Below are 288,358 nucleotides of genomic sequence, written 5' to 3' on the forward strand. Positions count from 1 at the left end.
AAGCAGTCATAACAGGGTATTATTCCAGAAGTGCTATCGAGTTTTAAATTCTCTGTGTCACTGCATAATAATTTTCCTCTACTGAGGAGGCCATAGGCAGTTTTAAACTTATGTACAGACTGGGAATTGGTAAAAGTCATGGGAATAGCAGCATGTTACTTGTACCTCTGGGAAAAGGACAAATGACACTCCAAAAAGACACATATTAATGAGCTCTCTGTGTACACAGCACCGAGACAGACCCTGAAAAGTGCTGAATCACTCAGTAGGAACTTAGAGCACTCTTTTCCCTTGGTGCTGCCTGTTTAGGAAGCACAGAAAGGCGTGGACAGAGATTTTTTTCAGAACTGTCACTGGAATTAATACTTTCCAATTAATACTGCAGTGTTGCACTGCATTACTGCAGCAGTACTCAACAGTTATGGCCATTGTGTTATGGTCTCTGTGCTTCAACAGCAAGGCTTCACCAACACTTCACGCAAGCGTTTGCTTCACCCCAAGGTGGTGGTAGGCTCTTACCTATCCACTCAACCTGGGCAGGAACTGAGTCACAGAAGGAGAAGCTTCAGGAGCTACCAAGTCTGCAGCCTCGCTGCACTCAGCAACTGGCAAAGAGAGAATCACAGTTTTCCTCAGCCTCAAACTGCATATTGCTATTGGGTAGAAATCTCTTCAGAAAAACTTCAGGAAGTTTTCTAACCCCTGGCCTGGATTAGTTTGGCTAAAAAACAAACGAGCGGGTTTATGGCATTATAATTGCAAATGTACAACCTTTAAAATTTGAATTTTTTTTTTTACTTCCTTTGAGACAAAACATATTCACAGCGGAAAACCAGCATAGTTGTAATTACTCTCAAAAACTTCACAGTCAAACAACTAGCAAAAAACTGAAAAATTAACACAAAAGAAGTGCTGTCTATGTGCAATATATCTTATAATTAGGATACAAAGAGGATACAACTTCTAACATATTTTTGAAAATGATGAAAAAATAAATCTTCCCACACTACAAATAACAGCTGTGTTATATGTGAGAAAGATAGAAATTGCACTATTTTCCCCCAATTTTCTAAATAGACCATGAAAAACAAAAGTTAATTCTCCTTTTGTTTTTAGAGACTGTTTAATAGCACTATAATGTTTTTATGCATTTCTCCAAAGCTCCACATTTTGTCAGCAGTAAAGGTGAATATTTTATGTTAATGAACCCTAAAAGTATTCATATTAATATATCAAAAAAGCTCTTGATTAATAGTCTTAACCAAGATACTTTTGTTTTTAAAAGTAAATAAAATTTCAATCACACTCTTACTAAAAGAGTAAGCAGCACTATGAAGGTGTCTTAAAAACTAACTGCATGCTCAGCTAGAATAAATAGGACTTATTTGTTGCCATAGAGGCAAAAGACTAATCCCCTGGATAGTATCTCAGGTCTCACTAAGATACTTGAGAGTGGATGGGATGTTAAAATTCCTTGGAGGAAAAAGAAAACACAGGTGATAGAATAAACACTGTCTTATATTATGTGAGAAGAGCACGGGATGTATCTGCGAATGCAAACACAGCTTAGGGATTTCAGTGCCTGCCCCATGAAGAATACCCACTGTCTGCTGAAGCCCTTTGTAACTTACATCAGCTCTAAGCTCAAACTAACTCATGGTACTAGTTTTGAGAATTGCAACCAGAAATCACATAAAGGAGAATTTCACCCCTGGACAGAGTTTTGGGGTACAACCTGAGCACTGCCAATGGCCTCCTATATAGTGGGCTAGTAAATAAGGCCCTAGAGAAGCTGGGGTTGCAAAACCCTCTCTGCTCTCAGCCTGTAAAAGATACAAGACTATTTCCATTTCCAAGGTATGAAAATTGGCTTTTCAGTTTACAATCCCATTTAATAGGCCCTAGTAAAATCCCAAAAAGACACTGCCATTATACAAAACAGAAATAAATCTGGTAAAGAGGTGATTTAATGTTTAATTGACAGCAGTGTCAGAACATTCTTCGGATACAACAAAATGTAAGACATTCTTTCACTCTGAAAGCCAAAAGTGATCATACAAATACCTTCCTCTTCCAGACTGTCCCCATTGTCAGGCCATGACACTCATCTTCAACCCAGATAAAACCTTCTGCATTCTGACAAGTCTTTTTCTGACCATTGACTGAAAGCAGCCTAGATCACCAACATCATGCAAAAGGAATCCAAGCCTCTTCCTCCTTCTAATCCCAATCTAGTCCTAAGGTAGTTTCTTAAGAGAACCACAGAATTCATTCTTAAGCAGAAACATGAATGTGTTAGCATAACATCTTTAGCAAACACAGAAATCTTTGGGATACTCTGCTGTGGAGGAAGTTGTGTGCACCAGAACTTGGGCATCTGCATCAGGGTTCTGAGTCTCAGACAGGAGACAGCCTGGACACTTCTAGCACAAAGGCCACTGTCTAAATTTGGACTGAAGCAAACTGGAAATCTCTATTAAACCTTCACTTGTCCCATCATGAGTTTCTTTTCTTGCAAAAGCCTTCCTAAGAGACACAACTGAAAAGAGAAAGAGCATATCTAACACAAGTGTTCAGTATGCGATAATTTATTCATCTCATTATTTTATTTTGTCTCTCCTAATGTTATAGCATAAGGGTAATTTCTTGACAGATGAATTACATAAACATTGATTTAAAAAAAATTCATTTCTCTCATTAAATTGCATTTATCCAATTACCCATTAAAGTGACTTGCAATGCGAATGCACATTTCTCACATGACATTCCAAAGCAATGAACTGGAAAATGACACCTTGCCAAAATGGCACATTCATACATCTGATAATGGAATTGAAAGACAAAAAAACCCAAACAAACACAACTCCCCCCCCCGCCAACCCCCCCAAAAAAGCCACCAAAAAAAACCCCCAAACAAAACAAAAATAACCCCAAAAAACCAAATCAAACCAAAGCAGAACAAACCAACAACAACAAAAAAACCACCCCAACCAAACACCAAACCCCAAAACTAGACAACCCCCCCCCCCCCCCCAAATAAACACAAAAAACCCACGGACCAAAAACCCCCCAAAACCAAATACCAAACAAATCCCCAAACTATTGCCAGCTGTTTTGCTACTGTCTCAGAATCCATGATGGTGTTTCAAACTCATTTATCTAGAATAAAGTAATTTTGTTTTTCAGCAAACGGTGGTAAATCAGAAGACTGAAAAACACTGTACTCAGGGCCAAAAAAGTAGTTTGGAACTAGAAGAGTTCTAAAGAGCAGAAACATCAGACTCATCTGAGACTCATTCAAAGGCCTCTGGAAACAATCTCCCAAATCAGTCTGTTTTGAAGGGTGCAGACAGGCCTCAACGGGCTCTGACTGTGCTGAGCATGGTGTGGGCCCAGCATTCTCACAGGAATCAAAGAACAATGAGCCAGCTCCAGGCCACAGAGCAACAAAGCTGCTGCATTAGTGCAGCTCTGTGCCCCAGTTACCGTGCAGCAGCAAGAGTCAGAACTCATTAGCCCAGGAACTGCGCTAAGCTCATTTATACACACAGTGTCTTCAAAACTAAGCTGCTAAGTCTGTGAAATGCTGAACTGTATTTGTGAATTTACTAGGTCAGACTGCATCTCTGCACTTTGTGCCACTTCTCAGCAAGAAGATTCTCCGTTGACCTCAGCCATGGTCAGAGGCAGTGCAAATTGACTCTAGAATCTAAATATTACATTGACAGCTATACCTCAGAAAAAACCCTGACCTTTTATCCCTGTGCATACAACAGGCCCACTTAAAACCTTTCTACTAATACAAAACATGTGACTACAATTACTCTTTTTTTTTTTTCTTTTTTTTTTCTTTTTTTTGGTCAGTATGGGTACTCAAAATAGTCTCTCAAAAAGACTCAGACGAAAGTGCAGTCTCTCAAAAGAGATGAGACATTTTAAATACAAAGGCTGAGTCAGCAGAGATATGGGCAGGTATTATTGTGCAGATCTCATGTGCTGTCTTTTATAGATCTTTTCACATTCCCTTGAGTGACCTAACTGTATCTGCTTTATTTTGGCACAAAAGCAGAAATTGCTCTTTGGTGCTCAGCTATATCAACAGTGAGCTAGGAATTGTTGTCATTTATGACAGTCTTCCGAGTATTGCTTAGAGTTCTGAGCGCCCCAAATCTTCATGCTACTGCACCTGTCTCCCTAGAGTTACTCTTTGTTAATACAGGGGCTATGGTTAAATAACACTTAAGAAGGTCTATCCTGTTCCAATCCTATTACAGTTGAATCTTCTCCATAACACTATTGTGTCAAATCTGCTTTGTACCTCTAGGCACATACAGGCCAGCCAGGTGATCAGGCCTATGCTCTGGATTTGAGAAGCTAAACCATCTCCCTGTTCACCTTCTCTTTATTCTCAAATCCAGAGAGGTTTTGTGAGCAGGGTGACACATATTTGCTTGATAGCCAACTGTTCAGAACATCTCTGGTGACTTTATTCACATTATCTAGGAGGTGGCTCAACCACATTACTGGAAGCAGTGCTTCATGCAGGCCATGTTGTGAGAGCAGTACAGCCACACCTTCACTATCCACACCTACCAGTTTGGCTCAGCTTGAGGTTCTCTGGTTTCCATGGCCAATGAAGCTTTCTCCTTTTACCAGTCATATCTTTCATTTGCTGGATTTGCTTGTTCATTAATTACATTTACTATGTTTCTGCCTATTCAACCCCTGAAAAACTGAGATCTGATAGTACATATGGAAAAGAGGAGTGAGGAAAGAAGACACACAATTGTATTTCTATTAAATGTGCACATTTATGAGCAATACACTCAATAAAAGGAGCAAAATCTACCATGTAACAGAAGTTCATACCATTATTCCCAACGCTATCAGGCTTACTGAGATACAATTTAGCCACAAAAGAATTGTGCCCATGGGTCCACTGAGTCATTATTTCAAGTTGGCTCTTTTTTCACATCAGTTTCAGTCAAGCAACACATGTATCACACAGTTCTGCTTCAGAGTGCTTTGGCATGATTAATTTCTGTGACACAAACTCTGCCATTGCTGCCAGGTTTGTGGTGTTCAAGTTTGTGTTGCCTGTTTGGGTAAGAGAAAGCATGAACTCCCTGTACTGCAGCACAGCTGCTCCTGAGAGGGCTCTTCCTGCAAATCAGCTTAGTATTACCATCGGACAACTACAACTCTTCTTCCTGAGCCAGCCAAGGGAAGTCCCTTCTCTGCTGCAGTAACTGCCTCTATTTCAGCCTGGCCCCATGCCAGTCCAAGTCTATAGGATCCCACGGACTACATCTTTTCCCATGTCCTCAAAACGAAGGGTTTGGAACAAGAATGCTAGACTTGCTCTTGTTTATTCAGAGAGCCTTTTCTGGTTTCTTGGACAGAACTATGGATGCTTCCCTCAAAATAACAGAAAAACTTTGGCTGGAAGGGAACTTTGGAGGTTATACTGTCAAACTTAAATACCATTCGCAATTCACAAGTCCCTGCCTATTCTGTCAGGATGACTCTTAACACTGAAATGAATTACAAAATTTGAATCTGTACTATCATGATTACAAAATATTAACTTAGCAAGAAGATCTAAAGCAGGAAGAAAACAGAACTCCGTGGAACTCGGAATAAATAACAGAATGATTTATGCAAATTATGTTAGACACAGTAGGTTGTTCCCCTTTGCCTTTGCTGCCAAACAATTAATCTTCCCTCCCAGCTCTGATGCTTCTAATGCCCAGAAGAACTGAACATTTGATTTACAAACCTTGAAAACATTGACACCTTGAAAACATTTAGCATTCTTTTGGTTATGTTAGTTTAAAATAAGTAAGTGTTTGACAGAAGCAAAGATCAAAAATAAAGACAGTGGAATATCAAGATTTTCCTAGAGTAAAAAATAATGAATAGAAGAATATCTCTCTCTAGGGAAAGAAAAGTTGTATTTCCAGAGAACGATGAAGTTCTTAAGAAAAACAGATTTCTGCTTTGTGAAATTAGAAGTAATTAATCACCTTTCTAACTAAAGGACATGCTATTTAACATAAAAGGGATTTATATTAGTACCATTACATACCCTATGACATGAATACAGCCCGTACAGATTGCAAGATTTTTTAAGGGGCTGGATGATTTGTCAGCAACTCAAGAATAGTCACTTGCTGAGCCAGCTGAAGGTAATATGAGCACTTCAGGGTCCCATGCCAGGGCATAACCTGATCACCTACAAAGATTAGAAAGGAATGTTCCTCACATGTGCAGTCCTGAGTAGCTGGCTCTCTGTAGCATAGACCTTGATACTTGTTTTTTTAACCTTTTCCTTGAGCAGAAGCTTATTACTGTTTCTAGACTAAGTGTATAGCAGAACTGATTCTGTATACTAAATCTTGTCTTCTTATCTTTTTACTGTTATAGGATTCTTTGGTGAAAAAGAATAAAGTCATCTGCATATTATATTTTAATATGGAGATGACTTCCAAGGTAATTTCATTTACATTAAATATTTTATTTCCAATTTATTTTCATGATCCACCAGGCACTGCAAATGAGAATGTAATACAAAATAAAAATGCATAGCTTTACACTGAGGCAAATAAGCTCAGCATCATAAGATTATTCAAATTTATGAAAAATATGGAAAACTTCCTTGATTATAACTTGCAAGTATGTATTTTTGCACTATTTAATTGATTGTATTTACTAGATAACATGATTTAAAAGCCACACTTCAATGCTGTAGGCGTCACTGATAATATTTTAAAGGTTTCAATAATACATAAACAAGATTATAAACACTCCTCAGACCAAATCACATAATTCAGTAACAACGTAAAGTAAACAGCCCTCCTACTCCCCAGAGCCTCCATATTGCCACTGGCAACCCCCAATGAAAATCCAGCTACTCAAAGTCACGGGGGTGAGCTGAAGGGCCAGCTTTGCAATCAGTCCAGGAAGCTCAGATTTTTACAGATACAAGGAAAAAAAAAGAAAAAAAAGAAAAAAAAAAAGTACTTCACCTGCCACTTTCTCTTTTTACTCTGACTTAAGACAAGTTCCTCCTTTGGCAGTGTAGGCTAGCATGGGATGGAAAACATTCCAAGACACACCTTGGCATATGTAGGTCAAAATAAACTCCTTAGCATTATTTTAACACTTGTGAAGCTCTATGAGAAAATTTTTATCAATAGCCTGTCTATAGAAAGGCTTTAATAAACAGATAAGTATACACATATTTAAGCTCACACACAAAACCACTACATACAAACTCATACATTAGGACTGCATACAAACTGTGTTTGAACCTGAGCTCTTATACACCATACAAATAAAAAGGTGGTATTTATATCCTGCCTTTGGAATGATGTGAACAAAAGAGAGAGCCTAGAGTGGGCTTCATTGAAAGAAGATGTGAAAGTGACAGCAAAGACATTTGCTTTGTTCATTACGTCTTGAGGTACATCTCTTTCACTACAGGATCCTGGGATAAAGCAAAGATAAAAGTGAGCAGAACCACCTAAAGAATGACACTTCAAGTATGCAAAGGAGGGTTTTTTTTTGTTTGTTTTTTGTTTTTTTTCACTTGATCTCTGTGTAGGTTTTCCCCATGGGGCAAGAATGGTCTTCCAGTAGAGATGCAAACATCATATCCCCTCCCACAGAAATAAAACTTCAGAACCTTACCTGTTTTCACAGAGAGCAAGATCCTATACCTCCCCTCATGGGACCCCTCATTTCTGTCACCGCATTGCAGTAGTGGAGCTATATTCTCTTCTTTTTCATTAATCCAAATGGAAGTGGCAGCCTACTTTGAAGAAGAGAAACAGATTTAGCTGGTCTATACTTGGATACTTTAAGTGGAGGAGCTACACTTGAATTAGGGATACAAAACCCTCACCCAGTTCTGTTGTGGGGCTAATCCATCACCTGTAGGCTGTTCTCACTTATGATAAGAAATTATGTTGAGAAACACCATGGACTTCTGGAGTAGGCAGGTGACTACCTGTCTTGCCTTTTTGTTATAGCAATATCCTCCAGCCGGACCACTGACGGCCACTGATGGGTCTATTTGTCTAATGGAATATTAATTCATAGAATCATAGAATATCCTGAGTTGGGAGGGACCCACAAGGATCAGCAAAGTCCAAATCCTTAGAGTAATTAGCTGCTTATTAATACTTTTGATTGGATTAACTAAGCACATTACCATCAATCTACCTTTCTTCTCAGCTCCACTGCACGTGAACTTCTCAGATGCCATTTCTTTGGCTTCCACACACCCCTTAATGTCCCAGTATTTTCCCTTTTGAAACAGAAACCACCTCTTCCCCAAGATCATGTTGGACACACCATGTTTACCAGCATTACATTAATGTCAGGTGTGGCTATGTTCTACTCCTTTTCTTAGTTCTTAGGACACGCCCTCCCCATGTAGAGCAAGCTCTCAGTGTCAAGAACACTCTGCTACCTTATATTCTTCTGGTAATGTCCACTCAACACCTACATTATGGCTTACAGTTAGATTTTATAAAAATGTAATTAAAGACAGTTGAATCAATTTAGTAAAGTAAATGTGGGTTTAAGCAATTAAAGTTTTGTTTGGGTCATGTTTACCCACCTGAGCACAAAAAATTCCCTAACTGTACTTGCTACTTCTTCTCACTTGTCTCTTCCCTGCATCCCCACCCTACTCAGCTCCATCCCACAGTCCAAATACCTTTCCATTAATAAAACATTTTGTTCTAAATGTACCAGCATGCAAAAGGTTCACAGGCTGTTTTTCTAAATTAACATTAATGCCATTTTAGTAACCAGTCATGAGTAAAGCAAACAGGTTCTTGAAATAAGATATCTTCTTTACAACATTAGGCTCAACACCTCACTACTTCAGTTAATGTGTTGTGATAGGTGTTGTAGGTTCATATTACTATCTTCCTGTACATCTGCAGTGAAGTCTCACACTGCTGTGTAATTGGACCTTCACAACATCACCTTTCACCTACTGGCAATGGATAATGGCACTGCATGTAAAAAACCTTACTACAAAGAACATAGTAGCCTGATAAATTCAGAAAGATAAAGAATGACTTTGTAAATGGAAGTCAGTGGAAATTTCACCACTAAAAAATGAATTTGAAATTGCAGTAGCGACATACATAGCAAGAAGTTTGAGAAAAAAGCATCAGAATTTAAAGTCTTTTGCCAAGATGAAGATTTGATGGTAGTTGGATCTTAGACTCCACAGGCAAGTACGTTCCAACCAGGTAACATAATTTGAGGGCTACAAGCCTATGGCCAGAGAATTTACAGAGGTAAATCAGTAAAGTTTACTGAAACCAAAAGAATTACAGTTTGCATGATCCAGGTCTACGTGCCATTCAACATGTAGACCATCCAGCTATCTTGGAGCCAGTATAGGAGCTGTGTTTATGAATTTCACACAGGAAACAAAAAAGCAACAAAGGGCAGATTCTGTTGCTGGCATTGCTCCATTCAGCTATTTCTCACTCATACTGCTGTAGCAGCTAAGATCAGAAGAACTCTACCATCACAATAAAAGACAGGCTCCCCCTCCCAGCAAAGGAACACATCCTGTAAGTCAGCATAGAGGACCACACATGAATGGCCAAGGAGTACTAGGAAACGGTACCATCCTACTGATTACGGTGCACCAGTCCTCACCATGGGCTAATTATTTTTTTGTGGCCAAGAGTTAATGGTGGTGTGTGAACAAGAAAGAAGAACATAGAAGAAAGTACACAAGGGCTTATTATAAAATGCAACATATGGGCAAATGAAGTCAGCATCTTAACTGATGAGAAACAATAACTTTAATCCTGATATGGAAAGTCAGATGTCAGACAGACAGGCATCTGTCAGCTTGTGGAGCTGGGACCCACTCATGCTCTAAATTCCAGTCTGTCATTTGTGACTGTATAATATTCAGAACTTGGCACCCTGCCTCCATTCCACACAAAGCAAGGGAATGAAAGCTGAAGGCCCTCAAAAATGCAGGAACTTCTGCATGTGTAGTGTTAAAAGATTCTGCCTAAAGATCTTTTTAGCTTTTTTTAAACTTGCTATTTTGAATGTTAGCCTTCCTGGACTTAGCCTTAAATTTGACTAGCTTGACTAATGAGATGAAAATAGGAGCAGTTTCGAAGTTCCGAGTCATCTGAATTATCACAAACGGATGATAACCTTTCAACGTAACTGATCTTCCATAGCCACAAACCAGAAAACTTTCCATTGGAATGACAGTGCACTTCCCTGGCAAAGTGGTCTCTCCCCATAATCTACAGGATACACTATCATGACCACCACACCTACAAGATACTTAAATTGTAAGGTGAATTACTACTACCTGCTCCCCAGAGGAAGACAATAGCTTATACCTGCCAGATGGAACTGGCAGCTGGCAACTCAATGCACTACAGAGACTTTATGTAAATAGGCTCTTAACAAATGGGTATTCCGACTTCCTGTTCCCACTCCATTGAAGTCTAACACCACTGACTCCCACTCTCCAGCTTGGGTGGCTCTTGGACTTAGCCTTTGTTCCTGCCTAATTCAGACTACTTCATACACACACACACACACACACACACACACACACTTTTTATTATTTACGTATTTTATCACAGTAAATATTAATTATATGTATTTAATCAAAGACATTGCTTCCAGTTTGCTTGCAAACAGACTTGCTTTGGCTGCCTCACGTCAAACAAAAGAAGTCACATGTTTCTGTGTCACAGACCTTATTCTTTTGATTACCAAATACATTTCCCAGCCTCTCATGAAGGGGGACAAGATTAATAGTACAGCAAGTACATATACTGCTGCTCTGAATGTTCAGTACTGCCAAGTGTTTTCTCAAGTTAGGCTGCACCTAAACAAGAGTTAGCATGCCTAACTACTTCAAATTAATGAAGTAATTACACTCACAGTTTGAAAAGTTTAGCAAAAAATTGGCTTTTACTTGTCATTAAGCACAACCATGAATGAACCTTACCAGTCCAATAATTCTTTTCTATAGAAATTTCTGAAAATATTATAGTGAAATACACAGGAAAAAAAATAATAAAAAACAACCAACCAAAACAAACAAAACCCCTAGGGGCTATGTAAACAAATAGCAAAATGAACTATCTCTTGAAAGTGTTCTGCTCCAGTAGGAGGGAAAGTCATACCTGTGGAAAACAGGAGCAAATCTAATGGAAGCATTACAGCTGGCAGAAAATGCTCATTGCACAATGCCTTAAAAATACACAACTTAAAAAAAGAAGTATTCAAATACATTATTTACAGTCATGCAGTAAAAGCTAATCAGACAAGATAAGAAGAAACTTCATTATCTATCTCAAGAGAGTAATGAAATAGTGTTTTAGACCAACTCCTCTCAGATCTGTCCACATCCTACTCACATCATTAAGCACCAAAGATTAATGAATAAAACATAGAACATTTTATTACTAGAAGTCACTTACCTAATATAGGCTATTGAGTATGCCAAGAGTCTATAATTGATAGTTTTTCACTGAAAAGTGAAATAGGCTTAGAGAGAAATTGAAATAATTTGCTTCATGAAAACAGCAACCTTAAGCTGTATTCTTTCACCTTGTAAAACAAAGGGTGAGGGTTTAGAAATGCTAGCACTAACTGATAAATCTAAGACTTTGTCTCTATACTAGGAAGTCCCATTTCTTATGGGTTTTTGGGTATGTGGGTGTGCTTACCCTAGGCAGAAGTATCTTCCAGAGGCTGGGAAAAACTCTCAGGTGTGAGATCTCATGCTACAAGTTATTCCCCCGGAATTACTTGCAGAGAAAGAACATGACAGAGTTCTAGCCTTCGATCAGTTCTAGTTTACTGAAATATGTAATTTTGAAGTGAGTACTATCATCTTATTTGCTGCCTTGCCTCTTTACTACAGCCAGACTGACACTAGCTGTAAGGGATCCCTAAGCAAGTGGCCTGGGACTGAAAAAGCTTCCTACAGGGCAAGCTCTATCAATTACAGCTCTTTAAACAAACAATACTAGCTATTGTTTACCTATTTTTTGCAGGTGCTTTCAGTTTTTAAATTCTTTTAAATGCAGCTAAGTGAAGTCTCTCCATTTTTTTTCCTGGAATGACAGAGTATGTAAAAGCTTCTCAAGGCCACAGAACCTTTCATATGTTAAATACACTCGAGCGTTATTTATTTATAACTGACGATACAAAGTTCACTAGAGAGGACTCAGTTCTTCAATTTGCCAACAGGATGACTAATTAGCAAGGAAGTGCTGGCCAGAGCATGGCAGCCATTTAGCTATGCACTAACCAGACAGAACACACTAGCTGAATCCACAGGGATGATCACAATTCTCAGTGGAAGATGGGAGGCTACTGAAGCAGAGGTGGGAGAGAGTTCAGGGAGACAAAGGAAACAAATCTTCAGGAATTTAGGCACAGTGTATCCTGCTGCTCCTTGGGCAATTTGTTTTCTTTCCTAATGCGGAAAATTCACAAAATTGTTTTATTAGAGAGTGTGAACTAAGAAGACTAGTTCAGACATGGAAGCTGGGATAAGCAGCTATTGGTGACGGCTGATTTCATAAGAATATTCTAGGTTGATTTTGGGAAGCTGCCAAGTCATTCAGAGAAATGTACCATCCATCAGGACAACTTATTAAATCCATTGCTATTTTTGTTCATCTATTCTTCAAGCCTAAGGATCCTAATTCATGGCCAATAGAGGTTTTTGCTTCTTAAAGAAACAAAACTGTAGAGCTTCTGACTAGAAATTTCTGCTATTCAGATAGCTCTTTTAATATCATTAATTTTGCTCCAGCTGTTTTACTAAATGCAATTGTAGGCTACAGACCGTTTTTGCTAAACAATTCAGGTATCGTGAAAAGGGCAGGCAGTACATTGGCAGGAAAGTACCTTCTCTTTCTTATTTTTTCCTGCTAATTTCAGTGGCATGTATGATGGCATGGGCTGGGAATGGCTGCCTAAGCCTCATTCTCTTGTTGCCACACTAGTAAGAATGTATATGAATCAAAGATAATTGAAATAATACTGATCCTGGTTTGTTGTAGTCTCTATCTGTAGTGTGGTACTATTTGAGCTCCATCTGTTGCTCTCCTTCTGGAAAGTATGACTTACTTTATTGAGGAATATTTATTTAACCTAAAGGTATTTAACCTTTCAAGGCTTATTTCTCATGGTCTTCCAAGAATACACATTATAACTCTTACAGGAGCACAAATAAATGTTGACTCTTTTCTTCTGGGCATCTCATGCCATAGGAACCAAATCCACTCTTTACTGTGTTGGTGCTCAGGGACGTGACAGAAGACATCACTTAAATTCTAAATATCTCTACAGTTTATGCAATATCTAATAACCAGATGAAAAATCTTGCTCTGAGAAGTTTGCTTCACTCTCAGCTTTGATTACACTCTAAGGGATCAATTTACCTGAATCAGACCTGCCAAAATCTTCTGTAAGACCTCCAGAATCCAAGCAATGCTGTAACAAATCCCAGACTACTAGGCCACACCACTGATCCAAAGGCCGAATGCTATTTGAGTTACTCCTCAGTGAGGCAGATCAAATCAGCTGAGAACAATGAGAACAAGCTTTTGACCTACATTTTACCATAGCAATTTAAAACCAAACTTTACTTCAGCTTTAGCTGTGTCTGAACCAGACATGCTTCACCTGGCTCAATTTCTTTGTGTCTTATATTCTGGATAATTACACTCTTCTGAATGCCTCTCAAACAAATGGCTGCCTTCTATTTGTCAGTATCACCAACTATTTAGAAAACGTTCTAAGATTATGTAAGAATGCACAGTTATAATAACAGGTGTCTACTGCCATAGAAGCACTGTTAAAATAAATAAAGAAAGAAAGAATAAAAGAAACACTTCCTCATTGAGAATAACCAACTCAACTACACCTTACTTTACTGCAGATTCAACTAGTTATAAGTGGAACACCAACGCAGACAATGCAGTAGTTCATGTTTGGATAGCTGAGACATTCTTCACCTTCTCTTCTCTCCCCCTCTTCCCAAAACATCTGATCTGTTTCTCCACTAGTGGTTAGTGAAATTTGGCTGATAAATGCAAATGTCTGGATGTTGATTCTTTGAACTTCCTGTAATCAGAAAAATGATCAGCTGTTCATGTGTCGACTTTATATTCCAGAAAACAAACAGTAAAACCTGCTCATCACCCTCTTTGCCCTATATTTACTCAAGGTACATTTTTAAACACAGCCTGCTGGTGGGAACACCTTTTCCAACTGGCTAGCAAGGTGCACAGTTCACTCATCATGCACTGAAAAAATATTATCTAAGCAATAAAAACTTTAAATTCTAAATGCATAAGTTTTCAATCAAAAATTTTACACTTTCTTGGACTTTTAAACACGGTATTTTTAATGCCATCCTGAGAATTCTCTACCTCTTTTCAATGCAGTAAATTAAAACAAAATAACTTTTCCTCTCTTGTTGGAGAATGGGCTTTTGCTTATTAATCAATTGAAACTCATTTATTAATGAGAAATATACAATTGAATGGACAGCTGTATGCCAGAATGATCAACATGAATAACAGGGACACCAACAGAATGAGGTTAAACCCTTTTAAGCCTTCAATTATTATACTTTTTCATACCAAAAAGTCACAGCCTATTAGCAGTAAAACAGATGCCTTCACAACAAATTCAGATAAAAAACTGTGAATGGAAATAAACCCGGAAAACCATAGCACTGATTTTGGCACAGGTGAAGGAGGATTTAAAATGTCGTACTCAGCTGTGATACAGGAAGTGAAAAATACAGGCCTAATCTAATGGTTCCTTTAAGGAGATGTCACTTATTCTTTCATATTAATACTTTACACTCAGCTTCCCATTTCACTGTTAATGACAGGTCATATATTTGCAGTTCTTTTAGAAATTAGGAGATAAGACACTGAATTCTCTTCTTCTGTAATTGTTTCATTGCTGCTCCTGCTTATCACCTTTGGACGGGTTTCTTTCTGTCAAACAGCAGAGTCACTGTGTTTGAATGAATCAGGACAGCAAAACAGCTGTGACTGCACTAATGCAAAGGTATTTATGGAAACAAAATGCACAGTAAAAACCTGCATTTATTTTCCAAGCAGGACTCATTAATTGGTGACATTCTTTTAATACAATGATTTATGATATGCAGTAGAATTTAAATTTAGTTTAGCTGCAGTCTCAACAAGAAGTCAATTAGGACAGTCTGGAGTGAGGGTAAATGTGATTCTTGCCAAGAGAAAGGATTTTTTATTTTCTCTTTTTAAAAGGCTGATACAAGCAGAAAGACTCCAACTGACTTCTGTGTGGTCTGTCTCATAGCCCTTGCCTTTATTTAGAACTCCTGTTTTTATTACTTCTGGTTTGTATGGCTTTAATTTCTTTTGCCTTTGCCTTACCAACTTTCCTTACCAACCAATTGCTACATTCTTTTTTGCCCTGTTTCTTTTTCTCCTAGAAACAAAGCTGATACTTGTCTTTTTGTTGTTTCCTGTACACCCTTACAATATACCAAACATGCAGCTTTAAAACAACAAAGCAGATTAAAACCTGGTGAGCCATTCATATGCCCTTTCACCTACCCACACTGTTGGCTTTTCTGTCATCTTTCCCAAAAATGACATTTAAAATATTCATTTCAATTTTCATTACGTTTCAGATCAGAAAGCATTGTCATATCATTTGTAGCAACAGTCACACTGGCAAATTTAAATCAAATTAGGTGTTACTTTCTCTAAAAGATCTGATATCAAGCTGTCCTAAGTTTCATCAATGACACAACATGGATCCCATAGCCTCTACATGAATTGTGCTCAGGTGATCCCAGCAGGAAAATCTGCTGCTTTCTGCAGATTAGTCTAAACATCTGCTTCGTGTAAAACCATATATCATGATCAGATTTAAATGCATGATCAGAGATATCAGGAAGAAATATAAGAAAAATGTTCTCTGATCAGTAGAAGACAATAGTCCCTCTTATCTAACATTCCTCTTCAGCTTACAGTTACCTGTGGACTGGGAGGAAAAAGTCCTGATGCTATAGGAGATCAACAGAAACATCCAAACGACAAGATCATGAAGAAGGATGGTGGTCAGTATAAACATACAATACTGTATGAGCACTTGTACCTCTGGGAATATATTTTAATCTTGCAAGGGAAACTCCTTGGGCAGAAGAGTGCACAAGCAGGTACTGAATTACAAAGTGCTGGAAGCTGTGTGCCAAGGTAAACGGAAGTAAGGAATTTGACAGTCCATTTAAAGCCAAAAAAGTTTATTCACAGTGAAACAGTAGCAATATCCTTCTATTGCTAGAAGGATAATATGCTTCTATCCTTCTATCCATCCCTGCCTGTCCAGTGGCTTCAATGTTCTCAGTATCTCTTTTCTTACCCAACTGCCATTTTCAGTATTATAGCTTCAGGAAACTTTGTCCCACATTAACCACAAACAGCTGTTGTCTCACACAATTGACAGTAATTGCTACTTGCAAGAATATAGTCACACATCAATTTTTTACTAATTATTGTATTTTCAGTACCAGATTATAATTTTTTGTGCTTTTCTTTGGACAATTTATTCCTTGCATTGTACTTTCCAGTTTGCTGAAATGTTAATAATCCATCCTGTTAGCTTTTCTGTGATAAATTCTACATAGTCATGAGTATACCTACACCTCCCTAGCAGCTTTTAAACTTGTCCAGCAGCTTTAGTCTCACTTAAAAAAAAGGGAAGCATCTCAAAAAATACTAAGTACTAACACATCATGTGAAAATAAGACTCTGGTAGAGTGCGATAACCACGTGAAAAGTTCAGATACTCAACTGTGCTAGATAAACTCACAAGAGAGATACCAGGAAGCAGGCTTCACTATTTTTGATGTTCCCGAAACTAGTTGCTTTTACTTCTACTGTCTGAAGCGATATGAGTGTGTCCACACTGATATCCTGTTACTTGACTAAGCATCTAAGTGTGAATCCCATTTAAAAATATTGATTAATGCTCTCCAGTAAATTATTGTTGCTGGTTAGCTTCATGGCATTACTATCCAAAACACAGTGCTGACTTTTGATTTGAGAAAAGGCTTCCTTCTCCACACATCCACTTGCAAAGCTCTCGAATTTCTAAAATTGTTTGTTTTGACTTGAAACACTATTTATGGTCAGGACTCAAAGCTGGGTTTTGCTTTTTTCTTTCAGGCTTTTAGTGTCGTGCCAAACTAATATTTAACTCAGTCTTAAACTGTATCATCGGTACCAAGAAGCATACAGAACTGCAAAAAGAAGAGGTTTATTTTATCACAGTAAGTTAAAGGTATTTTTAAAGCCTCAAAAAGCCTTGTTGGGGAACTCATCTTCTGATGCGACGAACTTCAAACCCTTTCACTCTGTTGATTGCAAAGGTGCTCTCTGGAAGGTTTGACAAGATGTTCCATAGAATCTGTCACAGAATAGGTCAGGTTGGAAGGGACCAGAGCGGGTCATCTGGTCCAACCTCCTGCTCAAGCAAGGACAGCCCAGAGAACACGGCACAGGATTGTGTCCGGGCGGTTCTGGAATATCTCCAGTGACGGAGGCTCCACAATCTCTCCGAGCAATCTGTTCCAGTGCTTGGTCACCCACACAGTAAAGAAGTTCTTCCTCATGTTCAGGTGGAACTTTCCGTGCAACAGTTTCTGCCCATTGCCTCTTGTCCTATTACCTGGCACCGTCGAAAACAGCCTAGCACCATCCTCTTAGACCGGTAGACATTTATACGCACCAACGATGTTTCCCACAACCTAGGCGTTTAACTGGACGCGGAGCGCAGTTTAAGGCACAGGACGGGATGCTTTAGGCGCAGTCGCCATGTAAACGCCACCCTCCCGCCCACGAAGCTCACCCCCCACGACCACCCCGACCTCTCCTCCCTCAGCGCCGCGGGCGGCCCCGCTGCCTGGCGGCGCGCGCGCGCGTGCACGAACCCTCGCGAGAGGCCGCCGCTCGCGCCCGCGTTTGCCACGTTCAAAAGGGGCCGGCGGCGGCGGGGGACGCGGCGGGCGCGCGCAGCCGGTGGGTCGTCGCCCCGCCCCCTCGCGGCGTCTCCGCCAATCGGAGGCGAGCGGCGCCAGGCCTCGCTGGCGCGATTGGCTGGCGGTGGGCGCGGGGGCGGGGCCGCGGGGCGCTCGGGGTCGCGCCGCCGGCGCCTCGGCGCGCTCCCGCCGCACGCAGGGCTCGGGTGGGTGGTGGAGGCTTCCGACGCGCTCCCGCTCCGCCCCCCTGCGCTGCCCGACGGGAGGTGCGATGGCTTCCCGCAAGAGCTCCAGAGCCACCGGCGGCAGCCCCAGCCCCGGCTCCAAGAGAGGTGAGCGGCGCCGCTCCTGCGAGGGCGAGGCAGGATCTCTGCGGGGAAGGGGCGGGGGCTCCAGCGGCGGCCGGAGCCGGGGGAAGGGAAGGGGCCGATGCTGCCCCTCCCTGCGATGCGGGGCAGCCGCCAGGCAACGCGCTGGGATGCTGCGCCTTCACCCCGCCTCTGCTCCCTTCGCTCTCCGGCCCCTCTGGTTCCTCCCGCGCCGCGGGAGCTGGGGAGGGGGACGCAGAGATAGATGGCCGTGATGTGTCCCTCGCGTTTCCGCCGTTCCCTATCCAGGGAGTTCACGTGGAGGAGAAAGTTGTCGGGCCTGGGCGGCGGGGAAGCCCCTCGAAAACTCCCTAGAAGGGATGAGTGCCGGGCAGGCCTCAGCATCTGTGGGTATCCCCGAGATCTCTTCCTCCGGGAGATGAGGAAGAACTGGGATGCCCCAATCTCAAATCTTTCATATTCTCGTATTCAAGCTTGGATGTTGAATATCTCCTCAGACTGACCTGGTTAGGTCAATATTATTAGATCTGTTACAGATGGAACACCTAAGCTGATGGTTTCTGTGACTATCGAGGCGAGGAGGAGGAGTCGCAGAAAAATGCAGGCAGGAGGTTTCTTTGAGGCAGTGATCCCCCACCCCGCCAAAGAACCCCTTGACAGACCTGACTGTTCACAGACCGCTGCGTGTGGAGAGTTTATGCAGGGAAAGTTTTGTGTGCGTTGGCATTTCTCAGCACAGCAGTACGTGCCTGAAAGAGGGGAAAAAAGTGTCTGCACTTCTGGAGTCACTGTGCAGCCGTGCACAGTGTGCTGGAGAAAGGAGGTTTTTTGCCACACACTGAGCGTTTACGTGTTGCAGCTTCTTTGGATTTGAGCTTGGTGTGCGCAGAGCTCCAGTGATAAAATGTAGTGATGATACAGAAATAATATCTGTTGTCCCTCTTTTGAATATAACAACAGTAGCAAAAACGGTGTTCTTTAAAGGCTGAACCTTATAGGATTAGTTTACCTATCACATGATGAATTAAAAGATTCAAATATACTTAAGCTTAAAAGAGTTTAGAGCTAATATTGCAATGTTTGTAGAAGTGTTTTTTTAATTTTTTTTTTTTAATCCTTTTTTCAATTGCTGACCTATGCTGTGCAGTCTGTGTTAATTATAGTTTTTGCTTGGACTGGACGTGCTGTGATGATCACCCAGTATTAAGCTTGCTGAATACAGATTTACAATTTTAATGCCTTAAAAACATGCATCCCTGTTGTAATTTTGAATACTGAATATGGTAGTTAATATTTTAAATATCACTTTACATGCTTGTCAACATCTGAAAAAAAATTTATCATTAAACTGAGTCTCTGACTGAGTTAAAAAAAAAAAACATTCCATGGGTTTTTATTTGTAGTCTGAGTAAAATTTTCTCTCTTTGTATTAAAATATGTCTTTGAGGGGATGAAGCAGTATGGGTAATGTGTTAGGCACTCTACTGACGTGTAACCTCTTAAATTTGTTAGTATACGACACTCCTAGTTGGGATCTCTTAGACAACCAGAGCAATTACAGCGTGAAGCTGATGCTGTTTTCATAGCTGCAGCTGCAGCAAGAGGTAAGGGATGGTAACTCCTGTGAGCATAAAGGAACAGCTGGAGGAGCAGAGCACTCACAGCAGCCAGTAAGCTTTCCACGGTCTAGGGATGTGAAAATGAGATGAGGAAATGATTTGGAGATGGCAAGTAATTGAGACCTGTGACGTATGAAAATCTCAAGTCTGAGGCAGTTTTTTGCTTGATAGAAGTGTTCACTTTCACAGCAGTTCTTGAGAAAGGATGTGGCTTCTTGCCAAGGCCTTGCTCACAGCTCAAACCACTGAGGCTAACAGCTTATTTCAAAATCTGTGCACTCAAGACAATGCCAGCATCAGTAATGTGCTTTCAGGTTTCTCTATCAGAAAATATTTACAGTAATCTACAACTAGATTGAGTCCAAAGTAGTTCTAACTGTAGTTTATATAGGTGTTTTCAGGTACACTGTATTGTCAGAAGTGGAACTAAAAATCTTCTAGAAATAGAACTCTAGCTTTTACTTTCAGAAGTCATATACTAGAAGCTGTCGAATCAGTCCTAATTAAAAAAAAAAAAAAAAACAAAACTTTATTTTAGCTTTGTAGGGCAACTTATTCTTTGAAAATAACATTTACAGGGTTGTATGACTATACCAATTATTTTATTTAGAATACAGAAGTGAAAACCAAGGAAAAATTTGACAGTTTGGGGATACTGGGAGAGGGAAACGTGTTCGTTATTATCTTTACTGGAAAGTTTGGCTCCTTGTTACTAGCCTGCAGAATCCATTGTAAAGATATGGCCTCTCAAAAGGAAGAATATCAGTTTTAAAAATTAAAAGAAGTAATAGATACTTGCTGCGTTGTTACTTGAAGCATCATTAGACGAGGGACAGTTTTGTTACAGAAACAAATGCATAACATAACACCTGGTCATGAATCAACTCCCTCAAATTTCATGAGATATGAAATGTGGAAAAGTCTTGGTCATTGGCAGGTTCCTGTGGAGAAGCCTTCCAGCAAGACTGAGGATCAGCAGCCCATCTAACTTTTCAAATATGGATGGCTGAAAAAATATGGATTACTTTGTAAGCTCTGCTTACCTATAGAAGTCCAGATCATCAGACAACTATCATATGCTGCTGTGTGGGTGTGTTGGGTCTTACAGTATGTAAGTGAGGACTTACTTAAACATAAGTTTTATTGAAGATAAGTTGTGCAATAATTGTTTTCTTTGCATCTCTAATGTTGAGTGGGAGAGTTCTCCATTAAGCTGAGCACCATACAAACCACACATTTCCAACACAAGGCATCATCTGTATTTACAGACAGCTGTGCTTTATTTAAAAAAAAACTCATAGTCCTGTCTCAGTTCTGAGGCTGTGTTCCTTTCAGTCCCTATGATGTCAAAGAACTCTAAAATTGCTTTGGTAAATTTTCTTTAATCTCTACAATAATGACTGAGAATCTTCTGACATCCCCTACTTTTCTCTGCAAGATCCCAGGAGATGGCAGTTTTCTCATTTTGCTGTTTTAACCATGTAGTTTCCTTACATGTGTGAATGTGTTGCCATGTTTTTAATTTCTTTCACTCATCCTTTGGACCCTATAGTGCCCCTTGCTGTAATTCTTTGATTAATTTGTGGTGTTTCAACTTTCTTCAGATTTGTTTGGGGCCTTTTTTGGTATGTCTTCAAGGTGACCCAATGTACTTATCGAAATGTAACTTTGTATTATCATTACAACTTTTTGTCGTTCACTGTGTCACTTCTAGAAAGTAGTTGTGCCTGTTAATTTGCAAGGATTTCCACTTTTTATCTCATCTCTGTTGTAAAGACACCTTCAGAGTGTGCTTTTATCTGGGTGAGGATCTCCATTACCTTTCTAGTTTACCCAAAGCAGAGAAAATTCACCAACTAAACAGGTCATGTTTTGCAACTGAAGTTCTTTTGTTGGAAACACTGAACTTCACATTACTTCACTTCCAGTGCTTCAAGTGGGATTGCCCATCCATTTTATGGTGTTTCTCAGCGACCCAGCTATGCTATGGTATAAAATCTCATTTTCTTACATTGTGGATTCTGTTTAAATATGATGCTTTTATCTACCTAAAAATGTGGTCTCTCTAATTTCTGCCTCAACTGCTGTCCGGTGTGCTTGTTTATGCTCTTTACAGTTGTGTAGTGTGTCATCTGATTTCTTGTATTACAGTCTATCCATTATTTCCTTCTTCAGGTTAATTGAAACCCTTAGGAACAAGGGTGTTAAGGTGTTGGAAGTCTTAAGTGAGATGTAAATTTGGGGTGCTCTCTGGGGCTTCACAAATGTTTTGACTTGTCAAACTGTTTGCTGACTGAAAGTGACCAAAGTCCAAGTGTTTGCTGAAGTGAAAAGAATTCTCATGATTTAGTGTGCTGCTTTGTGCTTTGATTTGGCTTTCTGAACTCAATGTCAAAATGTTTTCTTGTAACATTACTGGTCTTCAGAAAAATACTGCGAATTGGTAGTACTATGTTAGAGTTTCTGTAGGTCTATTGTGGACAAATGAGAAATACTTTGTTTCTCACTTGTGGAAACTTTGTATACTGTTCAAGAAATTCTGCAGTGATTTCTTTTGCATGTTTATCCTATTGCTTAGTTTAGTTGCTTACAACTGTTTGAAGATCTTGGATTTTTTACCATTAATGCCAGATGCTTATACAAATAGCAAAATCATGGAAATATAGACAGCTCTTTATAATTCATCTGTCTGCCTTGGGTCTTGTTCAGGGTGGTCTTTCTGGAAGACATTTTAAAATATTGTAAAATAATCTGCCAAATTAAAAAAATTGTTCCAACAGCAATGGTCCAGACATCTGTAATTTGCATGGTACATTGCAGCAGTGCCACTGGTGAAATTACTACATTTGCTCATTCTCCTGCATTCTACTCTTTTTTCTTTTTTTTTTTTTTTTTTCCTTTTATTTTTTAAGTGTCCTGTACAAAACTGGAGGCAGTAACTCTTCAAACAAGTCAGTTTTCTTATCTCTGATACAATGAAAGTGATATAAAACACAATCTTAAAATGGTTACAGGTATTTCTCAGCTTACTTGAGCAGGTTTGCATTGAAATAGTGAATCCTCAATAGACTCTTGATTCATTTGTCTAATACTAGAGTCAAGTGGGCTCTAGAAAGACAACCCTTAAGGTTTATATGACTGAAACTTTCTCTGCCCCATTAACTGTTGACAGGTGCAGTAGCTGATTGCCAAAGTTGCTCTGGAAGTAGAAACAATCAATTTGAACACAGTGTATGCTTTTATTTTTTTTATTTTTTTTATTTTTTTTTTCCCATGTTGCTGTGTATTTGTATTTATTTCCTTTGCTTTTTCTCAAGAATGTATTATTTTGGGTTTTAAGATTGTATTTATGTCCATCCTGCTACACTTAAGTATCAAAGAGCCTGATACATTCCACTCTCTCTCAGTTCTTTTTCTCTTGAAGAATTCTGAAGCAGTGGGAGAGTCCTCTCCAAACTTTGAGAGATGAAGATTTGATGAAGACATCAAAGTTCTCATACCCCTTTTGATCCAGTGTGGGCTGAAATCTTGGGCCTGCTCTGTGTTTACTAATGGGTCTTACCTGTATGCAGGAAGTTATTGTGGGCTGAAAGAAATAATTCACAGAGCTTCAAATATGGAGAAAGCTTGCACTTCATGTCTGCAAAGATTTTTGCTTCAATATACTTTTTGAGCATTTTTAAGTGTTTAAATGATAACCTTTTCAATAGCCTTTTGAAGACAGGGCTTGATTAAAATGCTAGATGGAAAACCTAAAGTATCTCTGGTATCAGGGAGAAGGAAGCTGGAGTATGTGTTCTCACATTTTGGCAATTACTCTGAGAATGCACGTGAAGATTCCCCATCAGAGGTCATAGCTGCTCAGTGTTCAGACACCAAGGATGTACATCATATTGGGGCATAAAGAAGTTATATTTTTTTAACAGTTTAACCTGCAGGTCTGCAGTCAGCTTAATCTAGTTTGAGGTTGCTCTGCAGTCTTCCTCTTTTCAATACCCCTTCCCTGTAGCTGAATTATTTGCTGTGCAGGTGCAAGGTGAACCACACGGGGAACTGATAAGCAGTAAGCTGATTTTTTTTTTATTTCCCCCCCTAGACTGGCTCAGTGCATGGCTTTGTGGAAGGTCGTTTGGGGAGGAGGGAAGAGATGACAATGATTGGGTGGGCATTAGGGAAGGGTGAGGTTAAATCCATAGTTTTATGTTTGATCATGTAATCATGGAGCTGTAGTGCGAACACTGAAAGGTGACTGGTTTGATTGTCTATGCTAGTGTAATAGCTGGATATAGAAGGGCTTCAGTAAAGATAACAAAATTTACTAGTAGTGGAAGGCCTATGTGTCAAGATTATTTCTAATTACAGAGTGCATAAAGAGGTTACATTTCAATAATGCTGTCTCTTTAAACTGAAAACCCTATAGGTTTTTTTTTATGTATATATATAGGCTGATCACCTATATGAAAAGAAAGGATTCATTTTCAGCTGGAATCACTTTGAAACATGTAAGGAGAATTCCTGTGCTAATTCATATGTTGAATTCTTCATTGTAGAGAACTTGAGCAAAGAAGTTCTGATTTGCCCCAAGCGGCTCTTTCCTGATGAAGATCACAATCTGGTAATCTGTGTGACAGCCTGCAGCAATCTTTTTCCTAACTGCATCTGTGGGATAGCTCTTTGCATGGAAAAGTTTTGAGCTATGCTTTGAAGTGGTACTCATAATATTATGTGTCTTGAAACATGTTGGAAATTAAGTATGCAGATAACTATGTACTGAGTGTGAACATACTGCAGTATGCGTGGTTCAACTTTGTTAGAACTTTAAACCAATTGTAGTTTTCTTCATGTGGGCTGCACTCTTACTATGCATGTACTTAACCTGATGTAACAAATACTACCAAGTTGTTTGTTTGAAGACTTTCTTTACAAAACATCTAATAGCTAGGGGGAGTTGTAACTATTCATAACTATTCAGTAGCGGTTTTCTGGTTTTGCAGTTTTATTTCCTGAGGTTCTGTTTGTTAATTGACAGTTAATTACTAATGCAACATATCTCACTTTCTCATTCCTCATGCTGGTGTTTTTTAAATTTAAAAATTGCTAAAGAAAGTTCACATAGCAGTTTGTAACTGTAGTCCTATTTCTTTCTAGCTAGAGAACACATAGTGACTAGAAGACACAGATTTGAAGTTAGAAGATTCTGTAAACAGCAATTTCTCTCCAAATGAGATCTCCTAAAAACATAGTTTAGTAATGTATGAGACACCTAAAACCTCTTTTGTACTCCATAAGTACGAAAGGACATAGCACCCCCATGGACAAACACCTAATTGAATTGGATTAATATCAGACTTGAAACTCTGATAAGTTTTTGGCATTTTAAGCATTTTAAAGTGTTCTTTCTTTCCATGAGCAGAAACCTGCGAAAAGCAGGGTTGTAGGTGCTTGCACGGCAACTGGAGTTTTCTGTTTGAACTCCCTCAAAGCATGAGAAAAATTTAAAGAACTAAACCAACATAGTGTGTTTTCTTTATTTTGTGGTTTAATTAGGACTTGTTGCTAAAACAAATTGATGTGACCCACATGACAGGATAGGAAAATGGAACAAGGAAAAAATACCCTTAAATTAATGCCAGCATGTTATGTATGGAGATGAGGATTTTCAAGCTTATGTAATAGAATCTTTTTTAAAGGTCACCACCAGCAAAATTTGCATGTTCTAGGCCCAAATATTTCTTGTATTTCCTCTCCACATTTACCTTCCCTGAACTCTGCTCCGTCCTAAATTCTACCAACTATTTAATTAACCTAGTACTTATGTAGGACTGTTGGCTACTTTAAGTCATCCAAATGCAAGATAGCTAGATTGTATAATTTTAGATTTTATTTTGAAATGTTCTGTGGGAGAGAGCTGGTTAATCCAAATAGCAGCTATTAAAAATGTTTAAGTAATTTGTGCTGTTAAAATCAGTGTTTTGTCTACTCATTGGTGTTACAGAGATACTGTTCCTACAGCAGGAAGCAAACTAAAATTTCTTTTTAACTGTGTGGTCTTAACCTTGAACCTCTTTGCTTGATGTTTGAGTAAAGTAAGTTTACAAGAGTCAGGTTCTACATTGTTTTGGACTTTAATTCTATTTTGTGCTTGTATACACATAAAAACAAAACTAGAGAAAATTGACAGAAGTGTTTGGGAAAAATATATACTTTTCTGTACAAATCTATTTTAATTAGGTAAGTGTATAACAAAATCTTTCTGTTCTGTCTTTACAGGACTCCTGTTTTTTTGTTGTTGTTGTTTTTTGTGGTTTTTTTGGTTTTTTTTTGTTTTTGTTGTTGTTGTTGTTGTTGTTGTTGTTGTTGTTGTTGCTGTTGTTGGTTTTTTTTATCCTACAATGCTAATTGTCTAAACCTGTTATTGTATTGTCTTTAAGTTGGTGGAGAAAAGGATTTTTTTAAAAAAAGTAATCCAAAGTATTCAGATAGTGATAGATGCATTAAATATTAATTAAATATATTCCTGTTGATAGTATTCATTATAAAACTGAAGTTGTAAGCAATGTAGTTTTTAGTCATTTAACCTGAGTGCACATCTGTGTGTATTTCTTCCTTGTAATAAATCCTACTTCAGGAACTACCCAAAAATTAGTCATCCAAATAAACAAAAACAAAATAAAAAGCCAAAACATGACTTGGACAAAATTTGACTAGGTTTTGGAAGTGATCATGTTTCTATCACATTTAGAAATGAAGTAAGTGCAGCTTCAGAATTTTCTGTTACGAATATACATCTCTGTCTTCTTTTCTCCTTCTCTGACATGAGTAGTTATGCTTAGATAAACAAGACTCAGAAGAAAGTTGTTAACAGCAGCAGCTCTTGTGGTGCAAACAGCTGGTCTCTCCAAACGTCACTGAGATGTGTGGAGCCAGCACTGCACGTAGAGTACATTGCTGTGCTTTTTTAGATCAAGTACTTTTGACGAGTGTCTTGAAACTTTGCAACCTCCTAGGACAGAATTTCTCACTAAATTTCTTCTCTTCTTTCATTTGTGACTGTTTTTGTCGTAGAGACAAATCCCTAGGGTTTTTAAAAAACCTCAAACCAACAACCCTGAAGCTGGTCATTATTGCAATGGGTTTTCTGAGTAGATTTCTTGGGAATAAATTTTATTGTTTTTGTTGTGTATGTCTTAATAGAATCATGTAAATGGAAAACAATACAATTTATTTAGAGTCAGAAAAAATGTAACTACTGAAAAATAGTAAATAAGTGTAAAAAACCCACCCTGAGGATGACGCTTAACTTCAGTCAGCCAGATGATAATCTTATTCTTTTTTGGATATTTTTTTTTTCTGAAGAATAAATAATTCTTACTTAGTAACACGTCATCTTAGCTTGCAACTAAAAACATCTTCTAAATATTGAAGAGTAAAATATCTGACTCCATGTGAGTCAGAAAGCTATCTAGAGGCTTAAAAGTATTTTGAAATATAACAGCTTATATTCAGAAATGGAGTTATTGACCATCTCTTTAGAAACTGAATATAAACCAGCTAAAAACCTCTATGTGTCTCTTATACTTAAAGCATATTTTCAGATAGTAGGATCTCAGGTCTGATTCTTGAGGGACTAAAATGATTTTGTTCTTATACCTTCGGGTATACTTAAAAATGTCTTTTAGACCTATGAGGAAGAAGTTCAAACAGTGTTCCCTAGAGGAGAGAACTGAGTCTGATCTTTCACATCCTGACTAAATGAGGAATTCGAGGAGATGTTTTGATGGAATCAATCTCTCAGAGGGAGTAACTTCCTTTCCGTAGGAAAATTCAGCAGGATGCTTATGATCCTAGAGGCTTTTTACATATTTTGTGATGCATCCCTTTTTTTTTTGCCATTTGTTTTTCCCCTCCAGTTGGCCATTCCCAGCATGTCCACAATCAGCCTCCTTTGTTGTCTAATCCTGAATTTATGACTTTCTCTTGCTTTCAGTATTTTTTTTTTTGATTGTTTGTATAGTAGGAAATTTACTGTGAGAAATCTTGTAGGGAAAATTAATGACATAAAGGTTTATGTTTGGATTGATGATACGTGAAGTAAGGAAAAGTTCCTCAAATACTAAGGTAAAAATCTGTTAAGTGTCAGCTGGAGAGCCAAAATTGCATTTCAGTTAGTTAAATTTTATTTCAAATTTACCTTCTGGTCTTTGTATTTCCTTTGAAGTTAGTGCTTTTTCTGTTCCATCAGTTTCTCCATTCCTAATCAGTAAGTTTCTGATATAGATTATTAAAGACTTTTGACAGCATGAAGAGGTATCTTTATGACCATATAGTTTAGATTATACAAAGCTCAGATCAGAGATCTAGTTTTTAATGAGAAAATAATAATTTAAAAAGCTATTTCCCCCCCCTTCTAATTTCCCTTAAGGTTGTAGTGCTGAAGAAAATTTCTTAGAAACTAAAAGGAAGAATCAGTTTTCTATTGCAAAGATTTTTTAAATTGAATCTATTGAAAGTAAACCTTTACCACAAACTTTAGGTCTTACTTCTAAAGACCCTGCTGCCATGATTGTAAAACAAACAAAAATTTCTGAGTATGGATATTAGTGAAAAATTAAGGTTGGAATATTTCATAAACGAAATCATAAGTATTTTAGTAAAAATGTCTGTTCCACCTGTAAAGTAAACACAGAGAAAATAGTAACCCTGTCTCCCTTTAAAAAATAAAATAGGGTTCATAAAAGCACAGATTTGTCCATTGAAAGTGTATAATTCCACCCTTGATGTAGAATAACACTGAGTAAAAATAGAAGATGAAAATAATTTTGATTTCAGGCTAGCACTTGGAATCATTATGATGTAGGGACTTCTTAGAGTGCTGCAGTTCAGTATGTGCTTATTGAGTCAGTTATAAAATATACATTACAAAAAGAGTGTGCGTTTGTGTGTATACTTACATGACCTGTCTCTCAGTAGTGAGAGAGTGGAAAAAAATACTTGTATTTTAATAGAAAGGGGAAAACAGGGGAAAATCAACAGAGATGGCTCTGAATTTCCTGAGACACTTCAGTCAATATACTTGTTACTGACCCAACCCAGAGTAACCCTCTGTGCAAAATCAGTTTAAAATAATTACCTGCAGGTCTATTACTGGAAGGAGCTTGCAACAGTTGCTTTATCATCAATCATATTGGACAAGATAATTTGGCAAAAATTTCAAGCAGTAGTAGGCCATGCTCATAAAATAGAGGTTGTTTTTTGTCTTTGCACTGCTCCTAGTTCTGCTGTATTGGTGATAAGATAGTTTTTTCGTACCTTAATACAGCTTTTTAATACTCTCCTGTATCTGCTTTTTATCACACTGGATTTTGTTCTTAAAAGAACTTGTTCTAAAGTCTCCCTTTAATCTAGCTGATTGATACTTTTTACTTCTGAAATGTGATTTTTAGCTGCTTCTTTGAGGTTAGTGTTTTATTGCTTTTTCTTTTAGTGTGTATTTCTAATTTCTAGTAACTGCTTGCTTTTGTACATCTTTATCTTCAAGTGATAAATCATAATTTCTTTCATATAACTTCCTAATCACCTTTCTGGGAAATAATTATAAACATTACAAAAGCTTGGCTTGACGATTTAAAGCCTGACATTTTGTGTTCCTAATTGACTATTTTTGTCCTTTAAATTTCTTTGCTTGCACTTTGGTAGTGATGTAGAGGTGTAACTAATGTTGTTAGTCTTAATTGTCAGTTATGCTTCTGTAAAATTAATTGAAATACATGGGCTGCATGGTTGTAGCACAACTAACTTGAAAATAGTTTTAAAATTTTATAACAGTTATATAAATCAGGTGAAGAATAATAACTTTGAGTGTTTGTGAAGCAATTTGAATTGCTTCAAGAGGAAGCAACAGTCACAGCATTTGAACGGAGTAGAAATGAGACATTGTAAGAAGTTTACACTGTTGACTTTGCTATCCCAATGTCAAATTGCATTGTGAGTAGATATGTATTCAACTTAACCTTTGTCTTTCATAAAACTAACTAAAGTGATATCATGTGGTATTTTGACCTACCCTTAATCCATCTTTCTCTTGGTCCTTTTGATGAGCTTGAAGATTTTCGTCGTTTTAGCTGTAGCCTCCCCTTTCAGGAAGGAAGATTTTTGTCTTTTTTGCAATCAATTAATTTTTAAAGGGCACAAGATTAAAGCTCTGGGTACTCAGCTAGAGGTTGACGTGCATGTGTTAGTTCAGATTTGGAGGGCACATTTGAAATTAATTTCTTGATTCTCTCAACTCACTTTCCTTATAACCTTTGTGCTTGTTGTCTCTGAATGGAATACGCTCACTTAGGCCTGAGTGAAAGGTGTGCTGAAATCATTATCAGCATTCAACCAGGTAAGGTCTAGTTCAGACCAATTCCCCCCCAAATTATATATTAATGGATGGGGAGGTTCTCAGCATCAGTTAAATGCTTTATAAATGCACTTGTGGTCAAATCTGGTGTCTGCAAATGCAGGTGCAGCTGAAGTGAATTTGCTATAAATTGCCTAATCTGATGCCTGTGAAAATACTGTGTGGTTTATAGACAATAGAATACATATATTGCATGCAAAATTATTTTGAATATTATTTTGAGTTCTCTGTGTTTGGTTACTTTTACTCTGTGTAAATTTCCCGGTTTTACTCTTAATTGCTGGTGCATCAGTTATGTTACTGAAATTTACTAGTCAGGAGGTCTTTCTTAAAGCATCTGATCCAGTTAATGTATTCAAGTGGCTTTAAAGATAGTTAAAAGATATACTAGTTATAGAATCAACTGCCTGTAGTTCCTTTTCATCCATATGAGAAGTCTTAAGCTCTAGTGTTCTTTCTCAATTTTTCTCCCTTGAACTCTTGGGAATTGCATTTGGTAATTAGTTGCTGGGTGTTGAAACCACAGGAGATATGTGTTGTTTTTCAAAGCAGCTGTAAAGTTCTCCTGTTCAGTCCATCTGCCTGGTAGCTGTGTTATTTAAAGAAGCATGAGGATAGCAGGCAGAGTGGTAGGTAGATCCTAAAGCTTTTTTTATGGTTGTAGTGAATGAGAAATTAGTTTGTTTCTGGCTTCCAGAAGGAAGGAAGAAAAGGACCTGGCTATTGTTTGATAAGCAGTGGGAAAAGAATAGTTTGCTAAAATTAAAGATGTAAAAAAAGTTGGAAAGTGTATTAGTGGGTTTTTGCTCTTTTTCTGGTCCTTAATAAGAGGGTGTATTGGTGTTTTAGTTTATATTAGTTTTAAATTGTACAGGCAATATGCATTTTGTCAGAATTTAAGGGAGGAGTGAGTGAGGTGAGTTAATGTTTACCCTTTCTGGAAAGGGTCTGCCAGAAGTAAATACAATGTGTCCAGTTCTGAGATGAAAATCCTTTGGCAAGAATGAGTGAGGTTGGTTTCAAGCAATTCTTTTAGAAGACTCAAAACTACATTATAGAAAGTAGTTGTCTCTTTTTTCTTAAAGTAGTTAGCACGTTTCAATTGAGCAGTCTCTGCAGGATGCTCAGAGCCTGTTAGGGGAGTGCCAGCATGGAGAAAGTTCCTTGGATGAGGGCCAACTTAACAAATGCAAGCACGCAAGCTTTGTGTCCAGACTTGTGTTTCAGCTCATGCGAATGGATTTAATGTCTTTAGAGATCAGGCACTGTGGCATAAATTGCAGCAGAAGTACTACAGTACAATGTGCTTGGTTTCATTCGCTGTTGTTTTTGATGTTGGAGGATTAAGGGGAGGGGAAAGGATCAACTACCCAGGATGCTCTGTTTGGAGGAGTAAGTGAATTTCATTGTCGTCAGAACTAGATTGCCATATGAGTTCTGAAAAGCGTTTGGCTCCTGAGGATAACTGCTCTAAAAATAGATTTGGAGGAGAGGTTTCTCTTGGGTCCAGTTTCAGGTTCCAGCTGAGCTGGCTGTAGGAAACTTGTTTGCTCCTGTTGCAAGCAGGAGGATAACAGTGAGGATATTTCTTATTCTGCCTTCAGCATTAATTTTTGGAAATACTGACACACTCGCTCTGTTGGTGGAAATCGAGCACTAATGTTATGGCTGATGATACAGGTATAATCCTAACCTTTCTTTTTGTGAGCAAATGCAAAATGTGTACTCGCAAATACCAGTTATGTCTGATTTTATAATCAGCAAAATAAATGGCTTACTGTTGTATGTTTTCTAGCCAGTTTGCTGTCTACTCTGTGCTACAGGCTGCCTCTGTTCTCTTTGATTATGTGTTCTCTGGAGTAGAGGTATTCCATGAGTTTATGGCTGGTGGTTAATTGTAAATAATTTTTTGTCTGATAGAGCATACATTAGCATAAGAGATATTGTTTTGTCTTCAAATATATGACTTCAAAGTTATTTTTAGAGTATGTAAAATTGCTTCATGTCTTGAAGGTAAGCTAAAGTAAAAAGGTTTTTATACATTTTTAGCTAAATGTGGTTTAATGGGGGGTGGGTGAGGTATAGGATTTTATAGATTTGCTGTTGAGCAGTAGACCATGCTTTAAGACTTTCTGATGTCTGCATAAAGACATCTGGTGGTGTAAGCACAGGCTTACCAGATATGGCAAGTGACCTACTTCTGACATGGCTGGCAGCATGTGCAGGGAAAGGGCTTGAGTTGAGAATTAACTGTTTGGAATGAGCTCTGTGCCAGCTTCAGTCCTTGCAGTGTTTTGTTCTGACCCTGCATGTGGCATTATTTGTGCAGATCATAGGTAAATTTTTTTTTGTTACATAACCTTCATTTACATAAAAGTGGTGCGTGATCAAGCTGCCGTTGTTATTCAATAATTTTGTAAATAATTTTGCTATAAGGTAGAAAGCCACAGCATAAAAATGTGTCTTTGTGACTATTGTGAAATACATTCTTACAGCAGAAGCTGGTTTTGAGGAAATTGCATGAAACAGTCATTTACACTGGAAAAAATATTAATAGTTCTGCTTGAATACTTAAATATTCAAGTATATAAGTATTTTCTTTCATTTTCCCGTTCTTCTGATATGTAAAGCTGCTTTCTTCAGAGGCAAATAGCAGCAAATGGTAGAAAACAGTAAGGCGAATGAGTGTAAATGCAGTAAGATCCTCTTTCCTGTTTGCTCTAGTACCAAGTTGCAATCTGGAATCATTTAAACTGTTTTTAACCTGAGGGTTTTATTTTAAGTATATACAAAGATTTCATTGACTGCCTTGCTACACAGGTGTAGTGAAGCCCTGCTGTTACATACAGTAATTGTTTATTTCTCAGTATTAACATTACTAGTTCAAGGGTACTATAAGTAATTTTCATACAGTTGAGCATATTTCTGAATGCAGACACTGCTTGTCTGTCCTTCAATTTTCAGGCTACCCATACATTTCTCACAAGAGAGATGTTACAATAAGCTGTGTATATGGACCCTGCACATATGTAATTAGAGCACTGTGCAGTAGCAGATGATATATGCCTGATGTGAGGCTAAGTTGCCTCAGTTTCTCTCTGAATATTACTGGGCATTTGTGTTTAACATAGAGAAGAAACAAAATAGTTGGTCTTTGATCTTTGAAGGTAATGTTAATAAAAGAATTTTTTTCAGTAAAATGCCGAGCTGAGTAAGAGTTGGCATGGGCCAGGGGTTTTTATATTGGTTGGAACTTGGTATAAAGCACAATGAATGTAATAAAAGAGTATATTATTACAGCTGTAAACCTGTGGCAAGCAGGGTCAGAGAGTACTTTTATATAGTTCCTGTTACAAAAATAAGTCAGTCACCCATCTCTCATTATTTATCTTTCAGATACACCATTTTATTTTAAAAAACAATTGTATTGATATTTAGCTTCTGAGAGCATTTTTTGTCTTTTTCTACGATCAGTGTTGATAAATACATCAAACATTACTTGTAATTGGTATAAAGATAACACCTTATACCATCACAATATTCATGACAAAGTTTCTTGCAGCATCCTGTAAGAAATAGTTTTGCTTGAATAACTAGGTCTGCGTGTGCCTGAGTAGGCAAAAGTTGTTTTTTAAAATGGAGTGAAGTGGAATAGACTAATGGACTTGAAAATGCAGCCAAGTGCCACTCTTGTGGCAGTAATGTCAGGGGGCAGAAGAGCAGACCTTGAGCTTTGGAGGAAGGCCACAGGCAGGCAGACATCTTTTGGAGTACATATTTATTTACTTTTTTATATATATGTATGTACATATCCCTCTTTTACGAAAACAATCTTAAAACAACAGACCAAGGAATTTATGTCTTGTCTAGTGACGATGCCCATTTGAAACTTGCTGCACATATGATGGGTCAAGGTCTTTCACAGTCATTTGTTTACCACTACATGTAATTTTTTACATATGTTTACTTTTCATATGTGAAGTTACAAATGAAACCATGATTTGTGTTATGTCTCTGTGTGGTCCCTTTACTTTTATGTTCCATAGGACTGAAATTCTAGAGTTGTTTAGCATGGAGTGAATCTCTGCTTAATTCTAAGCACCAGGGAAGATGGTTTTAATTGGTAAAGTGTTCTGAATTTGAAGTCTTACCCTTGACATAATTCAGGTTTTAGTTTTCTTAGGCTATTTGAATGGTCACGTTGGTTCTGTGAGCTATTTCGACTAGTTTTGAAAGTCGTTTTAGGGGAAATGCTTGTCTTGCAAAGCTTTTCTGCTGGCCATACTGGCCTCTGGTGGCAGTCTGGGAACTGCGGGGGAACAAATGCGAGGCATCTCAAAAATGTGAAGCTCTTTGTAAATACACATCAAAGCCGGGAGTAAGGCAGAATTTTCAGCTAACTTGTAAGACAAATTAGATGGGAGCTTTTGGGTGTTTGGTTGGTTAAGAGGCTTTTGCTTAGACAATCATCAAGCTTCTCACAGTAATTCACAGTGAAATGGAAAGCAAGTAAAGGTGGTGAAGTTTAAAAAAATGCAACCAACCAAAAGACTCCACAACAACAAAACCCACCAAAAATAGTTGCTCAAATGTCTTGTATTCTGTGTGATCATAAGCACCAGGTTTTATAATTGTATCCTCAATGATAATTTTCTAACTCTTGCATCCATTTTTTCTTGTTTTCTTTTAACAGAGACCAAGCATGGAGGAAAGAATGGAAAGAAAGAAGGCCTCTCTGGAAGTTCATTTTTCACCTGGTTTATGGTAATTGCTTTGCTGGGAGTTTGGACATCAGTAGCAGTTGTCTGGTTTGAACTTGTAGATTATGAAGAAGTTCTAGGTAAGAATTCTAAATCTTAAGATTTTTCTAATAATGCTATGGTATGCATTAAATGAATGCCATTTTATGTTTTTAGATAAATGATTTGGCTAGTGTAGTGTTTGCACATTATCTGCATGATAAGAATAGGCAGTTTAGTTCAAAATATATGTTTTAATGCTGAACATTATTATGATGTTAAAATGGAGTTCTCATTAAAGGGTATTAACATCCTGTGGGGTGTCTTTGTAACATGTATACTGTAGTTCATTTGAGAGGTCAGCTAAATATGCAGTTTGAATTCAGCTCTCAGAAACTCGCAGCAGTGGTTGGAAGTGGGCAGCTAATGTTAGCTCTGCTCTGATGGACGGTGATGCCTGTAGGGTAAGGACAACTGATCAGTCATCTTCTCACAAGGGAGATGTTGAATGACCTCAGTTTTAAGCTTATAGCAGTGATAATTGTATCTCAATATGACAATTTTATGACAGTACTGTTAATACAATATTTAAGGTTACAAAGTAGTGTCTCAAATTTCAAGATGTATGTCCATAGGTACGGCTGATGTTGTAGGATTCAACATGCACTTTTGCACCTGGTGACTTGACAAAATTTACAGATCTGTTGGTACATGCTTTTTTTTTGATCTGGACTGATTTTTTTCAGAAAAAATCTGGTTTGAAACTTAACTGGGTCTAGTGATGCAAATAATGTTTTTTGTATTTTTACCATGCATGCAGCCAAAGCAAAGGATTTCCGTTATAACTTGTCAGAGGTCCTACAAGGTAGGATATTAGAGAAATAAACTTACTTTAAAGTCCCTTGGCTGAAAGTTTTGGTTTACTATATTATGGTTTTAATTTTTTTTTTTAAGAATTACTCTTCTTCTGCAATGACATGAAGCTCAGCCATTTCTCATCTGTCTCATTCTTCATGGTTTTGAAGATGATATAATTCTTATTTCTAGAGAGTTATATTTTTGCACCAGTCTGCTGTGTTTATCCATCAACAGATATGGCTCCTTTCTGATGGATTGCTTCCATACAATGGTGATGAACATACTTTTCCATTCTAGACCCAAATCTGAATTTTTTGTTCCACAAAACTGTTTTCTAATTTTCTAAGTATCATATTAAGAACTGTATTTCATTAATTTTGATAGCAAGAAAGTTCTACCTCCATTTTGAGAATGACAAGTGTAGTAAACTGTCAGGCTGAAAGACACAAAGTTCTGCAAGCTCTGCAGAGTTTGATCCTGTTGAAAGTTGTGTCTGAATTTTATCAAGCCTATAATTAGATAACTCTCTACTTGTTTGGTGGTCCCAGGACACTTCAAATCCTGGATACCATGGTTCTGTGCTGAAAATTCTCTTCTAGTAGAAACTGAGTTCTCCTTTTGCATATACTTAGGGCTGGTAGAGCTGCAGTTTCAAAAACAAAAAGTGAGAAAACTGATTTGTTAGTCATATATGAAAGGATGGACAGCTTTTTTTTTGTCTGCATGGAAGGTTATACAATTGTTGGTAAAATTTGTGAATGATTTTCCATTGTCTGGAAAGTAGGCTGCTTACTTTCTATTAACTTGGCACTAAAAACTATATGCCTGTATACCTATCTCTTTTCTGAGAATTTAGAATTACAGGAAGCATATAGTCAGAAAAAAATGCTGATTATTTTACAAATTTTTGTTTTATTGTTTTCCCTCAAACATGTTGAATGTTTCTCATGAACTTAAATTTTATTCTGAGCAAAGCATGTCCATGTCAAGTACATAATTACAGACTTCTTTAAATCTACAGGCTGCAAAATCAGTGCGCAGGAAAAAGACAAACTTGTGTTTGGTCTCAGGTGCAGGAAATACAGAAAGAAGCTTGAAATATTTGTATTATTTCCCAGGAAATTTTAAATGCAGTTAAGAATATTACAGCTAGATTTTTAAAAACCTTATGATAACAACCTAGCATTGACAGTCAACCATCACACATTGAAAACAGTGCTGGACACAAATGGCCAAATCCCTAATTGTCTTTACTTCCTCTCTTTGCCCTTCTAGGCAAGCTTGGGATATATGATGCAGACGGAGATGGAGATTTTGATGTGGAAGATGCTAAAGTGTTGCTAGGCAAGTACAAATACAGGTGGAACAATCTATATAATTAAGTTGGCATGTTCATGTTTGTTTTTTTATTTTTCAGTCAAAACAATATTTCCAATTTGTTTATTTGTTTTTTTTTCCTAGTTCGAAAACTTAAATTGGTTTCATTGTTATGGGTTTTTTCTTTAATGCAAGTTATAGGATTGAGTGTGTACCTCACAGCAGTTTTTGTTCTTTTTCTTCTAATATAGCAATGTTAGTGAAAAGCATTTAATTACTTAGAGGATGATTTTGAAATTAAGTGGTTGATGCTACTGTATTGGATGTTGAAAGATGGTTGTGGTTATCAATAAATTTATCAGATGCAGGACCTAAGGTGCTTCAAGAGTGAAAACATTGTTTATGTTAAGGTGTTAAGCCAGGTCCATTTTAAAATGACTTTAAACATGCCTTTGTACTTCTTAGATGACTATTTGTGTAGTGTATTTTTGTATTGTCTTTCCTCTATTCTGAATTCTCCACAAGTCTGTTCATTTTCTTTGCCCTTCAGAAAGATTACGTAACATGAAATTTTCTTCTCCGGCGTTGAAACACTGGGTTTAGGCTTCTGTTCCTTGTAATTTGTGAGAATGTCTTTCTGCTCACTGTGTATCTTCAAATGGAAATTCAATCTCTAGCCATGTTTTATGATATTGTTGTTTACTTACCACTTTTAAAGCACTGCCTTCTTCAGCTTCAGTCAAGTGTTGGATAGATACTTCTTGCATACCTGATGGTAGAAATTTTACTTAAGTTTACTTTTCTTTAGTTTTTCTTTAGTTGGTTTGTTCAAATTTAAGCCTCTGCTGAGCACACAAACCTGTAAAATTAAACAAATGAACAAAGCAACGAACCCCCCAGCACAGTAACTAACGGCTTGGGCAGAGGACAAAATGCAATGTATCAAACTAGTCGAAGTTGTCAGTAGTACATTAGGATGTTATGCTTTGCTATTTCAAATTCATACTCCATAAAAATCAGCTTATCATAATTTTATTTTTCCTACTTTTATCTGGAGAAATAAGCAAGTCTTTGGGAGGATGTGTGTTCATTTGTTTAATCCCTTCATGGTTTATAGAAAACCCATGTAATCAATGGAATCAGTTTGCAGGGGTGTGAATTTGAGAGTCACTCCAAAGAATCTCCAACACTCTGAAGGGCTACAGAGCTACAGATTGGTTGTTAATTATAATTGGTGACTAAGATAATACTTGGTATAGTTATAATCCTAATTTTTATCTGTCTATTATTTAGCGTCTATAAACTGGATATCCTTTTCTTGACAGTCATATGCAGGCAGAAACATTCTGCTGCTTTGTTCCATCTGTGTTTTATGCAGCCTGATATAGCTGGGAGTTCTGCCAGTACATGAAAGTGTTTCTATTATAAGCTTGCCTTATCATGCATTTAAACCTTGTAGTTCAAATGTGACCTTAAAAGGTCACAGATCAAAATTTATTTTTAATATTTTTGAAAAGTTGCTTAGAAGTAGGATTTAATCTCATTTAAATTTGAGAATAATTTTTGCAGTATGAAAGAAATTATAAACTTTTAAGTTTTGTGACACTGAGAAAATTATGAATATAAAAATATATTTTTTTCTAATGACTAGCATGGTATATTATTAACTGAACTTTCCTGTAAGTTACTGTGCTTGTTTGCATTTAAAATTCAATACAAAATAAAAAATGAGCACCACAATGTAGACTGAAATTATTTAATTGATGCAGAAACTAGAAGACTGGATTCTCTCTTGAGGAATTTGTCTTCCAGAATTAAGTCATTGTAGTAAAGGAAACTGAGTAGTAAGCCTACTTTCTGAATATTGAGTGCAAACCTCCTTTTGTTTGTGAGGATTTTGTTAGTACATATGCTGTATTTGAAGGCTTATTTCTGGGATTTTTTTCTGGGTCAGACTGCCATAGCAGCAAGTGGTTTCTCCGGTACAAAAGGAGTTACTGCAGTTTGGTGTTTAATGGTAGGAATTCATATGCTTTTTTCTCTTCTCTTCTTTAGCTATTACAGCACTAGTATTGGGTATTGAAGTTGTGATGTATACAGTGGTTTAATGTTGTCCACTTCCATAACCTTTAGTTTTCACTACAAATTTCAAGATTGAATTTCATATTAATGATAAATATCTTTTAAGTTTAAATTAATTTGATTAGCATTTTCAGAAATGCTTCTACCAGCATGAGTTTATTTTGTATTTCAAATAATGGTTTAGGAGCTGATAATTTAATAATTTTCTTTACTACTTGGCCATGCCCAAATAGAAGAATTAAAATTTATTATTTTATTTCTTGTTTGTATAAAGTACGGTAGGATCTGTTCTTTTTTGTTTGTTGGAATCAAAGCAGGTTTCATGATTAGGTTCTCTTGAGGAATTTGTGTAATTTTCAAAAGGGTGTGCAAAAAGTTTGTTCTTCCTCTCTTCCCCTACTCCCCATGTAAGAGTAGTAAAAAAAACCAACCAAACAAAACAAAACGAAAAACGAACAAACCAAACCACCTACACCCTCTCCAGTCAACCAACCCCAAGTAATTATGGAGTATTGTAGCATTTATTAAACAATTATTTGTGGTGGAAATACAAAGTTGTTGAAGCTACTCTGCCATTGTCTTTCAGATTTTGTCTTTTTCATAGATGTTTCTGAGGTTCTGTTTACATAATTCCTTCTGGTAATGGGAAGAGAGGCTTCATACTCTGCTCATTTGGGGGCTGCTATTTGCAGTACTTTGCTTCCCAGTTTTTGTCCACTTCACTCTGATTGTCCTCAGATGTGTGTTGTTCTTAGGGGGAGTGCTACACATCTGACCTTGCTTTAAAATCAGTACAGTGAAGCAGTGGCTTTAGTGGTATTACCAAAAAAAGTATATAGGGGTACCAATTTCTGTTGTAATAGTGACTTTGGAGCCAAACTGTTTCTTTTGTACTTCTGTCCCTTTTAACAGGCAACAATAACCTGAGAAATTCTCCTTAAATGGTTGCAATACTTAGTACAGTTTTGGAACTGCAGCTACAGAGAACAATCCCTTTATCATTTTTGATTATATAGATCAGAGCAGTCCAGCTATGCAGAAAATGGCAAAACCTCATCCTTGTGTGTCAGCAGTCAAACAGCAGTAGAATCCAAGTAAAAAATCTTCTTTTCCCTTGGTTCACCTACAGTAGAAAAATATGTTTGCAGGTAGTCACACTGAGATTGCACATTCCAAAAATCTCTAGTGAGATAATAGGTGTTGAAAGAATGCTTTTGCACAGTTCAGGTGTTTAGGAAAAGTTTCATGCTCTTCCCTATTTTTCTCGTGCTCTACTGTAGCACTTTCAAATATTAAAGGTTGGCTTGTGCTCATTTTCATAAAAAGAGATGTTTGCAGGTGAAGAAAGGTTTTGTCTTATTAAATGCACGTAGGGAAGTCCTGTGCCCTACTGCTTGTGGTAACTATTGAACAGACAAATATTTTGACTCCTTTGTTTACTTGGATTTAAATTGTCATGTTAAGACTTCTCTTGAAATAAGGTATATCTTATATCTTGTGAGTCCCTGCTTTAGAACAGTATGGCTGCTCTGCTTTTGTCACCATTTTCAGATACTTGTTACAATGCTTTTTGTGAGCTTGCCAGTTTTTTGAAAAGCAGTTCTTGGTTATGGGGGTGAATGAAGACAAAAAGAGTATTAGTTAGCTGGCAGGTTTTTTGGACTCTTTCTTAGAAAAGAAGATAAACATAGGAAATCCAGTGGTTCTTTTCTTTAACTCAGGCTGAAATGTTGTCTTAGGGTTTTTTTGGTTTTGTTCTTGGGTTTATTTTGTTTAATTCAAAGGCCATTACCTTCATCTTGGATTCTTTTTGCCAAGGATTTTAAAGAAAGGGTTTTGGGGTTTTTTTGTTTGGTGTTTTTTTGACAAAGAGTGTAAGACACATTATTCCAGTTTCTGTGGTTCCCTTTGGAGTCCTAGTATTTTCAAAGAAATTATGCTGCTGTACTCGTTTTACGTTTTATAAACATAATTGCCCCAAAGTCTTTTTCTTGACTCAATGCAAGAATAGGGACGTCTATATGATTCTGTACGTGTGTACAAAAATGACTTCTAAAGCCTGAGGTCTTTTGGCAGTAGTGTGTTGGTTTACCTTTACTTTTGTTGGATTTTTTTTGTGTTTTTTTTTTCCCCATTTTGTTTTTATATGAGATTCTGACAGACTAGAATGACACAAGTATTAATGCTGTATTTATAACTTAGATTGTACTTTTAGGATTTTTACATTCAAGTTTCCATTCTTATATTGAGATTTTGCTCTTCAATAAATATCCTTACTTTAGTTTATGTTTTTATATCTTGTATGATCCAAATTTTGAAAACAAACTAGAATAACTGAGTACTATGCATAAAGTTATTTATAAAATTTAATTTTTATAGAACTAAGCCATGGAAGAAGTTGGAGAGGGATATTTATTATACCTTGATTGCCTCCTGGATTCAGTCTGTCATTTTTAAACCTTTGGGCTATCCAGTGAAAAGTTAATGAGAATGGCTGGTCACTCAAGTAGAGGTTCTGGACATCCAGGTACAAGGATGTGGAATATCATGGACTTGGAAGTTTCTTCAGAATTATCATTGATATTTTCACTATGTGCTGTAAGAAAAACATGTTGAAATGTGTTAAATGTCTCTGCCATGAACTTCTCTATCTTGAATGTTTCATTAACTTGCATCTAATATTGCTTTGTAATCTGCATGTGCAACATGTTCACTTAATTTTATGTTTCAACAATCTGTCTTCACCTTTAGCTCACTTTTCTGCTTGTCTTTTCAATACAAATGAAGGTTTGTTCTGGTTAGAAGTGGGGGAAATTCCTCCCTCTGCAGCTTTAAAGCGTACCAGTAATTGTTTGTTGTTGCCTGGTCATTCTGTTGTGCTTTTCCTAGAATGGAAAATTTGAAATGTTATTTAGTAACAACTGTAAACAGTGATTTTAATTAAAAATACCAAACAAACCTAGGCAAGACCAACCCAAAAACAGGAGGGGGAAAAAAGCATTAGCCACGGCTTATTTGCACTTTACAAATGCCATTTAGATCACTTGGCCTTGTAACATAAAATAGTAACTATTAGTCCCTGATATTAGGGACTTTGGCAGTGATGAGCTCAGTCTTTGCAGCTCTGACCTTCTCTGCTTTAGCTCTTTATCCTGCTTTAGATTTTCTATATTATAAAACTTATACCCTGTATTGGCTACCTATTCATTTTAATCTGGTGTTCTGTATATCCTCAGGTGTGGAAATTATTCCTGAGGATCAAGTACATCATATAGAAGATCTATCATAGAAAAAAAATGATTGAGAAGCACATTAAAAAACCCAAACAAGCAAGCAAACTGCAAAATTACACCCCCCAGCAATTAGAATCCTCACTTCTAAGCAAAATCAAAATTCTGCATGGATAAGAATGTTATTCTTAACAGTGTGTCTGTGACAAGTTTGTTTATATACCCTTTGCTTTTAAATGTTCTTGGCCATCAATTGCAAGCTCTCAAATTTGAACATGATGGTTTAAAAAATAAAGAAAACAAATTGAGTGATTTTAAAGTAGTAGACGATTATGGATAAAAAAAAAATTGTCTAAAGGTGGCAGAAAACCTGAATATAAATGGATTTAATTTTAGGACTAGGAAGAAGGGAAAGCAAAGCTACTGCCATTTTTTCTCTTCTTTTTTTTTTTTAAGTAAGATTCTGGCATAGTATTTTGCATGTTTATTGCCCAAATTATAGTCTGTATTGGAAAGAGTCAACTTTCTTAACATCCTTCTATTTCCTAGTTAGCATTCCTGTAAAGACTTCTGTCTGTGACAAGAGATGTCTTTCACAGATCCTCCTTTTACAGTTTCCTCTTTCCACCTAACTGCTCTCTCTTTTTTCCCCTTCCCTCTCTCTCTCTCTCTCTTTCCTCTATTCTTGTATAGGCCTGACCAAAGATGGCAGTAATGAAAATATTGATTCCCTTGAGGAAGTCCTTAATATTTTAGCAGAGGAAAGCTCTGATTGGTTTTATGGCTTTCTCTCATTTCTCTATGATGTATTGACTCCTTTTGAAATACTAGAAGAAGAAGAGAGCGAAGCTGCAGATGATGTTGATGGTACGTCACAGAATGAAGGGGTTCAGGGAAAAAAGACTTGTGTTATTTTGGATTTACAGAACCAGTGACTGAAAGACTAACTTGATTGGCTTTCAAAAATGTCCATGAAATCATCAATCTTAATATAGCAAGAATTTATGGCATTGAAGGGAACCTCCCAAATGGACACTCTAAAGATTGAACTAAAGTTAGCCATGCAATGCTGTTTTAGTAGTTGAAAGCCTTTCAATATTTTTTCCATTTTTGTGACAGGATGACAAGTATTACGCAGGTGTGTAAATATGTAGAATAAAACATGTATCTGTGGTTGTGTAGTTGGTTTCTGTATGTGCTTCAATTTGTGCATTTTGTGCACAAAACTTAAAAAGCTTAAGTGTAATAATCTCTACTGTTAACACTATAACATTTGTCTTTCTAGCAAACATTAACTGAAACATTTTGTAACAGCCTTGATTATAAAGTGTTCTAGCATGACTGCATTTTGTAAATTCGTATTTTATGTTAATCCTTAATATAGACATGACAATGATAATTCTCTTGTGAAATATAATTTTAATAAATAACTTATTTTGTGATTCGCTGCTTTCTCAGATAGGTTCTTTTTACTTGTTCAAAGAAAAGCACTTAGTTTATAAGTGCTTGAAAATTCTATAGAAATACTTATTTCTAAGTTAGCTAACATCTAGTATTCAGCAGCTACTCTGTCATATGGTTTATTCCCTCTGATTTGTCTGTTTTCAAACCAAATCTTCAATCATTTCTTGAATATGACAATCACATCACAAGGGCTGTTCCAAATTTCTTTTAGTTTTTAAGGTGGGCCTTCTGTGGAAGTGGGAAGCTGTGATTATGTATTTCTAATGTAATACTGAATATATTAAAGACTAATTGGAAATTAGAATTTAATGTCTTCTATTCCTTGAGAAATTGAAATATTTAATGTAGTTTTGCAAACTGGAATCTTTTCCTTGTGAAACTGTTTTATGACAGTTGTTGGAACTGTTGTTCCAAAAATGCTTTCCATGTATGTGAATTCTGTCTGCTATCATGAAGTTACTGGTATAGAAAGGGCAGTTTATAATTGTGTCCTGCAGTTTGTATCAGGTATCAAAAGCTGAAACTGAGCTGTCCTTTAAAACATGAATAATGTACTCAAATTACTATTAAAATTGTATCAAATTGTTTTTTGTAATGCCTGCTTTGCTTAAGTTTGTATTGGTTTCCTATATGAAGCTGATACCCAAGTTTAAACAGTAGTGGTTGCAGGCTGAAATTTTAACTTCTTTTTAAAATAAATAAAATTTCACTTACTTTGGCATGCCATTTTTAAAGCAATTTAGCATGCCTGTTTGAAGAAACTTCCTCTAGTTCATCCAATTCAGGGTACTATATAATCTTTTAAAAGTAATTAAAATGTACTAGTGTTAATCAAGTGAAATGTTGTGATGGGCTAATACTGTTGCTCTAGGTTTATGAATTAAATAGAGCCATGAGAGCATTCTTCCAAATATTTGGGGATTAGGATATAAGAAAGCTAACAACATATAAATTTAATATTTTTAAAACAAGATATATGAAGTGTAAGGCAAAGAAAAGAAAGAAACCTCTAAATATTATAAAAGTAAATGCTAGTAGATCTGGAATATTACTGAGCAGTTTGTTAGCTAGTGCAAGAAACTTGCAGTGTCTTAGATGTAGGAAATTAGTAAGCTTGCGTTGTTTTGTTTTGTTTGAGGATTTTTTTAAACCTTAATTTTAGAAGCAGATTTGAATTGGAAATAAGAGTTTCATCACTGTTTTTGGATAATAATACCTCTCAGTGTCAATTAAAAAATTGTCATGGAACATTGAATTCCATTGTAGATGCTTCAGTAATGGAACTAGATAGCTAAAAAGAGAAGGGAAGCATCTGCTATAAGAATTCTATATAATGAAGTTTATACAAAATAGTTAAAAAGTGAATTGATAAACCAGAAATTTGGCAAGTGAAATTGAGGTGGATCGCTTGAACCACAAGAAAGCTACAGGTACTGAGACAGGTGATCAGTAAACCGTGAATTAGTTTAATGTGGGCTGCAGATATGAAATGCAGGCCAGCAGAGTTCTGATTTTGTGCAACTTCCTTGTTGGTTTTATTAAGCGTGCAGGCATCTGCTTGAAAACAATTACAGTGGGAATGAAGAATTTGTCAGGGGAGGAAGGATGAAGGGAGGGTGCAAAGACTAGTGTAAGGGAAGAGCTTTGTAGGGTACTTTGTTTCTGGAAAATAGTTCTCTTCTCAGAAGTGTTCACTCTTGCCTGGGGTTGTTCCTGTTGAGTTAACAATTGAACCCTCACCTGTGGTGAGTGGAGCTCTCCAAACTCTGAAAGTTTGGGATGGAGGAGTTTGGTTTTCATGTATTGTATTAATGGCTGTGATTACAAGCAGAACTTGGCTAGTAAGGATGGTAATAAGATTTAGCTGAATCTTTGGTTATAATAGCATGGCGGGCTTTTTGTTTGTTTGTTCATTTGTTTTAAAAAAAGCGTTTAACGGCAAAAAACGTTAAGCTGAGCATGATGTGCAAGTAAGCAAAGAAAACTGAACAGTATCCCTATTTTCTTGTGAGTCTACACAAATTGTTTGAAATTAGTTGAGGAACTTGAAAACTAATTTTGTTGTTTGATTGTTTGTGACTATAAAAATACCGTCATTAAATTTATTTTAAAGTATTTTTAAGGTGTGACTTGAAAGCCATAGCATTTTGCCTTTATTATTTTAGAATAATCATTTTGGAAAGCAAGTTTCTCCTGCAGTTTCTGGTCTGAGATTTTAAAATAGGAGAAAATTAGTAGCAAACGATGTTTTTTATGTGGAAAATTTATTGTTTAAGTGATAGGAACTTGCTGGGTTTTGTATACCTGGCAAGGAATGAAACTTTACTGACTTTATATTAAATTGGACGTATGGTTTTCATTAGATACCCTCTTCATTAGATATTCCTTACAGTTAATTTATATTAAATTTTCAGAGCTCCAGAAATAAATGTCTGTGACTAAAATTATAGTCTTCCAGTTTGTCCAGCATTTTTAGAAATATGTGGGATGTTTTACTTTGTCATTTGTTGGTGAATGTTTGATATTTTAATTGCCAGTCTTCAAACAAAATACTGCATTAACCTTCGTAGCAAAGATTTTGCTTGCTTTCTTGTGATACTAATGAAAAGAAATTTACTGGGGAAAAAACCCCTTAATACGCATACATCTGAAATGGCTAAAAACTTATGGGAGCTTTGAACCCCAGATTTCTGTGACCACCTTCAGCACTATTTAATTTGAAAGTAAAAGAGTGTTATATGGCAGAGAGAAATCACAATGCTCACAATGTATAGAGTAACTTTGAACTGAAGAGAATAAAGAGTACATTGTTTGCGTATTTGTTAAAATTCTTATTGCAAAAATTTTTTGCCAGTATTTCCCCCCTGCCTCCTTTAAAAAATTTTCATTATTAGTTAGTCTCAATTGACTGGCTATAGAAGAAATCAGATTTTCACAAGTTATTGTTATAGGTTGCATTTAGATGGCAGCATAGAAGAAGAATATATTGAAGCATTAGAAAGATTTTAATTTCATTTCATGGTCAGATGGGAGAGGTAAAACCCACCTGTATTGTAAATGTGATTTGAGAGCTAGGGAAAGCTGTTGTGTACAGATCAGTCATTTTGGAGAGATGTGTTATTCCCTGTTCTGTTTCCATCAGCTATCATAATGATGTCACAGTGGCATGAAATACATTAGGTATTGTCTTTCTCAGGATTAGTTAGGATGTATGTCTCAAGATGAGGCTAATAAAGGCAAGATTTTCTTGTTGGTTTCTTTCGTCTGCTCATACAGGATGCAGCATAAACATTGTGACTTCAGGAGACGAAAATGCTTTCTACCACATGTATCTGATCTGATCTGGAATTTTCTTCTGATATTAGGCAGTTAAAAACAAGAGATATTAAAGCAACGTATAGAGAATATACTGAAGTTGAGTGTTTTGTTGTTTTGAGGAGTTTTATGCTAGTTGTATGAATTAAAAACTTGCACTTGGAGAGTTACAGGCTTTGGTAAGACAAGTGCTCTGAGCTCAGATTAAGGTAAGTGGGTGTTAGCTTTCTGTCAGTAAACTAATTTTGTTTAGCAGATGACCTCGTATATCTACTACAGCATATTATAAATGCACAGTCATAGTAAAAATTATGTGCAGGGGGATATACAAACAATCATAATTTTTTCTGACTTGCAGTTCTTCTGGAAAAGGAAAAAAAAAGGAGAGAAAAAAATGTTAATAATGATTTTGTCTTACAGATTTTATTTCCTGTTTTGGTACTGCAATTTTAACATCTTTTGCTAATTTTCTGTGTGGTTAAGGAGGCTCTTGATGGAACATCATAAATTGAGGCAAGATATGAACACCAGCCGTAGTGTTTTAGAACTTGACACTTTATATTCTGTTATCCAGGCTTTGCATAAATAGCAGAAGGTTAGCAAGTGCTGTCTGTCAGCTTCTTAGTGCTAACTTGGCCCTAGTGCTTTCTACGGTAAATGCAAAGCGGCCTCTCCCATTTTCACATCTAAGTGGACAAACTGCCTTAATTAGCTGACATTTGTTTTCTGATGCTGCAGGTTGAAAGTGTTTATTCAGGTAGAGGTTGTGAAGAAATTGACTTACAGGAATTTCTTCACGTGGCAAAGCCTTTTGTCTAGCAAAGCTATTAAACTTCTCAGGATTATTAAGTGTATAAAACAGTATTTGCACACGCCAGGTTGCACAATATATGGTTAAATATGAGAATGTTATTTGTCAACATCTGGGAAACTGCTCAAAAATTGATAGCTTTTTGCCTATTATTTTTGTTTTGCAATGCTTATCTTTCTAAATAAAGGTAGTGTTTATATATTTTTCTTCTGATGCTTAAGTTCTAAATCTGTGCTGTCACTTGGGGGTTGTTTGTGAAGAATGTTCCTGAAGGTTATTATGGGGAAAAATAGAGGAAGTGACTGCACTTTGTGGCAGAATAAGAGTGTTTTGTAATATTCCTGAGCTTCAAAGGATCAGTTAAAGCAGCATGTTGAGCACCTTTAAGCACTATATGAAAAAAAAACACTTTGAGAGGCATATTTAATTTATAGAATGACTATTTAAAGCAGTTTTTTAAAAAATACTGTAAACCTATCTGCCTATGTTAACTTTAAACTTTTTGATTAACTAACTCCAATAGTAGCCTTTTCTGACATTCCATGATACGCACATTTGATGTTATGAATTGTGTATTTTCTTCTTGTATTGCTAGCATTGGACATTTATAATGTGGGATTGAATGAAAAAAGAAGGAACTTTAAAACTAGGTCAAAACAAATGTGAAACCACTTTAATTAGACTTCAGAATAAGAGTCCACAAGTTCAACGACATGATTTACAGAATTCTGGACATTTGTTTGTGTGCCCCCGTGCTGTAAGGGCCTAAGTCTTTGCCATGAATTCCCTTAGGTGCCAGATTTTGTCATCACATGCCCTGGACATTGTTATCTTGGAAAACCAGGTGATTTGCACCCATCTTGCTTCAGCCTAATCGGGGCTGACAAGACTTCCCTGTGCTGTAGGGATTTCCCCTTGTAGGGGTCATGTCCAGGTAGAAATCAAGATGCAGCAGAATTTTGGTCTTGTCATTATTGCATAATACTAATGTTTTAAAATACATTATTTTACATACTTCCCTTGTGAACAGGTCTATTAATAATATGTTAAAATTTACATGATTTATTTAATTATGTCATGAATTGATAATTTGCTGAGAACTTTAGTGCTATTCATTTCATAAAAGCAGATTGAAATAAAATTACTACTTGTCTGAATATTTAACAAGTGAAATAACAGTAATCAGTGAACAAGGTATTTTGTAATCTTTCAACATAGTGCATATATATTAAAAATAATTTGAAATATCTGTATGATGGTTTTTTTGTGTATACTGATACTTGTAAAATTTTACAGTTTTCCTTGTCAACACATGCTTTTAAGAGTATCTTAAAATATTCAATAATGTTTAATTTTAATATTAAAAGAGGGGAGGAGCTTGAAATTTAAATATGGCATTGTGCAACTTTTCTGAGTACTTTTTATTTTCATTGATGATGTAACTGAAAATTGGAGTCTATTTTTCCTTTTATATGAAAAAAATGTTTACTTATTCTTCCATGCACTCCTTAGAAATAGTAAGTCTGAATAATGACTTTAGTCAAGTTAGAGCTCTGGTCTTCAGCAGTGGTGGTAATCTATGAGGGAAGAGCTTGAAAAGAGTCATAGCTCAGGTATGAGTTTGTGAGGAAATTAATCTAAAGCCTGTAACCCTTTAAAAACAATTTTGGCCATAATGTCAACACTTCATATTTTGAAAACGTGTAGTATAGAAATTAAATGCAAGGTGACTACAATGACTTTTATGGCTATATTCTTTAAATTAATGATACTATTTTTAGTGTAGGCTATCAGAATATTGTTTGTTTTTTCAGATTAAGTGTTGATATATGACACAGTTTAGGTAGATACTGTTTTCTGGAAACCTAAGATCATGGTGCAGATGTTCCGCTTAGGTGTTTTGTATGAGAAGCCTAGTGTTGAGACATGGGAATATCTCTTCTTGTTTAGTAAGATTACATATGAGTTTAAAAAGACATAGTTACTATATTTTTTCAGCTTTTCCTTACTTTCTAGTTGGCTTTTTAGGTAGCAACCTACATGATTTTTTGTGGTTAAAATTGCTGTTTGTGGGATTTAAGTCTTAATCCACAGCATCATGATAGTGATAACCCAGTCTCTTTTAATGGTATTAAAAAGATGAAGCTAGATGTTATTTGTATTTTTGGAAAGGCTTTTGCCTTTATGCCTCATGTGGTACTGGCTATAAAGTACAATCAAGAGGCTGACTGCTCTCAGTTTGTTAGCTACAATGGGAAAAGAAGACAGCACCTGATTTTGAAGAATAAGGTTTATTTTTTAAAATAAAAATCCTAACGGTCTTAAGCAATGTCTGAAGTAATGCAGTAAATATTTTAACTCTAATGAAATGGGAACTGTTTTTGGATCTGAGCAATACCTTTACCAAAACATGTATTTTCCTTTGGATAAAGAAACAAACATTTGTTGTAATTTATTGTAAGAAAACAGTCAATTTATATACTCTGCAATACCTGTGTACTTGAAGGCCTTTCGAGTTAACAGTTTATAAAATATTTATGAAATTGTATAGAAATATATATTAGTGTGTTTGAGAGGGAACTGACAAGTGCTTTGCAGAGAAATCGGAGGGGGTGTTGGTTATAATTATGTGGCAGCACTTGTCTGGAGAGAACTGAGCAATCTCCAGGTTAAGACACTTCACAAGTAGCATGCTTCTGGTAACGTGGTACTTGTCTTTGATTAGTTAGTCTTTCTTATCAGTACTTGTCAAGGTCCTGCAACTGAAATTGCTTTATTCTTAATGAGTTAATATTCTGTATTTTTCCATAGCATTGTAGCGTGCTATGTAAAGTGAACTTTTTACATAACATGGCAGGTTGGGAAATTTCATGTCAATTTTATTAAACATCACAAATATGTTCATAACCTATTTCCATTTTGCAACTAATTAGGTGAGGAGCCAGGAGGGGTAGCCAAGAAAAAAACTAAACTCAAAGGTATTTTTAATGTTCTTTTTCATGACGAACTTAATGCAGATAATGATGTATGAAATGCATGTGCATTACAAATACCAACTGTGGGTTATAATGTTTACTAATACTAGCTATGTTGGCTGAATATTTTCTAATGGTGCAGCGAACTATTGTTCTTGCAATTTTTCAGTATTTCTTTTTAACTACTGTTTGGAATTTAGTGGCAATGTGAGTGCTTTCCTAACTAGAGATTATATTTCATTTGTGTGGATTTTTTTTTACAACAGATGTCTTGTTTGGATTGTAAGTAGTTTATGATAACCTGATATTCTGCATGTTTTTAAGTAAGATCTTGCTTCATGTGAAATCCTCTTTGTTATCATCCATGAATTCATTATTGCTATATTATATTTTGACTCAAGTGCCTTAATTCTTCTAAGGCTGTACTTTAATCGTTTCATCTATTTTTTTTTCCTGTGGGAGTTGAAATTTAGGCAAAGTTCAATAACTTCCCCTTTAATATTATTTGTAGGATTAATTGCAACATTTTCTAAAAGCTTAGTGTGGGATAGCTTGCAACCAATTTATGCCATATATTTATTTAAAATTACATTGCTGTATGAACAGGTCATAGCGTTGAAGACAAAAAAAGCTAATTAGCCCCAGCAAACACCAAGGTACTAGATGTACTTCAGGTGCTTAGCTTTTTATATCTGCTCGGTTATCTCCAGGCTGCATGAGGCTATGGAAACAGTCTCTATGTTACATTAACGACGTACAGACTGTAAGGTGCTTTTTTCTAGTGGTATATGAAAAAAGCATGCCGTTCACCATACAAACCTTCATGAGGAAAAAAGTGTATTTGCCAAGGAAAGCTTGCTGCTCATTTCAGCGTGACTTTTTCAGCATCTTGCATCAAGTTGAAATTTTTGGCATTTCTTCCACATTGTGCTTGGTATAACTCGGTTGCAAACTGCATGTTTCCAAGAATGTAATAAATGTCACTTAGCAATTCTTTCCCCAGTTTTGGATTGTTTTTCAATATTTGGTATGAGAATAAAGAAATTGCATATTTCAAACTTCTTGTGTCAAAAACCATTTGGAAGGAAATATGATGTCATTCCTTTTAGACTGAGCTATGTAATTGAATTGTTCACTCCACAGAAATGTTACACAGTGGCTAGAGGCAGACCTAATTTTTTGTCTCAACAGACTGCAGTTTCTCTTCAAAGTCTGAATAAAAATAGAGCTGTTTATTTGTAAAAGTCATTATTACTTTCTTAATAATGTGGGAGTATTTCAAAATTAAATGCAAATATTGCATACAGATTTAATGGAAAAATCTCGGAATTTTATTAACTTAAAAATTCCTTATTCTGGAGAATTCTACTGATAAATACTTTCAAAACTATGGCAAAATGGAAGTAAATATTGAACATTGAACATATTGAACATAAATCTCAAGGATTCTGTTCTGATTGTTTTGTGACATATTATCTGTGTACCCTGTCACAGACAAATGTGAATTGAAGTAGAGAAAAGAAGCACAAGAGACACAACTCCAAAAGTAAAACAAAGAAAAAAAAGTTACTGATAACTGTAAAGCAAAGTTGTAAGACCAATTTACAATTATTGCTTTGATTTCACTGAGTTTAGTCTAACCCAGTTAACTTCCTTGGACTTGATTTAATTCATCAGACACATGGCTGTGTCTTCCTACTTGCAGTTTTCAATACATACTTCAGTTATTTTTTAAAGTCTTTGCTTAATATGAGGTAAATATCAGTAAAACATTGTATTATAAATTTGTGTGATGTTACGCTGTTGTCAGAGGTTCAAAATTTGTGATTTTCATGCTCACAGGCAAAAGGCAAAAGTGGTTTTAGCATTCTGCAGAAGTTAGCACTAAGATAATAGAGGCATGGTTTTCTCTAGATTAATGCTTCATTTGGATGCAGCTGCAGTATAAGCCAAGGTTATTCACTGGCTGCATGGTGTGAGGTGTTCCTAGAAGTCAAAACTAATTTTTTTAAATTGCTTAAAGCTTAGGAGTTAATTATACTAGTTTAAATCTAACAAACATTAAATAATAACTTGATCAAAGCTTTTACATGGTTGCTCATAAGATGTTTTTTGGCCTAAGATTGGTTCTCTCATTGAACATTTCCTCTTTTTTAAATGAAAAACTAAAAAGTAAAAGAAGCTATTAAAGAATCACTCAAGAAATTAAGGGAGAAGCAGGAATCCAAGAAGGAGGAAAATGAAGAAGAGAAAAAGAAATCCAGGAAAGGAAAAGATGCTACTGATCGAAAGGACAAGAAAGCTGTTGATACGAATAAATTAAAGAAAGATTCTGACAAGGCTAAAAGAGACAGAGGAAAGGAAAAAGGCCAAGACAAAAGTATAAAATCCAAGGAGAGTACAAAAAAGTCAGCCAGTGAAAAGGATGGCACTGGTCAGGTGGGAAAAGACAAAGAAACAAAAAGGATAGTTAAAAGCCAATCCAAGGAAGACAAGAAAGAAAAGAAATAAACAAAAGTTCCTGTTCTGTTAATGAGGAACAGACCTCAAGAATGTAAAATTCAGCATATTTATCTGAACGTGGCAAATATGGCAATAAGAAAATAATGTTTTCTGGAAATAAGTGTGAACAAAGGCTATATATAATATTTTTAAAAAAACTGTTCGGTGTGTACTGGTATTGTAAACACAAAGCCAACATGTCTGCTATGAAACTCAAGTACGTACATGTGTTAATGTGCCTGGCTACCAATGTGTATTAAAAACATTCAAATGTCAAATTGATGCCAGTTACTTCAAGTCTACTCTAAATATGGGTTTGGGTTTTTGTGACTGTTTTTTTTTCTTCCTTGTTTACTTGTATTTTCTTGATGTGGAGATGAAGGTCTAATGTTCTATATGAAATGCAAGTTTAAAAGCAATATTAACAAGCTTATCTGGACACTGTAGTGGAAACTCATAAAATATTTTGATTTTACAGAAACAACCAAAAGGAGCATTAATGGACTGTAGTGTCATAGGAACTAATCAAATAAATGTAACCTATTCTCTGCCAAACTTTTTCCCTAAGGAAACTATTTTTTTTTCCTGAGAAAACAATTTTTTACACAAATAGTCAAACCAACCTGAGTGTTGCACTTTATCATGAGACCCCATAGTATACTCAATCAAAATGTTCCTACATTTTTTGTCTTTTGGTCCCATGACAATGTGTTTCTGCTTTTCTTCCATTCCCTATTTATTTAATTATTTTATTTCTCTATATATGTGTTGGAAAGCTTGATTCATTATAACTTTTTATTTTACTGTGTCCTGATTTTTTTCCAAGTTTGCCAACCTTTTGGTAATGAATAATCTGAAAATTAGGCCACCTCTTTCATCACTGAGTAAGTGATTGTAGTATTGTTGTATTCCAATTACATTTAAGATGTGATATGCTAGTACTATTCTATTCTGGTTGAATTTGTTTAGAGAGCAGCTTATATATTTTTGCAGCTGTTATCTTCTTCAACACTTTTAAGTGCATGGTGCTTCTATAAGCAAAATCTTGTGTTAGTTTGTTCTTACAGCTGTATTTTTAGCATCAAGGAAGGATTTATCCAGCAATCTCATTAGAATAAATAAAGTTGCAAAATATTTCTGCAGAGATAATAGAGAGATTTCAGAATGAACCTATGAATGAATCTATGGTTGCTTTCAAGTTTATTTGAAAATTAATATTTTCCAAATAAATTTGAAAGAAAGTATATTGCATGGAATGGCACAATATAATTACACAGATTCAGAACAAAATTTGTAATGGAAGTTTAAGATTGATTCTTGGTGTACTGCAGCATTAGTTTCAAGAAAACAAAACTGAGGAGTGAAATTGAGATTGAGTAAATATATACATGTGGATGATAATTTAAGATTGAAGTCCTGAAGGTTAATTCTGTTTGTGGTTTTGCTAAAAATTTTGTTTAGAACCGTTGGTAATACACTTCCCTCAGCCATTCCATAAGTATGTCTGCGTCACGCTTTGATCCCTAGAGTTATAAGATATGATAATAAAGTTAAAGGTGATTTTATTTTTTTCTTTCAGAGAAAATGAAATATTCAAATAGTTATGAAAAATAGTTCAAATTAATGTTGTAGAAAACAGTATAGTATTTTAAGATTCTGGCCTGTGGTAATTAACAGAGATGATCTACTCTGAGGTATTTTCTAAATATTTATAGATTCATGAAGAGGGAGGGAAGAGATGCACATTTTGAATGTTACAGTGCCTAGCAAAAATATGAGAGAATGAAGATTTAATAAATGCACTTCCATAATGAACATTCTCTGTTAGGTTTTGGTGGTGATAGATATGTTTCTTCAACTTTGCTCTGGTAAGTGTTAAAATGCATATTTGACCAGAGGAGCATTCAAATCACACTTCTCAAGGATGGTGGCACAATGGTATAGAGCACATCTCTTCGTATTTCTCCCATAATGTGACAGAAACTGTAACAGTGTGGGAGTGAAATTTGAAATTAATTGCTGTTCTGATTAACATATTGTATCTATCACCCAAAGTTTATGGGATTCTGGAAAGGTTGGGTTGTTTTATTTTTTTCCTTTCCAAAGGAAATTTTATTTGAGCAGCACTCCAGGCTATACAGACAACCACAAAATAAAGTATTTTTGCTCCAGAGATCTGTTGTGTTGTTGTATATCTCTATGAAATATTTTTGTCATTAAACTTAATGCAACGAGTCACGACCTAAGCTAAAAAAACCTGCCAGACAAGTAAAAGCTAAATGTAATTTTAATAAACAGAAGAGAGAAAATAATATCTTACAAAAAGTAAATTATTTAGTGTATTACATACTTGACCAGATTGAAGAGAAATCAGTGTTAAACATGATAGATGTGTATAAAAAGCTTGACGGTCAAGTTGAGAAATGTGCAAGTGAAACAAAGACACACTCTTGTTTATTCTTTCTTTCCTGTTAAATACCATAGTGCTTGGTGGGTGTGGAATATTGGCTGTCTTTTGAAGTGCTTTGAATTCATTTCTTCTTCATGAAACAGAGTATGTGGTTGTCTGAAACTGAACATGTGGGTTATTGAGGATTTGAAAACTTATTTAAAGCAGTGTATGTGTAAAGTAACTGAATGGTGTTTGTGAAAGAAAGGTGGCTGTTTCCATGCTTATGGATTCTGAAGTGTGAAAGAGTGGTTAATATGGGTTACTGGTTTTGTCTCCATCCTAAGATGATTGTAGAAGGAAATAACTTCTTTCTCTTGTAGCCATTAATATTCCTGCAGAAAAAGATGAAGGTCATAATTATAATTTTTTTATATTCTACATGGGTGGTTTTTTTAATGACGGAAGAAAGTTGGCCAAAAACTAAGTGTAAATTTGGCATTTTTCTTCTAGCTTCTTATTTTGACTCCAAAGTGGTAGACTCTTAGTTACACTACTTTCGGATACAGCCTAACTACCTATCTTCAAATAATTAAAATTTAAATAATATAGAAAGGTAGACTTAATTCTGTTATCCTGTAATGATGTTTTTCTCACAATCCATAAAATAATATCTCTCTAGTCTACACAAATTTGGTTTGAAACATACTAATCCAATTTGCATTGAGATATGTTAGACTCCAATAGAAATGTGATAATTATTTTTTCATGTGTACTTGATTGAAATATAATATTTATCCACTTAAGAGTTGCTTTCACAAGATTGCTGGTACTACAGGAGTGTTCATTATAGTTTAGCCTCTGCTTTTTTACATACTGTCTTTTCGATTGATTTCCATGTATACAGCTGTTGACGAAGTAGTTTGCTTTGGGCTGTGGTGTGTTTTTAGAGGGGAGTCTTATCTTAATTGACCTTGGATATAGGATCATAGGCAAATGCCATTTGGAAGGGACTTTGGGAGATCCTTATTCCAACATCTTGCTCAAAACTGGGTCGTTTCAGAGGAATGACCAGGTTTCTCTGGCCATTTTCCAGTGTGATTTTCATACCTCCAAGGATGGTAATGCACAGCCTCTCTGTGCAGTCTTTTCCACTGATTTCACTGCCTTTGTAGTGGTGGGGTGTTGTGGGTGTGTCAGTTTTTTCTTATACCCAGTCTGAACCTCTTGTATAAGTCTTGCTTGAACCCTCCTAAAGGAGGGTTGAGAGGAGAATTAGTCTAATACCAACACATTCTTGAGCATATGGTGTCTTAAGATCTGACATGATCTATCACTGCTATATCTTTATCTCTTGCCATGCAGATGGTGTTGATCATTACATCTGTTGATTGCTTTCTTTTCATTGTTTGTTGATCTAGAAAGAGATTGTAGTATAGATGGTCAGGATCTTAGTGGTAAAATCCAATTGTTTGTTGATCTAGAAAGAGATTGTGGTATAGATGGTCAGGATCTTAGTGGTAAAATTCCATCAATCATTCTTTTTCTATAGTCAGTTAGTTGTCAAAACAAACTAATCCTTATCAAGTCTTCTAAGATGTAACACATGAATTTAAAATAACTCTTCTCATCCTGTGCAGCTTTTCAGAAAGTTCAAATGAGTTCTTCTTTTATAGAGCCTATAAAATTGATCATATGAAGCACTTCTTGCCCAAATTGAAAACAGAGACAAAAATTTGCTGCCTACTTTTTTACTGGATACTGAATAGATGTTGAAAATACCGTAGTCATTCATAGTTCAGTTACTTTGAAATAAAGGCAAGTGCTTAAATTTCTGTCCCTTTTTACCTCTTCATTGTATGTTTGTCTTCCAAACATCTTTGTTTACTACCTGAATACACTTTATGTATATCACTGTATATTATGACAGCCCTGTATTTGTGATTGTTGGAATGCATTTTTGGAGAGTGTAACATCAGTTACAATTTAATTGAAAGAACTTTCTTATTTTATAAGTGAATCGGTTCAAAAAGGGCATAAAGTTAACTTTGTAACTGAAAAATGCAGGCCTTAAAGAAAGATCTGTCCCAGCACAGCCAACATCACCAGAATCTGAGGAGACTGACCAGCCTGCTGAAAAGTCATATGTTGAATCAGGTAAGACCTTTCATGAATTGTAGGCAAAACAAAAGATATGATGCTTCATTTGAATTATAATTCTTTGGCATTAACATGCAACTCTTTTATAGATTTTCTGTTGCTTATCTACCGAAGTTTCTTTAACAGGAATCACTGTTTATAACTTCATATAAATCACTGACCATGAAAAGTGTAAAATTTCATAGTTACCATTGTAGCCATATCACATTAGAATAACTTTCTGAGGATGCATGGTTGTGGTTTAGATTGGCTTCCAGCTGTATATCCAACCAGAATAACAGCAGATTCTTCACCTTAACAAACAAAACCCTCTCAAAAACCAACTTAGTAAGATAATAAAGTATTCACTTTTCCACTAAAACTACTAGTATGTAACAAATACAATAAATGGAGCTCCTAGTGTTAAAAAAGAAGCATTTTTAAAGCCCCACAATATTAGTAAAATATATTAGAATTAAGCAAGATTCAAGAAAAAATATTTTACATGTCACATTTCATGTACGTGATTTGCATTGGTGTTATCTGCAGAGTACATGTTTTTTCCTGTTTATTGAAGAGGCTTACCCTATGTGATGTTTATGTGAACCTTAACACATAAACATACAAATACAGGACATATGGCCAGTGGAATCTATGGAATATAGATTTTGTTTTAAAAGACTTGCATTACCTTTCTTAGGATATAATTTATAAAATGTATTAAGATACAGTTTCCTGATTGAGTGGATATTTTTGTGTGTGTGTGGTTTTTTGTTTTTGTGGGACCATGTTTCATACCATTTTGGATCCTTATTTGAAAACACAGCTGTTATCTGGTTTAGAGCTTTTTTGTCAGGGGTATCATTGTAGGGTTTCTCAATGTTAATTTCAAGACATTTATATGAAGCCAACACTTCATACTTCCTGTTATGTCCTGGGCTGGTATGTTAGATGGCAACCACTTGTCCAGGGAACCAGTTTGTGATTTCTCCTGGCAATTTGTAGTGAAACAGGATGTTGATATTGTAATGTTAGTATCTATTTTCCCTGTTTATGAATTCGACAGGACCCTACTTCTGCAACTCACATTTTGTTGTCAAATATGACCTGCTAGTGCTGCTGCCTAAATTGTAGGACAATAATGAATGAAAGTGTTAGTAATTTAATTCCTTAGAAGAGAGTTCTTGGTTTGAATAGTTACCTGAAGTTATTACTACCCCTGGAAAAAATATATGTGCAAAAAATGCCATGTAGATAATAAATTCTTCCAGTTCATCTTCAGATGGATGAATCTGATGTGATTGTTGCAATACTTTATATATTGGAGAGTAAGCAAGACAAAGTTGTTTTTCTAATTGTGTGAGTTGCAGGGCTTTACCGGGTCAGTCTAGGGAACTTTGTGAAAGGGATTAAGGACATTATAGAGCCTACTAAAAGCTGCAAGCCTTAAATTAATGTTTAGATTTTGCCTTTTGCACTTACCTTCACTGCAATTTATAATCCTTTTAGAGCACAAAACTGCTGATGTAGAATTGGAAGAGGAAATTCAATCTGTCCTTCATGAAGCTCTTCATTCCCAGCCTGGTAATGCATTAACACTTAGAAATCACTGAAGAGTTTATAAATACTGCCATAGGCTAGATGGATCTGAGAGTCTGGTTTTGGTATGCACTTGAAGTGCTTTTGCCTGCACAACACATTCAAATCAACTCATTTGTCATTTTCAAGAAAATTCAGAAAGTTCAGTCACCAAATCCTAAAACTGTGTCTTCTTATCCAGACTTATTTGGCAGTAATAGCTCAAATCAGTCATTTAACAAAAGCTTCCTAAAACACTGTGTAGAGATCAAGAGTGGACAGAGCAGAGTTGGCCTTTACTGGGAGCAAAGGAGGTCCTGGCAAGTTGGGTTTATGTTGCTGGACTGTGCAGATAAATTTTCTGTCACTCCCCAATCCCTTTGGAGACTAGCTGGAAAACGCAAAGGGTGTACTGAAGACTGAATATTTGCTGGTAATATTATATACCAAAGGAAATTTGTTCACTAACAATCTGCATTATTGATTAGGAGAGAGACATGAAGACATAGATGAAAGTATGAGTGACCAATGGCAAGTAAAGGAAGAAATACATGGAGAAACTTTTGAAGCTCCTGCAACAGATGACATGCTCAGAGAATTTGAGAATGAAATTCCAGAAGCATATGAGACACCAGACTCAGTTCAGAAAGGTATCTGAATGACTAAATGCATTTAAAAATAAATTTACAAAAGAAAACCCAACCCAGACAAATGAAAATATATCTCATTAAAACCTGGACTTGTAATTTCTGCTTAAAATAGAGCCTTAGCAAGTGTCAACCACAACATTATTTAGCAAATAAATATATTTGAAGTCAAAATGGGGTATTTTAATGCTATGTGTTTTGGAATCCAGGTAAGCATTTATTATTAATTGCTACTGTATGGGCTTTCAACAAAATTATTCTGTGCTCCAAATATGCCTCTCTCTCCCCAATAGAGACATGAATGTAATCATGTAGAATGGTTTTGGTTGAAAGGGGCTTTAAAAATCACCTAGTTCTAACCCTTCTGACATGAAGGACACCTTTCACTTGACCAGATTATTCAAAGCCCCATCTAGCCTAGCCTTGAACACTTCCAGGGATGAGGCATTCACAGCTTCTCTGGGCAACATGTTCCAGTGCTTCATCACCCTCACAGTGAAGAATTTTTACTTCAAATCCAATCTAAACCTGCCCCCTTTCAGTTTAAAGCCAAAACCCCTTTCCTATCTCTACATGCCCTTGTAAAAAGTCCCTCTTCAGGTTCTTTGTCCCCCTGGGATACTGAAAGGCTGCAATTAGGTCACCCCAGTGCGGTTATTTTCTCCAGGCTGAACCCCAGTTCTCAGCCTTTTCTTGCACCTCTGGAGAGGTGTTCCACATCCAGTCTTTCATCTGCCAGCACCCCTAAATGCTTCTTTGTGTGGCTGCTCTCAATCTGTTCAATCCCCCATCGGTAAAACCTATATGGAGTCTGCTTCTGGACTTTTTGGTTTATTAAACTAAATTTTAAAGTTTATTAACACAGTATTTTCTATACTTTATTCTCATTCTTCTTTCATTCAAATATGGCGCCCTAAGAGCATTAGCTATTTTAAGTCCTGCAGAGATGCAGACATCATATAAAGAAGGTGGTCATATCTTGTCACTTAGGGTCATTGACTGGATAATGAAAATTGTAGTCAAAATAGTAAAGCAGAGTCATGTGATCTAAATCTAACTAGAGGGAGGTTTTTTCTGATGCTTTTTATTTGTACTGCTGAACTGTATCTTAATATCTCTAGATACCTTTTGATAAAATCCATGTAATCATTGTCATCTAAAAGTTTTGTTTGCTGGAAGTGCACTGAGATTCTTTCTTCACAACCAAAGTAACTCTTCAGTCTGGGTCTGTTATACCTCCTGGGATCTCTATCTCTCTTACTCATCCACAGCACAAGTCAAAGTAGGAGACAAGAGGAAAAATTCAAATTCCATTTACTTTAAATCTTTGCAATTAAGAAGGCAAAGTGAATATTCTTTCCTCCAAATTATTCAGAAATTTCTGTGGTGAGTCCTCTTTTTTTGAGGAAATGTTTATAGAATTTATTCATACATACACATTCGGAATACTGTACATAAATGGTAACATTTTTTTTCAGTCTGTATGTCCTTTACATATCCTGCTGCCATCAGGAGAAATTTGCTTAGAATTTCAGCTTAGGAATATTACTGTTCTTACATAATATTTGTTAGAGAGTTTTTGGTATTGTTTGTTGATTTCAAAATATTAAAAATTGTGCAAATGTATTTGTTTCTCAGATGCTGATCCCATGGTGGATGATGGTGGAGCAGTGGAGTCTGAATCATACGAAATTCCAGGTATCTTCTTGTTTTTCCATGCTCAGTAATAGGGTTTTCTGCCTCAACATAACAAATTATATGAGAAAGAAAAATAGAAAAGGTTAGACAGGTTTAGAAATATGTAATTTTGAATTTGGGTTTTTTTCTCTCAATTACTAGTTGTTATTGCCTTGGAGAAATTTAGTTTGGGATGACTGTATCATACTTGCTATTGAAAATCTTTATTAAAAGTAACAGGTGGCAGGTATGAAAACTTTGCTTTCATTGGTGCAAAAAACTTTTTATTTACTATGTGTTTCTGGCTGTTGTGTATGATTGGGGACTGGGTAGGCAAGTGGTCTATGGTTGTACAGTCTAAAAAAGTAAGAATGAGATTATTGCTTATATTGTCTTCGTACAGTCTGTAATACTGAGGTTCTTCTAGACTATTTTTCTTGGCATTAGGAGCATCCAGTTTTTTGTACCTTTCCTTCAGGACTGTTTGTTTCTTTGTGACCGACTCTGCTATCAGAGAGTGACTCAACACCAAGGATGTAATTCTGAACTATCCTTGTTCTGCCTTTCTGCACATCTTAATTCATCTTGAAAGCTTTTTAAATTTGGCTTGGACTAATCCTATTACCTTATAGTCATCTTTGTCTTATGCTTGATATCATGTACCATGGCATTAGCTCATCTTTCCCATTACGAAGAAGCATTAAGTGGATATTGCAGTTTCCCTACTGTCTGATAAGTATTTTCTTCAGGATTCTAACAGTGTTTCTTTTCAGTTTAGACAGTCTCTTGCATTTACATTAGGCATTGATTTCTGTTTGTACTAGGCTTCCTATGTTTGACTCATTGTTTGTTCTAGACTTTGTAGTTGTGTTTGGTGTCACCGATCTGACAGAAGAACAGTTTTATTTGTTTGATACAGCTAAAACTGTTTATTCCAAACTATGTGGGGGATGTTTTAGAATCCAAGCTATTATCCTTCCAAAGTAAAAGGATAAGTTACTTTACCTTCAGTACTGTGTTTTATCAGATGTGTCATAGTGAGTATATTAACATCATTTAAAAGAGTTTTAGTTATAGAGAAAAATAATCCCCAAATTTAGCTAGGTAATGACGTAAATTGCTCTAAATCTGAGATGCTAGAAGTGAAGTGCATATTTTGCAAGGTCAGTTTCTGGTTCATATCTTGTCTTCCAAGGATCCTTCTCCAAGTGAGCCTCCTGCACATTAGTAAAGGAGATACTTTGCCGTTTTGAAGATAGAGGATGTTTGCAATTTTTATTCACATTAGAAAAAAAAATCAAAAATATTGATGCAGACTAATGGCTCTCATTGCTCTGGTTTTCCTACAGAGAGTATAGCAGAAGACTGGAAGAGATAGTAGCCCAACACCTTCCATTAGTTGCAAGTGTCAGTTTATAAAGTTCTAGTTTTTCAGTTTTCAGCTGAGGAGTTACATTCAGCCATTGACAGACTCATGGGTACAGGTTACAACAATGGAATGTTTTAAAATTTAAAACATATTTCATATTTTTAATTTCAAGATATTTATTTGGTCATATTTAATTTACAGCCTTAGATAATTATGTTGCAGATTTGGAAGAGAGAGTAAATGATCCAGACACTCCAGGTTTGTAAATTTTCATTGCTTCAAATAATAATATAATCACACTTTTTAAAATGTACTACAAAGTGATGTGTCATATTGACTGTGTCTTCACAGTTTTATTTTCAAATGATTTTTAGATTCAAGTAGGCCTGATTTTTATGCCACTGTTACCATTACATTTGTGAGCATAACACTCCATTAATCCAATCTACAAATACTTACATAAATAGTTTCTTCTGTCAAGAGTTTCCCAGTCTAATTAATGGATTGATTATCCAACACCTACTTATATTCCTAATTTCAAGCCTAAATGCAAATATGCATTAACTTATTGTACTCTGTGTTTTATGGTGTAGATCCTGGATGTGTTTTATAATTCAACTGTCACTTTTAAATAAAATTAATAAAAGTGTTAAATCAGTATGATTATTTCTTTCATTTCTGAGCTAAATATGTGACCTTTTTAAGCTCTCTTGTGGTATGTAGCTGTTGCATGAAAATTCAGTTGGAATATAAAATATTAAATATTTCTATTCAAGGTGACTCTGAGGTAATGCCAGAAGATGCAATGGAACATTATGCAGGTACAGTCCAAAGTCTTCCTTCTTGTTATTGAAGATTCATTGAATTTTGGCCCCAAACCTGGACAGCCACGCATACAAAAAATCCCCCCAAGCAAACAAACAAAACAAACCACAACAACACACAACACCCAAGACTTTGGAGCTCCTAGGTATTATTTTTTCGGAATGCAAATTGAAAATGTAGACATAATAATTTCCTAAGGAAATGATGCTGAAACCTACATGAGTTCTACTTCTCTGTAATGTCAGCCAAATGGGCAGAATAATATTTTGAGGGCTGAATTTCCAGGAGAATGGATATTGGTATTTTAAATTGTATTGAAGTGTTTCTATGGATAAAAAAGAATTTAAATATGCTAGAGATGTTGCAGTTAGTATGATGTCAAGAAGAAAGTAGTATCTCTAAGTATTTTTAAAAACAAGTAAACCATTACAAGTAGATGCCAAAATTACACTGTAGAAGTTAGCTGTATATAGAAATGATTCATAAATAGTTCAGATTCAAAATATTTACGAATATTTATGAACCCTATAAGAAAGCCTGCTGATATTGCTTTCTTTTTTAAGTCTATTTTTTAATGCCAGAAAATCAATCAGTTCTTCTCACAGAATCTTTTTGAAATCTTCACCTTTGCACTCTTACTAAATTTATTACAGTATGAACATCTATAGTTTCAAATGATTTTTTAATCTGAATAAACTTGACATTATATTGTATTATTTGTGTGTCTTTAATGTCTTAAAATTCCATTAATTTTCCTGCCCATTTTCTTTTTCTTTAAACAGAGGATAGACTGCATGAAGATTATAGTGAAGACCAAGGTATGACAACTGCTATATTTAGTGAAATTACAGTATCAAAATCTTTCATTAATATGCGAGTGGAATTTGTTTTAAAATTTCTTATGCTGCCACATTACTTTGCAAGTTCTCAGCTGAGGTTTTGGGTTGTTGTGTGTTCAAAGCCCCTGTGTTTGTAATCAATCAATCAATCAATCAATCTTTTAACACTGGTCCAAGTGTAGAGTATGCATACTCATTATATTCCCATATTGGTCCTCTTTGCCATACTTTGTGCGTATGCGGAATAAGAACACTGAAGGCTTTGCTATGCCTTTTAGCTTGTGAAAACCTGGCCAGGTCAGATGTGGTTTATTGCATCTGTTTAGCTCAGTATCCACTTTTCATCTTGTCTGCCACTAACAGTTCTTTAGGAATTACCCTGTTTTAGTTTGATTTGGTTGATGATTTGCTAATGATTGCTGAGACCAAATCAAAAAGTAAACGAGAAGAAGAGTAGTCACAGCCTTGAAACAAAGGTGTGTGGTTGTGATTCCTGCTGTGATATCGTTCTGGAGACTACCACACTTCAGAATAGTTAAACATATCTTTAAGGCACTCTTGTTTATTTCCCATGTTTATGTAACCCCTGGGCAAAGGACAGGGTTTCTTAACTTCAAAATATTTACAACAGAAAACCTTGAGGTTCATTCTTTGTTATCAGGAGGTAAATTCCGACATCCTTCTTTGGGATAGATGTCAAAATTCCATTGAAAGTCTCTCAGTGGCCCAAAGGTGTATTCAGCCCTCAGCCTGTGTCTTTCTCAGTCTGCAGAAAAGAATTATTTGCCTCAGTTACAGTGCCCTTGACAAAATGTCTCAGCAGTAATAGGATAGAAAAGCAAGAGATGACGTTTTTCCCAGGGCTCAGTTTTTTACTTGCTTCTCCAGGAGATAGTTATTTTACAATCAATTCCTAATCAAGAATCACTTCTCCTGCTTCTCACACCTAGATACGAAGAAGTGCAACTTCTAATCTTTACTTTCCATGCTCTTTCATATGTAGTGGTAACATGAACAGAAAATGCTTCCATGCCCCTGTGAAAAGACATCTATATCTGCTTTTTGTCTAAGTTGATCAGGGAGGTTACAAAGTAAGTTGCATCAGCCCTTTTAAAATCAGTTCCAAAAGCATTTAATATTCTGTAGTCTCTTCTGGCACCCCAGCACAATAACAGTGAATCACCGTATTTTGTGAGTCATTCATTTCAGGAAGAAGTGGCTTCATGTGCAGTTGCCTCTCTGTACTGCAGTGAGAGTTTTAAATAGTATCAGATAAATGCCCCTACTCATTCTTTATTCTTGCTAGTCCTCTGATTGGGATGCTAAGGAGAATAGAAACTTCTATTCTTTTTCTAAAAAGGAAATTCTAAGGTAGCATGTGACTGTCAAAAAAATTACTATTATTGGCTATTAAATTGCCAGGATTCTTTATGTAATAAATTATTCCCACAATTCAACATAATCTATGGAAAACTGCTTTCCTCTTGATAAAATTTGCCTTTTCACAACATAATTTTGCCTTGCTTTCAAGTTCCACCTTGAAGGCATTCTAGCTGTGAGAGAAAGCACAATGCGTCCTTTGTAATTTTTAGAGGAATTTCATTTCAGAGCTCCAGCCTGGAGCAGTGTAGAAGAAAAAGACCAGTGAAGTGAGGCTGCCTTTCTGTCACACGCCATTTTTTCCTTCTCAATTCAGTCTGAGTTCAGTCCATGGAGTTTCAGGGCATGTTCATGTTCGTGTGCTAGACACCATTCTAGCAGTTTGTCATGGGTTTTGTAAAGAACATGTTATTCTATTCCATCTGGGTGGAGCAGAATTGCTAATCTTTGCCCAAATGGGTCAGTGTCGCTTATCAGATGGTGGAGTGCTACTTATCTCTCTTCATTGTTTCACTACTTCTATGGGAATATCTTCTGCTAATAGACCATTAAGAGCTCATCAATAACATAACACATTAAATTGTACTATTGTAAGATGCTCCACACAGGGAAGAGGAGCTAAACCATCTTAACCGAGATAAAAAAAGGAGCCACAGTACCACTAGGTATCCAGTTTTCCACCGGATCCCTGGAGGAAGACCACACCCATCTCACCATTACTAGACCCTTTTTCTGCAACAAGACCATCTCTACTCCAACAGAACCACATCTACCACTCCAGGAGGGCTTACTTTGGACTGCTTCCAACACCCTGACCAACAGGGTGTCAAGTTGTATTTCTAACTCTGTCAGAGTTTTCTAGGTTTTCTTGTTTGTTTGTTTGCTTGCTTATTCTTCTGTACTACAACATCTGTATTTTTATATCCCTAGTAAAGAACTGCTATACCTATTCCCAAAATCTTTGCCTGACAGCCTTTTAATTGCAAATTTATGATAATTTAGAAAAGGAGGGGAAGGGCTTACATTTCAAAAGAGACTCCAACCCTCCCTGGCAGATACCTGTCTATCTAAACCAAGACACAGTTGTACCTGTTTTTCATCCTTTTCTCTCTAGGCCCATCTTTTGACATGGTTTAGGTTGGATTGAAAGTGAAACAGATTTGGTTTTGGAGAAGAGCAATTTTGGCTCTGTTTTTCTGAAGTCAAACAATGGTTGGAGGCCATTGGGGAGGTCTGAAATCCTTTCTCTCAAATATAAAGCTTGTGGTTTTGGCATGGGCTCCAAAACTGCAGTTGAACCCACAAGAAGATTCACATTAAAACCTTCATGCGCAGTTGTCTGTGAAATCTACAGAAGTATAGGCTTTGAGTCAATTTATCTTCCCCATTTCTATCACGTATTTCCCCTCTTCTGGTGAAATACTTTCTCCGATCCTGGTGCTTTCAGGAGTTCTCAAAGCCGAAGACAGTGCAAGATGATTGCTGGCCAGAGCAGTCCAATTTCTTTTGTGACTTGCTTTGTGAGGCTTGGTTCTTAATTCAGATCAGGAACTGCTCTAATAGGATTGCTGTAATCGCATCATTGAGGTTACTGCTAAGCTAAAAATTCTTTAGTGGAAATAAGTGCCTATGGTGGAGTGTGTAAATGATCATAGAACATGGAATACAATAACTCAGTTATTGTACATAACTTCCAGTTTTATGAAGAATTTCCTACAGTTTGTAGCCATGAAACTAGAGAAAGAAAGCAAGTTTGACATTTTCATTAGAAAGAGTTCTGGATTTTTTTAAAGGATATTCTAGAACTCTTTTTGAAGGAGTGTGAGGGGAGCCACATGACCATTAGTATATAAGATACAGCAATATCTTAAAAGATACAACAATAATATAAAGATGGTTGGTTTTTGGTTTTGTTTTTTTTTAATGTGATATAAATAACCTTTTTCAGATGAGGATTAGTGTCTGTTAGATAATGAAATTATCTAAAACACTGAGTGAACCTTGAACTTTTTTAGTCTAAAATTCACAGTAAGTGTATATTGAAAATTCAGACAAGGATAGAATTTGGTCTATTTTCAGACATTATCTAAAATAAAGTAATGAATATTCTTGACCTAGTTCTTCTTCAGAATTATAAAAATTAGACTGACTATGCAAAGATTAAGAATGTAGGAGAATTATAACAACTGTACATAATGATAGATTTGTTGTAATTGTTTTCAACACTTCATCTGTGTGATGGAAAGTCTTGAAATTTCAGCAATATGTACGCATGTGGTTTGGGGTTTTTGTTAATGTAGAAATTTTTCTACAAGCTCCAGAAAGGGTTCATATATCTGTTCAGGCCCCTAAACTAGGGGAAGTTTTTTTTAAGGCCTCTGCATTTGTCAGTAAAGAAATGAACTGTATACTTGACCAAATTTTTAGAAAACTTTGTGTGTATCATTCACCCAGCAACCTTATTTTTCTTTCCTTTCAGAACCAAAACATGAAGAGCAGTCTCAAGATACAGGTATATAACTATAAATATATACATGAAAAATATTTTAGGCAAACTTAATCTTGCTGTTTGTATATATTGAAGTACATCATCTGTGTGACCTTCATTCATGACATTGCCAGTTATGGCAAAAGTTCATTACAGTCTGTGTTATTATAAAGTTAGATTTTTGACTATGAACTTAGAAACTTTCTTTTAATATGCTGCCCCTGAGGATTCATCTTTAAGGTCTCAGGTGACACAGAGTGGGGTGTCTGAGGCTTTTAGTGGGCAGTTGGACCACAGTAGTTCATCACAGACACTGCTTCTTGCAGTAAACACTGCCTATAACCTTGCAATCAGTGTGTAAAATCACTCAAAATGTAGGCTGTCAGTCCTAGCTCTGCTTTGATTCAGACTTGTTGCTGGTACATTTGTCTAATTAGTAGAAGCAATTACAAATTATTTATCTGCAATATTCTCTCTGGGTTCTGCATACTTTATTGTCTTGAAATGCCAGTGCTTTTGAGAGTCATCTCAGACAGCTGACTGAAAAAACCACACAATCATTTAGTTTAGAAGGAAGTCAAGAAGTTCATAGTGTAAATAAATTGTAAGTGTCCGTTTTGTCACCTTTGCTATCATAACCTTAGAGGATAATCAAAGGAATTAAAAAGTGCCATATTAAGAGAAAACAAATATAAATATTTTTTTTCTGTAGAATCCATACTTTAAGTTGTAGAATTTCTTTGTTGTGCTTCAAGAAGGATATTAGGACTCACAAATGAATTGCATGTTTATCTAAATAAAAAGACTTTTAAACTTCATAGGTATGCATTTTTTTTGGTTGGTTTTCACTATGTCTAGCAGATGGAGCTGATGCTGCAAAAGATGAAAGTGGGAGTACTTCAATGTATTTAGAAAGATTAAGAACTGGTTTTTAAATTTCAGTTATTATGTCATAATCCAAAGAGCAATTGTTGAAAAGGTACAATTTTGAAATAACTAGCTGACTAATAGAAGAGCTATTAACAGGAAAAAATATTTAAGATGTATTTTTCCCCCTGGAATTTATCAAAGTGTCTGTTTGTTAATAGCAGGTAAACATGTCTGTGTGCTGACTGTGTTCTTTTGTGTAGTGTGTAAGTTCCATCACTTGAGGGCTTGACTTCATTATTGCTCTGAATTGAATCTTTTCTTAGCTGTTGAGGACCTTCCAAAAGTGGGTGAATGAAGCCATGGGGTCAGATATATATTTTGTTATTGTAATCTTACTGTTTTGATGAAATATATACATTTGAAAAACAGACTTTAAAAAACAAAAAGCAAGCTGATTGTACACTTTTTCCTTTTTATACCTTTAGAGGAAATTAATGAAGATTTTGAAATTGCTAAAGACCTCTCAGGTATGAAATTTTATAGTTTGTAAAAACTTTTTTGTTCCATTTATATTTATTAATATAATTAAAAGGCAAACAAAAGAAAAACACAGCAGAGAATAGAATCATGGAAGTTTGGGTTAGGGCATATTAAAGATCATCTAGTTCAGTCTCCCTGTCATGTCTGGGAACATCTTTTTCGTAGTCAGTTTGCTCAAAGCTCTGTCCAGCCTGACTTTAAACACTTCCAGGGATGGAGCATCCACTACTGCTCTGGGCAACCTGTTCCAGTGTCCCACCACACTCAACATAAAAAGTTTCCTTCAGTCCAATCTCTGTCTCCTTTCTTTCACTTTAAAATCCATTGTCCTGTTGCTACAGGCATGAGTAAAAAAATCTCTCTTCATCTTTGTTTTGTTCTTGAAGAATTTTAAATGAATACTTGTTGAAGGTAATTTGAAGATCTGCTCTAAAAGGTTAAAAATGCTGTTAAAGACGTTTTTTTCAAACATGATGTTGATTGAGTCAGCTAGAGCAAAGCAATCTGAGCAGTTCAGCCTGAGCATTGTGTGTAGGATTTGATGCTATTTTTTTTTAGGTTTTCTATTTTAAAAATGCATTCTTGTATGATTAAAAGGGATAACATACATTGTTTCATCCAAACAACGATTGTAAATAAAATCCTTTTGGTGTGTGCAGTAGAAGTCCTACTTCTAGTAGCTAAACCTTTGGATGTGAAATGCATTTAGTACCCTTTATCTATTCTTCAGTTAACTGAACTTGCTAGTTTATAATTTAAGTCTTCCTTTTTGTTTGATACTTATTCAACTGTGTGGCTACTGAGAAATAAGAACAAAATTATGAATGTAATGTGAATAACTTTCAACACTTCCTTTCTATCTAGGAGTAGAAAGTAAGCAAACAGAAGAAGATGTGACCATTGAGCAAGAGGAATCAGGTTTGTATATTGTGTTTTCCATGTGTTTGCTGCTTAAAAAAATAATAATTGGGAATGATAAATATTATGGAATAGAATTCTATGCTGCAATAAAAATACATTTGTAACTTTTCTGCAGCTGTTTTCTTTCAAGGACAAACATATCTGTATTTTTGGAATCTACCATCTTGGGCTAATGACATATTTTAAACTCTTCAGTTTTAGAAGTTGAGAGTGCTCCCAGTTCAGAAAATCTTGTATTGATAAAAATGACTGTGTTTGGTTATATGATGGAACTGAAAATTTCTTTTCCATTTTCTGTTTTCCACTAGCCAGTCAGGAGTGCATACTCAGGAAAGAGGGTATATGTAAGGAATAAATTGGAATGTCCCCTAAGCTTTGAGCTCTTTATTTATGGGCTTCCTAAATCAGAGAATATATTTCCCCCTCTTCAATTCTTCCTATTATCTCCAGCCAGCATCCTGGCTATTGTGAAGTTTTTTCTGGTGAGCCTGACTTCTTCCAAGAATTTGTGCAGACTTCAGTCTATTAGCAGTAGTAGCACTTGGTGATGTGTGCCATGTCTATTTAAACATACATGTAGAGATAAAAGTAACTGAATTTTGAAGCCAGGTATTTCATAGTTACAGCTGGAAACATAATAGGTATATATGGACATTTTCTAAGCCCATACGGTAGTGGCATGTGAAACTGGGATATGTGTGCTTTGGATAGTATAGTTTCAGAAGTTTGAAATATCATTTTTGAAACTGTGCAATCGTGCAATGTACTCACTGGCCTACTTGAGTATGTATCTTTCTCTTGGAAAAATTCAGCTGAGGAAGAAGTTTGCATCCCACTCCTACAAAAGTAGTATTACAGAGCAGTCTTAATAGGTCACTGCTTGGAATATAAGTGGAAAAAAAAAGAGGCTTTTTGTAAATATTTGGGAAGGAATCCAGTTTGAATTATATTTTCATTTTTTATTTACAGAAAAACCTGTTAAAGCTGAAGATCATTCAAATGATGTTCAAGTGGGTAAGTCAATCTTGTGTGCTTGGTTTTTTTCCTAAAGAAATGAAGCTGTAGCTACATGGAAATTAGTAAACAAATTAATTTGTGAAGGGATATTATTATTGTCAAATTTACTTCTTGGTTTAGGAGCAATAATTTTTCTATTGTACTTGATAAATGCCAATGGTAGTTACTGGATTACATGAAAGCATTCCAAATAAACTGAGTAGTTTTAATTTAAAACTTAATTTTCAATGATTTCAGATAGAGCTGAATACTTTTGAGAGGGAAATACAACAATTTCAGGTCTTAGTGTGTGTGTACTTCCTCTCCAGAGCAACTATCATGGACAATGATAGTGTTACTTCTCTGTGTGTCAGTCGGATCTATTGGAATCTGACTGTGTCACTTTCTTTGGGCACTGATCTGGAAACAGGGACTGTTTTGTCATGCCATCACATTTTTCTTGGCATAACTGATTTTAAGAACTAGAGCACTTCCAGTTCGTCCATCTGTTGCCTGACAGTAGTAGACATGGATTTTACCAAAACTGTTTTTGGCATAGTTAAGTGGCTTCTAAATTCAAGAACTGCGTATTGTTACATTCTGTGGAGTTAGCTATTACAATTTACTAGTTTGTTCGTTGTACCAAACTAGTTGTGTTGAGTGGAACACGGAGTTATATCTAAGGGCAGTACATCAGAGAAGCTGCAATCCAAGACTTCTAACAGCTGTATTTTTGTTTTGTGCTGATTAGCCTGGCCCCCTTTCTGGGTTAGTTAATCTTTGTACTATGCAGAAGCTCTTACAAGATGTGGTGCCCAGAGACTTTTGGGTTGTTTTTTGGTTTTTTTCTTTATAGTGTTTGTATTTGGTTCTTAGTCATGCCAAAAGTAGCCAGAGAAGTGAAGAAAACACAGGCAGCCTTTTGTGGTTGTCCAGTACAGATTGGAGGCATGATTTAGTTTGTGTTTGAGTTTGTATTCTGAACCTTAGCTGAGATGGTTTGAAATGATCATATTGGTGGTTAACTGTGTTGTCTGCAAGGTCTTTCTGACCTGTTTATCACAACAGCTATGTGGTGTGTTGAAAAGTTTGAAGCCATAGCTATTAATTAATAGATGCATTAGCTGAAAGTCTTTTGTTTCATAATGAAGTATTCTTAACCAAAGCTTATAATCAGTGTAGGAACAAACAGTAATTCCCTTTGACAACATGGGCAAGAAGGTCAGCAAAGATAGTCTTCACTCAGTTTGTTAAGCATTAAGTTGGAACTGGAGAAGAGGAAAATATGTTTTCTCTCAGAAAAGGTTGCTGTTCAAAGTTAAAATAACAAAATGGGTCTTACAGAACTATTACAAAATTTCAACAGTAGATAATTCCACCACACAATGTCTGTTGAGGATATTGAGATAATTTCTTGACTTACAGATACTATTTTAAAATTAAATTCAGAATAGATATGCCAACTTGGAATCCTGGGGTTTCAGACCATATTTCTATCAGTTTTTGCATTGTAATTTATGGCTCAGTCTTGCAGCTGTACATTAATTTTTCTACCTTCACAAAAAAAAATTCTTAGATGTTTTATATAGTAGTGATGGATTTTGAAATACGCCATTTTGAATCATAGCATCATTTAGATTAGAAAAAACCTTTAAAGTCAAGTCCAGCTATAGACCTAGCACTGGCAAGCCCACCACTGAACTACGTCTCCAGGTGTCTTATCTACATATCTTTTAAATACCTCCAGGCTGGGGACTCTACCTCTTCCTTGGGCTGCATGTTCCAATGCTTGACCACCCTTTTGGAGAGGAAACTTTTCCTCACACCCAATCTAAACTTCTCCTGGTGCAACTCAATGCTGCTTTCTCAAACTATCCCTTGCTACTTGGCAGAAGAGACTGACCCTCACCCAGTTACAACCTCCTTTCAGACATTTATGGAGAGCAGTAAGGCTCCTCCTGAGCCTCCTTGACTCCAGACTAAACAGCCCCAGCTCCTTCAGCTGCTCCTTATGAGACTTGTGCTGCAGAGCCACCCCCAGCTCTGTCCTTCTCTGGACATGCTGCAGCAGCACCCCAGTGTCCTTCTTGCAGTGAGGGGCCCAAAACTGAACACAGGATGCGAGATGCAGCCTCACCAGTGCCCAGTGGAGAGGAATCGTCATTCCTCTAATTGCAGATGTATTTGCAAATAAGATGGTGGAATTGAACCTAGTTATCCAGTCTCTTTTTGTTTTATTGTGATACTATGAGACTCCTTGCCATTTTCAAGCACTTCTAGAATGAGAAATAGCTTGTGTTACTTTGAAATGGTATGTATTTCTGAATAAATCTTTTGGATTTATTCTTCTTTTACCTGTGGTTGTTTTCAAAATTAGTGCAACACACCATTTAAATCACAAAATTGCCTTGACATCTATCCTGGCATAGCTTTTGTAAACACATAATAGCAGCAGCACTAGAGGGAATGAATTATTTTCTTCTTCCATTCATAGGGAAAAAGAGAGAGAATCAATCAAAATGTGTTTTAAAGACAGTTATTAAAGTTATTAAAGACACAAGTAATTATTAGATGTAGTACAATGCTCGTGATCCTTTGCTTAGGAAGTGGAAAATGAAAATGATCAGCATAAAATCTGAGCACTGCACTAACTTAAGAATCCTTCTAATCTGTGTAGTTATGTGGGAACCACTCTGGAGGCAGAAGAGCCAGTATTTCTAACTTTTTCTAAAAATCCTGTTGTTTCATCACATTAAGTAAAATTGAAGCAGTGTCTTGGGAAACTGACAAAAGAAACAAAGGACATAAACTACTGACAATGAATAAAATGTTATTAAATTATTAATTCTTCTTGATATTAAGTATATTTGCCTGTCTTTTTTTAATGTGACTATTTCAGTTTGAAAGCAACATTACTTTCAAATTTTCCTCTCAGATTATAAATTCATGTTTCCTGGGGGTATTTTATATCTTCTTTGTGATGGAGGATTCAGTGTGGGGGATTTTGTAGTCAGGAGTCTTTCTTCGTTTGTGATTTTATTTCATCAGTTGTTTGAAGCTAATATTTCCTGTTCTTTAAGCAGTAACAAAAATAACTTCAGGCAGTGTAAAAGACATTCAGAAATGTCACTATACATTCCTTATTCCTTGGTAGTTTAAATTCATGTAACTGCATTTGAGACATGGTGGCACTAGTTTGTATCAGGTTTGGAGCAATTGTTTGGTTTTTGGCTAAAACATAGGAACTTAGTTTTTTGGAAAGAAAACAGGAGATAGCTCAGAGATTGAATTTAGCTCTGAGGAACATTCTCACATCACCAGGGAAGACACTGGTTGTGGGATTTGAATATACTAGGGAGTGCAAGCCAAAAGTTGTTTGCTGACTTCAGGGCTCATCACAAGAAAGTTCATACTAGTCAAGTACATCTTTAGGTTTCTGTAAGTACTGCTTTCCAATTCTCTGAGTTTACTTCTGAAATTACTGCCAGTATTCTTTTCCAGATGTAGGACACTTTAGCTGCAGTTATAATCTGCACTTTCATAGACTAATGGACTTTATAAACTAATGGTTTGATAAACTAGTTTGAAATATTACTGATTCAGGTTTTCTGGCTAATCCTGCTTTACATTGGCACATAAATTGCAGTGGTTGTGATAGAGTGGTGCTTGTTGGACACATATTTTAGGGAGACATTGTGGGTTTAGGGGATACCACTACTCTCTGTATTTGGATTTTGATCCTTCTTGTATGTGTTTAGATTTAAAATATCTACAAGTGCTCCACTCCTCCCCTTCACCTTGCCTCCTTGACATTTTTTATAACTCTACAATCATTTTACCAACTGCTGAAATCCCTTATGTGTAGAGAAGTTTCCACTTTAGAACCTTGACCCTTCCTCATTCCCCGCCTCAGCTTTTCCAGTTGTCTTTGACTTTAACAATTAAAACCCAAAATCAAACCAACACAAAAACCAAACCAAAACCAAAATCAAAATGTTTAAATGGATTTGTGGCATGGCCTAGATATCCTTTACAAGGTAAATAAAGTGCCATATGGTAATAAAAAAATTACTGTCTGGAAAAATATTTAAAAGTTTGTTTCCCACCTTATACAGCAACTTTGTGTATATTCATTAAGGTAGCTCTTAGAAATTATAGCTTTTTCATATTAACTAGTCTGATACAAAGTTGCATTTTTTAGCATTTAAGTTTTTTTGTTGTTGTTTTAGAGGAAGTTGTGTTTTGGTTGGTCCTTTAATATAGATTTCCCCTTATTTTTTCAGATACTTAAAGCTTCAAAAGAAAAGTCCCTACATCAGGAGGACCAGTCCTAACCATACGCTACAAAAGGGGAGCAGATGGTTGTAATAGACCTTATGATGTAATTACCAAGCAGTTCAGGGTTTGGGGAATGAACACTAAGATGTTGTAAATGGGTTTTAGCCAACTGTCATTTTAGTAAGCATTTTTAACACTTGGATGTTTAGTTTACATTCCTGTCTGATATTTTTTTTCCGTTGGTCAAGTTTAGTGAATTCATTATTTTTCTTCTGTGTTTGTGACAGAGGTACAATTTAGAGCTGCATTTCATGTACTGTTTAAGCAATTGTTAATATTCTATTTATAACATAGCAGCAAGTACATTTTTTTTCAGATTTTAATATATATCTTTTGTTGTGGATTCATACAGTATGTACAGAGCTGTTTGGTCAAATGAAACATATGATGTTATGAATTTTTAAATGTTTCATAACTGCTGATATAGCATACAGCCTAATTGCATTTTATTAAAAAACACTAATCAGGCACACACAATGCTGTGAAGTTTGACTTATATCTCTTTGCACTGATGTTATGTCAACAGTTAACAATATGAATTTCAGGTGATTTTTATAACACCCTAAAAAGGTATAAAATGTGTGTTTAATTCATACAAGTAAAAGGCCAGATTACAAAATTACAGTTTTCAAAAATCCTTTTTGGATGAATTAGCACTTCCTATTTATGCTCACCTGATTTTTCAAGCAAAAATGTCTAGAGACTACATGCTAGCCTGACAGGAGTCAGTGGAGATTGCAACAAGACTGAGTTGCTGGAATCAGGTTGAATTCAGTAAAATTATTCCATTTTGGTTTGCCTACCAATATAATGATCTCAAAGCTTTATGTTCAGTAAATTATTTTAAAAGTCAGATTTGTGTAAACACTTGATTTACAAATTTTATTTTTAAAAAATGCTTTGGAAAAGAAAAATACAATTTAACAAAAATACGATGTCAAAATTTAAGACCTACAGTTATGAATGCTCTTAAAAATGGTACATCTGAAATTTAGGTACTGTGAGTGATTTAGAATTTTAATATAACAGGTGTGCTTTTTACCTGTTCTGTGCTGCTGTTCCACAATTATGAAGACATATTTTATTCTTTGATATCTTGCATGGGTTCCTTTTTGGCTCAGGAATAATTGCTGTGATTTTAGGAAGTTGCCAAGCCTGTTACAGGAGCTTAGGAAAAATAAAGTAAGATAAATTTATAAAAAGAAAAATCAATTTGGTAACCCTAACAGTTGGTTGCCTTTTGGTTTACAGGGAGATTTTCAATTTCTGTAACACTTTTTTGAAGTCAGGGTTTTAGATGCTTGCATTTGTAGTGAAAGGGGCATCACATATGCTTGCCCTTTTTTTGGATTTGGGATGTCAGAAAGACTCCACGTGAGTGTTACATCTGATCAACAAATACAGATGTCCCAAAGTGATTTCTTTCGACTTTTCAGGAAAGCAATAATACTCTTAGACTGTGATGTGTTTTGGGATGGGATATTCTAGTAAAATTACCTGTGATTGTGAATTGCAGAGCAATAATTTTTACAAAGCCATATTTTGTGAGAAATCTTGGGAATTATTTTAGGATGGTGAATGGAGAACTTTTTATATAACAGTGGCAGCCTATTTGTAGAATTATGGGACTGTGAGAGTATATTACGCTGTGATTGAATTTTAAGTATTTTGTAACTGAGTATGTGATTTTGCGTGCTTCATGTTTACAAAAATATGCCAAGCTGAGCAAGGTCAAGTGGACTATTAAAAATATGTATATTTAATCCATTTTAATGTTTGGCTGCAATAAAACACAGAAGAATATATTTGTCTTTCTAGTGTCATTATTTATTCCTAAATGTATTAGATATTAGCTATAGGGATAAATGTTCGACACAGCCACTAATTAATATTATATTTTTAATTGTGAATTTGAATATTAAAAATATATATTTGAAAGTAGTGTTTACAAGGAGGAAGTAGTAAGTTAAATAATTTTATTTCTGGCAGCTGTTATGTGAAGGAAATGGGCAGTACGCTAAGGTCTGTGTCTTCTATAATTGCATTGTGATTGTGCTTTTGGAGTATTAACATTATGCAACCAGTTGGGCCTGAATTTTTTTCATGAAACATCATTTCTGTTTGTAATTCATTGTGGATGAGATAGCACTTCTTAACAAACACAAATGTCTGAGGAAAGTGATCTATCTGCATTGCATACAGAATATTATGGTTACGGTCTATAGTTTGAATCAGAAATCTAGTAAGGTCCATGCGCTTCTGTGAAAGCAGAAATTTTCCTTGGTCTTTTCAGTCTTCAAACACCTCCATAGCTTTAATGATCTGGTATTACTGAATAGTAGTTTAAGAAAAAGTCAGAAGATCACCTTTTTCTTTATATTTTCACATTGCTACAGAGCCTCCTGTTATTTGTCAGGGAATCTATGAGATCTTGGATTCAGTTGATTTCTTTTGGAAATCTCAGGAAGGAATACCAGTAAGCAAAGAGTAGAATACTAAAGTGATATTTTTATGCTGCCAATTTAGAGTCACAATTTAAGTGACTTTCTAACATTCTCTGTTTTGAAAAAGTACCATATCATGGCACTTTTCTAAGAAGTAAGGAAAATGGCTAAGAGTTGATATAGGAAAGATACGGAAAAATGTAATGATTTTGTTGAACATCATTTGTAATTTTACATATTCCAAAAATTGCCTATCTGTAAGTAAGTTGTGTTGTGCATTTATAGTGTTGATTGAGATTCATGTAAAATCTACAAGGTCTGAAACACATTTTTAATTGTGACTTGTGTCATTCTCATATGCCGTCAAACGTTTAGTTGTATTGTAATATGAAAAATAAATTCATTCTTCCTGGTAGAAACCTTCTTGGGATTCCTGGTGCATTCATTATATAGTAATAGCAGTCCTAGCCCATAGAAATTAGCTAAAGCTGTTTTGTCAGTGATTTTCATCTTGAATTATTTTGCTGGAAATGAAGACATTGAGTAAAGGATGGGAGTGGTTTGAAGAGCTGAGATTTGTTTGTTTGTTTGCTTGAGCTACAATTGGTTTAAGTTGATGAAAAAATAGTCTCAAGATTTTTTATCAAATCCCTGTCTTTGAAAGAGCACATTTTTAAGCCTTTGTCAGAAATAGCATAATTAAAACCTTTTGCTCCACTGAAATATGCTAGGGATCAGTGTGGAAGGAACAAAACAATATGTGCTGAATATGATGTTGAAATGAATTTTTAGTGAAGTGTGAATTCTTAGCTTCAGAGCTAACAAGATCAAGTTGTGATGAATTTCAAAAGCAGATACCTAGAAGGAGAAGTGGGAGTATTTAAAGATCTTTGGAGAGGTTTTGGTGAAGTCAGTGGCAACTATTTTAGCAGAATACAGGCTGAAAATAGTCTGAAAGTTTGGAGAACTGATTCTAATGCATAAATAGGCATAGAGGGCTGTTGGTTATGCATAGCATGAGTCTCAGGAATAAGGAAATGTGAAGCCAGACAAGAAATTGGAGATAGGAGCAGGCTTTAGAGTGAGGAGGTCATACATTGTTCTTCCTGTGATGGCAAAGAAGTTGTAGAAGTATCATGAATGTCCAAGATGTATGGAAGTGGGTTATCCAGTGACCTAGAATGAAGTAGAGAGAAGAGGCCAGGTGAGAATCTCAAGTGTTGTTGATAAAGGAGAGGATACATGGAAAGTGGATGGCTAACTAGCATGATGTATTGTGGTAATGGGAGGTGGTAAAAATAGAAATATGAGTATATAAATGGGTTTGTGTGAAAACTAGTATTTTATCTGGAGCTGCATTATTGCTTTTTTTAAAATGTAGTGTTTTGGATGACATATGACCATTTTACTGATTGTATGGTATGTGCAAAAAAAATTACAAAAATACAAAAATACTTTTAGGAAGTACTGCAAAATGTTTTCATTAATATACTGCTACAGTAATAATTGTCCCTAGTATGTACTTGACTCTATAGATCTTTTGTCATTTCTTACAATTTAATTGACAATCTAGATCTCATGATGTAATTGAAGAGGTGAATGACTTTCAGCATGATCATATTTATTTAATTTACCCTATAATCAAGTTAATGCTTGTTCTGCCTTGTATTGAATATAAATTAGAGTTATAGTGTCCATGCATTCAGGAATAGCAGTTGTCAGCCTGTAGTAAAAGGTGAAATTAGTGTTAAAATCTTTGATTTCATGTGTGTGCATAATCCAGTTCCTTAATGAAAAAATGCAATGTTTTCCTGCATTATTAGATGTTGTATTTACACTATAATGCTTTTGAGCAGTCAGTTTAAAAAACAGTGAAGACTAAGTATTCAGACAAGGTGTCTCTAAATTACTTGAAAATTAAAGAAATTTTTTTTATATACATAAGAATACCTCAAAATTATATATGTGTGTATATATATTAAAATATATGTAAAGAGGACAGTAACTAGCTAAAAAGGCAATAGACCTCCCCGTTTAGTGTTCTCTTCAATTTATTAGGAGGAAATATTGAAAACTTACTGGGAAAAAAAATTGGAATTGGGAACAGAATAACAGTGTTGGAATTGTGAGGCAAGATGCTTTATATGTTATAGAGTAGGGCAGGATCAAAAAGTGTTTAGAGTGGGGGAAAAGATCTTTGTGTATCTACTACCTTCATGAAATGCACATACATGATTTTTGTCCAGGATTTAGTTTGCCTTTGCTACAGACTGTCTTCATGCTTACTTAACATCTACCTCTGCAGTCACATGTTTTCAAAACACCTGTTAGATTATTTTAAAAGTTGAAAAAAGACAAAAGTTTCCAAGTGCCCATGTCACTTCTAAAAATGAGACTTAAGTTCTCAATTGATTTTATTTTTCACATTTTAACTGAATGTATGTATTAAGCTAGTGTTTCCAATAGCTTTTAATTAGTGAACAGATTTTCTTTCTTGCAAAATAGCTTGCATTGTAAGTGAATATCAAAATATATTAAATATCTAGAGGAGAAATTCTGTGAAATGTTTTGTGATGGAAGCAATATTGTAATATTTGAAGCATCTGCAGGGGAAGATCTTTTAGGTAACTATATAGTTCAGAAAATAATCTATGGTTAATTTAAACAATAATAATGAAACAAAGTCCTGTTGACTTAATTATGTTTTGAGTATAAATTGTAATTTTCTTGTATCTCTTTCTTATCGTAAAACATTAATGTAAATTTATTTCAGTGAAATTATATTTTTAATGTTCTAGGGGAAAGTGAAAAAGAAACTGAACAAGACAAAACAGAAAAAGGTAAGTCTGAAAGTAACATTTTGTTCTGAAATTCAAAACCATGCCTTCTGGGAGGATGGATGTAAATCAGATTAAAGAGTAGTGAAGCTTCACTGCTGTGCATCATATGTAGATAAACTGCAGTTGAATAAACATCCAGAGAGCATGTGCTTTTATAGGTAAACATTTGGTTGTTTCCAAGGCTGGCATCAATGTACATCAATCAATCTTACCTGGTCACAGAATGGAATGATAGAATTGTTTAGGTTGGAAAAGACCTTTAAGGTCATCTGTAGGAGAAGGGAATACAGGTGACCTTGCCCCTGATGAGTCACAGCTATATAGCTGGTGAGGGGAGGATCATCATGGGGGAGGAACCTTGAGAATCATGAAGAAGAAGGATCCTGAGGAGAATCACTGCTGTGAGGTCAGTCTGTGTCTGTGGTTAGAGCCTGTTGGAACCCGCAGTCACAGTCTAGCCAGGTAAAAGCCTGCAGTCAGAGTCTGCAGACTAATACATGTAGCCATAGTTTAGCAGGAAATAACCAGCAGGCAGAGGCTGCAAGGGAAACCTACAGTAGGAGCTTGCTGCAGCCAGAGTCAGCTAATAGTTGGAGTCAGGGTGGCTGAGCTGTAAAGAGGAATAAACTAGGACACTTTCCATGCTGTGATGAACAAGAAGTCTGTGTCTCAGCTCATTTCTACCCTCTAACAAGAGGGCTGCTGCAACAGTCATCGAGTCCAACTCATAACCTAACACTGAACCATATCCCTAACTAACACATCTTTTAACTGCCACCAGGACATCCTGGCAACCCTTTCAGTGAAAAAAAAATTCCTAATGTCCAATCTGAACCTGTCCAGGAGCAACCTGAGGCCATGGCCTCTTGTCCTGTCTCTTGTTACCTGGGGGAAGATACCAACCCCCAGCTCACTCCAACCTCCTTTCAGGGTGCTGTAGAGAGCAATAAGGTCCCTCCTGAGCCTCCTTTTCTCCAGGCTAAACACACCAAACACTCCCAGCGGCCTCATCAGATTTGTGCTTGGGACCCTTCACCAGCTCCGTTGCCCTTCTCTGGACACACTCCAGAACCTCATTCTCTTTCTTGTAGTGGGGGGCCCAAAACTGACCCGAGGATTTGGGTGCAGCCTCACCAGTGCTGAGTACAGGGGGACAATCACTGCGCTGGTCCTGCTGGCCACACTATTGCTGATCCAGGCCAGGATGCCATTGGATCTCTTGGCCACCTGGGCACAGGCTGGTTCACATTCAGCCAGCTGTTGACCAGGACCCCCAGGGGTTTTCTGAAGGGCAGCTTTCCAGCCACTCTGCCCCAAGCCTGCAGCATTGCACGGAGTCATGGGAGGGTTGTGACAACTCCTGCTGTTTCCTGACTAAAATGTGCGGTGTCATACTCCTGGTTTAGTATTCCAGAGGTCAGAGTTCCACCAAGCTCTTTCTGCATCTGAGGGCAAGAGGCAATGTGGGCTACCTGGCCCCTGGAGCTGGGTTCAGCACTGCCATTTGTGCTAAGTGTGAAGAGACAGGTGACATGAAAATCGGTCCTTGTAGACATCATGATTGCCTAGTCTGTCTTTGGCTAGGTAGGAAGGTGCAGAGACAGATTAGATGGAAAAGAAGTGAGGTTTTGCTGAAGAGCACTGTGAATCTGCTCTCCATGCAATGACATTTGTTCTGGCCCCATGTGTTCCCTGTCACTGCACAAAGCTTGTAAAACCTCCTTCACTGGGGTCATGGCTGGTTGCTGACAATGCCCAGAAACCTCAAGGCCTGTGCCAAGGGGTTCAGTAGCTCTACGCCTTTTTCATTCTGCTTCCGTTTTCTGTGTGACTGTTATTTTATATTTGAGTACTTAGGAATGCTGCTTTTCCAATATTTTGGTGTGGTTTATTTGGTTTGGTTTTGTATATTGGTATTTTAAACATGAGTTTCTAGGATCGGCAAACTTCAAACATTTTATTTAAGTATTAGATATGTCATATGTAAGTATTACATATAAAAAAAAAAATTTAAAAAACCCAACACAGAACAACTTGGAAAGTTTGGCAATTTTGCCTACATCTCCATTTATGGGCAGGGAATGTCTTACTACAATGGATTTACATATGTGAAATTAGGAAAAAGCTCACCATTATGCGCTGCTTTTACCAACCTGTAATCCTCCTCTGAAAAGTCCTCTAAAGAAACAAAAATGAAAATAAACTTGTTTCTAACAAAGAGGTGCTTCAAAGTTTCTCTGTTATTTTTAATTGCGATGGATTCTTCATCTTCTCCATAAGAATGTAATCAGACTTTATATTTAAACAAGTAATTGAAAGGGGATGGATGTTCCAGGTAAATCTGAGAAATAATTCTTTAAAAGGTTTCACAGTACAATGCAGGACATACATGCCACATCCATAAGCTGTCTTTCCATCTGAGGCGGTTTTTGTTGTTTTTGATCACATAGACAAAAAAAAAATAAAGAAGGCTATTTTTTCTACTTTGATTTATATTGGACATATATTAAATATTCATTTACATTGGTGAACAGATACAAAAACTGAAAAAATAATTTTCAGCTATGAACATGTTTGTTTCATACTGTGAATTTCAGCATAGGTACTATTTTTATAAATAATAATTTTCCCTTTTCAAAACTGATAAAGCATGAAAGTAAAAATGAATGCTGTTTGGCTGGAACACTCCAGCTGCATTGCATTGGGAACAGAAGTATATGTAAGCCAGGCTTAGGACAATGTCATTCCACAAGTGGCCCTGCCATTTGGTATCATTTTGATAACGGCTCAGCATTCTCTACTGTTTACTCAAGGTATTCACCTTTGAAGATATGTAGGATTCCACAGTGATACCAGTAGACAGGCTAAAGTGCTGTTATTCTGACTAAATGTAGGGGTTTGCTGCAGGGTAAGATCAGTTATCCCCTAAATTCCATTGGGAACCTTCACCGGAGCTCTGTTGTCTGGAGAAAGAGCTTGCACAGTTAACTCACCTCAAGCACTGCCTCCTCGAGTTGGGTGGGCTGAGTTTCACCCTTGCAAGCTCTGCATATAAGAGTATACATAGTACCTATTGATCTGCAAATTTGATACAGGCTACAATATCTGTGAGCTGTGTGCAGAATGACCAACACAGAAGTGTAGTTCTCAAAGTCCAAAACTGCCTCATTACACCATTCTGAACTAAATATATAGGACATTAGAATGTTACAGTGTATTTTTGAATAGAAAGTCAATGCAGAAATTTCTTTTCTGGTTTTGTCAAAAGACTGCTTGAGTCTGCCCTTTGGGTGAAGCCAGAAGTCTTAATGGTGAGAGAGAGGTGAATGATGGAAATACATGCCAAAACAAAAATTACCATTGTGTTGTTGTTTCTTACGATCAACATCTAATCAACCAACCAACAATAATTTCATACAGGAAGCCCTGTAGAATACTTTTTGCTGCAAGGGAAATTGTTCTGGAATAACTGCAGCTAAAGATTTATTATAGTCATTAGATTCCAGTTTTATTAGTCCCTAAAATGCCTTGGTTTTTATTGTCTGATTACTTCCCCAGATAAGTTTATTATAGTGGTTTTGCCTGTTCTACCAGTACAGTTTAGAAACATCTTTTAATTATTGTAGTGCTCCTGGCTTTAAATTGTCTGTCCAGATGAAGTTTACTTGGTTTTATACCTTCTGAGTTATCATCTATAGAAGCCTATAAAACAAGTAAATAACTTGCACTCTGTGTGTCTACCTAATGATCTTCCCAAACAACAGGACAATGACAGTTTTTCATCATCATCAAATTCTCATTCAAGTACCCACTGAGAGGTAGCACAATTTCCAAAACTAATTTGGGTAATGTTATGGGGCTAGTATCAGGAGGGAGGACAATTACTTGAGCAAATTTTGAACTCCAAGTAAAAGTCTATTAATGTATGTGTATGTTCTTCAGAACATAATTGAGACTTTGAACTAGGAAGGTGTAGTATTGGTGGTGGGTGGTGAAGGGAATTAGTAAAACAAAAGGTCACGAAATTAGTTGGAAAACAACTACTGCACCATGATCATCAGTATCTACTTGTCATCGTCCCACACTCAGAAGCTGCCATTGACAAGTTGCCAAGAGCGTTATTATTGAATTTGTATCACAGCAGGGATGGGAGGGTGTTTAGAAAACAAAGCCTATTACCCCCCCTGGAAATTGCTTCCTTAGTTTTTCAAAGTTTAAGACAGAGAACCGACAGGAGGAGCCTTTACTGCAAGTGACTTATGAGACTGCATCACATGATGGGTTTTTTATCTCAGATTAGCTATAGAGATGGCATAACTATATAGTTAGAGCCTCTACAATTAAATAATTCTAATTTCTATTAACACTTCATTTAAGACTCAAATCATAAAATTATAGAACAGTTTGGGTTGGAAAGGACCTTTAAAGGCCATTTTGTCCAGCCCCTGCAATTGAGATAATTCAATTTTCTGGCTAGCCGTAAGCACAACATATAGTCAGTGAAGCAGGATTGTTGCAGTGTGCTTTTCAAATCAGAAACTTGGGACTATGTGTCCTCAAGGTGGCTGTAAAGACCGGCCTTTATCTTGAATCTTTTATATCTTTTAAAGTAATTAAACCTGGAGTCCTAACTCCTCTCTGTTTTGCATGTGAGTAATAGCAGATGTAAGATCAAGGAAGCCACCAGGAATGCTCCCTTGACATTATAATGACAATACAAATGAATCAATAAGTGAATAAAAAAATGTAATTACAAGAACCAAACCACATTTACGAGGTGGTTTGTTAGATACGGAGTAGTGTCTTTCCATCCTCATGTTTTCTCCCCCAAGTCCACAGAGGGATTGTAATGTCATTTTCTCGCTGTTTCTGAGGAACTAGAAATTTCATTAAAGACATGTTTAACAAGAAATACTTATGCTAATATGTAATATGGACTCTCATAATCACAGAGCAGGCCCCTCTCAATTGACTGTAAATCTTACAGCATTAGCTTCGAAACACTGAAGCAAGACCGTTTATCCTGTGTAAAGGCAACCTTCGCCCCAAAACTCCAAGTCGGGCCAGCCAGGCTGTCACTCATTGCTCTCAGTGAACAGACCAGGTTCAAAATGTCATCTCCAGCACTGGAGGTAAGCCTGCCCTCCCACCCCACTAATTTTCATAGGCTATGAACATAAGAAAGGGAGCAGAAGGCTTAGGAAGGGAATCATTAGTACTGAGAGCAAGAGGGAGGAGGAGAACAGGCCAGCAAGTGGAAAACTGCCTGAGGTGGTCCCAGTTGAGATTTCCTCCTGGTCGTGGTTGCACATCAGCTAACAAGCTCTCTGTTTGAGGTGTCCTTGCTGACATGTCTGTTGCGTTGGCATAAAATCAAAGAATTTTAGAATATCAGCTCGCAATATTTTACAAGAGAGATGTAAAGAGATGAGAGATTATTTGTGTTAAGTGTATGGAAGTGCATACTGGTTTTTAGATATTAACACTAATTGTTCTGGAAGTGTTAATAGATGTTATCTCCTACTTACTTTGCTCAGGAAGAAAACCATACATGTATCCTTTGATCAGAAGCTCAGAGTATGTCAGCAAGGACAAAACAGTTCATGCTATGTGTTGTGGTAAAGATAATGGGGTAAAGATACCCCATCTTTTCAATTATCTTTTCAGGAAACAAGTTGAAGCCTTTACAGTGTAGAAAATACCTTCATCCACTTAAATTTGCTATCTGTTAAAATGCCAAGTGCGTGGTGTCTCTATAGCTAAAAGAAGTATGTTAATTGCGAAAGATAATCATGATAGCATTCAATATTTTTGTCCAATTCTGGCTAGTGATGTTAACTGTTTTGACATACAAGGCTGATATCTAATCAGGCAGGTCATCAGTGTTTTCTCTTTTAGGAGAATGAGGTTTTCCTTAGCCTGGATTATGGTGTTATATTTCAGATGAAAATATAAAATGGATTTCACACACACAACCATTCCCACTTCTTTGGAAGCTAGAGAGGATTAATTTACTCCATTACAGAAGTGATATTACTAGTTATTTGTGACATTTCTATGAGTTTTTTCTCTATTGCTTTGTACTTGGGATCAAATGCAATCAATTTTTTTGCCGTGTACTAGTTATCTCTTTTTGGTTTTCTTGCTATTCATGTAATTGCCTTAACATAATTGTCTATTTGGTGTTTTATACTGATTTCCAACCTTGGCCTCTGCTCAGGTACACAGGAATTTACAGGCATTTGATTATGTGAGGGCATTTGTCTAGAAATTCAAGAAAGTTTTGATTATTCTATCTTCAGGCAGCTTTTCACATTAAAAGTTATCAAGTATCAAGAAACAGAATTCTGGGAATAAATCAACAGTTTGAAAAATTGCTTTTCTGATGCTGTTTGGATGGTTACTTAAGGTAAAAATACCTGCTTCAGATGAAGATTTACAGAACTTGATTTTTTGAATGTTATTAGTACTTTATTTTTACAGAAAAAAGCTAATGCAGGCAGTGGTAATTGAGATTACTTTCTATTGCAAGACTGGTTTTAGTCATGGCTTCTCTGAAATTATAGCACTAAGGTGAAATTTTTCCTTTGGAAAAGTTTTGGAGCTTCAATATTTTATTGCTGGCATCGGGCTAGGAGGAATCTCAGCTACTGTGATGACTGGCACACTGAGCTTCTGTGGGGATTTCTTTGGTTGTCCGATGAGAGAGTGGAAGTTACCTGTGTAATTACAGTGCTGGCACTAAGGCACATTGACATATAATAGTATATTACAGAAACTGTAGAACATATGACTAAGTGAGACTCTAAAGCTTACTTTGTCTCTTTAATTGACTGAAGACCCTATCAGCTGTGTGCATTGTTCTTGACAGATGCTTACGCATCTTGTTATTGTGAATTTTCAGTAATTAGAATTCCACGACTGCCCTCAGCAACCTGTTCTACTGTGCTTGCTCAGAGACAGTAGTTCCAGATGTTCAAGTCAAATTTTCTGTTACGGCCATTTTAAGCCTTCTCTTCCTTATCCTGACTATGATGATACAGAAAATAATTTATTCTTTGCATCTCTGTAGCTATATTTTACAGAGTAGTATGTACCCATCTTCCCATGGCAAACTTTATTGCTGCCTTTTTACCCTTTGTTTTTGCTTATTGTTGCTCCCCTCCCCACCCCAATTAAAGGCAAAATTCTTTTAAACCAGTCTTCAAGAGTGGCTCAATTATGTTTAATAATTTGGGTACTTTTCCTTAATTTTGATATGATTCTCTTGTGGTCTGAAGAGTATCTAGCAGTGTGTTCATTATTATTCAAAAAGAATTTCTCTGTCCCTTGTAGAAGTCAGACTGTCACTGCTTTCGGTGATGACAATGTGCTTTTCAACATAAAACCAAAATATGCCTGGTATTTTAGTTTTCATATGCCAAAACAGTTATATGAAATATTTAGTCAAATTTCAGTGGATGATATGACAGGCTATTAAGTTTACTCTACATTTAATGTAATACATTGTAATACATTTCTACTTCTATTTCTTTTTAAATTCTGTATCTTGATAAGGGAGATATGAGATTGCTTGTCATCACTGGTAATTGTTTATTCTCCTGCACAAGAACTAGCATAGAGTTTCTTGTAAGACTTCTTCCTAACTTGCTGCTTTTTCAGTGGAAACTGTTTTCTCTAAGGAAGTCTTCAGGAATCCTATGACAGCAGTCCTAGATAGAATGCCTGTTCTTACATCCAAGGCTATTATTGAAAATCCTCAGTAGTATTCTTGAAAGTCCACAGTACGATACATAAAAGGATTATTACCATTTTAATGCTTAACCTGACTTTGACTACAAACCAACCAAGCAGATCATGCACGACTTCAGTGTCATTTGTCATTGAAGAAAAATTACATATATTTTCCTCTGAAAACAGATAAGTTAACTTCTTTATATCATTGAATTTAATATATTGGGTCACATCTGCTAAAGGATTATTGCACTAGAAGGAGGCAATGGATAATTTATTAAAATACCCCTGCAGGGAGATAGCAGGCTATCTGGTTAATATAGAGGAATGCCTGATGGTTACGCTGAAAGCTCCCTGGTGAATCCTTTAGCGTAGGAATAGAAGGGAGATGAAAATGATTGCTCGTTATATAATGTTTACTGTGTTACATTGGTGCCTAGTAGATGAATAATATTTATGTTAACAGCTCCTTTCCAGCTTTTTATATTGATCTCATGCTGGTCTAGGGCTGATATATAACTGTACTGAAATTGGAAGATAATACTTTTTTTTTTGTAATGGAGGGTGGCAAATAGGTTCTTCCAACACATCACCCAAGTTGAAGATGAAAGGAAAGATATCGTATCTTTGTGCCACAGACTTGTAAGATTTTAATTTGCTTTTTAATTTTTTTTTTCTTGAGCTGTTTCTCATCTCCTTGTAGACTTAAATGAACTGCAGAGTGTCCCACAGACAGTGGGAGTTTCTTGGTGGGTGGGAAAGCTTCTTTCCTTTGCCTCAAAGGAACCTCACTGTTGCCATGCTTACTGATTTTGAGAAGGACCAAATTACTCTGTCTTTCCATCAGTGCTAGAAACTAAAAAGCTGACAAATGGCTGTCTCACTGAAATGCAGTTCCTGTGTAGCTGGTCAACCTTAGATAAAGATTTAATTCATGCTGTAAGAACAGAGAACTAACATTTTATTTGCAGTTTATGTTACTTAGAGAACAGAAACTAAACCAAGTGTTTGGTGGCAATATCCTGTTGGAAGCTCCCCAGATACTGTACCGAGAGGAACTGACATGCCTCAGTTTTCTTGCTAACAACAAAGGATAGTTTCACATGGCAGCTAAGAGCAAAATGAATCTAAAAAGTCCTCAAGGTCACTTGTTTCATTGGTTCCTTGGGTTGATGTTTCTGAGTTCTTCCACTCCTGCTGTTAAGCAAGCCAGGTCTTAGAAATAGCAATGGTTTCTTGGAAAACTGAGCTGGCATATTTTTTAAAAAGAAAAAAGCAAACTCAAAGCCCAGCAAACATTTTGCATATTAAGGGTTGTTCCTTCCAGGCCCATTGACATTATGTGAGAAACTTCTCACCATACCTATCAGTCACTGTGGGCTGAAGGTGTGGAGTGGGGGGATTCTTGCACTTGTAATAAGAGCTGTTTCTATGAATTTTACTGGATTCAAGGGGTGTGAACACTTGGAAGAGAGCCAGTGCTCTGCTCCTTAACCATTATTATCATTAAATGCATGGAAAGGCAGTAAAGACATTGCTTTCCCATGAAATGGAGCACAGCAAAGTGAGACAGAGAAAGACTGAGATCAGTGACAGATTGGAAAGCATTTCTCCAACATCATCTATGGGGAATAAACAAAAGGCATTAAAAACATCTATACTATTAAGAAAAATGCCATACTTCTCTTTAGTCAGTGCATGTAGTTATCCATGATAACTGCATTCCTTAAGAGCATCACTGTGTGCTCCAGTATAAATCCTCGATTTCAAATCAGGTTACAATAAAAAAACATGGAAGTGTTTAGGGGAACAAAACCAGCATATTAAACTATACTATTTCTGAGTTTATCCTGTAAAAGGTGTAAACTCCTAAATGTCAGGCAGTTTTGTTTTGGTTTTTTTTCTTCTTCTTGGTAGCTAATGTCATGAAACGTTACAGTCACTACTACTGTGAGAGGAATCAACGAGGTACTAGTGCATTGCTGCTTTAATACTTTTTGTTTATAAATCTTAATTTTTTTTTATATATTTAAAGCTTTATACAACCTTTGTGAATAAAAAAGTTGGAATGTATTAGGATAGCCTAAATTCTGTTCCCTTCCTGCACCTGAAAAGCAATGGCATCTATTCAACTGAGCATACCAACACTGCAGAAGAGTTTAAAAAGGTAGTGTAAGAAGAACTCCACACAGAGCTGTCCAAGTTCAGCATTGAAAAGAATAGTAAAATTCTTACACAGAAAGAAATAAAAGTAGTCAAGGATGGTTATTTTTCATTCTATACAGAAGTTCCGACTTATGTCATCCTCTAATGACTGGGTGGACTTAGTATGGGTTTAGCATTATCCAAACAATGCTTTGGATTTTGAGGTTTAACACAGACAATGTGATTTGTCTGCCTAAAACTCTGTGTAGGATCAGAGTCTCAGAGAGACAGTGTCATTTAATGAATTATGAGCACAGCTTCCAGTAGGTGTGGTGGCTCTTCATTCCTGAGCAGTGCACCTGAGGACTTGGGAAGCAGAATATAATGTGGCTAGTTACTATAAATTGTTATCCAAAATACTTGCTACAGCATTGCAGCAGATGATGTTAAACTGTCGGATGTTTGATTTAAACTTTGCATATACCAGTTACATCATTCCCTATTTAAACTTCTACAAAGAAAATAGTAATTTTACTTCTTTTCTTGCTATTAATGACCCACTTTCCGTAGAGGGGGGAAAAAGCAGTAATGCATAATTAAAGCAAAAAAGATGTGCTACTAATTGCAGATGTACATAACTAGTCATTCTATCAGACAGTATGTGTTTCCTCTACATGTGTCAGACAAGGTGGAATCTTTTTTTCTAATGAACTGCAAGTGCAGAGTTAAGCTGTAACAAATGTGGAAGAAACCAGTTACCTGCTGTCATATCCTTTCAGTAGCGTGGTTGCATTTTTTTAACCACTAGTATATTTAATGTAACCAGGTAGACATTGTTTAAGATTAAACTACAATGAAGTAAATAGCTATTTAAATTGACACCATTCACTTAAATTTGCTTCAAATGCAGTTTACACAGTTTATTTCAAGGCTGATTTGCTACATGCTGCTGCTGCTCTACTCCTGTAGCTTACTAAGCTTTAGAAACTTGATCACTTAAAGGGATCTTAACCTGACATTTCAGTGCTGAGTTTGTTTTCATCAGGAAGGTCAAGTACTTGACTTTTTGGGTCCCTCCTAACCTGAGTAACTATGATTTCTCTGAACCCATCTAATCACAGAATGAGTAAGGTTTGAAGAGACCACAGTGGGTGGTCTGGTCCAATCTTCCTGCTCAAGCAGGGTCATCCGATGGCACATGGCACAGGATTGCATCCAGACAGTTCTTGAATATCTCCAGTGAGGGAGATGCTGCAATGTCTTTGGGCAATCTGTTCCAGTGCTTGGTGACCAGCACAGTAAAGGAGTTCTTCCTCATGTTCAGGTGGAACTTCCCGTGCATTAGTTTCTGCCTGTTTTCCTCTTGTCCTATTGCTTGGCAGCACTGAGAGAAGAGCCTGGCTCCATCCTCTTGTCACCTACTCTTAAAATATTTATACACATTAATGAGGTCCCCTCTCAGTCATCTTTTCTTGAGGCTGAATAGGACCAGCTCCCTCAGGCTTTTCTCAAAAGAAATGCTCCAGTCCCTTAATCATCTTTGTTGCCCTCCACTGGACCTACTCCAGGAGTTCCATGTCTCTCTTGCTCTGAGGAGCCCAGAACTGCACACAGCCTCAGTAATTGCTCTAGGCAAAGCAGACATATGTAGTCACAACTTCTGGAAATGACTACTATGCCCTGATGATCATGGTTTTCATAATACCATAAATGTAGAAAAATAACAATTCCCTTTGCTCTTCCTTGTCAATTGAACCACTTGGGAAAACATCCTTTACTGTAATGTGATGAAAAATGCTTTATTCTGAACTTAACTGCCAAGTTACTCAATTGGAATGACTGAAGTTTGCTTTTTTCATATAGGAGTTTGTGATTGTTATAAGCAAGAAATCAGTTTCTTTTCAGTATAATTTGAGACTGCTTTGTTTGAAAATTATGGACTTTGCCAGCACAGTCCCTAGCTAAGTGTTACTCCAGGCAATTGAAATACGAAAGAAGTAATGAACTGTGTGTTTGTTAAATCTTCTAGCTAAAAAGAAGAAGAAGCCAAAGCTCTTAAACAAGTTTGATAAGACCATTAAAGCTGAACTAGATGCTGCAGAAAAACTACGTAAAAAAGTAAGTTTTAAATGCTTCACTCAGGACTGTAGATGGTGGACAAAAAATGAATAAACTAAAAACTTGGGAAAAGGGAAAATTAATTTTAGACTACTTTTTGGGATATTAACTTTTTGAAATATTCAGTCCATATTTGTCCCTCAAGTTTAATTTCTGTTTATATTAATTGGTTTAAAATTCTAAGCGTATGTCTGTTCATGTGTGTTTGCTCACAGTTAACCTTGAAAATATGTAGCTTAATCATTGAATTTGTGCTTAAATGGATCACATGTAAGAACAGGGTTAGTTCTGTCCTATCACTCTTGTCCAGTAGACTGCTGAAGTCAAGTGCTACTAGAAAACTTTGTGTGTGTTAGCAGGGATCTCTCAGTAAGTGCTCTGATGCCTTGTGAGCATTGGGTGTGGATCATTGATGTAGATATTGTTTCTGTTGAGATTCGGTGTCCTGGGAGTGCCTCTGCTGCTGTACAGCTGCTTGGAGGACAAAACAGATGTTCCTGCTTCTCACCAGGGGCAGCAGGATCTTAACGTCAATCAGTCAGGTTGGGTAGTTCTGAATTTAAAACTTGACCATGAAAAACAAACAAAAAACCCCTCAAACCCTTCAGTCATCTCTATTTGCAGAGATGTCCCTTTTCCAAATGGGAGATTAAATAGTAAAGCAAGACTGTGGCAGTTAAAAATTATATACTTTTAAGTTTTTTTGAATGTAGTTATTGTTAAAACTCTGATATGTGTCACAGACAGGCCTAGCACATAAAGAACAACTGCAGGTCTTTGTTGTACCCTAGATTTGAAGTGGATAAGCAGTGAGATATACTACTTCCAGTATAGTAAAATAAAAACCAATTTGATCATTGCAGATGCAGGATTATTCTTGGTTTTCAAGACATACTGTGCAGTTTTGACTTTATCTTGCCGTCTGTGCAGCCCCAGAGTTCTGGTGGGTCTGTGATGGGACTGGAGGGCTATTGCATAGGGAGCAGTAACCTCTGGCTACCACTGCTGCTGTTCCTCCCTAGAAGCCTTCTTTACATGTTAGAATACATAAACAAAAAAGTGAATTTTCATGCTTCTTGTTACTTAAGCAGTTGGTTGATCAGAAATAGGCATAATAGAAACATTTGATGAGCCTGGAGGGTCAGCTTGATGACTGTCTTTTCCTACTGTATCTCTTGGTAAGTTACAGATAGTCGTGCACGTCATGTAGGAATCAGGATAAATTTAGGAACAAATCAGACGTGTGAAATCTTGAAGATAGCAAGGCAGTTGTGTATAATTTATACACATCTAACTCATTTATAAAGCTGTAAAGAGGTGGGAGTGGCAGCAAGGTCTATTGCCAATATTGCCAAGCAGTGCTTAGCTGTTAAAACCAGTCCCTGTTTAACAGTGGGGTTAGTTCTTCTCAGCTTCCATCTGTACTTGCTAGACAATGTCCATCACGAGATCAACATCCATCATGAGAATGCCAGTTACATTTGGACTTGTGTGAGATGTCCTGAGGGATGTTGTCATGCAAAAAACTTGGAGGAAACAGCCAAACATTATGGATGAGTCTACAGTATTTCCTTTAGAAGAACAGTAGTTATGATACTGTTCATCATGAGAGGTATGCAGAGGGAAAATTTCCACCTATGTCTGGAAGTTTCTTCCTATTCTCTCTTATTTCTTGTCTGGAATTTGTTATTAGCAGTAAGATCTTTACTTTTTTTATACAGACAGGTTATTTTCATCTAAGTGTTTTATCCAGTCAACAAAGGGAAAGGGAGTAAAGTATGAAAAACCAAGTTATTCATTTTAACCATGGAAAGTAGATTGTATTGTTTCATAAATAATGACAACTAACTTCTCTTAAAAAGACAATCGCTACAAAAGCATGAGGAAAAGCTGTTGATTCAGTCTGCATTGTTTTGTGTTTGTTCTTTAATTGTGAAACTAATGTGTTATTAGGTCCTGCACCCCTCAGCATTTTTATTAGAGAGAATTGCTGACAAATATCTCTGCTTTTCAGGGAAAAGTTGAAGAAGCTCTAAGGGCCTTTGAAGCATTAGTGAATCAATATCCACAAAGTCCTCGAGCAAGATACGGGAAGGCACAGGTACTTAGAAAACAAAGTGATAGGTGCTGAAAAAAGCTAAAATAAACACTTTGTTTTACCATTAGAGTTATAAACACCAGTCAGAATTAATTTATTAATTTATGGAAGTTTCCTAGGTAAAAAAAGAATCGTGTGATCTGTCATAGTGTATTGGTTTTTGTCAACTGTCCTTCCCCAATTACTCTGGCAGCTTTTGTGGAACTTCAGTGGAAGGTATTGTAAATTAAAAAAAAACAAAAGGTACATCCTGTAGATCTCAGGAGAGCTGTCAGGTGAATGGCAACAGATAATAAGTAACTAATGGCCCAGTGCAGGAGCAACAGGCAGAATCTACCTGTTACATACTATTTGCTGTAGCTGGTAATCAACACATCTGTCAGCCTGGGATAAATGCTGCTTTTTGCTCTAGTGGGAATAGAGAAGAGGATTTGGAGTATTTAGAGAAAAGAGTTAAAGGATAAAGGAACACAAATTCTCAGGCAAGGAGGCTTGATTAGCTTTACTTGTGGAATGAATTATGTTTCAGGTGTTTCCCTTCAAAAAACAAACCAAAACCCAGAAGGCGTCAGAAAATAATCTCTGCATTTATAATAGTTCTGGGCTGTGTTGAGATGTCTCTAAAGGGAATAAGCTTTGAATTCTCCTAAAAAGTAGGATAATCCTGCTGCACTAGGAGTAACAAAATACTCCTTGAACTCATGTTAATCAGGATGAACAAAGTGAAGCCCTCACTGTAGGAAGGAATAGTGCTGTTAGATGATTGATGCGGACCTTGGAGTCACAACCAGTGTCCACTTGGTTAATAATAGTCATTATAAACCAAAGCTGTGATTATCCAAAAATCTATCACACAAGCACTTGATACACAGCAGACCAAATGCTTCAGTGCTCTCTGTGGCGACAGTCTGCTGAACTCTTTGCCTCTTTACAGTAGGAGACCACTTTGTTCATACACTTGATGAACTTATCTCTGTGAACTTACGCTTCTAATATTTACCAGTTTCTACAAATCTACTCATTATATCTAACAGAGAATGCTTCCTGCCTCCTCAATGGCTTTAGGGAGAAGGGCAGATCACTGCAGCCAGTTGTGAAATTTATTCTCATTCAGAATTCCCATCTTAGTGACCCAACTTCATTTGTCCATTTCCTGCAATTTGTAGTCGCTTACTACTACTTTAGGAATCTGTGAACAGTCAATATAGACCAAGATCTGAAGAAATAATTAGATGCATTTTCTGGGAGTATGTAAAAACAATGGTAAATTATTTTCTGTAGCCTTTGAAGGTTCATACTAGTTATTTTACTGAACAGTTATATTAGTATTACCAATGATAATTTTATTGAACCCAGTATGTGTAAGTTCAAGCTGTGTGAAGGAATAGGAAAACCATGGGCGTCAGACAGATGAATTATTAAGATTTGCATTGTAACACAGTATTATTTTTAAATGGATATTCATACCAACAAAACTCAATTAAATTTGCTATTTCTCATCACTAACTAAAACTGCAAAGGATAAGGTTAAAGGTCTTGAAGGTTAAAGGTAAAGAAGGTCAGGAATTCACAACAAAAGTGTACTTCTCCATTTTTTTGAAGCATGAACCAACATTACATGCTAATTTTGTAGATTCAGTTTTTATTTAAGACAGGAGGATTAATTTTCTTTTCTGGATCTTTCAACGGCTTTAAAAGGCAACTGTTTTCCAAAAAAATTCTGCAAAATATTTCATTATTGGTGTGTTTTTTCAGAAATATGAGCAATTCTTATTTGATGTCTGAATTACACTTGAACCAGATAAAATGATACTCTACAAAATTCATTAGTATCTTTACAGCTGAAAAGAACAATAGATAGGTTTTTAACCTCCTTATATAATTTATACTGGTGAAGTTATGCACACTTTATGCTGACAATTTTTGCTTCTTTGTTATATATCTTTAATATTCTTTGCCCTGTGTGAGGATTGACTGACACATTGTCTGATCTTAGACATCCCTGTGATTCTTTTGAAAAAAGGAGAAATAAATGTCATAGTGAATTTACATTAAAAAATAGTTATTGCTTAAAACTGATATCTGAAGTTGTCTCTGAAAGCTGCTTGATGAGCTGTTTGATTGAGTAAACATAATTTTTGGTATTTCCAATATTAAGTTTAAAGCAAATCAAGGAAAAAATATAAAGGACAGAAGTGCAAAATTATTTCAGATACTTGCCATAACATATACAGATAACACAGTTGAAGCAATTTCATTTAATGTGTGTCTTTGATGCAGCAGTGAATTTAAATAGATCAACAACAGCTTTTGCACCATCATGCTTGTGATACATCTGCCGTGACTCTTGTCTTTAAGAAAGAACATAAGCCAATAAATATAGAAGTATTTGAGAAAAATGCATTAAGCGTGGGAAAATGCGTGCATTTACATAAACAATTCTAAATAAGCATTCTAAGTAAAAATTCTGCATTTGAGACAGTCTTTTTCAGCTATGGAAGCAAAGACTGAACATGCCTTACCACAGGTGAGGTCAGTGATAGCTTCTGTTAGATTCATTGAAGCTGTAATTTCACTGTGGAGAGCTCATATACCCTTTAGTCTGCTTCTGAATTTGATGAACAAGTTTAAGTTTTGAAGGAATTGTAGGGTACATATTCTATCAACATATGCACGGCAAAAGGCAATTCCTAATTCATTTTGCAAGGAAGAGTGTAAATAAATTTGTCAGAATAGATGAAAATGTTGGTGTTTTTTGATCTGTGTATTGCTTCCAGAGTGAGGCTTAGTATACATATAGTCTGTAGGCAAAATTTGCCTTTCTTCTGTGTTATTAAAACAGAGTGCTTTTGAAAGCAGAAATTATGAATTCTACAAATATTAATAAAAAATCTGTGTTAATGTATGTTTTAGGTGCAAATTTTCTCGTACTTCTCCTTTCAAACAGTTTGTAAGTAACAAGATTTTTTCCATAAAGCACAGCCCATAGTCTAACAATTGCATAGTTTGCCTGGTAAGTAAATAGTTGGTTTTAAGACTAAAGGATTATTAGGTGTTCTAGTAATGGTTTTGTTGTTCTTTCTAGTCTGAAGATGACTTAGCTGAGAAAATGAGAAGCAATGAGATGCTGCAACAAGCCATCAACACTTATGATGAGGTGGTTAGTCTGCCAAATGTCCCTTCAGACCTGATAAAACTGAGCTTGAAGCGAGAAGCAGACAGGCAGCAGTTCCTTGGTAAGTTTTGAGGATGGTATAAAAAACACAGAAGTTGTCTGAGCAAGGATTTCAAGACATCACTATTGGATTTAAAAGTGACAATTCCGTTGGATTTTTGGTTGGGCTTGTGATTCTGGTATCAAGTGAAAACCAGTTTTACATTATTTAAACTAGTGTCTATTATTTAGGATAATAGTGCCTGTAGAAAGCATCACAGTAGATGCTGTGAGAAGCTATGATGATTAAGTGGTCAAAAATTTTTATTGACCAACAAAAAAGAAACTTTTCTTTTTCTACTGAAGCTGAAGAAAATCAAGAGGAAACTACTGGCATAAGCAGAGTGAACATACTCAGAATAAGCTTTCAGTAAACATAGAGAAGAATGGAATTGAACATGGGGAAAACAGCCCCAAGATTTAGGTTTAGATTCTAGTTTTAGATCTCAATTCTGTGATGTGTGAGAAGTGATGATTAGAATATGAGGCACAATCAAGAGTTCTGTTCCCATGAGTTGGATTTTTAATATCAAGTTGTTTTGATCTAGCTTTTCCTTAGCAAGATCTCATTTAGGAAGTCAAGGGACACGCTTAATTTTAAGCAGATAAAGCATGATCAACTTCATAATGGAAGTAGAGTAGAGCTATTATGTAACACTAGACATTAATTTAGTTTACTTAATTAAGGTGAAGTTTATTAGGATATGTTGACTTAGTTTTGTCCAGTGCTTTGCTATCTGTGTATGATAGAGCAACCAAAGCTTAAATTATGTTACTTCTGCACTGTGAAGGGTTCTCCACAAGAGGCTGCCATAACACTGCGTGATTGCAGTGATTCCCTGAAATATTCCTGGTACAGCTACACCCACAGAGAGAGCCAGGCAGCTGAATGTGCTCTTGTCTGTCCAAGTTTTTCCAGGTTCTCCTTCTTGATTGTCAGTGAAAGTGGACCACTTGCCTCTGATTTGTGTTTCCTTAGATGTTGTGTAAATGTCTTGCTACTGTTTCTTATATCTGTGCTTGTAATTCAGTGTTGTTCAATCTAATCAGGTCGCATGAGGGGTTCCCTGGTTACTCTGCAGAAATTAGTTCAGCTGTTTCCTGGTGAGACTTCATTCAAGAATGACCTTGGTGTTGGTTACCTCTTGATAGGAGATAACAGCAATGCTAAGAAAATATACGAAGAGGTGAGTTTCCATTCCGCCAAGGAAAACTATTGCTTACGTTCCTATGTTCATTTCAAAGATTGATCGATTTAAACTTTTTTAGTTGTTATATATGTCACATGTGAGATTTTGGAGGGTTAATACAGATAAAGGGGGTTTTTTTCTAGTGCAGTTATGATCTAATTTTAATTTATATTTTCTGATAGTGTCATGCTAAGTTTTTCCTCATGAACAGGAGAATGCAGATTATTTCCATATGCTTAATAATAATTTAACTCTTCTACCTTCTGGTAGTTAGGTTTGGAATATATTGACAGCACATCTAGATGTGTTGTATGTAACGTGTAATATGTAATGCATGCTATAAAAAAGGAAAACCAGTCTTCAAGACAAGGAAAGCAGAAGTAAGCCAGTTTCTTCACAGGAACAGCATCTCTAACCATGTGATCAAGTAGATCTGTACTTACAAAGCTATTTAACCTTACTTTTTTCATCTTTTTATAAGGAGCTTAAAATCTGTTTTTCTTTCATGATGTTTGTAGTGTGGACAATTCATTAGATTTATATTTTTGTCTTATACTATGGTTATCTGGCTGGGGAGACTTTGCTGCCAGGAAAGGCCACTCTGCTCCCATGATCTAGAAACCCTGGTAACATCTGGAAACTGTCTGACAGATGTGGAATCTGACATCATTGGTAGAGCACAAATTGTCACACCTGACCAGGAATGGTCTTGTTGATGTTGGCACACTCGTGGTGCTTGTGTAGGACAGGCTTGGTAATTGTCTGGTTATGGAGGCTGGAAAGGGATCAGCAGGATTAGTGCCACCTCCTGAGAATAAAGGCCCAATTTTCCGTCCTTCACATCTGCGAGGTTGAAGAGATTCTCATCTCTGATAGCTTCTCAAAGAGAAGGAGGATGTTCAATCACATGGTTGGAAGGAGAACCCAAACACTAGGAATACCATTTTTTTTCCCTCAAGCTTCTCTGGTAGTCTCAGATGTTGCCAGAATAATGTTTGCTTTGCCACTTTGGCTACGTTTTAGGCCCTTCCATAAAACTTTTCTGTCCGATAATTTCTGGCTTGCTGTCAGAATTTCTCAGAGGATTGGAAATACTGGCTTTCAAAAATAGAATTTATTAAACAAACCTGGTGCTCATGCTGAAAGGAATTTGAGAGGACAGAAGCATACTCCTTTGGGGCAAGATTTTCCTGTGCAATTATTCAGTGTTTTGTTGCAAACAACATAATTGTTAAAATTTCTCAATAAACGCAGGGATTTTTATACATGGAGGAAAGTCATGAATTTGCTATGTAATTACTTTGATACTGAGTTTTATATACTTCAGAAGAAATATATAGGGCTCTGATTAAGAACAGATATACAACTGGTGTGCTTTTAACATATTGTTTTCCATTCTTCTTTATCCAGTGTAATTACTCTGGTTTGCAGTTCGCTTACGCTGAAATAGAATAGAGCATAGTGATGTTCTGTCATTGTAAAAGGAGGACACACAATTTTTTTTTAAAGACTTGGATTAATTCTTTTAAAAGTCATGATGGAATTGTCCATATTTTAGGTATTACTCGGGCTGAATTCCAACACAATAATGTAAATTTTTAGTTGTAATTCAGGATAAATTTACACTAAGGATTTTAAGAAAGAATACCCGAAGAAACAGGGAGAATCTCATGAGTACCTGCTTTGGTTCTTGGTTCTACTGAAGGCTTCTTGCATGATTTTGGGCAGATTGCTTAGGGCTACATGGCCTGTTCTGGAGTGCTTTGCTCAGCTGTTATAATGCATATTTAGAAAGTGTTTGGTCTTGAGCTCCTACCATAGGTGCTCAGGTTCTCTGTGTGGTACAGAAAGGGACAAACTGAATCATGGTTCTGAGGGCCTCAAGGAGATGTCTTGCTCTTCCCATGGTTTTTGAAAAATCAACTTAAAGTCTCAGCTTTTTGTTGATTTCCCTCTAGCCTTATTCATGGTTGTCTAAGTTCCTGTATATGTGGTACTTGTTTCTGTTGATCAGGAAGATTCCCATGTAGTTAAACACTCTTCTCTGCAGAGGAACCTAAACTCCAAATTTCCCATTTCCTGGGAATCTCCTAGATTCATAGGCAAACTCTTTACTTCCTGCTGTAACATTTCAATCTCAATTCACTGTTACTGACCTGTGTTAAGCATGCACTGAGCACATGCAACCAGACGAACCCTTCACAGGCGCTGTTCCCTACATGGGATCACAGTACATACCATTTCAGACCAGACTAACCCAAGCTTGCATCATCTGAATAGGAGGAACTGAATAGGAGCCTAGGGAATCCTAGTGGATGAGAACTTTTTGCTTTTGCTTTACATTTAATAGTCAGTTTACTTATTTTCCAGCCAATTCTTATATTTCTTTCCAAATTTGTTACATTTTAGCATCTCATTTTAAAAGTCTTTAATATATATGATTCTTCTTTTAGCTACAGAAGCAATGTGTATAAACATTGAACTTCAGACCCAAGAGAGGTTTTTGCTTCCAGCTATAGTGTGGTGCTTCCAACTTGCCCAAAATACACTTTTCTAGTTTGTGTTTACCAGAATTTTTGCTGAACCACAGATGGAAAATGGGGTCCAGCTGGAGAGGATTTCAGTTTTGCCTCTAATATTAAATCATTTTTTTCTGAATATTGCACTTAGGGACATGGAAACATAACGTTAAGGGTAATCCTAGTAGAATTCAGAGCTATTTGTGTTTTCAAAGAAAACATAACTTTAAAAGTAGTCCTGGTAGAATTAGAACTATTTTTGGTTCAAACATCCACAGATTATAAAAAAAATACAGTGAAAGAGAACTTTGTAAGACTGGTTACTCAGCTAATAGCACTTTTTCTGCCTCCATGCTGAGGCATGTGTGCATGGTTCAGTGCAGCATTATAGGGACATGCACAAGCCAGCTCTGATTGAGCTATCTCAGGTACCAAAACCAGAATATCCACATGAACACAGTACTCTGCCCTGGCTAATTAGCCACTGATAGCCCCAGAGGTTAATTTCTATATTCATGATTAGTATTTAATGGGCTATGAGCACTTCAGTAAAACTTATTTCTAAACATAATTAATATTGCATGCAGCAACAGCAACAGAGTAATACAATTTACATTAAATACTTCCAGTGTAATTTCTGCTGATTGTATCTCTTAGCTTCTCTTTAGGGGCTCTGAATGTAGATCATTCCTTAATGCAACTCGGCATAGTTTAAATGAACCGTAATACAGAAAATTCTATTCTGTCTTAATTAATCAGATAGCTTTATCCTATAGTTAAAGAAACTGTAACGAAATTATGTGGCTAATAAATATTTCTGTCAGTCATTTCATTTCAGCCTGCAGGTACAGATTCTTGGATCAAAATAATTATACACAGAATGCTGTAGTCAAAAGGCATAAGATGCAGAAGGTCGTAGTGTATTCTTATACTAGGGATCAAGCTCATCCTTACTGTGGTACTTTTTCCTAATAATGTCCCAGACTATGGACTTCCAATAGATTCTAAAATTGTTTGTTCCTTCATAATAAGTCTTTTCTGTGAAAAGAAGTAAAATGCTGCTATTATTGACTCATGACATTTTGTATCCTCATAGCTGTAATTTTTGGTTTTACTTGGATGTAGTTGTTGTGCATAAGATTTGAGAAAAGAGAGAAATAAGTCCGTAAAACTTCTTATAATTTTGCTTGTAATTATTTTGATTGAAAAGTGATGCCAGAAAGTGACTGGAAAAGGCAGAGGGAAATAACTACAATGTATACAGGCATTTTATCCATGGCATAAGTTTAGTAACTTCCAAAATGGATTTAGGCAAGAGAAATTGCTCATCTGTCTGTTGTTTTGTATTTACCAGCTGTCTAGACATTCAGTGGATATCAGCCTCTGTAATTTCACTGCCTGCCAGGCTCCTGTGATGATACTCACAGACTAAGGGTCTATCCTGATAAGACTGTCCGCCCTTATTTTAAGGAGAGAAGAGGTGTAAAAACAGATTAACTTAATCATGTAATTGATATTGCACAGAGCTACAAATCATATTGAATATGTACATCATAGAAATGCAGAGCTGAAAAGTGGATCAAGACATTCTCTCTAATTTTTGCCCTCGGTTGAGGCAGACCAAATGCACTTAAATTATATGACTGGTGTTGAGGGTGCATGTTACAGAATTCAGACTGGCAGCTTCACACCTCTTTCCCCAAAACACTCCCCCCATACTCTGATCCTTTCCTACAGCTGTCCCTGTACTCACAAATCATTCCACAGTCCCCATGAACTATCCATCTCCAGACATTTGTCTATGAGTTTCCTTTTTGTGCAAAATTGAAACAGTTTGTAACTCAGATATGATCTGAATCTTGTTGAGGGTACAAAATCTTTTAGCTGAATTTAGCATGCTTGGTCTTGGTCAAAGAGTGCAGCATACAACTATACAAGAATAATTTATCCATTGCCTTCTAGTGTGAAAGCACATTGAGTCACTACTGCAGCAGACTTTTTATTAGCTTCTTTCTCATGGCCAGAAAAGTGCACACTGTTCCAGACAGAGAGTGCTGCAGTTCACCACTGTGCTGAGAGTGCCCTGGGTGTTCCAGGGTTTGCACATCCCCATGTTATGATGCTGGCATTACATTACAGCTTCTTTCTAAATTGTAGTCATTATGCTTCACGTATTTTCTCTTGCAAAATCTAGTTTGCCACCATTGGAAATCTATCTAATTTAAAACTATTTCAGGTATGTTTCTGCTGCAGATTTTTTTCAAGAGTATCTGCTTTCCTTCAGATTAGTCAAACCTGGAATAAGTAACTTAAGTGTTAATAGTGGGTTTAATTCTGTAATGTAGCATGCTATACCTTAAGAGACAAGTGTAGAAAAGGACAGACAAGTGAAAAGTGAAGCAATTTCTGTTGAAATAATTTTACTTCTGAGACTTCAAAGTTTGGCTTGTCTGGAGAAAGCACAAAAGTGAATGAGGAAAAGAAAGCACAGACAAGCCAAGGGTTTATCTGGGAATCAATAATGAAAGAAAATACCATTGCATTACTAAATAGTATTATGTACACAGGTTTGTTAATTTGCATTGATTCATACAGGTGTATTTAATTAATTTTGTCTCAAACAGGTTCTTAGTTTGGCTCCAAATGATGGCTTTGCCAAAGTACATTATGGCTTCATCCTGAAGGCAGAAAACAAGATAGCAGAGAGCATACCTTATCTACAGGTACCTTTTTCACCCACAGTAAACGTTCTACTAGCAAAAAGCAGAATTGGAACGTATAAAATGTGTCAGACTAGAAGTGTACTAATTACAAGTCACTGCTTAAACTATTTGTTGGAGTTATACTGGTGTATCACTGCTTATGAACTGGAGCAAACCTGTACATTGAAAACTATCAATTCTTAAACATCAGGTATTTGACCCAAAGAGTTCTGAGCTTCAAATTATTTTGAGGTTGGTAGTATGCTGCAAATCAAATATTCTTGAAAGATCCAGAGAAGCCTTACGTATGCTTCTGAGTGTTTGGGAAGAAATACTACAAAATGAAACCTTGACCAGCTTTATAAAATTATTGTGTATATGTTTATAGGGTCAGGGGAAAGTATCCATCTCTGAATATGCCTCTGTCTTGGAGAGACTGAGGGGAGAGCCTGTGGGATTTGGAAAACTGGTAGCATTTCTCAGTGACTTTCTACTGACATATTGTATTCATTCAGCTTAAGTTGCAGGTTAATATGATGGTTACATATCCTACCTAATTTCATAGCCTGTCTCTTGCATAGGATTGACAGACTATTTACAGCAGTCAGATGGACCCTTTAGAAGTCCTATTGAAGTTTTCTTATACCTTTCATTTTATTTATTTATTTATTTATTTTTAGGAAGGACTGGAATCTGGTGACCCTGGCACAGATGATGGACGTTTTTATTTTCATCTGGGTGATGCGTTACAGAGAATGGGAGACAAAGAGGTACATGCTTAACATATTCTTGCTTTAAAATCTAAATCTCTGTGTGGCTGCAGAATCCAGAAAAGCATTTAATGATGGGCTTAATGTTGTCTGATTGCAGCAACAATCCAGCATGCATGTGTAGAAGTCAAGGTGATCAACAGCAAAAAATATGTTGTAGCCATTACAGTACAATCTCTTAGCATCTCTTGCTTTAGATTTAGCTTAAAATGTTTAAGCTCGCATAGGGCAGCTTGAAGCAAGGGACTAAAAATTTAAAATAATTTTAAATGTTTCTAGAATCCATTTTCTGTTTATATCACAACACAGATTTTAATAAGAGTTAAAAGAATCAGTTACGTTATGTATAGAAGTTCTTGCATAACAGTGTTTTTTTAAGTCTTCATTCTTTCCAAGGAAAAAGGACCAATGAGTATGTGATAAAAGAGGATCAGGAGAGGACTGAATGTGAGGGCTGAGATATGAATTTTTTTCAATAACTAAATTAACAAATCAATCAGGAAAACAGAAATTTGTACTATGTATCTGTTGAGTGGCCAACAAAAACAAACATATGACAGTGGAAGCCATAAGAGTTTCTCTTTTGTTTATTTGAAATCAAATTATACTTAAAAGTGAAATTTAAATGTATGAATTACCACTACAGTCATGGTAGGGGAGTAAAGGACTTTTTTTGAAGACTCTGATTAGTCATGAACTTTAATATGGGCATAAATTTAAAAACAACAGAAAAAAAGAAGAAAAGCATTCCACTTCCTAGGTGGGAAAAATGAAAAGAGTAAGCATTAAAAATCAGAGTTCTAATAGCCATGAAAATCACTGCCTTTTAGTTACTTAGTTAGTAATGTGTGTAATATTAATACCTAAAAACCTGTAAAAAATGCTGACCTCTAGTACTGTGGCCCAGTCAGTAGGTGGTTCTCCTGTATGAACTGTGGTGAAGCCTCTGTATGTGAACTTTCTCAAGCCTAGTTCATCAGGTTAGCTTTTTTTTTAATAATCCATGGAACTTTTATTACAATACCTTATACATACAGTGGATCTAGAACAGTGAAATGTAATATCTGAATTTTAACTTAGATTGCCTTCCCTGCAATACTCTTCCAATGAGATTTTTTTTTAATTGTTCATTTAGAATGAGAATTAGTTTACCTCATTTTACTTAGAAACACATGCACACACAGACACATACACACACACACAGTGTCTGCTTTCACACTCTATCCAGCTCTTTCTCCTTCTCTCAAATCCCTGTACATTTCCATGGGACATTCTGGGTTGAGTTGCTGAGCTTAGAACATCCCATTGTCATGTTTGACTAAAGATACCACACAGATGTAATTAAGTTACATCATCTCTAACCCCAGGATAATTATGAATTAATGTTTATGGAGTTAATGGCAAAATCTGCTGTAGAAAAAGTTTAATTAATGACAAAGACACTTTTTGGGATAGAGGACACTTCCAAATTTATCAGTGGAAAGTTCACTGTTCAGCTATATTTTTGTCACTGACCTTGCTAGACTTGCTGAATTTCCAGATTTAATCAAGGAAACAGATCAATATTTAAGTTGCATGTGAAATTGCTATCACTGAAGGTTTGTTGAAGGGAGATACTCATCTGTTAGAGCTAAATTAGGAGTTATGAATGTGGCCTTGGGAAGTGTTAGGGAAACAGTATTGAGTATGCTCTTTCCAACCATGATTTGATAAAATGCCATATTGGCTTAAGAAAAAAATTAAAACCATGGAAATTATTACAAAACAAAGCATTCTTCATACAGTATATACAATGTATAAACTGAGTGCTTCTCAAACAATTTCTGTCCTGGAAAAGAGAGCTACACTGTTGTAGCTGTCCATGTTCCACTGCCAAGAACTGCATGAGGAAAGAAATATTCCTCACAGAGTCTTAGGAATAGAAAGGATGAGTGAGGCAGCCTAACCCTACTCCATCATGGTAAAGGCAACTTCCATAAGTTGCACAATTCTTCTAATAAATAAAGATTAACTGTATTATACATGGTAATTATAGCTGATGTAGTTTAAAGAGCAGCAACATTCATACCATCACTCAGGGGCTGAATCAAGTAATTCATTCCCCTTATCATTTGGGCTAACTCCAGACATTGTAAATAGATGCAGGCAGTCAGCATGAACAATCTATTGATATCTCACTGGTAATTACAACTTTGGGAAACAAATGTTATAAATCCTAATTCTTCCATTTAACCAAGATAACATCAAATTTTAAAGATATGCTGTGTTTTACCCAAAGGTGATAGATGGTGTTTTTTTGACCCATGCACAATTTTACTGAGCTTCTCTAGGGAGAAAAAGAGATGACAGTTTATATATGATCTGTTATTCTGTTCATCCACACTACTTTGTGTACTTTAAATAAATACTGTAAGGCAACAATGTATTGCAGACTTTCCTCCATACTTTGGGAAAGTTATAAAGATCAGAGTACCACATTCTTTAATAACTTGAGGAAAATTTACAGACTCTCAATGAGGACTTTGGCCAGATTCTGTTCAAGGCAGGGATTGCTGTCTGCTTTAGTCCCTGTGCTCTTATTATTCTCTTATTATGAGAATTATTATTCTCATATTTCATATTTCCCTACTTAGCTGTCCTGGTTTTTTTGGTTTGTTTTGTTTTGGGTTTTGTTTGTTTGTTTGTTTGTTTTAGTTTGTGGTGTTTTGGGAGGGTTTGTTTGTTTATTTGCCTGTTTATTTGAGGATTTTTAAAAATTGTGTTGTCAGAAATCTTGCAGCTGTAGCAGCCATGCTGGGCAGGAAGGAGGCACCTCTGTATAACCTTCTCTGCATATGGTTTGTCACAGTACTACAAATGCTGGATCTTTTATTTCCAAGCATCTCTTTTTCTTTCTTTGCTTTTGCTGCTATGCAGGGGTAAAACAAGTTGTGCAAAGGGAGAGTAAAGACAATCAAAGGTCCAGTATTAACTTAGATTTCTGTCATGTAATCAGTTTTGGTGTCACAAAAAATATTTTAAGAAACTCAAGTGCATTTAAGTATTAGATAATTAACACTTTAGATCAGCAAAGTCGTTGTTTTCATAATCACAGCATCTCCACTGGCAGCAGAAGACAGTCATCTTTCATTTGTAGGGAGAGGATTGAAACCGAGAAAATTAAATTGACCAAGATGAGAAACTACTGGATATTCTAAGTCCAAGGACAGGGCATGAATTACCGGCCCATATTTGATGTGAATGGTTGTGAGAAGATTATCCTGTTTGTTAATGTTGGACTGGACTCTCTTGGCCAACTGATCTATTTTGTTATTTGGGGATTTTTGTTTGTTTGTGGTTTTTTTGTCCTTAAAGTATTCATTAGTACATTTTATTAATAGAATAACCCCAACATCCCAAAGAGACAGTCTGCTACCTTGCCAGAAAGTGTTAATTTTTTCCTGTAGGAGCTTGGCTGATAGGCATTTGGTTAACATTGTTAACAACTACAATGTTTTAGGCATACAAGTGGTATGAACTTGGATACCAAAGAGGTCACTTTGCATCAGTTTGGCAGCGCTCCCTCTATAATGTCAAGGGACTGAAAGCTCAGCCTTGGTGGACAGCAAGGGAAACTGGATATACAGAACTGGTAAAGGTAAGGCTGCATTATTCTTTTTATTTTTATTAAAATTACATCTATAATTTCAGTTATTAAGCAGAGAAAATGCTAATCAATAAGGTCAGAACTACTGACTGTGAATTCCAGACACCACCGTCAGACTAAGCACTTAAGTAAGATACTATAAAATAAGCTTAGACCTTTTCAAGTTTGAGAATGGAGACTGGATGGCTGAAATTATTAATAAATACAAAATTTGCATGGTAGACAAATGTAACAGCTCAAGTGGAAAATGACAGCACAATTCGGTAATGTCTGGAACACCCATTGTGAATTTTTAATTAGTCAGGAAAGGCTGTGCTTTTGAGCCCTTGTGTAATATTTAGTGACTTTAGAAGCTTTTAATTGCATGAGAGAAACAAGTGTAGATTCCCAGTGATGGATTTAACAAAAGATAACAATGCAGAATTTAAATTCTTTAGAAGGTTTTTTAAATTTATTTAATACAAAGCAGGTAGTGTGGTAAGTGTTCATAACAATAGCTTTTATTTCCAAAATTCCAATTTTTATTAATTTATTATGATTCTAATAATAATTCCTGAAAAATTAAAAAATTAGGAAGAGCCTTTTTTTTCCTGTATGTTTCAATTATTGGTATGTGGTTTAGAGAAGCCATTATGGATAAATAATTTAAACCCAAGAAAGTACATTTGTAAGGAACAAATTCCTTCAGAGTGGTTGTTTCTTTATACTTAGTTACATAGCATGTTAAAAAAACACTATGAAAGGATGGTTATTTCAAGAAAAATACAAGTTTAAAAAGGAAGATTGCTCTTTTTTATGGTTTTGATGGCAAGAAAAATAAGGCTAGAAATTTAGATTCAAATGTGATTCTCAAATGTAATCTCAGCCACACCAAAAAGCAGTGAGCTTTATGGACTAGCACATGAAATGTGCTTATACTGAACTAATTCTTGAGGTATATGTGGGAAGGGATGCTTCTTGCCATAAAAGATATGGAGAACCTGGGAACTTCTTAATGTGTTTCTGTCAAACAAAAAGGAAATATGTATATTATTTGTTTGGTGTTTTAGAGCTATATGCAGTGTTGTTTTACAGTTCCTTACATGTAAACTTTTCAAGTTCCTATGTCACTGAAGGTAATGATCCATTCACCCTTGGCATGAGTCAGCTTTGAAGGGTGAAAGAATTCAGTTATAAAATGGCCAGAGGTTCACCTTGAAGGTTTGGGGTTTTTTTTTTCAGATGAATCAGGCTGTATATGGAGGCCTTGGTTTGGATCAGTGTATTGAGTGGCTCCTAGAAGAGCTGCTCAGGAAACCAGCAAAAAATAAAAATTCACCCCTGACCTCCACAGTACAACTGCCTCTCTGGAATTCAATAATACCTTTTCATTCCAGTCATTTGGTGGTATATGTTTTAGCTGTTTTATTAGCAATATGTCAGGGAATCTAGATTAAAGTGTGACTGGTAATTTACTTGAACAGGTATCATAACTGGGGAGTGGTAAGATTTAAATTCTTAAAGATAACACTCGCAGTTTAAAGTACAAAGCCAAAATGTAGTTATATGCATCAGGACAAATATTTGTACTGTTTTTTTGTAACTCAAGAAAGTGCTTTTGAAGGAGAGCAGGTTTGATTCGAATTACATACAATGCTGCAAGCAAGACTAGAAGTAGTATTCTTCAGGAGTAGCAAAAAATTAGTTTTCTAATTTCTGAAGTACTCCAACTTCTGTACATGGTTTAGTTTAAAAAAAATTATTTCCCCATCTCACAGAGCAAAAAACAATCAACAGTTATGTCCTACTGCTTCATTTCATTACACTCCTCTTATGTCTGTGTGGGAAATGTGGGAAATGCTTCCAAATTGCTCTGGTAGAATTCAATATGGATGTATACTGAACACAGCACTGGAGGCCCTGACCCTCCCTCTGAGTTTCACTGCTTGTTAAATGGGAATGAACTATTTTCAATAACTTGGTATCTTAATAATGCTAACTGAGCATTTATTTGGGGCTGGGGCAGTAGTAAAGCTGAACTCTCTCTGGTTCAATCCATTAACCAGCACAGCTGTGGTCAGTGGCATCTTATAGCACAGACCTGGCTTGATTTTCTTTTAAAGGGTCATCTAGTTTGTTGGGCCTAGAGATGGAGATATGAATTTTGACATTGCCTTGCTTTTTCCACAGGAAGCCTAAAGAGAAAATTGTCTTTTTTCAGTATTCTCAGTTTAATAACTTCCTTCTGAGGGGCATTCAGCTTAACTGGCTGTAATCATATGGACATGAGACATACTGTCCGTGCCAGTGGCCTTGTTTGCAAGTGAAAAAAAGGGGTATTTCCACAGGATGATTCATTTTTACAGTGCTAAAGAACTGTCTAAGCATGGCATGTCTCCTTTTCTGGTGTTAACTGTCCTACTGCTTTACTTCAAAAATGGGTCCTGATGCCTAACTTCCTGGTGGGTAAGGTTAAAAAAAGACAATCTCATATTTTGCCTATTTTAATATTACCTGCTTGCCTGGATGTCTTTAGGGAGAGGGGTTTGGTTTGGGCTTTTTTGGGGGGGTAGGGAGGTGAGGAAGACTGAGAATATTTCAGTAACATTTCTCAGAATATGGTCTATCTAAATTAGTGGAACTGTGCTGAAGGGAAGTGAGTTTTTGAATCTCTCTGCAGCTCACTGGGGCTTAATGTTTTTCCTTGAAAGAATGGAGAGAGGCACCTGATTTCTCAGGGAGAAGAAAATATAAACCTTTTTATTAGGAAGGGTTCGGTGAGTGATTTATGCAGAGATGTTCTGCTAACATCTCTGATTTACAGTATTTTAGGTGTTTGGATCCGGGAATTCAAGAAATTGTTCCTCTTTTGTCCTCAGCTGAAAGGAAACCTTACTTTCATCTTTGAAAACCCATCCTTTTCCCTCAGGACGATTAGCTTTCCTCAGCCAGTCACACTGAGTCATTGCATCTTTCTCCAGTACCTTCTGTAGAACCTCATTTATAGCATATTATTCTATTCGAGTGCTCATGTAAAAATAATAAAAGAGATAGAATGGTGTTGGATCCTAGGGACTTTTCACTGGTCTGAAATTAATATATAGTCAATGACTTAAGTAACTTTGTCCTTTCTGCATGTTGTGTCCTTTGACTTTTGGAAAGGACCCAGACAATGCTTTGCCCATAATTTACTACAGTGAATAGCTGACTGATTAAAGCAGATCTTGTATTGTTGCTTTTCTCTGATTGCTTAGATTTTATTAATTGACGTTTCAAGTACAGCAAGGAAAGTGCAGAGAGACAATGAAAGTATTGGCAACAGCACATATCTTTATAGTTTTCCATAGGCTGATATCTGGGCCTTAATGGTTTAGGTAATAATAGCTAAAGATTCATAGGCAAGGGAGAAATTAAATTGAAATGTGTATTTAAAGTGTGGTTGGATACTTTGGGGGAGACTTGTGTTGAAAAGAGCAAAGATGATGCATACAAATGTTTAAGCTCTGTGTGTGATTGGATGGGTGCAAGGAATCTATTTTGAGCAGTTTAAAACACTGCCCCTTGCTTGGAGGTTATCAGCGTTACCCAGTGGAGATGTGGTAACTGATTGTTAATGCTTTCCTCCTCTGTGTCAATAACAAAGTGAAGTACATTAAACTCTTCACCACGACTGTATTTTATAGTTCAGTGGATTAAAATGGATGTGTGGGCAGTAGTTATGCCTCACACGAAGGGTAGCAACCTCTTAATCTCTTCCTGTGTCATTTATAACCACACATTGAAAGGGTTTGACAGCACAGAGTAAGGATACTTTCAATATAATAGTCTCACATAAAAACCTCCGATATTAAAAAATCTCTATTTAAATAAAATCTACATTATTGCCAGATGTACAGCAACTGTAAACTTCAGTTGTTATTAGGAACTGTATTTAAAAAGCCATATGGAGGTTTATGGGAATCAGCTGCTAGCAAACAAGTACATATGCTCCCAGTGCTGGTTGCCTCCTGATTTTTCACTTGTAATCAGGATACTGCACCAAATATAATATGAATTTTTTGCTCTAACTTGGAGCTTGAATCCTTATGTATCACAGAGCCATAAGTGTATTTAACTTTTTTTCTGCAGATAACAAGTCTTGGACCAGGAGCTGTAAGTCCAAGTCCTGGACTTAATCATTATGCTTTAATGGTTTTTTGTTTTCTTACTGTTCAAGGTATTCCTGAGAGTCTGTAATATCAGGGAGACCAAGGCTGGGTGGTATTTGAACTCCCCACTTTATTTCTCCCTAGGAGCTGTCTTTTGGTCATTATAAAGCACTATCAGTGTGTTTTACAGATGGGGGTCTATATTTTCAGGACAGAAGCCCTATTGATTTCTGAGCAATTTATGTCTAAAACCATTGAGGTTTAGTTCAAAATCGATGAGATGAATTCAAATAAATTTGTATCTAACATGTTGAGGAGGGAGCCTTTAAACACAAGGACAAACACTGACCTTTATAGGTTAACCTTCAACCTGTGGCACTTGAGAGAGGGTAGAGGTGACAGAGCAGCTGCTGCCTACAATGCCTTGGACCACCAGTGCTCTTCATGTGTCATCTTGTCTGCAGGGATGAATGCTCCCTCTTACCTTTTTTCAGCTGAGGGAGTAGGAGGAGTTGGAGGAAGTACAGAAGAACTTGTAGTATCTTTTAAAGTTTTCCTGTTTTGTTTTTTGCTCTGTATCACTTTAAATTGAGGCTGGTGTGAGTGTAGATTATTCTTTTCTTTCTCTTCTCCAGCCAGTGCAAAACCAGGTACTCAAGCTGGCATTTCCTTTTGTAGATAGCACAGTGCTGAATAAGTAGCAGCACAGTTCTTGTATACATCTCTGATTAGATGGACATTTTCAATCTTTTTTTGTACCTTATATTTTGGAAAAGTCAGTTTTCTGTTATGCTCATGTATGCCCACATTTTTCTAAAGATATTCTAAAAAAAACCAAACCAAACCAAACCAAAACCAAAAAAACCAAACAACAACAACAAAAAAACCCACCCCAAAAGAACTCTCTGCGTGTTTACTTAATGCTAGCTGTTAAATTAGTATTATAGAAACCATCAATGAGGGAGAATAACATGAATGCACCAGGAAAAGTAAGTGTTCTTCCCCGTTTTTTTTGATAGATGAGAGAAAAAAACAATTTGTTATGTTAGAGATTACTATAATAAGAGAAGTGAAATCCATATTTTGATACATTTTAGCCTAGCTAAAATTGTTCTAGTGGGAGAAAGTTGCTGTATTATAGAAAACATGTTCTAGCCAAAGTTTGCCTTTATGATCCAGCCATATAAACCTATTTTGTCAGATCAGCTTTTCCTTTAAGTAAAAAAAAAAAAAAAAAAACAAACAAACTCAATGGAAAATGCAACTGTTTAATTTACATGAGGATGGCTAACAATCATATGAAGTTTTTAGACTAAAAGGGGGCACTTATATCACCTAGTCTGCTCTGTGTTATAGAGACTTTTGAGTTTTACTCATCATATAAGGAGATAGTGTGGGAACATACCATAGCTTATTTCAGTGTGAAATGGATTGAAAATGGCTTACAGAAATGCATTGTTCAAGAGCACAAAGGAAAAATGAAAACTATTCACCCAAAATACGGTTTAGTCAGAAAAGTAAGCTGCTAGGGAATTGAAGTTACTTTTATCCAGATCCATTGTTGTACTGTGGGTTTTCCATTTATATTGCTGTAACATTAAAATGACTTATTATTGGTAGGTTTTCTAAGCTATTTGATTTCTCCAAATATAATGTCCTAAGGCAGCAGAGAAGAGAAATTTTAATTCTGCTGTTTTGTAGGTGTTTATGTATGAAGTGCAAGGCAGCTCACACATTCTTAATGGTTGTGTCCATAAACGATCACCTGGCATTTCAAGTTGTATTTTTTTTTTTAATAGCATCAACCCATGCAAGTGAATCTCAGCAACTCTTTTTGCAGGTTTAAATCATAAATTTTAACTCAAGTGGTGTGTTTAAATTTGGCCTCTTTGTTCTGTAATATTCTGCCAACACCTGGAGTTCCAGGCTATGTGAGTGGTTTTCCAGTTGCAGGAATGGTTCCAGGTCACATGCACTGCATTTACGCATTTAGGAAGATCAATACATTTAGCTTGCAATGCAAAATGATCACTTAAAGAGCCCTTAAGCTCATCAAAAAGCAAGTCAAAGTGAGGCCTCATCCGCAAAGAGGCTGGCTGTTGCTGAAATCTGACAATCCCAGTGTAATTGAAACTGAAGAATGGTGTGAAAGTTATTTTTCCTGCTTTAACATGTCAGAAGTGAATTGAATTTAAAGGAAGTTGATAATAACAATGAACACTTTCTTTTATTGCTTTTAAATAATAATAAAAAAAAGTTAATAATGGCAGGAAAAAATAAAAATGGTACTAAAGCCAAACACAGTAATTTCTCAGTGCACTAACATGGCTCTCACAATAGTCCCTAGAGAAAAACTGGAAGCTCATTCGGGATGAGGGTCTTGCTGTGATGGATAAAAAAAGAAGCCTCTTCCTGCCTGAAGATGAGAACCTACGGGAAAAAGGAGACTGGAGCCAGTTTACCTTATGGCAACAAGGTAAAACATTCTGTATTTCTTCTCTTACCTCAATTTCATGATCTCAGATTAACATAGTGTAATAAGGAGTAGAAACACAGCTTTTCCTAGAACTGTTTTTATAATCAGTACGTACAAAGGAAGGGAACTGATAAAACAGTGTTTGGGACTCCTGTGACAACGAACAGGAGTTCTTTATTCTAAACCATGTTGTCCCCAAATACTTCTAAGGGTCCCTTGAGGATTGTAACTGCTCAGTGAGTGCACTCCTCTTCTGGCAAGGCTGCCAACTCTTTACCTGCATAGTACAGATCAGCCTGAGGGAAGATGGGGACCTGGGAGAAGGCACATCCTCAATTCTGTGTTTCCAGCTAGGAGAGATCTGTCATTCAGAAATGGTATGAGCAAAAGAATATGACTTTAATATGCCTGCTGCCTGCCCCTGAGCTGTGCACTGGGAGGCCCAACTCTTGGAATGACCTTAAATTCTTATAAAACTCCACAAATGAAATAGTACTGCAAAATAAAATAGTAAAAGCAATTTATATCAAAATGTAATCTGATGTTGAAATGTTATGATACTGGGGGCATTTTACATCTTCTTTTTCCCTATGCATCCACATTAGTGATTATACATTTAAAATAACACTTTTTTAAATGGTAGAAAGCTTGGTGTTCACAAATAATGTAAAAGTAAAATGTCTAGGCTGCTATGATATTACAACATGGAGGTACTTAGGCTGCCTAGTGTGTAAAATGGGCATAATAATATTTACCTGTCTCTCAGTGTCAGATCTTTGGCAGCTTTGTTGCTCTTCCTCAAAGCAGAAAATGGAAATGTTCATTCATTGCTCTTACCAATGCTCTATCCATTATTTTCACTAGGAAGAAAAAATGAGAATGCTTGTAAAAGTGTTCCAAAAACATGTGCTTTATTGGAAAGATTCCCGGAAGCTACTGGCTGCAGAAGAGGGCAGGTACCTGGCAAACTTCATTTTTGCAAATTCATAATGCTGGGAGCAGGTGATTTTGTGGAAATTGGTTTCCTTGTGGGAGCCAAATAGTGCTGCCACATGCTTCTTTCCTGAAGGTAAAAGAAAGAAATTTTACATCCATGAGCATGGGTGCCAACAAAATTTGTTTCAAGTGCCTACGATGACTATTCAGCTATCAGTTAACCTCATTGAATCATGCAGGATAGACCTGCAGGGGTCAATACACCTGCAGTGGCTCTGTAGGACATAAGTTTTCATTTTTTTCTGGGTAATTATATTATGTCTGCAATGACTACATGAGAATATCCTTCATGTGGCAAAATTAAGGATGCAAAAGTTGAAAAGCAGAGTGCTAATGTAGCCCTAATTCGGACCCTTGAGTGTATGTGTTCATCTTTTTGACCAGTCCCTTGCTTTTGATATGCAGAACTACACTGGGTGGCTACTGCTGTGGGAATGAACAAGGCTGTTGTTTCATTGATTGGTTGCAAAGGCTGGTTACAGTGAATATAACTGATGAGAAGTCACCACACTCAGTGTGGCTACAAGAAAATTGCTCTCAGTCGTGTCCAGAGCCAAAGTGGATCTGTCCCTAAGAGCAGATTCTCTTTGAGAGTTACTGTTTTGTTCATCATTTTTTGGTGCCCTACATGTTATCATCACAATATGGTTTGCATAAATGTTGTATATTTACAGCTGTAGCTGTAGTCACAGGTTTTGAACATATAAGTGTAAAATAATCTGAAAAGTCATGCTCTAGGATTCTAAAGTTTTACATTCACTATTATGAGATGCCTAGGGCAATTTTAGTTTTATGCTACCCAAGACTCGGATGTTACTGCTAAAAAAACCTTAAAATATCAGCTGATCCCTATTCACATAGGGAAACACTTGTAAGCAATGGGAACAAACACAATCAGGAGGTAAGGAATTCTATGATGGATAGGCTATTTGGATGCTTTGGTCACCTCATGTAGTGACAAACATAAAAGAAATCTAAAATAATCAACTACCTGCTCAGTGCTGCTGAAACACTGTATAGAACAATAGGAAGTGATCAAAATTATAACATTCTTCTTAAAAATAGCAGTAAACTAAAAGTATCACAGCTAGTTTTAATTCTGGACATTTCTTACATTGCAGCCATAGTACAACTCATTGGTAGTTTAGAACAATTTATCTATAGCACCTGAGCGCAGCACATAGATATAATTCACAGACATAGCCAGACTGATCTGCATGGGCAGATAATGTACATGACAGTAATCAGTCTTCAGTGCTGGCATATTAGCATTAAGAAATTGTTTATCTCAGATATTAGTGAGTATCCTGCATCACCAGTTGTTTGCATTGCGTTAGGGTCTAACACATCATGGCGTAGCAGAGTTGGGTGGGAGGATCTGTGCTCATCACAGCCACTGGAGCTCATCACTTGCTGTCATAAGAAACTGCCAGTAAGCTGAAACCTCAGACAGCAAGAATGGCTGAAGCAAGAGGCATGTGCTGTCTTCTGCTGGTTTTGTTTAGCAGTTGGAGAGCATGCAACACCTTTATCTGTAAGATTTATCAAAACTACTCTGTCCCAGCCAAATGTGCAGATTTCTCAGTTGAAAAGGTGCTTATCATCACTGTCATACATTATTTACACTTCCTGTTCTCTGAGTTGCTGTAGAATGAGTCAAAAAAGTTGAGGTGAGAAGGGACATCTGGAGATTACTTAGTCCAGCCCCTAGCTCAAAGTATGATGAATTAGAGCAGGTTGCTGTGTCCAGCCAGGTTTTGCATGACTCTGAGGACAGAGACTCTGCAGCCTCTCTGGGCAACCTGTTCCTCTGTACAGTAAAAAAGGTGTTTCCTTACGCTTAAATGGCATTTCCTGTGTTTCAATCTGTGTCCATTGCTTCTTTGCCTTTCAATGGATGCCATTGAGAAGAGCCTGCCTTCTTCACTCTTCTCATCAGGTATTTATATGCATTGATAAGATCCTTCCTTGAACCTTACGTTCTCCAGGCTGAACAGTCCCAACTACCTCAGCTTCCCCTTGTATTGTCCCATCCCTTAATCTCCTTTATACCCCTTCACTTGCTCCAGTGTGTCCATGTCTCTCTCACAGTAAGTAGAACAGAACTGGGTCCAGCATTTAAGACGTCTCACCAACTCTGAGGGGAAGGATAACCTCTCCCGATGGGGGAGCTCCCCATAATGCAGCCCTGCAAGTTGTTGGTGGCTTTGCTGCAATGCTGGCTCCTGTTTAATTTGGGCATTGTGAAGATCCCACAATCTCTTTCTAGAAAGTTGCCTTCCAGACAGTTGTCCATCAGCCTTTATTGGTGCATGCCTCCCTAGTGCAGAATTTTATGCTTCTTTTTGCCAAATAACTTAAGATTTGTGTTTCCTCCCTTCTCCATCCTGCCAAGGTCTTTATGAAAGGCAGAAAAAAAAAAAAAAAAAAGCACAGTGTATTGGCCATTCCTATTCAATTTTCTATCATCTGCTAACTTGCTGAGGGGGATGCACTCTGTCCCACCTTTCCAAGGGTTGAGGCTGACTAGACAGTAGTTCCTCAGACCATCCTACTTGCCCTTCTTGGACATAGGAACAATGTTTCCTTTCTACCAGTTCTCAGGGACCTCTGCTGGTAGCAGTGACCTTTCAAAGATTGTGTGGATTATGTTTGGATTCATGTCATCCATTTCACTCAGGCCTCATGGGTGGATCCCATCAGGACCCATGAACCAAGTTGTTGAGTGTATTTAAATGTTCTCAAACCTGATCCTTCTCCAGAGAAGATAAATTATCTGTGCTCCAGTCTATTTCACTGGTCTCAGGTGCCTGGCACTCCTGAAAGTCAGTCATACCAGTAAAGACTGAGACAAAGAAGACATGTAGTTCCTCAGCCTTTTCCATGTCCTTTGTCATCAGATATTCTGTCACATTTAGTATCTGGGCTTGTTTTCCCTAGGCTTCCTTTTATTGCTGAGATATTTGTAGGAATTTCTCTTGTTACCCTTCAATTCTGTTTCCAGATTCAGCACCAGGAGAGCTTTGACTTTCCTAACCTCATCCCTGCCCATGCACAGAGTGTCTCCACAGTCTTCCTGGGTGACCTGAACCTGTTTCCACTTCCTATATACCTCCTTTTTGTGTTTCAATTTTTTCTGGGTTGCCTTGCTTCCTGCACATAGGGAATTACTGAGTTTGGACAAGGTACTACTTAAAAATCAACCAGCTGTCCTAGACCCCTCTTCTCTCATGGGATTTTTCCCAGCAGATCCCTGAGTAATACCAGATCTGCTCCGTTGAAGCTGTGGGTAGTAATTCTGCTTTGTTACTTTCTCCATCCTCTCATGATCTTGAACTCCACCCTCTCATGGTTGCTACAGCCAAGGCTGACTGTGACCTCCACAAACATGTCATCTGAGAGGGGCTGGCCAGTCTGGTGAACACAAGCCTTGTGTCTCCTATTGTCCATCCTTTTAAGCCTTTCCATAGGAAAGAAGGTATTTTTTCTGATTGTAGACAGAAGATCATTATTTTCAGTTTGAAATGTAAATACTGGTTATTTTATTTAAAATTAAAACTGTGTGCTTTCACTCACAAACACACCCCTGGTTTCATACACCACAAGACATATGTTTTGTAGTATTAAATGCCTTTAGGATATGAGAGAGAATTGCTGCTGAAACTCAAACAAAAGATGGCATTACACTTTTCCCCCATCACCAAGGATGAGACTAAATGAAGTTCTGAACTCCCAGCAGCACAGTTGTGAAATGGAATGTGTTGAAAACTGTGCCTTTCTCTTCTTGCAGATCAAATATTCTATCATGCACCCAGGGACTCATGTCTGGCCCCACACAGGGCCCACCAATTGTCGGCTGAGAATGCATTTGGGCTTGGTGATCCCTAAGGAAGGCTGCAGAATACGGTGTGCCCAAGAGAACAGGTATGGTTGCAATGCTGGGGGGGTGTTTATTGTTTTGTGGGGAGAGGGGGTTGCTTGCTTGGTTGTCTTTTTGGTTTGTTTTGTTTTTTTTCACTTTCCTCAAGACTGAAGAAGGGATGGGACTGCATGTAGTTAAAAGAAGAAAAAAAAAGGGTGATGACCAAGATGTGTAATATATTTAATTAAAAAGGCAGTTTACACTCTGACTCGTGGTACAAACGTATTGCCAGGAGAACCTTTCGAGACAAACCTGCTCTTCTCTGCTATGGAATGGAAATAACAGTGGGTTTGGTCAATGGGGTCTCTGTTTACTTTTACAATGCCAACCTAATATTGCTGCCAACAGAGTTTCTGTACGTATTTTGATTTCGGAGAGACTTAGAATTCGTTGCTTCTTTGGCAGAAGCTAAGACTAAGATATACCTGCGTTTTCACTGCTGTGACAGAACACCATGGTACTTCTGGCAGAAGCCTCCTTGTATTATTTGTTATAATTCAGTTGAAATATTCCAGTTGAAGTTGATCTCAGGATGAAGACATCTAGGAAGTTTTAGGCCCAATTAATTACACAGTTTTTGGGTTGGTTTGGTTTTATTTTTTATTTTAAAGTGTGCTTTAAGTGAAATTTCTTACTCATTAGGGAAAAATTATAGTAAATTTCAAGTCAGGTTTATCTCAGTCCAAAACAAAATTAAATGTAATAGCTTATACATTTGCAATCAGGGCATATACTCCCCTTAGAAATATGGGAAAATGTGCTAAGTTTTTTTGTATTATATTATTAAACACAGAAAGAAAAATGTAGTGTTAACTATACTGCTTATTGCTTACAGGGTTAATTTGCTGAGACTTAAGTGAAATTCTCATGATGCTTAATATCTGTACATGTATTTTGAAAGATTCTTGTATTGTTTGCAGCTTCTGAGGGCAACAAGTGTTAATTTTGAATAATTTTCAATGTAACAATGTAATTAATGGTAGAAATATAATTAATTTGATATTGAGAAATAAAATGCACTCTTGTCTGCATGACTGCAATACATAGCAAAGGAGGTTTCTTTTGATAACATTTGAAAACAACCACAACTGGAAATCTTTGGAACTTTTGAGGATAGAAGTATCCAGCTGTTAATAACAGAAAGTGTTCTTACTATACTCTCCTGCCAACATGTAGCTTAGAGTCAGTGTAACAACCTACACTACCTACATCTAGGAAGTGATGGACATTTTTTTTCATCATTCCAATCCAATATTCAAAACAAGTTGAGTGAGGGAGAGGTAGCTAATTGCCTTAGAGGACTGATACAGAGGCGTGGAGTCTTTTCACTTTAGGACATTAATGTGAGTTCAGAATGGTGGTGACTGCATGGTGTCACTATTAGATGGCTGTTTAGTAGCTGGTGTGAACAAAATAGTGGTTTTGCTCTGCTGCCAGGAGAGCAGGTGTCCACAGCTCACCACCTGTTATAAGGCTGTCACCCTTCTTTGTCTTAACCTGGACAGAAGGGATAATCCTGTGGGGAATGAACTTAACTACCTCCTTGGTAGCAACACTGCCTCTAAGTCAAGAGCAGAAAAATGCCTGCTGCTGCAGGCAGAACACTGAGCATGTCAGTGTCCATGTTCCAGAACCTGCGTCAGTCTTGTCCAGACACATTCATTTCACGTGTAAAACACTCAAGAGCTGACTACGGCTTCTGCTGAAACGCGCTAAGATCAGTTGCTTACAGCAAGAACTGTGCATTCAGAAACAAGGGTGAGATTTTCCCTGGAAGTAGTCAAAGTGTCTGCTGCTGGTAGTGAAAGGGCTTTTATATATCGTTCCCCTTTGGCAGAGGAGGTGTGTGAACTACTGTCAAAGGGAATGGTGCCAGGAGGAGGACTTACCTTGAGCAATTTCCATTCTTTTCCTCCTGGTGGTTCAGAGCAGTGGTAAACTGGTGGTTTCCAATAGGAGAGCTGGCTGGAAGAGGAAGGTTAGCATCATGCCTTTTCTGGCCTCCTGTGCCGCTGCTGTGTGCGCGAGAGAGCAAACAGAAACAATGAGAATTTCATGCTTGGTTACCTCTGTGCCACCCACCATGTCTGTTTAGAGAGTGACAATGCAACTCATCATTTGATGGACAGGCAAATCAGCGCTGTGTAGTGCTGGTTTTCACTCCTTCACTTGCAGAAGAGTTTTTTGCAGCTGTTTGGAATTGGTATAGATGATCAGAGGGCTGAAACACCTCTGCTATGGGGAAAGGCTTAGAGAGCTGGGATTGTTTGGCTTTGAGAAGGCTCCAGAGAGACCTCATGATGTCCTTTAAGTACTTGAAGGAAGCCTTTAGAAAAGATTGGGACAGTTTGTATCAGATGGGTTGCAACAGGAAAAGGCTTTTAAACTAAAAGAAGGTCAGTTTAGATTATATATAAGGAAGAAGCGTTTTATAGAGGGCATGGTGAGACACTGGAACAGATTGCCCACAGGGATTATAGATGTTCCATCCCTGGAAACATTCAAGGTCAGGCTGGACAGAGCTTTGAGCAACCTGACTGAATTGAAGATGTCCCTGCTCATGGCAGGTTTTGCTTTTAAAGGTTCTTTCAACCCAAACTATTATGATTGTATGTTTCTTGTTCTGTAGAGCATTGGTCGTTTCAGGTCACTTGGCCATTTTGATGTCCCAGCTCTGTAAAGTGCAGGGTATAATGCACAAAAGTGGTAGGTAAATAGTATCCAGTTATCATAATCCAACATTGCTGTCAAGGAAGGTAACCTTATGTTGAAATGTAGGTGAAGGTACACCCACTTTATTTCTTACAAGGTTAATTTGCAGAAACTTAAGTGAAATTCTCATGATGCATAATATCTGTACATGTATTTTGGAAGATTCTTGTATTGTTGAATGAAGGTGAAGGTACAGCCAGTCTGCCGAACCCAGTGTGAGATCTCACTTTTAACAGGTGACACTAGAGCTGATATAGAAAATTATCTGGAAACTACCCCAAAGTGGCTCAGCACCAGACCAGAACAATATGGTCCCTGTGTTACCACTGAGAAGTGTTTCTCTCACCATCAGGCTTCTTGAAAATATTTATTTGCATGCTAATAGTGGGGTTTGTAGCCTTTTCAAAAGGGGCTAATAGTCCTGTCAGCTTTATGACTTTTTCTTTGTTGTGCAAAACAGCCAATCTCATTATGATGCAAATAATAGATCCTGGGTTTTAACCTCTGAAGCTACTTCATCTGGGTGCCTGGGTTTTTATTGTCCTTAACTGAGTTGCACTTTCAGGCTATTTAGAGCAGTTCTTTTCAGGCTTGATTTAATTAAAAAAAAAAAACAAAAAAACAAAAAAACCACAAAAAACCCACCAAAAACAAAACAAACAAAACCCCAAAAAAACAAAACCAGAAACAAAACAAAACAAAACTTTAAAAAACCCTCTAAACCAACTGAAAATCCAGTTACTCCCCCCTCCAACAAGAAAAACAACACTAGATCTCAACTGCTCCAGGCAAAGCAAAACCAAATCCCCCAACCAGCCGCAAGCACACCCACCAAACATGCGTGGCACCACCTCCCAAAGAAACCCTACCCAAACCCATCCAAAATCAACTCCTCCAAAAAACCCCAGGAAAAAAAAACCAAAAATAAACCAACCCAAAAAACCCTAAACCAAACCAATTACACAACCCAAAGTCTTGAATTTTTTTACCGCATTGCAAGTGGTTTACTCCCATGGACTTTAATAGAACCAATATAACTTTAGTGCAGTACCAGTAACTCAGGGCCTGTGTGACATACAATATTTTTGTTACCAGATAACTGATGTGGTAGCAAAAACCCCCACGTGATCATATCTGAAACCTGCAAAAGGCTGTTTATCTGGGCCTTAAAGGCATGTGCAAGTCAGTGTGAATTTTTTTTTTTTTACTATGTTATGCTTTCTAGTTTCTGTACTCTTGTTTACATTATGTTTAGCTGATTATTTCAAGTGATCCTATTTCAATTTCTCTTCAGAACATTACAGCACAACCCCATCAATTTTGATGGTTAGTTTTTCCTTTTGTTGAATTAAAAATACAGAGATTAATTGGAACTATGAACCTAGTTTTCACCTCGTTTTTGAAAAAAGAAAATTGTTTTCTCTGTAAATGAATACAGCTGACTGAGCTTAAGCAATGCATTTTCATCTTTGGCTGGAAAAGGCCTTTGTTTCTTTACCATTGTTACTTTCATAGTGCTTACTTCCCTGTGAAGGCATCCATCCTCTTGGATTGCTTCAGCTCCTGAGGGATCCTGTTAAAAAAATTGAGTGTGTGTTCATGGTAGAGTGGCTTTAGGAAGGAATGTTTCTGTGACCATTGTTACCTTGACTGTTATTCATCCAGTCTCACCTGGAGGTGTATAATCAGGTGTTAAACTTCTTTTCAAAATTATGAATCCAGGTCTCAGCAGGCTGGAGAAGCTGCCAGCTGAAACGTGATGAAGTTCAGCAAAGGCAAATGCAAAGCCCCGCAGCTGATAACAGATAAACACCTTGCAGCTGTAGTGGCTGGGTGATGACTGCCTAGATAACAGCTTGGCAGAAAAGGGCTTTAAGGACCCTAGGGGCCAAGTTGAACATGATTTATAATCTTCTTTTGTACTGATGAAGTCTAGCTGTGTACTGGACTGTGTTAGTAAATTTGTAGGAAGTAGTTTGAGCAGTACAATTTTTTTCCTCTCTTCTGCATTCAAGACACTGCCTATGGAGTACTGGTCCAGTTTGGGACACTTTAGAACAAAAAAAGTGATAAACTAGAGGGACTCCAGTGGAGGATGAATAAAATGATTAGGAGGAGAAACCTAACAAACTGGTTTGGAGTCTGGAAACCAGAAGGCTAAAGAGTAGCCTAGTTACAGTCTTAACTACTAATGGGTGGCTGTGAGGAAGACAGAGCCAGACTCTTTTCAGAGAGGTGCAGTTGTAGAATGAGAGGTAATGAACACAAGTGTCAGTGAAGGAACTTTCATCTAGGTAAAAGGGAGTTTTCACAGTAAGATCGTAGAGTGCCTGTGGTTCCAGATATCTCATGTTCTTCACTAGTGGATTTTTTCCTATTTCATCTAACCTCAAAGTTGGATCTAACTTTGCAGTGAGTCTGTGAACAGAGGCTTGGACCACATGACCGTCCAAAGGCATTGGTCTGATTTTTAGAAAAAGCAGATTGATTCAAAGTAATTTCTTTTTGAACTGTATGACCATGTTACTAGTCATTCCCCCACTTATGTACATCACTAATGTATCTGATTATAATTTAAGAAAAGTGGATTATCACGCCAGTATTATACCTACTCCCTGCTTAATGGACTCAAGTCATTAAGAGTATAATAAATAACATATAAATGTCTGAATGTGTTTGTGAGCATAACTGTGCAGAAATGAGGGGGAAGGATCCCTCAATAATATGTAGGTGCATTAGACTGGTCTTTCTGTAGTTTATTTAAAGCTCCCATACTCCAGTCTATCTGGATTAGGCAGTGAAATCTTGACTGTGCAATCTGTACTGTTTAAATCTTTCTCGTATGTCAACGAGCATCTTCAGAGCTGATCTACAGCTTACCTGTTCCATGGAACTTCAAGTCGTACACTAAAGTATGTTCTTTTTTGTTTTTCAGAGACTGGGAAGAAGGGAAAGTTCTTATTTTTGATGACTCTTTCGAGCATGAAGTATGGCAGGATGCTCAAAGTTATCGCCTGATATTCATTGTGGATGTTTGGCACCCAGAGTTAACAGCCCAACAGAGACGTACCCTTCCTGCCATTTAGGGGGTTTCTTCTGAGGTGTGGAGCAGGGGAGTATTAACTCCTTTGGAGTATGAAAACAGGATTGATCTATCCAGCATACAAAATATACAAGCATTTTAAGGCTAAGAAAAGATGACGTTCTACAATCAGAGTGGACTTGGTTAAAAAAAAAAAAAAAAAAAAAAAAAAAAAAGAGAAGCCATGTTTTGTTTCATACTGATACAGCACTGATGTGTATTGTTTTTCTGGCTGCAAGTCTGAAAACACAAGTGTTGTCAGCCAAAAAGCAATAGATCTGGATTTTCAAACTGAGGAATGTGCAGATGTTCTTGCCATGCCTGTATTTTTTTTACAAAACCAGTCAGTCAGTCACCTGCTCCACTATGTTCAGGCACAAGATCTATGATTTTGCATCTAGGGAATACTTCCTGGCCTTCTGTCTGGGAAGCAACATGTAAGGTATTTGCAAACATGCACACAATCAACTTTGAAAGTCAGTATGCAGGTGTAATGTTAGCTGCTTTAGGCATAGAACATGTCCCTGTGTTATCACTGTAGATAATGTGAATGGATTATATGTGTTTTGTACTTTTTCTACCTTAGTAACTGTATTTTTCTAGCTTAATTATGAACAAATCTTCTTTAATTAACCACTGTTTTTTAAAAAAGGTGATATATATATACAAGTGCATCTCTAGCTATCAGCAGAAGGAAAACACTGCTTATGAACAAATTTCATTTTTGCCAAGTGTGGCCTTCTTTTGCCTTCCTGGAAATGTAAACAGGAACTTGCATAATAGCTGCCTAGTGAAGCTTCTGTTCTTCTAAAACAGAAAAGTTCTCTTAGTTAGCAGATGACCTTCAGTTTGATAATGTGATTTTGGAAAATGTTGAGCAAATCTGACATTTTTAGGCTCAGATCTTAAAATACTTGACAGTTCTTAGGATTATATAGTGAGCTGCTGTTTCTCCTATCATTACAAAATCTTCAGGTGTGATATCCTTTTTCTACCTAGTGAGGGTCTGGGGCCCCTCCTTCCAGAGGCTCCTCCTTGGCTGCCCTTGGGTGCTCATTCAGCCGAAAAAAAGTATATATGAAGAATTTCTTGTGCTTTGGGCAGAAGGACAAGGTCCAACTTGGTTTCCTGCCAGAATGCAGAGGAGACAAAGAGCTTCAGGTTATTAAGTCATATTAACTTTCACTGCCAGCATCCTACAGACAGCTAGAATGATCCTCTAATTGACCTAATGGTGTTTTCCTTGTCTTGAAATATGTGACATAATGCTGAAGTAGCCTGATCCCAGTACTGTTTACAGTATGCTCTGTATTTGCCAAACAGAATTTACTATATGGTAAAAAGGCCTATTTTTAGGAAAGAAAACTAGTTAGATGTTTAAGCAGTTGGCAGATCTTTTGGGTCTGTACTGTTTAATGGGATATGGAGAGTGCAGGACCCCCCCACTTTTAACTTGTAAGAGAACACTAAGAGGAGAGAGAGAGCAGAGATTGCACTGCTGATGTTTATGGCTGGCTGTTATCTCCTCACCCACAGCATCAGCTGGGTGTGGACAGGTGTGCTAGGATGCTCTGGGCATCATTACTGAGGGTTGTGAGTGACAAACACTAAGCAAGGAGACACTGAGGTTACTTAGTCTCTGCAGCTTTGACTTTGTTGTCCAAAAGACACAGAACAGTTTTTATTTGGGTAGTACTCAGTGGTTTATTACTGCAGAGTCTACATCAGGCATTGGAGTATCGTGACCTGAATGTCACATTTGCTGAAGCAAACTGCAGATAAGAGCTTTGCACTCCCATAAACTGAATGCTTTTCAGATTTTTGTATTTTACTAGGTAATTAAATTTTGTAATGCCATATAACACATGGTGACTGCACCATAAATTAGTGTAACCAGTTTCTGGAAGTGTGCACTTTAATTTCCTTTTTTGAATATTAAACTGATAAACCCTGTCTTATCAAGAGTCACTTTTAGACAGCTAAGATAATTAGGTTTTAACGTGTTGTCCATATCAAAAATAATTATGAAACTATATACAACGTACAAGAAAGTAAAAGTTCTCAGTTAATAATATGAAAAGCTGTAAAGATTTATAAGTTTCACACTTTGTAAAATATAAAAATACTTCTGGAGATCATTTGGAGAATCATGCAAAACTGGAAATAAGGTACTTCTTATTGTGGGGGGTAAAAGAGTAAAAATGTTTTTTAATATCCTGTTAGCTGTCAAGTCAGAGCCTATATTTTATACCTTTTGAAGTGATCAAGCAGTACAAATTATAAGGTAATTCTCTAAAGACAGTGCATGTAAAGAAAAAAATCAAGAACTTTTTAAACAAAAATTGATGGTTTAGGAATATTTTTATTAATGTTGCATTTTAGTTTCTATAGCTCAGAGTAAATGCTAAAGGAGTGGTAAAAGCTTTGAAGCTTTATTTCTGAAAATCCATGCCATCCTTCAGATTATTTCATTGTTCCTTTGAAGGCTCATACTTTATTTTGTCCAATTGCAATTGGTGAATAAATAAAATTGGCAAATAGATAAAAGTAATCTTCCCAAGATGTGTGTGTGCCAGAGTAGCGCTGTTTATTAGATTGTGTAGTGATTCATTGGCCATTTAAAAATCTTAAGTGCCTCAAATAAGACAAGGTGTTCCTGCAACACTGAAGTGAATCTATTCTATGCCCACCTGTCAGGGAGCAGAGAGTGGATAATTTCGTTAGGTACAGTTACTGGATTAGCTCTATACATGGGGAGGATACAAGAGCAGACTGCAGAAATGATGCAGTGAATTACTGACATATTGTTTTAGGTGCTCCTGTTTGCCAAATGGTATTCTGTCTTGAAAAAGCTTTTCAGCATTGGAAATGCCAAGGGAAGAAGTGAATGGAAGTGTTTTTTTCAATGGAAATCCATTGCAATTTGCTTTTTTTTTTTTTTTTTTTTTTTTTTTTTTTTTTTTTTTGTTAGATTTATTTACAGAAGGAAATGGCAGACAAGGGCAATATAGTTTGTAACACAGTATGTATTCATCATGATGTCAGGAGGTGGGTTCCACCCTGCCTCTATCTTGCTTGCACAAAATCAGTGTAAGAGCTTATGGTTAAATGCAGGCTTCATACAGTTATATACAAGGCATCATATGTATTTATTCATATCACATAGTTAAAGAAAGTAAATAATTTATCCTTTGCGAGGTTTAATCCACGAGATTTCAGTGGTATTTGCACTTCTTGGGCAGGACAAGACCCACTTTAATGAACAGTGATTGTAACAAATCATCACAAAGATTCAATGGCAGTGGGGGTAAGTGTATTAATAGAGAAAAATCACAAACCAAAGTATTTCTTCCTCAATGCTGCAGTATAATAGCAAATGTCTGTCTTTTTTTGTCTCTTTGGGTTTTTACTTTCTGCTTTAAGCACATTCGCTTTGACAAATCCAAATGCCTTTTAGTCTCTGTGAGCCTGTGAGAGAAGAGAAAGGAACTGCTACCAGGACTTTACATCCTTGTTTCCAGTAATAGGTGGTGATGATGTCGGTTGGGGGGGAATGAAAGTAACCCAAAAGATAAGTGGGCTCAGTCATCTTATTTTTTTAATGTTCCTGCAAGCTTCTGCTTCTTTTTCTGAATCCTGTGTTGCCTTGCTGGGACCATCCACTGCCTTAAAGACTGCCTCTCTATCATGGAGGCCAGGCTTTGTATCAATGACATGTTGCTGCACTAAGAGGTTATTCTGAGTGAGGTTATTCTGTACAAAAACTAGTGGATAAATCCCAGCTGTGTTGATAGGATCTGGCAGGATGTCCTTTCTGCCCTGTGCAGGCGTAAAACGGTGTTGTAGATAAAGACAGTATTTTGTTAGTCCATCTGTTAAGGCTGGCCATGTCCACTTGAACTATATCATCGCTTCAGCCTAACACTTGAGAATTCAGTGGGTGTTCCAGTGCACATTAAAACCCCTTGTGCCCATTATCATCTCATTTTGTATGTATGGTTTACACTGCTACCTTTGATATATTGTTGCCAACTGCTTGTTCTAGTAAATTGTCAATGTATGGCAATTTAATAGAAGATTTAAAGTGTGTACAGTGATTGTAACTGTTTTAGAAAATAAAGTCACTGCACATGCAATTTGATAACGATTGTTCTTTTATTTCTTTAATCCGGTTTCCATTTCAGTGAAGGGAAGGTACCCTCTTTGCAGCTAGAGCAAACAGAGATATAACAAACTGATCTTTGGCATTTCAATTCTTCTATTCTTCAGCATTTCTTTCTAGCAGAAACTTGTACTGAATAATTAATTCTAAGTTTTCCTTTTTCATTTTAACCATGGCCCGCATCTGCAATCCGCATACCTTTCTGGCTACACTTTCCCCTGACTGCAGGAGGGAACGGGGTAAATGGCTCTCCAGAGCTCTCATTTGCTGTTGTGACCTAAATGAAACAATTTGGATTGAACCATTACATTAATCACTGCTGAATTTGTCCAGTGTGTCACCCTGGAACCACTTGCTTCACACGTGCACACACATGCACACGCACATGTCTTATAGGCTCTTGTGTTGCCTGTGGAAATTTTAATCATTATTGAAATCAACTAATTGCATTTCAAATTGTGTGTGTCTGCTGATCACACAGCTCATTCCACTTAGCTGACATTTTTAGAAGGGCTTCAAAAGTTAAGAACAATTTTTGCTAGATACTGAAATGTGACCCCCGTACAAGTTGCGTGGATGAGGCAGTCACAAAGTGTCATGTTGAATGGCATTATGCTGGCACTGGGGTTTGATTTTAAATGCAAAATCCTTCTCTAAAACTCAAGCACTCTATAGATGCTGATGATTCTGCCCTCTAACCCAGATTACACTTGCTGATTACAGTGTAAAGTTTAAATTTGGGATGTTTTTCTTTAAAACTCTTACAACCCTCACTGCTATAAAATGAAAATCCCTGACGGAGTCTTCAGGAACACTATTAAGACACCCTGGTTTCTTTAAACAGAGAATGCAGTCCCACCATTTCCAATATTTTAATGTCACAAGTCAAAGGGGAAAAAAAAATCCAATTCTTTGTATATGGGCAGACTGCAGTGTCAGTAGAAGTTTCTCAGTTCCTCAGCGTGGGCTGCACGGACAGATGGCTGGTGACAGTTGTTACTTGCTCAGGAAACACGAAGGATTGTTATCAAGCGAAACGCGTGTGTGTGTGCGTGTGTCTGTGTGTGGTGTGCTCTGTGGGGTTCTGGTGTGGTGGAGGTCTGTTCATGGATCTCTGCTGGGCACGTGAGAGCTCAGTCCAGAGCCAGCAGCGGCTGGGTGTTCTCGCTTTCCCCCTGGTCTTCATGTTTCAGCGTGCCGGCTTCCACCACAGACTGGGACCTGAATGCAGAAAAACACACATGCTAGCAATGAGTGCTGCAGGAGCACCTCCCTGGGGTCCCCCTGCTTCTTTTTATGATCTTTGCTTTAGTCCATTTTCATCTTTATGGCCTTTTAATTCTTTTCTGTGGAAAGCATAAGGAATTTGGGAAACACTCCTTTAAAGACAAGCAGGGAAGGGAGTCGTTGAAGATCTCAAATGCTTTCAAAATATTTAGTGCCTACCTACTATCCCTAGTGCTGGACGTGCTCAGCAACATAAAGACCTGGGCTTGCAATACCACAAGTTCTGTTGGTGCTCAATGTCTTCCTAGGCAAAGCTACATGTACAGCTGCTCACTGGAAGACAAAGCCATTTACACAGGTGCTTGCAGGAGCAAGTCACAGCTTGCACTTGTTGAAATCTCAAATCTTGAGACATAAAAATAAATCATGTTTTCCTGATGTAGGGCTTTACAGGGCAGAGCTTCCATGAGGTACCCAAGACCAATAAAGACGACAAAGTTAATATGACAATGAGGGAGCTTCTGGTGTGCCCAGTCCTGCAGTTTGTCTCCCTGTCTACACCCTTGAAGAATAACTTTATTCAGGGTTAGTGTATTTTAAATTCGTTCCTGTCTTCAAGATAGGAAGCATATCCTTTATCCTTTGTTATTAATGAACTAAAAAATCCCAACTGGGAAAAAATGGGTTAACACTAGAGAAGGAGGATCATCATGATTTCTTGCAGTAGCAAAAGTTGAATGGGCTCAAAATTGTGGGAAAATTCAAGACTCTTTCATTTTCTGAGGTCTGTGTGCTGTAATTTTGCTTGCTGAGCTATGGAAGGAGGATCTGATGAATTTATTGTTACGGAGATTTGTTATCCACCATTTTCTCTGTTTTGGACTAGGAGTTGCCTCCCACTTTGGAGCAGACAATGAGCTTCAGACCAAGATCGAGTGAATCTGGAACTTTTAGAAAGGGAACTTTCTCATAAGGACGGATAGAGTCATCCAGACCAGGCATTCACATAGTGCATAGTATTGTTATAAAGAGCCCATTTTCTCATGGATAGCTTTTAGAATTAGGAGTAGCTCTCATTCCATACATGATGCATTTGTAGTTCCCAATTGTTCATTTATGCTTTAGCTATTTTGTGAGATTAGATGTCACCTCTCTTTTGATAAGAATCCTTAATAAATTGCATCCTTTGGTACTGCACGACTGAATACCGTGACTGTGAATAACTTGTATGATAATTATTCCTATTCTTATGCCTGGAGCTTTCATAAAGCATAATAAAAAAATTTCATTTAAAAAAAATCTCCAAAGAAAGATAACAAAAACTGGAAGCTTAATGGGAAGACTTTATGACATAATTTTCAAAGAAATTATGTTTACCCAAATGTTTTCACTGTGTATTTTTTATAGATATGTGACATGAATAGTGATTTGTGATTGCATTTTAATATAGAAAAGCAACTGATTTGGAAGATTATGCTAAATGGCAATTTACATATTTCTACTATGAGGCAGCAAAAAATAAAGATGTGGCTTTCAAACTGTTACAGAATTGAAACTGCCAACATGATCAGGTTTTTGTTTTCTTTTTGACTACCAGATTAAATTATTATTAAATAGTACCTGACTAATATTTGTCACCTGTGTATTGTTTCTGTCTGACCCACTGCCCTTCAATGGATATAAAAAGTTGTGTATCCTTTGCAGCATTTCCCAACACACAGCTGAAAGTTTCTTTTCTAAGTCAACTGTGAAGAATCTGAAAAATTTTCCATTTGTGATCACTGCTGATTATCTCTGCTCTCATGTCATTACACACTCAAAAATTCTTGCATTCTGTAACAGCAAGATACCAGGTTCTCCACCATACTGGTACTTGGATGTACACCACCTTGGGAGCAGCATAATCCCAAATTCTGTGTGCAGGTCCTATGCTGTTTCTTTCTACACAAAAACAAAACATCCAGAGCACTGAGCAAATGTCTTGTTACCTACCTGTCCTCCAAATTCCAAAAGCCAAAGATTCAAATGTTATTCCCAGCCCTTCTGAATAGTGTGGAGAGGGATCCAACTGAGGCCTTTGTATCTACCAAGCTCTGCAGCAACAATTTCTTTTCTGTTTCTGCTAAAAGCTGCTTAGATTACTATCCTAAAATAAGCAATTTTGATATCTCTCTGTAGGGCACAGTCATGGTTTGAGCAATCATTGCTATTTTCTAAGACATCACAAAAAAAGGATTTGTGTTTGTATTTCCATTTTCCAAATACATCAGGGGTTTCTTTGCTGAAAAGTGTTTCCAGTTTTGTTTTTAACTTACTTTTTATACAGAAAACAAAAAAAACCCCACAACCAGTCAATTCTGAAAAAGATTCCAAAATAGGTTTTTTCCCATATTCTTCATTTATGGTAAATATTAAAAATGTAGATGGTCAGGAAAGGAGTTTGACAATGTGAATCAATGCAGCTCACAATCTAATGTAATAACTTAGCAGAAGATATATATTTCACTAGCCTAAAACATCCTGAATGCAGTCTATAGCTACACTCTAGTTAATGACAGAGAAAAGATGATTTGCAGTAGGCTACTGTTGCAGAAAGTGTTTTCAACTGACCAGTTACTGTAGAATCACAGAATCACAAAATATGCTGAGTTGGAAGGGACCCATCAGGATCATCGAGTCCAGCTCCTGGCCCTGCACAGACACCCCATGAGTCACACTGTGTGCCTGAGAGTGTTGTCCAAACGCTTCTTGAACTCAATCAGGCTGGTGCTGTGACCACTTCCCTGGTGAGCCTGTTCTAGTGCCCAGCTACCCTCTGGGTGAAAAATCTTTTCCTGACATCCAAAATAAACCTCCCCTGACTCAGCTTCATGCCATTTCCTCAGGTCCTGTCACTGATTAGGAAAATAAAGGTATCAGTACCTGCCTTTCCACTTCCCCTCATACGGATGCTGAAGATCACAATGAGTTCTCCCCATCTCCTCCAGGCTGAAAAACCAAGTGACCTCAGCTGGCCATCCTCATTCCTCCTTTGGACACTCATTAATAGCTTTATATTGTGGCAGCCAAAACTGCACACAGGACTCGAGGTGAGCCCCCCCCCCCCCCCCCCCCCCCCCCCAGAGCAGAGCAGGACAGTCCCTTCCCTTGACCAGCTGGCGATGTTGTGCCTGACGCCCCCCAGGACAGGGTTGGCCCTCCTGGCTGCCAGGGCACTGCTGACTCATGCTCATCTTGCCATCCACCAGGACCCCAGGTCCCTTTCCACAGCACTTGTCTCCAAGCTCTTGTTCCCCACACTATTCACACAACCAGGGCTACCCCATGCCAGGTGCAGAATTCTTGTTAAACTCCCTATGTGGACTCCCTGCCTTCGAGGGAGTCAACAGCTCCTCCCATTTATTGTTGTAAGTATTCCTTCAAGGCCTGCATCCACGTTGTTAATGAAGCTGTTGAAGAGCACAGGGCTGAGGATGGAGCCCTGCAGAGCCCCACTAGTGACAGGCTGCCAGTCTGATGTCACTCCATTCACTGAAACCCTTGATATCTGACCTGTGGGCCAGTTGCTCACCCATCACATGGTGTGTTTATCCAGCTGATTGTTGGATATTTTGACAAGAAAGATACTGTGATAGTACCAAAAGCTTTGCTGAATTCCAAAAATATTTCATTAACAGGCTTTCCTAGATCAGCTAGGCGGGTTGCTCCATGATAGAAGGAAATCTGGTTTGACAAGAAAGACTTTCTGCTTCCTCCTCATCACCATGCTGAATGTGACCAATGGCTGCATTATCCTCCAGGTGTTTTTCAGTACCTCCCAGAATAAATGTTTCCATAATTCTACTGGGCACTAAAGAGAGACTAACAGGCCTGTAGTTTCCAGGATCCTCCTTCTTGCCCTCCTTGAAAATTGGGACATTTGCCAGCTTTCAGTCAGCTGGACTTTTCCAGATCACCAAGCCCACTCAAAAATCATCCAGAGAGGCATTGCAGTGATGTCAGGTAACTCTTTGAGGATTCTCAGATGAATCCCATCAGGCCCCTCAGATAAGCAGGGATCCAGCCAGAGCAGCAGATCCTGCACAGGTTCAGGGTCAGCTGGGAGTTGATCATTCTCACAGTCATGGTCCTTCAGCTCTGAGCACTGAGATCCCCTGTATTTTTTGGCTGTAGAAATTAACATAAGGCAAATACTATTTGGAAGAAGCACCCTACCCTTGATTTCATCTGGCTTTTGTGTATCTAGCACACACATTCAGTTCAAGGAAAGCAGTCACATTCTAGGTATGTGCAAGTTTACACACTATTTAGCGGGGCTTTAGGACTGAGCCTAGGACTAAGGACTAAGATTTACTCTTATTTTAGAAGTGCTGCTACCTGTTTTAGCTGCATTAACATTTTATTAAGAGGACTTCACAACCACATTTCAAATTTTTAAGACAATCTACTCATGGTTTTTGAAAAGGTGTGTGTATATCTAATTGCATCTTAACCTCCTATTGAAAAATAAACTGCAGTAAGACACCAAAGTATCTTTGCCCTGGCTAGTCTTTGTAAATTGCAACCATCTTTGCATTCAAAGCACCCTCTTGCACAACAATTTAAGCCATTTTTATTTAAAATAGTAAATGGGCAGTACAAAACTTCACTTGTTTGGCAAGCAGGGTTTAAGCTGTGGCCCTGTCAATGCAGTGGATACTCTTCTGATGGTATCCCATGGCCAGCAGACATTGTTCATGGCACCAGACAAAAGCATTTCTGTTTTGCTGTCTTTCCATATCAATATGTTCAAATACCTGATGGGGTGGAGTAGTAGAACTCAAAAGAATCATCTCAGTGATACTCTGACAGAACAGGCAACAGACACAGATGGAAATATAGGAACTTCCAGTTTTGTTTTGTTTCGTTTTTTTTTTTTTTTTTTTTTTTTTTTTTTTTTTTTTTTTTTTTTTTTTTTTTTTTTTCTGGGGAATGTTTAAACACTGAAACAAATAGCCCAGAGAGGTTGCAGAGTCTTCATGCTTAGAGGTATTCAAAATCCAAACGGACACAATCCTGGACAACCTGCTCTAGCTGACCCTGCACTGAGCAGGGGACTGGGTAGAAGATCTCCAGAGGTTTCTCCTCAACCTTTTTGTGATTCTGTGCTCACAGAAATACCAACTTTCCTGAACCATCCCAATTTATCTTTCTCTATCCTGACAGGGCAACTATTTTCTTTACAAGTCAATTATGCCTTTGGGCCATCAGCCTTGACAGGGTGGATGACATTCTGCTGCTAAACATAGATATCCACGGCCATTTAAGGCACCGTAGGGTATCCAAAACAACTGATTAGAAAACTGAAGGTTATGACTCTCAGTTTTATAAAAGACTTGTAGAGGACTCATGTCCTTCTGGAGTAACAGATAGAGGCCAGGAGGCCATCATACTGCCTAAAATCATTTAATTATACTTTGCAGGATGAATGCAGCTACTTTGTTCAAGAAACGTCCAAGTCATTTTGACCTGAGCTTAGATATGAACTAATCATCTATGCAGGAAAAAGAAATTGCATTGGCCTTCTCCTGTCAATACATTTTAGTCACATGTGTTTTGATTCATCTCATCATCAGACATCTATGGTCACTCTGTGCTATAAATGGCAGAGAAATAAACATTCTCAGGGTGCTATTCATCTGTCTTGTTCTAAACATATGGTATAAACATATGATTCATGGGTTACCTACATTCAAGTCCCTGCGCTGATAAGTTCTCATCTGTTAAAACCAGGGAGAACAGATTTCATGACTTATGATGCAATGTTTGCTACATATAGCCACAACTGCCTCACACCTTCCATATTCACCTTCACTATATTACCTTCAGTACTCACCTAAAATGTGACACTTGGCCTGTGTGTTCTGCAACTCTGGAATTATAAATGAATACATCGAATTCAAAACCTTCTGGTTTCCTTCCTTTCTCAGCTAAAAATTCTGAGTAACCAGTTTGAAAGATACTTGGCTGTGGAGGATCTGGCTGACTTAAATTTTAACACAAGCAGACAATTGTTTTTTATCACACACATGGGGTCACTGCCCTCAGCTGGCACACACTGTGCCTGTCTTTCTTTAACATGATCCCTGTGGGAGACTTAGCTTTTGTAAGGGTACATGATCACAGAGGACTAGGAGCTAAATCTGAAGTAATTAAAAGAAAAGTTAATGCCCACAGACTTTACTAATCTAGATTCCAAAGCAAGGTAACCTTGCTTAGGAGAACAAAATGAAAACAGAAAGAGAAACGAATTCTCAGTCTCACTTCTGAACCCTAGGTACCATTTGAGTGTGGTCCATTTAAAGCGTCAATCAACCCCCCATGGTTGTTTTACTGTTCAGCAAGAATATTTGGAACTCTGGAAAATCAACAATACCCAGCTGTTTCTCCAGCAGGCTGGCCATATATTTCAAATGACAGCACTGCATAGGTATGTACATCAGTGTCTAAGAGAACAGATGGCTTTATGTGTGTGGCCACTTTTATGCAACTCTCGCCAATTCAGTCAAAAACCATGGAAGAAGACTGGATGAAGACCCCCGAGCTGTGCTGTTTTCAGAAGGCTCTTCTCAGAGTTTAACTGCAGTCAATCAGCTCACAGGAATTGCTGTTTGTTTGGTATCAGTTTTGTTTCCTATAAAAAATACAGTACAAAATCTGGGCTGAACTAACAGTAAGTGCCAGTGTATCACAGCACGTTTGTCTTAAGAGACCTCTACCAATTCTCTGATCCCTCATTTTATGCTCTTCTTCACAGGAATGCTGATGTGCTGCAGCCCACAGGAGTGAGGCTGTCTTCGTGCTGGGCTTCCTTTCAGGGAGTTTGTGAAGAAAAGATGAGGGTGAAATGTTTTCTTCCTTAAATTCAGGAGGGTTCAAGCTCTCAGTGTGACACGCTGCAGATCACACTGAGTAACTCTGTTTTCTACCCCTCGCCACCCATCTGCTCATTTCCCTTAAATTCCATTCAGATTTCACCAGTACCTTGGGGCTGTTCATCTCCCAATTATTCATTCCCTTTAGGGAACATTATAAGTATTTTTTCTAAATCACACTGGTGAATGTTTGTGCTGACAAGGTCTGAGGGACATTTCTTTCTCTGCCTTTCTCCCTCCATCAGACTGTAGAGGGGGGTGCAGCACACCTTACTCAAGTGAATGGCTTCACCAGGTGGGAAAAGCAAGGCTTTCTCCTTGGTATCACAGAAACAGTGCAGATGTACAGGTGTGAAGTAGTTGTGGCAAAAGGTACCCTTTTGTTACTGAAAGTTCTTGGAAAGGAAATACTCCCCAAGTGGTGCGTGCAGGTGAAGCAAACCCTGCTCAACAGTGCACAACTTCAGTGCAGCAGCCAGGGCATGCGATTCTCTGCCCAGGCTCACAAGCCCTGCTCAAATCCCTTGCCAATGCAATTTTACACCTTCTACCCTGGTGTTGGCTCTGCATTAAGACAGCAGAGTACTGTGCCACAGAGACCTGCCCAGAGGGCAGCTTTGGAACACCAACTGAAGCACTGCAAAGAGATGCAGCAGCACCAATGTCTAGGGGCCCAGGTGGGCTGGGAATGATCCACTGGCATGATGAGTCAGGGGCAAAAGCAGTCTGAAAACTCTGGCATAATCTTGCTGCTAAAGCTCAGCCCTCAGGACAGTGGTACCAAACTGCTGCACTTCCCGAGTGGATGTTGACTTTGTGGTCACTGTGCCAGGAGTGACCATCTTTCTCCCTGGTGGTGAGCACACCCTAGTGAGAGGTCTTGGAGTAGCTGCCTCACTAAAAAGGCAACTGCTGCAAAGCAAACCCCAGCACAAGACCCCTCATCCTTCCTTATGCCCGCCAGTTCTCACCATGCCCCTTTGTTCCTGAGAGCTGGCCACAGCTGCTTCTCTCCACCAAAAACCCTGAGCAAAGCTCTCCGCAGGGTGTGCACACACTGGGATGGGGATAATACTACACCACTCTAACCATGGCCCGGCTGTCTGAGCACCCAGTCCTGACCCATCCCAGAGCCCACACTACTCTCCAACGACGCAGTGTGCATTCTTTGGCACCTGCTGTAAAAACAGGTTTCTGATGGGTGATGACGAGTTCTCAGCTTATTGCAGACACTCTGAATTGTATAAACATAGAGAAATGCTTAAGTATGTGACACAGCACACACAGTCTCATGCCTTCAGGCCACTAAGACCCAGATGGAACCAGAGCATATGCAGGGCAAATGCAGCCAGATTCTTCTGGCAGGGCCTATCCCTGAATAATCCGAACAGGAGGTGGTTTGTGCCATCAGCCTTGGAATTAGGGTGCACATCTCAGTCGTTTTTCATCAGTGTGGATTTGCCTGATATCTCCTGCTCCTAAGTGTTCTGAGCTTCTGTGTCAAGATCCTGCCTCAGTCCAGGGGAAAGGTATGGGTGGGAGCTTTTCCTGTCCATTTCCTTTCTCTGCTATAGACTGAGTTTTCCACATGATTTTTTTTTCTCATAGAAGGAATAGGAGCACCTGCTTCAGACAGAAGTTCCTGGAAGACCCTTAGTCCTCCGGAATCCAAGATGTCACTTATGACATGGTAAACCTAGTCACAGGATCAAAGACAACACTGCAGCAGCAAACACCAATTTACATCAGATTCAGCAGAGCTATTACAGAATGTGCAGAATTCGATATCTAAAAAATGAATTTCAGGCCAGGTAATGTAAAAAAAATTCTTCTCACACTTTCTGAATATTCACACATGAACACAAATGCACTTGTCATGACCACTCATGCTTTTCCTGCTTATCCCCATTTCCTTGCCCAGCAAGCCCTCTGTCTACCCAACAGTTCAGACAATCCAGTCCTTTAGTCCTGCCTCATCTTTTAGTCTGCCTTTTTTAGCTCCCATTCCAGTGACTCCAGTTCTCAACATCTCAACCAGATCTGCCACTGAGTCATGGTCTCTTCACTGCTGTGTGGCAGTAATAGGGAGGACAGAGCACTGAGAGCAAAGGGGATCAGTCTTTCTACTTCCCCACCATCCATCAAAAGTTTCCTGTCCTTCAGGAACAGCACTACAGCATGAAAACAACCCTGCAGATGTACTATTTGAAGTAGAAAGTCAAGAACCACAGTGTGAAAAGCCAAAATGTAGATTGTGGGAGCAGCAGTCACTTGGCCAGGTGTGTGTGGGTGTTGAGACCCGTGCATTGCACCCTAGTCTCAGGAGCACACTCTGCTCTTGCTCAGAGGGCTCTTTCCTCCCTCAGTGCTCAGCATACACAGTGCTGGGCTAGTAAGTGGCTTTTTATATTGCTTTCTTGTGGTGATTCAGCGTGTGGCTGTGTGACACATTTGCTGCACACTGGTCCAAGCCTGCTCTGAGGATAGCCTTTTTTAATTCCCTCCTGAGCTCTTCTGTGGCATTTATCAATGCAGTACTTGTGTGCCTCTTAAATGCTAATTCATTTACTGCCATGGCATGACTGTGAGAGTCAGTTTTCTTTTAATTTTCATTTTGCATGTGGAGAGCTGAAATGCAGTGAGATTAGGGTTACAAGTATTCTTCTAATGGGGTGCCCAGTGCGGAGGGCCTGATTTTGCAGAGCCCTCAGTCTTAAGTGGCAGCTTGTGTGTTCAAAGCACATGTCCCATAGATTTCTGCTGTAGGCAAGTGCTGAGTATTTCTGGAAATTCGACCCCAAAGTCTATAGCTTGACAGGTTGAAAATAAACAATGTGCAATCTCACAGATCTGTGTGAAGTTCAGCTTAAGATACTTGCCAGGCTGACACGGGGGCTCAGGGGGAGAGGGAGAGCAGGATCTGCTTCTCAAGGGTTGCACCCAACAGACTGAACCTGGTCTCCATCAGCCATTTGCTTGCCCACCAAGTGTGTGTCCTAGCCCACCTGCTTCCAGTTCTTTGTGCCTACCTCACCTTTCTGTCTGCCTCGTGGCTCCCATCCCAGTGACCTAAGTCTCCAGAACCCCAGATGGGCTCACCACTAAATCCTCCTCTCTCCAATTCTCCTGCCAAGTGCAGGGAGGATGAAGCCCTGAGAGCATAAGTTGTCAGTATTCCAAATCCTGGCTCCATGTCTTGACATAGATTGCCCTAGTGCAGGTACAATTGTGATCATAAGTAAAAGTTGTAATTACTAAAGCCCTCTACTCCCCACGGCCTAGGCAGGAGACGCACATTGTGGGCATTGAACCATCAACTCAAGCTGAACAAGTTTATTTATGTAGGGAGGCCAAGCTAAAGCATGAGGCAATCCGTGGGACCATTAAATCCTAAAATTAAATATGTTTCTACAGGGCATGTGTGAATTGCCCTTTCAAAGGCTTGTAACTCAGCCAGATGTAGGCGGACTTTTCACAGGACAACAAAAGACATAAGCAGTGTAAAACCATTTGTTTTATTAAGTGTCATGTCTCTAATCTAAACTACTAAACTTTTGGCAAATTTATAGCCAGTTGAAGACATAACTTAAAATATTTTAGGCAGCCTGAACAGCATTGGTTCTGCCATTCCCACCTCTAGGCTGTGTTTGTGCACCCATGCTCTGGGAACTGTGTGCTGCAACAGATGAAATGAAACCCACACTGTCAATGCCCCCGGAGAGCAACTGATTTCCTTCTCGCCCCAGGGCATGCTCAGCACCAAGCTACCCATCCCTCCTGGTTCAGCTGTGGCTTTGCAACTCACTTGGCTTCTCTCATTACGGGTTCCTGAGGATATTTTGCAACATGTCCCCTGTGGCCTCCCCTGTGGCCTCCCTAGGACCTGCTAACGTGCCAGATCCATGAGTTGCTTTTTAAAAAATTTCTTTCTGGTGTATTCCCTGGATTCTGTTTAAAAGTTATAAGGCTGTTTAACAGCTAACACTCTGTATTACTAGAGAACGCATACATTGGATGATATGCATGTCCCTGGGATACCTGCTTTACTACCAATACGTGTCTCATTCATCATCCGTGTGTGGGAGAAGAATTTCTGCAGAAGCATTCAGAAATTCTCCTTTGTTTGCAATCATTTATAATAAAATAGTGAATGTAAGCCTTGCATTGTAGGTCTCGCGTATTATAGAGCTATTTTGTCACAAGTTTTTCCCTTTTCCCCCAACACAAGTAGAAATGCACCTCAGCTACCAGCAGAGCAACCCAGGTGCCATCCATGGGCAGTGGGAAGTGTTCACACGTTTTCATACTGATTTTTATTTGCTGGTATTTTACTACTTCTGCAGTAAATTGGTGCTGACTGTGAACCGGCAAAAAACATGACCCATAAAAGCAGAAACATATGGTGAAGGAACATTAAGGTCACACTAAGGATAACAACTAGAAAGGTCTGCCTTGCACAGCCCAGCTGGGCATATGGAGAAACAAGTCTGAATAAATAAAAACCTTACATAAGTCACCCCCATGAACGGCCCCTTTTGGTTCTAAAACTGTTCCAGTCGGCATTAGTGTGGACCAGTTGTAATATCCTTCTTTCTGGAAGCAGGATCCCATTTCTGAGAAACAGCAATTAGTTTCACCAGTGAATTCATTTGAATATCAGGGCTTTTGAAAACACACACATCAGGAAGCAATAACGGCTAAACCCTCATCTGTGCTTTAAAATCCTTTCACTCTAATCTGGGACATAAAAATCCACATGCTCTAACTCAACATCATGGGGCAATGGGGAAATGCGTTCCACCAGGCTTTTTCCAGGCATTTTCAAAATGCACAAAATGGGGGGCTTTTGATGAAGCACTAGTTGGGACATTGATTCTTTGGGTGCTCAAGTCCTTTAGAAAAGAGCCTAAAGTTGTGCCAGGAGAGATTTAAATTAGATATGAGGAAAAAATTTCTTTACTGAAGGGGTTGTAAACATTGGAACAGACTTCCCAGGGAAGTGGTGGAGGCACCATTCCCTGAAGGCACTTAAAAGATGTGTAGATGTGCTGCTTAGGCACAAGTGGTGGACTTGGGTTAATTGGACTTGATGATCCTAAAGTTCTTTTCCAACCTAAATTATTCTACAGTTCTAAGATCCTTCAGGTTTTTATTTTACAGCAGAAAAACATAATGGTGTCTTAATGCACAGATTGTACATGATCATAATTAGTGTGCTTGGCTCTACTTTAAAAGTTTTACCCTAACTCTGAATTTACAGAGTCTCTGATAAGCTTGACTCAAGTGATAGTAATGTTCTTGCAACCCATGCTATCCTAAGAATAATTTTCAACTCCAAATTTGAATAAAGTTTTTGTTAATTAAATTTTGATTAAATAAGCTTGATAAACAACCCAGGTTGTCCAGCCAGAAGATATATATAGTTGTTAGGTAAAATTTTCTTTGCAAGGCAATTTTAAATTGCAGTAGTTTTTCAAACCTGTTTGCACTGGTAGCAGGTTAAAAGCTAGTGCTCTTTTGATGCCTGGGAGGGCAGAGGAGGAACATTCAGCTCCCAGGCTGTGCTTGGTACCTGTGCAGGGAAGTGACCCAGATGCAGCTGAAGAAGGGCAGTTCAGAAAAGTGAGTCACAGAGAGGGAACATGCTGCTGCAGCTTACTTGTTGCTGGACCCGAGTGTAAGAGCAAGGGTGACACTGGAGAATAAAGGAAACTTCAAAGAACAGAACTCTTTCACATCTTCCCCTGTCACTGAAATCATCCCTTCACCTAGGGATGCTCACCCACTGCCTTTAGGTACCCAAATAGCTACAAACGTGGATCTCTTACTGTTGGGAGAATGGGGCTAAAAAATGTGCCCTATTGCCACAGTGATATGCTGAGAGCAGTCTCTAACTGCTAGACTTAACCATCCACCATCACTATTCGTTAAACTGCACACCCAGATAAAACCTCCAGTTGTTCCTAAAAACAACACCTCAGCAACAAAAGCCAGCATGAATGCCTCAGGCAAATGCTTTGCTTTTGTGTGAGCTCCCTGTTGACTAAAGGCCCCTTTCGACCATCAGAGATCACAGAAGACTGGGCCACAGCTGAAAGGGAGGTGATATTCTTCCCTGTGCTCCAAATTTTTGCACCATTTACCATTGCTCTGAAATCCCAAAGCTCTTAAGTGACAGAATTCCTGGATAGATGCAGATCCTTCAGAAGAGAATGCCCAAGATAAGGAAGGATCTGTTGCCACCGCTGCTCCCAGGACTGTCTAACGAATGCAGTCAGGCTCTCAGATTAAACTAAGTTTGCTGTATTAATGTTGGTTTGCATGTTTACTGCCTTGCCCATTTCAGACTTCACTGAGCTAAATCTTAATAAACAAACATTCTGAATGGATTTTTATTGTTGTAGCGCCCCCCCCCCCCCCCCCCCGCGGTCATTAAGACTCATTATGTGGAGTCATCAGCTGTTTTGCTTTGTATCCCATCTGTTCATACAGTACTTGGGATCCTAGATAATACTGCAGATGGGAGTGCTATTTCCACTATTTTGATTTTTTCCTCCAATGGGACTTCATGTGGCCACTGGTGGAAAAATTGCAATGGTTTTGATTAAAGATTTCCAATATTATAGACACTTGTCAAATATCAAAATTTTCAAGATCATGTCTCTGACTAGAGTCAGTGGCAGTCTTTCACTAAGACGATTTTCAATCCTTTCCCCATCTCCAACACCTCTATTCTCTGAAGTCAACAAGGACTCTTTCTCGAGAACAAATCTTGTGCAAGTTCAAGTCACAGGGAAAACCACTCCTGTCTGTGACTGGGAAGAAAATAATGTTCTGATTCCATTGGTGTTAAATGGAGCAGAAATTGGAATCTAATTAGACTTTGCTATGCAAGTTTAATCTCCTGTAGCCCCTTCACATTAGTCTTTCACTCCTGTAGTTAGATTGTTGTACTGGCACGCTGTTTCTGGTTTCTGATGACTAGCAAACCAACTCTGATTTGCAGTCAAGGTATACCTTGATCAATTTATACCCATTTGACCTCATGCCTAATGCCTAAATTGTCCTTTTTCTCAAATCCTTGTTCTCTCCCCAGATATTATTCCCTTCAAATCCATTTCAACCTTTGCTCTCTTGAAGCTAAACAAATTCCTAGATCTTCTTGCTGGGAAAATATGCCCTCTGCTTTCCTCATCCTCTTCACCATTCTCAGGTGAACTTACTTCAATTTACATGCACCTGCCGTGGTGACAGGAGCCAAAGCACTGCTGTCAGTCCTAAAGCCAACCTACAGGTTGAAGGTACCTTCTCCAGGTTCAGGCCCTCTCACTGCTGCTTGGTGCCTCATTTTTTCCTGGTCTGCATTTGGAGATTTATTTTAGTTCTCAGTTTCGTTTCAGGAGCATCTTGAAAATGGCCTCTACCCCTCTGCATTCATTTGCTAATATAGGTGGTCAGTTATTCTCTGATTACATTTCCTGGCACTTTTCTACCAGATCTATAATTCATATCTTGATTTCTCAGCCTCTCAGCTACTAAAATTGCAAGACACTATTTTTGGAGTAGGTGCCAAGGGTGAGTTTCTCTCCAGGTGTAGAGCATGGTGGCATTTTATTTCACAGGGACACTTCTCTGTGGTCACAGTGCAAGACTCTCAGCTGTTATAGCAGCACTGAGCTCAAAGATTCCAGATGCTTTAAAACTCTGCTGGTCCAGTGGCAGCTTTAGCAAAGATGGGCTTGTGTGGCTTTACAGCAAGCGGGCACAGATCCAGGAGAGGCTGCAGCCCTGCACCTTGTCACGTAGCAGGACAGTGCCACAGGGGGACCAACCACTGTAATTTCAGCCTCCCGGGTAAATCCAAGTCTCATAAGCAATGCCCTCCACTGCAGCTGGTTACTGGGCAAGTAAACCTGCAGTGATATCTGGGAAGTCAGAGAGGAAAGGTCCCATAATTGTTCAGGCTTTTCAGCCTCAAATTGCAGAAACCCAAGAAGACTCAGTCTTTGCACATTTTCTTCCCCCTTTCAGTGGAACATGACTGCTAAAGAAAAAGTCAGTGACCTTGACCTTTATTTTTTGTCAAACCAATCATTTAATTGGAGAAACATAAAATGAACATGTTATCTAAGAGAGTATGCCATGAAAAGGAGGAGCAGAGGAGAGATTTTCAATAAAACTGGAAATTGTTTTAATAAGGGAAAGAAATGATGGAACAATTGTGAGGGAGTTATATTTAAGGTGAAGAATGATGTTAGAAAATCTCCTATGCCTGGTGCAAAACCTCTCTGGAGTATCCAGGAATCTGTCATAGCCTGAGTTTCTCATTGTGCTAGAGATATATGAACCTAAAGAGGCAAGGAGGGGAGATATATAAAGACAGGTAATGCTGGTAGAAGCCTGGAGACCTTTTAAGATGCCTTAGATATAAATGTGGTCAAAAAAATCTAATAAAGCACACAATCGTGCTTTCTCAACGTAGGCTTTTACCTGCGCTTGGGCCAAACCATAATTTCAGGAGAAGAATCAAAGCAAATACTCAGAGGACAAAATCTGTTGAAGCTGTGAACTTTTCACCTTTAACAGCAAGCAATGACCACGGGGTGCAAGATCAGATGGTTGACTTAACCACCAAGTAACGAAATTAGGCTAAAAGTTAGATCTAGTCTGCCCAGAGGCAACATGACAAATTAGATTCATCCACTCCCCGTATTTGTATTAGTGCACTTTTTTGTTAGTGGACAGATTATAAAAGAAGGCTTTGCCTCAAGGCAGGGTTTTCTGGCACTGAACTAATTTTCAAGCTGAGGTTCTCCCCTGAGGGCACAATAAGACCCTCCCATCTTTGCAGCCAAGGATCAGGTCCTCAGCAAAGATTTACCTGTGAACAGCTCTCAACGTATTTGGAACTTTAAAAAACTTGCAAATTTCTTTCTATAAAGCTACATAAATCAAGATATATTTTATTAATAGTGAAATATTTAGTATTTTTCTAATATGTTTCAGTGTGTCTCACTGACAATATTTATTAAAAACTAAATTGGTTTTAACTCAGCTCTCTGGGGCAGGCTTTGTAAACTCAGGCTGGCTCCCAGCCTTGGCTAGTGGTCAGTAGTGAGAACTGCTGACAATGCAGGTGGCCACCCCTCTTCATGACAAGGGTGCAGCTCACAGCCTGAAAGTCTTGTGGCCCCGTGAGTTCTTGAAGTCAGTCATAAGTGTTAGTGTTTCCAGCACGAGGCCTCACTTTGCAGACACAGCTGCGTGGCATCCCTCTGACCTGGAAGGGAGCTGTGAATAGAGAACGCGTTTCTTTTTCCTCTGAAGATGAAAGACTTTCAAAATTAATTGCATGACATTATGGCTTGTCTGTGTTGTCAGCTTTGATTTGGCCGTGACAAAATGATGGCCGCTCCCTGTCACGGAGAGTGACGCCGTGCCTGTGAGCACCGCACTCATCAAGTGGCAGCAGCGGGGAAAGCACCACTGTGATCTGCATGGAAAGCAGCTCCGTGGAGTGGGATGCCAAGGGTGAGGCAAGTGCAGATGTTACACTCACACAGGGGAGCCTACACGGCCATCGCTCACTGCAGCTGGTGTTGGCTCAGCCATACCACCCACAGCTCTGTGCCAGGTATTCGACTTCCTGACCCCATCCCTGCAATCAGTCCAAATTACTGTGGGTAACACTCTTCCAGAGGTGTCATTTGGAGCATTGAGAGCGGAATGTACAATCACTAGAACTAAAATCAGAGCATTTAAAAGAGCAGCTCTGCAACTGCCTTTGCGGGGCTTTGCAGAGCAAGTGGGAGCCGAAGCACAGGGAGAAGACCAACTCCTTTTCCCTTTAGAGGGCAGTGGTGTTCATCGTACAAAAGCTGCTTTTTCAAGGAGGTAAATCCCTCATCGATTATCAACGGGGTCAGCAGCAGCAGAGCAGCGGCAAGGAATAGGGGCCAGCGCCGAAGTGGTGCCGCTGGATGCGCTGCGCCACACAGGACAGCGTTTCACCCTGATGTGCCTTCTGTAATGCTCTGTTCAGGGGCTCATTAATTTCCCCTCATTTTCATGCACAGTAATCAGACAAGTAATTACGCTTCCACCTAGAGGCTTCCTTTCTCCCACCACACCATGAGCACAGCCCGGAGTGAAGTGCTCCTTACCATCAACGTTTGCCAAACTGCAGCCTCTCCTCGAGCCGGATGAGCCCTTCCTGTGAGATTAATGCCGAACCTGTTCAGAGAGCCGAGTAAGAGCTGATTTGGAATGCAGCACTAACCTTTTCATGGGTTTGGGCGAGGCCTCCCGCTCCAGGTTGGAGGACGCGTGCTTGACGTGCATGGCGTTGTAGGAGGTGTGGGTGTACTCGTTCTCGTCGCTGTAGTCGGGACCCAGCAACGTTCGAGCCCACGTCCCCATGTCATAGGGAGGCAGAGTCCCCCCGAATTCAGAGGGCAGGCATTCAGGGTGTATTAGCTGGTGAAGGCTGTTCAGGTTGTTACCGTGAAGAAAGATCTTTAACAAATGAAAAAGAAAGTTCAAAGTCATCATCGACTCCTTGCTTCATTAAGTACAATAACAGCAGCACTAATGAGGTGTGGAGTGTCATTAGTTGACACTGCAGTTTCTGGTGGGAATTTCAAAAGTTCTCAGGGCTGACTCAGTTGGCAGAAGAGGGGGGATGGGCAGCAATTTTGGGGTGGGCAGCTGAAGAATTAGGCTGGCACTACAAACACTTCTGAAAACTCCGACTCGCTTGCTTTTGGCACATGACAAGTTCAGTTTCTTTAATGCCAGATCAGGAGAAGCAGAAGTCAGGAATTATGACTGATCAGTGCTGTTGTAAGAGGATAGAGGCTTACATGAAGAGAAGTGAGAAGAAAAGGGTGACAGTGGAGTTCACAGGAAGCAGGCAGGAAGAGTAGGGCTTCAGAGTCTGAGAGGGCCACCAGCCCTGCACCCCCGGACAGACATTTCAGGGGTGTATCAGCCTGTATCACCACTGGGTGCTACTTCAGCAACACTTGTTTCTCTAATCCCTCTTTGCTTTCATGTGGGTCATACCCTTGTCCTGCCTAGTCAGACTCAGCTCAGGGTGGGCTCTGGGGTCTCCTGAGGGATTACTCAGCTGTTGTTTGACAGACTGCAGAGAACGAATGGCTAGGATGACTGCAGAACCACCAATTCACTTGGGTTTCAGTGGAGAAGATCTGCCTCTTGTGCAGTGTGAACGAACAGTCTTCAGGCATGGGTACTTTTTGTGGAAGCAAGTGAGTTACCATCATGTGAAAAGTCACCCTGCTGTAGGAATGACATAGGAATTTTTACTCCCACAAAAAGAATTAGGCTGAAGTTTCCCTCGTTTACAAGTAACTTCAGCCAGGCCTGATAATCCCTCCACATTGCCAACTCTCTCCGTCCCTGAGCATGTCCCAATAAAATGTATCCATGACTTGTTAGCGATAAGAAATTTCTGGTCCCTGGCTGAGTTACTGATTCAATCCATTCCAAACTCTATTTTTAATAACAGCAGCGATTCTCTTATACCATATGGAAAACTCAGAGAGAAAAACTAGAAAACAGGCGGCTACTTGGAAAATCCAGGTCTGCAGGTACTTCTCCACCCCCACCCCCATTTAATTACCCTTTTCCTTGTCTTGTCTTTGAGGAACGGTTTGATTAGCGTGTACAGGGCATGGATGTACCAGGGCTGATTGACAAAATGGACTCCTCCAAAACGTGCAGGAAAGCTGTCCTATAGAAAGAAAGAAAGAAAGGAAGGCAGTTAAGAGATGCAGTGCTTTACTCCGGCAGTCAATAGGATGAAAGTCGGAGGAAAAATCTGTCTCTTTCCATCTGCAAACGAGCACTGGGCTTGGTGGGAGGGGGCAGGAGAGAAATGGAAAACCAAAAAAGACGCCTGTAAGCGTTTGTATCAGTTTCCTCTGTGGACAGAGGCAGTCCCTTCGCCCCTCCACACACTGACACATCAATTGCCGATGAGATGCTGAGGATTTAAAGTCAGGTCTCCAGCCACTTCTCATGAACATTTTTTAACTCCGTCAGGGCATCTGACTCCGCCGGCCTGGGAAGTGAGAGGGGGTTGATGAGCACCGCTCCCTTGAGGGGAAGCTTTCTAATTTCTCATTGTGCAGCGCAAGGCAAGCCCCCGGTTCCCACGCACATCGCTGCTCAGAGCTCACCTTTTCACCCTTCGGCCTCCCTGCCTCCCCCTGCTAAAATCATCATTACAATGGCTGACCTTTCGGGGTGAGCAAGCAGCATGTTGGAGGGAGGAGGATGGGTGGGAAACGCTGATAAGTGAAGGTGTGGGGAGAGCGCACCATGACAGCACCATGGAAACTGCCGGAGCCGCGCTCGCTGCCGCTGCCGGGCTCCGCACAAACACCGCGGGCATTAACATGCAGGGAGCATCCCGCTGCCGCGGTGTTGGCTACGGCATCCTGCCCTGCTCCGCCAGCCCGCCACGCCCCAGGGATGAGGAGGTGGTGGCTGGCGTGTCTCTAAAGGTTATTGTACCTTGTGAAGGGTATTTTGTACCTACGATCTTATCTTACGAACGTCAGTCAAGGAAGAGCCTAGGATTTTTTTTTCTTCCCCCCGCGTGGCATAAATAATGGGACGACCACTGCTCCTGTGTGCAAATACGCTTCCAAGGGGAGGAGAGGAGCGTGTGTCTCCGCTGTGAAGGGAGATTCTGATGAAACCGTCCTCATCCTGTGTATGCTCCTAAGCCCTACAGCTCAGCGTGAAAAGCAGAGTATAATCAGGTCTCTTCCTTCAGGGCTTTGGCTCTGGGACCTAGGCAGGATCCTTCCCCCCACAATTAGCACAGGGTGTCCTGAGGCTTTCTCTCGCCTTTCTCCGGAGCATCAGAGATTGAGCACAGCTGGTAAGAATATGAGGTGGATTTGTGAGATGATATGAAAAAATCCCCTTATACACCTGCTCTGCAGAGCTTCTGTGCTGCTTCAAGGTCAATTTCCCCCCCAGATTTAGCGATATGTATGCATACACTACCTCCTGCAACCCAGGGCAGATCTTCAGGACTCTCCGTACTCTTTAGCCATGGATTGCTCTGGCAATCATCTAAAACCATACTAGGGTAATGTTTGTGAGCAGCCACAGGCATTAAGCGATATCTTTTTCTTTTGCTATATAGTGGAATAAGCCACTTCCACCTCAGAAAGGTCAGTTGACCTGAAATCATTACAAATCTGCATATTGGCTATACTGTGAAGGACTATTGGGTAATCAGGCCAGCACACAGGAGGACAAGCAGTGTAACATCACAGGTGATCCCATTTTAAATTCCAGTAAATGATGAACTGAGCTTTTGACCCCACCTGGTCTGGGGTCCTTAGCCCAAGAAAGATGTGAACCTGTTAGAGTGAGTCCAGAGGAGGACAAAAAAGATGATCAGAGGAATAGAGCACCTTTCCTATAAAAGCAGGCTGAGAGATGTGGAGTTATTCAGCCTGGGGAAGGGAAGGCTCCAGGGAGATATCATTGCAGCCTTCCAGTACCTTAAGGAGGCTTGTAAAAAGGAGGTAGAGAGACTTCTTCTCTAGGCAGATAGTGACAGGACAAGGTTTTAAACTGAAAAAAGGCTGGTTTAGATTAGATGCTAGGAAGAAATTCTTTTCTTAGAGGGTGCTGAGGTGCTGGAACAGAGAAGTTGTGGATGCCCCATCCCTGAAAGTGGTCAAGGCCAGGTTTGATGGGGCCTGAGCAACTTGATTTAGTGAATGGCATCCCTGCCCATGGCAGAGGGATTGGAATTAGATGACTTTTAAGGTCCTTTCCAACCCTAACCATTCTATGATTCTGTTCAGTGATTCTATAATTCTCTTTACGGAGGGCATATGTCCTGTTGGGGTGTTCGTTTTCAATAAGGAGTGTATTTCCACTGCTATTCATGAGAGTTTAGGATGCAGACCCGACAGAGATAAAGTACTGCAGTGCCGCATGTTGTGGTGACTTCAACTGACTGCTGAGAAATTACTGCACAGAGTCTGAGCCCACCTAGAAAAACATATGGACTGAAGGAAGTATGAAGCCCAAGGTGATTTTCTACCATGTGATAACCTAAAATTGTGTTTTATGGCAGACCAGAGCCATAAATTGCCCATCTCCTGCAAAATTCACAAGTTCAGGTGTCCTCCTTAACATGGGAATGAAGATTTTAAGATTTGGAGCTTTTCACAGGTTATTCTAAAAGAAAAACCCAAAACCCTAAGAAAAACCAGGATGTTCTGTATTTGCCTTTATTTATTTATTTATTTATTATTAATTCCATATTTGTCAAGCTGGCTGCCATCCCACAAGTTGTATCTATAAGGAAGAAGTTTCAGACACCTTTGCTCTTTGGGAGTGAATTGTCACAGTTGTTCCCAGGCTGCACTGTAGCAGCTAATGTCAGTGTAGAAAATCCAAGCTGAGTCTGAAGCACAGGACAGTAAAGAAATGAAAGATTGGAAGCAGGGGAATAACTTTAAGACATAGAGATTTATACTGACCTGAAAAAGAAAAATTGTTATGCCTTCTTGCTGGAATGCACAAATTATATTAATCATATTTTTTAGCGAGAAACATCAGTCAGCCTTCATTTTCAAGGGGGAACATGTATTTTTTAGAACATGTTGACCAGAAGGGCCCACATACTGAGAATTATAGGAACCAGCCCAGAGATTTAAGCTGGCAGTCTGCCTTTAGAAAAAAAAAGGAGCAGGATGAACTTTACTGTATAGAAAATTAATTTTATGTCCACCCAACATAGATCGTTGAGTCCATAAACTAGATTTTATCTCACACATCTGTGTTATGGGAATGCCCTCAATATAACAATTTTATTTGAAGGCAATTGCTTTCTTTTAAGTTTGAAGGTACACCCAAAAGTGCATAAAGACTCTTGCAAAGGAAACATGACAGTCAGAAAAAAACCCAACAACCAAAGAACATTTTTTTGTGTGTGTAACTTTCTGCTAAATTTTGTTCCTTGCCCTATTAAGCACATTAAGTTCAATGTGACCTTCTTCCCTCAGTCCACCTGCATTTGTAAGGCTGTCAATTATAACAAGGACAAAGACTTTTTTAAAAAAAAAAAAAAAAATCCAAAGAAATTTGATATGGGAATCATCCAGACACTGTTTGGAACTGCAACATACTAATTTTGTAGAAGTCCCTAATTAGAGCAGAGCTGTCTTGGAAAGAAAAGCTCCTGTCTGGAGGTCTGCCTTGTGCAGCTCCAGGAAGATGTATAAGACATTTCCCACACCCCACTAAGTGTCTCTGCTGCTTTCCCTGGGGCAAGGTGAAAGTAGCTGAAATTGATTTTCTGCTGGAGAGCTTTTGCTTTTAGGAATTCTCTCTTGATTTCACATGTCTTGTGATTCCTTGGGAAGGTGTATTTTATAATGAGGTACGTTTTTTGGAGTCTACTGTGAAATGGACTCTGGGATCATGGAGCCTTTTCTTAACCTGATTCCTTGTCAAAAATACCCAATCCTGAGGATATACTTGGGTTTTATTCCAGTGTTAGGAATGAAGTATAGTACACATAACGGGTCTAATTATTTTTGGGCACCACTGTCTTCTCTGAAAACAAAGACATATTAACACATTGCTCAGCAATGAAATTGCAGAGTAAATAAACACATCCCATCCAGTCCTAATCAAGCTAACCTGCTTCTTAGCAATAGCAGGGAATCACAGAATCACAGGATGGATCAGGCTGGCAGGGACCACAATCATCAGGTCCAAGCTCCCTGCTCTAGCAGGGTCATCCCACAGCACATGGCACAGGGTTGTGTCCAGACAATTCTTGAGTATCTCCAGTGAGGAAGACTCCAAAGCCTCTCTGGGTAATCTGTCCCAGTGCTCACACTGGAGCACAGTAAAGAAGTTCCTCCTCATGTTTAGGTGGAACTTCCCATGCATCAGTTTTTACCCATTCCCTCTTGTCCTACTGAACTTGCTGAGTAGACATCTGCCCCTTCATTCAAATAATTGATGAATGAGTTAAACTGAACCTTGTGAGACATCCCAAGTGACAGGACTCCAACTTGACCCTGTGAAACTAATTATGGCCCTCTGGGATCTGCCTTTGAGCTGGTTCTCAATCCACCTCACTGTACACTCGTCCAATCCACACTTCAGTGAAAGAACTCCAGATATTTTCTTGGACAGCTGGCTCATTCCACAGTCAGACCAGGCCTTCTTCATTGGGACTTAAATTGATCTAAAATAATAAATGTATCTAACAATGCTGCAGTGGCACATTCCCATAGCAGTACAGGCAAACTGAGAGAGAGAAAATCATCCAAACATAGAGTTTGAGTTGATTTAGTGAAACTGGGGCCATTGATGGACCTATTCTTTTGCCTGATTTGTCTCTGTTTTGCTTTATATATTTGTTTCCTTGGTCTTTTCAGTTATTCTCCTCTGTTTCATGCCTAAAGAGTAGGTAATGAACACAGTGGAGCTGCCTCAGATCCCCCAAATCCAGTCAGGCTTCAATACATCTTTCATTTCAGATAAAAGAAGTGTCTCCAAGCTTGCAGGTCAGAGCAAAATGTGATGTGGATCGTCGTTTCCCGTCTCTGCTCAGACCTCCTGTGCAGAAAAATTTTTGAACTAAGCCTGGAACTGAGAACCTTTGGTATATAATATTCCATAAAACAGCTCAGGAGGGGTGCTTGGGAGCTATGAGGTTGATTAGAGACAATTGTTCTTTCTTTCTTCCTGTTCTTGCCATGACAACATCTATTTCTTTTGGCATGAGTATGCATCAGAAACCTTTTACTATGGTGTTGTTTGGTGTGAGGAGATGCTGGAAAATCATGTTGATTTTTAGGTTTCAGGCAGTTCCAAAGTTTGTTGGGAACGCAAAGCCATCTTTGGAATCTGAAAAATAGGAATGAATCCAACCTGATGCTCAAGATCATTCCTTTCAGACTACATGACATCATAGACCAAATACCTGAGTTCAAAATCCATATTAGAGCACATTTCTAGGTTACAGAACATCTGAATTTTGAGAAAAAAGCATTTAAAAAATGCTTTCATAACCTTCACCCTTTCTAATCAGAAAACCAATGCACACCCCAATGAACTTCTATCTCAACCACTTGCCAGTTTACTGCAAATCCAAATATAATTGCCCTTGAAGGAAAATAATTGCCCCCAGATTCAGGAGGATATCAGTCATGAACAAAACTGTTGAAGGCAGAAGTCATGTAAACTGAGGGTAAAAACAGCATCTTCATGCCTGTGCACTTACATAATCAGTCCCCAAGGTGGATTAAAGCTCCAAGAGATTGTATTAATAGTTCAGGAAGATTTTATTAATAGTTCAGTGATAGTTTGTCCATGGAGAATTTCCATGAGTGTGTGATTTTAATGGATTGGCACAATAAGGGAAGGAGGATTTCTGCTTTTCAGCTCTTTAGTTTCAGATCCAAATTTAGCCTGTGAAAGAGTGACAGCACTTGAAGGTTGTTGTTCCCTGATTTTATGACTTTGTCAGATATTGGATAGGCTGTGTCTGTCAACAACCTGCTCCTGAGCATGTTTGAATGAATTCCATGTAACACCCTAGGTACGGACAGAGTGGGGTGTTGAAAAGGGCATGCTGAGCAAGAAGGAAAAATGTCCTCCCATTGCTACAGCTTCAGCTTCTAATTTTAATGCAGCTCCTAAGAGATGGATGTTTAGTTTGGCAGGAGGTAGTGGGAGGCAGTGCCGGGGCCATGAGGACACTAGGACTGGGCTGCTCCTGCACCTCCACAAGTGTTCCCTGGGGCTGCTCTCGCTCACCTTCTGCAGTGCCTGCATGGATCCCAGGCACATTTCCAATCTCCACCCCAACAAGTTACTTGTCTTTCCGTTATCTCTTTTTGCTCCCCTGTGTTTTTGAAGAGATGGGAATGTAAAATTAATGTTGCCGGTGGCAATAATTGCAAATCGTTTGCTTCTACCTTGGCATGCCCTCAGAGTACACAGGGCTTGAAAATAGCTGCAGAGTAGGGGAAAACCAGTAAAAAAATAAAAAGACATTAGTCCTAGCAGTATGGCAATCCTGACCTACTTGAATATGACCATAAAAAGAGTTTTTGCAATCATGAAGAATTCATTGATTTTGGGTAAGCTGTTACTGTAACTGCTCACACCAAAATGTTCTCTTTTCTTTGAAGCACATAATAGCAAAGGATTGGAGCCAAGTCACGTGAAGTTGTGAGTTCTTGGTTTATTTTTACATCTCATGCCCACATATGTAGATGAGGATACTCTGAAGTACTTCTGTCAGAGAAGCAGAACTGAAAAATGAACATTAAGATACATTCTTCTAGACATTTTTTCATTGCGTTTGTTATCTCTCCTGCTACACTCAGTAACTTTTAAAATTCAGTCATTTGCAGTGGGTTTCTCCCAGTCAGTATTGCACACTAGTGAGGTCCTACAGAGCATCTGTTCATGGGTGTTGGCAGATGGCACCAATAAATCAGGTTATAGAACACAGATTTGCTCAGTAAACTTTGATTTGTCCTGATAGAATCATGCTGTCATATCATCTGGTATAACAGAATAAGTTCTAACCTTGGGGCAGAAGGGGAATTTCTTCACTACCTTTTTGCAAGAAACCCTTTACTGAACCAGCTCAGAATAATTAGGAACAGAAAATTTCCCAGAAGCAGTAACTCTGTTGGATTGACACCATGTCCTGGTGCTACTTTTTTGTTTGGCACGTACCCTTCTTTTACACACTAAAGTAAGGATCCCCCCAGAAACAAACTAACAAGAAAAAAATAGGTGAATAAATGATATTGATAGAGAAACAGCATTCAGAGGGCTGGTTGAGGAGGTTCACTGGGAAGAGAGGAATTCAAAATGTGATTAAAAAGTAAAACCAAGAGCACTGAGACACTGATTTGGAAGTAGCCCATGCATGTGTGCCACTGGAGTGCTGCAGTTTGCTTTAGATTAGGTCATATTAGGTAAGGCCAGATCAAGAGGCTTCTGGTGGAGCAAGAAGAGTGACAGTCACCCACTAAGCTAAGGAGGGGTAGTTTGGATCACAGGCAACATAGGAAGGGACATGAATTAGCTGGAGGCTATTTTTCAGAGTTAGTTTAAGAACTTGATATGATCTTCGCAGCCAGCTCCAGCAAACCAGGCTCCAGTGTTCTGATTTTTGGTGTAGACTGTAGCTCAGAAACCTGTTTATATTCAGCTTTCCTAACTCAGGGTGACTGCAAGCTGAGCTCCTTCTATTCCTGTATCTCACTGAATGTGAACGTCTGAAATTAGTTGTGGGGGAAGGAAAAAGAAGCAGGAAGATCATCAAAGCTGAAAGCAGTTTTTGACTTAATTAGAAATGGCAAAAACATGCTGGGCAAAGAGCAAGCCTGGCCTGGAGACCTGCTGGGTGAGCAGAGGTGCTGAATGGGACCCATGAGCTTTGGTTGCTCGTTCAAAATCGTCACCACAATAAAGTCCCCGTGCAAGCTTTAGGCTACTGCGAGGAGCGACCTCCCTCCAATCCTTTCTCCCTGACACCAGGAGATAAAGCAGTGTGTTTTATCTCCACTTGAGATGTTGGTGGGTGTTAGTGGGTGTGAGTTGCTCTCAGTTTTGGGGGTGTGGTAAATAGGTTTCTTTTCTAGCCGGATTTTAATTCAGGGCATTCTGAAGTAAAATGCCCACCAGCAGAATGAGCACTTCCACCAAAGAAAGTAACAGTTGGCATTAAGACAGCTTTAATGAAGGAGTGTCCTAATTCCCTAGCACCTGGAAAAGAAACTGCCCAGGAGCACTGGGGTTGAAAGTTTGGCATTGAAAACTTGACCCAAAAAATGTACTATTTTTAATATACACTTCTTGAAAAAAATGGACAGAAAAGGGATTTTTTTTGAAAGTAGTTTTTTGGAGTTAAGTTTTAAACAAAATAAATTGCTGCCATGAACCACTGTAGTAAAGAACACTGCTGTTTTCTTTAGCTGATCTTATTTGATTTGTAGCTATTTCTATTTCCATAAAGGGCCTTGCACTGATCCTGTTGGGCAGTAGATCTGCAGGACACTGTGATTGAAAGCACAGGGAGTGTAGGAGCTAGGGCAAAGAAGATGGCACTGAGGCAAATCCAGTAGCATTTAAGAGGCTGTTGAAAGATATGAGTTGAGTGCATGCAAAGTCAGTCATGAAAAGCATAACATACAGCACTTTATTTCTTGTTCAGTACTGAGATTTTAAAGAAAAAGCCCTGTACAGAGACAGTCTCTTTAGATATGCAGTTATGCCCAGATTCTCAGTATTGTCTATGTAAAACATTTATTCTATATTTTTTTCACATTGCCACTTGCATATACATATATATGCACACACATATACATGTATACACACACACACACATATATATATATACACTTGCTCTCTGCTGAAACAGCTGTGTCTGACCAAAGGGCAATGTAGGCCAAACTGCTGTGTCGAGGACAAATGCCCACAACATTAGTTAAAGTCAGCCAAAGAAAAGCAATTAAAAAGGTCTTGTGGCACTTGCATTGCTTCTCAGGAGACCTATTGACTTTGCAGTGAAGCTTTTCATCTTTGCCCATGGAAGCACCAAGGTATTAAACAGAATTCCTAAAGTCGCATTACAGTTGTGTTGTGATTGAAAGCTGATGATGGAGAAAAGGAGATTTTGTTATTTATAGTGCTAGGCAACCTGTTTGGTGCTCAACAGAAGTCTGATCTAGCCTGGCTTCAACAATGCATGGAATCATCTTAAAAGCAGCATGGAAAAGAGATTAGAAATTATCATTGTAATGAGATTTTAACCTAGCAGGGTCAGAAGAAAATTATTAAGTAATTTTATATTGGCATTTGTTGACTGACTAAAACAAAGTATTTGATGGAAATTATTCCTTTTCCAGTAAATATCTTTGCATCTAGCAATAAGTTAAAATAATCCTTTGTGTTGACTCCTCCATACAAGTCCTTGTAGGTATCACAGGCTCTTAGCACTCATTTTCTCAGAGCTATCTGTTAAGCAAGAGCTAGATTCCTATCTTATAACACTAAGAATTTTGTATTTTACTATAATTTGTTTGAGATGGATACCTCATTTTAAAATTGAAGGTTTCCCTTCATCTAGCACTTGCACAACCCCTTTTAAAAACAATTTTTCTGGTCCCTGTCAGCTTGGACGAATTTCCAAGGTGATAAGTGTCCCATGATGAAGCTTGTTTTTTTAAAAAAATTTATTCTCTGTCAACAAAAGTATGTGAATGTGTGTGTGTGTGTGTGTGTGTGTGTGTGTGTGAGCAAACCCCATGAGCTACTTTATTTTAAAGGGAGTCGAAATGCTAAATGCCTGTGCAATGGGGGAGACCCAGCTCTTGGTGGGTGCAATATGAGGCAACTCACACTGCACACCTGATAGCAGCAACACCTTTGCCTCGTATGCAGCCTCTTAATCTTCAGACCAATAGAAGCCTGAGGAAAAAAACCCCACTCTTATTTTTTGCATAATTCAGTCTCTGTCCTTATTCCAGTCTCTGAGTGAGATTGCTTTGCTGTCTTATCCTTTCACGTTGAAGGGAAAATTGTTTTGTGTGTTTGTATTGCACAAAGTCCCACATAGTCACCAGACTGATATAACAGGAGCAGACCAATGTGTCAGATCTGCAATAAAATATAATCTCTTTGTGTCCACCCTTTTATGATCTCTTTCTCTCTCTATTTTTTTTAATAACAGACCAGTGTCTTGGTAATGAGAAATCTGACCATAATTTAATGTCCTTGAAATAAGTTTTGATAATAAAAAAATATGAGTAATGTTAAAAATACATATGGAAAGATTTAAAGATACATTGTAGAAAACATATTTTTAGGAAAGCTATTTTTACAATATCAGACGGAAATTCTTGTTTCATGACATTTTCAACAACATGCATGTAAGAAATGAGTTATGAAGACCATTTTCTTAGTGAAGAGCCTTGTACTATGCAGTACAAAGAACTCATACTTTTCACTGATGTTTTTCACTGATGTTTTCCACTGATGTTTTTCACTGATGTTTTTCCCCTGTGGTTATAAAAGCAGGCATTGCTAATAGCACCACCTGTAGCTAAGATTGTCTAATTGTCTGACTTGTTGCAACTTTGCTGTAGTTACACATTTTGGGCCCAAAAATTTCAACAGGAAGCCAGACATATTTTTGTGGGAAGAGTGTTGGAGGCTGAGGATGGGGTGACAGTTTCTCCACAGTCTCAGAGAGAAAACCATTGTTTTCTGCACTTCAAAATATTTCTGTGATTATTGGAGGGTGGAGATTTAAATCTCAGAGCTCTTGGAGCACGAACCCCACCTTTCACAAAAGGTTTTCCTGGCACATGTGGCTTTAATGACACAGAGAGAATTTGCAGCTCTGTGTATGTGTATGTCCAAACTCACTCAAGGAAGTGTGGAGGCTGTTTCGTAAGCTGACTAGTCACAGTGATACCCTCTTTCCTTAAAACGCTATGATCAGTCAAAATTCTTGCAAGTTTATTAGCTATGTTTTCCCAACAGAGAGAGAGGTTGAAGCCCCAACCCACAGGTGGGAGGTAGAGCTCTCTCTGCAGTGGTTTCTCTCAGAGATGTCATAAGGCACTGGTGTAGTCAGGGCCCCCTGAAGCTGTACTTTGATACTCAGATTTTTCCTTTCCTAAGTGCGTGACTTTGCCATTTCAATGTTCTTTTTGTGCTGTGTTCACCACCTAAAGCAATGCTAGGCAACAGTCAGTGCTGCTCATTGCATAATCACTCAGAATCAGGGCTTTTGTCAGCTTGGCAGCATTAAATGTCACATAAACTTTGTACTCTTTGCTACACGAAATACATGCTTATACTCTCTGCAATAGCTCTCTCATTTCCACAACACATCCTCCCTTCAGTTCACACTTTTTATTCCTCACTACCTGGCTTGACTGCCACCTTAACTCTTGACTACAAAACTGCTTTAAAATATAGCAGTAGAAAAATGGTTTCTGATGTCTCTGTAGGTGCAAGAAAAGCAGAGCATTAATGAGTGCAATTTCTCAGTCTTTCCAGTGTCATTAGCCAAGCATGGATATCAGACTGTGGGCATAGTACCAGGTCACTGTTCAGCCCTTTTGGCATCCTGTATATTATCATCTGCTCCCACTACAGACCCTAACAAGAGGAATCTGAGGGTTCCCAGTGAAGTTAGCTGCCTGAGTAGTGCTTCTCCAAAAGGTTATTCTAAATTGTGTTTTCAGGTGCCACAGCATCAGTCTGCAAGCTCATGATTCCTTTACTCTCTGGTTCTACTCCTTAAAAATTTTCTCTGATTATCTCTTTCAGAGCCAACAGCAGGGAAAAAATTCTCTGAATTTGCTAAAACTGCAGTTCACAGGAAGGTGTGACCCCGTTTCTCAGCCACCTCCGATTAAAAAGCCATACAAATTTTCATTTTCCTCTTTCTTTTCATATTGGGTTAAAGTCACATTTTAAGTACTGCTACATGAAGTCTTAAATGAATTAGGTTTTTTTCCATCCAGAGACTGGAGTATCCTCTGTCGTATCTCTGGAGGTCAGTAAGTTTGCTAAGTGGGTACAGGACAGTCAGTCTGTACCTTCTTCTTTGAAGGCTTCCCATTGAGAACTCTTCCCACCTAATTGCGGGCAGCAGCATTTGCTCCTTATTAAACTCCAAGCACTGGGTCCCAGTGCAAATTACTTGGTGTCATTAAACTTGACTTTAGCAAGACTTTAGGCACAGTGGCATGTATAATCCTTCTAGCAAATTGGAGAGATTTTTTTTGGAGTTTGTTTGGAGTGCATAGTTCTAATTTCAAAGTTTGCCCCTCTAAACTATGATCGGGATCTGATCTTCCAAACTTACTTATCCCATGATCCTGTGGTATCTCTGTGTTAAGGTATGTGTGCATCTCAAGTTGTCAGACTGTTTCTGCCCCTTCGTGTTCCACACTTGCTGTTGACTGATCACCGGTCACTCAGGGCTTCAGGTTACAGCTTCCATTTAAAGCTGAAGCTTTTGTCATCTTTACAATATGCCACAGAATTTATTATAGGAATGAGCAGGAAGGTAAGGCTTATTTATTATCTGCTTTGCTGCAAAACCCGTATTATGAGCATAAATGACAGCAATAAACAAAAGAAAATTACCTGTTCAGACCAGAAGAAAATCTATACCACTAACTCCCTGCATTGAACGGTTGTTCCAAGAATGAAGGATTTCCTTGTTATTCGGAATGTGCCAGGTGAAGAGAAGTTATCTGAAAAGCTGCATTCCCTATTAGCTGCTACAGAACACTGCACATGTGCAATGCACATTAATCCCACTTAGGTCCATCAACTCAGTTAAAACCTCCCCATTACTGAAATCTTTAACTGGCACAGAAAGGTATCTGAGCTTAGTAAAGAGTGTTCATTTATGCTGTTCACGGGACACCTCTCCACTAGTGCTAGGTTATTTCTGGAAGGAAGTAAAAATTTTTTTCTGAATACCCAGACATTTGAAAAATATTTCGAGATTACAGCCAAGGCCAATGTTTGTCTTCAAGTGTTAGTGAGAAGCTAATAGTATTACAGGATGCTTTGCAGATGCTTCATATGGGTTCTTGGTTTGTTTGTTTGTTTTTTTTTTTTACTTTTGACAATTACACACTTTTATCATATATATACTGTAATGTGCCTGTACAGTACATCTTTGTACAAAAATTGAAGATAAGGTCCACTGACAATACACTTAGAATGCAGAGGTTATATTAATGTATTTCTCCACTTCTGAAAGGATCTGTTTGGGAAGGTCAGTTCACCACTTACTGGTAATTGGCACCATCAACTTCAAAATTTTAAGAATAAAAAGTAAAACCTTTTTTTTTTTGTCTTCTCAAATTGTCTCCTCTAGGTACTATGTTGTTTCTATTTCTTTAGTTGCATCTTAGGTGCACTGTGTTGTACAGCCTGGGAGATCTGTTAAATAGGTTCTGCTATTTAAATTGATTGAGTTATGAATGGGTTCAGACTATGAAAGTCTGCTCAGTGTGAAATCCACCACTGCAAACAGCAAATTCCTCACTCAAGGTGATTATTGAACAATTGATTTTCTCAATAATAAACAGCAAGAAGACCTCCTAACAGAAATATAGAGAAGTTAAACAACTTGCCAGCATCAAAACTCTTTCAGACCACAGAAGATAGTTGAAGAACTTAAACTGTCCAGTACTTCAGTCTGTGTCCATAAAACAGAAGTGTCACTTGTTAAGGTAGCTTAATTTCTGACAGAGAAGTTGTGAAGCACTTTGATTGTTGAAATTATTTCAGGAAAAGAAGGTTTATTATGAAAGATTATAGCAGCAATTTAAGCACTACAGTCAAGATATAGGGAAACGTCAGATGTTTGTTTTCAAACAAACAATATGAGTAAGATAGTAAAAATAAAAGTTTGGCTGTGATTTATAGAAAGGTAAAAAAAAGTTTCAAAAATTTTGGAATTCAGTTTGTGATAAAATCACAGATTCTGGGAAAATTTTTTCAAGGAAGTGTGTACCAAAATACCCAGAATCTACTTAAAGCATTTGAAGGACCTGCCTGAAATGTGAGAAGGTTAAATGTTGCTTTAATGTTGTGGATATGAAAATACACCCACAATTTTTCTGCAAGTGAGACTGAGGCTGGAAAACACAACAAGAGCAATGTAGGAATCCACAGAACCCACAATGGAGAAACCCAGGGTGGGCAAACAACCCATGCAAGATAACATCTGCCATTTGTAAAAGGATCACACCACACAGGCATTTAAAAGCATCAGCAGAGATCTGTAGAGGAAGGAACACCCTTCTTCATGGCAGCCAAGGAAAACAGCATAGCATCATCATGGAATATACCGATTTGGAAGGGACCCACAAGGATCATTAGAGTCCAACTTCTGGCCCTGCACGTCACCACCCCCAAGAGTCACACCAGGGAGTGTTGCTGAGAGCATTGTCCAGATGCTTCTTGAACTTTGTCAGGTTTGGTGCTGTGACCACTGCCCTGGAGAGCCTGTTCCAGTACCCAGCCACCCTGTGGATAAAAAACTTTTTCCTTATATCCAGCCTAAACCTTCCCTGACACACCTTCAGGCCATTCCCTTGGATCCAGTCACTGGTTACCACAGAGAAGAGATCAGTGCCTTCCCCTCTTCTTCCCTGTCTCCCTGAAGGTTTGTGGAGCACAACTGATTTTCCATGATACTTAGGTGCACCAGGGACACCAGTATTAGCAAAGATAATTCACTTTTGGTGGGAGTGAAGCTCTGGTCATATAGAGGTTAACATTTCTTATGTAACAAATTTGTGCAAGTAAGTGTTTGGACAAAGAACAATATTAAAATTTATGGAAAAGTTAAAATTTTATATAGTACCAGAAGTAAAAAAAAGCTTATTATTGAGCTAAAAAGATGCCAGCTTCTGGATCTCAGAGACTGAATTCATGCAATGGACGGACAATTGCTGGCAGCAACTAAAAAGGAACCAAAGGATGCTTCTGGGAAATAAAGAAACTCTCAACAGTGTATGAAATAGAGGTGAAAGGGTCAAGATGGTCCACAGCTCATCTACCCAGGAAAGTTTCTTTTGCCATAATTTGGGCTACAATAAGAAAAACCTATTGCTCTTGGGAGAAAAGTGTAATGAAGAAGAACAAGTGAATGAATTGTGCTTACAGATCATGTAGAAAGCAAGCAAAACATTGAAATATTTCATTTGCATATGAATGACCTGAAAATAGCATCTATTGCAATGTCTCTAATGAGAAACTGAAAAGGCAGTAACACTCTGGGAGGTGACCTTATGAAACTGAGGCATCCATATATGCATGATCATAATCTCTTCATGAAATTATTTCCTTGGAATGCCATTGGGTTGCACTTGTAGCCACAAGGTTTTTCTTGGAAATACAAAATATTTGACAGTGTAAACAGTACTAAATTACGCACAAATTATTAGATACTGGGGACAAGTGTAAAAAAAATCCCATCTGGAGGCCTCAACTAACTCAGAAATTCTGACATAAACTAAGCAAATTAAGATGTATAGTGTAAAGATATTTTCCAGTGGAACTCCCTGGGAACGTCTCCCCCAGCAGATTCCTCATATGATGGAGCCATAAGGAAATTTGCACCTATCAAGCTTCCTGAAGCAGCAGCTTGAGGGGGCTTCTAAGACACATTCAGGAAGGATAGGTCACAACCCAGTCTGAATTTAACGTTGTGAAATTACCATGGCACCAGTGATGCACTGGAGGTAACATGAACCCTGAAGACAAGATGCCTGTGCTTGTCAGGCAGCTGTCAGAGTCACTTTGGTCTCATCGAGACAGACAGAGCAACGCAGCAAGTCCAGTATGGTTTGTGAAATGTAATAAAGGTGGGAAGCAGTCATGCCAATGTGCAGTGAACTTGTCCCAGGTGCAAGTGACACTGCTGCACCAGATGGACACAAGCTGAGGTGGAATAGGTTTTCTCATCTGAGGCAGCTGAGCTCAAGGACCTGAGACAGCAGGAACTGAAGGACCTGGCTGTGGCAGAAATGACAGCATGGATATTAAAACTGAGATCCAAGGGTCCAAGTGTGTGACACTACAGCACACCTAAGGAGTTAATTGAACCTTGATATCTGATGGTCTTTGAGATCCTGGATTGTGTTAGAAATCACTGATGGTGTGGCTAGAAAGGGGAGTTGGGGAAAATAACAAACTTGCAGGAGGACTTTAAAATAGACATTTGGCCATAAATGATTACTTTCCTACTTCCATCGATCCAGTGATAGGTTTATTAACCCCCCTGTTGCTGTGCTCACAGCTTGGAGTGGAAATGTGAAGCAGCACTTTCTTTGTATTTCCTTTAAAAGTGACAGGAGCAGCCTCTTTTCCCTTGCAGGGGATAGGATAAGGTCTCCCACAATTGCTTACAAAAAACACATCAGTAGGAACCAAAAGTAAGGAAAAGAATACAAGGAGGAGGCAGTAAATGTGTTCTCCCCAGTGGCATTTTCAGAACAGGATAATTTCTCTGGCTTCAGTTCCCCTGATCATAACAGCAAACCATCTGCTTGTGGAAAGAGGACACTTCAAGAAAGGATATTTGGCTTAGTCATCCTGTCACATCACAGCTCAGCAGGGTTTCTTTTATTCTAGTAAAGAGGTTTTCATTTTTAATCCTGTTTCTGCACTTTTAAAAGAAACGTTTAGGTGTTGTTTTCATAGTTTAATCTGACAATTCTTCTAAAAAGCATCATGAGACAAATAACCAAACATCCTACAGAAGTATAAAGCTAGTAGTACCAGCAGTTGCAGTAACAATAAAGCACAACTGCAGTTAAAGTATTATGGAATCCAAAAGACAGTTTAAAGCATGCATAGACTCTTTACAATAGGAATATCAGCTGTGTTTAACATCACTGACAACCAAGGATATGCACAACACTGTCATTTACAGGGATGCAGGACTTAGCTCCCTGTGGCAGATCCAACTCCTCTCCAGGATGCAGTCAAAATTCTGGCCCTGTGTGGGCTATGTTCATAGGGCCAGCTCCTCTCTGTGTGACTGGACCTGTCCTATGCTTATGGATTCATGGACATGCATGTTACACAGTCCTTCATTTTCTCTCTGACCTTCTCTCTTTCCCCCTCTGGCCTCTTCTCTCTGAGCTGGCAGTGTAATGTGGACAAGTTGGAGGCAGAGGTGCAGTCTAGTGGGACACTACTGTTTCATTTCTCTGCCTTCTGCTGACTTTTCCTACTCCTCCAAGAAAATCCTTCTCTAGTAGATAAGGAGTGTTTGTTTCTCCAAAGCTTGTCGTAAGTTTCAGACTCCAAACAAGGACCTGATGCTAATGTTCATGTGCCTTTATGGTGCCTTCCCCCTCCCCTCCCCGCTCCTCCCCCCCCCCCCCCCCAACTTGTTGTCATTCCTTTACACTTCCTGTCATTCACGGTCCTCTTCTGGCTCAGTTAAGTTTGTTGAAACAAAATCTGTGACAATATATTTCAGTGTGTTTTGTCTTTCTTTTTGATTGACTTCACACGTGTTTTTAGAGCTACAGGTCAAAAGCTTCATTGCCCCTGCTGCTGTATAAGGCATTCTTCTAAATAAATAGCACATACCACAGACATGCCTGATCATCCTAGCAAAATATGAAGCTATCCACACCAGCTGGAAGCTGAAGAAGACAGCACCTGCCTGCACACAGCTATTCTGTATAAATCTAGAGACAAAATGAAAAACCTTGCCTCTGCTCAGACATGGGAAAATTTACTGTGAAGTGAAGCTCAACATGTGAAAACAAGCATTTCTGAAAAAGCAGGAGAGGTTATTGTCCCATCACTGCTCATAACTTTCTGGAAGCTGCTGGTTACTATCGCTTGTGGAACCTGATCCTCTGAGGGTCCCTATAACATTACATATTATCCTTTCACATAAGGATGGCCTAGATGAACCTGGTATTTCTGCCCTGAGACATCAAGGAGCATTTATGATCCATAGCTGTGGAAAACTCCAAAATGAGGGGTGGATACTAATATGTGCCCATCTCTGGGACTCCTCCAAGTGTACACTTGTGAGGTTTGAGTTGCTCAAACCAATCTCTGCAGAATTGTGCTGGGTTAACCACAGCTAATTATGGTGTTAACGACACCCTAATTTTTCCCCTCCCTCAATTAAAACATTGTAATAACTAATAACTAAACGGTTATTGATTTATATCTGTTCAATCATATGTTTATTCTCTAAGTGTTTATAAGAAAGTATCTTCTCTTGTGCTTGAGTATTTTAGAAGCCAGGTAACTGAATAAAATGGTAACATCTAGCACTTGCTCATTTTACACAAAGAAGTATGGACAGTGCTTTTTCTATTTAGAAGAGGACCTGAATATAACACTTGTCAGTGCATGAAGCAGTGAAATTTGCTGTGTATCATTTTTTTCCTGCCTGATGAGTGTCTTGGCTTTATGACAGATTTTAATGTCAGTAGAAACTGTAGCTCCAAAGTGCTGTCCCAGCTCAATGGCTTCAGGTTACAGATTCGTTTGTCAAAACAACAAAGTTCTGAATGACTCTGCCCTCAAGGCTCTGACTCCAGTGAGCAGAATTAGGAACTTCTCCATCTAATTCTACTTTCCCTCTGGTTTTTCCAGATTAAGCTTTGCTTCAGCCTTGCATTGGTTTTGCCTCTTTTGTAGTGTATAGTACAAGTCAAGTATGTTTTGGTGGAACTGGCAACAAAAGAGGAGGGAAGATTTGAGCCATGAGTTTTTGCTGTGCTGTTCAGCATTGTGTTGTGACTCAAGACATGCTGACAAACGCAGCAAGGATTAGGTAGGTTTCAGTGGGGAGCCAGGGGGCTGGAGAGATGGCAGATATGACTTTGCATTTTAAACATACTGCAGTGGCTATGCCTGCAAGAGCTGCACACATCCTCCCCTAAAGAACCTGAAATTTCTTTTCATACTTTGTGGTATCAGACTTTGAGGAGACACCTGCAATATTAAGGCAGAGTATTTTAAAAGCTGCCTTCACTGTCATGGGTTTGGAATGATGAAATAACCTGACATTCAAATGGAAATAACGCCGAATGCTGATCTTGTTGTATGTTGAAGGATTGTGTTTACTGGTACCTGCCTACAAAGGAGAGCTGACAGTTCACCTTAATGTGAGACCACCAGAGGGAATATTCATCAAGCAAAATGAAAGGGATCAAACACATCTGGCAGAAGAGTCTCATGATGGCTTGACACCTTGAACATTTGCATGGGAATCTGCTCACCTTCTGCTTTACTTTTCATTAAATCAAAGTGTACATTGAAAACTTTGCCTTGCCATCTTTGCAGCCCCTCTCCACTGAGTCAGTGAGTCCACGTTCTGAGAAATTTCTCAGGCTACCTTCCTCTCTCAGATTGCCTTCTAACTTCCTCCGTTGTGCTCCCTCCTTTGCTCTTCAAAGGACGTATGGCTCTGGCAACATTTTAAGGTGGGCCTGCATGGTGATCAATGACCCAGGTGCCCTCAGATTTGGTACATGAATGTTACCTGGTCTTTTTGTTGTCAGGGAAAGCAGGAAATACAAAAGCAGGAAATTTCCCAAGTCACACAACTAGATTTGAACATTTCTTCCTTCTCTTCTATCCTTTGATCTTACTTGCTTGTGTTAATGACTGCTGACACCAGTGTGATCTCTGATCGCCTTTTATTTACCTCTGAGTAATTAACAACAGGACAAGTACTCAGGAACTCAACACTTTCTTGCTCAAATTCAATTTTTGGAAAAAACTTTCATAAAAGAATAGGAAGGTCCTTGCTGAGCCAAATCCAGCAAATCCAACACCTTATCTCTGGCAGTGGCTAAAGGAAGTAGTACAAAACCAGGACAAAATTTGGTATATTCATGGAGTACTCTCAGTGTTCAGTTAAGGGCTTCCTGTGTTTGTTTTTTTTCCTGAAAGATCTTTCTCTGCCTCAAATGACGTCTCTTCTCTAATGATAATTAGGTCATAACTCTCCAATCTATGGATGAAAAACAAAAAGAACTAACTAAAGTGACGGAAATTTTGAAGATGTTTTATACCTTAGGAATCCAGATAACCTGCCTGGGAATAAATTGCAAGGTTTAGCTTTCTCTATCAAAACATTTCTTACTAAAACAGAAAGGACCCAGTCATCTGCAATGCTGTCCTGGGTTTGTTATGAAAAAGGGAAGGGGACACCATCATGATTTCCTTTTCTCTGGTTTTGCTTTTTCAGCATATTTTAGTACTGCCACAGTCAATAGCTAATCACTTGTTTCTCTGAAATACTTTTTGGGACTCTTTTGATCTTGTAGGAGGACTTTCCACTGGAAAAAATAACAAAAAGCATTTCTGTGGGAGTGGCCAATCCTATTATTGTCCTGAGAGCATGAATCAGGATCCCAGATTTTGTAATATAAGTTCTTTCAGTTCCTCCTCCTTCACGTCCAAGTCAGGTACCATCCTGTGAGTAACACCATGTGTGCTCCAGGAACATTTCAATGCTAGCCAGGAAAATTTTACACGCACTTCTCAGACACCAGTGAATCCTGTGAGAGCTCTGCACTCCCATGCAGTGCTTAAACAGCAAGGTATAATATATAAAAATATATAAAATAAAATAATAAAAACGTCTTTTAAAAAATCAGTATCTTTATGACCACATTGGTTACATTACGTATATAGTGGATAAATTTGCAAGTCATCCTTGGAGCTGAGAGCTGCTGAGCAGATTTCACAGTGTGACAATGACCTCAGGACCCAACTGTAGCAGATCTCCTTGGACTACCAGAGTACTTGACCTGGCTCAGCACTCTGGTCTTGAACATTTACAAGTACAAACTGTGACTTTTCAAAACACTTGCTTGTTTTTCATTAAGTTGACATTTCCTTTTTAGATTCACTTCCAAGCCTGAGGCATGTGGGCTTTCTAAGGTGAAAAAGGGTTGAATAAAAGCTGATGATTGATTGTAAGAAAACAATTTGCAAGGAAAGGGAAAACAACAGCCTGTCACTTCACCTGGAAGCACTTGCCATTTGAAAGCTCAGCACCTGCCATTCTGTGACATTCTGCGGCAGTGCTTCTGGACCTCCTGATATTGGCAAGTGTGTGGTAGAACTCAGTGTAAAATAAAAGAGTTGAAAAGGGTATTAAATCTATCTCAGTTTACCAAAATACAATATATTTAAGAATTCCTTACAATTTCTTATATGTCTAGAGTGGTAGAGGGAAATGCTCACTCTGAAAAGATCATGAGGACTATGGTAACTTCTAGAAGGTAGAATACATCCCTTATTCCAGTGCTCTTTGGTTTTGTAGCTGTCTTTATTCCTGGGAATGCAATAAAGTGTATTTTCAAAAATTCCACTAAAACCCCTGTTGCATTTACAGCTACTCAACACACTTTCTGTACAGGACCAAAACAGGTGAAAATAGAAACAAGCAGTCGTAAAAAAAAAAAAAAAAAAAAAAAAGTCTATTGTTGTAAAAGAGAATGTCTCATCCATAAAACCCTTCGGGTTTAGGAAAAAATCTACAACCCACAACACCCATAAAGCTTAATTCAGCCTTTTAGTGGAAGCAATTCACTGGAGCCTTCCAGGATGCTGGAGGGTTGCAGTGCTTCGTTGAGAGAAGCAACATGGTACAGTTGCCATCCTGGACCCTTAGGATCCAGACATGAATATCCTCACCACAGCTCAGCCCTCTGCCTCAGGATTACTCTGTTTCCTGATCCGCAGGGAGCACTTAAATACTCCTCTCCCTTGGCCCTGGCAATACCATTTATTCTGCAAAGTAAACAATCTCCAGACTGGGAAACCACAGGAAGCCCTTTATAACAGTTAAGCATCCTCACGTGACCATTTAACCCTTTAGATAGGCAAACAAGAAATGATTTTGCTGAGAACATGGCCAAATTGAAACTCTGAATCCCTCAGTGAAAGACATCTACTTTTCCACCCAGTGCTATCAAGTTTTTAACACTGCAAGGTGATACAATTTGGTACCAATTTGTTCCAGCTAGTAATAGCTGGACTGCAACAACAACAACAACAACAAACATTTCTTTTGGAGGATAATTTCTAGCAACACTGAAGCATTTGCTGTCTGAGTCAAAAGTTGTTCAGGAAAGCTACACAGCTACACCGACATGAGAACATATTTCAAATAACGTATATACACACTGCTCAAGGGGGTTTTCTTAGCTTGGGTGGTTGTCACCAGAGAAATTATCCAGTTTTCAGACTAGCACTAGGGAGTGGGGTGATAGAGCATCTGTCTGCTTCAACTGCAGAGACAAGACCCACGTGGTCAAAATTTGTTAAGGAAGTGGTTTATTCACTCAAGAAAAAAAAAATTGATTGAAATTACTTGTATTTATCTGATGAAGCATCTTGCCAAAAAAAGAATGAGGAAAAAATCAAGCAAATGCACAAACTGAATTATTTCCAAGTTTTGTTTTGATTTGTGGCTTCACTATGATACAAAAAGGGAGAAAGAAGCATTCAAAAATGACATGAAGCCTTTTGCAAGTCAAAGAATGAACTGGATGTTTTCTGTTTTGTTGTGACCCACAACAATTGTTTTCCAACCGTAATACTGGGACAATGACTTAGAAAATCAATTTGTTCATCTCTAGTCATTAAGTGTGTAATGAAGCATTCAGTGTGGTTTGTGGCCACAATGAATAAACAACTTATTCAATGTCATTAACATTTTTGGCCTGTGAATTCATGAACACCCAATAATACTCCTTGCTGTGCAGCTCATGTGAGCTGTCTTCAGTATGAATCACTGTCAAAATTCAAGATAATATTTTATTTTTATTGAGCATTTTAAGTACTTATTTATGTCAGAATCAGAACAAAACAGTCTGGGCAAGGTGGTCTGAAGATATGCATGTCTTTTTGGCCAGTGGAATATTTGTTGGATTGGGCTGAGCTGTCTATTAAACTAATGAGAAGAAAACAGATACAACCAGGTGTAGCAGAAAAAAATGTCTGCATCATCCTGCCAGCCATGTGGTTTTGCTGCATTATGTAGATATCTCCCATACTAAGCTGTTGTAGGGATCCTATTGTCACCCTGAGGATGAATTTTAATTAGGAACAATATAGAATAGTTTAATTATTAAACTTATGGCACATATTTTACATGAAAAAGGTGACACGTACAGCATAAAATTACAATTTGATTTCCAGATCACCTTCTCCATAATAGCACAGAGGAACTTAGATTGGATCCGCAATCCATCTAGTCTGCTATTCTGTGATAAGCTCTCTCAGTTCCTGATTTTAGTAATGATATTGAAAATACAGCTATTATTCACAACTCTATAGGTGATATATATACAAAATCTGTCCAGAAAGCAGAAACCCTCAGCACAGTTCAGGCATTTGACTTGAATACATGTTAGAGGGCAAGTGCTGTTCCTGCTGTTTAACACGGAGGAGCTGCAGGCTGTGAAGTTCTAGTGCTAAGCAGACATGCCTAACTGAAAACCTTGGAAACTGGGAAGCAATCCTATTCCTCCTTTTGTTTTCTGCATTACCCAATAAGGCATTAAACAAGACCTGGCCCATACAAAGTGAACACAAATAGAAATTGAACAGAAAATACTTCTCTAAAACCAGTCTGGAAACAGGTGAAAATGCAGCCTGAGTACAACTGAGGGCAGAACCAGGGTCAGGTGTTAATGGTCCACCCAAGTCTTTTGGCTGAGGGTTGAAATAAACACTCCTTTCAAGTTATTTCCTACCCCCTCTCATGACAAAGCTAAAGTCCTTCAAGCCTGTTTTTAAATATCCACTAGAAAATGTTTTTGCCTGGCTAGGAAGTGGAAGCAGATCCTCCTATCTAAATAAAAAGCCCCCCCAAAAGTGTATGTCATAGATCCAGGCAGAAAGAGACCACAGTGAAACCTGGGAAAACTGTAGGTCTGGGGACAATGAAACCCTGGAATGATGAGTTTATTTTAAGACATTAGCTCCTACTGGAGAATCCATTCTCCTGTGGGTTCCAAATTATTGGAAGAAAAATGTACATTGAGAGTCATGTAGCATCTATAGAGACCCCAAAAGACTGCAAGACCCATCCTTGAATTTTTTCTATGGCTGAAAGAATGGACTTCATGTGACCAAATAACACATCCTGTTTCTCATTCAGAAATGTAATCAAGGCAACTTCATTTTGCTCATGTGACAGGGACATATTGAGTCACACAAGGGGAGAGGGTGATACCAGGACCCAGGGAACTGGGATGCTAGAGGGACAATATTGTCAGAATATTTTTATTCCTGTTTCCCTCACATCTTTCAGAGGGCTATAGCATGGGTGGGTCTAAAGTTGGAGTTATTCCTGATTGGATGCTTTTGTTTTATTATCCAGTAGTCCTAACACAGCTTTACTTGTTATCTGGACAAAGTAACTTTGAAATTTACTGATATTCTTAAATTGGCCTAAATTTTTAAATGCTTAGAGCTGCTTGGATGAACTGACTTGAGCAATCCCATAATCCCATTGGCAAATAGCCTTGATTGCAAATAAGTTCAAATCTACTCTTAAAAATCCATCATTCTGTGTTGATACCAGAAATCACCTGCCTGAACACGAGCAGATAAGGGATAAAGTTTTGCTATAGTACCAATATTAACAGATGACTTTGAATTAATCGGGCTGGTTATTATCACTTGAAAATTGCACCATCCCCTGTTGAGTTCAATTTCTGATATAATGAATACATATCTAAGTATCTTCATTTTCTTTCTTGTCACGGCTGTTTTGCTTGAAACTATTTTGCCTGGGACATTTAGTACATTCAAAATAATTTTACAGTCTCTAGTTCACTTAAGGCACAGAGATCTAAAATTCCTGAGGTAAAAAATACAACAGAGGTACTACCTAAGTGCATTATTTGAAGATATGTGGTTTGTAAATCAGCATTCTCAAGGACAACTCAATGACAAAGATTTTCTTCAAACCTCACTAGGAAAGGGATGACACATGCCCAGGACAGTAACAAATACTGATATTCAGAAAAATAATTTGTCTTGTAAAAGGGAGGGAAATGAGTCAACAAGACAAGTTAAGAGTACCAAAGTCATGCCTGCACCTCATCAAGGAGTGCATCCCTTGACCATGCATGGCCTAATTTAGTAATTCCTTTTGACGCTGTGTGAATGTGCCACACCACACCTGAAGCAGCACTACTTCCTTCACATCATTCTCATTTAGCCCACAACTGGGTCTTAGGTTGATTATCTCAGACATCTTTTTCCCCTTCTCTTGCAGTATAGATAAGCTGTACTGTGTACCTCTCCTGACTCAGTCTCCAGTTTTAAATGACTTGTTTGTCTCTCCCATCATCTGAAGTTCCTTAGGCTGTGTCCTGCACAGGCATAGGAAGACTTCCTGATGGGAGAAGTGCTTAGCGCTTTCACTCTGCATCATTATTTTCTGAATTAGTAGGCATAGTTTGCTCTGTGTCAGTTCAGTCACCTTCATGCTAGAATAATGGGGATTTTAATTACATGATGTTAAACCTCTCTCTCTGATGTAGCCATGTATTGGAAGGCTCATCATCAATTCAGCAGTCGATTGAGGAAACCTTGGATAATGAGAGTTTATTAACCCAGGTTAATGAGCCTCAGGCAAAAATGAGGGATTTTGACCAGCTGAAGAGGAGCACTGAACACAAACAAGGCTACATGAGCAGAACTCAGCCCTCCTGAGATCTGCCCAGGAAACGACAGAGCATGTGGTAGAAATACCAGCGACTGGATGCTGAAAGCAGAACATCTGTGTTCTTGGGAGCTACATTTTTTAATCATGTCCTCCAGACCTCTGAGGACAGGCAGTTATTCCAGCAAGTGCACTGGCAAACAGGGAGGAGAATGGCTCAGAGGAGCAGCAAGCAGGGTGAGTGTCTCTCAAGAAGTCCCTTAGACTCTTTCCTCAGGGTCATCCTGAGGGAGTTCCTTCTGTCGTCCACCCTGGAACTGATAACATCTGTGCTCCCAGGAACACCGTCTTAGTCCTTGGATCTCATATCCTGTCCCAGATGCAGAGAGGTGCTAAAAATTTGTGGTACTACACAGAAAAAAAAAAAGCTACCTTCCTTCCCTGGGATATGCTCTTCTGATAAAACAATGTCCCCCTCACATAAATTCACACAGGTACAAGTTCCTGTGGAATAACTTACCAGGGCTAGGGAAAAGGGAGAAATCTCACAACATCTTGAGCAATTATCAGCTGTACAACTTCAGCCTCTTACGCACATCTCCTGTCCTGCTGTTCTACCCTGCCCAGGCATCAATAGGTAAGGAGATGAGAAGTAAAGCATCATTGCAACAGAAAGAGCATTTATTTAATTATAGCTACTCTTAGTTCATTAAAAAGCATGGATTTTTTGAATTTGTTTTGGGCTTTTTCTGCACTTTTTTGAATAGTTGTATATGCAGCTGAAATAAGGATAATATTATTTCAGAAGTTGTTTACTTATTTGCAAGTTGTAGTAAATGTCAATCACAGCTAGAAAGAAAGACAGACATTAACCAACAGAGGAAAAATGCATGAACTTTACTGATGTGAAATACTACTCTTTCCTGTAATAACTGCATAAACCATTGAAATTATAAATGAGTATCACCAGTTCAAAAGTATGGTAACAACAGATTCCTGGATTTACATTTCTGTGTCCAGTCCCCTTACTATGAAGTCTGAGAAGGGCAAATAATTCAAAACTACTTACTAGGCTGAAACCTTTGGTTCTGAAGTCAGCAAAAGATTCGCCCTTGTTGTCAGTTCTGGGAATTTGTGTGTGTGCTACATTTACTTGTCAGCTCTTGCTGTTGGCGAAATTCAAATGGATACAAATTCTTTAAGCTAGTGGATGGAAGACAAAATGGCCTCAGAGAAAATGATTCTTGGTTTTATGAACTTAAGAAAAAGGAAGTTTCTATTTCATATTTTTGCATCTATTGCAAAATATAACTCATGAATCAAAGCATCTTTGCTCCTTCGCTGTAGGGTATCTTGTCAATATTCAAAGAAGGAAAGAAGAACTGCCTAAAAATATCAAGTGCTATGAAGTACCTGCAACTTTGGAAATTGAAATACCTGGTAAATGACTGAATGAATTGTATATGGCCTAAAGAAAGCTGGGTGCGTGTTAGTCTTCTTATTCTTAGTTTAGATATATGCAAAATTGTAAAACTGTGGTTCAATGAAAATAATGGCATACCAAAAGTGTGTCTGAGGCATATTTGAATAAGTGTATTGTAAAGTCAGCTGTAAAGTTTCCACTGTGCTGCTTCTTCAGAAGGCAAAATCTTGCAGTTCTTGTTAAAGACCTCTACTAAACAAAATGCACACTCATACATCCATAGAAATGGTTGACAGGTGTTTTCTAAAATTAGAAACCTATTCAATGAGGAAAAAAGTCATCTGTATGACTGTACATTTGTCATGCAGCTGTTGACAAAACAGAAGCTCTGCATGGCCATAGGTAAAACTTGGCCTGCGCAGGAAAGTTGTCTTTGTGCAATTTTTCCCATAACATTTATGCAAATATTACTATGACAGGAGTGCACCAGTGTATTCATGAGGATGTGCCACTTTGAGATGACAGCAGATCCCACAAGGCCTCTGGGCTCTTGGAGAGCATGAACTGAGGTGGCTGATCCATGTTCCTGACAGTCCTGCAGCAATTCCAGTAACACAGAGAGAGGTCTGTGAGCACCTCACTGGAGCTGCAGCAGTACATCATTGCTGGAAGAGACCTCCATCGAGCCACCATCACCTTATATATATGCACACATATGGATATATGTTTGTATTTATAAAAATATCTGCAAAAATTGCTGTTTGTACCTCAATTATTGCTCTCAGGAGGGTGGCTACTTCTGAACAGTGCCATTTCATTTGTTGTGTAGGAGCGTTTAGAAAGGCACAGGAGATTAATATTGGATTTACAGTGATAAGCTTCTGCAGCCAGGACCATGGTTGCAAGAGGGGTCTTGCTTTTCACCCCTCACACTCTTAGTCCAAAAGGTAGAAAATGTGATTGCTTCCCCATGCTGTAAGGCATGTCAAAAGCCCATCTTTTCTACAGCCTGGGGTATGTGTGCATGTTGTAAAATAATTTTCTGGTTCTCTATGAAAGACCCCAGCAGCAAAGTACTGCTGGGAGGGAGGGAGGGAGGTTCAAACCTTCAGAGGTTTGAATTGGAGGATATAAGGAGCAAAATAAATAGGGTATTTTCTAAGGAAAGATACAAGGAGTATTTTCTAGGTCTAGATTAAAATAGTTTGTCTTCAAATGTCTTCAAATCTTCTGATGAACTTCAAGAAATGTACCTGCATCGTAGTATTGACAATTCAATTTATAAAATCCAAAGATAGATAAAGAGCTAAGGGTATTGATTGAACTATGAACCAGTATAACCGTTCCTATTTTAATGGCTGCAGCTACAGTAAACATACGGCAGATTGTTTTAACCTGTTTGTTACCACCACCTGGAGAAAGCTCCAGATCAGGAGGTAAGAAAAACGAATAACATAGGAATACAAGAAGCATATGCAGCCAATCATTAGGGGTTTTGAGATTTCAAAGCCGAAATTGTTCCAATCTCACTAAGCAAAAGAGAAAATACAAAGAAATACCTTAGTGTCTACATGATGTTAAGAGGTTTCTGAATTTGTGGGCTTTTTAACTCTAGGAGGCTGGCTGGTGGATAGCAGGGTACTGCAGCAGAGAGGCACGCACACAGTTGTCCTCAGAACTTGTTCTGGAGTTCACACTGCTTTCAGCTCCAATTAGCTTACTCAAAATCATAGCCTTGACCTTTTTTCAAAGACCTGTTATGTATGAATACACATAAACTGTACTAGAAAAAAATGATGATTCAGTGAAATATGGTCTTGTGAGCTTTTGGTGCTAAAAAGACACTCCTAGGAGTGATGGAGACCAGCTGGTGCTGAGCACTGTTGCCAGAAGAAGATCTGGGGAGTGAGAAAGCCCCCCCTGACTGTTCATAAGGATGCTAGCTACTTAAAATACTGGTGGTATTTTCCTTTGGATGTAGTGTTAAGATCCTTCTGGCTTCACATGCTAATTGAGAGAGTGATAAAGGGAGGGTAACCTCCACATCTCTACTCCTGTTTTAAACAACTCTCTTTTCCATATTTAGGGCTATCAGCAAGGCCTAGATATAGACTTTGTGCAGTATTATGAAATATTAAAGCTGACTAAATGCTCAATTGCACTTGCAGGCTTCTTGTAGACCACCTCACAGGCCCTAGTGGCCTTGGTGGTATGGAAAAAGGAAGGCTCCTTTGCCAAAGGATGTGATGTGTGTTCCCCATTTCAAACCAGGATCACTGCAAGAACACCTGAGTGATGTGCCGTAGCTATCCCCACACAACCTCTTAAGCTTTGTCTCTCCCTTTTGGCCTAACAGCCTTGGAGTCCCCTTACCCATTCCACTGAACCACAGCCCACAGCTCTTACCATTCCAGAGATCCAGTTCCTGTTTCTTTCTAGTTATACATATCCATCCTGGATCAGTTTCATAAAACTTCTCAGTGCATACCAAACCACCCAAAAAAACATCTAGAGCACCACCTAACTCTGAGTCTTCTCAGTTCTCCCAACCTTCTGCTCCAAATCTCCTTTTGCTTAATCCCCCTACCCCCCCATTCCCCAACTTCCCTGCTCTTCCATCCCAGTCTCTCCAGTGCCATCCCTCACCACTCCGTGGCCAGGAGCCCCAAATGCTGATCTCCTGGCAGTGATGGATGCTCAGCTCTCCATCTTCGGCCCCTCACCTCTGCTGGAAACATCTGACAACATCTGCACCCCCTGCAATGAGGTTCCATGGGACCTTGAGCCGACCTTCCTACAGCACCTCTCCCCTTACTGCTCCCCCAGAGGGAATGACCCAGCTCCTGCATCTCACAGGGAATTCTAAAACCTAAATACAGGCTGTGACTCCCAGAAATGTACCTTAAAAGGATGCAAAGAACAAAAAGTAAGATCTATTTTAGGAAAAGCAGATACATTTAGACCCTGTGTTTCTTTACTTTTACTCTGCAATTAGATCTGGAACTTCCCTTTTTATAGGATTTGGAATATAAAACTGAAGAAAATGCACATGCAATTTTTTTCCTTCCCCCCACGCCTTGCCTCTGACAACAAAGAGAGCATTTTTAGGTTTATTTTCTTTTCTTTAGTCCTTTATTTGTGAAGAAGGTGGGGGAGGTGAAAAGCAACTAAGACCCAAAGAATTAGAGGTTACTTGTTCTTCTTTGTAAATAATTGCTGTGCCATTGACTGAGTGCCCTGAAGCCCAGCTGCCTGCTGACAGACTGCTGTGTCAGCAAAAATCTCTCCTGTTTTGCAGGGGGGCTTTCAAGTCCTGATGGGTGGAATACAAGGCAGAGTACAAAAACTCACTACCAGTTCTTGATAGCACACAGTTGCTTTTCGAATTAAAACATTTTTTTCCCTTCTACTTACACCAGGGGTGCTACCTCAGTGATGCTTGCTTATCCCTTCTTCCTTTCTCGTGGAAGATGCACAGTTCTCACCAAACCATTTTTTTCTTCCCTTTGAGATCTATTCTTGCAATCAGAATGCAGGTTTTGATTAACCACTTTATTAAACCTGTTTTCACCTTTGAAAAAGACATTTTGTTCTCCTCCATTTATAGCACCCTAAGACACTGTGCAGATACTGTTATGGATCAACACCTTATTAATCCATTTTATTGTGATAAAATAGCTGTGTGAGGAGGTACAAGGACCTCACAGATAACAAAACCCTGCTAGGTGCCTCATTTAGACTTTTTCCTATTCAAAAACTCCTTGTTCTGGTACAGGAACATGTGTGCTTTCTTGTAAGTTGTACATGTTAATTTTCCTCCTAGCCTCACAGTGCTGCCAGTGTTAAAGACTTGAACAAAAAACCCAGGGTACAAGAGAGCTTACAGCAGTAGAAGCACATTGTGTGTTTGAAAAGCTACAGAGTGGAACGGAACAAGTAGGAGATCTTGTTTTCCAGCCACGCAGAGCTTTAAATTCTAGAATAAAGCAAGATGGAAACCTGGTCTGGACTACTGTTCAGCAGAGGTCACTGAATTTTCAGCAAGTGGTGGCTGCAAACTGCCCAGTAAATCCAGCTAGGGATAGCACACAACTTCAAGTAAGTCCGAAAGCCTTCACTAGCATAGCTCAGGTGGTGGAGGACCTACTGCACACCTAGACAAGATGCTGTGGTGGCTGATAGCACACATCACTCTTTTCTGGTCAGAACTGGTCTTTCAACAGGAAGAGTTAGGGCTCTCTATTATCACCAGAACAATTTCCTGAATTTATGGTCTCCAAATCAAACTGTGCCCATTTTTTAATGGACAAGATGAGCTGTTTTTCCAGCTAAATCAGCAGTAATGTGAGGCTCTTCCCTGTTCAATTATCGCCATTTCATGGGAGTTCAGATGGTGTGTGAGTGGCAGTAAAATCAAGCTTGCTGTTCTGGTCTGATTCTTCAGTGCTGGTGTGAACAAATGACAACATAGCACTTCATGCTCAAGGTAAGCCCTGTTCCTCTGATATAAGAGAGAGAAAATGCTTTCTAAATATTAACCTTCCACTCTGAGAGAAAAAAATACCCCTCATTATCACTGCAAAAGTAAGCATTAAGGGTCTCTGTACATCTTGTACACCAAAGAGAGTCCTTTTGACTGCATCTAAAGGAGGATGTCTTTTGTAATGAACTACTTTTGCTGAAAGTAAACAGCATTTCCAATCAGAAAAGACACTGATGTGAATCTGGTGATGAGGGATGTGATGGAGATGATCACAAAACCTTGCTCTGGGCAATGGATGCTTTGTGTTGTTTGGCTGAGAGAGGTTGTGCCTCTCCATCCATCTCTCCTCCATCCAACCTAACCACCACCCCATTGCCATCACAACCATATCCAACATTGTCTCTTCTGTGAGGCCAGCAGCAGCAGGCAGCTCACAAGTGGGCCTTGCAAGGGAGGGAGGATGTATGAAGAACATATTCTGTGGAGAGACAGAACCAGCATTGGCAATTAACTTTGTGATTTTCAAAGATTCTCTTAAAGACTGTGCATTAAGTTCCTGTAATATGCATGAAAGCTTGGCTTTTAATCAAATGGAAACAAAATGTTTCCAGCATTCATGGCAGACAACAAAATCTTGAAGACATTAACTGCAGGCACCTCAGAGACTCAAAACTTAGACTGCAAATGCAAAGTAAAGGTTTTAAATTTTTTGTTTACACTTCCATATCTGTTAAAAAACCCCAGATCCCATGGGCCTAAGGAGATAAAAGAGAGGAGGAGTGTGGGGTTTTTGGATGTTTTGAGAGGGAGACAGTAAGTGTATTGTGAAGCAGCTGCCTTGACTGACAGTCTCTTGCCCCCCTGGAGGAGAGGACCTGTTGTGAGCTTTCCATGGACTCCTCAAAGGAAGCCAGGTAGAGCGCAGCAGTAGCAGGAGGGGTCTGGATGAAACTCTCTCCCCTTTGATTCCTGTGGTTTGTGCAGAACTTCTGCAAAGTTGAAAAGCTTTGGGGAAGACGGTGTGGTTTTCTGCCAGAGCACGGCTGGGGAATTCAGGGGTCTTTTGCTGTCCCTGGTGTTTGGTCACAGGAGTAATAGTGCTGCAGTCCACCTTTCACCTCATGGTCAGAGCCACTTGTTTCTGCAACCCCAGGACACGAGGGGTGTGTGTGGGGTTGCTCAGGAAAATGGAGAAAAAGGCTCTGTGGTTCTCCCATCCCTGCCCTTCCCATCAGCAGTGCTCACTCACCCCAGCATTACAAGAGGAAAAATTCAGCTCAGCAGCTCCTGCCCCCACCCACCTGGCGGTCACTTTGTCCTCTGCAAAAGCATTGACTGTGCCTCTTAGGAGCAGGTGATAGATCAGTGGGGATGACTGAATGCTCCATGCTTTTGATCCACCAAACTCTGCCATGGTCATGCTTAGATAAGCACAGGAAGAAATTCTGTCAGTTTTCCACTGAATTTCAGAATTTCCTACATTTTTACTAGCATCTTGTTTGCTTGAATATGTTTATTTTTATCCCTCAGGCAAATATTTCTCCCTCCTGTGAACCTTTTATGTAAATCAACAGAGGCATTTGGCAAGCTATATCAAAACTGCAGCTTTACATATCACTGAAGCAGAAAATAAATGGAAATAATTTCTGATGCCTCCAAGTAGAGATTTGTTTCAAAATGAAATGTGTAGCTCAGAGAGGGTGGGCAGTATATATCTAATGATTTCCTGTTAGCTTACATAGCATTGGCTCAGACATTTTTATTTCATTTCAGGATGTGTTTTTTCCCTCTTTTGGGGGAGATCAGGGAGAGATAGTGGCTGTTTGTTTGCTCATTTTAACCATATTGGACAGAAGCAGATCTTCACTTATTTAATAAACCACTTCCTAACAGGAAGCTGACGTTTGATGTGTTGCTGTGGAACTCATTTACATCATTCTGACACTGAACAAAAAACCCAACCAACTAACCAACCAAAAAACCCCAAAACTCAACAACAACAAAAACAAAACCCAAAAAAACCAAACAAACAAACAAAAAAAAACAAACAAAAAAAGATGGCATTAACTATTCTGCTTCACAAAATCTCCCATCATGGCACTGTAACAATACTCTAGCTTGTTAAAGTGCTCTGCTGTGCTTTAACTGTTCGGGGAAATGCAGGGGAAAAGTCAGCTCATGACTGAAAGTACAAAAAGGTAGATAAAAAGAAAAAGGCAAATAATTTTCAAGTTGTGGTTTGCTGCATTTAGCATGTACAAACAGCATTTTGGATTTTTAAAAGATTCAAGATCTGCTTCACATGCAACAACAGCTGAATGGCAGAGAAATCAGAAGGGTTGAAACTCTTCACCTATGTCACATCTTCCAAATCTGTCCCTACTAAGGTGACAGGTTTCTCAAAAGGATGTAATCTACACAGAAATCAACAGATGTTTCATCGTTAGTGAAATGTTCCTGCCAAGAGTTATTTTACATCTTCTTTTAGTGTGCCAACCAGCCCAGATCAAAGAGGCCTGCCTTGAAAACACAGCCTCCAGGGTCTGGGGAGAGGTGGCATGGAGCTGCTCTCTGGACTTGAACACTATCTCCCTAATACAGAAAACAAAGGAGACAAGGATTTTTGCCTGTGGTTGCCACAGTCAGGTTTGTTATGCTGGTGACATAATTGAGCATTCACTGCACTGAAATCCTTGATCACTTGCTCCTGTTTATGCCAGAGGCGCAGATATTTACTGACCAGTCCAGGGAAATTTGAGTAGACCCAGATCTGAGATACTGCTTTGAGAGGAAACTGCAGCCTGACAACAAACTGCTTGGAAGTGCCTTTAATTCATGTATTTATTTTCAACAGTGTGAGTGTCCAACGAAACACTCTCTGCTGTTAAAAACTAATTTCTGAAAATTGTGTTCTAGTGTTACTACAGAGTTTGTGCTACCTGAAATTTCCAATTTAAAAAAATCATCAGAGGACTAATTTGCAAAATCTCCTATAATCATGCAAACTTATTTCCTGATTCTTTCTTTCTTTCTTTCTTTCTTTCTTTCTTTCTTTCTTTCTTTCTTTCTTTCTTTCTTTCTTTCTTTCTTTCTTTCTTTCTTTCTTTCTTTCTTTCTTTCTTTCTTTCTTTCTTTCTTTCTTTCTTTCTTTCTTTCTTTCTTTCTTTCTTTCTTTCTTTCTTTCTCTCTTTCTCTCTTTCTCTCTTTCTCTCTTTCTCTCTTTCTCTCTTTCTCTCTTTCTCTCTCTTTCTCTCTTTCTTTCTTTCTTTCTTTCTTTCTTTCTTTCTTTCTTTCTTTCTTTCTTTCTTTCTTTCTTTCTTTCTTTCTTTCTTTCTTTCTTTCTTTCTTTCTTTCTTTCTGTTTAAGCCTGGCATCTTACAGATGTACTTTTCTGCATCAGCTTCAAAGAAAAGGAATGCAATACTACAAAGGGTTGTTTTTTCCTTTTTTGTTTTTTGTTTTCCTATATATACACACAAAGCTGGGCAATCCTTAGAGGTAGATACCAAATAAATTTACTCAAGCTAATAGCAACGTTCACTTGTTTGGTTAGTTTAACAAACATTCCTGAGCTAATTTGCGTAGAATATCTTTGCAAAATAAACAAGCTCAAAGTAGTGCAAGGAGTCAAAGTAAAATATTTCAAACATTTGAATTTATTTTATCACAGATGGCAGGAATTTACTAGTAAGGTTATTTATACGTTATCAGGCAATACTGTTCAGGCATAACTTACCTCGAGAACACAGGCAAATCTAAGTTGTTTTCACTGTCTTTTAAGACAGTTAAAATGGAATTTACTTGCCTTCTTCACTCAGCAAACTGGGTAAGAGGTCTTGCTCTTTAAATGCTGTTGTTCCAGTTTTGGAGTAGAGAGACTATAAAATGGGGGTGCTTCATTAAAATACCATAGCTGACACCTCTCAGAGGCACAGGAAAGGAATATTCACTGAGTAAGTAACACATTATAAATTATAATTGAGATTCAATTCTCCCAGGGAGAAGAGAAGGTAACTTGTCATTTGAAGTGTTGTGAGTTTCTGAGAGTGGACCAGGAGTTTAGAGGGTATAATGATATCATTAAGAAATGCCCTTGCAAAGCAAGCAAAATTATACTGTGCTGTTTCTTGAAAACCACAGGAACTCTTTATTGTTCTGTCAGCAGCAGTTCAAAGAGCTATGTGACCCCATTAACATTCATTCAGGCATGTATAACAAATTGGAGGGGGAAAATTCTTGAATAGTTAATTATATTTTGTGTGTTTGAATACCTAACACTGTTAGCTGTAAGAGCTCAGCACCACTGAATACACAACTTGCACACCTGGTTTACCTCACAGCTTTATTTTTCTTTTAATATTTAGAGGAAAAAGCAGTTTCAAAGGTAGAGAATTTGCTGGGAGGTTGGAAAGTGGAAAAAATTAGATAGTGGCTAGCTGATTTGATGGCTGTGGTTGATCTGCTCCAGTTTTTGCAGTCCTTCTTCCATGAGCAGCAACTATTATAAGATGGTGAGAAAATCCTTTGAATACACATATCCGTGTCAGATAGGAATATGTGGGGTGATACACTATAAACGTGAGCTAGAATCTTGCAAGGAAACCAAGTTGATCTCATTTTTGGTAAGATACAGCTCTTCTGGCCAAAGTATTTATTTATTTATTTATTTGTGTGTGTGTGAAAAGTTGTCCCAGAAGCTCTTTCACACACAATGGCAAATGACTCCAGTCCCCATGCTGCAGTGATCATTGACTCTGCTAAAGCAAAGACAGTAGCCGGCAACAGAAACTGAAGTTTGCCTGGTTGGTTTTGAATGCAAAAGTTAATCTTTTTTTCTAGAGAGAATGATTGGTAGATATTGTCTCCTATTTTAGCAGGAAGCCCACTCACAGTGATTAATTAAGTTAGAAGCTTTATCTGTACCAATTAATTAATTTCAGTTCCACTACAGATTCAGGAATCCTTATCTCTTTAGGACTGTCTCCTTTCAGCTTTCTTTGCACTTAGCAAGGAGATTGATAAATTATATGATAAAGGCAAGGACCAACACAAGGAGTTCAGTGCTGTCCGTGCTGTACTGAGGAGATGTTGTTTCCTCAGAATTCAGTTCAGGTCCCCTGTATTTCTAAGTGACACCAAATAAAGTTAGGATTGTTAATGGGACTCTTCAGGAAACTTCACACAGAAGTACATTGGGCTAGGACCCCTTGTAGCTACTGCAGGTGTCCACTTACATAAACATTCCCACCAAACCACAGGAAACCATTTCCTCCAGACCCTGAGCACATATGCTACTGAGCACACTTATTAATACAAAACTGCTCCTAAATTCTCTTGGAAAATAGAAGAACAAAATTTATCTTGCCCTACAAGCCTAGGCAAGCTTGCATTCTATTTTCAGTTCTTTGAGATTTCTGCTGTTTTCCTCTGTAATTCTTACACACCGATCAAGTACTTTTCTCATCACATATTTATTCATACTTCTGCTTTCTTCTGAAAAAATGTCTATCTAATGACCTTCTAAATGTATCTGCTATTTGAAGAACATTTGCATTGTAATTGTACTTGTGTTAGCTACGTTTTTTTCTTAGCTGCATTTTTATTGCATATAGATTGGAGTTGGTCAGAAAGCCTCCTCTGAAATGGAAATTATTTTGATTACCCTTTGGCCTTGCTTTAAACTGATTCCACTGCAAGCAGTTTGTAACAGTAGGAGTGTGCTGAGAGTGAAAATCAGAATGTACATTCAAATGGTCTAAAAGTCTCATATGTGTCTACCAGAAAGGGATGAAAAACACATCCTGAACTAATAATAGGATGTTTTGAATTACAGGGAAGTAGAACTAGTAGATGAATTTCCACTGAAATGCTTTTTTTTTTTTTTCTCAGAAAATGCCTATTTACTGAAACCAAAGTTTAGTGGGGGCAAGGGGTAGAGATGAGGGGAGAAGGAAGTAGGCTGAATATTTCTCTTGGTGTTTCCAACATTCTTTGGAAGACTGTGGTCTTTGAGGTTGACATTTTTGCATCAAGAAACCCCTGCTATTCAGGAATGCTTCTTTGATTGTAAGGTTCCACACAGTTAAGAAGAGAAGTAAAAGTATTTGAGAACAAAGCAGAGTTCTTCAACATCACTAGGCAAATGTTCTTATTGATGCACACAACTTCCAAAAAGTGCTCAGACACGGAGGGGCATTTTCTGCAAGCCTAGAAAACTCTCTTGAAGGGGAAAATCCTTTCTGCCATGGTTTAATAGGGGTGGAATTACAGCCTCCATCAAGACAATGGTAAAAGTTCCATTTTCATCAGCTGGGACTTCACCTCAAACTTACTGAAAGCATTGTAGTCTCTTTTGACCATGTTGATGATACACATATTTGCCATACAAATACGTATGACTATACGAGGTTTGAGGAATTTATAAGTTCCTTTGTTGAGGAGGATATAATAATAGATGAGGCTTTAAAGAAAATTAGTATGTGTGAAATTACCTTGCTTAGAGAAGCAGAATGAACACAGAGTCCTGCCAAGAGCCCTCTCCTGCAGCTGTGTGAGCTGAGCTGCCGGGTCTTCCTCAGCAGCAGTCAGGGACCCGCAGTCGGTTCCACTGATGCAGCACGTCCTTGAAGGCATGTGCTAAAGACAGGGCTGTGAGCCAGAGGGGTAAAGGAACAGGTGATCTTATACTGCCACAGCTGTCTTCCCAGGAGATAGGAATTTCAGTTCTGCAGCTGTTAGTGAAGCCTCCAGCATGAAGCTTCTCCTAGACAGAGCCAAGTCCTTATCTACCTGTGCTCAGGGATTAATCTATGCCACTGTGTACAGTCATACCAAAGCGATGACTCCTCCTGCTCTGACTCCCTCCATCTCCCTATCTACAGGTACCCCACATCTCATACAAAATAGCACCCGTTCCAACTCTGCTGTCACCTAGCTCTCACTGAACTGTCACTGTTTCTGTGTCTTTCTGGTCTAGTCTTGTATATGTATAAAATCCCTTTTATATTTTTGCATAATCACGGTGTATATTTGTCACAGCAAGAAATAGCCTATAGTAAACACCCCCTTCAGGAAGCATTCACTCCTTTCCCATGCTAAAAAGGAGAAAGCTTTTGGAGTTGTAAAAGAAGTTAAACACATTATAGATGCATTATTCTTGAAATTTTATGAAATTATGAAGGCTGGGGATAATGTAAATTAATGCAAGTATGTTAGACCAGGTCCATATTTTATGAGAGCAAGACACATTCAACATATAACATGACCTATTTATGCATATGTTGGTGGCAAGGTTTGAGCATGACTACTGTTAGCTCTAAGCTACTTTTTTGCTATCTGCCACCAAGAAACAGCTACTTTCTGTTCAAGGCAGACTTACTGCAGGAAACTTCCACATTTCCTTACTGGGAGTGAAAGAGTATTTTTTTCCTTTCTAACACTTATCAGCAGCTTCGTGAGATCTTTACTAAAATGTAATAACTGGCATAAAAAAAGACTTTCCATTTAACACATGCAGCTTGTCCTTCACTTACAGCCAAAAGCTCCAAAGCCTCCAACTGGTAAACATGGCAGAGCTGATCAATTCTACTAAGCAGCTAATTCCAGTTTTCAAGTGAAAAATATGAGTCTACAGCCTGCTATCCTTTGCTTTTTCCTTGTTCCAGTCAACTCCCTAGAGAGCATAGACATACAATGAACATAGGCCTTCTCTTGCAGAGAGCAAAGTCTGTTCATCTACCTTTTTTTTTAAATATATAAAATTAGTCAATCCATCTTCTCATCTCCTTTAATTTCAAAGGCTCCCTCACTGGCAGCTCAGAGAATACTCTACATATCCCAACAGCTGCTGGAGACAGATAGCATGAGCATTTCCATGAGCAATCCATGGAAGGATTCAAACTGATCTTCTTTCAATGGATACTAAAAGCTCATCATTAGCTGTGGCTTCATGTTCAGTCATCCAACACAGGTCTCTAACATGAAGCACATTCTAATACTGAGGAAAAAGGTAGCAAGGTAAACAGATTTGGGACCTTTTTAGGCAGCCTTTAATTAAAAAAAGAAAAGGTATTCTTTTTATGTGTAAATATTGCAAATTATTTCATTCAAATACTTGTGTGAATATCCGATCTGATGTCTCATGTGAGCAGGGGACTTGAAATCAAGAAAATTTTTTTGCTGCATATGTTCAGGAAACAAAATATCCAAGTGCATCTTACAGCATCTGATAAATTCTGATTTTTAGGCACTTCCCAGTTGCTGATGATCATTAGAACTTGAAGCTGTCTCAGTTTAGGAACAGTTCAATCATTCTTACTGCAGGAAGTCTCTATTTCCTTCACAGACCTGATTTGTAGGTCCCTTTCTGTAGGTTAAACCATGTTTATATACCTCATATTGCCTCTATGAACATAAGTTTGAGTTCCTAGCAGATCTTCTAGAGTTACTGACTCTTCTTTGGGAAGCTGCAATATGCCTTTTGGACACGTGAACACACTGTGATTACAACACGGGGACATCCTGCTTTTATATTCTGAGGAAATCACTTGTCCTCTGGTAGGACAATACTAAAGGTACAGTTGTCCATCTTCAAGGACCCAGCCTAGAATAACCCCTTTTCTTCAATTCCCCTATCCTGGAGAAGATAAGGACAAGGCTTTTGCAAAAATCCAAAACCTAAGTATTTCCCTAATTTTTACAAGTCTTTAAATTCTGGACATAAATATGCAAAAATGTCTGCCTTCAGGTAAGTTTCTTTCTAACACGGGAAGGGAAAGAGGGGCAGATTCTCAGCTACCACAGAGCATTATTTCTCTGCAGATGTGCACAGAACCACAGCCAGTTACACTGTCCCAGCACCTGGCCTCAGCTCTCTGCCCACTTTTATCAACATGAAAATCTGAGGAGAAGCCAAACAATGGAATGAGCAACTTTTGAGTCTGCAGTCACCCAGAGATAAACTGTTAAATCTACACTTAGGGGCTTTTTGTATGAGGTGCTAAGGTTTTTTTGGCTTGTCCTTGCGCAAGCCAGTGGGTACATGAGCCTATATATGGTTTTCCTTGCCTAGCTTCAGCCACTGAGGATTTTATCTGTTCTGACTTCAGCAGGCAATGACAGAGGGCTTTGTCTTTCTATTAATACGACCTGTTACAAATACCAGTGGAGACATAACAGCATCATGGGATATTTATAGCACAGGCGGACTTAACCTTACACTACACATTTCTAGAAAAAGGCTGAGTGTTCTTCAGCTTGTTACAATGAGAATTCTCACTCACTCTAAATTTTCAAGTAGCAGCAATGTTATGTTCAGAAACTCTGTGGAAAGTAGAGTTTTATCTTATACTCACTGTGCCAGGCATCTTATACCCTACATCCTTCACATGACTCATAAAGAGTTCCGCTGGAAGCACTTATTCAGACAAAGAGATCACATTTACCTCTGGTTTCAGAGTACAAATGTGTTTAAGCCAGGAAAGAAGAGTCGGTTCCTTGCTCCAGTGTCTGGACTGGTGAAGGAGACATCAAGTTTTCAGGGCAGAGGGCTTGGTGAAATCTCCAAATGCTCAAGGACTGCCTGGATTCTGTTCAGATGACCAATTTGACCATAACAAGTATTAAATTATGCCCATTAACCCAGGCCATGCTGACCTGAAATACTGTTCCATTACCTCCACTTGATTTCAAACTGAAAAAAGTAAAAATTACTAACAATTAAGGCAGAAATCAAATGCTCCTTACCGCTCATAAAGAAATAGATGATTAAGTATTTTGATTCCCAGATTTAAACTATTGAAACAAACATACTTCCAGATAATTTTGGAAATCTGTTCCACTGAAATAATGCTATCCTGAAAATACAGCATTGTCCCAGAAAAAAAAAATATTTTTAACTTGTAAACTTTTATCAGCTCTAAAGGCTCTTAATTTTCAGTAAGATTTGGAAAAACAAGTATACAAAAATATTACGCCTTTGGCATAATATTGAACTGCATGTTTTCCTTTCACATCTACATTCTTCTTCACTTTTGAGAATTTTTTTTTATATTATAGCTCTTCCTTCAGAAGCACAACATGAAAAATATTTGATTGTATAAGAGATCAAGAGAAGCAATTTATTGCTATAATTTAACTGACATTAAGTTCCTTGATCCTACAAAATTACAGTAGGAGGAAATTTTTTAAAAAGACTTTTTAAATCCATTGCTCATGTTAAAGATCAAACAGCTTCATATAATTCTAAACAGGCTGAGTTTTTAATAATCTGGCATATCATTCTAGATTTTGAAGTGGAATAATCTCCAATAATATCTAAACAACCTGTTAGCTTGATTTTTCTGATTTCATCCAAACGTTAATGCTATTCTGTAGCATTAGCAAATGTAGCTTTGACAATTTTCTAAGAGAATCTTGCACAATTTTTCCTTAATTGAAGATTTTTTTTCAGATTTTTATCTGCACCAGTATCTGATCAAAGTGTTCTTAAGTCAAGCATCATTGATTTCCTTTCATTTTCCTCTCCTCACAGAAATACCAGCTTCAAATTTTTGCTGGATTATGATAAACTGAAGATAAGTTGCAAGAACTAAAGAAATTTAATGAAACTCCTAATGTCCTTTGTTGGTCAAATCTTCCGTCAAGTTATTGCCAATGAGAATCTGGAGACAAATTCCTGTTTGCAGATCTTGGTTGTTCCCTCCTGTTACTCCTGTTCGACGCAGTGATTGTGAAATTTGAATCAAAGCCCTGCAGAGATTCATCATTTTCACAAAGTAGGTTTATTTCTTAAGAGTCACCGTAATCACATTTGAGTACACCTGCGTGTGACACAACCATAAGAGAAAGAAAGAATACAGCCAGGAAATAACCATTCACCCTATTTCTTGTTTCAGCACCTTGAGACAGCCTTGGGGCAAGTTACCTGTTAGGTAAGGCAGTACTAGGTTCTAGGTTTTGAATCCAGTTTGGTGATTTGGAAAAGCTGTTCACATTAAAAGAATGAAGATTACAAGTGAAAACTCGGAAAGTTATTGGCAAAATAGATTTATTTTAGACACCTCTCCTTCCCCACCTTTCCACCCATGAGAAAATCCTGTGATTAATGTGTTAAAATTGAGGAGATCTGTAAGGTCTAGGAAGGACTACAGCATGAGCTCAAAGCATACAGTGGCAACTTGTCTTGTGCTAAAACAGCAGAGCTTATTAATCAGGGTTGGCTTAGGCACTACAAAGACATTTGTCCCCATACTGCTGTGACATGATGAGAATTACCTCACTGTACAAATACTTATTTAGCATCTGAACTACTATTGTTTGAAGTGGAGGCATAAGGCTATTTCTAGGTTATTAAATAACGTAACTGAGATACGATGAACCATCTTGTGTGATGCAATATATAGACAAATCCATACAGAACAAGGGGTGCTATTGACCCAAATGTGCATTCAGCAGTGTGGTGATGTAATTCCTGCTTCATCTTTCTAAGTATATACAAATTTTACAGTGTTTGGAACTGAGCAGCCTATGTAGTAAAAGTATATTAATTTCTGCAGCCAAGTCCACTAAATTTGACTAGTGTTTGTTTTACAACTCAAGATTAATTAATATATGCACCTGTGTAATGCTTGTTGTCTGCACTTTAGTGGTAATGCATTGTAGCAGTGATTTGAGGAAAAACAAATTGAAGGCAAATGCAAAAACATTGAATTGCCAAAAGATTAATTTTCTGAAAGCAACTTGAAAGTAAGAAAAAACACCAAATGCATAAATTATTAAATACTACTTGTTGGGGTTTTTTTAAAGTAACTCTGTATGTCAGAATGTGATGGTCCAGGACACTGAATGAGAATTAAAAAAAATATAGGAAAATTGTTCCGCTATGCATTAAAATTGCCATTACATAGGGAGAGGTTAAAGTTCCTGGCACACATAGCAACATATGGGTTCAGCTCCAGGAGAAATTGTAAGAGAGAATTATTTTCCTTACATCCACTTAATTAGACTTACACAGGACTTAATATAACCCAAAATCTCTTCATAGAAAGGAGGACAGAGATAGCCATGTAATCTGCCTTTCTGAGGATTTGTACTTGCACAGTGCCCTGGCTATGAGAAAAAAACAAGGAACTGAAACAACCTGCTTTTTTTTTCTGGACATTATCATCTCATGGGAGCAAGACCTGAGTTTCTTACTTTCAGTGACCTCCAATGCACTGACTCTTTTTCTAAAGTATGTAAGTCTTGTCTGCACTTCAACAACATTTCACATAAATTTTACATTTGGATGGCACTAATTCTTTTAAAATACTAATAGAAGAAAGTCTCAATTATGGCATTTCAACAGCAATGGCGAGAGCCAAAAACCCCCCCAAAAGCCCCCACCATCATTGTATGCTATATATGGGCTTTATAAGCATGAATGACTTGCTTCTAAAACTGGTAAAAAGGAATGCAGCATTCATAGCTCCTACTACTCCTACTACTCACAAAGCCAGTGGTTAGCTATCTTTAGGACACGTTATCCCAGTTTGTACTTTCAGAGAGAGTCATATTTTTACTAATTGTGGAGAAGACAACACTAACCTGACTTTAAATAAGAAACTAAATGCACACACATACTCAAGAAAGGCAGCCTCCTTAAATTGCACAGCACAGGATGTCAGGGTAATGACAGAATTATAAGATCAACTTTGGTACTCTCAGGCTTCAGTACTTCCAGTATTGTTGCCAACAAATGCAAATAAACTGGAGGCAGACAACGTGGTAGTGCCATGGCCAGAAATCAGATGGGATGAAGGCTGGACTGGCCTCTTACTGAATAGATGGAAAAGCAAAATTTGGATAGGCACAAGGACACTTTGCTAGAGTTTGATTTACTTATGAATGTCACTTGGCTTTATCTTCCTTCTGAATAGAAGGGTTTTTTCAATGTTTTTCTGTATGAAGCGATAGTATCAGCAGGAGAAGATATGGTATTGTCCTAAGGACTAATTGCACAGCTCGACTTTCTAATTTGTTAGAATACATGAAAATTCCTCACAAAGGGGAACACAGGCTTAAAACTGCTGGCAGATTTTTTCTACCTCATTTTTGAATAATAAAACAAAGCAGGCACAATCATGATCTACTTGTAGATAATTTGCTAGTCAAAAAAATTAGTTGAACGAATTGTTCCTTCTGGTATGTAAGTTAAAAATGTACACACCAGCGAGAATTTTTCTTGAGGTGTTTATGACAACAGGATATCTGGTAAGTAGTAAGCAAGAAAAAAACCATTACTTGTCTCTCCTTTTAAATATGTAGCTGCATGGAAAACATGTGGTCCTTAAGCAAGCTGGTATAATATTGAAGTCATCCCTGCTTTGACCAGGGAGGCAAAGTGATATCCAGCGTTCCTTCCAACCTAAATAGTCCTTGGATTCTATCAAATGCCCTCAAACAATAAGGTTATGTAAAACTACGTCAGATTTAAAAGTCCATCTCAGGTCTAACACCAGAGTTGGGCTAGGGTTTTAGTGGACATGGCTGAAGTCCTCTCTGAGCACCACAGTTTGTCCTCATCCTCAGGTTGCTCCATCCTCAGGCTGACCCATCAGGCCCCAGCTGTCTTGTCCTCACTTTCTACCTAACCCCATAACAGCATGTGGTTTTAGCTTGCTCCTATTTATTTGCAAGCACCAAGTCGATGTGCAGCCCCTAAACAGTCTGAACCATAAAGTAACAGGATCCTGTGTGACAAATGAAGGCAGTCAGAAGGAGGGCACAACAGGAGCCTGTCCTCCCTCTTCCTCATTTCCGTTCGACTCAAGTGCATCCCCGTGAACACAACAGCACACTTCCATCTGCTGAGGGATCTGCTCTCATCTCCTGTTACACTCCCTCTGCATACACATATGCTTGCATGTGGACTGCACACTCCAGAAGCCAGACACTGCTGGATTCTAATCCCCCCAAATTCTCTGATGGATTAAACCTCAAATCTCTAACCCTCCTTCTTAATGCTGTGGTAAGTAACAAACATACTGGCTACAGTGATTTACAGCTGAAATAAAAGTGAAAGACCGACAAAATGAGATGTCTGAAAATTGATCTATGCTGCAAGTGGATGGAACACTAAAGCATTCTGGATTTTCTCCTCCCTTCACTTTGTCCAGTGTCTGATGAAGCAAAAATTACTGTCTGCAGCAATAAAACTTGCAGGTACAGTGTTATCCTCCACCTACCTGTAACCCTTCAATGGCCAATTTGAGGATAGATGGTGTAAGCTTGGAGGCTTGCTTGAAGGAGAAGTTGCTCCAGTCTATAATTAGAATGAAGCCATTTATCTGAAGCTCCTGATCTTCAATGAGCACTTCCAAGGAAAGTAGAATAGCCCGAAGGATATCTATGAAGGAGTTCCTAAAGCAAAAGCAGAAAAAAAAAAAAAAATCAGTGGTTGTAGTTATCTTCAAACCTCAAGATACTCAGTTTTGCTGTGGGTGGGGCATGAGTGAGGGACAGGGATTTATTCTGGTAGAATTAGCCTGAAAAAGAGTTGTTTCAGAGGTGTCTTTAAGGAGCTCCTGCTCCAAAACTGCTTGATGTGATAAATCCTGCTCCCTGTTGGATAAAACAAACTCTGAATGAGATCTCAATTTTGCTAGCAGTCCTTCCAATAGATTTTAGCTAAGCTACACTGGGGACTATTTGTCTGTTATGAAACAAAACAAATTCAAGCTATCAATTTAAATCCTTGCTCGTTTGGATATACTTTGCCAGTTTGTTTCCCTTCTTCTTACCAGTTTTTTGTTTCCCTTATTTTCAGAAAAAGAAACAAATCAGCACAATATTAATATAAAAGATATCATTACAACTAGTTTCTGTGCCTTCCTTCTTGAGTGTAGGGAATGATCCAAGACTTTACACAATAAAGTTTGACAGTTGCCTTATTTTTGCAAACCAAATGCAACATGAAAAATGGCTGTATCCACTCAAAATAAGAAGTCTACTAATTATCAGCTGCAATAGGCTGTCCACAAGGCTTCCCTCAGCTCTGGGAGAATAACTAAAAGCCTTGGAAGGTCTGAAGCATCTAACAAGTAAAAGAGAAGAAAATGCTGAATTGTTTTCTTTAGTGTGAAAGTCTGCACTTGGGAGCCTACTCACTACTCTCATTTCACAAATGAGAAATGAGACAGATCACTTACTTCCATTTCCTCACTACTTCCATTTCACAAAAGCAAGCCTTGGACACTTGAATGACCGGTCCATGCTTTTACCCAAGTAAGCTAGTAAGATGCTCTCCTCATCTGTCCTTCTCATTAAGATGATTTACAAACAATACATTCTATTAGAGAGCAACAAGCAAGGAAAGCTTCACAAAGTGCAGCTTAACCTTGTGGAAAATGAAATTGTAATATACTGCTACTGCAATCTGCTTTACCTCATCATAATGCTCAAGTTTGCATGAGGCCTGAGGTCTTTTACAGGGCAGGTTAATACCATGTTCTCCCATGGAGATTTTAATTTAGTTCTCTTCTGCTGTTTTCATGAATTTAAAACAAATCCTCCCAAACCTTCAGGAGCGTTGTTTCAAATTCTGCCTTAGAGAAAAAATGTATGTGCAGTCAAAACAAATTTCTCTACCATCACCTCTACCCCTGAATGGCATCAACACATGGTAAATTTCAATTAAAAGTAAAGGGTGAAGTGTTCTCTGATTCTTTCTCTTTTCTCTTAGCAGGTTTTGAGTGGAAATGTACGTTCGTTCTCTAAAGACCTGATCCCTTGGAAAAGCTATTTCTGCACTCTGCCTTTCTGCAAAAGTTAGAAGCTTCTCTGAAGTATAATTGCTGGGGCAATAAATTGAGCTTTAAGACACCTTATATTGTTCTTGAGGCATACCAAGTCACCTCTCCCTCATTTACAGTTAAAGGACAACCTTGACCTTTTCAAATCCTATGGGGAAGCTCTGCTAAACAGCTAAAATGAAGGAGTATTTCCTTAGAAACATCAGTTGAAGGTATACTGATTAGATTGGCAATTGGCAAGAAATTTTAGTCTAAATTTATTTTGAAAAACTGTGACATACTACCTACTGCTTTGCTGAAATGGATGATGACTTTCAAGCAGGAGCATCAGATGACCACACTTTCAAATATGTGTCACCCTGTCCTAGGGTGACTTTATGATGCGTGTATCCCCAGTCATCTGTTGTGTTTAGGCTGTCCTCTTTATGTTATTAAGTTCTGCACTTTTAAGAGAGGTTCCAAGAGCAAAAGGGGGAAAAGAAGCACTCAGTTTGTTTTCAGAAAATGCACTTGCTCCCCCACATTCTCACTCATGGACTGTGTTGTCTGCAGCACGGACAGACAGCAGGAGAGAGCTCTCCTTTGCTTTTAGTTAGTATTTTAGCTAGCTGAGGCAGAGAAGTTCCCCAGACTGTGGTTCTTCTTTTTCTTGGAGCTGATCAGCCTGCTGTGGACTGAAAACCAAGAAAAACACCGGGAACTCACACCTGTAGCCCACCAGGGCTGGGACGTGGCATTTTCCAGTGCAGGGGGGATTGATAAGAGGCTGAGCAAGCCAAGCTACACCCCACAGCAAGGACTTTCTAAATTTGCCATCTCTCTAGAACAGCAAGAGGTTTTATTGTTTAATATTATTCCTTTTTTATGCTTATTCATATTTTTTGCTTGCTAAATAAACTTTTCTTTTTTCACTTTTCTCCAAGGAAATTTTTCCCTAACCAGTTGGAGGAGCGGCCACTTGAATCTGCTTTCTAAAGGGGCCCCTTTGGAAGTTTCTTTCCAAATTTGCCCTAAACCAGGACATAACCCCAGACCGTATCTACTTAATATATCCTATACTACCCCAGCATCCTCCCTCAGGGTTGTAAGCCTTCCACAAGGACTATCCCATGGAAGCTCCCAGACGTGTGCAGTGGCTCCAAACGTGTCCTCACATACATGCCAGCCCTCTCTGCACTCTTGTTGGCATCAATTCAAAATTATATCTTTGACTGACTACATTGGGGAAGATGGAATAACCACGACCTCAATCCCACAACTGCAAAACTTAGAATGAACTGAATGGTTTTTATTAACAAAGATGTGAAAACATGGCCATATTGTGACAAATAAAGGTTTCATTCTTCATTTGTGGGAAGAAGTCTTCTTAAGAGTACATTTCAACTTATATTCATGATCCTGCTAGCACTGATGATTTTAAAGATTGTGAAATGATTCCAGTGGAGCTGTCTGTAAATGGTGGATACAAGACATCTTCTGTAATCCACTCAAACTCTAAATGACAATGGAAATATTTTAGTGCAAAATCTTCCCCTCAGACTCTGTGCTGAGGAATTCCAGTCTTTGTTTGAGTGTCTACATATATGCCAGTTTATCAAGTAATTATTCTCCTGTACTTCCCTGTACTTCTTTCAGTAGAAATTATTTACCTGGGAGACATGGCACTCAATTTTCTTAGTTTGCAACTAATCTGGCTGTCCCTGCCTATGCCCCTTCCCTCTCTATGTATTTGTGATTTGAAGACATGGTGTCGGACACGACTCAGAGTGAACACAAAGATGTTTTTCTGATGAGTACAGGGAGACATGAAAGCAGCACACAAATCCTCCAGGTGGGTTGTTTGCAGACACACTGTTCTGTGAATGCAGAGCCTGGATAGAAATCAGACAGAGTGCCACTTGAGGCTGAAGCCCTCTGCTCTCTAGTCTTGGGGCTTTGAGACAAATCATTCAGCTGTGTGACTGATTTGCATCCAAATAATTTTCTATGCATGAACACAGAACCACTTTTTATTAGTCCATCTCTTTTATTCCTTTTCTTAAGGTTCCCTCCCCCTCCTCCAACCCCCCTCCTCACCAGATTAACCCTCTCACACAGAAAAAAAAGTGAAATAAATTACAATTACACAAAGGGAAATGTATAGGGTCCTGTAAGGATTCAGCATGGAGCCTACTGAAATGAGCCACTAATGAGTTACAAAAGATTTGCACAAGCCCCAGAAAGAGAAAAGGGAGGAGGGAGAGAGTGTGCCTATCAGCCTTGGCTGAAAGAAAAGGTACCACAAAAGAGGCTCTTCAAATACCCTTTGGAAAATGGGAAGTTAGCCCAACATAAGCTAGTGGTAAGGAACAATAATGTAACACAAAAAATGAAGATGGTTTAGCTGAGGGATTTGGTGGGGAGATTAGCCAAAGGCATAACATGAAAATAAATAATAAGAAATTACTTAATTATAAGAGGGGTAAGCAGGCTGTGAGAGAACCAGAAGGCTCAGTGGAGTACCAGGGTGCAATGGGAACAATTAAAGGGGATAAAGACATTGCAAGGAAATTAAATGATCTATTTGCATGTGTCTGCCACCAGTCATTTTGAAGAGATCTGTGGATAACAAAGCTGAGGGACTGTTGGAAAATAAGGGGTCAACTGAGACATACGGAAAGAAAGTGATACATTTTGGAGAAGACAGCATCAGCAAAGGCTTTTGACATTACTCTCTCTGAATAGCTAAGCACAGGCTCTGTTTTAGGCACGCCAGTGAAATTAATTGGATTATTCAGATAGTTAAAAGTACAAATGTACAGAAGTACTGGCAGCTGAAGCCATTAAGATTGTCTGGTAGTAAGCAAAAACAAACTGTCACTACAAATCCTGACTGTCCCACAAGACAGCAGACTAAAAACGCTTGGACCAGTGCCTCTATCTTGGCAGTTGCAGATAATTCAGCTTAACATCCCTAAGTTAATATGTAGTAAGGGCCTCTCTCCTCTAATACCAAAAAGATGGCCAAAGCTCTATAACATTTGGCAAGCTGCAAACATGGCATAGACACAAATCAAGTAAGAGACCACATCTTGCTTTGTTCCCTCCCATATACAAGAAATCACCCAGAGATTTAAAAATGCATATTTAGCAAAAATGCATATTTAGCTTCTAAGTGGGGAGAGCTGAGGCTGCCCTGAAAGGAAGATTCCCACTGGGAATAAAACACAGAAAAGGAAGAAGAAAGAAGGACCAGAAACACATCTTCAGGTTGCCCCAAATTATTTGAGCTAATCCAAGTTCAAGAAGCTGGTTCCATCTCAAATCCTGTGTTCAGTTTTGGACCCCTCACTACAAGAGGGACACTGAGGTGTGGAGCAGGTCTATGGAAGGGTAATGGAGCTGGTGGAGTGTCTGGGCCACAGGTCTTGTGAGGAGTGGCTGAGGGAGCTGAAGGTGTTTAGCCTGGAGAAAAGAAGGCTCATGGGAGATCTTAACACTCTCTACAACTACCTGAAAAGAGGTGTCAAGGTGAGGGTCAGTCTCTTCTCTAAGGTAACAAGTGACGGAACAAGAGGAAATGTCCTTAATTTGTTCTGGAAGAGGTTTAGATTGGATATTAGGAAAAGCTTTTTCACTGAAAGATTTGCCCTGGAGACCTGTGAAGGCGTGTAGATGTGGCACTAAGGGCCATGATTTAGTGCTGGACTTGGCAGAGCTGGCTCAACAGTTGGACTCAGTGATCTTAAAGAACTTTTCCAGCCTAAATGAGTCCGTGATTCTATGAAAAGCTTAGAAAGGGAGACATGAACAACACAGCAGATCCATGCAGGGGGACAAGGAGAACCCAGGAAAGCACATTTTAAATTGTTCCCAAACACAGCCAAGGTATGTTATTCATAAAATATGAATAAAACAAGCCCCTGGAATACAGTCAACAGTGGGCTTTGAAAAGGTATTCATAAATCATACAAAGTCATTTATTTCATCAGATTAAATTCTCCTTTCTGCTCATGAAGTATTGATAAGAAAGCTCCCAACTTCTATTATTGTATTCTTGGAAAACACCTGTGGTTTTTTAATGTGCATATTTATTTTAGAAAATTAAACCTTACCCCTACTGAAATCAGTACTGAAAATTATTAACACACAGTCCTAGAGGATTGATTCAAACTCCTGATCCTGAGTAGCTACCCTCCCTCTCTGGCATCAGAGGGAAATGGCAATCACTCTAGCTGCTCAAGACCTGATCTTCACAGCTCCTTCCTCACTTTTGATGAGGAAAGGTCTCCCATATGAACCACGCACAATGCAGGGCAACCCTTGGCTAAAGAATAATCACGAAGAAGAAGTTAAAAATGAAGAATCACAAATGAACATGGTGACTCACTTGACTAATCCTGCACTAGAGAAGATGAGCAGTCAAACAGAGGAGCTCACAGCTGAGTCATGCACTGAAAAGGGCTTGTCTCCTCTGTCTGAGGTCTGCACATATTTGTGCAGAAATTAGCAAGGCTTGCCTGCAATTCACAGAGGAAATGGGTTGCATTAGCAGCAAATGCTTGCAAAGAATATTTTGGCCTGCTGTCGGTAACTTCCTTCATAGAACAATTCAAAGCCACGTAAACTTGTTAGCTGCAAGAAATGTGAAAAAATCACTGACATGGAAACTGGAAAAATTATTACACAATGATATAAGGGTATGTTTCTTATTTTCTTATCTTTGTTTTTCTTATTTTTCTTATTTTGTACCAAATCCTTCTTTGTCATGCTCAAGCTAATATTTTTTTTTCTTTTTTTTTTTTAATTTCTCTGTCAAAACAGAATATGCGCACAGGAAACTCCTACTGAGTAAAACACGGGTTGCATCAAGTTAATGTCAGAGCTCCAAATTAATTCTTCTGTTGCATCCAGTGTAGCTATCTTTGGTTTTCCAGTATGTCAGCTTCAAACAAGCATCTCCCCTGTTTTGTAACAGATAAAAGATAGCAAGTTTTTCCCCACAGCATCTGTGTCATTCTATAAATAAAATTCACAAGTAACTTTACATCCAGGACAACAGACTGGATAGATGAGGGTACTGTTTTTTTCTTCGGAGGTGCTTAGTCCAGCAATGCATTGGATGCAAAGAATAGCATAGACTAAGCTGAGACCTGAACTATATTTCACATTTCTAATGTTAGAAATGCATGGCTTAGTTTATAACTGAAGAAAGCCATTCACACACAGATATCTGGCTGGCTTTGAATTCCTGCTTAGAATGAGCTGGAACCCTCTGCCACAGCCAGTGAAGAGGAAATGTACAAGCCTGAGGAAAAAAAATTGCATCAATTATTTTTTTATCATGCAAAAATTGCCTCTCAGTGACTTTCTTGAAGATATAAAAATTTTCCCTTGTTGTGTTTCTGCTAGAGGTTCTTGTACATAAAAGTATTATGAGGTATTTTTGCCGTCACTTTCCACTTCAGTTGGACTCCATAGCAACCAACAGCCCACAAATTACACAATCTGCATTCAAGTCTGTGCTACAAACCTCCTCCTACATGCACTCATTCATACTGCAGGCACCCTTTCCAAATGAATACTTTGTCCCTGATGTTCATGTGACTGAGCAAGGACCCTTTCTCACGTGTAATATGGCTGACAAACAGGGACCTTCACAGACCCTGGATTTTGGGAGGGAGACTTCTGGTGGTGGAGCTCTTCAGACACATGATAGAATCAGCTTCCACCAGAGGGAAGCTGGCATCTGCTCTTCCCTTTGCCTCAGCTCACAGAAGTGTCACACCGTTTAAGCAGGGGATCAGTCCAAGATAAAGCACAGAATTGTTACACTCCCGAGAGTTCAAAAAAATCCCTCCCAGAGCTCACCAGAAACTTGATACCAAACAGAGCAGGCAACTGATTGCAACCTATCACAGCACAAGTTCTTTGACTGCTCCTGAGGAGTTCTTGTGGATGCAGCTGGGCTTGGCCGGCCTCCCATGAGCAGTGTACAACTCTGCTCAGCAGCCTGCTGCTGACAGAAAACGCCAGAATTCAATCTCGGGTGCAATAGGACTGTTCCTCTGGCTGTGGGTTTGAGTTATTCCTTTAGGAATTAAGTATTTCTGAGATACATATTGGTGATTTTCTCACCTTTTATTACCCAAGGCCATATCATACTTGCACACTGTGTAAATTTCTCTGTTGAGAAGGAATAAATGACAATCACAAGTAGTGTGTTATGATATTGTGGAAATTATTAAACGCCCTATGCTACAGCCCCTAAATGCAATCAATAAATCAGTTTGGCAGAGCCGCTGCTGTAATTTGCCTGGCTATTCCCATAGGCAGTGTCCCCTGCAAGGAGCATGGGGAAGACAGGTAAAGAGTTCATTCCAGCACAAGCAGAACCAGGGAGTCCGTGGTGGTTTCAGGTTAGTGGCCTCCAGTGTTAGTAATTTAGGAGATGACATGTGGTAACACACAGATCAGGATCTCATTTAGGAGTTAGTTTTTAATCTCCTATGGTGATCTCACCAATTTTGGGATGGTTTCCTCAATGCACAGCTGTAGTAATAATGAACAAAACAAATAGCCGGTACATGAATGGCTATGGCTAGGATCATTAGGACTGATGACCTCTGTTGTTTATTTTACTCTGTGTGATTTCATAGCCTTTTCTTATTCCCTCTTGGCACTGAACTCCGTCCTTGCATCACACTAAGCTATTTGCTCAATTTCTTGCAACATTGCATTTCACAAGTTAATTTTTCATTTCAGAAGGGGAAGGGATTTTCTTTTGAACATTATGAAGCTACTGTTTGATGGCTGAAACCAATTATACAGCTCCTTTGCTTTGTTATTGGAAGAAATAAATGGCACCACCGATTCAGTTTCCCTGGTATCATGTTTCCTCTCTGATTCTACTATGTCTCCTCTAGTTATAACTCCTCTGCATCTTCAACATCTTCCCATCTGAAATAGCCTGGAACTTTTTGTTCTATCCTGATGCAATCACCCCTTTTGTTCACAACACTAATGAATTCCTTTCATTGCCTTTTCTTTTACTTTGGTCAGATAGTTATTTTTTTTTTACATCCCCTTCTTTTTGAAATAATACAGTGTAAAGTGAATTTCGTATTCAAGGTGAGATTGGAATATCAGCATGCATAAAAGAATTCGTTATCTTTTCCTATTTTTTCTCCATCTCATTCTTAATGCAGCCTAACAGTTAATTAACTTTTCTGATCACCACTGCACAAAAAGTACACTTTTTAATGATGTTGTCCATAATAATGCTATGCTTTTCTTAAAAGGTAAAAAGTAATTGAAAATCCAGATTAAAGTGCACAGAGGTAAGCAAGGGTTAAGGACTTCCATAACAGATGTAGCCAAATATTAAAAATCCAACATTTTCCTGGACTTCTTTGCACAATAATTCTGCTTTTCTAGGTAATTCTAGAGTTTTCCACAACATTTGCTAATCCTCACTAACCTACATGACTTTTCATTTCTTTTTTGTCACACCACCATTTACCTCACCTGTCTGCAAAAGAATATTACTACCGGGCATTTTGATAATATAATTTTGCCACTTGCAAATCCTGCTCTCTGTCTAAAGTATCACGACCCATTTTATTTACAAAATGAAAGTTAAGCTGTATTTTTTTTTAATTAATCAAAAGTTACTGGAAGATCTTTTATTAGCTAACCAAATGGCATATTTACATATTTTATGTCAAAGAATTCCAAGAAATTTATCTAGTTGTCCCTTTTCTTGCAATCAGTCACTCTTAGAGCAGACTTCAATGATGACGAGATCAAAGAGTAAAGCTAAAATCAAATAACTGCTCACCAATGCACATATTTTGCCAGTGCTGTGTTCAGAATGACAAAAGTCATATTATATCATTTGTGGACATTCAAACAGCACCTGGTTACTCAGTCCAGAAAGCCTCAAAAAATGTATCTCTTGAGAGATATTGGGTGAAAAGTTACCAAGACATGAGAAGAAGTGCCTGAAAGTAGAAATGCAAGTGTATATTAGTAAACACCTAAACTGGCTCTTAAAGCAGGCAAAGGGCATATACTTGGCTTATGCCTGTACCCAAATCCGGGCAGTGAAAGCAGCAGATATTAGAAATATGTACAAACCTCATGTCAATCACAATAAGGTTTATAATTTGTTTTAGTTGGAGCCCTTCAGGGCACATAAAAGACAGACATGAAAATATTCTGATCATTTCTAATAAATAAATGAAAAATTGTGTCAAGTATTATATATCATGGAGGTTTCCCACTGGAACAATAAGCAACTTTGATATAGCTGACAAGATGGAGGAACTTGATATTATTGATGTAGAAATAATCACTGGGGAACTCCAAACAATGCAATAAAGATTCATAAGACAGCAGTCTAGAAAAAATTACCTGCTTGTATCTTCAGAAACAATGTTGAAAACTTGTGATAATGATTCAAGTGAACAGGAGAGAAGGACCAGGAAAAAAATGAAACTCTGTAGCTTTATGTAATAAAGACTGATAAAAGTATATAAAATCATGGTGCTGCCAGCCACAAAGAAACCACTTTGCACAGTTATGCTGTAAAGGATATACAGTGCCATGAAGCTCAAGAAAAACAAGCATTTTCACCCTAGCTACTTTTGAGCGGATCATATTTCACACAACTTCACTGACGAAAGTGAAGGAATGAATAGCAAAAAACATTCCCCGTTTAAAAAGAAGATTTATTTTTTCTCCACAGAAAGAGCAAAAAAGCCACTTCTGTAGAAGACTGCAGACTTTACAGAAACTTTGGCAAAATAAAAATAGGCCGTGATCCAACCAGCAATGAAAAATCTGGTGACATGTCACCAGTGAATTTTAAAAAAGGTGTGTCTTTTCCCTCACATTCTCCATGTTTGCCCCAAAGTTCATTGGGTATCCAACCTCCATTGTGGACAACAGCTGACAGAAGTTGCTCTGGGAGGTCTGGATTCCATGGACACGTGACTTCCCCATATGTCAATCCACAAAATATGATAACTGAATGAATTTTTTGAGTACAGTTTTATGGTACATACCAGAAATTTCCAGTAGGTACAGGTGAGTGTTGCAGGTGCAGCATACTCCTTGCCTTGGAATAATAATGTTATATAATGATTTTGGGGACACCATCAAACTTTCTTAGGAATTTCCAGTGAAAAACAGTCTAGGTGGTTTGTAAACTATTAAAGGGAGTTAAGCTGAAAAGAGAATTCCATATGAATTGCAATGTTAAGGATTCTGAAATAAAATTTCATTAATTTCTTAGTAAAGAAGTTATCAGCAACCTCCTAAATTACTCTGACCTCTAAAGAGTAGAGTATATTTACATGTGTGGAGATTTAGTCTCTCCTTTCTGGCAACTGCTGTTTCTGATTTGCTGTTTCTGGGGGAAAGGGTTGCATTTTTAGTTTCTAAAAAACTGGAAACTGTAAAATGACAACGCAATTTATACTCTTTTATTTCTGTTTGTATTTCTTTATAATATGAAGCAAAAATAATTAATTCAAAATAATTTTTTTCACACCTCTAGTAAGAATTTTCATGTAGTCAATACAGAGAATTACTGGAGAAATGTGATCAATTGAAATCACGATTCTGTACTACTAATTCAATTATGAATAATTGTTAACGAAGCAACATATGTAAGCATTAAGTTCAGAACATAATTGGAAAAAAATCAGTGAACTCATTGCACAGTCCTGCCAGACCCTATGTTGGTATTTGAAGGAAGCAGCTCTGGAACCAGATAGCTGGAGCAACCAGTACTTCTACTCCAAACACAAGCACTGAAATAAAGATTGAAGACAGCAGGGTGGCCCTGTTTTGTCAAAAGGCAGCCAAAAAGAGGCAGAAAAAGGAGCAGCATACATTGTCACAGCAAATATAGTTACATGGCCTTGAGAAAAATTTCAGAAGAAAAACTTGATATTAGGGGCATACGTGTAAATCTTGAACAAGCAAATCACTCCTTGTTTTTACTTCCTCTTGTTTGTGGAAAGCATTTACATGCAGTCATCATAATAGGTTTTTTAGAAAGAAACGCCTAAGTTTTTAAACTCTTCCTCTCCATAAAAAAAAGAAAAAAGAAAGAACAACAACCAAAAAACCCCAGGAAATCTTTAATTCTTTTTTTAACCTTTTAACTTTTAACTTTTTTTAAAGCTGCAAAGCCTGCTTTTTGGGAGATATCATCAGAGAGGTTTTCATGGTATCGTGGGATGATTTGTTAAAATTGCCACATTTCTTAATACCACACTGGTTGTACTTTTTTTTGTATGTTCTTGCCTCACAGTTTAGACTGTATTGAAAGGGGAAAATTAGGTAGGGACAGTCTACTTTATAGATCTCTTCACTGCCTTAGGACACATTTGTTACAACAGCAGAATTAATTTTCATAAAAGTAAGAGTAGTACATACTTCTCTTTATTCTAGACAATATTTTTACTTCACCAAAAGATTACTAAAATGGCCTTATGCAGTATCAAAGAATAACTACAAGCAATCAGGTCTTTGCAAAATGATTCCTATTATGTTGCAGTTAGTTTCACTCCACAAAAACACATTTCATCTTCATCTGGCAGAACTCTTGACCACTCCATTGCCTTGCATTAGGCTGGCTTGGCTTTGGTTAATATTTTGCAGCAGTGTTTAACGGCCAAGTAAATGCACTACTTTCATTTCTGCATGAGAAGTATATTGATTCATAAGGTATTTAAGCAAGAGTCTGAAGCAAAGGGTATCAGTAGCGTCTTTGCTGATGAGGAGCTCACAGAATGACACAGTTACCTGTATCTTAGTCATTGCAAAATGTTGTCTTATATTTGGAAATCTTATTCTGTTTAAGATTTGGGATAATTTTGCTTTTGTTCTTTGCATCTACTGGTCACTACCACGTTTTGTAAAGGTAAACTATTATATAGAGGAATAATTGAATCCCACCTCTCATTGTCTTCAATTCAAATTACATTGTCATATTTTTCAGACTTACTCTTGTGCTCTTCCTTTGTTGACTCAGCTCAGGTTTGTCTCTTGTGCTAGTACTTAGGTTACAGGACAGTTGAGGTGGGTAAAGGTGAGTAACTACTGCTGTCCTGCTGACAACGTTCCTGTAATAGAGCCCAGAGTCTTTGCTTCCCCAATGGTATCACTTTACTGTATATAATTTCATTTGTAGTCCATTCTTTACCCTCAAATCCTTTTGTGCCCAGTCAATATTAGTTACCCTTGAACACCTGATTTAAGAAATCAAGAGGTGGGAAAATCCCAGTAGAGACAAACCTGTCAGCCTGGACAAAACCAGTAATGGCAGGTGTGTCTGGGGCCTCACAAATCTCCTTGCCTTTTAACATGGAGCCTACATCTGCTAAGCCTCTTTCTGAAGTAAATCCCAAAATGATCCTGAAGTACTTTTAAATGATTCATATAAAATGTTCTCTGAAACAAAATGAATGTGCATGTACCTGCGCATACATTTTAGCAGAGAATAACAATAAGATGCTGGAAAAAGAGAAAGCATTCATTGGCAGCACAGCATACACAAATTGCTATTTTCCCCAGACTTGCAAAACTCTTTTATTCAAACAGAATTGAAGGCTTTATCAGAATAAAAGTGAATTTAAATTGCAGGAGCCAGCCAGAAGTGACTTACATGTAAATGAGAACCTAAGAAATGGAAAGATTTCTCACCATCTCTCCCTAGGTTGGAGTTTATTCCTCCTCCTTTTTTACTTAGTTTTCAAATGAATATTGCAGTACATTTGGAAGCAGGATTTTTTTCATCAGTCTCTTTCTCTTTCAATATAAATCACATTTCTTCTTTTGTACCTGTACTACAGACAGGTAAGATTTACCCTGAGAAAGCAAGTCAATGCACACTTATGGAGAGACCTTACAAAGTGGGAACTGCTTAGAGGATCACAGCCCCAAGATAACAGGAGAGGACAAAGATGACTTAGATAGGGTCAACACACTCATGTGTAGATTCCCCTGGTTAGAAATACCCATACAAAAGCAGTTCTGTGTGCTAACATATAACCTAGCACTCTGAAGCAGTGTAGGCAGCACAAATACTCTGTAGATTGGTCTGTGCATATCTACAACACTTGACTGGCATCTCTTGGATTTGCTGTGAAGAGCAGCCAGGAAGAAGGAAACTGTGAAATGTTTAACCCTGGCAAGGGGAACAAATGTTTCTGATCATACCATAGCAGTGGCCTTGTGTTGTTACCCCTTTCTTTCACTTATGTTACTTCATTCATAGCTGAATTTGTGGAATTGGGTTCCTTTACTGACATATTATAAAGCCAGAGGAGATGAGATTCCAATGTCATGGAAAGGAGCACAGGACTATCTGTAGGAAAGAACAAGGAGTATGTGGGGATAGCTTGTTGCTGGAACACAGTGAAGAATAACATATTGGTTTAAAAAGGTTAAAACAAGTCTTCCTGCTTCATGAATTCAGACCATCAGGTCTTGGTGTAGTACGTGAGAATATGTGTGTTTTAAAGTACACTTGAGAGTGGTTCTACGGGATCAGACCAAAAGTTCTCCTGCCAGGAACAGGCCCCTAATACGAGGTTTGATACACAGCAGGTGGCAAGGTAAAAAATAGAGACCATACTAATTTGACACTAAAATTCAAGGTTTTTTTCTTGTGTATGTTATTACAGTAGTCAGTAGCTTACACGTTCAATCAAATCTTCAGTTTTGGTCCCTAAAGGGGATATTATGGGATATTATGTAAGTACTCCATATATCCTTTTCAAATAGGTTGTTATTGAACCTGTAGCATCATAAATTTACATGGTGCTGTGATTTATATTGCACATGTGAAAGAAAACTGGCCCCACGTGTTAATGCATGCACAGACACGTGCCATCCACTGCGCCTCTGCAGTGGAAAAGTGGAAAAGAGATACCATCTCTCTATAAAGAAAAAGATATTTGCATATTACCTTTCTCCTTAAAATGAATCTTTACTACCTTGGTTTTGCTCAGCATGGACAGTTTTCATAAGCAGTTCCATAGGAAATTTTGTCAGCAGGAGGCTAACTAGCTTGCTTTGCCCTCTGTCCCTCCAACAAATGGACCCTCCAGGAAGTTTCCAGAGCTGAGATTATCATAGTCTGTGAACAAGGGATAGTTGCTTTTTGCTGCCTCTCTGGTTGCTGCACTTATTAAAAACAGAAACTGTGAGAGTGCAATCAGAATTTAAGACCAAAATTTCCTCTTTCTTAAGAAATTATTCTATTGTCACATTTTCAGGAGTCAAATCTCCAGTCATGAGATATTAATTTCAATGCTTCAACTCTTTTATTGTTTTAACCATGACAAAGGAGGCAAAACACAGAAGATCTTTAACAATTCAATTTTTTAATCTGATTTATCGTAATGACTTTACTTCTCCATCCTTTCCCCTGGCCTCCTATTCTATCTGCTTGGTTAAACTTGTATGTGTACATGGCAGCTGGGTGCTTGTACCACTTCATTTCCCACATAATTGAGAGGTTCTCATGGTCATGGCACTCTCACCAGTGCAACCACAGGACCAATCCTGTCTCCCTCACCCTCCACCCTCACCGTGGTAAAGAATTACCCTGAAGCAGGGTGACTGTGGTGGCAGGGTAGAATTTACCCCAATGTGCTGTTCAGCCATTCCATGGAATTGAGCAGCCACCCGCAACATTCACATCCTGACCAAATTCATGCTGTCTGCTGTAACTCCTGTGGGATCACCTGGTCTGCTAACACCACCAGTTCCTAGGCATCCCTTGTGCTGTTCCGAGGGTGCTGGAAGTGGAGGATGCTCAGTACATGCCAGAGTGAAAAATCCAGATATTTCAATGTAAAATGCAATTGATACAGGGCTCAAAGTTCAGAAGAAAGAGTCTAAAATAAATCATGGCCTGAGGAAATAATACATCAAGGGAGTATTAAAATTTTAAATTTTCAAATGTATTTAAGGATTCCAGCTCAGTATTTCCATTTTTCTCTGATGCTTCAACTGCATGTAGCTTATGAAATAGCTGGCCAGATAATTTTTTTTTTCCTTCCTTGACTCTTTTCAGTCTGTTCCTGCTGCAGTGCCTGAATTTGCCTTAGCTGTTTTTAGTTTGGTTGGCAAGATAATATATTACATATCAGACTATTAGGTATTTTGAAATCTTGGTTTCAGGAGTGTTGTGACAAAAAAAAAAAAAAATGTTCTGGTCTCTTCCTACAAAACCTCACCTCAAAAAGCTGCTATTTATAAGAGCATTCATTCATAGTTTCCAGCAGTTTCCAAAGTTCAAAATGGCAAAGAACCATGTGGGATGTCACATTGCCTGGCATCCTACTGTTCTATGGATGCAGCTCTGTTATGGTGCTCTTTTGCAGATCCCATCTGTGAGGATGACATATTCAGCCCACGCAGGACTATGGGTCGTTCTTTTAGGGACAGGTGCTATCACAACTGTATGCAGTTTCTCTTTTCTGACACCCAGACATAAACCCTCATGCAAAAAATTGAGCCTTTTGAGAGTCTGGGAAGAAAAGCAGGGGATGTGTATGTGTGCCTATGTGTCTGCTGTGTATATGTGTTTGTATATATATATATATATATATATTTTTTTTAATCAACTGTCCTTCTTTCCACTTTATAAAGCGTGGGAATTGGATTTGGCTTCTTTTTGCCGCAGGAGGAAGGTGGCAGAGAGCCACTTTCCAGTCTGCCCTACATTTTCCTGCGTTATCCTGCGGGCGAGCTCCTGCAACTGTGTTTCTCACTCCCAGGCACTGTCCTTCACAGCTCTTAAGTCAGTCCTCAGCCCAACACCATCCAGTCACCTCTTCTCTCTCAAAATGTGTTTGATTGCCAATCCCTCTCCACGGAATTTATTTTTTCTTTTCAATCAGGCTTCTCTCATTCTTCAACATATGCTTCATAACTTTCCCAGCTGTTGTTTTTCTTTCTCTTTTTCAGAAATTTTCTCTGTCTTCTTGGATTCCCTATGCAGCCCAACACAGGATTCTCATTTGTGTATGTCATCCTGCTGTCATTCATGTGGAGTACAATTGCCTTCCCAAATATGTGTTCCATAATAAATGGTACTAACTGAATTAAGTTGCTGCCTGCAAGCAAATTAAAACATTTCAAGACAGAGCTTCTTTTTGTCTTCTTTGTCCAACATTTAATTTGCACATCTGTTACTCTTTGAAATGAGTATTCTGCTTATGCTACGCTGCCTTCACCTATCCTGAATTCTGCTACCATTTCAGGCCAGGTCAGAAATGAAATATGAATTATTTGTTTATGCCATGTACGTCTAAGCTATTTGTTGGTCAATGCAATGCTTGAACCACGATGTCAATCTGCATTACTGTGAGCATCTCCCAATACAGAATCACCAGCTCCTAACCAAACCCAAAGACTTGATGTGTAAAAATCATTACGGTGTTAGGGCTGGCTGCACTTCAGCTGTAATCTCTCATGATAAACAGACATGAGGCTGAGTTATTGCCACAGTTCTCCTGTGACTATAAATCAGTCTCAACAGATGTTTATTCCCTCATGTTCTATTAAGCATCTGAGACCATGCTTGATATAAATTAGAACAACCAGCACTTGAGATGTATTCTTTTATACTAGCAGGATCTGGTGATGATGATATCCTTGCAATTACAACACTTTGAGCATTCTCAGGAAGGACATACTTGGGCTTTATTACGATCCTTTAAAATATTTATAGCTGTTGGTTTACCTCTATGTCAGAATATTTCCTTTCCCTTTAGCCCCACTACACTGTCCTACAGAATGGTAAGTATCTGGCATTTAAGATTCCCTGGATAATAAAAGATGGTTTATGGCTAGCAGTGGACTTGGGATTGTATGCTGTAAACAAAGCAGCAGGTTTTCTCCGTCTGACTCATAGAATTTTTGGAGCTATGTGACAGCTTCTAAGGCACAGACATGAAGACAGAAATTAATTACCATCTTACTGAAAAAAACTATGAAAAACATTCTGCCCCCTACCCCAAGCCCTATTTGCAGAGGATTGTTATTGGAGTCCTTCTTCTGGTTCTCTACACACACACACACACACACACATACACACAAAATACTCTGGCTGAACAACCTTGAAAGAAACACTCTTGCTTGGAAGATTAATGAACACCTTCTGCTGAATTATTTGTTCACCCAAAGTTCCATCTCCTTGGTGTACAAGCTGTGTGTATTAGAAGACAGTAGCAGACATAGGGACAGCTGTGGAAGTTACTGAAGGCTTTCCCCAACAGCTGAGAAGACCCTCTCACCTAACTTCTTTAAAAGCTTCCGTTTCACTACAGGTGGATCAAAGGAGTGCTTAGATTTGGTGAGGGCTTAGATTTGGTGAGAGTGATGAAATGAAAAAGTGTGAGAAAGTGTACTTGTATTCCAGCACATGGAATATTGTTTTTTTCCATGAAATCCTTGTTCAGGTCTCATCAAAACTGTGTGTGTGCATTTGTTTGTTTTTCAAACTGGAATTTTTATCATGGAAATTATTTCATCAAAAGAAATTCATTACATGATCAGATTGACATCCTAATCTGTCTTTATTGCTGCACAAATTTGCATTCAAAATAAGGTGCTCTGTAAGCAGTGGTGTAAGTAAAGTCTTGGTGGGCTTCAGGTGGGTTCACACCTTGAGTTCTGATCAAAGTGAAAACTGTCCCTCCCTGTACTAGTGTACAGTAAAGCAGATCAACAGCTTTTTTTTCTCCCTCACTATGGAACTTATCTGATCTCTTTCTTTTCTATTCATCTGTTTATTTGCATTTATTCAATTTTGAATAAGTGAAAATGAAGGTATTGAATATGTGATTAACTTTAACTAACAGATCCAAAATACGCTATGCAGGACCTAGAGAGAAAGTGATGACATCATCTCTAAGAAATCTGCCTGAACAATGGAGAGAAATCAAACCTATGCAGAGCATGCTAAATTAGTGTAACTCTGGAACCATGATAGATCTCAGCTAGTGATTTGGCAATAAGAAATTGCCAAATTATCATCCCCTGTGGTTTTTTCCCCTGTCATCAAAGAAGTTTTGGTCAAAACAATCATCATTATATCTTTAACTATGCAGAAACAAAAATGAAATTCTTGCTATTGAGTTTTGCAGATGTCACAAACCCCCTTGAAATGGTAATTGGGGAGCAGGACATGTTTAGCTCTGCACAAGAGCATGAATCACATGCTAGACTGTGCCCACATTATGGATGAGAATGTATGACACATTTACCAGTGGCATTTGTATTTTAGGAAACTGACTTGAAAGCAAATTTGAGCTGAACATGAGCTCAAAATGGGATAGAGTAGTTAAGAACAGAGTGACAATCTTGTGTCTAAAAGGAGGAAACTGCTGAACAGATGAGATAGGGTTATCACTTGATGATTTATTAGTAAAAATTTTTATTCAGTTCATCTGCCTGCACCTTAGCAACAACTGTTCCCAGGTTGATAGGAACTTCCTAAACTTTCAAGTTCCTAAAATGATAGGAACTGTCCAGAAAAGAAAGATGAAGAGTATTTTAAACCTGGAAAATATTCCTAATTCTTAGAGTAAAGAAGTAAAAACTGTTTAAGCTTTGGCATCTTAAATGGATTGTGATACATTAAGCTAGTGAATTGCTTTGCAGAACATTACCTTTGCTGTGCTGGGTGCTCAGAGCTGTGTTCTTTACCTTGTGGATAACACAAAATTGTTTTTTTCCTTGAGGAAAAGGGTGTTAGCTGTTTTACTTTCCCCATGGTTAAAGATGTACACAAGAACCTCTGCTGCAAAGTCACTAATGCACTACCTTCTTGTTGCCTGACAGTGACTGCCTCCCCAGTGAACTCAAAAATAGGTTAAATGTGACGTGGTCAGGACACAAAAGTACAAACATGGGAAGATGTCATATTTTTGTGGTACATTTAAACTAACATGATCTAGCAGCTGGAAGCTGAAGCTGGAAACACTGAGACTGAAAATTAAAATCTAGTTTGCTAGAGATGTCAGGTCTATCTGTTGCATTCTGGTGGCTGAAATTACAAATGTTTCTAGAAGCTTACATGGAAATTCTATCTTTGATACAGGGAATACCTTAGAAACATCTTGGATCTGATTTGTCCAAGCAGTCATATTACACAAATAATGACATTTCCTGTTAAAAATCAATATATTTATAGGCACAGAAAATTTAAAGGTTTCTTCTGCTTCTATGACGTGTAATGCCAACAGCAGCCATACTCCCAGGTGCATAAATGGTAAGGATGTCTGGACTGAAAATCAGTTTGGACTATACCTATTCTTATTTTAGCAGATCCTTTAAAAATTATTATTTCTTTATAAACAACCCCACATAAATTAAAATTTTATCATAAAGGAAGAGAAGGCACAGCCAGTGGCAAATGAGATTAAAGTAAGGAAGGGCAGGCTGAAGGGTGAGCTCCCACTCTTGCATGTCAACATCACAGCTGATTCCATCAGCATTCAGCTGAAATGTGAGCTTGGGAACATCTTGCCATCACTGAAGACACATCTGCAGAAAGGTTGCCCTAGATACATTTATGTAAGATGTGCACAATGCCTGCTTGAACTTTTTTGTAAAATTTGTGTTTCTTCTGGTCAATGACCTGCTCCCATGCTGCTTAATAGGACATGGCACTCACCATTTCCTTCTCCTTAACAGCTTTTCCTCTTGTTGATGCCTTTATACAGCAAAAAGTAGGAGGACATCCATTTACTTACAGCCCAAATCCTGTCCCAAATCCCTATTGCACCTGGAGTGCTGCCAAAGCCCCCAGAAAAAACTTCTTGTCATCTGAATCCACAGAAGAGCTGAGGTTCAGTGGCTGAACTGAGGTAAAATTTGCACATAGTTTTTAATGCCATTGAGGAGTCTTAGGAAAGTAGATCCCATGTTATTTGCCTCAGCTTTTCTTCTTTGAAGGTTAAAATTATATTTTCAGAAATATGCAGGTTCGCTTTTGTTTTTTCACACACAGACATACACACACACACAGACACATGGATACATATTAAGGGTCTTGTTGAAAATATAAGCCAAAATCTGACAGGAAATATTACTCTGTCAAAATTTCATTACAGGAGCCTTAGACACCAGCACGCTCAGCTTTCTAAAAGTAGGACCTGATGTACAATGTTAATCACAAAGATTCATTTTGTTGAGGGATCAGAAACCCAAAGTTGGCTCTATGTAATACCTAAATCCCTCAATGTAACCAGCAGAGCCACAGTGCTTCTGTCCTCTAAAGCTGATGCTTTCTATTAATTCCAGATACCTGTGCATTCATCTTTCTTTTCAGGCCAATTGCTAACAGAAGAGCTTTGTGATTGAAAGAAAGGCAAACTTGCAGTTCAGAAAGACAGGAGATAAACTGCTGGCCTCTTTGTTGTTAATAGGACTTTTATTACTGCCCTCAGTTCATGATTTCACCGAACAGGTTTGATTATGCAAACTAACACTTCTGTATCATTTTCTGTTCATTTATTCACATGCAAATGAAAATCAGAAACACTCCTGAACTCTGCTTCTCACATGTCAATTAAAGGTTTTCCCAGAAAGCAAATAACATGAAAAATTGCAGGCATGTGTGTATTGTTCTTTAATAATTTCTATGATGTAAATTCAAAGTTCCAATCTATTGACTTAAGGATAAGATTTTTTCATCATTTTTTCATTTAGACTATGGCAAGACAAAATCCTACCTGGAAATCATCAGAACCGATGGCACTTAAAACCTGAATCTGAATTTTGTTCCTTCATATGATTTTAATCAAGATTCAACAAAACACATGGTAACCCTACAGCTGATTACACTTCTCCATCTCACCATGAAGGCAGGGAAAATGGTATGGAATAACTTACAAAGACATGGACAATGTGAACATGATATTCCCGGACTAGCTCCTTTTCTCTGTACCACTTCAAATTGGTAGTGAAAGCTGACTAATCGCATTAACATTTATGGACATTCTTTTATAATTACGGCTGGGAGATATCTTTGTTCATACCACTCCATAAAGAAATGGCCCGAACAGAAAATATGCTTTGTGTGAATCTCCCATTTATCAGACTAGCAACACAGAACAACCAGAGTGTTAGAAATCACAGTGAAGTTTGTGGAAATAGAGCAGAGGCTGCAATTCCCAAAATGGTTCAAACAAACAATCAAGCAAACAAGCAATCTGTTAGAAAGCCTGAAGATAGAATAAATATTGTCAGTTTCTTTTTCACCAGGAGAGCAACAAGAACCTCCATATGTTTTGAGAGGCTTTCTCAAAAGCCTCAGCCTGTCGACCTGTTTGGCTGGTCCATGATACAGCTGAAGTAATTGTATGGTAGACATTAATGTACATATAGCAAAAAGATATTATCTGGCTAAAATTTGGAAATATTTCTTAAAAAAAACCTCCTACATGAGCTATATATGACACACTGATAAAGCCTTTTCCCTCAATGGTCCTATGTCCTAAGAATGAGGACTGACAGGTGATCAGGTGAGATGGAAGTTAGAGTGTAATGGAGATATAGTTACAAAATCTTTTGCTGAAAATGGCCTTGCTGCTTCAAAGATGGCCACAAATATTCCATTACGAGTTGAGTGTGAGTGTGTGTAAAAAGATAAGGACACTATCTACATTTACCTACTCTGATCCCAGTTGGCTGCAAAAAGCAGAAGAATCTTCCTGCCGCAGTGGTCGCGATTTTCCAGTACTCCTGGAAACCCATCTGTCAGAGCCCGTTTGATTCCTGGATCATCAGCCTTGAAGTTTTTGAACATATCCAGATTTAATTGGCGGTATTGGAAGTACTGAGCCAGCAGTCTGAAGGCCTCAGTTTGGTGAAACTTTCTGGCTCGGAGAAATCTCAAGATGAAGGCATCATCTGTACGTAAAAACCCAATGTCAGGCCTCGTGATGATCATGTCCCTGACTTGCTGGATATCCTGGTGCAAAATGTCTGGGTTCTCATTCAGTTCCAGGCGGGCTTTCTCTATAGTCTCTGGACTAAGTCCAGCTTGTAAATGGGTCATCTCTGCAGAAACCTCTTTTCCAAATCCTTAACTTCGGATATTTTAGTAGAAGTGCTGATCCCATTCAACTGATGGTCTGCTGTGAGCGTGAGCCATTCAGATGCTTTTTGCTATCAAGATGGTATTTAACAAGTTAAAGCAAAGGCCTTTTCTTATTCTTGCAGAGTAACAGGCAGTTCACATGTACTATAATCCATCCAAAGGAAAGTGTTGTTTATTCCACCACTTACTGAAAGAAAAAGAAAATATATAAAAGAAAGATTAAATGTGTATATAAAGCTTGTAGGAATGCATTCCTGAATTTATTTGGCCATAAAATTTCTTTGTGTAGGAGGATAACAGTCACATAATTTCAGAATGGATGGATTTAAGATAAGGCAGTCAGTAACATCTTGAGTATATGTTTTTAGGCTTTCAGAAAAGCAATCTGATTTATTGACAATTAACACTAAGCTGTATCAACTTGCTGTTAGAATACCCTTCTCAAAGTTGTCTTGCAGAAGTGTGGGAGTTGCAGCATCACTAACTTCAAGCCAAGGATGATAACAGCAAAAATAATAGTAATTTTTTTACAGCATTTCAACTTCATAAGTAGACAGATTTACCCTCATCATACTAAGTAGAACAACACTTTGATTTGGTTTAATCATCTGTACTATCAGCTTGTAGCTCTCCTTGAATAAGACCCTTTAGCTGACTAAAAAACTGATTTTTAAAAAACCCAAAACTCCACCAATACCAGGGATATTTTCTACTTTTTAGAAACTCACTGGAAATATTTCCCATTGAGACTCAATATGTCTTCATGGGAAACTTCCCACAAATAAGGTTCTTGATGTATCCAATCTGGCAGAGTTGATGTTTTAGTTGAAAAGAGGTGTATTTTATTCAAAATTCCTTTTTTTCAGTATATTGTAGCTTTCCTGAATACCTACTTCTGAATTTCATTTTGATTTTCATACTTAACCTAGAATTTGTTTTTACAAGGGTTAGAAGGAAATATACTTAAGCTGTTATGTATGAGCAAAATGGTACAGTGAATCTCTTACATTTCAGTGACAAAATTAGCAAGAGGCTGTCATCGAAGTCTGTGTAGCTACACTTGTGTGAAATAAGATCAAGGCCTGTTCCAATGTGATATGTGTGTGAGGAAAGATCAAGATCCATACAATTTTTCAGCCATCACGGAAAGAGACAAGCAAACCCCCTCCCCCCCCCCCCCCCCCCCACTGCTTGACTGAGCTCTCTTTTTAATTTCTGAAAAAGAAAAATTGGTTTTAAAAATTTAAAGGGAATCCCTCAGTGAAAGACACACTTTTTGTATTTGAAGAAAGCTGTTTGGAAAGTTATGAATTATTTATAGCAAAACAACGATTTCATTCAGCTGCTCCCCTGGGTTCAGCATTCTCAGATCAAACAAAGGGGAGAGCAGCAGCCAAAGCATTTCTTGGTCCCGGATTTGCTCAAAGTTATGTTGCAGGACCTGGAAGTCAATGAGCTCAAGGGATGCCTCGGTTCCTTGCTTTGTGACCTTGCATGTTATTGAGAAAAAGTACATTTTAGATGCCACAGCTGCAGCCCCAGGATGAAATCCCAAAATTTAAATACAGAGTGTTTCTGCATATTTGCTTAAAGGACATTTGTGGTGGGAGATAAGCTTTTCATTTAACAGCAATATGAATTGGACTTTTCTGTGGGTGACACAAAGGAGAGTTTATTAAGCATCCTTTTTCTGAATTCACTCTGGAGCTGGAGTTGAAAAGAGCTACCTGCAGAGCAGAGTATCTGATGATTGATCAGCTTGAGAAAACTCCAGGAAAGGCAGAGCTGGGAGAAAAGAGTCTTTGAAAAGGCACTATGGAGGGCAAATGATTCCAGAAAACAAGTCCCTGTGTTTTGAGGGGTAGTCCTGAGTGCAGGCTATTCAATTCTTAAAGAAACTAGAGCTGTAATAAAGGTGGATTCCTTACATAAAAATAAACTAAGTTATTTTCTTTACTCTTGCCTTTATTAGACCAAATTAGAATAACTCCAGTGGTATCAACCGAATTCCACTGACGTAAAATTACAGTAGGCCATAGGGAAACCAGGCTAATATTTTGTGACTGAGATCTCAAATTAATGGTGACATCAGCTTTTTCTTGCATAAATCATGCGTATAGTTACAATGCCTCCATGAGCTAGTTAGGAGAGCTAGAATTATTTAAAAGTGAAACTGTCATTAGGGGAGAGTGATGCCAGGACTGGTCCCTCCCTAGTTTTAACAGCAAGTGTAGAGTATGGAAACTCTTTGTTCCTAAGGGTGTTAAGCAGAGTTCTGGAAAGAAGAATCTTATCTGGGGTCTGCATTTGCTCAGGCTTAGTACCTTGTAAGAATTACACCTTTAGCATTCCTGTGGCTTAGAATCACAAAATTGTGGAATCACAGAATGTTTTACTTTGGAGAGGATCTTTGAAGGTCATCTGGTTCAACCTCCCTGTCATGGGCAGGGACATCTTTCATTGGATCAAGATTTTCAAAGCCCCATTCCACCTGGCCTTGGACACTTCCAATATTTGAACATTCATAACTTCTCTGGGAAACTTGTTTCAGAGTTTTACCACCCTCATCATAAAAAAAAAAAAAAATTCTTCTTTATATCCAATCTGAATCTGTCCTCTTTCAGTTTAAAAATGTTAGCCCTTGCCCTGTTACTACTGGCCCTAGCAAATATTCTGTGATCATCTTTCTTGTAAGCCCCCTTTAGGTTCTGGACAGCTGCTGTGAGGTCTCCCTGGAGCCTTCTCTTCTCCAGGCTGAACCACCCAACTCTATCCTCCTGTCTTCATAAGAGAGGTGCTCCAGCCCTCTGATCATTTTTGTGGCCCGTCTCTGGATCTGTTCTAAAACATCCAAGGATTAGCAGCAGATAACAATGATGCACACACACAATTCCCTGTGGTTCATCCATTTTCTAGGGGTTTATGGGAGTAAAACTGTCCCTTCCTCTGCTCCTTTTCTAGGAGCACCTCCACCAAGATGCTTCTTTGGCAATAAGACAAATCTTTGAAACGTCAAATGCAGTCTGTGCCAGGAGAAAATGAGATTTGAAATAAAGTCTGGCCTTTTTTATAGGTTTCCCAACTATTTAATGTCAAAAATTATTCTACTTATCTTCATTAAAGTTTCCTACTGTTTGTAACTAATTTAAATGCTCAGGATTATTCCAAGGTGAGGGAGACACAGTCCTTCCTAGCCAGATGTTGTTGCCAAAAAACAACTTACAGATCCTAATTCTAACAAAAAAATCCATTTTAAAATGCATTCCAGAGTTTTCTGATAGTGAGCTGAGCTATAACTATGGATTACAGCTATCTATAGATTACGCCGATTATCACCCAGAACAGGCTGCACTAAAATACTTTATTGGTGTGAAGTTATATATTGAAAAATAATCTCAAATGTGTATGAATGATTTTGTCACTCCTGGAATCGTAGGGCAAATCATGACAGTAGCAATCCACACTGGCACCATTACCTTCAAGGAGCCTGATATAGATCAGTGAATGATTTGGTTCTCCCACTGCTAACTTTGACAATAAATTTAGCACTCCATAGCTACCCAGTTTAACTGTTGCTGCACTTTCTCAAACAGTTCTGATTTATTCTGATTCCCAAGATATAACAGAAGCTTCATCTCCATTTTCACCTCCTCCCACACATGGCAATCTCTCCTTCTCTTCCGGTGTTGTGTACAGCTCTGATCCATCTGCCAATTTTTTAGATGTTTACATCTTTGTTCAGTTTGGTGCAGGGTTGTTTTTTCTTCCAAATGAGGATACTGGCCTTCTTTTCCTATTTTGAACATTGTTGCTGTGTATTGGCACACTAGAGTGTGTTATAGTCTCAACAGCTGTTTTTCTATCTTGTGACTGACTCTTTGTTCCCAAGGGACTATTTGCTCTTCTAACGTCTTTTCACAACCACTTATAATAAATCATCCCTCCAAAGGAACAAAATTCAGCCTTAAATGGAAAAAAGAAAAATTACAGAGGTTTGAAACACAACATACTAAAATCAAAACAAGGAGGGAAATTTCCACCAAAATTATGGTGCCACCGACAATTTTGGCTAATCCATTTTCAGTCCCAGAAAGGGAATGACAAGGGACAGTGAGTGTTCAGTATGGATAACGGACTGAAAATGGGATACAATTTTCAGACAAGCAGCTTGTATTTTTTGCATCATCCTCAAAAAAAAATTAATAATAAAATGTATAGTAATATTTACTATACAAATTAAAATGAAAATAACATTTTTTCAAAGTCTACAAAGCACTTTTCATTCAAAGATTTTAATATGCCTCACTTCTCTCTCTTCAATGACAGCTTCTGGGTCAGCATTCAATCCCTACTTGCACTGCCAGCCCTAGAAAATTGGCCAAAACCTGCCTTCACTGATGATGGCAATTGTCTGGATCATTTTGTTCCTGTCCACTTAGCAGTCCCTGCAACACCACTTGCTCCTTTAAGCACCTCATGCCCATTTAGCCCTTCCCCATCCAATTCAGTTCCAGAAAGATTTTAGCTGCCTCTTAATCTACCAAGTGTTTTCCATCCAGTCCAAAGCTATCTGCCATGTGAAATTTCATTACCATATTTTTCAAACTGAGAAGGCACTAACATTTCATCCTCACCTGGTATTAAGAGGCATCACTGCTAAGGTTTGGCTCATTATGTAATTCCTAACCCCTAGCATTTATACAGATATCAGCTGCTGAAATCATGCCAGAGAGGAAGGGAGTGGGCAGGGAGGGAGGGAAAATGGTAATATAGAATGATTTTATCTCAGCGTGGGCGTCATCTCATTAAATTTCTTTTTGAAAAATATTTTGATGTTAATTCTGGAAAATCTCTTAGGGCTATGTTCTGCTTAGCAGGGGTTGCTCCATAAGGACAGGGGAGGATGGATCCATACCTGTACCTATGGGAATGGTTCCTATGGCCCTTTGTGGCCTTGTGGTACCTTAGTAGAAACCTGCACTGGAAGTGGAGTAGTCAGACCTAGGAAGGAACCTACCCCAGCTCCATGAACCAATTTCAAAAGATAAACGAGCAAAACGGACTGTTTTCCCCTGGCTGAGAGAGCCTGGCATCTTCCACAGATTGTGGGGAGAAGCACAGCCCTGAGTGATTTGCCTGAGATCCCAGAGGACACATTTCATGGATCTGAGAACACACCATATCTCTCCTGAGCCATAAGCCTACATGTTAACATCCAGGGAATCTTTCCTCATCATCCCCTTGACCCTTTGTTGGACTTTCTCTTACATATTCATGTCTCCCTCATACTGGGGAGCCCAGAAGAGAACACAGTACTCCAACTGTGGCCTCACCACTACTTCTCTGTAGTCTTTCCTAAGGGACTAGATTCTCCCAGTGAACATAAATGAGTTAAATACTGCAAGTCTTTCTGCTCCAAGTACTGGTCCTCCTGTAAACCTTCACTAGGGATTTGTTGCTTCTTGTCATTATGAAAATAGTGAATGTTTGTGACTGTAACAGCTGTGTGGGGAATTTGATGGTTTCTCACATTTTCCCAGGGTAGAATCTCTCTGCTCAGGTACAAAACCTAACATTTCCTTCAGTTCAGTAAAAACAAACACATCATGCATTCCTATTCATTCTACAATGTTCTGATTAGTTTGATTTATTTGCACATTGTCCTCAGGCTACATCTAAATGTCCAGTGGTGGTAATTTAGCCATGGCACAGCACAAAACACGGCAGAAACTCAACTAATCTTCACTGCTTTCTGCACAGTATGTAGGGCAGGCACATCTGCAGCACCGACCTGAAGCTGTCCTGCTATTCCTACAAGCTGCCTGGCAGGAGGAGAGACAGACAAGGTTGTCAAGCAAACATAAGATTTAAAAACTGCCATTATCTTTTGACCTAAAATGTGCAAAACTTATTAACTACCTGAATATTAAAGAATTGGACCACATGCCAACGAGGGGAACTTATACAACATAGAAATAAAAGAGTTGAACAAAACAGCCTTAACCTCAAGAGTTTGGTTAAATTTTTTCTTTAAATCATAGTTTTTAAGTTGTATGCATTCACCAATCACAGATAATCTGCAAACCCCTATGGAAATGTGTGGCCTGACCTGTGGCATGCCAAAGAAGCAGCAGTTTATGAGGAACTTCCATGTCAGTCATAGTGCAGGCATCACCAAGCAAATCACTCGGGCTGCTATGGGACAGAGGTCAGTTCCTCCCATAATATCGAAACACCTTGCAGCAGAAATTACCAGCATGCAAAACATGAATTCTGACCCCCAAGTCTCATAATGAAGCTATATGTAGAAATCTGATAGCACACAATCATAACATTGGTGTCTGAAAATGCCTAAATGCTGTGGAAGTTGTGTTACAACATCCGCACAAAGATATACAGAAGAAGGAACAAAACATATTAACAAGATATTTAGTACTGCAGGTTTAATAACATGAAGTTTATCTAATTTTGCAGTTCTTTTACTCCATGTTTTGAACAATAATGTTCTTTCAAAAATATGAAATGCAATGGTAATATATAAATGTTGACTTCTTTCTGCTTTATATGTTATGTCAGAGAAAAGCATCTGTGGCATATCATTGTGTGGCAATTGAGAGGGGAAAGGAAGGGAAGGGAAGGGAAGGGAAGGGAAGGGAAGGGAAGGGAAGGGAAGGGAAGGGAAGGGAAGGGAAGGGAAGGGAAGGGAAGGGAAGGGAAGGGAAGGGAAGGGAAGGGAAGGGAAGGGAAGGGAAGGGAAGGGAAGGGAAGGGGAAGGGGAAGGGGAAGGGGAAGGGGAAGGGGAAGGGGAAGGGGAAGGGGAAGGGGAAGGGGAAGGGGAAGGGGAAGGGGAAGGGGAAGGGGAAGGGGAAGGGGAAGGGGAAGGGGAAGGGGAAGGGGAAGGGGAAGGGGAAGGGGAAGGGGAAGGGGAAGGGGAAGGGGAAGGGGAAGGGGAAGGGGAAGGGGAAGGGGAAGGGGAAGGGGAAGGGGAAGGGGAAGGGGAAGGGGAAGGGGAAGGGGAAGGGGAAGGGGAAGGGGAAGGGGAAGGGGAAGGGGAAGGGGAAGGGAGGCAAGGAGAAAGGAAAGGAAAGGGAAGGGATTTCTGCACCCAGGAATTTATGCAATCCTCCTGGGTTTTTTTCCCTCATTCCTACTGAAGTCTGAGCACAAACACAAAGCACATATAAACTTCTCCCAAACTAGTAGAAATAAAGCTTAATATAACTTTACAATACTGTGTGGGTTTGTTTTCTCAGTGGAGGAACATATCAGACTTAAGGAGTTTATTTCTATAAATATTACTGAAGAAAAAAAACCCCAACAAACTAAGCAAACCAAAATCTCACTAAAGTGTTTGGAAATTCTCAAATTAAATCAATAGAGCAGGATTAGATCAAGAGGGAAAGAAATTACAGCTCATCTGATGAAAACCATGTGAACTTCTGCTCAGTTTTTCCACTTTTTAAGAGACTAATGTTGCTTCCTTTTTTCCCTGTTTTGTTTTGTTTAACTAGTAGTACCCAATTGTCACATCTTGTTTGTGTCTTTGCCAGAGAGAACTACAGTACGAGGCTGTGAGAGAAAATAAAATTCATTTGCCAAGCAATAGCACAATTGCTTCAATAATTGCATGCTTAAGTTAACAGCTGTATGAGTTTACAGCCTTTTTGAAAGAAATACTCTCCGTCCTTTTATGAGGCTGATCATTACTATTTCAACTGACATGGTCCTTTTTTTGGAAGATGAGGAGGCTGCTGTTACATATTTCAGTGAAATGACGTCTGTGCTCAAGGCGCATAGAGTTTAAGGAATTATGACCCAGTGCTATGGTGTGGATTCTGCAGTTCCTCCACTGCTGAACTCAGTTGCACTGCTTACACTACTACTCAGCAGTACTCAGTGCTACTCAGAGTTTCCTGTCTCTGCAACATATTTTAAATTAGAAATTATGATTTAATAAATTAAGGTTTTTCAAAAAGGTTTTATGTAGTGTCTTTCATTGTTTTGCATTTGCCTTAAAAAACTCTAATTTTTAGAAAATATTTAATAGTTTTTTAGAGGTAGATGAGTCAACAGGATTCTTAAAATAATTATAACAGATACATGACAGCACAAGCTGCCCCTGTAAACTTCAAGCTGGGGTACAGACTGCAAATGAGGAAAAGCTCTACAAGGTTATCTGACTTATCATTATAGGAAAAAGTAAACCAGTACCTTCGCTATGCAGTGCATGGCATAATACTGTTACATAATATCTCATGTAGATGTTGCATTGTATTAACTTTTATTACTGGAGATAATCCATGTTATCATCTGATTACTCAGAAAGCACATGAAAGCAGACTTCCCTTAATTTAATTTTTTTCTTCCAAATATGATCCTGTCACTATTTAGTGATGGCCAAGGAGTAGCCATCTGCTCCTTAACTTAATTATTCACAGAGCTTGTTAAAATTGAGGAATCAGCATTTTGAAAAGGGGAAACTCCCTTTCTTCTATGACCTTCCTCACCCTCTCAGGATTAAACCATTGCAAACAGAATTAAAGTCAGGCCAGTAGCACGCATGGGGTTTCTCCAGCTGTTATTTGCTTTGTATTTATTTTCTATATGAACACTCTCACTTCTTGCAGACACCAAAACTTAATTTTCGACTTCCTGCAGCAAAGGACCCACGCGCTAGACGTGATTCACCTCACTTCTTCCCTGCACCCATCGATGTTTACCACAAGGAAAGCAATAAAATTGACTGACCTGGCACATTCCCCCCTCCCTTTAATCACTCATCCCTCTTTGGAATGAGTACAACTGGTCAAAACAGGCGTCAATCTGCTGAGGAGCACGCAGGTCTCTGCTGCTCTTTGACCAACGCCTGTATGTCAGCTCTTGGCTGTAACCCTTACTTCATTAACTTAACTCCCAGTTTTAGTCCTTTCCTCTACATGTCCCTCATCTCTCCCCAGTCTCAAATTGGATCTGGACTTTCCCTTCCTTGTGCTCTTTCCCTTCCTTGCCCAGCTCCTGGGCTGCTGAGCTGATTTTTAGAGTCCCATGCCCCCTTCCAGGAAGGACTGAGGCTGGTGATGGAGAAAGAAGACAGAAGGGGAAGAAAGGGCAGGAAAGTGAGGAATGTGGGAAAACAGGAGCAGGGAGAAAAGGAGGCAAGGGAGCAGGGCAGGGAAGGAGAGCAGACAGGAAAGGCAGAATGCAGGAAGGTAGAGAGAAGAGAATCAGAGAAGCAGGGCAAGGACGACTGGAGGAAGAAGAGGCAGGAAAAATAGGAGGCAGGAAGCAGGAAGCAGGGCAAGGAGAGGCAAGGGAGACAGAGGAGGGAGGGGAGGTAAGGGAAGTAGAGGGAGCAGGGCAAAGAAGAGAGGCAGAGAGCAGGATAAGGAGACAGGGAGGGACCAGGCCAAGTAAGAGGCAGGGGAGGCAGAGAGTAGGGAGTTAGGGCAGGCATGAGACAAGAACTGGAGTCAGGGAACATAGAGACAGGGAAGGCAGTGAGCAGGGGAAAGAGACTGTCAGGACAAAGAGCAGGCAGGTAGCAGGGAAGCAGATGCAGGAGAGGTAGGCTGGCAGACAGGAGGGGTATGTTGGGAGGCAGGAGGTAGGGCAGGCAGGGAGCTGGACAGGCAGGAGTCAGCAGCCAGACCTGGCAGGAGGCAGGGAACAGGAGGAGCAGGACAGGCAGCAGGCTGGGCAGGCAAGTAGAGCAGACGTCAGGCAGAGAGCTTGGCTGGAAGGAGACAAGCGACAGGAGGGAATAGGGCTGTCAAGAGACAGGGAGTAGGACAGGGAAGAGGTAGGGCAACCGGGGGGAGCAGGGTAGTCAGAAGGAAGCAGGGGAGAGCAGGGCAGGCAGGAAAGGGCAGGAGGAGAGCAGGGCAGGCAGGGGGGAGCAGTCAGGGAGCATGGCAGGCAGGGGGGAGCAGGGAAGGCAGGAGGGAACAGGGCAGGCAGCGGGGAGTAGGCAGAGAGCAGGGCAGGCAGGGCAGGGAGCAGGGCAGGCAGGGGAGAGCAGGTACGGAGCAGAGCAGGCGGCGGGGAGCAGGCGGGGAGCAGGCAGGGAGCAGGGCAGGGAGCAGGCAGGGAGCAGGGCAGGCAGGGGAAATCAGGCAGGGAGCAGGGCAGGGAGCAGGCAGGGAGCAGGGCAGGCGGGGGGGAATCAGGCAGGGAGCAGGGCAGGCAGCAGGGATCGGGAAAGGAGCAGGAGGCCGGGCGGGGAGCGGCCGAGGCTGGAGCTGTCCTCCCGGCGGTGCTGAAACGCCGCATCCCGGGCCCGGCGGGGCGGGGGGAGCGCCGAGAGCCGCCCTGCGCAACCCGAGAGAAGGCAAATCCAAATACCTGCACAGCGCCGGCTGCTGCCGTGGGGCGGCGGGGGGCTGCGTGGGGTGGGTTTTTCCCCCCTGTAGATGTCCTTGCCGCTGAGCTGTGTGGGCGAGGAAGATCTCCCGGCTCCCGGGTTCCGGCTCAGATCTCTCTAGAAAACTGAATGAGCGAGCGCCAGCTCCACGGGGCTGTGATTTTTTTTTTTCTTTTTTTTTTTTTTTTTTTCTTTTTTTTTGGTAGGAGGCGTGTGCGCCAAAGCCTGGGTCCTTCCACTGCCGTCCCCCTGGGTCCTAAGCCCTCCTGCCGCCCGCCCGGCTGGCTCCCGGCGCTCCCGGCACCCCGGGATGCGGACTGGGAGCTCCGCGCCGCCGCGGGAGGAGTGGGAAGGGGCTGCTGGCGGCCGGGAGGGCTTAGCTCGGCGGGCTTCCACCCAGCGGCATTGGCTCCGCCGCCTGTTCTCTAGCATCGCCTCTTTCCCAGCGAAAGTCGGGCAGAGCACAGCCTCCTGCGGCATTTACAGCAGCCGTGGAAAGGGTGATCTTAATGGGCCGTGTGCTGTCGGTGGGCTACCTTAAGGAACATGGCAGCCTGGGTTTAGAAGAGAAGTTTGGGTCAGACTGCAGGGACTGTCATCAATAGCACCCACAGCAAATGTTTGATGAAGAATGAAGAATGTAAAAAACAGGACAAGCTTCACCCCTGCACTCTCTCAGCCCCTCTTCCAAGTACTTCAGGTTCAGGAATTTCCCCAGCAAGGTAGTGCCTGCGTTTTCAGGATGGATTTGTCCTCCTTGAATTCTCACAGTGTCTCCTAGAACACTTACACATTTCTAGAATGTCCTCCCATAATGACCTTTGATTAAGCCATCTACCTACTTCACAAACTATCTTTCGTTGGAGGGATGTGTCAGCTTTAGCTGCTGGTGGGGAAAGAACAGGAGAAGGGAACTTCTGTCCTTAAATTAGGTTCTGAAAATCACTTTCTCTACAAGCCACATAAGACCTATATTAAACTGTATTTGGAAGACTTCGGGTGATGTAATGATCAATCTGCTCCTATGAACACAATAAACCAAATAAAATATGCCAGCAAAGTGCATTTCTTCTTTTGTTATGCACAGGAGTGCATTATGGAGCATAATTCCTGGGAATTGGTGGGTTGAAGTCAGCTGATTTTCTTGCTGTCTTTACTTTGGACATGTTTCCTGAGTCAGTCACTGAAAGATCTTGTTTAGTGAAGAACTAGGTGGTAAATGATAAAGATGAGAACAGGTTCTGCATAGGAAATGGTGAAATTGAGTAGGATTCTTCAACATAGAAAAAAAGAGAGAGGAGTAAATGTAGATAAAATAGTGGTGTGGGGTTTTTTCATCATTCATACTATTTCATAATAAAGAGCAGCATGAGGGAGATAAACCTGAACAATATCTCCATATCATTTTCATTTTTAGGAGTAGGAGAAGTGAAACCCAGTAGGGTCTAGCTTTGATTCAAACAAGAGGATATACTTCTTCACAAAATATTTAGTGAATCAGTGGAACTCACTTCCACAGGAATTCACACTTCAGAAAATTGTAGGGTATATATGTGGAAGAAAATCCATTAAGGTCCTTTAAACATCAAGTCATAACCTCTGGCTCAAGCAGACCTTGTTCCACAAATTGCTGAAGGCTGGAGTAATATTTGGGAAAGGATGATTATATCTATGCCCTGCTCTTATTCTTTACCTCAGCCATCCAGTGCTGGTCACTGCTGGAGATAGACACTGGGCTAGATGGACCTTTGATCTGACCCAGTACTGGCTTCTCTTATATTCTTACACACAAAGTAGACTTTGAGAATGTGAACACAATTGGATTCCTTTCAGCTTTGTTTTCCCTTAAAAGGGAAAGATCCAGTGGTTCTGCTCTTTTTCAAAGAGTGTACATCCAGAGTCACTAGCTTTTTAGAGGAAACACCCCAATATTAATGAGAAAAGGCTAAAGGAATCTGTTGGGAAGATGACTTGTGCTTTTAGAATGATTTCCATGCAGAACTGTTAATTTAGCCCACAGCATGTGTCAAACTGGAATATGAGGTTTTTGCATCCTGTGACCAACCACATTGACTGGAAGAGAAGAAGGAGAAGCTCAAAGGCCGAGAGCTCAAAAGTCTCACAAGAGCATTTGTCCCAGCACATGATGGAAAAGCATTTCTAGCCCCAGGGAAGTTAATACTCAGTTAGTAAGTAGTCTCATTAGATCATTATTTTCTGCATAGAGATCAGTTTGGAGATAAAAGAATAAGCACTCTGTTTTCATAATCCTGTTCCAAGCTTCCACCCTTGCACATATGATAAAGATTAATGTACTAGCTACTGTAACTATTGCGTACTTCCCTGGGAATTGTTAATAATATTAAGTGGAATGAACATGGCTTTATAAACCAACCGCCTTAGGCAGTCAAATGAGTTGCCAAATTGGATGTATGCTTAATATTTGGGAATTTGATATTTTTATTCAGCTTAATTGATGTGGTTTTTTCCTCCCTTACTGTTGCTGTTAAGTGACCAGTGTCTGCTGAACCCCTGGATGACTGACATGTACCACAATACTATGATATAAACAGATCTCTAAACATATTACAGCAGGGCCTTATATTGATCCCAGTGCAAATATTCTTAGGTTTCTTTCTCATCACCACTTTATCACTTCTTCATCACTTTCTTTGTACAAAATCTACTCTGTACTCTGAGACCATGCTCCAGGTCATATAAATCTTTACATTGTCCCAGTCATTACTCTGCATCTGACATCACAATCTCAGAAAGAAACAATGTTGAACATATGAAACTTTGAGTTTCATAAAGGTATGTCTGGGACATAAGGAACTCCCTTTGCTGGTGTGCACTGAGCTGCAGCCCTTTCTCATTTACAGTGTTGAATATACACAGCTAAGGGGAGGAAAAAAATACTGGTAACCACAGTTTGTCACTGAAGGCATCAGAACTGACTGCACACATGGAGGAAACAGATCAGTTTTGAAGGGGAGGATATTTTATGTAGCCTTTTCTGAAAGTAAAACAGAACTTTTATATTAAATTTATTCTAAATTTACCTTCCTACTGCCACACATATTGATGGTCTGTTTTAAAAAAACAAACAGGGAGATAACAAATTTGAAAAGAAAGTGTATATTTTCACCACAAGTAGAAAGGATCCAAGTGCCTTAACTATCAAGGAAGCCATGAAGGTCAGAGTAGCTGATTGTTCCATAGTCCAGGCATTATAAATACTTTCTACACTCTTTGCAGCAAAATATTTTGTCTTCACTCAGTTGGACCATTCACGCATTCTCTTACAGTATTTTTGACTGCCAAGATGTGCCATGAAACTAGGGGCTAGTCTGAGCATTTCTGCTTCTCTGATGTTACTGACATTACTCTCTCATTCATACAAACCCCAAAACCACTGAAATATTTTAAGTCATCATCAGAAGGAATGAGCTTTTTAACCCTTAAAAAAAAATCCAAATAAGTGGAAATCTGGTTTCACTCTTCCTTAAGACTGAAACGGAGATATATATCTTTGTAACACAGACAGATATTGATCTTCAGCATTTTATAGGGTTAGTGTATGTGCATGTATATTCCTTAAGCAGGTATGTTGGACCAATTTAAACTCGCTGGTGGTCTTTTCCAATCTTACTCATTCTGTGATTCTCTGATATAAGAAGGGGAATAGATCCTTGATGCAATTCAGTATATACCTGGTGTCATTTATTTTCTCTATGTGGTTTCTCCAATATTTAAAATGGGGGGGTGGGGGGGTGGGGGGAGGGGTTACCTCTTGTGAACAGGGAGTTTGAGAAATAATATAGTATTAGATGTTCTTGTAGCTTTAAATTTTCTTTTGTGAACAATTTGCTGCAAGTTTCTAAAATTAACAGTCAATTTTAATAATTAATTGGGAGTTCATTCTTTCTCTCTAATCTACAATTACCATCTGGTTTTATTTCCTTTGAAAGTAACTGCATTGAAAGCCCCAGTAGGTTAAAAAAATAATAATGCTGAAACTGCTTAGACCCAGTAAATCATTATTCTTAAGAGACAAGTAATTCTTAGATCAGAGTTCAGAAGGATTCATGTTTTAAATCCTCACAGGTGTCCTGAACCTTTAAAATATTTAAAAATTTATACCCAAGAATGCAAAACATATGCAAATTGATTGTTCATATGATTTATTTAATGAGAAGGGTCCAATTTTGCCATTTTTATTCTTGATGTAGAAAATTCACTCTTTTGCTGAGTTCACATGCAATCACCACTTCTGCCATTCTCAGAATAGCGTGTAAGTGGTACATGAGCAAAGCTTTGGCCTCGAGCATGTAGAGGGGTGAAGCTGAAATGTTCACAACTCCGTGGGAATTGAAGGAGCTGGTGATGAGATCCAACACAGAGCTGGAGGCCAGCAGCAGAATTCAGGTAAAGTCAGGCTCTCAGAACTGCCATCCAGAATTTTCACCCTCAGCTCCTGCCTACCTCTGAACCAGTCTAAACCCCACAGATGGTTTATTTGGGGATTGTGAGGTTCACGGTGTAGACCTAGGCTGAATGCCTTGGTTCTAAAGATCAATCAACTTTTGAAGAACTGCAAATATCTCCCTGACATTTGGGTGTTGGAAAGGTTGACTTCAGGCCCAGATGTGCTGTTAAAATAAGGTGCAGTTTTGGTCTTATATCTTTAGTAGTTTTAACTGGGCAGCACTGAGTGTGCTGACTTCAGTGAGATAACTGTGATTTAAATCACCTGGGCACCTGCTGCTATTGAGTTCAGTTACTTACAAAGTCAGTGCTAGTCATCTAAACAACATGGGAGCGTCTTGCTAAACAACCAAATGTTCTTTTGCAGAGAGAAATAAATTGTGAGATGTCAGATTTTGCCAAGCAAATACCTAAATGATATGACCTTTAAAGAATAGCACAGCAAAACTTTGCCATACTGCCTAAGAAGATGAATATCAGAAATAATGTTCTTCCTGATGCAGGGGTAAGGCAACCTAAGATAGGCTAGTAGGGCAAAAAAAAGTGTGCAAGGAGGTAAGTAGTCCAAAAAGAGGATGAATTCCTCAAGGTTTAGGATGACTGTTAAAGAATTGATTCAGAAAAATCCTCTTGGGAAAAACCTGGCTGATAACTGCTTCCTTGCTGTGTTGGGATCAGTTTGCACATAAGCAACACTTCAGTCTGATTTGTAGCATACTGATCTCAGATGTGATTTGCTAAAAGCTTGAAATATGTAAGCTGTTTAATGTCAATTTTCCAGTGTGTTAAATTCAGAGTTCCTTAGCTTCCCAAAGTCTGTTGTATATTTCCCTTTCTGTACAATAATTGCAACTTGCTCCTATGCATTTGCCCAAAGAAGCTTTAACAGTTGAGCTCCAAGTGCGAGAATGGAACCTGTGAAGTGATAAAAGGTGATTTGAAGGTTGGTAGTTGGATTGGAATAGTTATAGATGAGGCAAATAGTAGGTTACTCATCTAATTGCTTAGTTTGTTATGTGATGATTTATTTCTGGAATAGTTTTAAATGCATAGTGTACATAAATGCATGCAGCTTTGGATGGCAAAACCATAAATCAGCAACAGTAATAATGACTGTGAGTTCTTGCATGTGTAAACAAGCATATGTGCAATATAAATTCTATTATCTCAATGTCACTGAGGATATAGAATAATTTCACATTTGTGACTGAGTAACAGCATAAATTTTTGTTGGAGCTATAAACAGATGGAGGGCACAATGCTGCACTGGATAGCTCAAATCTGTTGAAAACTGAAGTATGTGAGTGTATTTGTATACATGTACAAAAACAGAGACAAGAATTATGGCTGCAATCCTCAGCAGATATAAATCAACACCATTTCACTGACTGTGGTGGAGGTGTGCTAACTAGCCAGCACGGGGGTAAATCTCTGTATATAAAACAACTGTTACACCCATCAGCAGTCTGATGTTTTACATTACCACTTCATCCAGGAGCATAAAGGATGTATCAATCTGCTGAATTCACTCCACAGAACTGTTTCATTCTTCCTGGGATTCAGCACTGGAATCAGGGTGTAAACAGCACCAATATCATCTTGCAAACACTGGGAATGTTTTAATGCCATCGAGGAGCCCTGGCACAATCCATCTAGAATAAATATCGAACAGTGGGACATAGAGCAATCATGTACTTTTTAACAGGAGGAAGGTTTTTTGCTTGTCATAGCTGGTGAGCCTCGAGGGAGGTGAGGCTCCTGCCATCCTGGTTCCCAATATATGCTGATTCAGTCATTAAAATGTGCATTCATCTTCCTTCTCCCAAGACCTAGCTGTGCACAGCAGGTTTAACTAAATTGCCAATAAGAAAGCCTCTTAAATCATCTTCAGTCCTGACTGGCAGCCTCACAAGCAGATGCAGCAGCTGATCCTGAGGCAAACGGAGTCTGTTCAGCAGCAGCTCTGCACTTTTGTGTGTACCAGCTGGGGGGCGGGGCGGGGGGTTGGTTGTTTTTTGTTTGTTGGGTTGGTTTGGTTTTCTTTTATTTTTAAATCATTAATGGGTGAGTACATTGAAGACAGAGGGAGAAGGGACAGAAGAAGAATGAGAAAAGCAGTTGGGAAGGGAAAGGTGAGGCTATTGGAAAATTCTCATTTCCTTTTCCGCTGTGGTACCCTCTCTGCAGCTGTAGGACAAAAGGAACAACCCTTTCTCTTAAGTGCCCCTGGTTTCAGGGTATGGAGAACTATTAATCAGCTTGTTCTCATGCAGCAAGGACCTGCAGGAGGGCTGGCTGGAGAAGTGCCAAGGGCTGTCACTTCACACATCCCGAGAAATCTCCTCCCTTTGTTGAGATTTTAATGGCTGTGGGACATGCCTGTCTGTGTATGTGCACGTATACATGTAGAGGAGAGAGAAAATGTATTCTCTTATCCCTCTTCCATCTCTCACATACACTGCTGCAAATACCTATTTTTTCCTATGTGTACACAAGAAAAGTTGTTTCACTAAGTGTTTGCAAAAGTGCTGGAAAGACCTGATTCTGGCAGGAAGCCCTCACTGTCAGGCATTTTTGGAGTCTATCACGGCTGCCAGATCATCTCTGGAGAGGCATAAAATCCCAGAAACTCTTTAATCAGGTGTTCAAGCTCAGTTATTGCCTAACTAGCTAGGCAGAGTTAGCCTTGCTTCTGCTTTAGTAAAAGGTTAAGATTTAACTATAGGCTGTGATTTTCCAGAGGGGACTGTGTCTGGCCCTCCTTGATACAGGGCTTATGATCAGTTCCATGAAAGCATGCAGCAGTTTGTTCCACACTAATGCTAAGGTTAAATTATTGGTCTGTCACTCTTCCTAGGATGTGGTGCCTGCACTGGACAAAAGCCGAGAAACCATCATTAAATTGCATTGGCTCTCTCCATGTACTGGACATCTCGTTGCAGAGCAGAGGCTGTCCAAGTCCTGCTGTTGAATGTTAAGTGCCACAGACCTGCAGCACCCTTCAGGAGGTGTCAAATACCCTGTGTGGGTGAATAACAAGGGGGTGGGTGAATAACCGTATGATGGAGTAGCTCAACATGGGTATTTGTGTGTGACACAGTTGCAGTCTTTCTCCTCTCACATGTATTTTTTCCTGTGGAACTGCAGTAAAACGTGAAGAGGTGGCAAGTATCTACTTGTCTTAGATTTTGCTGAAAACCATGTGCTTTTCGACACCTCTGAAAAGCTATAGACAAGTGTAAAACCTGAGGGAAAAACGGCAAAGCATGTAGTACTCCAAATATATTTTTTTAAAAAAAATCCCTCCTTGAATTCCAAACTAATCCCCTTAATCACATAAGCTTATGAGATCTGGAAAACATGAAAAGAAAAAAGAAGAAATTAAATGTCTTCCAAAAGAGTACTCAGGATGGAAGAAATCTTTGCTAGCAGATTTATACATTGCCAGACAGTAACTTGTCTCTAGTGAAATCAGAAAGAAGACAGGTACTTTAGATCTCCCAAGAAATCACTCCACTCTAAGCCACTGAGAGGGAGGCATCTGAAAAAAAACATGAGCCCAAGGGAGATTTCATGAAGAACATTTGTCAGTATGATTGGTGTCCTAGTGATGAAAGTATCAATAGTTGATGGTAGTTAGTAGAAAAAATATTTTATCACTTTTGCACCATTTTTAGTATAAAAAGACTCTCTGTTTGCAGACAAAAGATTTCCATGCACTGGATATTAGCACCGTATGTCTGATTGCCCAGTTCAGTTTCCCACCTTTTCTTCCTATAGGCAAGTGTTCATCACATAAAATGGCAGATCAGGTATTCACAGAATCAATCAAGATTGGAAAAGACCTCTTTGAGATCATTGAGTCCAACCTGTGACTGAACACCATCACATCAACAAGACCATGGCACAGAATGCCACATCCAGACTTTCCTTAAACACCACCAGGGATGGTGACTCTACCACTGCCTTGGGCAGCCCATTCCAGTGTCTTATCCCACTTTCTGTGAAGAAATTTTTCTTGATGCCCACTGTGAACCTCCCCACTTGAGACTATGTCCTGTCATTCTGTCACTAGATCCCTGGGAGAAGAGGCTGGACCCCACCTGGCTACAACCTCCTTTCAGGGAGTTGTAGAGAGTGATAAGGTCTCCCCTGAGCCTCCTTCTGTCCAGGGTAAACAATCCCAGCTCCCTCAGTTGCTCCTCACCAAACTTGTGCTCCAGACCTTTCATCAGCTCTGTTGCCCTTCTCTGAACCTGCTCCCATGTCTCAATGTCTTTGCTGTAGTGAAGAGCCCAGAACACAGCACTTGAGCAGTGGCCTCACCAGTGATGAGCACAGAGGGAAAATCCTTTACAGATCGCTTAGAAGGGTGTAAGAAATACAAGACAGCTCCACTAATTTCAGTTTGTTTTCTATGACAAAAGTACTGGGACAATTATCTTAAAAAAATCAGTCACACAAAGCTTGAATTAAATATGTATTTTTTCTCATAAAGTAGTGATAACTTCTTGAAAATTAGCACATTTCCCAACAGGTAGTAGACTTAAGCCAATAAGTTAATGATTTGATGTTACAGAATAAATCAGAGACTAAAGGCTTTTTCTGGGACCATTTTGGAAAAGAATATGGATAGAGGGTGCTAAGGAATTTGAGCCCAATTTTAAAGCAGTTTTGTTTTCCTCCTTAAGTTCACAGCTTAATCTCTCTTTTCTGTTGGTTACCAAGATCTCTTTCCTTTCAACCTATTTTTATTTGATTTTCTCCCTATTTGATGGTTTTGGGTTTTTTTTCCTTAACATTGCTTTTCTAGGGGACAGGACAGCTATAAACGCCAGTCTTTCTTTATAGAGAGCAATGAGGTTTCCAGTTAATTTTACTTTTTTAGGCCAAGAAAACTATCTCAGGGAGGACACATCTCTGTTGCACCATGGACTTGTACTGTCTGGAGCTTATGAATCCATCAAGCAGGGCACAGCACTGTGCAGGAAACCAGTCCAGACCCGTGGGCATGATAGGAACATTTATGTAGCTCTATTCTCTTTGCACACACTGAGAAAAAAATTCCTGTCTCCAGCTCTAAGAAAATCCCAATAGCTGATTCGACATCCATTTCCCATTTGAAACTTTTCAAATAAAGAAAATAGGTGATATTTCACATGGTTTTTGCTTAATGTCTTGCACATTATGCATCCCTGGCTATACAAGGAAATTTTCTGGCTGTAGCACTTGCTTTTTGCATGACCACACTATACTGGTGGCTCATAATCCTCCTGTAATCAACAAGTGCCCCAGGGTCTGCCTCCTTCTCTGTCATTCTCCTATGAAACTCCCAATTTGCAGAAGTTCATGTTATAAGCTCGTTAAGTGTATGACTTTGCACATTATGCAATTAAATTTCATCCCATTTCTAATACTCTACTCTCAAGGTCATTTAGTTTTTCCTGTACAATATTACATTCTCTATCTCTGTTGAGCTTTGTGTCATCACCAAACTTCATTAGTACATGCCAGCTTCTTATCAGGGTCATTAATGAAGATGTTAAAAAATCAATCCCAAATGTTTAAGTATTTCCACTAGTGGCAGTTCTTTCCAGACTAATTATTGTTTCTTTCCTTTTGCTGATTCTGAACTCGCATTTCTGTCAGGTGTTGGTAGCTAGCTACAATGCAGGTAGAGGAGTTTTCGTTTTAGTTGGGGTTTTTTTTTCATGTATTTTTGTCCTGTATTGTATACAGGTTTAGTCATCCTTGGTCTCAAAAGATGAAATAATCATTTAATCAAACTCTCACTACTAAATCCATATTATATTTTGTCCTGGTTTCTACTTAACTTCCTGCTTTTAAATATTCACCACTTCAATATCTGTGCTAATCTTACATCTACTTCAGAGATTAAATTCTTGATTCTGGATTATTTGCCTCTCCCTATTGTATATATGGGTAGTGTGTTTGGTGTTTTCTAGTCAGATGATGTTCCTCCATGCTCCATTTAAAATTCACCTTTTTTCACATTTCAGTGTGTAAATCACCTTGTTTCTCAAAGGAACATATTAAGCATACTTACACCCAGATGTGGTCATCTCTGTCTCTGTGCACTCCATGTCCATTAGCCATTTGTCCTCTGCATTCATCCCATCAGTGTCACATTTCTTATAGAAAAATGAGACAAAGTATTGGTTTGGATTTGGAACCCTATCATTATTGTGTTCCATATTTAGCCTGTACTCATTGCACAGAGGACTCACTCCATTATTTATTTGCATGATGAGATTTTCACTACTTATTTTCATTTGATTTGCAAAATCTAACCTTGCGTTTCTTATCCATTTGTATTCTTAGTGCTTTATTGTTTAGAACAAGCATGACTTACAGTCCTTGGTCAACTCCAAATGATGTACAGTTCTTCCCTCCACTGTTACTTCTAGTGCACTTGCTCCATCACCTTTTATTAATAATCATCAGTGATACTGCTGATTAGTGGCACCTCGGTAATGCAGCTGGAACTACAGAGGTGTATGAACTCCTGCCAGGTGTCAGAAACTGCTGGGACTGCCTCGGTTCCCTCTGAATCCATCAACCTGTGGCTCCTAGAGAGGGGCAGAGTGAGCAAGAATTTCTGGGAAAGGGTGGGATGGTATGAAGGATGGGCTCATTAAAATCAGACAAAATCTCTTCAAGTGTACACTGACATGTCTGAGGTTTGTGAGGTCTACCCCAGAACCAACATTTCCTCTTTGCTGCTCTTGGTATTAAGGTGTTTAGCAGAGGCACATCACCACAGGGCTTGAGAACATGGTATGTACAATGGCTGCTACACGAGCATTTGGAAAATGCTGGGAGAACCCATTGGTGTGACACATTTCAAGGAACAAAATTAAAACACTGGTTTATATTCAAGGCGCTGAAGGGTGGCTGAACATATGCCATGAGCATATAAAGTTGCCACCTCTCAGCGGAGAAACCCTAGCATATAGGATATGGATATACTCACCAATTCAGCTTGTTTCCTTTGACTTTAAAGCTCAACAGAAGAACAACACTTCACAGATGAAGTGCTCTGAGAACCCACAAATGACTGGTTACTCCAAATTCCTTCTAACTTGCCATAGCCTGGTGGAAGGCATGAATCCTCAGTTTCTGATAATTCAGTGCCGGTTGTTACTGCTTGTAACAATAAAAGGAGAATCCTGAAGTACTGACACCCCAGTTCTGGGATTCAGGAGGTCTGTATCTTATTCCTGCCTATCTCACATCTGCTAAATGGCAGTGAACAAAATTGTTACTCTGATTTCTTTACATTTCCTTCTCAGTAGACTGAGAATAGCAATGCTAGCCTAGAGCAGGGGGATTATATAGATCTTAATTCTTTAACAGGGGTAATGTGATTTCTGAATCATTAAAAGAAGTGTATGGAAAGGTCAATATATTATGATGGTAAATAAGATACACATTTTGAGGATTCAATATATAACTTTTTTTTTTGAAAGCTAGTGTTTTAATTCTTAAATAACAGTTTCTCTTAAGCAAATGCTTCTGTGTCTTATAATAGTAAGAAGTGACACTACAAAACAACCGTTTGAGACAGAGCCAAGATAATTTCTACTCCTTTAAACTGGAACGAGAATTTCTCAGCCTTGAAGCATGACAGCTATTCAGGAATTGATTTTTTCTGGCTTTGAAATCTGAGTTGTACTTAGGTATGGGATCTGACAAGTTTCTGCTGCCTTATATCATCCTTGCTCACCTGGCAGCACAGAAGAAGGTGTCTCACACTAATCTTGTCAAGCTGAAGTTCCACTGAGAGGACAGTGATGAATGTCAGTTTGAGTCTATTGAGCTTGTGGTGGGTGGGCAATGGATAAATAAAGCAGCAAGAATTGTAAGATGAGATATAGTCCATTCATTCTAGTGCATTGCATATAGTCTGATTCTATGTGTAGTCAAAATGAGGTTTTCTTGACCAAACAGTGATCTTTCCTAAATCAGCTGTCCCTACAAACCCATGTCCCAATGAGGTTTTTGTCTACTTGAATTACTGGCCCTGTCAGACAGTTCCATACCTCTACAAGCAGGAATATGGTTTGGGGAAAATAATAACCACTCTGCAAGAAAACAATCATCCTTTGACTTATATATGCCTACACGCTGCTGACAGTTCTAGTGAATAGTCTCCAGCTATGCATGAAGGCTCTGTGTATCATTCCTTAGGTCAACAAATTTCAACAACTAAATGAACACAGTGAGTGATTTTTAAACACTTCTAATGCTGCCAAACCAAATAAAAATTCCTTCAGAACAAGGCTGCTCATTGATGCCCCTTAAAAGGTGTTTTCATAATGTTTACAATTAGGCTGTGGATCAATACAGTTGTACTCTGTGGGAATATTTTAGTTCATCACATGGTGCAATTATCCATGACCACAGACACAAAACCAGCAATCACTGGCCAACTGAACATGTGTTAATTGGAAGCGTGAATGCTCTAAAGCAACCTAAGTTCCTTACATAATCACTGCTTTTGTATTTCCTTCTTGTTGTGGATACCTCTTTGTTGTGGCTGCAGCTAGAGTGAAGGTTTTATCCCCTACTTCCAGTTTTGAGGCATCACTCAATGCCACAGGGTGCAAGACACAGCCTTTCCTCTAGATCTCATCAGTCTCTTTCAGTATAGGCCTGTGCCACAGCTACCACTATGTTTCAACTCCCTCTTCTTGTCTGTACTCACTCTACCTAGACACCCTCAGGACTGAACCCTGTGAATGCCAGCTGCTGGATATTGTGACAGGATATCCTGGAAAGAAAATTAAAAAGAAAAAAAGAGGGAAGAGGCTGTTTCATTAAAGCAGCCTATTAAAATAGCCTGATAATGTTTTTCACTGTGTTATTTTTGTTAAGCATGTATAGAGAAATTCAAGTCTGTATTAAATAATAATACTATATATTTTAAAAAATAAACCCTGGTGTGTTTCAAAGCAAGAAGAAAGGCTTCCCATCTGCACAAAAGAAATTTAGTTAGATACAACCCCAAAAATCTGCTTGAAATTGAAAATGAGAGGAAAAGAAAGTTCAGAAAATGCTTTCAATGTCAGATAACAGTTTCAATAACTGCTTTTTACTGCTACATTTATTGTGAAAAGAGGAGGTAGTCAAGCCAGCTGCTCTGTCAGAAAGATGAAATAGTCACAGATGACAGAATCTGGCTAGGTAGGGTGGATCTGCCACTTTTCTAGTGCGGAATGTGTCTGAGGGATTTTAAACATTAAATCTGCTAAAACACCCACTGAAAGGCATACCCTGTTAACCTGAACTGTTCTTACCAAGTAACCAAGATGTGGTTAGGGACCTATGGGCCAGAGATTCTCTCCTCTCCAGCTTTTGGCTGTGGATTGCTGATCTCTGGGCAGGACCTCCCCTGGAGTCAGAGTTTTGAGTCCATTCCCCCTCCCTGCAGGAGCCAATCTAAGTTTGGAGTCTAATTGGCTGACTCCAAAGTCAACCCCCTCACTAATAAGAACAATCATGAAGAGAGCTAGAAGAAATATTCTGCCCACCAAACTTCCCCTTGGGAGCTGGGGCTCTTTATTTTGGCCATGTCTCTTCTTCATTACAGCTCTGTGACTCCCGCCCAAATACATCCCTGGTTCTGACCCCAACCCTGATCCTGGCAGACTGACTTGACTTCCCATCTGGATCCTGGACCAGCTAACTATAATGGGTTAGCAGGGCTGTCATTGGACTAATGCTGACCCTCATCACTGTCCTTGGACCTGATCCTGACCCTGCCTGGCTAAACATCCTGACTTCTTGTTGGGGAGGTCACAGACCTTGCCTGACTTGCTGCCACCTTCTGCTCCTGCCCTTGCAGAGCAGCTTGTCCTTGCTGCTCCCTGACATCTGGAAAGCATAAACCCACATTCCTTTTCACAGAAAATAGATGCCTAAAAGACACTTTGTGGCTCTAAATATCTACCAAAGCATCCCAGAGGTCACAATATAAGGCTGTGTGGTTGAATCATGAGAACACCAATGCAACAGAATATCAGACCAATAAAAGCATTGTCTGGGAAGGACTTCTGGAGAAGTCTAGTCCAGTCTCTAGTTAAAAGTGTTAAGATCATGTCAAATCAGCTGTAGCTTTGTTTGTCTCAGTTTTTGAAACATCCAAGAACAAAGGGCTTCTGGACATTACCCTCTTTTCTCTCTTAAACTTCACCTCCCAAGGTGCAATTTGTGGTCATTTATGGTTGTATTTGGCACAACACTTCATTTTCCCAAGTTCCCCTGAAATCCTCCAAGTCCCTTATTTATGGAATCACTAAAGTCCTTCTGGTACAAAAGTCCAAGTTTTCTTCTGGGCCATGTCAATGTTCTCTTTTGTCCTGGACACTTCACTGCTTGTTTGGTGTTTGCTACATTTTTTTTTTTTTAATTTTAAAAAGATTCAAAGGTTCATAATTCTTTTAAAATATACATGGAAAATGGGACCCCTGCAGTATATTTATACCTTTCCAGCAGACTGCTGGGAGGGTGGACTGCATATAGCAGGCTACGATGTTACAGCATGTGAAAAGGTCTGTCATACTGGGTATCTGCTGGAGTCCTGGGCTGGCGAGAGAGACAGGCATAGCCCTGGTCACAATGCCTGGTGGAATTGCCTTTGATTGATCTAACCATCAACCCACTCATGGGTTTTGTCTAAGAGATACTCAGTTGTTCCCATCCAGAACAGATTCCAGGACAAATCTAGTCTGCATGCTGTGCTCCTGGTCAGGAAAGCGGGACCCTGGAGTGAAACAATGAGTAATCCAAGCTGACGGGCCAGTGACCTGCTGACCCTTAGATAAAGAGCTCATTATTGATGTTGTTAACACAGGCAAAAGAGTGATCCAAATCTTCTTAAGTATTTCCACTAGATGGACAGTTTGTCAGGGAGCAAGACATCTTGATTGACATCTCTTGGTAAGTGAAAAGGCTGCATTGGCCAAGTGCCACTTTTATTTCTGTCATGTGACACTTAAGGCGTATTTTACCAATTTTTCATTGCTGTATTTTGCTCAAATGCTCCATTAAGTATTTAGTAAAAGAAATACCATAATGCTGCTTATTCTTTTGGAGTCAAATGGAATCGGAGAACTGCAGAGTTTAATTTTGATGAGCGCTTACTACAGCCTGATATGACTGTTTTGGAGCAAGGGAAAAATAATGACAGGGAAAAACAGTGGAAGTGGTCCCTTTCAGTATTTTGCTCGTAAGAATTCTGAGTAGAGCCCTCCATAACACTTTCTCTCTGAAAACTTAGTGACATGTTTTGGTAATGTAGAGATGGCTTTTGCTGATGTTGTAGGACCTCATCAATGTATCTGAAGAATGTGGTGAGGGACTCAAGCTTACAACTATTCTTTCGGGAGGAGACTCCATTGCTTTGGAGAATTCCAGGGAAACTGCTTTGGGTGGGGCTAGTGGCAAGTCTTCTCAATTCTTCTCTAAGTTGTGGCAGCACTGAATATTAAACCAACTCTGAACACCAAACAGCAAGTGAAGCAACTGAGGAAAAGGGAAAAGAAAAAGCATAGAAACACAGTGTTGGGTGCTTCAGACTATGACAGTCAGACTGTTGCCAAGAGTGAAAAAAATGTTAAAAAGCTTATATAATAGACATTTACAACTAATATTGTCACTGGATTTCCCAAATGTAGGCTGTGTTCCTTTCAGGCAGGCACATTCAGTTTCTACCTTATTTTTGCCCTCAATGAATCATAAATACTGACTCAGAGAGACAGGAAGTGCTTGATAGCTATTTCTCTTCTGCATTTGGAATAAAGCAGACACACATTTCTGTCCCTCAGGATACACTGGATAAAGGACATGTCTGTGACAAAGAATGATAAGAAATCTGCTGAAGAAGCCCAGATAATATAAATTAAAGAGGAAGGTTGTGAAGATCTTCCTGAGCATATTAATGGTTAAGCAACTTGAAGAATGTAGCCTTACAAAAGATGGAAGAATTATTGATCAAATCCTCCTAGTTGAAAGAGGTTTGAAGACTTCAGCATCTATTATCTGGGGTTAGCCTAACATTACCAGTGTGGAAAACAAGGAATTTCATCTGAAGCAATGCACAGCAGAATTTGATTTAAAAACCCCCAAACAACCCTCCCACCCAAAACCCCCCAGCCCTAAACCTTTGAAAAGACCACAGCACAAAAACTTAGTTTTCTCTTTTTGTTTTTATGAAAACCAAATAAAATAAAACAAAAAGAGCTTCACTGGTTGGTAAAGACTCTGTGTTGACTATCTCAAGGCATGGATTCAATGCCATATTGCATCTTCTCTAAAACTTTACATCCTGAGAATGAGATGCTCTCTTATGATGTGATGCATTGCTACTCTCCACTTCTCTAGGAGACATCTCTTTGAATGGATCTGCTCTTCCTGTCTGACCTTGAGGAAAGTATAGTGATGAATAAAAATACCTTTAACAATAACAAATCCCTTTCTATTCTATCCAGGAATGCAGATGAAAAATTAAGGTACAGCTATGCAGGTTATTGCAAAAGGCTGCTGCTCAGCTCAGCTCAGCTCAGCTCAGCTCAGCTCAGCTCAAGTGTCTCTCTACATTGACAACATCTGGCTTGCACTTACGTGTATTTGAATCTCTTACCTGTATTTATCTAACAAACCTTTTGTTCAAGTATCAATAGAGCTAGAATCTTGCCTCAGGATTATCTTACTTTATTGCTGTAGTTCCTGGTACAGCAGAAAAAGCTTCTTACAAATTATAAATTCACATAAATAGAAGAGCTTATTTAGGTCTCCAAAATGGAGATAAGAAGTCAGCCATAGATTTTATGGTAGATTTTATGCTTCTTAAGAAGCAGTGATGGCTTTGAAAGTTGGGTGGTCACTCTGCAGGCACTATCTTATTTTGGAAGTCTGAATGGAGGAAATGTGAGATTTCAGATGGGGACTGCTCAGCAATGTGCCTTCACAATTCACATTAAAAACAGTGGCTGAATTCTGCATTTCTCAAATATCTGAGGAGTCATTTAACACACACCCTTTAAGGCCTCTTAAAATCCAGTGTAGTGAGGGACAAGCAGGGACGGGCTGATACAGCGTCTAGATGTATTCCTGGAAGAGCCTGCTTCGATATAAAAAAATGTGAGGAAGATTTGACAGTGTATTCACAAAGGGAGCAGCGGGTTCTGAAATTAGAGGCAATAAGCTTTCAGCTCAGAAATCTCCTGTGAGGTACTGTAAAAACAGCTACAGCATCAGGTAGTGCGATGTCCTCTGATCAAATGAACTGTAGTACATGAACACAGAAAAAACAGGATCAGATAAGCAGCCTGCTCCAGGCTGCTTCCCTCTGCTACAAAAATATGTGCTTCATCCCAGGACTTTCCTGGCATTGTCTGCCACAAACGGCTTTTCTTTGTGAAGGACAGAAAACACCACAAGATAATGTGCTGCTCCTCTCCTGATGATGCCTGTCCAACATCCTTATCCACAGCAGCCAAAGAGCAGCTGCATCTGCCTGTGTCTGCAGTGTGTCATTGTTGAAAGGATTTCAGATGGATGTGTTGGCAAATGCTGGGTTGGCTAAACCTAGCTGTAGGCATGAAGTAATTCTTGATGTGAATTCAGAATATTCAGACAAATACACCTTAACATGTGTGAAACCATGATGCAAAGGTGTGCATACTAGCTACAAAAATAAACACAATGATTAGATGAAACCACTCTCCCTCTGTCTAAAATACATGAAAATCAAACCTAAGGAGTTCTGACTGATTCCACAAGTTAAGTCTCAGGAAGCAGACTAGAAATTTCTATCTTATAATAAACATATAAACATGTTAGAACTCTACTAACTGCTCTAGGCCTATTCTTTCTATTTTCTTCCGTGTTAAGTGTCATCAGTAAATTCCAGCATGAGCAGCTTGCTACCACTTAGATTAATACCGAACTGACTGTAATAGTCCCAACTGTATCTTCACACAGTTATAGCCATTTCAAAATAGTCAAATAACCAGCCAGCATGGCATGTTCTATGCTGCTAGTTCAGTATGGCATAAACTTGCACAGCCCCCAGCAGAGCACTGAGCAGGGTTGTGTACCACAGTGCACGCAGAGCCAGGCATTAGCTGAGACACTAAGAGCAGTGGACACATTTAAGCTGAGATAAAGTACAACTCTTAGAATGCTGCTTGTCACTCCTCAGTCACTGTAAATGTAACCAAACAGAAAATACTATCAGTCTTTCAACTTCTACAGTAAGGAATGTGCTGGCATGGTGTGCTAAAATACCCTTGTGTCGGGCTGTTTTCAACACAGTGTATTATTACTGGTAGCCTTACAGCCAGGGACAGGTGGAAAAAGAAAATATTTACCACAGGCTACTCCAAAGAACTGCCTAATTGCTTTTAACAGCAGGGAACACCCTGTTTCCTGGTTTTCAGAGTGACTGTTATGGACAGTGTTCTACAGGAGAACACACAAACCCTTAGGTCACAGTACCTGGTACCAAAGGTACAAGAACTGGACGTAGAAATGGAGCTTGAAAAATGACTTTTCTTTGCATTCCTTAATCTGCTTATGTTGAGAAACAACAGTTTTCTTCTTATCTATAAGACTTCTTTACTAGAATTTATTTCTTGCAAGCATTAATCCAAATTGATTTCATTATGGGAGCTCTTTGGGATAATGGAAATAATTTCAAAACAAATCAGACACAAGCAAATGAGAAAAGAGGAACCTGAATACTTCAGGTCGATTCCTTTCTGTATTGTTCCAGTTTTACACTGGATCACGAATCTGTGGTGAATGGTTATTGAAAGGTGAGGACATCTGTTTCATTTTCTCATATTGCTTATTTGCAGAATCTTTACGTTAAATGAGAAAGGGAGACATATTACTTTATGTTACCCCACCAAAATTTATCTTTCGCTATAGAAATTATTCTCTCATTAATTATTGGGGAAATATCACTTTTATGGTGAGGTTATTAGAAACAGTAATTGGAGTATGTTTCATGTCATAAATTTAGTACATTGTAAATGAGCAGTCATCTATATTAACATTTAAAAGAATCATTCCTACTTAGTAATAACACAAGAGGTGCAGGACAGGTTCAATGAATTGATGGAGAAGTGGGAAGAGTTGATACTTGTAGCAAAGGCCACTTATCCCACTCAGCCAATCATCCCCAGGAAGAACACTGTGCCAAGATTTGAAAAGATATAAGAAAGGTTTCACTTTGGGTGAGTGAGGCTTGCATCTTGAAAACATTGAAGAACAGATGCATGCTGTCACATAAAGATGTTCTCAGTTTTTCCTGTTTTTACATTTGTGTGCTATTGGTTAAAGCTGGCTGAATACTAGCTGATGTTTAAAGCACTTACATTCTAAGTTCAAAGATTTTCATCATTTTGGAAAGCAAAGTATGTTTGCTTGTAGCTTACAAAGCACTGGAATAAGAATCAATAATGAGTTTTGATCCAGGGTTCATTTGTGACACCCCGTACATCTGTTCTGTGAGTTCACTGCTAAACATCTGCAGAGTGAGGATCAATAAATGCAGAAAGAGAAATTTAACAAATTTAACAAATATTGGCCATTATGTTAATTAGCAAAGACAGTTACAAAGGATTTTGCAATCTGTAGAAAAATAAATATAAAGTAAATTATCAGATAGGATGAAAACAGAGAAATTCAGTTTCAATTAATACAGTTAGTTCAACTAATACTGTTCTGTCAAAGCTCTGTGGAAATCAGTGGCAGTTTTCAGAAAAGTGTCATATGAATACAGATTTATAGTGAATATCATAATCCCCTGATGACTTTTGTCTCAAAAAGATGTTAGCAAATGCAGAACAGGTCTCTGGCTGGATAATGTGAAGGTTAAAGCTATGAGGAGGACTAGGCACAAATTAAAAGGGAAAGGTACAACTGAGAGAGGCAATGTCCTGAGTGTATGAAACAATAAAACACAAAAAACAGTCATTTGAAAATGGTTTAGCCTATAGATTATGACAAGGAAAGGAAATATCCATACTGAAATGTAACAGACATAAAACAGTACTAGTGCTGCATTTTCTACCATATACAATTAACCTGTGTGGATTGCTGTCACAGGACTCCACTGAAGGAAAACAGCATAGTAAATTCCTGAAAAGAGGAGCATCTGCTGCTCAGCCTGAGCTGACCATGGAATAAGATCTATGGGCTGCAGTATCAAGCCAGGGCCAGCTGAGTCTCAGAGGAAAGTTCTTCTTTTGTGGCCCAATAGAGAAGGGAGCAGAAGTGCTATGGTTGAACGGCAGACGTTACAACAGAAGAACTGCTGTTTTGTAATGGCATCACGGCTTTTGTCACTGGTTTTACACACCTGGAGGATAGGATTTGGTATTTACTGAGGAATGTAGTATTAAAATGCCAGCATGCATGCTACGCCTTTTTAGTGCAAGTGATTCATATTCCTCTAAATCACTAAAACTATGAGAATATATTTGTTTTTTTATTGATCGCAGGAAGTGAAACAACTGAATGGCACTGAGGATTTTGAATTTAGCTATGCATCGTAAATTACATTGAGTTTTTATCTTTTAATCCAAAAGCAAAAATTACTTTAAAACAGATTGTTGGTTAGTGGTTAAAAGGAAGATGAGGTCTTGGTTATTGTAAATTATATTCTCAGCTCCGAGTCAGAACTCTTGTGTGAATTCAAACAAGTTATTTAACTTCTATGCATTTAAACTTCCTCATACCTGAAAAATGGATCTGCCAAATGAAGATGCTGCTGAATCATTAAGTGCATTCCGTGTTCCAGACATGAAAACTTTATGGAAATGCAAAGTGTTATTACTGAGCTTTGTTTTGAAGCTGACAAATGAGTCAGATTCCTCTAGCTGTCACCCCACATAAAATAAATGTAATTATATAGTAATATCATAGCTAGGGACATTTATCTGAGTGAAATTCTAGAGTTGCAGCCTGGTATCCCAGATACAGCTTGGCATACTTACCCAGGTGCATAGTGGGAATTATGGTAGACTGTTCCCTTAAGATCTATGCTTTTTTGGGGTTTATTCCACCTGTCTCTCTCTTAACCTCTCTCTCACTCAGGTCATCTCCAAACAGTTCCCAGGTCACTGGGCTAATCATAATTTTCACATTGAAAAAGCACCAGAACAAGGTAATTCCCCTGCATTGCATGGAGCAGTGCCATGGACGCCAGGTGGAACTCAAGCCAGGAGCTGCATTCCTGTGCTATCTTCCCTTTCCAATCAATAGTCAATGCAGTTGCTTAATAGTGGGATATTATGTGAGTGCTGCTGATTTTACTAGTGTATATCACACAAAGGTGTCCTGCAACTTGTCTGCTCCCAATTACAAAAAAAATGGAACTGAAATAGTAATCCTCTTGAATTTGGCAGATTTGATTATACCTTGCTGCCATGCCTTTTGGATACATGCTGGCTCTTTCTCCTTACGGAGAAATCTTTGCCTGCATCCTCACAGGTGCTGGATGATACTGGAGGGGCCATTTGGGCAACCAGGAGGAGACACACAAGGCTTGGTACTACAGCTGGGAGCCAATTTACTTCTATCTGCACAAGCATGCTGCAGGCAAATGGATGGGATGAAGGCTGTATGCAAGAGAGAATCAGAATAAATGCTCCCAGCAATAGCACCATGAGGAACAGACTGTGTAGAAAGTACAAACACAGGGACAATTTATGTTCATGGTGACTAGATGCCTGCAAGGGAAGACCACTGTGCTGTTCTCTATGAGCAATGTCACCTCCTGGTGTCCTGGATCAGGCCTAGGAGAAAGATCTTTCCTCCAATGGATGAAAGAAATAATAAAAATGCACTGAAACCCTCACAGATATAAGAACTGCTTCCTGTTTGTGTGAATGTTGTGATCCAAGGAGTACTGTTTTCATTATTGCTATGCTCCTCTTTTCACATCTGCAAAAATAAACCAGTTGCCCCTCTTGAACATCAGTGAAATTACTGGGAATTGTAGATGCCCTACTCTAATTGTGAAAGAAATATGAAATGTGAGCACCAATTCTAAAATTTTGGTTCTGGTATCTTGTGCAAGCTCCAGGGTTGAAGACCGTGGAATTGCATCCAGCAAAAGAGTATTATAACACAGGAACTAAGGCACAACAGCCTTGTTCTACATGGTTCAACCTCAGACTGAACAGTGCTGCCACTGGGGGAAAATAGCTCAGATTCTCATTAAACATTTGCTTAAATGCTGAGAGAACTGGAAATGTTGATGATATGAAGTGGAGAGCAGAATAGATTCCCTCATCTATTTCCCACAGCTGATAAACAGTAATGCCCTTCAGTCTCTCCCCAGCTGGCCCAGCTTCAGATGAGTAGCACAATAATGAAAGCCTCCATATCCTATTAGCAGTTCTCAGGCCGTCCGTGGGTCATTGGAGAAATGCCTGCTCCAAGCTGAGATGGATGGCTTCCTCTGTAATGAAAACAGAGTGAGGAGCAGGACTGCACCAGGAAGACCTGCTTCTACTTCATCCCTGTGCAGGAGGAATGATACTTGCAGGGGGAAGTTTTGGTAAGTGTCTGGTACCTTTGTTTCATGTAACAAAGGAAAGACAAATGGTAACACATTCATAATTCTAACACCAGTTTTGACATAATAGGACAAAATGGTGCCTGAGGATTCCTGTGTATCAAGCAGATGGGCCATCCATTATTTTCCCTCAGGTCAGGGGTCATCCTAAAATGAGAGTCAGCAATCATTTTGCAGGGTATAACAAAACCATTTTTTTGCCTGCTTCTTAATCCCAGAAAGCACTACTGTCCTCTACTTTTGTCCACATACATTATCATTTTTGTCTATTATCTGCATCCCCAGAGACCTAATAGTCTTTTCTTCAGTGTGGCTTGATCTGGAGCAGCTGTAAGCTTTGCTGCAGGCAGTGTCTGACAACTGCTTGCCTCTTGGTCAGTGTCAGTTCCCTGGGGGAGGCCAGGCATTCATTTCATTATTAAAGCATGGAAAAAAATCCTATATTCATTTAGATCCAGAATGAATACGTAATGTTTGGAACAAAGGGCCCATGTTCCAGTCCAGCTGGCAGTGCTTTTACCATTGCCATTTTTCAAGGCTAGCTCCTGCTTAAAGCATGCATTAAGGTCATTTATTTAAAAATAATGGAATGTGCTGCAGAAGCCTTTTTTTCCTCTGTCATTCTAAATTTCACCTTCCAACATCTCTCATTGATCCTCAAGCACTAAGAGCTTGTGTGGAACAGCACTTTTGTGAAAATAAAGATTGTTCAATTACAGTACTTGGGAGAAGAAAGCAATAGTTAAGAACAAGCCCATTGGTGTTTTGTTGTGGGATTTGTTGGGGTTTTTTTCAAAACCAGGCCTGAGTCTCATTTTGTCATATGTGTTCTCATTCAGGTGTTAGGTGAGTGCAAATTTTGTCTATAAATGACCTCCTCCATTACAAGGGTAAAAATAGATGTTGATAAAAGGATTTATTGTTAGCTTACCACAGGATACAGTAGTACTTCACATGATTAGCCAAGGTAAGATAGTGAGCTTCAAAACTGTTCATGTGCTTTTGCTGCAGTTGTCCAGCACATCTATTTATGTTCCCTTCAGTCTGAGACATGGAAGAACTGGACTCTGAACCAGCTAGCTCCTCTTGATTTCAAGAAGCTAATGTTGAAAATATGCAGCATGGTAGAGGATTAGGACAAAATCTTGACCTTGCTGATATTAGTGGACACAATAATTTACATCAACAGGACGAGAAGAATCTCTGTGGTAAAACACAACTAATATTTCAGCCAGATTTCCTTCTTAGGGGCCTCCAAGGTGAGTGGGTTCATCCTCCAAAGACTAAGCAGAAAGGTAACCAAAACTGAAGCGAAAGAACTTCAAAGGTAAAATCAAACATCTGTGCATCATTTAATACCAACTTTCAAAAACTTAGGCTGAGATTTATCTGGAGCAATGGTAGCAACTAAAAGCTGAGCATAAATTCTGAATTATCGTCTTCAGAGGGTGATTTATCCAGTCACTCATCCTTACTTTAGATGGTGGGATTTTACTTATTATAATTTATGTTGAAACGTGTAACAAATTTTTTCTCCACTTTTAGACATGTAAGATAACATTGTCATAAGTAGAACCAATAGCAAATTTTTTACCTCACAAAGGCAATTTCCAAATCCTTCTGAAGACGTTTTGCACACAGACACTTCAAGCTGTAAGGTGGCGATAACTATTTGGAAGGATTGAGACCAGGCTTGCCATCTCTTCATCATTTACGTCTGTTTTCCCTCAATGCACATACTTCATTCTAATTACTGTTAATAGGAACTGCTTGTGCAGTCTGAGGAAATCTGAATTAGTTGCTGTTCATTCAGCAGAGATGAAGATGTTTGTGACTAAATAAAACCCTGCCATTCTGCATGTTTAGCGCATAGCATTAATTGGGCCACCACCTTGACGATATTGAAAGGGCATGGAGTGGGGGGAGCAACAATTTTGTCTTTATTTGTACAATCCACATGAAGGTCAAGAAGACTTGCAGCTGCTTTACTCTGGGAAACATAAGAGTATCTTCCTTCTTGCTTCTGTCTTTCCCTTCCCTTTCATCTCCTACTTTCAACAGCAAAACATGGAAAACATACCCGAACCAAGAAAACCAGGAATGGAAAGTTGAAAAGAAATCTTTCAGTGGCCTTAGATTCCATGCATTATGATGCCCTGGGGGAAATAAAGCTCATCCCAAAGAACAGCAGCCCTGAAGACAGGTGGTGTTATGCATGGGCGCTTGTTTCTGCCAGCTCAGAGTTCAGACACACAGAGCTCAGTTACAGTGACAGCATGTACTGGCAGAGCTGTAGTGGCTGTTGCGGTGGGCTGCTGAAGCAATAGGCTGTAAACTGGTATCCCATTCTAAGTCAGTCATGTACCTATGTCCTAATTTAAAATTATATAAACCTCATTTGGATATTTGTTTTTATCTCACCCTAGCTTTTTTTTTTTATTATTTTTTTTTATTTTTTTAATCTTGAACAGCTCCTATAGCAACTTCGGCTTTGTTCATCTGCTCCATGCAAAACCTCCTGAAAACCCTCTGTCTCACTGTCAGCTGTGAGGACTGTCCTGAAGGCTACACCTCACACCAAGCCCCTTACAAGGCGCAATGCCCTGGCAGAGATGACTGCTGCAGACTTTCCTTGATCCTGACTGGAAGCACATACTAAAATTGGCCAGAGACATGTAAGTTTGCATATACCAGGAAAAAAAAAAAAAAAAAAAAAAAGAGTCAGGGCAGAGGCTCAAGCTGTTTCCATGACAACCTGTACTGTTTAATTGCATTTTCCCTGCCACATGTGGCTTTGGCCCATGAGACCTGTGATCTCCATCCAGTGCTGAAATGCTTCACAAGGTGACACACACCATGGGATACTCCACATTTATACATAGATAAAGATTCCCTGTAGTTTTCCTGTTTTACTTTTGGGATGGAAGAAAGCACATAATTACGACCTGTGCACTTACTTTCAGGGTCAGAAGAAGTCTCTTGGAACTGTTCAGCTTAATACTGACCTCATCTGGGGAAGGGAATGGGAAATCCAGTGAACAAAGAGTCATAGAATGATTTGGGTTGGAGGGGACTTCAGGGATCATCTACTTCCAACCCCACTGCAATAAGCAGGGATGACACCCACTAGACCAGGTTGCTTAAAGCCTCATCCTACCTGGCCAAGTTGCTACTCTCTAGTCAGCTATATATTTCACAAGGGGGGCTAAAGAGATAATGTCCTGAGTCTGGCCAAGACAGGGTTAATTTTTGCAGTAGTCAGGAGGGAGCATGGCTAGAATCTGGAGGTTATTCTGTACCACCTCACGTCATTTTCCAGGGCCAGGACTCTCCTCTGGGTCAGGGTAGGAGGGTGGAGGAAGTGGTTGGGTATTGTTGAGGGTGGAAACTTTCATGCAAATTGTTAATTTCCTGTACCCTCTGTCATTCTTGCAATTACTGTTCATTTTCTTATCTCATTGCTGTTTCCAGTAAATTGTTCCTATCTTAACCAAAGATCTTTACCTTTTGTGCCTCCATTGCTCTTCTCCATCCCACTCCGGGGGGTGGGGATTGGGAAGGAAGGAGTGAGCGAGCAGAACATGGTTAGTCTTAGTGAGGAACATTAAGCTGGGGAGCACCATTCCTTAACTACCACAGTTATTTAGTCATTTTTCTTTCCATCTACCTTCTAGCAGCCCAAAGTCACTCGCAGTTTACTCATATCCAGCAACCTTTCCACCGTCTGCACTTCTCCGTTGGCTCTAAGAGTTCAGTAGGACCCAGGCTGTGGCCAGGTCTAGGCTGTCTTTATTTGTTTCTGGAAGATTTAAAACATGGTATTTTGCTTGGGGCAACATTAGCAAAGGGATTTGTTTTAATATTTTATTTGAGATAAAACAAACCAAAGCACCACTTCAAAATGTAGAATTTATCACAAGAAAGTCTAAATCAACTGCTTGGTTTATTAGAGATCCCTTTTTATTAGAGGGTTTGGGTTTTTTTTTTCAAACACCATAATGTTGGATTTTTCAGTTGCATACATCCATTGCATGCAAATGTTCAAACAAAAGTATTTCTTGCAAAATGAAAATATGGATCTCTGGGCTCTACAGTGAATAGATATGAGAATATAATGTGATATGATCACATTTACTCAAATGATGCATAGGCACATTATGTGCATTACCATAATCAGGTAAGTGGATCTTTTAACCTAAATTTGTCTGGAATCTTATTGTTCTTATTTTGTTTCCCTTCAGAGTGATTAAACTGCATGATTTAGGCTATGGCTCCTGGAAAAGAAGCAAATACACAGTGTGACTGCAATTCAAATTTTGACATCCATGTATACTCCCTGGAGCTGGCATCTGCTACAAGAAACACTGTGGAGAAAAGGGCAAAAGTAGGTGTTGAAATGTCATTATTCTGCAACCATTTTTGTAGTACCTGACCAAATTTTTCAAGTAGCCAGTGACCTTATGGAAAAATACTGTAATTCAGAGAAGGCACTACATGCTCTGTTTGGTCAACAGTACTTACCTTTAGTGAAACAAAACACTTCCAAGGCCCAGATGACTGTGGACATCAGGGGGCCAACCCTACCTCTCAATCAGAACAAAGTGCATAGGAGATTCTTACCCTCTCCTCTGTCCTGGTTTTCATGTGAATAAGTGCCCAGCAAAATGATCTGGAGGGAATTGGAGGTACAAACTCCACCCAGGACTGTGGTCACTTTGAAAAGGCCAGAAGGAGCATGCAGTCCCAGCACTACAACTAGGTGTAAACTTTCAATTCAATTCATCTAGAAAGTCAGGATCCCTATTTCTGCACGATTTCAGGGTTTTGCAGTGGGTTTTGTGTGTGTGTGTGTTTTTTGGTGTTGTTTTGTTTTGTTGTTGTTGTTTTTTTCCTCTTCTAGCACATTTTTAAGTAGAAATAGTCACCCATATGGTAATACCTATGGTAAAGGCACATATATATGTGATCTCTAATACATATGACCATATTACTTAAGGTCATACATATTAGACAGGACCTGCAATTACTGAGTTACCCTTTAAAGAAGTAGGAGCTAAAGACAAGCCAAAGAGAGATCCAATCAGCATATAGGCCTTACCTGTTTTCGGTGTTCATGCTATGCCTTTCGTCACAAAGATGAGAAATTTCTGCTTGTTCTACTGCCACCAGCTGCCAACCCCCTGAGCTGCTAAAGGCCAACCCACCTGCTCCATGTTCCTTCACACCAGCTTGCAGTACAAAACACCACTAGGAAAATTATGTTTTCATGCTGCAGAAACCAGCAAACCAGAAGTAAACAAGGAACAGCTGCTGCCTTGAGAAGCCTCAGCCTCAGCTCCAGGCTGAGCACTCATCCTAGCCACAGGCTGCAGAGCAAAGCAGGAGCAACAAAAGTGAATTGCTCAAGGGAGTGCAAAAGTTTGAACATGAGGCAAATGAAGCATGAAAAACGAAGCAGTGAACCAAACAATTATTCACCACTACAAGAAAATCCATTAAAGAAAAACAAAGCCATCTACAATAGCACAGCTGAGGGAGGTAGAGATGAAAGCAGGGAAAACAATCCCCCCTGAAAAGCCATCTTGAAATTCTTGGAGTAAGGAAGAAAAGTAAGAGAAGAACAGAGAGGGGAAAAGGAATGGGGGAAGGTAAAATATCAAAATGCAAATTAGTAAGCTTCATCAGAGAACTCATTCCAAGACATGCAAGGAAGAGACTAATCCAGAGCTACTGCCTCTCTGGGCATGGTGCCACCTCAGCACATGCAAGGAAAGAATCTCAGATAACTGAGGCAGAATAAAAAATGATCATGGAAATGGTAAGGTGAATGGTGAAAAAAGGGGGTTTCCCCCTATAATCATATTCAAGATACTGTACATTCATCACCACTGCATAGTTCTCTGAGGATTTCATTAACAATAAATGTAACTGAGGTCAGTTTACTGTGGTAATCTGTTACTAAGTAAAATTTTGAACCTACTGATTTTGTCAAGTACCTTTTTCTTCAAGGAAGCTGCTGCTTAGTAAATGGCAGCAGCAGCACTGAAGATAGTTAGGGGCACATCCCCTTTTTCAGAACTCTCTCCTGTTGAGCCACATTGACAGATAAAGTCTTACAGATTCTTTCCCCCCATGACACTCACATATGAAAAGAAGCTTGGAGCAATCCATTCACCATTCCATGTACCATCAATCAGGGTATAAAACTCAGGGAAGTGTACATAGTGACACCAAAAACATGTATGTAACATGTTCTGGGATGTCACATTGTTCAGAACAAAAAGACAAAGGAAGCAAGCAGTGTATAATCCTTGGATATATAGAGTACCAGTCTAGAGCACAAAAATAATTTAATATTTATTTTGCATAAGCATGAGCTTGCTTCAAATGCCAAGAGGTCTACACTGTCTGCCCATTCTATTTATTGAATCCTTTTGATTTCCAAACACATTAATCATAATTTGAAACTTTACTGTCTGAGTAGGAGAAAGAGAATATTTTCTGAGTCCTAAATGGCAGCTAAAGCACAATGAGGTGGACCCAGGAGCTGAGGCTTTTTCTGTAACTTTGGATAGCATTGGGTTACCCCAGTTGCATAAAATGGCAACACTAAACATCACATAAGCTACTGTATTGGAACCTGGATATTTATCCCTAATGAAGAACAGTGCTGGAAGGGTGACAGCAGAGATTCCCTCTGCTTGCAGCATGCACTATCTAAAAAGTGAAAGGGCAGGCTTTAAGGATAACATGGGAGATTTAGAGGTAAAAATTAGGATTTGAATTCATTTTCCTGAAGAAAAATTCCATTTTCCAAATTTTGGGAAAGACCAGTTTGCATAAATAGGACGAGGCTAGGCTGTTTGCAAGGGTTAAATACTATTAATTGCTATGAATATTAGCCTAATATTAACAAAATTGAAGGCATAATCTATATTTGGAGTCAGCTACCAGTTAAAAATAATTTAAATTTTCATTTGAACATAAGACTTCACCACCTCCCTACAAGCAGAGGCAACATAACTTATCTAAAACACTAAAATCCAGCTAAGGAAATAGATTAGAGAGATCTGAAATGCATGAAGCACTAAGACATTTTAACATCTTTCTAAGAATAGAGATTTTAACTTTTGGTATTATTAATTCAATTCTACTCAGACTCATTCTCCTTTTCTTTTGTTCTCCTTAGATGTCACTCATGCTGCTTCTATACAGGATACTTCTTCTGCAAGCCCTATCAGCCACTTTCCCTGGTATACTGCCAGTGTTCATTTTTCTCATATTAGGAAACATGGTCAGTGTTGCTGGCCACAGGCAAACTCTGTAACTTATCTATGCAGAACACTTTTTTTAGGATTCATTGTCATATTTGGCTCCAGATTCCTAACATAGTGACTGAAGCGTCCCCAGAGCAGAAAAGAGCACAAAACCTGCCATGGTGGATGAGACACATGGTTCATCTAGCACAGCATCCTGTTTAAAACAGAGAAAAGCCTGTCTGCTTCCAAGGAAGTGTCTGTGTAAACTATGTCTTCAGAAGAGTCTTCAGAGGAGCCTTTGACTAACTGAATGCATCCTCATTCAAGCATGTCTTAACCTGGATGCAAGAGACTTCACTCCCTCATTCTTTTTGTGATGTTAATTCAAATATTTCTTAGAATCATAAAGTTATGAAAAAAGCTGAGAAAAACCAAATCAAAGATGGTTCAGGATGCTATGAGCATGTGTTATTTGTCAGCATACCCTGCAGGTGACCCCACTGGGCTCTGATCATTCAACAGTCCTGTGAAGAATAAGCCTGCTTTTTCTTCTCTGTAATTACATCAGAAGTTGGAAAAAAACACAGACTACCTGAGTTAAGAGCATGAGGGTTTAGAGCTGCTACTGATTAAACCATTTTTCTCCTAGACTGTAGAAAGTGGACAAACTTCATCAAGGTTGAAAATAGCTGGTGATGTCAGACAGGCTTCAGCCTCTTCAGCCCAGACTGAGCAAAGCTGCTGTGTTCAAGTTGCTGCTGGTGCTCTCCTAACAGGAATGTTCCATGCAATTAAGTCAGATTCTGCCTTAAAACCCAGACTGTTAATGCACATATAATGCTTTTTAATGCTTTTATAATACTTAATGCTTTTTTACTAAGTCTCTTCAATATTCTTCATTTTATATGGGAAAGGAGTATAAACTACTTGAGGGTTCAATTCATAAAGAACAATGGAAAACTGCTTTACAATGGCATATTCTCCTTTTCCTTATTCTCTGTACAAAAAAAATGATGTTGACACTGATAATTATATCTGGCTATGAAGATTTAGGTATGTCCTACAGCTAATAGCAATTTTTAGGATTTAGCTCACTGGGGAAACATGAATAGTTGCATATAGTCAAGGTTTCAATTACTCTTCCATTTGCGTACAGGTCTGCTCTCTTTATTATATCTGTAGGTGCTCTTACCTGATGACACTTGCTATTACCTTCAACAAATGTAGATGTTTGCAGTAGATACAATGCTTACTCAACACATTTAGGTTCTAAAATCGATGTATGTATATGATACTGATCACAAACTATTGTTTCGTTTTCCCACTGTTTCAAGAGGACACAAGTCAAACTACTTGCTATTTTTAAGTTAAAAATCAATTCACTTGGCTAAAGTCCAGCATATCTGCATTATTATTGATTTCTTTCAAGACACTGCCCCATGGACTATTTAGGAACAAGGCTCAATGTTTATTTCAATGTATTTCATTGGTTGATTTTTATTGAACTGGTTGAATAAAGTTAAATTCTCTCAGATGTTCTGAGACACAGTGTCTTAGTTGCCTTTGTCTCTAAACGTGAAAGGAATTGAATATTATGTATCATAAAAAAGGAGCCCATGAGATGAATCATTGTTACAAAGCCCGTTGAAACATTTATTGTTTGGAATACAGCAGTGGCATTTGGTTTTAGAAATTATAATGTAAGAAAACCCACTACGTATAAGTGAATTGCAAGGTTGTACAGAATTCCCTGGCCTGAAAGTCTGGGCCCATAAAAACAACATCTGCTGGAAGGGAAAATCCAAAACCTATAGGAGAAGGAATCCAAATTGTGGGCAGCTCAAGGTTAATACAACAGAGCTTGGTCTGCCCTTACCTGACAAGGCCAGGTGAGAGGCATTTTGATTGGGAAATCAAGTAGCCAGCTCAGCCTGCTGCTGAGGGCTCTGCCTGCTTTTGGCTGCACAGGTGTGTCCTCGTGTGTGACTAGAGAGCACCAAGATTTGCTTGGCTTTTGGCTTTTAAATATTTGCTCGATTAAGGATGCAAAGGGACCTGTATATCCTTATTACCATCTCCTAAATCCAGGGCTGGGCACATAAGTGCCCATGCTGATGCCTCTGTGTGTTGCATCAGCATTTACAGTAAATGAAGCATGAAAGGAGGTGATTGTGGAAAGGACACGGAGGTATTTTGTGGACCAGCAAAGCACAAATGTCACTAAACTGGGATAGGCTTCAGACCTGTGCTAGGGATCAAAGAAGAATGAGCATAGGGTGCTTGGTGCTTTCCCATATAGTATTGCTCTATTTTCCACTGTTTCTTGTAAAAAAATGATTCCCTTAGATTCAAGATGCTCACATTCAGGCCATTACAGGCACAGAGCGTGTCCAGAAAGGAAAAACAAGCAGTTCTCCCTTACACCACTCATACAATCTTGGCAGTGCAACTTCCAGGTCATCCTTTTCTCATTGAAAAAGGAGATTCTGCATAGATCCCAACGGACTGCTCTGTCTTAAGAAGGAAATTGCCTCTTTGTCTCCTCCTCCCAAGACAGGCACCTCTTTCATTTCAGTTCAGCAGGTGAAGCCTGCAGAGCTCTCCCTTGGAGTAAAAGCAGAGCAAAGCTTTATCCCCTCACACAGCTCCTGCCTTACCCTGTTCTGTCAAAGGACCACAAAGTTAAGGAAAAGAACACAGTCCCTAGTGGTATTCAGAACCTGCTAGTGTGTACCTATGGGTCACTGAATTTTCTTAAATTGACTAAAAACTTTAAAAAGCTGTAATGGGGATTTGCCTTTCTTTTTTTTTCCCTCTCTTTTTCAGGTAAGTGCTTTCTTCCTCTTTCTTTACAGGAATCTGGAAGAAAGATCACAACAACAATGCTTTGTGTTCACAACAACAAGAATTTTCATATGGCTTCCTTTTCAATGCACTAAATGTACATAGTCTCGGCACATAAAACCCAATCCTGTTATCAAATGCAATAGTTCATAAATTGAAAACAGTTGAAAGAGACTCAGGTTTTTCTTCAGAATTGAGAGAAAACTGATTATGTAAGAGGATTAACTAAAGTGTAAATAAAAAATAAAAAAAAAAAAAAAAAAAAACTGAAACAAACTAAAGCGGGTTTGAAGAAGAACAACAATTCATAGAATCATTTAGGTTGGAAAAGACCTGTGAGATCATGGAGTTCAACTATTAACAGTTAAGACATTTCTAAAAATGCATCCTTCTTGATGAGAGACTAAGTAACCCTCAAACTTCATTCAAGATAGGTTGTCACTGGAGGGCAAATCAGAAGGATTAAAATCAGGACCTAAAAGTGTCCAGCTAAATCCTTAACAGAATAAAAATCAACAGCTTAAAAAAGAGAAAGATGAGGTCATGGCATTAGCTGTACCATGCAAATTGATAAAAAAGACCTAACATTTGGAAATACTAGTGAAACATACAAACACAGCTCCCTCAAAACCTCCTGAATCTATGGAAAATGATAGAAACATTAGGTCCAATGTCTGATTTCCTAGAGCCATAGAAGAGTCTGTAAAGGCAAACTTCCTTCTGCCATCTCCTTGAGAAAACTGATGAGTGTAGAGGAGCGTAGGTGGGACAGAGAGCATGAACTCTGTCCTCTTTTTCAGTAAATTAAGCGTGTTCAGGTTTGGCTTGTTTTAATTGTTTTCAGGGAATGCTGAAGCTGATGGTATCTATTGTGCCTGAAGATGTATTTAACATTTTATAAACAACAGTCTGATTGAAAAACCCGAGTTCATCCCCACACTGGGGACTGACTGGTGGCAGGGACTACCTGTTAGCTATGGTCAGAGGCAAACAGGCCAGGCCATCCCTTCTGCAGCTGGTGCTATGGTCTCTCACCATGAGTCTGACCTCACACTTGTCTTTCTTTGAGGAATACGGAGCTGAAAGTTATCTCCATCTGGGTTTGTCATTTGAAGCACAGCCAAAACTGAGGCAGCAGAATTTAATCTTTCAAACGTGACCTTATTCCACTCCTGTAGTTCAAAGGGTTTAAAATTAAAGCTCTCCATTTAGATCACCTTTACTCCAAAGTAATTTTCATTCTTCTCTGGAGTTCAATGCCCTTGATAATACAGTCTCGCCAGCCACCCCACAAAAAACCACAGTTATACCTTTAATCCATTTTATTGCCTTTCTTAGCAAAAGCCTGCTACTAAAAGCTTCTGATAGGTTCTCAATCCTGAATTCTCAGAGGTATTCTAACATCTAGCTGGCCATCATTTCAGTGCCGTTCTGGTACTTAAACTATTTTTCTATTCTTTAATATTGCTTCAGTTGGGACTTGTCTTGTTTCCTATATATAGGTAAGCTGATTTGCAAAAGATAGAAGTATTACTGGTAACACCTCTACACCCATAGATCCTGTAACCTGTAAATCTCCAGACCAACAGATCCATGAATCAAGTCTAAATAGTTTTCTGATTTTTATTCTAAATATTCTGAAAGCCTCTATTTTTCCCCTGAACGTACCTATCCTGACTAAAATCTAAAAAACTTAAACAATCCATCAGTATTTGTTGCTTGCTAACTCCTGAGAACTGCCAGAGCACCCCACCTAGGGTCTTTACACTAAGACCCTAAGTGGGGTGCTCTGGCAGTTCTTGGCAAAGCAGAGATGGCAAACACAATTCTCAATCCTGCTATTCACTGGAATTAATTAGTTCACCAAAATCAACCTGCATTATTTTAACTAACCTCCAACAGACTTCGAAGGGCAAGGAGGACAGAGAGGGGGCATTTGCCAGTTTTTTCCCAGATGTCTAACCACTCACAACAGCCTGAGCTCAGTGCCTACATCCTGTGACACTGTAACATCAGGGGCCTGGATGCCTCCACCAAGTATGCCATCATGCCTGGTCTCTGCATTCACAGCCATTCTCTACGCTAATCCTTGAGGACTTGGGGCGCTGGAAGCATGGCAGCTCTGTATTGAACCCCTCATGTCTTCTGCTGGGTTGACAGGAGAATGGTGGGTGGGTGAGGGTGCCTTTTGTCCACCATGGTTCTGCTGGTGGGACACTGCAGTGGCTGGCTGGCAGTTTACAGCAGGAGCTTCTGGGGTGTCCAACTCTATTTCACTCATACAGATGAAGTGGTTGAGATCCCAGGGAACACGTTTTAAATTTGAAACCACAGGTCTTTCCAGAAAGGAAATATCTTGGCAGTTCTAGTCTGAGAACTGTTTTCAATTTTCTGGTATTATCCTACTTCCATGTGATAAAACTGCCTCCCAGTCACCTTCACTTGTGACTTTTTCGAAGTTCACCTTTCAGCCCGGCTTGATATCATAATGCCATTAGTGCTAATGAGCTCTCCAGCAAACATTGCATTGTTGCTCCCTTACCTACTTACTTTGGGAAGAATAAAGGACAAAGATGCTACAGCTATTAACTCAGAGCCTGCATTCACTTACGTTTTTACTTTAACTATCTCTATTCACTGCAAATTCCTTTCACACTCTGTAGTGTCAAGAACACATTATCAGCTTTTCACTGATCTCAGCTCCTCAGGTGCCTATCACTGCATGTGTTGTAAAACCAGCATCTGTGTATGCATGTGGCCAGGCTTAGCAGATGCTTTTACAGGACAAGGTGTGATATATATTCTATATGTGAAATCAGATTAAACCCCTAATCCATCAAACATTTTATTTTAAACAAAGGAAATAATTCCATTTGATGCAAACATATTTCTTTATTAACAGTTTCACAGCATGCTCCTCAGCTCCAAATTCTCTGGATATGGGATTGCAATTCATTCGTTCACTCTAAGAGAAACCCTCATTCATTTTGTATTATGCCTGCTATATATAATACTATGCTACAACAAAAAAACTGCTACTTGCCTGCAGCTCTCCAGCTGTCAGGGAAAAAGAGCCTGGCAGGGCAGTCTGTCCTGGACTGGCCACCACGGGGTCTTGCATTAATGTCAGACTTTGCAGAGGACACTTCCTAATTTTCTGATCTCTGGTCAGATCTGAAGAACAGTCAAACAGCAATATTTGTCCTCTAGCAAAGATCCTATGGAAGGCAGAGGAGTGCCCTTGCACAAAAGCACTGTCAATATTCCTTGTCTCCACTGGTGTTAGAGAGAGTGGCTCCAAAGAAGAATTAGAACCCCCAAAATTCCTAGCCTAAGTGGAAAGCAAAAGACAATATCTATAAAACAGGCAGATGATAAAGGGAGATAATAATGATTGGTGCCATCAGCAGCAGTTGCAGCTCAGCCTCCGCCGCAGCATTATCAAGTGTTTGCTGTGCGGCTCTCAGTGTGGGGGTGGGCCCCCAAAAGGAGCCCTCAGCTCCCTGCAGGTCAGGCTCTGCCTCCTGAAACTGAGCCCCAACTACAGCCCCCACAAGATAGGACTTGCAATATTGTCCTCCCTTGCCCTTGACCTCCCTGGATACTTATAGATCAGTGACTGTTGTTGCAGGGTTTCTGTAACCTCTGGCAGGATTCAACAGTGGGGGGCTGTAAACTTTAACCTGGCAAGAGGGGAAGAAAAAGAACCTGGGATTTGGGGATAGGAGTGCGATGGTAGTTTCAAGAACATGGAAGAATAGAGTAGAAAATCAATACATCTAAATGGGGAAAGGAAAACTTGAAGATAGAGGAATAATTCCCCAGCCTCTGTGCAGATATGACTGACACTGGAGAGCAGGACTGAAGTAAAAAGCCTAAAAGAATTACTAGTTGGAGTTCTGTCAAGATTGTCCTCTTAGGCTTTTCCTGGGTCTTTCTCTCTATATCCAATAGAATGTCATCAACAAAGGAAAGGACAAAACACTTCAAGACGTGTTTTGCTATCTACAGCCTTCCTTTCTTATCTTCTCAAGCTGCACAGGAAAAGTAAACTGTTATATCTTAATAGGATTTAGGCTATAAGATTTCAAGTCATCTGTTCTTTCCCTAATTCATACTGAACAGCCAGTTCCTTACAATGCTGTAGGTAAGACTTTCACAAATCCTCAGCAGTGGCCTAACTCCTCTCTTGTTCAATTAATTGGAAAGATTTGTGCTAAGAAAAATGAGTGATGCAAACTGCTTGTATCAAGGACCAATACAAACCCTGGCATGAAGGGTAGGTCACCCTGTCTCTGCTGCAGCCACTTTCTTTCTCAAACAAGTCTGACACATACACCAGCACAGCATGCAGAACTACATCTGATCCTTCAGGGTATAGCTAAACACAAAACTGACACAGCAGTTCTGGCATAGGTAGCTCCACTGTGTTTTCTATACCTGTTTACAGCAAGATAATTCAGAAAAAGCTGGGAAGTTGATCTGGGTGCCTCAGGAGAAGACAGGAACCCTGAGGACTAGACAGAGGCAATCCAATTTGCCACAGGCAGCAGGACCTCCAACAGAGGTGTGGTTGCTGCTGTCAGGATAAGCTCCAGACCCACCAGTGGGTGAATTCACCAGTGTTCACTGCTGCCATTGCTGACAACCATTTTTCTGCAGCTGAAATGACCTGTTTGCCCCTGGGATCGAGTGAGATCAGTCAGAAGTCCTCACAGACTCTGCTGGACTTATTTAGGCCCATTTTCCTCCCCTGGAAAGCAAAAGAAGGAAGATTTTTAATGTGTTCTCCTTCTATTGTCCAGGTTTTATCCTGGACAGGAGCTTCGAAGCCCTTCTGTGAAATCTGGTTTAGAAACAATTTCATAAGCAAACCCTGCCAGCCCCAGGAGCTGCCCTGCCTATGAATGCTATCAAAGTGTGACTACAGCACCAAGTCATTCACAAAACATTATTGCTTCAGAGGCAGAGGAAGTGAAAGATGCAGTCCTGGGGCCACTGAAAGGGGTTTAAAATTCCAAAGGAAAGCTGAGGATAGGTCAATTTGAATTACTCTAGCTGAACATTGAATTTTTATTCACAGATATTTTCTTCTCTTGTAGTTATAGTTGTTCAATTTTTCTGGGCAATTTCTGTTTGCATGAGAGCTTAGAGTGGAGCCAGAATTTGATAGTGTTCTGTTACTCTGGCTATACTGATGTGCCCAGGGGCATGGATACACACAAGCACTGGCAAGCAAAAATTCCTCACTTCTGCACACAGACACCAAGCTATATATGGAAACCTGCTGGGTTTGAGATTGAATTTCCTTCTCAACCAAAAAGAATCCCAGGACTGGTCTGTTTGCAGGTCTGCAGATCAGAGGCACTAACACTGTTAAGCTTGTGGTGGGACGTGAATATATCCTTTAGAGCAAGGCCCCGCAGCCAGAGCTCTACCAGGAGGAAATGAACCCAAAGCATCCAGCTGTTCACAACTGGAGAGAAATGTGCAGTGTGCAATAAAATTACCTGGAAATGGAACATTTTGTCAAAAATCTTCCAAAACCATCTGATGGATCCAAGTTTCAACGATTTGTCTATTTTTGGTGTTCATGTTACTCTCAGTCATGGGTGAATACTCTGAATTTAAGGCTTGGGGTCCATTAGCCCAGGCTCTGGTCCATCCCTTCTTTGAGAAATTCCCTAGGAGATCCAAGGTCTTCTTCTGTTTATGGTATGTAGAGAGTTATTAATCTATTCATAAAAGAGAAGAAGCCATTTATTAAAAAATGGCACATATGTGAGCCATTATGACCTTTTTCAGAGACCTATTTCCCTGCATAAATATGACGCATCACCAATCAGATGGAAGCAAATTGGATGGGGGAATTCTTTCACCTTTGTTTTCTAAAAAATGCCATTGCTTTTTACGACAGTTTCCTTATTATTTAGCTTTCCAGGCATGTTCTTTCGTCACGAAATCCCTTAAGGACTGCTAGGAAAAAGAAATACCTCTTTTTGCCTATCTTCCAAGGGGAGTGAAACTTAAGAGGCCCTGTTATCTGTCTGTCCTTTGCCGTTCTAAAGAGTATAGAAATTGTTGACTTAGTTTCAAGCCAATTAAAAAAAAAAGGGTAGAAGTCTCAAATGTATTTACGTTCCCACAAACCTTATGAAAGCAGCTGAGAAAAGGTAAGACAGACATATTAGTACATTAATTTCAGTGAAGGAAAAGTTGCAAATTGTATCACTAACTACTAAGGGCGGATTCAAAACAGAGCCAGATGTATGGGGAAAGCTTCATTAAGAGCTAACACTGTCTCTCAGAGGATAATTTAATTATACAAGCCCTTTGTTTACACAGGCTTAGTTTAATATCAACTAAACTTGAAGATAATCCTGAGAATTATTCTGGCTGTCCATGATGGGTCCTGGTGCAAGGCTCCACACTGATATTTTATGAGGGAGAATTGAGTGACTTGGGAAACATAATTGACCTGAAGTGGGAAGGAATTTTTGGTGCTCTTCATTCAGTCTGCAGTTGAGCAAGAAAGGACAGAAGAAAAGGGTTCCTCACCACCGCACTGGTGTTTCCTAAGTCCACGTCACCCCACAGCCCCTCTGGACCATGGCAGCTATAAAGTTCCCCATCACATCCAAGAGTAACCACGAAGGCTGAACTCATTCCAGCACACTGGGCAGCCACTGCAATCAGCAGATCTGTGCATGCACAATGCTGTAGTCCTAAAGGTAAACCCGCCCTACATAGTTTGGCTGCAGCAGAAAACAATAGCCACAAAAGCTGTCCATTGTGGCCCCAGCCACTTTCCTGCTGCAGTGGCACAGGAGGATTGTGCATACCCACCCACCTCTGCCCTGGGTGGTCATCTGCTTTGAGTGGCTGAAGAATTCCACCGGGGGGTCTTGCAAAGCTCTAGGCAGTGACACAAGGAGCCACTGCCCATTCATTGAAGAGCCTTGTAGCTGCTGTAATGGATTCCATGACTTCACCTGCCCCTACCACCCACACACACACCCTCCCACAGTCTTTTCTTGGAGCATTGTGAGTCAGCAATGCCTTCCTGACCCAGCTGAGATGAAGCAGAGCAAGTGACCTTGGATATGCTGATAGCAGCAGGAAGAAGAATCACCCACGTCATAGCTCAAGGGCATCCAGATCCTGTGTGTGACTCAAATGCAGAAATCAGGCAGACTTAAAATAATATCTTTCTTAAAGTGCATTTGGGAACTTTGTCCCCTCCTATGGCTTTTGACTGCTTTTTGTACTTTCTTTTAAGGTCTCGTTCTTCCATACACCCATTGAATCATCTTTCTGTTTTCACACTGAGTGATTCTGATATAGTTGTATTCTACACTGCTCATGCTCCAGCTTCACTTCTAGCAAAAGATGCTTTGATTTTATTCACACTTTCTGAATTTGGGTGCATTCATCAGACATCTGTTCAAAAACATTTTGCAAGGACCTAAATCATGACACTTTTTTTGTACTGAGCAGTCCTTCATGGTGTTTGAAGAGCAGCATCTCTAATGCCGCTAAAGGACAGCCATCTAGCTGTCTTTTTCAGATCTGATGTCTGAAAAATTCCTCTCAGTTGCCTAGCATCTATGTTGTTGCCAAAGACATTTACCGCTGCTAGACAAAGAGAACCACCTAATTTAGAAGGTGGCAAACAGATCCAACAAAAGGGCTGAGTACTGTGGTGAGTAGAACTGCTGTGGCAAAAGCTTAGGTACTCACCTTAGGTGCAGAATGTACAGAGCTGAGTTAATTACATACCCAGAAATCTTGGAAAAAAAGTGTGGGAGGATTCAGTGCTAAATCATCTAATTTATACCCAAGCCACAGCAGCTACAAGGTAATAGTGCTTGCAGACTGAGGCTGATAGGAATTCTCAGATCTGATCCTACAGATGACAAAGGAAGAGCCAGAGCTGATGAAAGCCTTTTTGCCCAAGTAGTTTAGAGGATAATAGGCTAACCAGATACTGGGATATCATGGGTCAAAGAACACTTATTTTTAACTCCCTCTTTCACCTCCAGATATCTGATGTCTCTTTTCTTCTAAGCAGAGGGTCTCATCACCAGACCATATAACACATTTGTGAATACAACTGTCTGTCTTCTGTTGAAGTTCTATAAATCTGAACAGCATAAATAAATAGCCTTTGTGCTGGAACTGGATCCAGCAGAAATACTCCACAGTCTAGAAGTTAGAACTGGGAATGAGAAGTTCTAGATGTGCAGCCCTGCTCCGGTGAATATTAACACATTGTTCACAAAATACACCACTGTTGCCAAGAAGAAAGGAGAAAGAGTCACTTTCTGAGCAGACTACACCCAGCCAATTTGACTGAGTACCTATGGGAATTGGGGAGGGAGTGATTTGAGATGATCAAGGTCAGTTCTCCTCAGATGTAGGTAGGATTTAGGCACTCTGACCTTTACAGGCTAAGTAACAAAATCCTTACCAACTTCTGAGAGAGATGGATTTTACTGCTTTTATGCATTGTTTACTTACCTTGTAACTAAGGTCACTCACGGTGCCAAAATGTTCCAAGGCTTTTTCCACAGTTCAGCATTGTGCAGAAGCATTTTCCTCTTCGATTCTGTCATACTCCAATACTGAAGAATCCAATCAGTTCCCAGAATGCTTTCTGTGGTACATAAACTACTGCCTATTGCCAACCCATTGTTCACTAGCACTTGTAAAAATAACATTAATAACAAAAATATTATTAAAAATAATAACAAATTTTCATCTAGAGAAGTGATTCACATAATCCAAACCAAATCTTTACTAGTGAATTTCTTTAGTCTTTAATGGTAAATTTCAGAGGGATTTGTAAATTAGCACACCAACAAAAATTCATTGTGACTCATTAGTAATAACATGGAATTTTCAAGAATTTCTATTCATGAGATGCAAAACAACCAGTGGATGTAAACCAGCATAATGGGTACAGACCTCTAACCAGATTAAAGTGGTTAAAAACAGGAAAAGGAAGAATTTGCAATGACTTGTTTTAATCACTGGGCAAGGTGTCCCCTTGATAAAACCACTATAGTTCTTAAAATGTGTGTCCTCTTTTTCCTGGGATTGCTGTAGCAAGATTACCCCTGTTCTTCCTGAGAAAAACCAAGAGAAAAAGGTCGTGTGTGTACTGAACTGAAGGCAATAAAGGAGCTGTGAGTGAAGGTAGCTTTTTAAGTGCTCTTCTTGGGCAGAAGCCACCCTGTGGTCTGGGGAAAATTTCTTTGTGTATGAGTGAAAGTAAGAGGCTGAAAGAGCAGCCATCCTCCTCCTGGGAACGTGTCCAGTGCAAATGTTATCATTTTAGTTAAAGCAAAAATAGCACCTGCAGCAGCACAATAAAACATTAATATCTTCATTGTATAACTGCCGTTTGACAGATCACATTCTAATACGTCCTGACTGAGGTGTTTGTCCAGGCAGCAGCCCAGCTGCATATTCCAGGCAGCAAAGCTGAAGGAGACAGGAGATTTACCAGCTTGGGTGTTATTTAGTGCCGTTGGAAATCATTAGTCCTCTCCACAGGGTAAGAGCAGAAGGGAGATCCCGCACCTAACACATCAGTGGGATGAGACAGCAAATCCTCTCTGACTACACAAGGGCAGTTTATAGGAGTTTTCCTTGTCAAACAGAGCTGATCACCACACCAGAGAGGGAGTCTCATGGCTGAGAATAGTTATTCAGCAAGAAGAAGGCCTGGCTTACTACTGCAGTTATTGAAGTAAAGTCACACAAGCAATTCATTCCTATTATCCAGAGAGCTGACATCATGGGGGTGAGGCTTTCAAAAAACATTTTTTCATAGCAGTGTTTGGAAGCAAAAACATGGTGAAAAACACACCCAGTAATGACGAGATGATCTCCTACAGAAGCCCTGTAAGCCCTCCTTGAGGAACTAGGAAAGGGCATCTGAGAAAAAGTCCCCAAGTCTTCACAATACACCAGATACAAAAGCATAAAGCACGCAGGAGAACAAAAAAGGGGCATACACTGGTGGTCATACAGTGCAGGGGATTTGGGAAAAGGGAAGGAGTTACTCATGTCTCATGAAATGACTTAACACTTTCCCATGTTTTCTACCTATGATGAACACCTGTGTCCTGGAGTTAGCCCTAGTTTCTAAAGATGTGGGAAGTTGTAAAACTGCATAATCTTGTTCCAATACATTTGGCCTTAATTCCCATTAACATCATTGCAAAGAACAGTACAAAAATTCCAGATTTGAAAAGTGCAGCACAAGGTGAGTAAATAGTATCTGTAATGCTTTATAAACTCAAGGATTAAGACACCAGATTGGAAGGGCCTCTTTCCCACTGGCTTTCGTAATTCACACAAATCTTTCCACACACACCTGGATACTGCAGTTTCCCTTTTTTGATCTTTTGTAGTAAGAATTTGTGCACACTAAGAGTTTGTACTTTTAAAGGCCAAGGCTTGCCCCAGTAACTATGTGGGCAGCCATAAAGATTTTCAGAGGAATATGTCCTGGACTAGGACTGGGATAGATGTCCCTTTACTACTTTCTTTTAAGGGGCTGTCTATTTGATAAATCAGTTTTCTTGAATGCTGAACGTGACCTGTTACATGAATCTTTAGACATACTGGGGTTTTTCCTCTTTTAATTCTCATATGGCGCCATATTTGCTGGTATTGTTTCAATGCCTTTTTTGTCTCAAATATCAAGTTATCACCTGCTTGCCATTTCTTCCTCCTTGGATTTTGTGGTTTTGAAAGCAGTAATTCTAAAACTGTTCAGGATACAAAAATAATTTTAGCAATTGCTTTTTTCCTTTTTTATGGCACAATGCAGCATTCTTTTTTTAAATGGCATCAAAAGTCTAGTCTTGCTTTGTCTCAAAGACAGTCTCTGGACATATACTGAGCCCTGATAATAAGGCCTGGTCCTGGATGACTTGTGTATCAGAAGAGTTTGCTGCTTTGGAGGTTGCTGTTATTTTCCTCACTGTCTTTCTTCACGGATGGCAAGCCTTGCATCTCACCTTGCTGGGACCCACCGAGTTGGCTGCTGGTGCTGTTCTCCTTATGGACTGTCAGCCAGGGGACAGCTTGATAACTACCTTGTGTTTCAGCCTCATGGAGAGCTCAGACTCTCAGGGACAAGAGGTTAATTGGAACAGATGTTATTTCAGAAATTGCATGATGCCCAGAAATCACATCTTTGCCTCCCCAAGCCTTTTCAGTGATGTTGGACTGCGTGATCTCTCTTGTTTCTCTCACACTGGGCTCCTTTTCATCTTTTGAATCACTGCAAACAATGGCAATCTTTACAAATACAACAAGACCTCCTCTTTATATCAGGCATTCTTCCCTCTAGGGATGCAGGCAATCTGAGCTGAAGCAAGATGTAATTAAGGCCATTTTTAAAAGCTGTGTGTTTCTCCCTTTTATAGCTTTAGCAAAAGTTGTGTCTAATTTATACTTTGGTGGTGTGTTTGTGCTCTCTGCTGGTTTTGACCTTTTCCTTTGAAATATGCTTGCGTAGTTTCAAAGAGGTTTCAGATTTACTTTAAGTTTCCCCAAAAGGATTGATGTAAAAACTTTTTGACTTTAGACCATTCTGCTTCTCTCAGAGTGGGAAACAAATAGAGACTTCCTCATATCTTTGAAAATTTCCTCTTTGCTCGTTTGAAAGAATGCAGCAGAAACACCTCTGAGATTACATGCACAATTATGTCCCAGTACTGCTTCTGTTAGTGGGAATGAGAAAAAAAATGTTAAGGGATTCCCCTCCTCCCAGTGAATCAGGTCCCTGAGCTCATTATTATGAACAGCAGATAGAGAGGTAAGAGATGGAAACTAAATCTGAAATCATAAACTCATTAACAGACATGTATGGCCATCTCCCACGTGGCCATGAATGTGGGCCATCAGGTATTTCTGAATAACTGCTGAGGTCTGAAGTGTGCCATAGGGAAAACAAACATTTTTTTCACTGAATAATCCTTCTCAGCAGCTTCATGGTAAGGTTGGAGTTATGCAAAGTAGTAGGTGTAAGTGAAGGAATAGAGCTGAGGAATGTTGGTGGTCTGTCCCTCTTAGGAAAAGGCTCGGGTCTTGGCCAAATCATCCATTACTGGCAGTAAGGGCCTAATACTGCAGAGCATGATTTGTGGGACCTCTTCCTTGCCTGTGGGCATTAATTGATCTTTGGGTTTAAATGCTGCTGGGAAGTCAAAGCCAAGTTACAACCTGGATAAAACCAGAGGAACTTCCTCTGTTGTTTGTCACAGACTTCCAGCCAATATGAGAATGTACCTTGTTGTCACACCTCTTCCATCTGTTCCACAGGTGCCTGTATCACATGATGTCTTATATCCAAGCAGGTGCAAAAGTTAGGGTGCAAAAGTCTTGGCCTACAGGAGATCTTCTTGACCCTCTGATAGGGATGGTGTGGGGGTAATCTGTAAATGTTTAAAATAAGCCACATGCATCTCATTGGGACAGAGATAGCAAGTGACAGGTTTTAGTATTATTCCATTAATACAAACCCTGAATTACTTCACTGATTGCAATAAGAATAGGAACCAGAACTTCACAAAGCCCCTTCATCTTGCGATCTGACCTTCACATTTTCTTGCAAACCTGCTGGACTTGGACAATTCCTCAGTTTTCTTGGAAACCTTGAGACTTTTTCCAAGGATCATTTGCAGTCATCACTTGAATACGTTTCCATTCATATGCCTAGAAATAGAATCTAGACATTATTATTAATGTCCTCCAATAAGAATGCTCACAGACTGAAATGGAAGGAAAAGGTACACAATATCTTGCTATTCCTACTAATAGCAGAGGGTAGGTTGGTTTTTCTTATGGTTCTTCCTAATCTGTGGGACTAGTGACCGACATGTCCTCCCATGACCTGAGAGTTTAACACCATTATTATGATAGACTAGTTTCCATTACATTTTATAACTCTGGGTTTCAGAAAGACTAACTAAAATCTACCAACTGAGGTGAGAAAGAGCTGAAGCCTCTTCTGATTATATAAATCCAACCAAGAGACATAAAGTAGGATCACCAAAAAAAAATCTTTGCTCTTGTACCGTAACATATTGTCTCTCTCTTTCTTGACACTGGTCTCAGTTAGCAGTGAAAGTGATCTTCCTTTTAATGTTGATGTTCTAAGAAAATTTAAATAGCAATACTAAATTCCCCTAGCTAGACTCATTCATAGATTCTTATTAATGTGTAGCATTCTTTATTTCTGCTCAACAAGGTGAAGTAATCTGTGGTGACAAGATAGAAAAGGAAAAGAAAAAGAAAAAGAAAAAGAAAAATACACCTGTGGAAAAATAATCAGACATAGAAGAATATTTGTGCATAAGCACACATATCTTCAATATATATATATATATTTATTATATAGACAGGACATCAAAATCCAGCCTGATATAAAATCCTACAGTAAAAGGCAGATACATCCTTGTCAAAACTAGCAATGCCCAAGTTATGCTCTTATGTTACCAATAAAAAAATAAAATAAAAAAGTCTATATTTGGCAAGGTCAGTGATATTTTGGCTATACAGGGGAAAGAAAAGAAAGAAGTTATTTGTTAAAAATTCTTGACCACATTCATTGGAAATCTCTTGGAAGATAAGTAAATTATAAACACTATCAAGAGATCTGATGCAGCATTGAGCCTGACAGCTGTTACTGAAAGTAATTTGCTGTGCTGCAGGCATTAATACATCAAGATTATGGCTTAAACTTCTTCAAAAGTTTTATTGTGCAAAATATCAGATGAGGAAGAGGCTTCCTGTACTTATTTAAAGGGAAAGCCTGGAGGGATTTAAAATGCAGTCAAACAGAATAAATGTACAATAAAATTTTGGAGTTAAAAGAAATTGTGTCATTAATGATATATTTCAGGGTTGCTTCTAACAGATGTGGTCAACACTCAAGTAACAATATCTTTAAATACTCTGCTTCTGAGTTGTATTTGTGGGTATGATAACACTGAAAAATCATTGCATTAGGGGACAGAAAGAAAAGCCACTTCCATGGTCTGTAGATGCTGAAGCACCTGTGTTGACAAGTATTCTTGTAAATGACCACTCATATCTTGGTGTCTCTTCATTCAGGATTATGTTCCTGTAGGCCATGAGTTGTTGCTGTTGTTATTGTCATTGTTGTTATTCATTACTATCATTACTATCATCATCATCATCATCATCATCATCATCATCATCATTATTGTTGTTGCTGTTGTTATTATTATTATTATTATTATTATTATTATTATTATTATTATTATTATTATTATTACTATTCCAGTTATTACAAAGAAAGCCTTGGTGAGCTCTGGGAAACTGTCTTTCTCAAAGAAACCAAAATGTAGCTGTGTCCTCATTCCACAAGCCAGACCTTAGGACTTCCATCACCTGCACCATCAGCCTGGCCCATAGAAGGCCAGGAGGTCAGAGGGGCTTTCTAAAGAGAGAAACAGGGAGGAAGGGAGGGAGGAAGGGAGGGAGGAAGGGAGGGAGGAAGGGAGGGAGGAAGGGAGGGAGGAAGGGAGGAAGGGAGGAAGGGAGGAAGGGAGGAAGGGAGGAAGGGAGGGAGGAAGGGAGGGAGGGAGGGAGGGAGGGAGGGAGGGAGGGAGGGAGGGAGGGAGGGAGGGAGGGAGGGAGGGAGGGAGGGAGGGAGGGAGGAAGGAAGGAAGGAAGGAAGGAAGGAAGGAAGGAAGGAAGGAAGGAAGGAAGGAAGGAAGGAAGGAAGGAAGGAAGGAAGGAAGGAAGGAAGGAAGGAAGGAAGGAAGGAAGGAAGGAAGGAAGGAAGGAAGGAAGGAAGGAAGGAAGGAAGGAAGGAAGGAAGGAAGGAAGGAAGGAAGGAAGGAAGGAAGGAAGGAAGGAAGGAAGGAAGGAAGGAAGGAAGGAAAAACTTGTCCATGTGTTCTGGGCAACAAGAGTTCATCCTGTGCCCTATCCACATGGCAAGATTACATGGTAGAATTAGAAAATTCCATCATCAGCTACTGCTGGCAGAGATAACCAAGAGTATTTAACAGCTAACTGTTTAGATTGAGAGATTTGTAACTAAACAATTACGTACTTTTTATACATATGCTATTCTAGCTAAAGATTTGAAATATTAATATTTCTCCTAGTCCAGGTTGCTTGCTGCCAGGCTCTGTTCCCAAGGTTCTAAGTGATGTGAAAGATTTACCTTTCCTCCATATTAAAAAAAATCATGAGGTAGCATGTCTTTGGTGTAATGTGGGGTAATATGATTTATTATACCCACTCTGCATTTCGCAGAATGATACATGTGGGCAAGTATCTTTCATGAAAAGTGATGCCTGGAGAAATGTTTCCCCAGAATAAAGAGCATGAAAAGCAACCGCTGACTACTCCACATCTACATGATGCATGCATTCCTCCAACACCCAGCGAAGTATGGAGTTACATTTTCCTGATGTAAATTGAACTAAGATTCAGTGTTTTTCAAAGATTCAGTGATATTTTATAACCACTTTGCACACATGGAATTAGAAACCTGAAGACAGAGTTGCTGGTTATCAGATCGTCAGTGGTGCATCCATTTGTATATACACATTTAGGCGAGAGAGATCGAAGAGCACTGTCATGACACAAGTTATTTGAGGATGCCAAGTTTTATTGCTGGTTCCTGCAAAACCTTGCTTAAAGGCTTTGAAGAGGTGCTTTTGTTTCTCAGTACATGAGGGCAGTTTTCTCTACAGGAGTGGTGGATATTAATTTTTTTAAAATATTTTTGATTTTAGAAATAATGCAATCTTCCAAATTTGTACTGAACTTCACTGCAAAATTACCATCTGATGGAGGGATTGGGAATACATCCCAATCCTGCACTTTATCTGCAGGAGCCATGGTCCCAGCCCACCCATAACTTACTGTAATATAACGATTCCTTCTGAATTTTCCACTAATATATGAAACCAGCTTCCCTCAGTGTAAAATGAAACATACTCTGGTATTTGCCTATGTAAGCCATAGCAGAAACAAATGTCTGCTTTGCATTCTGACTGTCAGGGTGTAAGAGGTGAATAATGCACCCTGTAGACTGACAGACTGCAACTACAAGTGGTGAGACCCCAGCATCAAAACTCCTATAGACCCATAAGAACTTTGTCTCTTTTTAGAGAAATATATTTTTGACTGTATGTTGATTACCCCTTCCAAGTGTGGGAAATTCCTCTACTGGAGTCTCTTTTGCACAATGCAGTACATGTGCTCAATAAACATGCATTTAATTGAATAGAATGAAGAAGGATTTTTTTTTTTTACCCCAATACAATATTCCTTCCATTTGCAATATATTTCCCCATCTGCTTTTGTCCAGGACCATGCTGATCCACCTGTTACAGGCATTCATTTCAGCACTGAAGCCCTATGGCTGACACAATCAAGGTCTTCCAGAGGTTTGAACATCAGCTTCTATATGGTCTTGCTTTTCTCTAAGATAAATGAAGTTGAATTTCTTCAACATAAAATTGAAGCCTGAAAATCTTTCATTTTTATTGAAATTATGTGATAAAACTAAGACAAAACTCCTTTAATTGACAACATTCTATTAAGCGATGCTTACAATTTAATAAGATACAATTGTCTTGAGCCTCATCCACATTTTTACCTTAAAAATATTTCAAAGACCATCTGACATCCAATTACAGTAATCTGTAACTTACTGCTGTTTGAAGGAACAATCACATATTTTGTTTTCAAAGATCTTACTGATAATCTTTCTAGAATGCAAAAAACAAACATTAGGTAAATAAAAGGCTGGTTATTTTTCTTCTACATACATAAATGTGGGGCAAATTTTCTTTGCTGAATTGAAGCAACAGATTTTATTTTCTTTCTCTAGAGAGCTTCCCAACCTCAATATCATTTATCACTGCATCATTGTACTCGACATATGGAGAAAACATTAAGGTTGTTTAGAATTGAATGTATGTTTAGTGTTTGTGCAAGGTTGTTACAGTAGTTTTTTGTCTACGTAGGGCTCTCAGCTGCACATTCTATTGCATTTACTCTTCAGTCCCATAAAGTAGATTTTTCCTTTCCTCTGGTATTTTCCTGGTTTCCGATCAGAATTCCCATATTAAAGGTAATGTACCAGGTTTATCCTGATCATTAAATGAATATATAGAGGGTGATTTCTGCTGTAGGGGGACTTTATTCATCTTACGGGAAAGGTAATGCATATAATATTAATATATGAATGCAATGCAGTATCTAAAGATATATACCCCCAGGAGGCAATTTATCTGAAGGGCTGTTTTTCTGGTGTTCATTCATTTGTGTGAAGATGGTATTCCCAGACTGAAAATGAAGCAAATGAAGGGACTTCCCTGGTGCAAAGTGATGGATGATGATTTTGTTGCTACTGTCAAGAGATGCATTAGACTAGGTTTCTCATTCTGAAAATGCTAGATGAAAAGGGATTAATTTCATGACCATTTGGGAGACTGAATTTCCATTCTTAATTATAAAATAATGCCCTATTATAATTTTCTCTGAGGTATCTTGATGATTGAAGCTGAGTTACTTGACTCAGGGACATAAAAAGATTCCAGAAGGCCCAGAGGTAAAACTTGAGGCACATGATTTACATAGCAGCATGTACCACACGATGAAAATCCAAGCTCCTTTCACAACAGGAACCCAAGGAGACTGTCTCTCTGGCCCTCACCCTCCCTGCCTGTTCCGGTAAGAAGGGATCTTTGAAAAAAAAGCTGCATGTTGGGAATTAAAAAGTGAGTGCCATGATCCAAAAATATAATCCACATGAGAAACTATGGAATAAAACTTTCCATGTATTTCCTTGATGTTTGACCATGTACTTTTCCAAGATTGACACATGTTTTAGTATGAATACTTTAATATACAGCATCACCATTTTTTTTTACCCAAGACAACCAGTTGGTGTTGTTAATCTGTTTAACCCTTTGCTCAGAAAAGAGCAGGTTAAACTTCTCTGAAATCAGAAAAAGTATCAATGGTGGGACTTAACTGACCAATTACAGTTTCACTTTAGATACACTAAGACATCATCTACGGCCTCCATTTGCAGCCCTAGCAGGTTGCAGATCCATGGGTGCAATGCTCTCCCTGCCAGGACTCTGAAGATTTAAAATTACACGAGACATGCCCATCTGAACACAGCTGAGCCTGGTTCTCACAGGGATGGGTTTGAGTGATGGGTTTGGGGGTGTGTTTAAGAGAAAAAGAGAAAGTTCAGCTTTTTGGCATTGTCATTTCATGTCACTGTGTTGGCATCACCAGAAACACACACATCCTCTGTCATATTCCCTGGTGAGAAATGCTGGTGAGATCTAAGGCTGTGCCTCATGAATATGTCCTGACTGACAGCTCTTTTGCAGCTTTGAGGTTCGAGGGGGGTTTTGTTGGCATTAGTTTGTGTAACGAGAGTGCCCAAGTGGTAAGTGGCAGTTGTGTTGGTTTTAGCAGGAGTAAATTTTAATGACTTATCGCACTGAGTTTCTGTCTAGTGTAATATGATGTGGTGCAAGGATTACCCAATATAAACGGATGCTCAGTTCTGAATTTTCATGTAACAAATGGATACGGCTACACTTGCCTGAGAGCCAGTGATGGATCGGGTCAGGTTTCACTAATGTTCCCTGATGCACGGTGCTACATTTCTTTAATATAAACTAATCCATGTCAAGCAGTATCCTTGACTCCGTTTGATATATGGGATTGGGTTTTTCCTTTTTGGACATAGTGGGAATACATAGATACCTTTTTTAGTTGTGTAGTCACAAGTGATGCTGTGTTTCCCTGTAGCTCAGAGCTACTCATTCTTATGCCTTTCTATGTATGAAGGAGTTGCAAGGGTTTTGTATTGCAATAAAACCCAGCTACATTACGTTCGTAGTTATCAGAAAAATATGAGTTTGCCCTAATATTTATATCAGTAATAGCAGTTCACAGCCAACATTTTCTCTCAAATATGTCAGTCTCTAAAAAAATAGAGGGGAAAATAATTTTATTAACCATTTTGCTGCATATTAATGGTTTTTTTGGATATCCAAAAAATGTATTTCTTTTTAGGGTAGGAGGGAGCTCTACATAACATCTCTTCTCTTTATCCCTTGGTGTTATTCATCATCTCTGTCATTTAGGAAGTTTTACATTATTAAACAAGCAGTGATTCTGTTTATGTCACAGAAAAAAAAAAACAAAAACCCAAAAAACCAGTGCACACTACTGATTTTAGACAAAAAGAAATCTAATGGTGAGAAGCTGCATTACTTTTTCCTGTCTCAAACTTAAATGGCTTCTTCAAAATGCAGTTTTCTTTGTTCAACTCCTATCAGTGAATTGAGGCCTTAAACATCAATTGGCATTAGAAAAATCCTGCTCCAAGTGTTTCTTTCCACACAAAGGAACAAGTGATGCATTTTACACACACAAGGGCATTGTAACTCACTTTCAGCTGTTGTGACCCCCACTCTCTGGGTCTGCCAACAATTACCTTGAATGATGGAATTTTTGTTGGAAAACTGAGGAAGAATGATAAATGTTTGGTAGACCAAAACCATTCCTGTGCCTGGGTAATACCCGGGATCCTATGGTTGTTAGAGTTTATTATGGATTTAACCTACAGTAAAAGCTTTAGGATAAATTTTTTTGGTTACAACTCCACCATATGATGGTCTGACCCAGCCCTCTGACTGTGTAGCTGTGGAAGTCCTGCTCCCATAGGACTTCCTCTTAAACTTCTCTATGGATGCTCATCTTTACATTTCTGCTCCTAGATATTTTTTCCACTGGGTGTTTCAGGCTAACCAATATTTAAAACAATAGCAGATAGTCTTCCATTTCATGTTAGTCCAAACAAATCCTCTGAGTTAAAAAAAGGTGCACAAAGTGGAGCCCAATGTCCATTTTGCAGCTACCTCAACCTTATAAGAAATTATATCTCTACAGATGCTGGTAAATTCTGTTCCCTGGGGACTCAAGGGAGGAAGATGCCCATAGTGTGCAAAACAGTGGATAACAGAGTTATCTAAGTTTGTGCCATATAAGCACAAGTTCTGGAATAGCAAGCAATTTAGTCATGTAGAGATCACATGCCTAAATAATACTGCTGTGCGCTGGTTAACATCAAATGAGGTGGAAAGCACAGTTAAAATAGCTCTACTGCTTCCAGGCCTGTGTCATACTTCTTTCCAGTGCTGCATCAAGCCATGCTGGTTTGGCAGCAGGTACAAAGCTGCCCCAGGTGCCTTTGCACAGAATTCATGCTGGATATATTTCTCTTTCCTGTCTTTACATGAGACACCAGTGATGATACTCATCACTTTAAAGTTACTCAGTTCTATAATTATGTCTACTGGGATGAAATACAATTTCACTTGTATGTTCTTACCAGTTCCTCAGAAAACCCCAGCCTCATACAACATACACCATGAAAAATCACTGTGTCTCATATTTTATTTTGGACAAACACAAATCTAAGTTTCCATTGATAGTGTAAATGCTGGATATTAGAGAAATCCAGCCTCTTTGTATCTGGAAAAGAATACACATAATTTTAAGCAAAGCGCTCAATTGGTTGCAGTTCTTTTCAGCCAGGAGGTCACTGGCATGATGTCACTGGCACTGCTTTAAGCTTTGCATCACTATGGTTAATAATTATTTCTTAATAACACAAGTTCATGCAACTCTGTTACAACCAAAGTTTTCTTACAAGCACTGCTCTAGTTCAGAATGATGTGAAGCATGCCCTGTCTACATTTCTACATCTGAGCTCCGTTCTTTATTAGGCATTTTGGCATTTGCCATCATTTGGTCTGTAAGGAACCCAAGTTCCAGCACTATTCCCCAGAGAGACAGGTGTGATGTATCACCTTACATTAAGGGAATCCAGTTTCCTTCACTAGCTTTGAATCAAGCAATCCAGATGTAAAATGATTCATGGAACTGAGCTTTCCTGGAAGAAACAACTAAGTGAAGGAGGGTTTTACTGATTAGGTCTGATGAATGATGTTCTGGCTCTTATGTCCACAATGTTCTGTGAGAACCAGTTTTGTGAAAGAAAAAGGTGCAGCAGGATGGGTATCTTAACAGAGTGACAAATGAGATTTCTTTTATGTTATATGAATTGTAGAGGAAATTTTATTGCTGTGAATGAATTCAAGCGGGAGTTTTTTTCTCATCTAAAGTGCAATGACAAGTTCCCTTCTTGAACTTGGAAAGCACATAGGAAGTCTGAATAAAGAAAATACCGGTATCTGCTGCTGTTTTGTCCCAGAACGGAGGAGGGAGTGTGCCGTTCACGCACTTGGCAGGAAGTAAGTTCAGTTCTTCGCGGGAAGGGCCGCGCCGCCGGCCCTGCAGCATCCCGAGAGCAGCAGCAGCATCCCGGCGGCGGCTGCTCCATTCTCCCGGCTGTGCTGACCTCTGCTGGTACTTTTCCGAGGCGCGACGTTTCCCATTCCCCTTCATTTTCCAGCCTCTCGCATTACATTAACGCTGCGATGTTGTTCGTTCTCGAATCGGTCCAGGTTTTTCTAAAATGTTTGTTCCACCACGCGAAGAAGGGATGGGCTCATTTTCTGTTGATGGCATCCTCTGAGGTGCAGAAGCACAGCTTCAGATTCAGCTCTTCTTCATTGCTCTGCTTCTCAGTCGTGGACCAAAAGAAAACTTCCTGCTCTCCTTTTCCCAAAAAGCCATCATCCCACGCGCTCTGTGACACGCCCAATCAGGGAAACAGGGCTTGAGCTCTGTTGTGAGCCAGGCCCTCCTTTCTAGCACTCACTTCCATTCCTATTCGAAGTACACTAATTTACCCTTATTTTTAATTTTGAGAGCTATGCTTGCTCTATTTGATCAATGATTTGGTCATCTGTGTCAACTGCTGTGTTATCACATCCTCTAGACTTTTACAGTTACTCCAGTATAACAGTACAACTTTTAACATGGGCATGTAACAACAGGACAACGGGGAATGAATGGATTTAAACTGTAAGGTGGTTTAGATTGAATCTTAGGAAGAAATTCTTAACTTGGAGGGTGGTGAGTCATTGGAACTGGTTCCACAGAGAAGCTGTGGCTGCCCCATCTCTGAAAGTGTTCAAGGCCAGGTTGAATGGTGCTTTGAGCAACTTGGTCTAGGGAAAGGAGTCCCTGCACATGCCAGGTGTTTTGAAACCAGTTAATCTTTAAGGTCCCTTCCAACTCAAACAATTCAAAGGTTCTATGAAAACCCTTCCTATTCTTAACAGAGCGGCCTTACTCAATTGACTGCGCTTTATGTTAAAACTGGCCTTTCCTTTCATGCAGTAGTTCAAATGTTCAAAATACCAAGATTTATTCCAGGCCAGTGGTTCTTCTTTGGCAAAAGAAAAAAACTTTGTACAGATACATTCAGAATGTCAGGCATTTTCCATGCTCTGTTGTCAGTGTGCTTCATGTCATTTTTATTCTCTAAATACACAAAGAACTGCCTTTCAATATCTGAAAAACCACTCATGATGTTTCACTGTGAATTCTGGATGTGTAAGATTCAGGTGAAGCCTGATGATGGACTGTAGGTTAAACCTCAGAAGAATTTTGACATCTCTAAATGAACCCAGTTTTGAGTGTGTTTTGTCTCACATCTCTCTTCTGAGTAAGGCATCTTGACTATTTCAGGAGGTATGACTCAGTACTTTGGACACGGATTCTGTAGGTGCCTCCTGTGAAGCCAAACTCAATCCCTCCTTTGCTTGGGAAACTGAAATCCTCATCTCCCTTCAGCATTCAATGATCTCTGCACCTTTGCTGCCACAGTCACCCAGAGGTGCAAGAAGAATTGAAGATTCATGCAAAACAAAGCAGTCTCTTCTGATCTAGTAGTTACCCATTAGGCAATGCTTACTTTTTCTTTAAAATTAATTTAGTGCTTCAGGATTTGACCTCCAATTAACATGACTGTCCTTTGATGTTGCCTTTGAGTGTTCTGTTTTATTTTTGATATTCTCTTTGGATCTTCTCCTTTCTTTACAAGGAAACATGGATCATTATTAGCTTTCTCCAAAAAAAAAGAAAATGCCGTAATTTTTTCATTTTGGTCACTAATGATAGCATAAAAGTAGAATTGCAGTCCAAACACTAATAATTGTCAAAGAACATTGGCATAATGTTCTGTTCCCAACTTATAACCTTGTTTGCCTTTTGATTGTAAAATTTCTCTTTCCTTTCAGTTTTTCAGAAAGAATGATCTTTCTTCCAGTCCCTTGGTTTAAGTGGCCATCCCTTCATTCATTTGTCACCTGAGCAAGGAGAAGGCTGACTCAATTAATCAAAGGCCTGCAGAGCAACACCAAGCAAGGAAATGGTTGGTTAAACCTTGCTTTCAATGTAGAATTGAGCCTGAGAAATTCCAAAGTAGGTGTCTTCTTTTTACAAAAACAACCTTGAGACTGAAAAACAATTTTTTCTTTCAATTTTCTTCTGGCACCTCCTTTATTCTAGATTAGTATAGTTGCAATAAAAACCGTGTCTGCAACCTCACTTCTGGGGCTTGCCTGTTTAAACGTGATACTGCCATGGGCTTCTGCTTTTGTAATTGCAATTTAATGGAAGGGTAAGTTAAGGGCAAGAAAGAAGAAAACTTCTAAAGTGTTAATTAATGGCTATGTAAATAACATATCCTTGTCACAGCTGTGTCCCAATGCTTCATTATAATGGTTTTGTGTGTACAGTATCAAGGTCCAGAATTGGAAAATGGTTGCAGGCCAGCTCCATACTGGATTTCCAGTTGGACACTTTACTAGATCTTGAGAAAATTTACCTGCAAAGAGTAATTTAAACTAATGAGGACATTGCTGTCAGAGAGTGCTGGATAACTAAGGACAATATTGACACCTGGGAGGATGTGGAAGAGAAATAGGATGAACCCTCCTTGAGCCTAGGGCTAGAGGAGAGAACTTTCAGGCAAGAGACAAGATGGAAAGCTTCTTCAAAAAATGGGACACAACTTTGATCCCCATGCTCAACTCAATGCTTGAGGACTAGGAGTGTACACAAAAAAAAAGACCAGAAAACAACTGAGAGGAATACTTTGAGCAGTTCTTCCCCAGAAGGGTTTCCAAATGGATAATCCTTAATACCTTCCTAAAAATATCATTGCACTTAAAAATCTCCTTCCTATATTATGCACTTGATCTCAAGGGTTTACATTTAAAACTAAGATATTCTCAATTTCTTTATAGTCTGAATGCAGGAAATTACTTCAGCTGACACTGAAATGCAAAGTTATGCAATTAAAATTTCATGTATCTGTTATTCTACTTAAAGAATAATTTTGTCTACTCAATTTAATGGTATCTGATTCCAATTTTCTTTTGTATAGTCATCAGGAGCTAAATACTCTGTGTACCTGAATGCATTGACCCTAATCACAGAGGACTGAACATAGAAACTGATCAAAATATTTCACTCTAAAGCTGTGTGTAAATATTATTTCTGCATTTTTGGATGGGTCAAGCTTATATTTAGCCAGTAATGTTCATCAACAAGCCATGATACAGTAAAATCAAGAATGATCTTTACGCTCATTTGCTTTTTGAAATTAAAGAGGAAATTATTTTTCATGGCTCAGTAAAGGTAGTAATAATTACTGACAGTTTTATAACAATGCACAGAGAAGGTGTTTGCTAGTGGTTGATTTTCAAATGCAGAGCCACAAGCAAATGAAATCAAATTAATTTGGAAAGCATCTTGAGGAGTGGCTACCTACTGTTCTGCCTCAAGACTGGATCAAGCACTCAGCCATTTCTGACAGATGTCCAACTTACCTGTTTGTATAAGACTTTCAGTGATGCATACTCCACAACCAGGAAACCTATTCTTGGGCTTCAGCAAAATAAGAATTTCCTTGAGATCTAACC

General features: G+C 38.8%; 3 protein-coding genes and 2 long non-coding RNA genes across 8 annotated transcripts; 3 read left to right on the top strand and 2 right to left on the bottom strand.

Moving 5' to 3' along the window:
- The first annotated feature begins 18,282 nt into the window (after window positions 1-18,282).
- LOC136287978 (aspartyl/asparaginyl beta-hydroxylase-like) lies at window positions 18,283-130,425 on the top strand. Of its 4 annotated transcripts, none has more exons than XM_066180641.1 (26): window positions 18,283-18,414; window positions 35,129-35,275; window positions 37,308-37,376; window positions 58,185-58,274; window positions 59,766-59,840; window positions 60,323-60,484; window positions 62,120-62,179; window positions 63,729-63,785; window positions 64,304-64,348; window positions 65,135-65,170; window positions 69,051-69,083; window positions 70,415-70,456; window positions 71,334-71,387; window positions 72,360-72,404; window positions 81,967-82,008; window positions 93,917-94,005; window positions 96,020-96,106; window positions 99,189-99,339; window positions 100,368-100,504; window positions 105,651-105,749; window positions 106,409-106,498; window positions 109,998-110,135; window positions 116,612-116,747; window positions 117,612-117,703; window positions 121,534-121,667; window positions 127,313-130,425. In XM_066180641.1, exons 1-26 carry the CDS (start codon window positions 18,354-18,356, stop codon window positions 127,461-127,463), a joined length of 2,322 nt encoding a protein of 773 aa, XP_066036738.1. In that variant the 5' UTR covers window positions 18,283-18,353; the 3' UTR covers window positions 127,464-130,425. The 4 variants fall into 4 exon arrangements, with proteins under 4 accessions (XP_066036738.1, XP_066036729.1, XP_066036755.1 ...); XM_066180632.1 differs by lacking the exon at window positions 18,283-18,414 and adding an exon at window positions 30,330-30,417; XM_066180648.1 differs by lacking the exon at window positions 18,283-18,414 and adding an exon at window positions 31,944-32,115.
- Window positions 41,907-54,372, top strand: LOC136287996 (uncharacterized). The gene is made up of 4 exons (XM_066180687.1): window positions 41,907-41,958; window positions 43,355-43,528; window positions 51,185-51,229; window positions 53,400-54,372. Exons 1-4 carry the CDS (start codon window positions 41,916-41,918, stop codon window positions 53,735-53,737), a joined length of 600 nt encoding a protein of 199 aa, XP_066036784.1. The 5' UTR covers window positions 41,907-41,915; the 3' UTR covers window positions 53,738-54,372.
- On the bottom strand, window positions 121,769-125,987 carry LOC136288005 (uncharacterized). Its single transcript, XR_010720467.1, has 4 exons — window positions 125,900-125,987; window positions 125,367-125,442; window positions 123,555-123,680; window positions 121,769-122,207 (listed from the first exon to the last, which is right to left on the bottom strand). It is a non-coding gene; the product is annotated as an uncharacterized lncRNA (long non-coding RNA).
- CLVS1 (clavesin 1) lies at window positions 130,416-230,621 on the bottom strand. The gene is made up of 6 exons (XM_066180674.1): window positions 230,189-230,621; window positions 219,417-220,034; window positions 197,164-197,338; window positions 151,407-151,517; window positions 150,042-150,277; window positions 130,416-132,842 (listed from the first exon to the last, which is right to left on the bottom strand). The coding sequence occupies exons 2-6, from the start codon at window positions 219,803-219,805 to the stop codon at window positions 132,755-132,757; spliced, it is 999 nt and encodes a 332-aa protein (XP_066036771.1). The 5' UTR covers window positions 219,806-220,034; window positions 230,189-230,621; the 3' UTR covers window positions 130,416-132,754.
- A 22,540-nt stretch (window positions 230,622-253,161) lies between these two features.
- On the top strand, window positions 253,162-262,112 carry LOC136301912 (uncharacterized). Its single transcript, XR_010723956.1, has 4 exons — window positions 253,162-253,293; window positions 255,783-255,986; window positions 257,553-257,695; window positions 260,501-262,112. It is a non-coding gene; the product is annotated as an uncharacterized lncRNA (long non-coding RNA).
- The last annotated feature ends 26,246 nt before the right edge of the window (window positions 262,113-288,358 follow it).

Source organism: Chamaea fasciata, unplaced genomic scaffold (genome assembly GCF_029207755.1).
Source record: "Chamaea fasciata isolate MVZ Bird 193981 ecotype frontalis unplaced genomic scaffold, bChaFas1.0.hap1 SCAF_1, whole genome shotgun sequence".
Lineage (NCBI taxonomy): Eukaryota > Metazoa > Chordata > Aves > Passeriformes > Sylviidae > Chamaea > Chamaea fasciata.

Coding starts and splice junctions, on each gene's coding strand:
- LOC136287978 (XM_066180632.1), top strand. CDS start 30,354: ATGGAATACGCTCACTTAGGCCTGAGTGAAAGGTGTGCTGAAATCATT. Junction 60,485..62,119: donor ACCAGACTCAGTTCAGAAAG/GTATCTGAATGA, acceptor TTTGTTTCTCAG/ATGCTGATCCCATGGTGGAT. Junction 65,171..69,050: donor AGATTATAGTGAAGACCAAG/GTATGACAACTG, acceptor CTTTCCTTTCAG/AACCAAAACATGAAGAGCAG.
- CLVS1 (XM_066180674.1), bottom strand. CDS start 219,805: ATGACCCATTTACAAGCTGGACTTAGTCCAGAGACTATAGAGAAAGCC. Junction 151,518..197,163: donor TGGCCATTGAAGGGTTACAG/GTAGGTGGAGGA, acceptor TTCTTTCTATAG/GACAGCTTTCCTGCACGTTT. Junction 132,843..150,041: donor TCGCCCAAACCCATGAAAAG/GTTAGTGCTGCA, acceptor TTCTGCATTCAG/GTCCCAGTCTGTGGTGGAAG.
- LOC136287996 (XM_066180687.1), top strand. CDS start 41,916: ATGAGAATGGCTGGTCACTCAAGTAGAGGTTCTGGACATCCAG. Junction 41,959..43,354: donor TAGAGGTTCTGGACATCCAG/GTACAAGGATGT, acceptor ATTCTTGTATAG/GCCTGACCAAAGATGGCAGT. Junction 43,529..51,184: donor AGCTGCAGATGATGTTGATG/GTACGTCACAGA, acceptor GCAACTAATTAG/GTGAGGAGCCAGGAGGGGTA.